The following is a 263,372-nucleotide window of genomic DNA, read 5'->3' as shown; positions in this document are numbered from 1 at the left end:
CCCCCCCCCAGATGTTTTTGGACTACAACTCCCATAATTCCCAGCCACAGTGGCCAATAGCCATGGATTATGTTAGCTGTAGGCCAACATCTGCAGGAGGGCTAAAGCTGAGCAGCCCTGGTCAAACCTGAAATGGGTGGGGGACAGGGCTGGAAAGGGTGTTTTTTGTTTGCATCATAGAGCCACTTGGGAGGTTTGGTTTACAGTCACCAGAAGACCAGGGGATTTGGGGGAGATCATCAAAACGTCAGCTCCATCTCACTCCATACAACAGATATGGGGCCCGTTCACATAACCATCAGGGTAGGAGCCTTGTACCCTGATTTGCATGATCGTGTGAATCCCCCCAATTCCCTCTAACCCCGGTTGCTCAAAGCAGGGTAGTCCAACATTTGTACCCCGCTCTTAACCAAGGTAGGAGGAGAGGGAGATTCCCCTCTTTTGATTTTTCCGTTCATCTGGAACCACTTCCCTCTTATCCTCAGCCACTGGGACCCAGCAGGCCTGGAAGCAATTGAGAGTCATGGCTACAGAGGCTGCTGTCGATGGTTATGCCACTCTGCCAAGCACTCTCTATGACCCTGTATTTGCGGGAGCTTTGGCATGCCTCCTGCCCCCTCGTGGCCAATCCGAGGGCGGCTGCTCCCGATGTCATGAGGCTTCCCAGTCTACTGGCAGTGCAGAGCATGCTGGGAAGGCCTTCAAGGCCTTTGGAGGACTCTCTAGGCTTCCAGCTCCTGGTTTCAGCAGTGAACGCCTCACCGGCTGTGCTCACGTGTTTGCTGACCCAAACGGAGGTTCTGCTTGTCTGTTGCTACTAGGATCAGAGCTCTCTGTCCATGAGGTTGTGTGAAAAGTCCTGTGGCGAGTCTCCGTGAAATGCATGATCTCCTGCACAGCCTCTGTTCACTTCAAGGGGGCTTGTGCAAGAGAACGTCCCAATGGATTGTGCCTGGTGGGCCAGATCCATCTCCACGCCGCTGCTGCCTGCAATGGCCACAGTCTGCAGCCTCTTTAAGCCTTCTAGGGCTTAAACGGAGCTAGGACTCCACTAGGCTTGGATCAGAGCAGGGTTTCTTAACCTTGGGGCCCCCAGATGTTGTTGGACTGCAACTCCCATCATCCTCAGCCACAAAGGCCATGTCTGGGGATGATGGGAGCTGTAATCCAACAACATCTGGGGGCCCAAGGTTAAGAAACCCTGGATTAGAGAGCTTGTCATTAACAGTGGGGCTGTGTGAGAGGCATAAAGGAGTGACTAGTGGAGGGGAAGGCACTCTGTACATGCTCAGGGATGCTGAGAAACCATAGTTGCCTCCTGTGCAACTAGGCCTGACACGGAACTGGCATCAGCCTCACGGCCGGGCGGGTTGCCCGTGCTGGCGTCTCTAATTGGGAAATCCGAGCAGGGATTTCTTAGAGCAGGACTCAGCAACCTGCAGCACAGATGCCCAGTGAGGCACGGGGAATTATTTTGAGTTGTCCTCAAGCTGCTAGTCCAGTTGATGGCACTTGCCTCTGGGGCTGCATGATACTCCTGAGCAGGCTTGGTGTAGAAGGCCTTACCTACACTGGTGTTTTTCTTACGGGCTTGCTCTGCAAGAACAGAACAGCCATGCTGGATCAGGCCCAAGAAGGCCCATCTAGCCCAGCATCCTCTTCCGCACCGTGGCCCACCAGATGCCTCCGAGAAGCCCACAGGCAAGAGGTATGTGCATGCCCTCTCTCCTGCTAGTGCTCCCCTGCAACTGGGATGGAGAGGCATCCTGCCTCTGAGGCTAGAGGTGGCCCACAGCCACCAGACTAGTCGCCATTCACAGACATGTCCTTTGTGAAGTTGTCTTAGCCTCTTAAAGCCTTCCAGGCTGTTGGCTGTCACCACATCCTGTGGCAGAGCGTTCCGTGGGATTATTGTGTGCTGTGTGAAAAAGTGCTCCCTTTTCTCAGTCCTGAACTTCCTGGCAATCCGTTTCACGGGAAGACCTCTGGTTTTACGGCGAGAGGAGGAGGACAATGTCTGTCTCTTTCTCTCTCTCCCCCACCATGCATGATTTTGTCGATCTCTATCAGGTCTCCCTGCAGTCCTCTTTCTTTCTAAGCTGAAAAGCCCCAGGTGTTGTAGCCGTGCCTCGTCAGGAAGGTGCTCTGGGCCCCTGGCAATCGGATAAGGGACACGCATCGCTTGCATCGGTGCTGCTTAAAACTCTCTTTTCAGGCTGATGATCCACCGGAAGAGGCAAGGCAGAGCTGCAGAAATGCTTGCAGTGTGGGCTCCTACACGAAGGAACTGGGAGGGAAAGAGAGATCTTGGGGTCCCTGGTTCCAAACTGCCAGCCTCCCCTTGAGGCAGGCCTGCTCAACTTTGGCCCCCCGGCTGCTTTTTGACTACAACGCCCCTAATCCCCAGCTACAAGGGCCAATAGCCAGGGATGATGGGAGTTGTAGGCCAACAGCTGCAGGAGTGCCGAAGTAGAGCACCCCTGCCTTTGGGGCAAAGCGCAGGCAGTGGGATGGCTCGCCAGCGCCCCCTGCCTTGCCATTATGGAACCGCAGCAAGCAGAAGCCCAAGCAGAGAGCTGGGAAAAAGAGTGCCCTTGAGTTGTGCCAGGCCAAGGGGGGCAACCAGAGACCAAGACTCTGTGGCCAAACTGTAAGAAGCCAAAGGGCAAGCATCGGGGAGGGCATTTAGGCATGGCGATATGTGTTCTGCGCATCTGTGGAGGGCACCAAAAATGTAAGGTTCTAGCCCCTATGGAGGAGGCTAGCGTTGAAGACATGTGAGTGACCTCCCCCCAAAATGAGAGGGGAAATATCTACAGCGGGGTGTTGCGGCAGTGGGGTGTGGGTGCTGTAGGCCACCTTGGCTCTTGAATACGAATGACGATGCATATTTATTCCCACTTTCCGCCTAATGGCGCAGCAGGGAAATGACTTGAACAGCAAGCCAGAGGTTGCCGATTTGAATCCCCCCCTAGTATGTTTCCCACAAACACCCATATTGGGCAGCAGCGATCCAGGAAGATGCTGAAAGGCATCATCTCATACTGCACGGGAGATGGCAACGGCAAACCCCTCCTGCGTCCTACCAAACATAAACAAAGGGCTCTCTGTGGTTGCCAGGAGTTGACACCGACTCAACGGCACACTTTACTTTTTCAACGAACGTTCCCAACGAGGCTGGCTATAATGGATGGATATAAATAATCTATATTTATTATCTATAATTATCTATATTATATGGATATAAATAAATAAAAGGGCTCCCTGTCCCCAAAGGGCTCACCCTCTAAAAAAAGAAACATAAGAGCGACCCCAGCAACAGCCACTGGGGGGATGCTGTGCTGGGGACGGAGAGGGCCAGTTGCTCTCCCCCTGCTCAATAAAGAGAACCGCCACTTTAGAAAGGGGCCTCTTTGCACCGGAAGGAGCAGGGCCCACGGAGGAACAACAGCTCCCATCACCCCGGTCGCAATAAATGCCACCATGTGGCAGGGGGTGATGGGGGGTGTAGTCCAACAACATCTGGAGACCCAAGGTGGGAAACCCCTCGCCTGGGTTTTTCTGCTGCTTGTGCCGTGGCGGCTTTTAGGACGGACGCTGGAGCTCCGTGCACATCCTCCCCAAAGCTTCGCGGTTGTCTCCTTCTTCGCAGAGCGAAAGGGGAAAGGTTGTGGGCGAGGCGGGGAGGAGGGGGGAGCAGACACGCATTCAAGGCTGTCTCTGCCATGGCAGTGATGGGGCGGGGGAGTGCTGTGGTCACTGGAACAGGCTCCAGATGAGGTCCGGCTGGAACGGCTTGGCCGCTTGGCGACGTGGCCGATCAGACGGAGCCGGCTGCCCAGAACGGGCCCCCTCGCCTGCACGCTGCCAGGAGGGAGGCAGACTCCAAGGCTCACCCCCAAGCCGGTCTTCCCTGCGACCTCTTGGAACAACAGACAGTCCGGGTTCCTGGTGCCGAGCCGACTCGGCTACGTGTTGGGTCTCCTATGGTGCACTCCTAGCCATGTTAACTTAGAACATCGGGAGAAGCGGCCTCCTACCGAGTCAGACCCTTGGTCTGTCTAGCTCAGTATTGTCTACCCAGGCTGGCAGCGGCTTCTCCGAGGTTGCAGGCAGGAGTCTCTCTCAGCCCTATCTTGGAGATGCTGCCAGGGAGGGAACTTGGAATCTTCTGCATGCAGGCAGGCAGATGCTCTTCCCAGAGCGGCCCCATCCCCGAATGGGAATTTCTTACAGTGCTCACACGTGTAGTCTCCCATTCAAATGCAAACCAGGGCAGAACCTGCTTAGCTAAGGGGACTAAGAAGTATGGCACTCTGCTTTAGACTGCGTCAGATCATTGGTCTGGCCTTCTCACTAGGTGTTTTTTTTTTCCCCCTCACCGGTAGACCTACTGTAGGTAAATATGTTGTGATTAGTGCAGTTATGTGGACAACTATGTGGCTGTGTCCAGCTCAGTGTTGTCTACACTGACTGGCAGCAGCTCTCCAAGGTTTCAGGCAGGCGTCTCTCCTGGAGACGCTGCCAGGGATTGAACCGGGGACCTTCTGCATGAAAGGCAGAAGGGACCATTCATGCTTATGGACTCAGCGGGGAAGGGACCATTGCCTAGGGATGGGGGGTGAGGAGGTAGCTCAGGGCTAGAAAGCATCTCCTTTGCATGCACGGTGATCCAAGGTTGACTCCTTGGCAGCATCTCCACGCAGAGATATTATTGAAAACAGCTGCATCTTTAACCCCCCCGGATATCGGACTTTGACTCCCATGAGCCTCAGTCTTCGTTACAAACGGCTTGCTCACACGGTGGTCCGCCAATGCGTTGGATGACGTTGTCAACGTGAAGAAAAAGGCCGGGGGCAGTGTTGACTACAGCTCCCAGCATCCTCTGCTGCAATGGTCTTTGGCAGGGGATTATGGGGGTTGTAGTCAACAGCATCTGGGAATCCACTGGTTGAGTGGAATGACCTTCGGGGATGAGGCCATAGCTCAGAGGCAGAGCCTCTGCTTTTGTGTGGAAGAAGTCCCAGGTTCGATCCCTGGCAGCATCTCCAGGTAGGGCTGGGAAAGGCTCCGGCCCGAAACTTTGGAGAAGCCGCTGCCAGTCTGTGTAGACGATACTGAGCTAGATGGACTAAGGGTCTGACTCAGTATGCAGCAGCTGGATACAATGATCTGGAGGCCCCCATTTCAGAGTTCAGTGGTAGAGCATCCGCTTTGCATGGAAAAGGTCCCAGGTTTGATCCCTGGTGTCACCTTAAGTGGCGCAGCGGGGAAATGCTTGACTAACAAGCAGAAGGTTGCCAGTGCGAATCCCCGCTGGTACTGTATCGGGCAGCAGCGATAGAGGAAGATGCTGAAAGGCATCATCTCATACTGTGCAGGAGGAGGCAATGGCAAACCCCTCCTGTATTCTACCAAAGACAACCACAGGGCTCTGTGGGCGCCAGGAGTCAAAATCAACTTGATGGCACACTTTACCTTTGATCCCTGGCAGCATCTCCAGGTAGGCCTGGGAGAGACTCTTGCCTGAAACCTCGGAGAGCTGCTGCCAGTCAGTGTAGAGCAGTGCTTCCCAACCAGGGTCCCTCCAGCCATTACTGAACTACAACCCCCATCACCCCCAGCCACAATAAATTGTAGCTGGGGATGATGGGAGTTGTAGTTCAGCAACAGGTGGAGGGAGCCTGGTTGGGAAACATTGGTGTAGGACAGGGTTTCTTAACCTTGGGCCCCTAGTAGCTGATGGGCTACAACTCCCATCATCCCCAGCCATGTCACTGGGGATGATGGGCATTGTAGTCCATCAACATCTGGGGGCCCAAGGTTAAGGAACCCTGGTGTCAAGAATACAGAGGCAGACAGACCGACAGTCTGACTCAGTAGAAGGCCGCTCCTGTGTTCCTTCTGCCGAGAAAGAAAGCCCCCAAACTCCGGGACAGCTTGATAGCTACACCTTTTCTTTCGCCCTGATGAAAACCAGAGCTTTCATCAGAAAAACAGCCCACCCGCCTCCTGGCTCTCGAACCGCTGTCTCTGCTGGAGCGCTTTCAAATCTGGAGAGAGCTCTGGCAGCCAGTCTGTTGAGCGAGGCGGACTCCTCCGCTCAAGCCCTTGCGAGGTGCTTTCTGCCGCTCGCAGGATCAGGTCCGTGGGCGCTGCCGACCAGCAAGACCCTCGCTGGCTTGCCGGGGTGTGTCCATCAAGGACAATGTCCCAGAAAGCGACAGAGATCCGTGTGTGAGATAGAATTCCTTGGGAACGAACCCTTGACAATGTCAACCTGATCCAATTTTTTCTTTCTTTCTTTCTTTCCCCTTTCATTTCTGTTAACCGCTAAAAAGTTCCAGGCTCAATTAGCTCTGGGCTTTGTTTTGACAGGATGGTGACCCCGGAGCGCCGTCTTCTTTGCCGCTGCGTTAAACAGGGTCGGAGAAACAGCCCGGCGAGCTTATGAGAGGTTCCCATCAGCTCATGAGCGCTTACAAACATGGAGATCTTTCAGGGCAGGGGTTTGGACTACAACACCCATGATCCCTGACTACACGGGCAAAGGCCTCCCTGGGTGGGCATGGTGGGAGTTGGAATCCAGCAACATCTGGGGACCCACATTTCAGAACCCTCCTTTCAAGGGATTCGTGGGCTTCAAAACACACACACACAACGCTGGAGGTGTTCGACAACACAGACTGTCCTAATGGTGGTGAAATTAGACGTCTCCATAGGAAAGACGTGATGCCTGCTGGGTTGTGATGAAGCCAACTGTTCAGTGGCCTGGATCCAAAGCACGACGATGATGCACCTCAGCTCAATGGTGGAGCATCTGCTTTGCATGCCGATCACTCCCTGGCAGCATCTCCAAAAAAAGCCGCTGCCAGTCAGTGTAGACAATACTGAGATCGATAGGCCCAGGATCTGACTCGGTATAAGGCAGCTCCCTGTGTTGTAAGAGGAGGGCATGAATTGTCCCCTTTGCTAAGCAGGGTCCACTGTGGCTTGCATTTGAATGGGGGACTGCATGTGAGCACTGGAAGAGATTCCCCGCAAGGGATGGGATGAGGCCACTCTGAGAAGAGCAGCTGCCTGCTTGCATGCGGAAGGTTCCCAGTTCCCTCCCTGGCAGCATCTCCAAGATAGGGCTGAGAGAGACTCCTGCCTGCAGCCTTGGAGAAGCCGCTGCCAGCCTGGGTAGATAATACTGAGCGAGATAGACCAATGGTCTGACTCGGTAGAAGGCAGCTTCCGAGGTTCACTGCCCCACTTAAAAAGCAAATTAATTCCAGGGCTGTGGAGAAAATCAAGGCCTGTCTCCTCCTTCCCTGGAGCTAGTCGAGCTGTTCACACAACCATCAAAATGAGGGGAGGGGAAACTAGCACTCTGGAGAGGGAGAGACACTGCTGCGAATTTGGAAATCCAGCCTGAGACCATGCCTTTTTGGAAATGAATACCGAGGCAGGCAATCCATCATCAGGAGAGGGAGCGCAGCTTATGGGTCTAGCTCTTTATTAGGGGTTGAGGTGCAAGAAGCAGAAGGATTATTATTTGGGGGTGCCAACTATGCAGGCGGCTTTGTAAAGGGGGTACCGCCCCACACACTTGGCTATGGGATGCACCAGGGAGGCGAGCGGCGGTGCCAGCAGCCATGTCAGCTGGGTAAGACACTTTACCTCTTTCGCTGCCCCCTCCCAGCCGCCCCTTACAGCCTCCCAGGACCCCCACCCTTTTACTTGTAAAGGGGACTCCTCGCCGGATCCCCGTTTACAAGTATAACCGTGCTCCAAGCGCCAAACCAGTTCGGTCAAACGGACCGGCTGGCTGGTTTTGACCAAACCGGTTCGGCAACATGTAGTTCGGTTCGAATCCGATTCGAATCGAACCACAGGTTTCGGTTCATGCACACCCCTAGCAGGAAGACATCTTGCATCCTTCCACTGCTGTACTTCAAGGTGCATCACATGAAGGGGGGGCAGAGAGATTTGGCACTGTTTATGCCCTCCCCCCCCAAAAAAAAACCCCAATGCTCAAGACGACCTGGGTTGTCTGCGTTTGACACCCATGTAAGCAGCTTCGTACTGCTGTCAGGCTGCGATTTGGTCCACGTTCCCTTTCAGAGGTAGCTTATACAATCAGGAGGCCACTGTGTTCTACCCTGAGAGGGGGAAGCAACACTTAACTGCTGCCACCACGTACTTTTGGGTCAGATTCCCTCTGAATCAGCTTTTGGCTGTCACAGCATTCTGCTCTGCCCTGGCAGCTTAAGGGACGGGCAGGCCAACGCTGACCACTTCCTTCATGGGCCCCCCTGGGGCACCAGAGGTTGGCTTGGATGTCTAGCTCGGGGCAAGAATGTGGACGCCGCTCTTCCAAGCCACATGATTCTTTGGCTCTTGTTTTCGAACCCTGCTCCGATGTTTTGATACTGTCCAACCGGCTGCCGTGTTTCCATCGTGTAGTCTAGTCTGACTCACAGCTTTAGTGGCGTTTCCGATTTTCTTTCCTTTTTCTTTTCTTTTTTAAAAAGGAGAGAGTTTTCTCTAATTCTGGCAATTATGTGTTCCGTTCATTTAAGCTCTTATCCCTCGCTAAACGCAGGGCAGGTCTCCTTCGGTGCCAAGAAAGAAGAGGAGAGAGGAAGAAACTCCAGCATTAGTAATCCTCAGTAAGAGCTGCCATCCTTTTTTTTTTTTTTACTAACACGCCAGATATTGTGGCCGTGCAACTAAGAGAGAAGGGGAGCTGTTTTGCAGGAGCCAGCATGGAGTGGCCCCTTTGCTAAGCAGGCTCTGCCCTGGTTGGTGTTTGGATGGGGAGCTACATATGAGTGCTGACTGCTGTAAGATATTCCCCTTTGGAGATGGGGGCGGCACTCAGCGGAAGAGAATCTACTTTGCATGTGGAAAGTTCAATCCCTGGCGACATCTTGGGAAAGACTCCTGCCTGTAACCTTGGAGAAGCTGCTGCCAGTCCATGTAGGCAAGACTGAGCGAGATAGGAACATCGGAAGCTGCCATATCCTGAGTCAGACCATTGGTCCCTCTAGCTCTGGATGGTCTACACAGACTGGCAGCAGCTTCTCCAAGGCTGCAGGCAGGAATCTCTCTCTGCTCAATCTTGGAGATGCTGCCAGGGAGGGAACTTGGAGCCTAGATGCTCTTCCCAGAGAGGCTCCATCCCCTGAGGGGAAGATCTTACAGAGCTCACACAACAAGTCTCCCCTTCATATGCAACCAGGGTGGACCCTGTTTAGCTAAGGGGACAAGTCACGCTTGCTACCACAAGACCAGCTCTTCTCTCCTAAGCTCAGGGAGATGAGCTTCTATTAGAGCAGGGGGAAAGGCAAAGCATGCTGTCGAGTTGGTGTCGACTCCTGGCGCCCACAGAGCCCCGTGGTTGTCTTTGGTAGAATACAGGAGGGGTTGACCATTGCCTCTTCCAGCACACTATACCCCAGTGGGCCAGAACCAACCATGACTGAGTGTGCAGCGGGTGGGGGGCGCCAAGGCAAATGTTCAGCACATTCATGGTTACATTAAAATTAATTATTAAATATAAATGAAATCAGTTATTTGTGCATTACTCATTAAAAATGCGGATAAAGGCAATTTGGTTACCCGCCGCATGAGAAGAAACTAGGAGACTGCTAGCAAGCTTCCCTCCTCTCCGCCCCTCATGCACTTTTACAGCTTACACAGGAACATTGGAAGCTGCCCTATACCAAGTCCAACCCTTGGTCCATCTGGCTCAGTACTGTCTGCACAGACTGGCAGCAGCTTCTCCAAGGTTGCAGGCAGGAGTCTCCCATAGGCCCATCTTGGAGATGCTCCCAGGGAAGGAACTTGGAACCTTTCTCTGTGTGTAATATCTCTCCCTTCCTCCCTCCCTCCCTCCTTCTCTCTATTTCCTGTTTTAGTGAATACACCAGGACATTCAGATGAACTTTATATACACCATCTTACATAGGAACACAGGAAGCTGCCATATACTGAGTCAGACCATCGGTCCATCTAGCTCAGTATTGTCTACACAGACTGGCAGCGGCTTCTCCAAGGCTGCAGGCAGGAATCTCTCTCAGCCCAATCTTGGAGAGGCCAGGAGCTTTCCCAGACAGCAGGCTTTCCTGCAGGTTTACTGCGAGGCTTTAATGCAAGTTGAAAGCTGCCCAAAAAAACCAACGCAAAAAATGGATTATTTTTTTTAACTCCAGATATAAATCGGGCTACACCCTAACGTGCAATGAAAAATCTGAATTGTGTGTGAAGTGTTCCCCAAGAGCTTCCAGGGACTTCGGAGTAAATTTTGCCAATATGTGAACATGCACTGTCCATTCTGGAGGAGAGCCGAACTAAAAGCCAAGTGTGGGGGGAAATCCAGGGAGGGAACCCTGGGACCTTCTGCATGTAAGCCTGAGCAGATTCCCAGAGTGGCCCCATCCCCTCAAGGGAATCTCTTCCAGTGCTCACACATGTAGTTTCCCATTCAAATGCAAACCAGGATGGACTCTGCTTTTGCAAAAGGGAGACTTTTGCCAAGGTTGATTTTGAAAGAAGTCTGACCCCCTCAACCAGGGATGTGGGACAAGCCATTTGCACCTCACCTCAAGCACCACAAAACTTTGGGCCACCCCTAAGGCCAGCAAAAGAAGGCCCCGTGGGTCAGATCTGAGCCCCGGACCTTATGTTGCATAGGCTTGTATTCGAGAGAGAGCCAGGTTTCCCGTGCATGTAGGCGGGAGAAACCTGGTAGGAACAGCAAGGAGGACATTTGAAAGTGCTGGTCAGCACTGCATGAGAAAAACAGACAGGCAGGCATCATGCAGCCTCTGCTCAGCCTGGGAACCGGCGGATGTAAAAGCCAGCAGGGGCAAAGCCACACAGGTCCGGTGCAAGCTGAAAGGTTCCGTCGGGCCATAACCCAAAGAAAGCAGCTCCAACAACAAGAAGAACACAGAGGCGGTTGGAGGGGAGGCAGAAGATTCCTTTCTGGAATGGATGGAAGGACAGGACGACCGAAGGCACTTCACTGGCCTCCACCACTGGCAACTCTCCGTGCCCCCAAGGTGGTCCGGCTCCAGGCTTCGGAGCCTCTGCTCTGAAAGGGCTTGCCGGTTCCAGAGGCCTGTGGTTCTCCCCCTCGGGGAACGCTGCACCTTTGGCCCGGTCCGGTGAGGCAAGGACGGTCCTTTAACCGCCATGCTGGGTCTGGGCCCAATGGAAGAACGCACCGCTGCCCCCTGGTGGCTTGGCACGGAGCGCGTCCCACACGCCTCGGTTGACATCTCAATCGTGTTCACAGCTCCCCGGGTGATCTTCCAGCCGGCAGCTGCCAGGCCAGGCCGGGGGCCAGCTTCACGTAGGCTCCGTTCAGGACAAAATGGAGCGGGGCGAGGCTGCCTCGGCTCGGCCGCCGAGTGAGTCGTCTGTTATTCCGACAACATGGGGCAGGGACGCAGCAGACATCTGGTGGGAGGAAGGCAGCGAGCAGGAGCTGAAAACTGCAGGGAGAGCTGGTCTTGGGCTAAACAGTAAAGTAAAGGTAAAGTGTGCCATCCAGTCGATTTCGACTCCTGGCGCCCACAGAGCCCTGCAGTTGTCTTGGGTAGAATACAGGAGGGGTTGACCATTGCCATCTCCCGCGCAGTATGAGATTATGCCTTTCAGCATCTTCCTAGATCGCTGCTACCCGATATAGGTGTTTCCCATAGTCTGGGAAACACAACAGTGGGGATTCGAACCCGAAACCTTCTGCTTGTTAGTCAAGCATTTCCCTACTGCGACACTTAAGGTCTTGTGGTAGCAAGCAAAAATTGTTCCCTTAGCTAAGCAGGGTCCGCCCTACTTGCATATGAATGGGGGACTTGATGTGTGAGCACTGCAAGATATTCCCCTCAGGGGATGAAGCCGCTCTGGGAAGAGCAGAAGGTTTCAAGTTCCCTCCCTGGCAGCATCTCCAAGATCGGGCTGAGAGAGATTCCTGCCTGCAACCTTAGAGAAGCCGCTGCCAGTCTGGGTAGACAATACTGAGCAAGTCTGGACCAATAGTCTGACTCAGTATATGGCAGCATCCTATGTTCCTATGATCCGTCTATCTATAATGCAGCACTTATGACATTGGAAGCAGCAGAGGATTAGGTGAGGCTGGGAACTCTCTCTCAGGCTCTGTGCAGGTGCCTCAACTCCTGCAATTCCTGTCTAAGAGAGCAGGGAGGGGGCTGATGAGATCCATCCGGGGCTCTGGGCAATTCATTAGGGCCCCATGCCCCATGGGCCACCTCTAAGGGCCTAAGGACCCACAAACACACCCACAAATGGCAGAGCCATCCAAAGCTACCTGCTCCTTTCCTTTCCCATCGACACCCCACTCTCCCTCCACCCCAATATTACCTTCCAAATTCCTTCTCTGATCCTGGGATAATTCCAACATATTGCATTGCTCCGAGAATGGTGTTATTTCATCCCTTCCACCTGCCTCTCTGCTTTCAGATAAACACGGCTTGCTCTCTCCATGGCATCTTAACTCTTTGCCTTGCACCCTGCCGGACTTCTCTCTCTCTCTCTCTCTCTCTCTCTCTCTCTCTCTCTCTCTCTCTCTCTCTCTCGCTTCGGATCGTTTTACCCGAGGGCTCCGTTAATAATTTCTCCACCTCGGGAGTATCATAATCAGCTGGCTCTGGCTACTTGCTGTGCGGAAAGCTATCTTAATCAGCAGCGCCCTGACAAGTGCGTATTGTTTCTCTAAGACGTCCTGATTTCCTGCTGCAACTTTCGCTCGCCCTCTTTCTCCCCTCCGCCTCGGCAATGGTCCCCTTGTTCCTGCTAGGCCCTGCAGCCAAGCTGTGGTTCTGGCCGCATCAATGCACCTCCTTTGACACACGCGGCACTGATCGGCCTTGGCATCTGCTCAAAAGCCGGTCCATTTCAGCCAGGGGGTCATCCCGCGAACCTGACTGCAAGGAATTCAGGACCAGCAAAAGGCAATACTTTTTCGCACAACGCATCATCGGCCTGTGGAATTCTCTGCCACAAGATGTGGTGACAGCCAACAGCCTGGATGGCTCTAAGAGGGGTTTAGATACATTCGTGGAGGACGGGTCTATCAATGGCTATTAGTTGGAGCGCTATAGGCCACCTCCAACCTCAGAGACAAGATGCCTCTGAATCCCAGTTGCAGGGGAGCAACAGCAGGAGAGAAGGCATGCACATACCTCTTGCCTGTGGGCTCCCCAGAGGCATCTGGTGGACCACTGTGGGAAACAGGATGCTGGCCTAGATAGGCTTCCTTGGGCCTGATCCAGCAGCAGGGCTGTTCTTATGTTATTACGTTCTTAAGGCTAACCCTTGGTGCCAGAGGGAAGAGGAGCACCGGAAGGGAAACTCCACAGGAGATGTTCAAGAAGCAGCACAGGAAGCTGCCATATACTGAGTCCAACCATTGGTCCATCTAGCTCAGTACTGTCCACCCTGACTGGCAGCGACTTCTCCAAGATTTCAAGCAGGAGTCTTTCCTAGCCGTACCTGGAAATGTTGCCAGGGATTGAACCTGAGAACGTCTGCATGCAAAACAGATACTCTGTCCCTGAGTTAACACTCCTCCATCAAAGCTGTCATACTGAGTCAGACCACTGGTCCATTTAGCTCAGTATTGTCAACACAGACTGGCGGTGGCATCTGCAAGGTTACAGGCAGGGATCTATCCCAGCCCTACCTGGAGATGTTGCCAGGGATTGAACTGGGGACCTTCTGCCTGCAAAGCAAATGCTCACCCCTATCTTGGAGATGCTGCCAGGGAGACAATTTGAAACCTTCTGCTCTTCCCAGAGCAGCCCCACCTCCTAAGGGGAAGATCTTACAGGGCTCACACATGCAGTCTCCCATCCAAATGCAAACCAGGGTGGACCCTGCTTAGCAAAGGGGGCAATTCCTGCTTGCTCCCACAAGACCAGCTCTCTTCCCAGCTTGCACTCATTTCTAGCTCCCTCCCGACAGATTCCAGATTCATGCGAGCTTCGACACGGCTGCTGGTATGTTCCCTTATAAATAAGTAATATGTTTATTCTAAACCCCTGGCCGTAACATAATGTAACACAAGAGAGAAATGTCAAAACAGAACACAGTGTTCCTTGAAATTACTTTCCAGGTAGGCCTGGGAAAGACTCCGGCCTGAAAACCTCAGAGAGCCGCTGCCAGTCAGAGTAGACAGAGAGCCGCTGCCAGTCAGAGTAGACAATCCTGAGCTAAATGGACCAATGGTCTGACTCGGTCGAAAGCAGCTTCTAATGCTGGTCCAACAAGCTGAACAGCGCTGCTGCTCTATACAGATTGACAAGAAGCAGGGACAGGTGCAGGGAAATATCAAAAACAGGGTGTCACGACTTTGGCCCTCCCGCTGTTTGCGGGCTGCCACTCCCGACGCCCCCCCAAGCCACAGCGGCCAATCGTCAGGGACGCCGACTCTCCGAAACGTCGCCTCGGGCACCAAGACCCCGAGGGCTGGCCCCACAACCCCTTGCTCCGGAAGCGCGTTTATCTTGCAAGCGCCACCGAGGCCCGGACTTCGGGAGCAATTAGCAGTCAGGTCGAACTAATTCCCCCCGCGGCAGCTCCAAGACAAACAGCCCCAGCCGGCTCTCCCGCCCGGCACCTCCGCACACACTCACCTCTCTGTGTCCGAGAAGGGCCAGGCGGCCGCTGCCAAGAACAACACCGACGACCCTGGGCTTCTTCGGGTGGAGAGGCGGCCGCGGGCCCCGGCCAGTGGCCTCGACTGGCGGCGACTCGGCGGCCGCTGTTCCAGGCCGGGGGGTCAAGGGAGAAGCGGGCAAGAAGGCCCAGCGCAGGCAGGAGACCTCCCCCCATCCCACCTCATTCCCTCACGACGACGGTGGAAAAGTCCCCGGCTGGGCTGAGGCAGCCGCTCCGGCTCGCGGAGAGCTCCGCCGAGATGATATAAATACTCTGCAAACAGCACCTGTGTGGCAAGAGGCCCGGGCCGGCCGGCCGGCCAACGGTGCTTCAGCTCCGACAGCTGAAATAACAACGGGGGTTGGGGGGAGCGAAGGAGCGGGCTCCGGAGGCCTTTGCAACCTCCAGGCCTGGACAGAGCGTGGGGCTGGGGCGGGGGAGCCGAGGCCAGGAAGTGCTTCGGGGCGAGAAACCGACACGGCCCGAGCGAGGCGAGGCGAACCGCAGCCAGAGCAGGGTGTCGGGGTGTGCACAGAACCGGCTGGTCCCGTTCGGTTCCAGTCCAAACTGGACCTGGACCGGCCAGTTTGGTCCGGCACCACCTCAAACCCCCCCCCCCCTCAGTTTGGTTCCATCTCAAGAGGGTTCGTGATTATATTGTTAATTTAGGGGTTGTTTTTTACACTCTCCTCCTCCAGGGGAGTTGTCCGAGGCAGCGGCGGCAGGTCCTGCGGAGGTTCCCCTTCCCCACACCGGCCTCCCTTATTCCAGAAATTGGGTTCTTCAGCTGGTTTTCGGCCTCCCCCCACCCCCCCAATCAGCGCGGCAGCCATTTTGGAGGCCGCCGCACCTGCGTAATAGGCCTCTGCATGACCTGGCATGACCCAGCAAACCTGAGGGAGGTTCGGTCTAGGGTCGGGCCAAACCAGGGGTGATTAGGTTCAACTCCAAACAGCCCAACTGAACTGGTTCGACGCTGAACCTATTTGCACATCCCTAGTAGGGTGCTGTGGACGAACCAGGCGGGAAAACAACGGAACGGCAGCCGTAACTCACTGCCGGGCCTGGGTCAACTTTGCTGTGTCCGGGGGGGGGGGTGCTGCCGCAGCCATGGGAAGGTTTCTCAAGCTTCCCCCATCCCCTTGCTGGCCTTCCACGGGGCCAGTTTGGCCCATTTTTAGGGCCTTTCTGGCCCTTTCCCGGCGGCCATCGGAACATCGGAAGCTGCCATACACTGAGTCAGGCCATAGGTCCATCTCACTCAGGATTGTCTACACAGACTGAACGGCAGCCTGGGTCTGGTCCCGCCTGGGGGCCCCTCTCGCAACGTCACACGCATGGAGGCGCCATGCTCACAGTACCTCCTATGACCGTTGTTGGTGGCTATCTTGTGTTTCTTTTTAGATTGTGAGCCCCTTTGGGGACAGGGATCCTGTTTATTTATCTATTCACCTATCTGTGTAAACCACCCTGAGCCATTTTGGGAAAGGCAGTATAGAAATCAGATAGATGGATGATAAAGGAAGGAAGAGAGAGAGAGAGAGAGACGGATGGATGATGAAGGAAGGAAGGAAAAGATAGACAGATAGATAGATACAGTGGTCCCTCGACTTACGAAGTTAATCCGTTCCGAACGCACGTTTGTAGGTCGAAATTTTCGTAAGTCGAAAAGCGCACCCACGGAGGTCTGGAAACATTCGTAAGTCGAGGAAACTGCATCTAAAAATTCGTAAGTCGAGGAAGCCGCATCTAAACCGGCAACGACTTCCGGTCATTTTTGTCGTTCGTAAGTCGGAAACTACAGATGTCGAGTAGTTCGTAAGTCGAGGGACCACTGTAGATAGATAGACAGATAGATGATTTGTGTGCCCAGGTCACACACCCCTAATGAGCTGGGAGCTTGCTTTCCCACTCCCGCACCCCCTTCCTTGTCAAAACCGAGGCACCAAATCGAGTTTAGTCAGCCCCACAAGTAGGTCTGCAGACTCCCAGCCCACGGAAGGTTTTCCTCGCCCACCTGCCCCATGTGATCCAGAAGCCAAATGGCTGTTTACACATCTGGCTTCTGCAAAACCCAATTCGCTGGGACTCGGAGGTTGACTTTCCCCTCCTTGCAAAATGTGGATTAGAGGGCGAGTGGGAAGGGAGCCGCCGTCTGTTATGCTAACTCCAGTAACAGGAAGGGATGAGGTGAAACTTGGAAAGCTGAATTAGGCGACTGGCAGCTGGCCACGGGACCACTCCAGATCCTCTCACACGGCCCATGGGGGGCGGGGAAGCTCGCATCCTTCGGCACAGCAGTCTCTCTGGCGCACCGGGGCCCTTGCCAGCAGCCGAGAGCACAATTCTGCTTCGATTCCGTAAGAACAGCCGGGCACTGCCAGGAGCAGGCTTCCTGGAACAGAGGGTGCCTAAACACCTGGGCCCAGCTGCTGGTTTCCTCCGGCAAATCTCTGTTGATCTCTCGGTAGCGTATTTGTAAACAGCACGCTCTGCCCAGTGCAGGGGTTACACAAAGATGCTGGAAATGTAAATGACTGCAGCCCAACGCCAGCCGGAGACAGCTGGGCAAGCCACACCTCCCCTTGACATTGTACAACAGACGCCTTGTCTGTGCAGAGGAGCGCACAAGGCTGGTGCAGCCTCGCCATCTAGTGGCTCCTCTCAGGAGTGCAGGGTCCAGCTCCTAGCTCCACGAAGCGACCGCCACTTTCCAGCTGCAGGGGGCAGGAATGACTGAGGAGGGGGAGACGGCAGGGAAGCTGGATGGATGCTTTTGCATCTGTCTTCACAGCAGAGGATGCTGAGCAAATACACATGCCTGGGCTACTAGCTATGGGAGGAGAGCCGGTCTTGTGGTAGCAAACATGAATGGTCCCCTTTGCTAAGCAGGGTCTGCCCTGGTTTGCATTTGAATGAAAGACTACATGTGAGCACCTGCCCCTTACGGCAGGTCTGCTCAACTTTGGCCCCGCCAGCTGTTTTTGAGCTTTGCAGCAGCCAGGTTGGTCTCTGGGTCATCTAGGAGAGACCATATTACTCCTGTGTTGGAGTGACACTGGCTGCTGATAAGTTTCTGGGCAAAATACAAGATGCCGGTTATTGCCTTTAAAGCCCTGAACAGCTTAGGCTCTGGGTATGTAAGAGAACGTCTTCTTTGCCATGAGCCCCACTGCCTGCTAAGATCATCTGGAGAGATTCATCTACAGTTGCCACCAGCTATTCTGGGGGCTACTCGGGGACGGGGCCTTCTCTGTTGCTGCCCCTGGATTTTAGAATGTTGAAACAAATTTCCCTGTTGAAACAAAAGCCTCCCCATCTCCAGCAACTTTTAAAAAGGCACTGAAGACACATTCACCCAGGCTTTTAATTAGATTTACAGTTTTAAAATTTTTAATACTGGGTTTTAAATGTTTTTAATTGTTAACTGATTTAATGCCGACAATGAGGGATGCTCAGCGGTCGTGCACGCAGGACGGGGCCTTCTCAGTTGTTGCCCCCCGATTCTGGAATGCTCTCCCAGTGGTCATTCGCTCCTCAGTCTCCATCACAGTTTTTAGAAAGTGTGCAAAATCTTGGCCTTTTGCCCAGGCTTTTACTGTATATGCTTGTTCCTATGGCTACTGCTTCTTGTATGGTTATATTGCACTTGTTTTTTTAAAATCTTTTAATCAGATCTGTTTTTTTATATTCTAGCAGATATTTTAATGGTGTAATTTTGGTAGTCTTGTTTTCACTTTTGTGTGAACCACCTTGAGGCTGTTTTAATGAAAGGCAGCATAGAAATTTAACAGTCAATCAATCAAAGATTGGGCTGAGAGAGACTCCTGCCTGCACTATTGTCCAGGCTGTGCGGACAATACTGAGCTAGATGGACCAGTGGTCTGACGCAGTAGAAGGCAGCTTCCTGTATTCCTGGCCAACAGCTTGGATGACTTTATGAATTTGGCTTAGGCAAATTCATGGCAGACAGATCTATGCATAGCTACCAGTCTGATGGCTATAGGTCTCCTCCAACCTCAGAGGCAAGATGCCTCTCAATCCCAGTTGCAGGGGAGCAACAGCAGGAGAGGGGGCATGTTTTCACTCTCTTGCCTGTGGGCTTCTTAGAGGCATCTGGTGGGCCACTGTGGGAAACAGGACACTGGATTAGCTAGGCCATGGGCCTGATCCAGCAGGGCTGTCCTTATGCACCAACTTAGGATGACATTAGCATCACTCAGACTTTCATTCATTCATTCATGCACCTCACTGAAAAGAGAAGAAGGGAGGAGAGCTGGTCTTGTGGTAGCATGCATGAATTGTATACTCCTCTTTGCTAAGCAGGGTCTGCTTACATTTACATTTGAACGGGAGACCACAAGTTTGAGCACTGTAAGAGATTCCCTTTAGGGGATGAGGCCCGCTCTGAGAAGAGCACCTGCCTGCATTGGGAGCTGGTAAGTGATAGTGGGAGCCTTCTCCTGCTGATCAGGAAGGATTAGGAACATAGGAAGATAGGAAGCTGCCATATACTGAGTCAGACCATTGGTCTATCTAGCTCAGGATTGTCTGCACAGACTGGCAGCGGCTTCTCCAAGGCTGCAGGCAGGAATCTCTCTCAGCCCTATCTTGGAGATGCTGCCAGGTTGGGAACCTGGAACCTAGATGTTCTTCCCCGAGCGGCTCCATCCCCTGAGGGGAATCTCTTCCAGTGCTCACACCTCAAGTCTCCCATTCAGATGCAACCAGGGCAGACCCTGCTTAGCTATGGGGACAAGTCATGCTTGCTACCACAAGACCAGCTCTCCTCTCCTAGAAACATAGATTCATAGAAACATAGGAAGCTACCTTATACCAAGTCAGAGTATTGGCTCAGTATTGTCAACACAGACTGGCAGCAGCTTCTCCAAAGTTGCAGGCAGGAGCCTTTCTCAGCCCGATCTTGGAGACGATGCCAGGGAGGGGACTTGGAACCATCTGCATGCAAGCAGGCAGATGCTCTTCCCATAGCATCTCCATCCCTTAAGGGGAACATCTTACTGTGCTCACATGTAGTCTCCCATTCAAATGCAAACCAGGGCGGACCCTGCTTTGTTAAGGGGACGATTCATGCTTGCTTCCATAAGACCAACTTGCCATCTTGGGAGATTTCTGGGAAATGTAGTCCCAGTGTTTCCTGCCCGAACTCTCAAGAAGGCACTTCATCTCTCTTAAAGGGCTCTCCCAGCTCTGAGAAAAGCAGAGTACTGTGTGGAGGCCAACGCACGTTGAAGGGTGTTTTTTTTTAATTCTTCTTGTTGCCCACGGGGCAGAGAAAGTGGCAGCTAAGAAAGTGACGGCCAGCCAGAGAGAAAAAACATTGGAGAAGGGAAGAGGAAGGGAGTAAGGCTAACAACAAGGGAGAACTAGAGGCACAGATGACCTGCACCCAGTATGGTTTTATTGCTTCATAATCTGTCCTATCCTAATGTAGGTACTCCCCATAATTACTGCATCATGCTATCTTATGCTGGCCTTGGTCCGCAATAAAGATGATTGATTGATTGTATACCAACAGTCAGAACAATATATTTAGATGGTGAAAGGCAAAGATTTGCTTGGCAGGTATTAATATGAGCAATCACAATTCTACTAGTAAGGTTTTAGTGCCAACACGTCTGGTGGCAATTCAAAGGGAGGGCCTTCTCTGTAGCTGCTCCTGGCCTGTGGAATGCGCTCCTGGCAGAAATCCGTAATCTGAGTTCATTATTGGCCTTCCAGAGAGCCCTTAAGACCTATCTGTTTGGCCTGGCCTTCCAGGGTTTTCCAGTCGTAGATGTCTGGCCTGGTTTTCCAGGGTTTTCAAAAAACTGTTTTGTTTTAATAATGGTTTTATGTTTTTGCAGGGGTTTTTTTATTTTAAGAGTTCATTGATTTTAGTGTTTTTAATGTAAACCACCCTGAGCCATTTTTGGAAGGGCAGTATAGAAATCAAATAAACTAGCACTAGAGGGTATTTCCAGGTTGAGAACAGTAAGACCACAGTCACAAGAATACACACTCAAAGTTCATATTCCGGGGGGGCGGGGGATGAACTGGAGAGGACACAGACTTCCCTATTCCTCACTGCCTCCCTTGTTTAATTAGCTGGAGGGACCAGCAAATAATGTGGGAGGTGGGGATGCAGAGGCAGGATGGAGAGATCATAGTATTTGCTTCTGAAAGAACCAAAAACCACTGAGGATTTTTTAAAAAATTTGCATTGGTATTTTAATTTATATTCTTCCTTGAGTGCATTAGCTGACCAGCAGCATAGAAATACAATAGGTAAGTTAGTGTCTAGGGGAGCACTTCCCAACCTGGGTGTCTCCAGATGGTGCTGAACGACAACTCTCAGCATCCCTAACCACACATTGCAGCTGGGGATGATGGGAAATGTAGTTCAACAATGTCAAGAGTAAGCCAGGTTGGGAACCACAGCTCTAGCTTAGGGAAGGAGGTACTGTGCTTTCAGCCTTTAAATGGTAAAAGAATTCTTTCCCACTCCTTACTCAGATCCCTTTTGGTGCACGTGGGAACACAGAACATAGGAAGCTGCCTTCTACCGAGTCAGACCATTTGTCCATCTAGCTCAGGACTGTCTATCTATACTGACTGGCAGCAGCAATCAGAGATTTCCAGCAGGAGTCTCTCTCAGCTCTACCTGGAGATGCTGCCAAGGAGTCAAAGTGGGACCTTCGGTATGAAAAGCAGATGCTCTTCCACTGAACTATGGCCCCACCTCCTAAACAGCTGTGTTATACAGAAGCAGACCGTTGGCCCGTCTAGCTCAGAACTGTCTACACTTCCTGGCAGCAGGCGTCTTTCCCAGCCCTACCTGGAGATGCTGCCAGGGATTGTACCTGGAACCTTCTGTATGAGAGAAAGATGCTTCTGGCGAGCTACGGCCCCATCCCCTGGGGGCAAGACTGGGATCCAAGGCCCAGCCAGTGTTCCCTCTAAAAGGGATTCCCAGATGTGGTTGACTACAACTCCCAGAATCCCCAAGCAAAAGCCATTGCAGCTAGGGCTTCTGGGAGTTGTAGTCAACATCGGGGAACCTGTTCGAGAGAACACTGGGCCATGCCCCTCCCTTACTGCTGCCTTACAGCCGCAGTAGGCCATCTTGCTTACTAGAGGTTCTCCTATGCACCTACTTCATAATAAGTGGTATTGTACAGGCAGGTGATCCACCCAAAACCACATTCTAGTTTTGGTTCTCAGTAGCGATGCAGGTACCATTCCAATACTTTCGAAAGTGAAACCTCTAGCTGTGAGCGGAGGCTTGGGAAGAGACCTCAGTACTGCAGGGCGGAAGATTGCCTTTCAGGAACTCTTGCCTTCCTAGAGCTTCTACTGAAGTGCGGAAGGAAAAATGCGAAGCCCAGCCAGCGCTTCTAGAGCGGATACCAACCAGCACGCTTTGGGCATCCCGCCGCAGAGCACAGAGGAGTAGAGGCAAGTTCATTTGTGCACTCAAGAGGATCTTCCTCCCTTCTTCAGCCTTTGCGAGAGTGTTGTCTGACAGGAGAAGTGTATAAGACTCACCCCGACACGCTCTCAAAGAGCAAATATCACAGCCCCCAGGTTGATTTGGAGATCTTCAACTTTGGGCAGGGGTTTTCCTGTAACATGAACTTCCTCTGGCCCCAAGCAGAGCCAAACAGAGGCCTGAAGCAGAATCATGGCTGACATTTCACAGGCTGCTCTTTGCTCAGATCTACTTCTCATTTACCTTGCGTTTGGGTCACAACAGACACCACAACCATCCTGCCTCTGGACACACAACCACTGACCAATACCACACTTGAAACTCTGGGGAGGAGCTTCTTTTCACCACCTCAAAGCATAGTAGTGGGAGCGAAGAGAGAAGCAAGCCAGGCAAGACACTTTTCACACTGGAAGATTCCATGCAGGTCCCGGCTATTTTAACATGCAAGCACAATATGAGACTACCATCCTCAGAAACTCCGTTCTGCTTCTCCCCACCAGCATCTCTCTCCTTCCCCCTACTTTCCCCATCTAACACATTTCTATTTGAAATCCTGTTTGCCAAATCCCTGCCCCAACTTCTAGAAAAGTTGGCCTGTGTGGCAGAACTACTTTCAAGTTCTTCAATATGATGTTTGCTTAGTACAGAATATGGTAAGTCACCATATCTTAAGGAAGACCTTGTAGAACTGGAAAAGGTGCACAGGAGGACAACCAAGATGGTCAGGGGCCTGGAGCACCTTCCTTGTGAGGTAAAACTACAGCACCTGGGACTCTCTGGTTTGGAAAAGAGGCGACTATGGGGAGACATGATTGAGGTGTAGACAATTATGCATGGAGTAGAGAGAGTGGACAGAGACATTTTTCTCCCTCTCTCACACTAGAACCAGGGGGCATCCCAAGAAACTGAAGGTCAGGAAACTTAGAACCGACAAAAGGAAGTACCTTTGCCACAGAGTGCATAATTAATCTGCGGAATTCTCTGCCACAGGATGCTGTGATGGTCACTAGCTTGGATGGCTTTACAAAGAGGCTTTGATAAATTTATGGAGAAAGAAAAGGTCTATCATTGGCTACTAGTCTGGTGGCTATACGTCACCTCCAGCCTCAGATGCACAATGCCTCTAAATACCAGCTGCAGGGGAGCAACAACAGGAGAGAGGGCATGCCCTCAGCTCTTGCCTGCAGGCTTTCCCAGAGGCATTTGGTGGGCCACTGTGTGAGACAGGATGCTGGATTAGATGGGCCTCAGGCCTGATCCATGTTCTTATGGATTTCTTGGTGCTGACCATCTTACTACAGGCCAGAGAATCAGAGGCTCCCATTAGATCATACTTCGCTTGAATACACAAACATTGGTCTACACACTGGATCAGCTTGCAAGCTGAAGAGTATGCACCACTCTCTAACCAAACTCCTCAAAATTGAGATCTCACAAATGATAAATGTGCTTGCTTTAAACACACAAAACCACACACACACCCCACAAGTCCATGGGGGAAAAAAATTATTCACAGCCAGGGTTGTGAAGATATTTTTTATGTTTAATACATCTGAAAAAAATGCATATACAAAGAACTTAGACACGGAAAAGCATCAGTTCAACACTAACAAGTCTACAAGAATTAGAGTCTGGGAAGATTGAGAAGTATTAAGCCGGAGTATAGTTGTGGTAAGATCCTTATTAACACTGGAGTCAAAGACCCTCGCGTGATCTCTGTTATACCGAGCAGCGAGCTGGGAGTCCAGAGCTGCTCTCGCGCACAATGCACAGTTAGGGTCCTTCCTTTAATGGTCCCCAAGTGCCATAGGAAACCTCTTTCCCCTTCAATTTTGTTTTTCCTGATGAGGCATTTCTCATTCCCCCTCTTCCGAGCCAACGTTGAACCGTTTTGTGGCATGGCCAGCTGGTTTAGCTTCTAGCCGCCATCCTGGCATGACCAGGCCATGTGGGTGGGTCTCAATATAGCATTCCTGTTGCCAATAAGAAGCAGCTTGTGAGGGGCTGGTTGTAATTCAACTCAGTCCATTGGATTTGCATTAAAAGATGCAGTTCTCTTTCAATTAATGCCTAGTGTCAAGGCTGGGAAACTCATAACAAAAAGTAGCAATTGGCAAAATTGGGTGGGGTGGTGGTTTTTGTTGTTGTTAACAAAAGAGCTTTTGGCTGCAGCCATAAACGAAGGGCTCATTTACATGTTGTGTCTTAAAACGGCAAGACAGGAACTTTTGACCTGCTCAGAGGAAAGGAAGGGAAACGGATGCAAGGCAACTTCAGAGGAGGTGCAGCGTGGGAAGGAGGCACTGCTCTCCTCTTCAAAGCAGCACCGGTTTGGGACACTTTCATTTCCAGAATCGGTTCCGAGGACTGAAGCCTGAACACCCCCAGATTGCAAGCGGGCCGTACAAGATGAAATAATCCAAGTTGTGCCAGTTAGAATGACGGGACAGAACCGGATGGCCAGAGCCTACCATTAGTCTGTTACAGAGAAAAATCACAAGCATGCCTGAATTGTTTTGTTTTTTTAAAAAAAAATTAACAGTAAACAAAAAAACTAGTACTGATCAGTGTTTGTTGAAATACATTATTTTTTAAAAAAATTAGTCTAACTGAAGGGCACTGGAGAAGAGCACTAACATTTGCATCTCACACGGGGGAGCGGATGGGAAGAGGGGGGCACGGCATCTGTCATTATTGCAAAAAACAAACTGGGAAAAATCTGAATCTTTTAGTTTGATTTCGACATTGCTTTTAGTAGGACATCAACACCAGCTTTGCAGAAGGGGCCGCGAAGGGACGTTCATAGCAGTGCGCACCGGCGGCTCTTCTTCGGCTCCGGGGGCTCCAGGGCGGCCAGTATCGCCTCGTCAAATACATTCTTTAGGCCTTTCTGAAAAGGGGCAAAGAGAAAGGGGCGGTCTCATTTTCTGGGTTATTCAAAGCAAACGCTGTTCTTAAAAATCCCACCAAGGCAAGGTTAGAACAGAGGAGTGACGGAACGGATTCGGCAGTGAAGCAAGCTCTCTCTCAAGTGGTGTGTGTGTGTGTGTGTGTGTGTGTGTGTGTGTGTGTGTGTGTGTGTGTGTTTAATGGCCTGAACCGTGTCGTGGCAGCTATTAGCTTTTTCAAAGACTGCAAAGCACCCAATAAAGACATAAAGTAGTACTGGAGAAGACTTCTGGCAGGCCTGTATGTATTTCAAGAGACCACAGATAGTGAAGAAGATCTGTCACCCACGGAACGTGTGTGCATGTGTTAGTCCGAAGTCACATTTCACATCCTAACCGCAATGCAGATTGCCCCGTGTTCAAAAAGAGAAAACTCATTCCAGGACAAGGGAGACCCAGGTTAGATCAGCAAGCAAGAATGCAGAACCCCTCAAGACAACCCAGCCAAGCTCCTGTTCAGGTAACCAGCGGAAGAAGTGGGACTGCTCAGCAGTGGACAGTACTCGAGTTCAATAATGGCAGAAAGCACAAGGTAGGGACTACACCGTGTATAAATGTTAAACTGAAGCAAATGAATGCAAACAGGAATAATGCTTCATGAGGCATTTATACAAACAACTAGTTTTAATTCTGAAATGTAAAGTACTACAATTGTATGTCTTTTCCTTCCTTCAGACAACAGAAGCCAAAAGATAAGGACTTTTTCTTCTTTTAAAAGAAAACTTTACATTTTACAGTTGCAAGCTCCGAGAATGAATAAAAGTGAGTGCTACTATGTCACTGGAAACAGAAGTTCGACATCTGTCAAGCAGTAGCAGATACAATTAGACGTCTTTCCCCCCAAGAGGACCGATACATACTCCACTACGGCACAGACAACCAAAGCGACAGCAAGCCCCACTGCACAGAGGAAAACCAGATCATCCTTCACCATTTCAGCATCAGTTGCAGGTCACCACCTCAGTTACAATCATGCAAATACAGTTAAATAGAGCCATGAGAGAGAGAGAGAAAAGAGTTAGAATTGCACATTAATTTTCATTTGGGTCTCAAAAATCTTCACTTAATCCTCTCGAGTTTAAGTCCCGCCCTCAACCCCTTCGCCAAATCCACTAAATCGTAAAGCTATCCAAGATCCAGCAACCCCAAGAGCAAAAGGTTTAGGTGAGTCCAGTCCGTCTTCCACAGCCAGAATGAGTTGTATGGCAGTTCCCAATCCGTAAGCTAATACAAGGTTTGCTCTAAGACATCAAGTAAAGACACAGCTTCTTTCAAAGAGGGTGGTTTTGTTTTTTCAACCAACTTTCTACAGCGGCAGGACAGAGGAAGCAGCAACAAGAAAGGAAAAAGAGGAAACGGTTTTTAGAATATACAGCATTTCCGTTTGGGCTGAGTTTCCGGAGGCTCGAGGGCTGCTAGGATAGCCTCATCAAACACATTCTTCAGACCTCTCTACAAGACAGAGGAGAGAAGAAAAAAATAGTAGCCAGGTTAGAGGGTTAGAGAAAGACACAGGCAGATACAAAGAGCATTCAGGATAAAAGGTGGTCAGCAGAGCAGATTGACATTAGGAGATTTTAGGGGGAGGCTGGGTGGAGGGGAGAGGAATGACAGACAGCAGAGGGTCAGCAAGATGCCACTTGAATCGAGCTCTTCAGGCCTATGAGCGAAACATTACCCTGCACGCATTTCCAAAAGGAACCTCGAAGCACTGAGCTGCAGCAACAGAAGGGCTTCTAAGAAAAGAAACAGCAACTCGGTAACAGATGGCCACTGCCACAAACTGACAGACAGATATTTGCAACTGAAACTGAAGACACTGACTGGACTCGCCTAAATCTACTGCATATACGCAAACTCGAAGTCATGGATTCTACAAGAATTTGGATCTTATTTTCTTGCAAGTTTATATCATCCTTCTTAAGACCCCAGGGTGATGTCTAAAAAATAAATAAATCACAAAATAAAAGTGTAACAGCAATCAGTGACGCAAACCAGAGGCAGTTAATGGCCACATAGCCAAAAGACTGAGAGTCTGGGTGAAGAGGGCCATCTTCACATGCTTCTGGAAGAGTCTGAGTGACACTGATCTCTGGTGGGGTGGGGAGTCCCACAAATCTGGGGGCTACTACTGAGAAGGCTCTATCCCACATACACAACAGATGTGCTCCCTGGGTGTCTTCCTGCAGAGCAAAAGCCCTCCCAGCAGACCTTGCCCAGACAGGAAGATCCAGCTAGGACGAGGTGGTCCTTGAACAAACTGCTTCGGCCTTTAAAGGCAGCAGCCAGTGCCTTCAAGTATACCCAGAAACAAACCAATGTCTAGTGCTGCTCCTTCAGTGTAAGTGGGGGGGACTGTGTGCTCCCAAGAGTAATCGGTAGCTTCCAAACACAGATACTGCAATCAAACCATGACGTGACCAAGGCATGGTGACCGTGGAGAGGTCCGCCATCCCAAGGAAGAGCTGCACCTGGCACACCAGCCAAAGATACTCCTGCAGCCAACAGAGATGCTCCTGGCCACAGTGGCAACCTGACAGAGAAGCCACACAGAACAGAACTCCCAAGCTGCACACCTCTGCTCTTTCAGAGGGAGTGCAAACCCATCAGACCGGACTGAACCTCAACACCCTGATCAGCTCTCCTACTGAGCACCAACACCTGTCTTGCCTAGCTTAAGTCTCTGCTAGTTTGTTCACATCCAGCCCATTACTGCCTCCAGCTCCCAGTTCAGAACACCAGTCGGTTCTCTGAAATCAGATGGCATGGGTCATCTGCACGGGCCGTGTGCATGGCAGCACAACCCAAGCCTCTGGAAGACCTCTCCCAGCAGTTTCATGTAGTTTTTGAGCACCACAGAGGCAAGACTAGACTTAGGAGGCCAAAGACTTTTGAGTGGAGCAGCAGCCCACTAGGATTGCTTCTGTAACGGCCTCTCCACTCCAGGGCCAACCCTGCCTAGGCCCAATCCAGACAGGCAGCTGAGGAGGTTACCATGGTCAAGGGTGCCAAATGCTGCCAAGAGGTCTGGCACAATCTAGAGCAGGGATTCTCAACGTTGGGTCCCCAGATATTAACTGACTTCAACTCCCGTAATCCCCAGCCGCAGAGGCCTTTGGCTGGGGATTATGGGAGTTGAAGTCCAATGACATCTGGGGACCCAACGTTGAGAATCCCTGATCTAGAGGGATGCACTCTTGCTGTCTACTTCCTGGCACAGGTCATCCTTCAGGGTGACCAAGCAAGCTTTGGTTCCAAAGCCAGGACAAAAGCCCAGCTGGAATGTGTCTACATAGACAGCGCCACCTGCAGCTGTGTTGCCACCACCACATGCTCTGGCACCCTGCCCAAGTGGCAGGATATTAGAAACCAGCCCATAACGGAGGTTGGAAGCAGGGAGGGGGGCACCATTGCCCCCTCCGAAACAAAATGAAATCTGGCCGCCTTCCACAAGTCATTAATGATGGCCCCCACTCATGTGTCCATTCCCCCTTGGGCAGCTTTTGTGCTGCAACATGGGCATTGATGAGTGCATGCTAATACCCTCACACTGCCAAGGATCATGGTCTCCTCAAGCAGGACCCAAGCTGAAAAGCAGCCAAAGCAGGACTGGGCCATGCCAGAAGTGAGCCACTGGATGCAGCACAGAATCTGAAGTCCAATTCAGAATGAATACTTTGCTCAGTTATCCCCTGCTAACTGAGCAAAGGGGCACCTTTTCAAAGTGGTGACCCTCTTTACTGAGCAGGGGAAGAGCAACTGGCCCTATCCAGTCCCAGCATAGCATCCTTCCAGTGGCTGTTGCCAGTGTGTCTTACGTTGCTTTTTTAGATTGTGAGCCTTTTTGGATCCATCTTTATTTTTATTTCTCTATGTAAACTGTTTTGGGAACTTTTGTTGGAAAGCGGTATATAAATATTCATCTTAGTCTTTTTTATTTATTTTTAATGAAGGCCCGGAGAGACCCGAGTTCAAATCCCCATTCAGCCTTAATACTAGCTGGGTGACTCTGGGCCAGTCACTTCTCTCTCAGCCTAGCCTATTTCACAGGGTTGTTGTGAAAGAGAAACTTAAGTATGTAGTACACTGCTCTGGGGTCCTTGGAGGAAGAGCGGGTTATAAAATGTAATAATAATAATAATAATACTCTCTCCTCAAAGTGCCATGCAAACTAATCCCAGCAGGCTGTCGAGAGCTTCTCCTTAAGTCTCCTGGGGGTGGGTGCAACTACATTACCACTCTAAACAGCCCTGCTGACGTCCATGGAGTGGATGCCATGACAATAGGAAAAGTGTACTTTCTTCGCCGCATCAAGGCCATGGAGTAGCTTATGCACATGCACTAGCCTGCGTTCAGAAGGATCCATCGCAAGCCTTCCTCCAATGGTGCTCTAGCTCACCATCCAAGTGGTTTCCTCGTCCTAAGCATAACACAGGTGGCTACAGGGGGAAGGGGAGCTCTGATTGCGGTAAACCATAACTAGGCCAATGAATATAGTCAATTTCTTAGGGAAGTCGGCCTTTTCAATCAAAGTGAATCCACTTAAAAGTGGTCTCTTTTGATGCTTTAGGTTAAACGTTCCCATTTTTATTCCAAATAAAACTGGGTCTCTTTTAGAAACTAACTGTGTGCCATATCCAATTTTGATTGCAACAAACCTTTATACAATTGATGTTGATTACAACAAGCCATTATGCATTATAATTCCAATTCCCTAAATTTTTAACGTCTGTCATTTTAGATGTAAAAGTCATTACTTTAATAGATTACCACAGCCTGAGATGCAAGATTGGAAAGAAGCATATTGCTCTTTGGTATGCAATGTCAAATAGCCATAACTTCAGAACTGAGCAAACTGCGGAGCTTTTGGAAGTAGGCTCTGGAGGTTTTATCATGGTGAGACACTGAACAGACTGGATCCCAGTGCCTGCTGCACTTGGATCCCACTCTAGGGACATGTGTATCACGCCCATGGAAATAAATAAATTTTACTGATGCATATCTCATTCTTCACTATCATTTTTTCCTTTATGTAAATATAGAACATTATCTGTAACACTAGAAGGCGGGTCCCTATCCCATTTTTAATGGTTTCTAGGGGTTTCTTTAGGTATAGAAAAGCAGTGCATCTGACCCTGGAGAGTTAGAAAATGTGTGCACAAGAAGGGGTCAGTTCTATGCATGAATTTGGCTTTTAAATGCTGCCAATAAATTCAGAGTGTGAGAGTGAGTCTATCTTTCTATATAGCATCCTTTCAAGAATCAACATTTAAAGACCAATACTGGTTTTTAAATATCACAACTAACTCCAGATTAACTATGTGGTATGTCAGTGGTTCCCAATCTGGGTTCCTCCAGATGCTGTTAGACTACAACTCCCATCATCCCCAGCAACAATACTGCAAACTGGGGGATGCTGGGGGTTGTGCAACATCTGGAGGAACCCAGGTTGGCCAGAAGCCAAAAAAAACCATGGGTTATGAAAGCAGGACAAGATAAAGTCAGTATTCACTGGCACCTTGTGGTTCGCTATCTCAAGGCTTGCCCTCCCAATTCCATTTTAAATAAGAATATCATGGTATACATCAAATCCTGGTCTTAGGACACTGACTGCTGCCTTTGAAGTTTTACATTTCAAAGTACCACCACCCCGCTCAATCACATCCTGTTTGCTTGACTTTTCTGGTTTTGCTGGCTCAGTTATGTTTGACAGTAACTGTCCTTTTGTGTTTCAATTTTATTAATATCCATTAGCTGCCGACAACCTCTGTTGAAGAGTGGCAAACAGGAACATAGCTCCTAGGTGACTTGTCTGTTTTTTTAAATTAAAAAAAAACAACCACCCTATTTCCAACTTGAATTATGCACCAAGCTCTTTAAGGTGGCTCAGCCGAGGCTTCCAGCAAAGATATCTCACTATCAAATGCAGTGGCAGATGGAAAGTTTGGTGGTCACAGCTCAAACCACAAGGGACTCATTTGGGTGATACCATCTGCCAGCTCTACCAAATCATGCACTGAGGGAAACAAGCAGACACATCCCGTGCCTCGACACAAGCTACTCTGCTCTGCATAGTGCAGCGGGTGGAGTATCATTGTATTTAGGTCACACAATGAGGAGCAGTTCGGATGTCCCATTCCCCACACCCCTATATGGAGTGGAATGGTCCACCGCATGGATGGGATGTGCAACTCGCACCCCTCATCACACGGTGGGCACAGCCAGGTAGTAAGGCCCGAACCAGCCCAACATGCATCACCACAAACAATGATGAAAACGAGTCAAATCCTGATCCTGATCACAGAGCTCCAACCAGAAATGCTTAACCCTGTTCTTGGCTGCATCAGAGTTCAAGACCTATCAAGTTACGTTTTACTGAAGGGAGGTGCATTACTCAGTCTTTCAGCCATGCTTCAGTCGTACAAAGTTTTCACTTCTCAAGGGTTAGAAAAAGCAGGCCATGTGTGACTGGCAGTGTTCCCTCTAAGGCGTGCGCATGTGCATGTGCTCACAAGTGTGTTGGTGTCCGCTCAGTCACTTTTAGATCCTGCTCAGGTTGAATCATGAAGGCTCCACTCTGCCTTGATACTGCTGCCCAGAACAAAACTTGTTCTGCACACAGATGTAAAATATTAGAGAGAACACTGGTGACTAGTCACAAATCCGTTACAGAAGTGGCTGAAAAGGCTAGTGGTAGTTCACTATCATGCCTCACACATCCCATTTATCAGTTCATGTGACTACCTCCCCAGCTCCATATCATCAATAATATCACAAATAATTACAAGCTTACTTGCACTTTGGTTTCTCTCAGTCACTGGGGAGTGGGGGTCTCTGGCGCACGCAAGGGAAATTTTGCTAGGATACTTAGTTAAAGTCAGAGTAAACCACCACAAATTCTACCTTCTTCAATGTGGGTTACGTAGGACAGATCCTACATCTATGCTGGCATGGCCTCTGGCCAGAATTTAAAGTTGTCAGTGGATCTAGGTACTTGTTTTAAAATGATCAAGGTCTCTTGCATTAGAATTATTCATACCACCATGTATGAATAATGAATAGGCTTGTTTGCTATTTGATTTCTGATTAGTATTGTAATATAGGCTTTACACCAGGCCTGCTCAATTTCCCCCCCTCCCACTGTTTTTGGACTACAACTCCCATAATCCCCAGCCACCGAGGCCAACAGCAAGAGATTCTGGGAGTTGTAGGCCAGCATCTGCAGGAGGGCTGAAGCTGAGCAGCCCCGCTTTACACAATACAATTTCCAGCTTATAAGATCCTTCTTTATAGGGGTGTGCAATTCGGGATTTCGGGTGATTCGGCTCGGACCCGAACCGAATCACCCCTGTTCTGTTTTGTGCCCGAATCTGGGTCACCCGAATCACCCTTGATTCGGTTCGGATTCGGATTTAATCCGAATCCGAATCCGAATCGATTCAGGGGGGTAAAAAGGGGCCCAGGGGCAAAATTTTGGGGTGGGGTGGTAGTGCCCAATGGGTAGAGTCTACCACCCCAATTTCAGGGGGATTGGGCAAAATCCTGATTTTTGGTGAATTTTTAAAGTTTTAGTGACTTTGGGGCAGTTCGGGGGCATAGCATGGGATCTGGGCAAAAGGAGTGGGGTGGGGTGGTAGTGCCTAATGGGTGCAGGCTACCACCCCAATTTCAGGGGGATTGGGCCAAGGGCTGATTTTTGGTAAATTTCTGAAAATTTCATGTCTTTGGGGCAGATTGGGGCATATTGGGGCAGAAAGTGTGGCCTGGGGCAGAAAAGTGGGGTGGGGTGGTAGTGCCTAATGGGTGGAGGCTACCACCCCAATTTCAGGGGGTTTGGACAAAGGGCTGATTTTTTGAGAATTTTTGAAGTTTTAGTGACTTTGGGGCAGTTTGGGGGCAGAAAGTGGATCTGCCCCAAAATAGTGGGGTGGGGTGGTAGTGCCTAATGGGTGGAGGCTACCACCCCCATTTCAGGGGGATTGGGCAGAGGGCTGATTTTTTGAGAATTTTTGAAGTTTGGGTGTCTTTGGGGCAGATTGGGGGCAGAAAGTGGATCTGCCCCAAAGGAGTGGGGTGGGCTGGTAGATAGTGCCTAATGGCTGGAGGCAACCACCCATCCCCAATTTAAGAGTGATTGGGCAGAGGGGGGAATTTTGGTGAATTTATTTGTATGAGGTTTGTCTTCATAAGGTGAAGTGTGCTAAATTGATTACTTCCTCATATTATTCATAGTAAAGGAAAGTGTGAAAAAGTGAAAGTGGGGTCAAGAGAGTTGTTTAATTGAAAAAAATCTCATTTGCTATGATAGAATGAGAATTCACACCTCAGAGGTGTGAATTCTCATTCTATCATAGCAAATGAGATTTTTTTTCAATTAAACAACTCTCATGACCCCACTTTCACTTTTTCACACTTTCCTTTACTATGAATAATATGAGGAAGTAATCAGTTTAGCACACTTCACCTTATGAAGACAAACCTCATACAAATAAATTCACCAAAATTCCCCCCTCTGCCCAATCACTCTTAAATTGGGGATGGGTGGTTGCCTCCAGCCATTAGGCACTATCTACCAGCCCACCCCACTCCTTTGGGGCAGATCCACTTTCTGCCCCCAATCTGCCCCAAAGACACCCAAACTTCAAAAATTCTCAAAAAATCAGCCCTCTGCCCAATCCCCCTGAAATGGGGGTGGTAGCCTCCACCCATTAGGCACTACCACCCCACCCCACTATTTTGGGGCAGATCCACTTTCTGCCCCCAAACTGCCCCAAAGTCACTAAAACTTCAAAAATTCTCAAAAAATCAGCCCTTTGTCCAAACCCCCTGAAATTGGGGTGGTAGCCTCCACCCATTAGGCACTACCACCCCACCCCAATTTTCTGCCCCAGGCCCCACTTTCTGCCCCAATATGCCCCAAAGACATGAAATTTTCAGAAATTTACCAAAAATCAGCCCTTGGCCCAATCCCCCTGAAATTGGGGTGGTAGCCTGCACCCATTAGGCACTACCACCCCACCCCACTCTTTTTGCCCAGATCCCATGCTATGCCCCCGAACTGCCCCAAAGTCACTAAAACTTTAAAAATTCACCAAAAATCAACCGTAAACCGAATCACCCGAATTTTTCGTGCCCGAAATTCGGGTGATTCGGCTCGTGCCCGAAAAATATCGGGGGACATCGGGGGTGATTCGGTTCGGCCCCGAATCACCCGAAATTGTTCGTTTCGGGCACAGATCGTTCTGTGCCCGAAATTTTTTGCACATCCCTACTTCTTTATCTTACTTGCTCAATGGAAAGCCCATGTTAGGAACAAAATGTTTGGATTAAGACAGAGGTTCTCAAACCTGGGTCCGCAGATATTGGACTTCAACTCCCATTATCCCCAACCATAATGGAGTGATTCTGGGAGTTGAAGCCCAGTAACAGTTGGGGACCCAGGTCTGAAAACCCCAGACTCAGATATGAGTGACTGCAGAACACAGCTTCAAAAATCCTGTTGAGTCACAACTTTCAGATTATTAGCAGTCTACTTCTCCTCGGGCAAGCAACAAGAATGAATTCCAACAGAAGTAACTCACCTCCCAGTGAAACATGTTTAGCTATTTTCCATGACCGGGGGGCGGGGGGGAGGAGTGAACAAATAGATGAGCCTTACCTGTGTGAGTGCAGAACATTCCACGTATTTGACAGCCTTCAAGTCCCGTGCCAGTTTTTCAGCCGTCTCGGGAGTGATGGGCTTCTGCTTATTCTTGGCAAGTTTCTCAATTGTTGAGGGGTCATCTCTGAGATCAATCTGGGTCCCAACGAGCAAAAATGGAGTCTTTGGACAATGGTGAGTGATTTCAGGTACCCACTAAAGAAAAGACAGAAGGTACTGGTCGTAACGCAAGTCCAGAAGATCAACAAGCGCAGGATACATTTAACAGAAGTGAGACTGGGGACCACAGCGCACCCACCTTTTCTTTCACATTTTCAAATGAAGATGGCGAGACCACCGAGAAACAGACCAGAAATACATCTGTCTGTGGGTAGCTGAGAGGCCGTAATCTGTCATAGTCTTCCTGTCCTGTAAGGAGCACACACACACACACAAATAGCATCAGCAACCTGTTGACAGGGGAACTTCTAGATCTGGAAATGGGACCTGTTGTATACGGTCCTACAGTTAAGAACTAAACTTACAGCACACCTGCTGCATTAGCAGAGCTTTGCACAAGAAAGCACTACTGGAGATGCCATCTCAAAGTCACAATGCTCCCTGCTCACACACAGAGAAGAGCCCCTTCCATCCAGGACACGAAGTCCAGACCAGGGAGAAACCACATCCAGCCTCAGTGACAGATTCTCACTGCAAGGTAGGAACACCATTGCGCCAATTCCACAGGTAGCTCATGCTCGGTTTGCTCTAATGCAGCGGTTTCCTCCAGATGTTGCTGACCTAAAACCCCCAGCATCCCCAGCTGAGAGATGATGGGGGTTGTAGTTCAGCAACCTCTGGAGGAACCCAGGTTGGCGAGCCGCACGAGGAGCAACTGTTCAATTTTCTCATTAAAAATGACTTTATTCCTGCTGACCGCCCACCAGTTGGTGCAGAGCAGCTAGCCCACACAGACCACCACATCCATCACTAGGGCCCATCCTGGCAGCTTAAAGCAGGAACGGGCAGCGTAAGGGGCCCTGTGCTTCATTTTCCAGCCTATATTGTGGCTGGTTGTGGACCGTAATAAATTTGATTTGAAACGTATTGTGGAGCCTCATGGAATCTCCCCTCTCCTGCTAAAAGCTAGGCAGAAAAGAGTGTACACGCCAGGATGGTGCTGCCATGATATGAGTTGGGAAAGAGGAGCACAGGAACTTGACACTTCCTAGTAACCTTCCATAAGCATAATTTGGACAAACCTTTATAGTAATTGGAAGCAGCAGCAGCAGCAGCAAAATACTGTCTAGACTATTCCCTCCAGGTGAATGCTCTGGCACGTTTGTACTCCTTAGTATCCCTATGCGCCAGTGGTTCCCAAACTGGCTTCCTCCAGAGGTTGCTGAACTACAACTCCCAGCACCCCCAGCTACAATTTATTATGGCTGGGGATGCTGAGAGTTGTAGTTCAGAAACTGGAGGAACCCAGTTGGGAATCACTGATATATGCTAACAGACTAGCCTTCACACATATCTAAAGACGCAGTGCTACATCCTTCCTTCGCCCATTCCTGTTAACATTGGTTACTCCAGTTCCTGCCTTCTGCTTCCCTTCCTATATCAGCCTGTCCCTACTTCTGCCTTGTATTTTCAGCATTCCTGCAGTGTAAGCACTTCTGGTTCCTTGGACTCAAAGCAGCAGTCACTTCCCCAACGGAGACTGTAGGCCTCATTCATGTACAGTCAGCCTGTCTCACTCCAACAAAATGGTCTATGGATAAAGAGTACCTAGGAACAGTCAACTGATGCAGGGTAACTAGAGAGCAGGCATCCAACAAATCTACTTGCCAGCTTGCCTGTGGCAAGTTCCCCTAGCCTTTTGGCAAGCAGATACTCGGCACCACATAGATCTCCTTCCCAGAGGTCTCATTTCCAATGCCTTTTGGGAGAAGGTAATTAGCAGCAGGGATCCTTTCTAGGCAGGAGGAGAGGGCTCCTCCTGTTTCTTGCCTTCTTCATATCCCAGCGCATATGACAGAAGACACACCTCTTCTAAGTGTGTCTTCTCTCATTTAGATTGTTATCCCTTTGGGGACAGGGATCCATCTTATTTATTTATTATTTCTCTTTGTAAACCGCCCTGAGCCATTTTTGGAAGGGCAGTATAGAAATTGAATTAATAATAATAGTAGTAGTAGTAGTAGGAATAATAGTAGGAAGAAGAAGAAGAAGAAGAAGAAGAAGAAGAAGAAGAAGAAGAAGAAGAAGAAGAAGAAGAAGAAGATCATCCCCTGCCTGTGCACAAATGATGTCTGGCTATTGAGTCAATTCTAAATCTGTGGGTCTCTGCTAGAGAGGCTCACCACCTGGTGGCCATCACTGGGAAATATTGCTTAAGACAAATGCTGCGGTCATGGTCCGAGCTTGCTGAAATCTTGATTGCTAATGCCAGCTTGAACTGTCAGAAGCAGGGGCGTAGCTATAATTGAGCAAAAGGGTTCAAAGAACACGGGCCCCCAGCTCCTGAGGGCCCTCCAGATCCACCCCTCCCTATTTTCTTCAATATCTCCCTCATTCTGGGGGGCCGCCAGAAAGAGGGATGAACACAGGCCCCCTCTCCCCTAGCTACGCCCCTGGTCAGAAGTCAAGCACAATGGTCAAGGGGCGATAATCTGAAGGATGGTTTAGATCAGGGTTGTACAACTTTGGCCCTCCTGCCACAATCCTTGACTAGGGATGTGCACGAACCAGTTCAGCGGTCCTTTTATGGACCAGCAAACTGGTTCAGAAGGTCCGGCATTCAGCCAAACCAGCAGCAGGGGCATTAACTTTAAGCAGGAGGAAGGGTGCTCTTCCCCTCCACCCCCCGGCATTTCCCCCACTGGTGCTGTGATCAAAATCACTGGTGCAGGGTGGCAGCGTACCCTCTTGCCACCTCGGTCAGCGTCAGACTGGAAGTGGCTGGTGCGCGGGAACAGCTGCCCCACACCAGCAATTTTGGTCACAGCACTGGCAGGGAAAATGCAGCCGGGGGGTGGGGGGAGAGCACCCTCCCGCCTACCTAAAGGTAAACCCCACCCCCACCAAACCAGTGTTCAGCCAGACCATACACATCCCTATCCTTGACTACTGACCACTGTGGCTTGTGACGATGGGAGGTGTAGTTCAAAGACAGCTGGAAAGCCAGATTTGTTCAGCCCTGCTTTAGATTATGAACAAGCTACAGCAAACCTTAAGAGGACACACTCCTCTTCTCTGCAGGCAAGAGTAGAGCAGAAGCTTCTGTTTTCACTTTAGGAACAAACCACAGTTTGCTATTATGTACCAATAGAGGGAACAGCTGTCTGTTAACTAAATAGGGTTAGAAAAGACCAGGATCAAACTATGACTTGATATTCTGGTTTATTCTAACAGTAAACTGCAGCTCTAAGTTTGTACACGGGGGGGCGGGCAGGATCATTCTTATTTAAAATAAAAGCTTTAGCTTTCTTCTATGAGAGGAGAACACAAGTCAGGCTTGCTGCAACATGATCAGCTGAACCAGGCAGTGGTTTCATTGGGCCTTGGAGTTTGAGGCAGACATCTGGGCAACCAAGTCACTTTCTTCAAGGCTGGAGGAACAAAAGAAAACCCCAGCACTTACCTGCAGTATCAAAGAGGCCTAAGGTATACGGCTCTCCACCAATCATCACTGTTACAGCATAATTATCGAACACCTGGAGGACACAAGGCAAGAAACTACTTTCAGAATCAGAAAGTCACTCTTCAAACCTAAGCCATACCTGACTAGGCAAGCCAACAGCCCAAGTGCAAGTGCAAACCCGTGTTCAGAATCAAACCTTCAAATAGATGAGTCTATCCATTAGTGCTGGATGCAGCGACATTAAAGTCTGCATTCCAGCAGGTGAGAAGAGAGTGGGATAAGAAGAGAGTGGCTCTTGCAGAAACAAGCATGAAAGCAGGGTCTACCCTCATTTGCATTTGAATGGGGACAACATGTGAGCACTGTGTGCAGTGAGATATTTCCTTTTGGGGATGGGACCACAGCTTGCTGGAAGAGCATCTGCATGCAGAAGGTCCTAGGTTCACTCCCTGGCAGCATCTCCAGGTGAGGCTGGGAAAGACTCCTGCCTGAGACCTTGGAGAGCCGCTGCCAGTCAGTGTAGACAATACTGAGCTAGGTGAACCAATGGTCTGACTCTAGATAAGGCAGTATGTTTCAGTGAAGGGAAAGAAGTAACAATATCTTCTTAGAGTTAACAGTAGCCACTGCCATCATGCACAAGTCATTAGTCAACAGATTAAAGGTAAAGTGTGCCGTCAAGTCGATTTTGACTCCTGGTTCCCCCAGAGCCCTGTGGTTTTCTTTGGTAGAACTCAGGAGGGGTTGACCATTGCCTCCTCCCGCACAGTGTAAGATGATGCCTTTCAGCATCTTCCTATATCGCTGCTGCCCAATATAGGTGTTTCCCATAGTCTAGAAAACACACCAGCGGGGATTTGAACCGGCAACCTTCTGTTTGTTAGTCAAAGCATTTTCCCGCTTAGCCACTTAAGGTGGCAGTCAACAGATTATACACCAGTAAAATATGGCACAATCTATCTACTGGAGATCAAACCCTGAGCATAACTAATGGGTTGCATTTACTTGTCTCACTAAGACAAATAAGCACAGAGGTATTTTTCAATACCAGGCAGGTATCTTAAAAGGTTCAAGTATATGCTGATTTATGTATCTTAATTTGGGAAGCATGTCTGCCAAGGAGTGAAGATACAGACAAGAGAAACTTTATTCTGTGGTGCCATTTATCCTGGGTGGGTTGGGGGACAGAACAGTGCTTGTGGGTGCTTGCAGTTGATGCTTGCTGTTGGTTGAGCCCTAAGCAGACTTGAGTATGTTAAGGATATTCTGTTAATAAAGATGAGATTGGTAGGGGCCAACTTGTTTTGGTCATTGCACTCATTCTCACATGTCGGTTACTATAAGCGTAAGTCTTTAGGGATGTCTTATCCTTCCATACCAATTTTATGGACTGAGATAAGGAGCTATGAATGCCATCTGAAATCCATATGGTTTATCTGATCATGGTCTGTTTGAGGGCTTTTTATTGGTTTCCCCTTTGTTTAGTAGATTGATTTGTTGATTTGTTTAGTAGAGATGTCAAAGATTTAATTCATGTTCTGAACAGAGATACAAGTTATTTAATAGCATCTCAATACACACTACTTTGTTTTCTCTGTCAAGGATAGAGAAGACTACCTAGTCCAGGGCTTGACAATCTCAAGCGTCAAGGAGCCATGGTGCCTAGACTAGGATATTCAGTTATTTAATGAAATCTCTATTTGTAACAGACAGCTCCATTTCTGTTTCAAGTATGTTACTTGTAAAGGGGATAAAAAGTCCATTGACCCTCCCCAAATAACACCCGCCATAAAGTCTGGTAATGTTCTCAAGTGACATAAGAACATAAGAACAGCCCTGCTGGATCAGGCTCAAGGCCCATCTAGTCCAGCATCCTGTTTCGCACAGTGGCCCACCAGATGCCGCTGGAAGCCACAGACAGGAGTTGAGGGCATGCCCTCTCTCCTGCCATTACTCCCCTGCAACTGGTACTCAAGAGGCACACCCTTGAGGCTGGAGGTGGCCCACAGCCCTCTGACTAGTAGCCATTGATAGACCTCTCCTCCATGAAGTCATCCAAACCCCTCTTAAAGCCATCCAGGTTGTTGGCCGTCACCACATCCTGTGGCAGAGAGTTCCACACGTGGATCACGCGTTGTGTGAAAAAGTACTTCCGTTTGTTGGTCCTAAACCTCCTGGCAATCAATTTCATGGAGTGACCCCTGGTTCTAGTGTTGTGTGAGAGGGAAAAGAATCTCTCTCTCTCCACTTTCTCCACGCCATGCATGATTTTATAGACCTCTATCATGTCTCCCCGCAGTCGTCTTTTTTCTAAACTAAAAAGCCCCAGGTGTTGTAGTCTTGCCTCATAAGAAAGGTGCTCTAGGCCCCTGATCATCTTGGTTGCCTTCTTCTGTACCTTCTCCAGTTCAACAATGTCCTTTTTAAGATGTGGTGACCAGAATTGTACGCAGTACTCCAAGTGTGGTCGCACCATAGTTTTGTATAAGGGCATTATAATGTTAGCCGTTTTATTTTCAATCCCCTTCCTAATGATCCCTAGCATGGAATTTGCCTTTTTCACAGCTGCCGCACATTGAATAGACACTTTCAACGAGCTGTCAACCACAACCCCAAGATCCCTTTCCTGGTTCGTCACCGACAGCTCAGATCCCATCAGCATATACTTGAAGTTGGGGTTTTTCGTCCCAATGTGCATCACTTTACACTTTCTAACATTGAACCGCATTTGCCATTTTGTCGCCCACTCCCCCAGTTTGGAGAGATCATTTTGGAGCTGCTCACAATCCGTTTTGGATTTCACTACCCGGAAGAGTTTGGTATCATCTGCAAATCTGGCCACATCGCTGCTTACCCCTGCTTCTAGATCATTTATGAATAAATTAAAAAGCACCGGTCCCAGTACAGATCCCTGGGGGACCCCACTTCTTACTTCCCTCCATTGTGAAAACTCTCCATTTATACCTACCCTCTGTTTTCTGTCTTTCAACCAGTTAGCAATCCACACATGTACTTGTCCCTTTATTCCAGGACAGCTAAGTTTCCTCAGGAGTCTTTGATGAGGAACTTTGTCAAAAGCTTTTTGGAAGTCCAGGTAGACTATGTCAACTGGATCACCTTTATCCACATACTTGTTGACACTCTCAAAGAAGTCCAAAAAGTTGGTGAGGCAAGATTTACCTTTGCGGAAGCCATGCTGGCTCACTCCCAGCAAGGCCTGTTCTTCTAGGTGCTTTACCATTCTAGGTGCTTTACCATGTTCTTCTAGGTGCTTTGACCATTGTCTGGCTCCAAGAACTAATGAAAAATTGGCAAGGCCTGCCCTAGTCAACCTTTGCCTCTTCCTTACCCACCATTAGCTAGCCTTCGTTACTCAAAATTCCATTAGTATATCTCAGTGTGAAGATAGTTAACACATCTGAAGATGGTCCACACCAAACTACACTTAAAATAGATTATACTCGTATACCATTCTTCCAAGGAGCTCAGGGTATTTGTAGATCCCTACCCTGTTTTATCCTCAGACACCATGTAAGGGAGATTAAGATACTGACTTGCCCAAGGCCACCCAGCATTAATGGTCAAGCAGAGATTTGGACCCAGCTCTGAATGGTTCCAAGTGCAGCACTACATCACATGTGAACACACGTACCCCAAGGACTTTGCAGGCTTACAAACAGAGGGTTCCTATTTTCAATGAACAGCTCAACCAATTAATGACAAGCATAAAAGGCTTAGCAGCCTAACAGAACATTTCAACTTAAACCCATTCCCTCGGAATGACTTCTTGGACTCATTCCTGAAGTTGCTCAGAAACAGCCACCATCTTCCAGATAGCAACCCCAATAAAGATTGGCAATCTGAATCATTTTCAGGATACAAGAGCTTTTCTAGAAGTCTGTTCTGCTGACTGCAGCTTGCAATCAAAATCTCCTCTCGCTCAAACTGGCTGAACGAGGACCAGAAGAGGATGGGGCTGTGACCTGAGAAAGTGGCTACAGAATTTGCTAAAGAGAAACCAAGGCAGAGGATTATCCAAGAAGGGATATTACAGCTATCTAAAGATAAGCCTCAAAAGGCTGCAATTCAGAGAAGAGTGGCTTTTAAGTTGAGTAATCTTGCAGCAGAAGACCCTGGCTGATTCATCCTTTGCTAACATGAGAATCTGGATGAGACAGCCCCCTGATCCTGGAGTATATCCCAAGGTAGAGAGTTCAAAGAACAGCTGCTCACATCCTAAGCTTGAAGTGAAGGCAAACCTAATAAAATACAATAGTACTTGCTGATGGGTTTAACAGTCCCTTTAAATGGGGATGTCTCCTAAATCTCATATAGCATTTTTAGTACTATTAATCCATTAAACAGATCACCAATAGATAGCGTTGCAATTTTTTGTCCTATGTGAAGTAGTTTGTTTTAAAAATCTGTTTAAAGATTCACATTTCCCTGGCAGAGCAAACATACTCTCCCATTGGTTGAGGCAATTATGACATCAGCACTGCTCAACCTCCCTGCAGCCTTCTGAAATATGTAGGAGTTGACTTATTTTCCGCCGATCACTGAAAGTGACTAAAAACAGATTTGTAAAAGGAAATCAAGGAAATCTCCCATGTGTAGATTCCTGCATGATCACAAGTTTATTTGCTGGCCATCAATATTAATGTTTGAGTGCCAATTAGGGGAGTGAAAACCATGTTAGCATTAAAACTAGGTCTATAAATAAAGAACTCCATTGCAAAAATATTGGTCTTCTTCACACAGTTGCCCCCCCCCCCTTTTTAAGAGTGAGAAAAAATATATATTTCCCCTTTACATACCATGTAAAATGGTGTGTCAGTATAGGGGGAATATATATTTTTATTTTTCTCATCCTTAAAAAAAAACAACTTTGGGAAGAAAGGCAAGGGTGAATGGTGCCTATTTCCCACTCTTTGTGTCTTTCATCCTACAAACAGCCGAGAATAATTGGTGAAATCTGCCCCTCTCCCCCAGGGAAGATGAAATCTCTTGAAAATAAAGGGTAATCATTATTACACTTTAATTATCTCCGAGTAGATGAGGCCTAAACGATATTGGGGAACAGGCCCAAAATACTTAAAATTGCTAGTCTTGCTATTTGTATTTCTATAACACCTGATAGACACATCTCTAGGTGGTGTACAAAGTTTGATAGTGGCCCCTTCCTTCATTTTACCTCTGAACGGCTAGGCCTTATTGCTCCTATTTGGCTTTGACAATCCTCCAGTCTTGACACTCATAAGTAGAAGGGACTGATGAGTTCCTTCTAAGGGCCCCAAAACAAACTTTTATCAAACCAGCTCGAATACAAATCTTGTTACCTTCTACTCCCCTCACCTCACTATGAAACTGTTTAGCCCTACCCTTCTCCACACAGTTACTCCCTTTTTAAAAAGAAAATCAGGAAAACCAAATAAAAATATGGATAAAAATACAATATTGGAGAATAACAAACATATTATAATGTTTTCTACCAACAATGAAAGGGTCCTGCCACACTAATGGAGATTTAATATCCATATTTGCCACGTTCTTAATATTTTGATGCGCTAAGCTTGCTTGGAGGTTGGTTGGCTGGTTGGTTGTTTTTTGGAAGCAGTTTGAAAAGAGGGGCATTTTGTGGTACGCACATTCATTCCACACCCATTCATGGCAACCAAGTGTTGCACCACTTTATACTGTTTTGGAAAATTCTGACTGCATACAGGGAGGCCCCTTTTTAAGCCAGCTAACAAAAAGAAATCATCTCATTTACTATTCTTATTTTTTCTCTCTTATTTTGCTAAATCGCAAAGCCCAGCACCTTAAGGGCACAGAAGCTTGCTGTTCCATCTCTAACACTGGGTTCGTTTATGGTTAGTCTCAATAGAACTGAGGCATCTTTACTTCTAGGTTGCATTAATACACCAAAGACTACAAAGTTTATGTTCCTATTTTTTCACTATGGGTTCTAGGTTTCCAGAAAATTCTATATCTGTAGCAACGACTGGAAGAGAACTGGGGCAGAGAAGCTGTGGAGACCCAATCATCAATACTGACTGATAACCAAGAGGCTCAAACTGCCCTTCCTACAAGCCAGGACAAGCACTGTTCCCCTACAATGCCAACAAAATGTACTATAGACCAGTGTACTGTATAATGAAATAAGGTCACAATTCCCCTACTCGCCCAATTTAAACAGGAAAAAATGGGATTCACCCTTTACTTACCGTTGGTACATATTCAGATGGGAATTTGTTTGTTGTGTAGGAAATTAGAAGACATGTTTTACCAACAGCACCATCTCCCACAACTACACACTTAATGGTCTGCATAGCTCCTGAAGTCTGCTACTGTAGGAGGTCCAAGATTAATCTATAAAAGGAATTTAAAAAGAAAAATTTTATTTAAACAACAGAATATACTTTTCAGCCGTACAGTTATATAGCTGCTTCTTACGGACCTCAACGTTTTTGGCCAAATAGCTACATCAGCTGCCACAAACAAAGATGTCAAAGAAACCAGATAATTTCAGAAGAAACTCTTTCTTTCTTGGCTGAGTTGCGAGGATTATGTTCTAATTTTATTGCCTCATCGCTTAAGAGATCCAGGAAGGTTTCTTGCGAACACACAGAGGCCTGCTCAATGGAGAATGCATTATTAAAGAGGCATTAAAACATGATTAACAAGCATTCATACCTTTAGTGCTGCCTAATTTTTAAACAATATTTGGGAACAGAAATTACAGAACTAATATCTGTTCATCACATTCCCATTTTATAAATTTTTGCCCAAGCAGCAAAGATGTGCTAAAGCTTGTGATCACAGACTTGTATATCTAATCGAGAATTCAGAAGTTCATAAGCTGTCTTACTCTTGTTTGGAACCTTCTACCTACATATCCTGTACCACAGTTGGAGTTTAGCTTCTAACGACAAGCCCTTTCCTTCCGGTTTTGCAAGTAGGCATTCAGAAGTTTAAAAAAAAAAATCTCATCTCAGTTTGAGCAAGACACCTCCAATTAGTTGTGCAGACTAAAGGTTTTCAGCCCTAGAACTATTTGTACTACAAACAAAAAATATTTATATACTGCTTTTTGGAAACAACAAATGTTTCCAAAGCAGTTTACATAGAGAAACAACAAACAAGATGGCTCCCTTGTCCCCAAAGGGCTCAAAATCTAAAAAGAGACATAAGGTAGACACTAGCAACAGCCACTAGAGGTACTGTGCTGGGGTTGGATAGAGCCGGTTACTCTCCCCCTGCTAAATAGAGAGAATCACCACATTAAAAAGGTGCCTCTTTGCCCAGTTAGCAGGGGTCCCAATCCCACATCAGGGAGCCGAAATCTAGAGTTATTAATGATACAGCGTTTGCCATCACCCCTAAAATACAGTTTGAGTCTTTACAACATATTTCACTTTGAGTTGTCCTAAATCGGTTTCCAGTTGCAAAGCAAGAGACAAGATACAAGACAGATGCAGCTCTTCTTGCTATTTCGAGGGTGAAAGGTCAATATCCCTTCCTGAAGTTGAAAAAGGCTCTGGCAAGTTATGTATATATGCAGCTTTCCCCTTCATCTGCTTAAAAAAACCTTTGGCCATTTCCCTTCTTTATCTGCATTGTTCTCTCTTTTGCTAGCATCGACATTCACCATTTGATGAGGCAAAAGCCTCCTCCCACTCTTAGGGTGTGTTCTCCTGTGAATCACTGCACTTTGCTTCTCCACCTTCTGTGCTTTCCACTATCTTCTGCAGACACACACCTCAACAAGGAAGCAGAGCTGGCAAAGTTCTGTGACGTGCTGGAGCAGAAGGTGACATGACATGGTCTCTAGTCAGCCTCTTAGCAGCCAGCCATTCTCATTTTCTCTCTCGCGCACACACACAAACTTGTTGCCACCACCCTCTCATGAAGGCACACTGAACTAGAGGAAGCAAATCTTTCTGCAGAAGCGCCACTGTGGCAGCACAAACTACAGACCCACTAAGAGGCCTTCTCATGTGACCTCAACTATTTTGAGCACAGGTCACGCATCCACTGCGAGATCTCATCTCAGCAGAGCTCTCCTGACATTCCTTCCCTCATGACTGCCACACTTTACCTAATTTGTAAGATGGTGTTTCTGCAAGGATAGTCAGACCTCACACACACACACTCCATGCCAAGCACCAAGGAAAGATTTTAGCACTCCCAGTCTTATTTTTACCTCCCTGTGTTCCATCACAGAAAGCTAAAAGGAGCATCCATTCATGTCTACCAGAATGAATGTTTTCAAATAATGACTGAAATCAGCCTTGGTAGGTTTACATCCCATTTTGAAAGGCAGGTACATTCTAAACATACCAGTAGGCTGCTATAACCATGCAAATAGTTACAACTTTGTAGAGCTTTCATACACCTAGGTGATCAACTGAAAATCTCGACTAATGCAGCCCCCGCATTCCTTTTGCATGAGAGCACCTTATTCAGAGACAACCATTAGTGTGTTTACCCCTTCTGCATACTTATAAAAGCAGTAAAGCAAGACCATTTACTTGAAAGTTCCTAAAACTTTCAAGAAACAAGGGCTAGCAGAATCACTAACAATCTGAGAGACAGCATGCTTGCAGAACCAATGGCATTAAAAAGGAGTACAAGGGTATATGTACAAGAGAAAGGGTGTTCTCGGTGAGATCGAGGATGGCACATCCTGGAACCAGAGACTAGATCTAAATGCCAGTGACTTGCCAGTCATCTAGACCCCAGTAAAGTTGTGCCCTCGAGTTGGTGTTGAATCCTGGCACCCACAGAGCACTGTGGTTTTCTTTGGTAGAATACAGGAGGAGTTTACCATTGCCTCCTCCCGCACAGTGTGAGACGATGCCTTTCAGCACCTTCCTATATTGCTGCTACCCGATATTGGTGTTCCCCATAGTATGGGAAACATACCGGGGGGATTCGAACCAGCAAACTCTTGCTCGCTAGTCAAGTCATTTCCCCGCTGTGCCATTAGGTGGCTTCCTAGTAGCAAGCCCATAATACCCATATGACCCCTTGTACCATATTTTGATGCTTAATCTCAAAAGGCAGACTTTTCCCGTGCCTCACATTCTTTATATGTCCCACACACAGAAAAACAGCTTTAACGTGCTTGGCCGAGACTCACAATGTGTATTTAATAAATTCAAATGTTTTAAATCTTAGAGGCAAGTCTTGTAATTTAAATACATATGGTGGGGCTTTTTATTTAAAGAAAATAAATGGTTATCCATTCTGATGCTTGCTTCCCTAATTTAAAAGTGGGAGAGAAACCCATTTCCCACACATTGTTTTTTTCAGTCTACATATTTTAAGCAGTAGAAGACAGCAAGCAGTAAACAAAGAGACAGACATAATTTGTTCTCTGAGCAGATGCTTTGCTTCACAGAAGCTCCTAGTAGCCTGGCAATAGATTTAACACATCTCTGGGTTAATGACCAAAATAAGAGGTTACTGAAGCCTTCAAAACCACTTTCACTAATGCTCAAGAAACTACCTGGAATTCAAGGGAGGGGTGGAAAGTGCTCCACTCTAATGTGCAACTCGTGTAGTCAGAAAGAGAGTTATTTAACATTTTAATTCTTTTTAAAATACTGTTTTATTACAATACCTTTTTTTAAGTGGCAATCATTGTAGAGTCAAAGGAATCAATTAGGCCAAGGAAGGGGAGATCTGACAGTAAATGTAGGATTACTTTCAGAGCAAGTTTCCTTGTCTTTAGCCAAAGACTGCAATCTTGGCACAATATTAGTCTAATCTGGGACCCACTGAAAACAATGAGATTTACCTTATTTCTGCAAGGATGCAAAGTCCAATTCAATATATAGCTTGAAGACATGTTATGGTTTTATTTAGATTTCTATACCTTACTTTTAAAGTGATAAGATCATAAAAAGTTCACTTTGTACAATTGTATGGGAAAAGCCACAGGAAATAGAATTCTCGCAAATACCATTACAAAAGTTATATGACAGTTGACCCTCCTCCTGCAAAAGGGAACCTACAGTTTATGCAATAAACAAGCAGAAACAAGAAGAACACATTTAGATTAAAGAAAATAACTGGTTGATGATCACTGAAATAAGCAACATGATCAACAGACATGGTTCCCCACCCCACCTGAGATGCAGTTTATTTAGGAAGCACTACTGGCATATGTTGTGTGTGACTCATCTTTTAGCAAGTTCTATTCTGTGAATGGCTAAAGTGCTCACCTTCTAAGTTGAGGGGTACCCTACACTATTTCTAGGCCACTTGTAAACTACAAAATTCCTCTAATCATCATCTGTCCAACGGCAATAAATAATTCCACTAGCCAACATAGATGATATTAGAAAAATACTTACACACACAAAGGATATTCAGGTAACTTCCCCAGACAAAATAGAAGTCTTGGTGTCCGTGGAGGAGGAACTCAGTAACTCCTCTCCACGCTGTGTTGAAGAAAGCCCTAAGTGGCTTCCATCAGTCTTCCAAGACGATCTCATAGGGTCAAGATGATGCTTGTGAACAGGAGGCATGTTTCTATCAACACATCTAAGCAGCATGATATACCAGAATGCTGGTCAACTAACACAAAGCAGTGGCCATTGGGAAAGAATTACCAGCCCAGTTCATCAGAACGCTGCATTTTACAAGGCCTCAAAATAGCACTAGTGCAAAAGGCCATGTATTACAGGTGGCTTAAGCTTTGCTGGTAACAATACCCTAGCTAGGATGGAGACCCAACAGTGTGAGAGAATGGGGGTGGGCTCATATGAGCATGCCTGGACGCTGTTCCACACATCTTTTGGAATGGGTGGGGGGAAGGAGTAGCAGTTTCTGAGCATGCTCAGAGTGCCCTCTTCACAGTCTATCACAGTCATTTTCTACTCTGGGAATGCTCAGAAACCGCTATTCTTTCCCCCCAACCACTCCCAAATGTGTGTGGAAGAGAGTGCAGGCATGCTCATATGCCTCCACCCCCATTCTCACACACTGTTGGGTCTCCATCCTGGCTAGTCAGCAATACATACACAGCATTTATTGTGTGTGTGTGTGGGGGGGGGGGTTTCCAAGAATATTTTGAGTGTTTTCCTATGATTTATATACAACCCTTGTATATAAAGCAGGTGAACGTTATTATCCCCATATTGTAGGGGGAGGCTGCGGAGAGATTCCTCGGTGAGTTCACAACAGAACTAAAATCTGCAGATCATCTGACTAGAGCACCTCAATATGCAAATTCATTGTAATATCTGAGGGAAGTTCTGCACTATGCGATACAGTTTTAAGATACCTATTTTTTATTTTAAGTACGAACCCATCAGACATTGGTATAAAGTCCTTGATGAGAGAAAGATGCCATGTACCTTGGTTCCCCATCCTTGCCCACTACTGTGTTAGGCTTGCAGTTAAGTCATTATACAGCACTATTAAAAGCATTATATCAGCTCTCTGCACAGAGCACTACTTAGCATTTATATAGTCAGCTTTACAGTGCTTTGCATCCATCATCTCAGCCATCCTTATAAAAGTAGGTCAGTGTTACTATCTCCCATGATGCAGAAGGAAGGCAGAGGTTACAACAGAGTGGTTTGCTGAAGACCACTTAGTTCATGGCAAAGGTAAGATTCAGATCAGGGAGTTTGATTCACAACTGACTCTTTTCATCACTGAACTACCAGAGAACTGCAAAGAAAACCAGCATTAGAAACCCCACCCCAACAAAAGTGTCAATAGAAGAGTTAGCATTTACAGTCCTTCACAAACTTGTGTGATCAATTCCCTACATGCTGCCAAAAAGGGAGTGTATGAGGCAGAGAATGACTTAAGGTCACTTAGTGATTTCCTGACAAATGAGAATTGCACCAACTCCTGATGTAGAGTGAAACATCTTAGCTACCACACCTTACAAGACAGGCCACTATTGTCAATGCAGACCAAAGACTTACTCAGCATCCTCATTTTTCAAATTTTTAAACCACTACAAATTCCAGTCTCTGGGCAGTTTATCACCTTCAAAGTTCTTGACACACAAACTTGCTGCACTCCTCACAACAGTTCTGGAAAGCAAGCCAGTATCATCACCACCACCCCATACTCACTCTTACCATATTTCTCACAACAGCAGACCAGTGTTATTACCACATACACTAACTCCCTCTTTAAACGTCATGCACTCTTCACAGCAGCAAAATATAACCACTCACACCTGCTCTGGCACTCCACACACACTCCACTCTCCTCCTGACTTGCTGCCCTTCTTGCAACAGCCTTTAATGGTAGGCCACAGTGTAACAAGGATTCCCAGATGTCGCCAACTTCTAGCATCCCCAGCTGCAATGGCTTTTGACTGGGGATCAGTGCTCCCTCTAACAGGGATTCCCAGATGTTGTTGACTACAACTCCCATAATCCCCAAGCAAAGGCTACTGCAGCTGGGAATGCTGGGAGTTGTAGTCAGCAACATTCCCATATGTTCCCTCCCTGTTAGAAGGAACACTGGTAGGCCAGTATCACACACACATTTACATGCATGTATATGTAGGTATGGAAGAATAAAGCTGAGAAGGCACTTAACAACAGGCTTGCTAGGAGGCTCTGTCTCCTGGAAGGATCCAGCCACTAAGTATGGGGTAGCGGTTAAAGTGTTGGACTGTGAGATGCAAGTTCAAATCCCCATTCAGCCATGAAACTCACGGGGTGACTCTGGGTCAGTCACTCCTCTTTCAGCCTAGCCTACCTCACAGGGTTGTTGTGAGGATAAATAGAACCATGTACAGAAGCCTCGGGGCTCCTCCGCAGAAGAGCGGGCAATAAATGTAATAAATAAATTCATTAATAATTAATTTATTATTTAAGTTAACTTAAATTGCTCAACTTAGGCCCCCCCAGCTGTTTTTGGACTACAACTCCCATAGTCCCCAGCCACAGTGTCCAATGGCCAGAGATGATGGAGAGTTGCAGGCCAACCTCTGAAATAAGTACATATGCAGTACAGAAAGAAAGCTGACAGGGGAGTGAGAGTTGCTCAGGGCCATTTTGGCTCACTCAGTGTGGTCAGTCGTCTTTTTGTTATGTGTGTTTATGGGGCGGATGGAGAGGGGGGAATGGGTGGGGGAAGGCTTAAGTCAGAACACCCAACCTTTTAGTTATCTTCTTGCACATCATCATTCAGGCAAATTAACACACACCCTCCAAAGCTTGGAAGCGCCTCCTCTAAGGCCTCTCTCCTGGCCGCAGAGAAGGGGAAGCAGCGCTAGAGGACCGAGAGGGTGGGGGTAGGGGTGGGGGTCCTTCCCTCCCCGCCAGCCACTCAGGGGGTGTCGAGCTTCGCTCTTCCCCCCACCCTCCCCATGTCCCCTCCGAGCTTCCCCATTCTCCCCACCCACCCACCCCCACCGCCCAGCCACCCGCACCGAGGGAGGCGAAGGGAGGCGCCAGTCGGGGGTGGAGAGGAAGGGAGGGAGAACAGCCGGGGGGAGGTGGCGGTTGCTGGGCAACGGGGAAGGGGAACCCTGGGCCGGCTCCCCGGAGCCTTTTCTTGACAGGGCGGGGGGGGAGGCGAAGACACTACAATCCACCACCCCACCCCGCCGCGCGCCCTCTGCCTTCCTCCTCCTCTTCCTCGGCGTTTCCGGTCGCCCTTCCCCCCTGCCCCGCGGAGGCCGTGCCGCCATTCCGCGCCGCCCCCCCACACCACCCCCCACCGCGGCCGGCCTCTCCCCTTCCCCTTCCCCTCACTCTCCCCAGCCGACGGGGGTGCGTGCGGGATGCCCCACGGTCGGGCCTTCTGCCCCCCAGCCCCGGCCCAGCCTCCGCTTCGGCCGCCTCACCTCACAGGGCTCCGCCGGGCGTTGGCAGCTCTCTGCGGGGTCTCCTCAGCTCGGCAGCAAGGGCGTGCGCGGCTACGTCATCACGCTCCCTGCAGAGGCGGGGCTTGAGGGAGCTGGAGGCGGGGAAAGGAGGAGAGGGAGGAGCCCGCCACAGCCCCGCGCTCCTCGACGCATGCGCCCTCGGGGCTCCTCCTCCTGACTGGGGTTCCACCCCCTCTGCTAGGAAGCAGGCTGCATAGTGGTAAGTGCCTAGTCCGTCCTGCGAGGAGTTAATCCGGATTCACGGAGCTCCGCCGGCGTGGTGGAAAAATCCCGTTTTCGGGGTGTTTGTTTCTCTTCCCTGGTTCTTTTTCCAAGTGTAGTTGTAATGTTTTGTGATTTTTTTCTTAAAAAGTGCTTTGGGGTGAGGGGGGGGAGTTGATCCGGATCAACGGAACTCCACTCGCACGGCAAAAAAACCCAAAACGATAACTATTTATTTAAAAAAAACAAAAACACCCACCTACTATTACTATTTTTAAAAAACTACCATTACTATTTCTAAAAAAACTACTATTACTATTATTAAGAAAACCCTCCTATTACTAAAACTACTACTACTCCCGATTTCGTGTGCATGGTCACTTTCTTTTCTTGGCGGTAGCCTGCCTCTCCCGCGTCCGTTACTGGTGATATTCCGGAAATAAAATGTAAAGTTTAAAAAAAATGATCCGGATTAACTATTCTTGATTTACAAGCAGAAGGTTGCGGGTTCGAATCCCTGCTGGGACTAAATCGGGCAACAGCGATATAGGAAGCTGCTGAAAGGCATCACCGGCGCCAGGAGTCGAAATCTTGACTGCACACTTGACCTTTATGGTGAAAAATTTGTGGTGAGGGAACATGCAAGAAAAACTTCAGCCTAAGTTAGCAGCCCTATCCCCCCAAATGTACAGCCAAGAAACTTGTTTCACCCACAGATCCTGCTTTCTGGAGAGTTTTTGCTACATTAAGCTGTGCTTTGTTGGCAGTAAAAATCACACAATGTGTTCAACACATATACAGTCTGTGTACAGTGTATGCAGAGTTATCCATATGTTATATTCAACACACATACAGTAATACACTTCCTATTTATCCTTCCCAGCTTCACTTTTAAAACGAACTCGTCCAAGGAGCTGGAGACTAGGGGAGTTTATTTCATCTATTTATTTTTACATGTATATCCACATACAGGCTGAAAGGGAAGTGACTGGCCCAGGGTCACCCAGTGAGTTTCGTAGCTGAACAGGGATTTGAACTCGGGTCTCCTGATCCTAGTCCAGCACTCTCACCATGACACCGCACTGAAGTCCAGCAACGCTCCTCAGTCTCCATCAGAGTTTTTAAAAAGCGTGTTAAATCTTGGCTTTTTACCCAGGCTTTTATGATTGCTGCTGCTGCTTATTTGTATATTGTATTTTGCATGGTTATTTTATGCTTGTATTTTAAACTTTTCAATCAGATTCATGTTCTTATATTTTAGCTTAATATTTTTTGTATTTTTATAGCCTTGTTTTAATTTTTCTTTAATCCCAACCACCTTGGGATTGTTTTAATGAAAGGCAGTATATAAATTTAACAATAAAATAAAATAAATAAAAACATATGTCCCCTTTGCTAAGCAGGGTCCACCCTGGCTGCATATGAATGGCAGACTACACATGTGTGAGCACTGTAAGATATTCCCCTTAAGGGATGGAGCCACTCTGGGAAGAGCATCTAGGTTCCAAGTTCCCTCCCTGGCATCTCCAAAATAGGGCTGAGAGAGATTCCTGCTTGAAATCTTGGAGAAGTCGCTGCCAGTCTGTGTAGACAATACTGAGTTAGATGGACCAACGGTCTGACTCAGTATATGGCAGCTTCCTATGAGAAACCCTGGCATATACATATGAAGCATCAATCTGAACACTCACACCCTCTCTTTTTAAACCAAAAAGGAGAGAGCTACGGATCTTGTTGCTGAAAGAGTAACAGAGATTCCCTTCTCTTGCTTTTATTCTAAGGAGCACATCAAATTTGTCTTCGTTTAAGCATTCCCCATCCATTAAATAGAGCACTAAGAATACTTTGCATTTATTTAGCCCATTGAAACTTCTCAATAATAATCAATAATTATTTACTCAATAATCCTTGCACAGCCCCTGCAAACCAAATCAGAGCTATCTCCACATTGGTGATGTGGCCAAGAGAACATGTTTTTGCAAATACAAGTGTGCAGCCATGGCAAAAGACGGCTGCATTTTCTCACTTTCTTAACCATTCCGTTTGCTCTTATTAATACAGAGAGGTCCCAGAAACCCTCCGAGATTGTCTCACTTAGGCCACACAAAACACCAGTATGTAACCATATACTGGCTTCACTCTTGCCCTCATTATAAAATGCAAAATCTTTCAGTGAAGATTCTGGTGGAAATTCTTCTACTTTTGATGCTGGGCTATTTGGAGGAAGCTGATATTGTCTTACAAGTGCCTCCTTCCAGTTTGATCCTGCCCAATTTTACTTTTTTTAATTTATTCATTTATTTAACATTTATATCCTGCTCTTCCGCCAAGGAGCCCAGAGCGGTGTACATGGTAATGTTTATCCTCACAACAACCCTGTGAGGTAGGTTAGGGTGAGAAATACATGACTGGCCCAGAATCACCCAGTGAGCTTCATGGCCAAATGGGGATTTGAACTCGGGTCTTCACAATCCTAGACCAACACTCCACTACGTGATGCTGGCTCTGTGAAATAACTAAACTAATGCTACAGGTGAGGCCTGTCATTGACCAGGCAAAGCCATTTTGTCTAGATTACACTTACAGGAAAGTTCAAGAAATTAAATATACAGTATTTAGTAGATTTTTAAAAAAAATAATGTGCTTCCAGAAGGGAAGTAAAAGAACAGTTTAAAATTCAAACTAATTCGAACTATTTCAACTTCAAGCATTCACTTTCTTGACTAATCCTATATGATAAATTTGAACCACAGTCCATTTGAATCCATCTTTTGCTTCATTTGGAAATGATGCTTGTGAATTATTAATCTGAATGAATGTTTAAAACTCTATGCTTATTAATGAAAATAATCATTAATATCTGATTGTATTCAGAATTTCTTCTAATAAATACAAAAAAAATCCCAGTATATCCCAGCATAAAAAGTAGTGCATTAAACTAATTTAAGAGGCAAGCTTTTGCATGCAAAATTGGGTATCTGTTAGGGATGTGCACAAAATTTGCCTGAATCAATTCAAATTCGAATCAATTCAATTTGGAACCACTGGACAGAGTGAAGATTCGCTCACATCAATTCGAATTCACCCAAAGGCGAATCGAAATCGAATATATCCAATGTCGAATCGAAATAATCAAATCCATTTGTGGGAATTTCATGCACATTCCTAGTATCTGTAATTAATCGGGAAGTATGACTTTTTTTCACACAAACAAGAAACTCTTCTAACTATATAATAGATGCTAAAACCAAGTTAATTAAGACAAGAGGTACGTCCACGTTCGGACATCAAGGAAAACCACTCAGGAGCTCCCAGGCAGGAGACAGCCAAGCGCGGAAAGGGCCCTCGCTGCAGTTCTTCCATTTTATTTCTCTACTGGACCCGGGAGTTTTGGTTGCTTCTGTGCAAGTCAGAGAAGAAGACGCTCCCCACTGGCTGCCTCTGTGTCGATCCACCCCTTGGAGGCTTCACATGGTGAGGCCTTGGAAGTTTGGTTCACTGCATGGTGGCAACGCAGCTTGCTGGTTCAGCAGCTTGCCCAGGATGTCCAGTTCGGCATCGCGTTTCTCAATGGCATCTGAAGGCGTCCAGGACATGTCCTGCTGCAGCTTGTAGGCCCCGAGGAACTCACTGGGGCAGCTGGAGCCCCAGTCCTGTGCGGGGAGGACAAAGAGAGACACTGCGATCAGGAGTCTGAAATGCCTGGAGAAACGGTCACTCTCAACTCGACAGAGAGTCTATACCAGGGATTCTCAGCGTTGGGTCCCCAGATGTTATTGGACTTCAACTCCCATAATCCTAAAGCCCAGTGGTATTTAGCTGGGGATTATGGGAGTTGAAGTCCAATAACATCTGGGGACCCAACACTGAGAATCCCTGGTCTATACTACCCTTTACTAGGGAGGGAAGCAGTGTCCCCTCTAACAGGGATTCCCAGATGTTGTTGACTACAACTCCCAGAATCCCCAAGCAAAAGCCATTATAGCTGAGGATTCTGGGAGCTGTAGTCCACAGCATAGGGGAATCCCTGTTAGAGGGAGCAGTGGAGGAGAGCCAGTCTTGCTGTGATAGCAAAACACAAAACCCAGAAATGCACCAAGAACTGTCCCCTTTGCTAAGCAGGGACTGCCCTGGTTTGCATTTGCAAGGGGGACTACATATAAGGTGGGGGAGGAGAGCTGGTCATGTGGTAGTGAGAACTAGTTGTCCTCTTTGCTAAGCATGGTGCACCTTGGTTTGCATTTGGATGGGAGACTACATGTGTGAGCACTGGAAAGGATTCCCTTTAAGGGATGGGGCCACTCTGGGAAGAGCATCTGCTTGATCGCATGCAGAAGGTTCCAAGTCCCCTTCCCGGCCGCATCTCCAAGATAGGGCTGAGAGAGACTCCTGCCTACAACCTTGGAGAAGCTGCTGCCAGTCTGTGTAGACAATGCTGAGCTAGATGGACCAAGGGTCTGACTCTGTAGAAGACAGCTTCCTAGGTGGCTATGTAAGCATTGTCTGCTGCAAAATATCCCCCTTAGGGGATGAAGTCGTAGCTTAGTGGTAGAGCATCTGCTTTGCATGCAGAAGGTCCCCAGTTCAATCCCTGGAAGCATCTCCACTCCTGCCTGACACGTCGGAGAGCTGCTGCCAGTCAGTGTAGACCAGGGATTCTCAATGTTGGGTCCCCAGATATTATTGGACTTCAACTCCCATAACCCCCAGCCAAAGCCACTGGGCCTGGGGATTATGGGAGTTGAAGTCCAATAACATCTGGGGACCAAACGTTGAGAATCCGTGGTGTAGGCAATACTGAGCTTTTGGCCATCTGATGATAATTTCTTCTGAATACTGCAGCTGTGAGTCATGCTAGAAAAAGAGCTCCTAAAAGTGATATAGCCATGTCAAATTATTTGTACATTATAAATGTTCTTATAGACAAATTCATGGAGTCCACCCTGGTTTGCATTTGAATGGAGACTAGAAGTGTGAGCACTGGAAGAGATTCCCCTCAGGGGGTAAAGCCGCTCTGGGAAGAGCAGAAGGTTCCCAGTTCCCTCCCTGGCAGCATCTCCAAGAGAGGGCTGAGAGAGATTCCTGCCTGCAACCTTGGAGAAGCCGCTGCCAGTCTGTGTAGACAATCCTGAGCTAGGTGGATCTATGGTCTGACGCTGTAGAAGGCAGCTTCATATGTACAGAAAGGAAGACCCACTGAAATTAACGGGACAAGTATTGATTCCATTTGTTAATATTGGGAGTGCTGCTCTTTAAGGCTTTAAAGTAAGCATTTGTGTTTCTTTTCTTTTCTTTATTACACTGAACAGTGTAGTTCCTCTGCTTGGATCTCTTCCACAAGATAATGGCTCGGTACCTTAGGGGAAAGCATAGAGAAATACCGCTGGCCGCTTTCTCGTCTGTACAAGTAATAGATGTTCCCTGGCTTCTTCACAAAGTTGCAGGCCACGTGGTGAAGATCAGCATCTCTGTTCGCATCCTCCAAAACCTAAACACATGAGAGAGAGAAACACCCCTGTGAATGCCTTCCGGCTACTCTGGAGGGAAACACACACAAACACAGGTACACACCGCACATGGGGATGGGCCCATAGCTTGTGGTAAAGCCCATGTTTTGCATGACGAAGGCCTCAGGTTCAGTATCTGCCATCTCCAGGTAGAGCTGAGAGAGACTCCTGCCTGGAACTTTGGAGAGCTGCTGCCAGTCAGTGCAGACAATACTGAGTTAGATGGACCAAGGGCCTGACTCAGTATATGGCAGCTTCCTATGACATAGTCTACACAAACAAAACAAGATCTGAGGCTGTGTTCGTGTGACCAAAGGCAAAACTATGCATGTCCACTAGATGCTACAAGACGGGGCAAGATACGTAAAAACATATGAACAGCCCTGCTGGATCAGGCCCAAGGCTTATCTTGACCTGTTTCCCACAGTGGCCCACCAAATGTCTCTGGGAAACCCAGAGGCCAGATGCAAGGGCATGCCCTCTCTCCTGCTGTTGCTCCCCTGTAACTGGTATTGAGAGGCATCTTGCCTCTGAGGTTGGAGATGCCCTGTAGCCATAGGGACATAGGAAGCTGCCATATACTGAGTCAGGCCATTGGTCCATGTAGCTCAGTATTGTCTGCACAGACTGGCAGCCCCTTCTCCAAGGTCACAGGCAGGAATCTCCCTCAGTCCTATCTTGGAGACGCTGCCAGGGAGGGAACTTGGAACCTTCTGCAAACAAGCATGCAGATGCTCTTCCCAGAGCAGCCCCATCCCCGAAGGGGAACATCTTACAGTGCTGTAGTCTCACATTCAAATGCAAACCAGGGCAGACCCTGCTTAGCAAAAGGGACAATTCATGCTTGCTAGAACAAGACCAGCTATCCTCCCTCCTTTAGTCCCATTGATAGACTAAAAATAATGATAGACTAAGGACTGAGTTTGCTGGGGAAAGTTGAACGAAGAAGAGGACGACCAGCAGCCAGGTGGATGGACTCGATGACGACAGCAGTGAAGGCACCACTGAGAGACCTCAAAGGCCAAGTTGAAGACGGATCATCCTGGAGAGAATCTATCTAGGTGGTCGCTAAGAGTCAACACCGACTTGATGGCACTTAGTCAAGGATCTAGATTTCTTTGTCGTCAAAGACAAAGACAACAATCTTTATATACAAATAGGACAAATATTTACATATCGCCTTTCAGCAGAAGCTCCCAATGTGGTTTACATTGATGTAAATAAATAAAATGGCCCCCTGTCCCCAAAGGGCTCACAAAAAGGAAACCTAAGAGAGACACCAGCAACAGCCATTGGAGGGATGCTGTGCTGGGGATGGATAGGACCAATTGCTCTCCCCCTGCTCAATAAAGATAACCACCACTTTTTAAAAGGTGCCTCTCTGGTCAGTTAGCAGGGGAGACCAAGTCAGACTAGCTCTCCTCCCTCAGACTAGTGTCTGTTTTTAGACAAAGGATCTAGATTTCTTCATGGACCACAAGTTAACCACCTTCGGGGTAAATACAGGTATAATCTATATTCAAGTATAACCAGCAAATACAGTATTCTTCCCATTCACCCTGCCTCTATTTCCATTTCCTCCTTGTCTCCCTTGCGTCGAGATCTAGATTGCAAGCCCCTCGGGGCAAGAAACCAATTCCCATGTATATGGGTAAAGTCCCATATACATGAGTGGCGAAAAAACATGTGTTCACATGCTGCTCTGTTGTCCAGATCAAGGATTCTCAACGTTGGGTCCCCTGATGTTATTGGACTTCAACACCCATAATCCTCAGCCAAAGGCCACCGGGGTTGGGGATTATGGGAATTGAAGTCTATTAACATCTGGGGACCCAACGTTGAGAATCCCTAGCCTAGATCACACGCAATCTCTCTCGAGGAAGCAGAGATGTAAGCCAAGTCAGGTCTTGGGAGGCTCTGTAAGGTGTGCACTGTGTCTTAGGAGGACACAGCTCTGGGTTGTGATGGATTTTTTCATTACCTTCCTGGCTTGTTCCTGCAAGTACCGGATTTGTTCTGCTATGACCGTCAACCTGTTGCAAGCGTTCGCCCGGACAAAATCGTCCGCCTGTAGCAAAGAAAGGGATCCAGGCATTAAAAAGCTAAATCAGTGTTACAACAACTGGCAAAGATGTCATTCGCAGTCTGCATTTGGGCTGCTGTAAAAGGAAGAGAGCTGGTCCTGTGGTATTATTATTATTATTATTATTTATTTTTACATTTATATCCCGCTCTTCCTCCAAGGAGCCCAGAGCAGTGTACTACATACTTGAGTTTCTCTTTCACAACAACCCGGCGAAGTAGGTTAGGCTGAGAGATGCATGACTGGCCCAGAGTCTCCCAGCTAGTTTCATGGCTGAATGGGGATTTGAACTCGGGTCTCCCCGGTCCTAGTCCAGCACTCTAACCACTACACCACGCTGGCACCTGGCTAGAAAGAGTACCTTTCGAGCTGCACTCTGCTGCCCCCTGTGGTGAACCTGGGAGGGGGAACCCCTAGGGTGGAATCCATGACTCAGCATCCCTGAAATCCACCAGATGAATTAGTCCTGACTAGCTTAAGTCCTAATTATTGGAGAGTGAAGCATAGTCAGATAGATAGTTTCTTTCCAACACAAGATCAGTACAACCTACTGTACAGATAAGAATTGGCACGATAAAAATACATAGGAAGCTGCTTTATGCAGAGTCAGACCATTGGTCCATCTAGCTCAGCATTGCCTACCCAGACAGGCAGCGGCTTCTCCAAAGTTTCGGGCAGGAGTCTCTCTCAGGCCTATCTTAGAGATGCTGCCAGGGAGGGCGCTTGGAACCTTCTGCATGAAAGCAGCAGGTGCTCTTCCCAGAGCAGCCCCATCCCTTAAGGGGAATAAATAATAATAAAAGGTGGACACAGGTTAAGATGACAGAGCTGGAACCAGACAAGCCTGTCTTAAGAAAGGCACAAGTCACAGGGATTCTCAGGAAGCTAGACCTGGCTGCATATTTTTGTTGAGCGAGCCCAGGCAAGCCTGCTCATGGAATGCATAAAAGTCCATGGATACATGTAGAGACAGATGCCAAAGGCCCGAGGCCACTGCTCCCTCCAAGAGGCATTTCAGGACGTTGTTCACTACAACTCCCAGCATCCCTAGCTGTAACGGCCTTTGGATTATGGGAGCTGTAGTCAACAACATCTGGGAATCCCTATTAGAGGGAACACCACCCAGGGCTACCAGAAGGACTCACTGCGACCGACTTGCCATGTAACAGAGATTCCCAGATGCTGTTGACTACAACTCCCATCATCCCCTGCCCCATGCCATTGCAGCTGGGGATGATGGGAGTTAGGGATGCCCAGGTGTTGACTATAACTCCCAGCATTCCCAGTTGCGATGGCATGTGGCAGGGGATGATGGGAGCTGTAGTCCGATCATTTGGGAATCCCTGTCACAGGAAACGCTGCTGAATGCCTCTTCGCTCCACCCCAGCTCACCTCTGTGCCTACAGCAACCACACAGCAGAGAGCCCATGAGGTGTAGAGGTTGCCAGGGCTGCTCGACTTCAGCCCTCCTGCTGATGTTGGCCTACAACTCCCATAATCCCTAGCAGCTATTGGCCACTGTGGCTGGGGATTATGGGAGCTGTAGTCTAAACACAGTGTGGGGGGCAAAGTTGAGCAGGCCTAGGTTAGACCGTGGTTCCCAACCAGGGTTCCTCCAGATGTTGATGAACTACAACTCCCAGCATCCCCAACCACAATACATTATAGCTGGGGGTGATGGAAGTTGTGGTTCAGCAACATCTGGAGGAACCCTGGTTGGGAACCACTGGGTTAGAGTGTTCCCAGATGTTGCTGACTACAACTCCCATAATCCCCAGCCAAAGGCCATTGCAGCTGGGAATGCTGGGAGTCGTAGTCAGCAACATCTGGGAATCCTTCTTACAGGGAACACTGGTTAGAGTGTTGGACTAGGACCGGAAAGACCCAAGTTCAAATCTCCATTCAGCCATGATGTTCACCGAAGAGTGACTCTGGGCCAGTCGTTTCTTTCTCAGGCTCACCTACCTCATAGGGTTGTTGTAAGGAGAAACATAACCACGTACACCACTCTGGGCTCCTTAGAGAACGAGCAGGAGAGAAATTTAACCAAAACAGAACTCGGGACTCTTGGTTGGATGAGACTCACGGAGGGGAGTCTGTCAAGGAGTTGCCTGAAAGCTGAAGCTGGCCCCAATTCATAAGACTTAAGAACGTATATAGCTGCAAGCTTCATAAAACCGTAAATGCATCCTAACTAGGGAGGAAGCAAAAGTCACAGAGAACATGCAAGGCTTAAGCTTGTGAGTGAACCATGCTTGCTCAGAATTATATCACAGTCAGATGCAGTATATGCACATGCATATACATGAGAGAAACCTGGCTGTTGTGCAAGATAAGTTGTAAGCACTTGTCTCCAAAATTAAGCCTTACTGGCACTGCGTGGGGTTTACGCGGCTTTATCGTTGAGCATGCAATTCATTCCGACCACGTTTTCATTTAAAAGAGCGAAATATTGGGTCCATGTTAAGGAAATCAATCAATCCAGAAATGGTTGATCATCGGGCAGAGAAAGGGTACGCTAAACACTCTGCCCATGCTCAGAGCTGCAGCACCAAGGCATAGGTGGTATCAGAGAAACCGAGGTCTTGCACCCCCTGATAAGAAGGCTGCCCCACAGCAGGGCTGGACCTCTCTGCTTATGCATAGGGGGAAAGGCACTTTTCCATGTACTCAGTGCCACTTTCCTTTGTGATAATTAATGCCATTATAATTCAGCAGCCAGAACACACACCCTTTTGGCCAGCACCCGGAAATCATAAGCGACACTGAAACGGCGCCATGTCAAACTAAGGCGCTAGTCCTCATCACCGCCTGCTTGAACGTTCACTCCACCTAGGCCAAAGAGAGTTTGCGTCCTATCATGGAACACGCCCCTCCTCCCGTGCCTCGCCTCCCCTCCATCTTCTCCAGTTCTCCTTCGGAACGCCGCTTCCCCCCCCCCGCCTTGAGCGCTCTGCACATGCTCGGGGGCGCCCTCGCTCACCTTCTCCACTTGCTCGGCCAGCGCCACCAGGTCCGAAGGGCTCGCCTTCCGGGCGACGGGAGTCAGCTGGAACGCAACGGAGCTGCCTCCACCAGCCACCGACAGCTCCCGGGAAGAAGCCGAACCGGAGGGAACCTCCAACCTGCACTCGGCGGCCGCCATTCCACGCCAGCCTCGGCTCTCCCCCGCTTGGCAGCTGATTGGACAGGGAGCTCCGCGCGTCACATCAAGGGGGCGTGGTCGGCGCGTGTGCATACAGGGAGTGGGCGTGGCCTCGCCGCGGCTGAGGAAGGACGGTGGGCGAGCTCCCGGGTATCTCGAGGAGGGCGGAGCCTATTCCCGGGGGCGTGGCCAGACTGAGAGGTCTTGGTAGGTGGGCCAATAGGGCTGTCCATATTTCGTGGAACTACAATTCCCATCTTCCCCTGGAGTTCTGATTCAACCACAGCTGGAGGACCAAGTTGGCCCACACCTGTTGAGGGGCGGAGGGGGGGGGTGTCTCGCGCGTCTGGCAGATGTGGGGAAGTTTAGAGTCTGAAAAGGGACTTTTTGAAGAGTTTCTTCAAAAGCCCCTTAAAAGGGACTTTTGGGGGAGTTTCTTGTTTCAAATGTGTTGTGTGTGTTTATTGCATGTTATTGTATCTGGCTCGCCCACAGGACAATTGTTATGCGGCGGCTATACCAATAAAGTACTAATTATCATTGCTGTTATTTTATGTATTGCTCTTTGACGCTTTGAAAATCCCGGCCTACCCGCCCCCGGGACACGGTCTGCGGTGTCTCCCCAAAATGATTTGCAAATATTAACTGTGTAATAATATATATTTTTAAAAACAAAATCACAGCAGCTAGTCATTTTGCTTGTAAATAAGATGCAAGGTTTTGCATATATTATACATACAGTATTGTAAATGTAAAGTGTGCCATCCAATTGATTTTGACTCCTGGCACCCACAGAGCCCTGTGACTTTCTTTGGTAGAATACAGCAGGGGTTTGTCATTGCCTCCTCCTGTGCAGTATGAGATGATGCCTTTCAGCATCTTTCTATATCGTTGCTGCCCGATACAGTACCAGCAGGGATTTGAAGGGCAACCTTCTGCTTGTTAGTCAAGCATTTCCCCGCATTGTGCCATATACCAAAAAGTACTGACACATTTGAACGCTGGTGCTGGAGAAGATTTTTGAGGATCCCATGGGCAGCCAGGAAACCAAACAAATGGATCATAGAAGAAATCAATCCAGAATTCTCACTCGAGGCACAAATGACCAGGCTCAAACTATCATACTTCGGACACATTGTGCGAAGACCCGGCTCCCTTGAGAAGTCCATAATACTGGGAAAAGTGGAAGGCAAGAGAAGAAGAGGACGACCAGCAGCCAGGTGGATGGACTCGATGACGACAGCCATGAATGCACTACTGAGAGACCTTCAAGGCCAAGTGGAAGACAAACCATCCTGGAGAGAATCTACCTATGTGGTCGCTAAGAGTTGACACCAACGTGATGGCACTTAATCAATCAATCAATTACTGTGCCATATACTATCTAATCCGCTACAATGGATATTTATATGCTACTTCCCAACAAGAGTTCCTAAAGCAATTTATGAAGAAAAGTCCCAGATAAGGCTCACAGTCTAAAAAGAAACACCAGGGAGACCCCAGCAACAGCCTCTGCAGAGATGCCAGCTGTAAAAAATAAAGAGAATCGCCCCTTTTAAAAGGCACCCCTTTGCTCAGTTAGCAGGGGATAGGTCTGTCTATCATTTCCCTCCTTCACCATCTATCTGCATAGGCAGCTAGATAGAGACAGATCTCCCTATCTGCACACAGAGAAGGAAGCAAGGGAGGAGATAGATATACATCGATGGATTATCTATCATTTCTTCCCTTCCCTTCTCCATCTTTCTGTATAGATGGGTTCTTTTTTCTTTCTTTTTCTTTCTCTCTCACCCACCCTTCCTTCCTGGAGATAAATAGATAGATAGATAGATTCCTCCCTTTTCTATCTATCTCTAAAACCCACCATGTCTTCCTTCCTTCCTTCCCTTATCCAAGTCGCTCTGAAGAAAGAACCCCTGCCCGGTTTTCCAGCAGCAGGCTGGCAGGCAGGAGGCGCTGACTGAGGACGCCTGTGCGTTGCCTTCCAAAACGTGCACCCTCTCCGTTCCGTTCATCCGAGCAGGCGGAGTCCCGACCGTCGGGGGGCGGGGGGGAGTGACGTCGAGCCGAGCGGCCTGGGGCCGAGGGGCGGGCCCTCCGCGCACGGGGGCTCGGCCAGCGAGCTGCCCGCCCCTTCGCGGCCGGCCAGCATCCACGATGGCGCCCCGACGGCTCTGTCCGCTGCTGCTGCTGCTGCTTCTGGCCGGGCAGCCCAGCCGCGCCGTGGGGAGCGAGACGGAGCCGGCCTCGGGGGCGCCCGCCGACGCGCTGCTGGCGGCGGGCGCGGAGGCGTACGCGCGGGGCGACTGGCGCGCCGTCATCCTGCAGATGGAGCGGGCGCTGCGGGCGCGGGAGGCGCACCGGGCGCGCCTCGTCCAGTGCCGCCTGCGCTGTGCCGCCGCTGCCAACCGCAGCACCCTCGAGGGCGGCGGCGGCGGGGAAGAGGAGGAGGCCTGGCCGGCCCCGACGGAGCGCTCCCGGCAGCCGCCCTCTCCCCCGGCCCGCGAGCTCCACCGCCCTGTCGACGACCTCCGCTTCTTCGGGAAGGTCCTCCGCCGCGCCGCCTGCCTCCGCCGCTGCCTCCCCGACGGCCTGACCCGGGACCAGCTGGGCGAGGAGACCGAGCTCGAGTTCCGCAAGCGCAGCCCCTACAACTATCTCCAAGTGGCCTATTTCAAGGTGGGTGGGCTGGGGGAGGAAGCAGGGGGGCGATCTCTTCCTCTTCCTCTTCTTCCTCCTCCTCTCCATCTTCCTCTTCTTCCTCCTCCATCTTCCTCCTCCTCTCCGTCTTCCTCCTCTTCCTCCTCTCCTTCCTCGCCCCTCCTCTTCTGATGCTCGTGGGGGAGGGGAAGGCTCTGGTGGATCGGGCCCATCGCTGGCACGAAATGCTGCTCCAAGCGGCAGTGAATGCCCCCTTTGCTAAGCAGGATCTGCCTTGGTTTGCATTTGTATGGGAGGCACTGTGTGTAGTCCAGATGTTTGACTGCCATCATTCCCAGACATGGCCATTGTGGCTGGGGATGATGGGAGTTGTAGTTGTAGGGAGGTGAAGAAACCCGGACTTAGGAGAAGAGATCATGGTTCCATCGGAACAGAGCATCTGCTTGCATGCAGAAGGTTCCAGGTTCACTCCCTATTTGACCTGGGGGCGGAGGAGAAAGAGGGGGAGAGCTATTCTTCTCTCCTCCTCCCCCCCTCTTTTGATGCTTTGGGATCATCATGGGTGGGTGGGCTCTGGTGCATTGGGGGTTTTCTGGAAAGAAAAGCTGATCTTGCAGTCGCAAGCATAAATGGTCCCCTATGCTAAGTAGGGGTTGCCTTGGTTTGCATTTGGATGGGAGACGACGTGTGAGTACTGTAAGATATCCCCTTAGGGGATGGGGCCATAGCTCTGTGGAAGAGTTATCTGCTTGCATGCAGAAGGCCCCAAGTTTACACCCTGGCAACATCTCCAGGTTGAGGCTGGGAGAGACCCCTGCCTGAAACCTTGGAGAACCTGCTGCCAGTCGTAGCAGACAATACTGAAGTAGATAGACCAAGGGTCTGACTCCGTTTAGCAGAAGCATCTGTTTGTCAGGAGCCTTCTCAGCTCACCGGCACAGCACCTGATTTGCATGCAGAAGGCCCCAGGTTTGCTCCCTGGCAGAATCACTCCTGCCTGAAACCCTGGAGGACTGCTGCCAGCCTGAGTAGACCATGCTGAGTGAGGTGGGCCAAGGGTCTGACTCGGAAAGCAGCTTCATATGCTCACGCTAAGACTTAACTTTAGCCTTACTATTGAATCGAGGCCCACAGGATTCTGCTGTCAGTCTGCAATGCCAATCCACAATCCATAGGGAGTGAACCCCATTTAACACAAAAGGCGTTACATCCACATAGGAATGGATAGGGTTTCATTGCCTAGAAAACCACTCAGTTTCAGGGCCCCTAAACACCTCAGATTCCTCAGAAGACCTTTATTGTAAAACCCGGTGAACTCTTTATAACACTTTTTGTCTTCAGAGAGAAACGTGCAAGGTAGAAGAACCTTGCAGTCCCTGAGTGACTGTATATATGGTGGATTTCTTGAGGACTACTGGATTGAGTCGTTTATTGTGCAGTAGGCATTGATCATAATGGTTCTGTGTCGCTTCCCCCTCCCCCCCCCAAAAAAAAAGAAGAAAAGAAGAAAGGTAGCTTACTGTCCCCACAGGATTAGAGAACTTCCATACTTCGCTGCAGCCTGTAAATGAGCGTGGATAAGCTACTAGTCCACAACAAGGCTCACCCACACACATGTCAGTAGTAACAGGGATAGCTGTTCATAGGAACATAGCTGCCATATACTGAATCAGAGCATAGGTCCATCTAGCTCAGCATTGTCTACCCAGACTGGCAGCGGCTCCTCCAAGGTTGCAGGCAGGAATCTCTCCCAGCCCTATCCTGGAGATGCTGCCAGGGAGGGAACTGGGAACCTCGATGCTCTTCCCAGCGCAGCCTCATCCTCTGAGGGGAATCTCTTCCAGTGCTGCTCACACTTCTAGTCTCCCATTCAAATGCAACCAGGGCGGACCCTCCTTAGCTAAGGGGACAAGTCATGCTTGCTACCACAAGACCAGCTCTCCTCCCTAGGAGAGCTGTTCATCTTCTGTGTCAAAAACTGTTGTGTGGCCTTAAAGATTTAACACCATTTTCGTGACAGGAGAAGCCTTTATGGATGAGTCTGGCAGACAGGAAATTCACAACAAACCAAACATTAGTTCAGATTCATTCGCTATGATAACCAAAATAGAACTTCTAGGTTCAGAACAGTCTACCTATGCTTTTGTGCTGGGGTTGGGGGTGGGAGGAGGCTGTCTTCACTGTGCATATTGCTGTCCTCTGTCGGAGGCAGCATGCTCAATTGGGTGTCTGGTCTCTGATAAGAGAGGGCATTGACAGAATGTAGTCAGGGTGGTGGGGAATCAAGCCATATAATTGTAGAAACAAATTTAGAAGCAAGAAAGAAGGGGGAATGAATACAGAACAGAAAGGATTTGTGCTGAGTGCAAATCAGGTGCCTGAATGCAGCTATCGGTGAAGCTCAGGGCTGCACAGCTTTCGCCCTCCTGCTGGTTCTGGACCACAACTCCCATCATCCCCAGCCACCGCGGCAAGGATGATGAGAGTTGTAGCCCAACATCTGCAGGAGGGGTGATGTTGTGTAGTCTCTTGTTGAATCACCTGGATGCTGCATGTGAATTCCAGGTAATATTCCTGTCCAAGACTGGATCCATATTCCCATCCAAGACTGTTCTTAAACCCAAACACATTTCAAAAACGATTTGAATGTGTGGAGTTGGTTTTTTGTTTTGTTTTTAAGACCCCAGATCCGTTTGCCAGACAAATAAACATTCAAAAACAAATATACAAATATTTATCGAAAACAGGAAAACACTAGTTGTGGGTTAGCGGATAGCCAGTTGGAGAGAGAGACAAATAACCCATCTTCGAGAAGATTTAGCAGCCCCACATAGGAAGAATCTTTTTTTTTTTTTAACATTTATATCCCACTCTTCCTCCAAGAAGCCCAGAGCATGGTGTACATGGCTATGTTTACCCTCACAACAACCCTGTGAGGTAGGTTAGACTGAGAGATACATGACTGGCCCAGAGTCACCCAGTGAGTTTCATGGATGAATGGGGATTTGAACTCAGATCTCCCCGATCCTACTCCTATGCTCTAACCACTATACCACGCCACACCGGAAAGTAGGTTCTCTCTCCCCTGTGGGGCAACAATACCCTAGGCCTAGGTATTAATAGACCCACATGGCAGTTTTTCAGGTTTTGCCAGCGTCCAGAGCTTTTCCTTTCCCTCCACTATGATCCTTGATGCCTTCTGGATTCCCAGATGCAGGATCTTTGCTCTGGGTCCATCCTTCTCCAGATCACGCAATCCGCCGCTGGGAATCGATGATCAATCCCGAATTCATGCAGCGTTAACCGGAAAAAACGGAGGCTGTTTTGCAGTTATTAACGGCCTGGTAGAAGGCCTGAAGAGGGAACAAAAGCAGTTCCCGATGGAGAAGTTTGTGGTTCTTTGTATGGACTCGGCCATTTCTGTCTCCTAGTTTTTGCACTTTTTTTTTTGCCACATGTTCAAACTAGCCACTCAGAAATGAATCCCTGCTCCCCCCACAAGCCCAGCCTCCCTCCATCCCTTCCTCCCACCCTCAGGAGGGGCAATGCCACGTAGCGAAAAGGGGGCTGCTCCATTTCTCATTCCAAAGGCTGAGGGCGGAGGGGCTGGCGAGAGCCGAAACTCCTCTCTGAGGTTGTAGTGCCGATTTTCAAAACCGCAGTCTAGGAAGCAAGAGGAGGAATCCGGCCTCTCCCGCCCGGTTACTAAGCTCTGTTCCTTCTTAAAGACAGCCACGTTTTCTGCCTGGCGTGCCTTTTTGGACCATCGGAAGCTGCCGCCTACTGAGTCAGACCCTTGGTCCCTCTAGCTCAGTATTGCCTGCTCGGACCGGCAGTAGCCTTCCAGGGTTTTATACTGGGGTTCAGTGTTCCCTCTAGGAGGGATTCCCAGGTGTTGTTGACTACAACTCCCAGAACCCCCAACTGCAATAGCCTTTGCTTGAGGATTATGGGAGTTGTAGTCAACAACAGCTGGGAATCCCTCCTAGAGGGAACACTGAACCCCAGTATAAAACCCTGGAAGGCTACTGCTGGTCCGAGAACCCCTCTGCCTGGGTTCTCCCCAGCCCTACCAGGAGATGCTGTCAAGGATTGGTCCTGAGCGACAGGCCCATCCCTATTTTGCTGCCAATGTTATTTTGGCATTTCCAGAGGTGCAAAATGGCAGATAGATTATTTCATGTAGAAGCCTCGATTGATTCTTGATTGACTGACTGACTGACTGATTGATTGAATGAATGAATGAATTTATATACCGCCTAGTATAAAAATCTCAAGGCGGTCTATTTGTTTTTGAATGTTTATTTGCCTGGCAAACAGATCTGGAGTCGTCGTCTTCTTCTTCTTCTTCTTCTTCTTCTTCTTCTTCTTCTTCTTCTTCTTCTTCTTCTTCTTCTTCTTCTTCTTCTTCTAACTCCACACATTCAAACCATTTTTGAAATGTGTTTGGGTTTTATAACAGTGTACAGAATTAAAACATAATTAAACAGAAGGTCTTTAGGTGTTTTACGATTGTGGGATGGCAGATCTTAAGGCCTCTTGACAAGGTGAAAGTATTGGTCAGTGGGGTGCTGGTAGTGTTCCCTAACGGTCAGAGCCATAGGGACAAAGGACCCTGCCTTATAGCGAGGCAGACCCTTGGTTCATCTAGCTCAGTATTGTCTACACAAGAGCTGCTCGGCTTCAGCCCTCCTGCAGATGTTGGCCTGCAACTCCCATTAATCTCTGGCTATTGGCCACTGTGGCTGAGGATGATGGGAGTTGCAGTCCAAAAACAGATGGTGGGGGCCAAAGTTGAGCAGGCCTGGTCTACACTGACTGGCAGCGGCTTCTCTAAGGTTGCAGGCAAGAGTCTCTCTCAGCCTTATTGGAGATGCCAGGGAGGGAACTTGGGAACTTCTACATGCCGGCATGCAGGCACTCTTCCCAGAGCGGCTCCATCCCTTGAGGGGAATCTCTTCCAGGGCTCACTCATGTAGTCTCCCATTCAAATGCAAACCAGGGCAGATCTTGCTTAGCAAAGGGGACGATTCATGCTTGCTAGCACAAGACCAGCTCTCACAGTGGGATAGCCCCTTTTTCTCTCCTACCAGATGAGTGTTTTATATATTGAAAAGAAAGGGCAAGGGTGGGATTCTCCTCCTATCCCCACCACTTTGGTTTAAAAAAAAAACAAAAAAACCATTAGTGCCTTTGTCACACAGAAATGCGGTATTTCTAAAACATGGACTCTAGGCCAGGCCTGCTCAACTTAGCCCCCCCACCCCCCACTCCGCTCCAGGCTGACTAACCCAATTTGGTAAAATCAGTATGGCAGGGGATGATGGGAGTGGTAGTCCAGCAACATCTGGGGACCCAAGTCTGGGGACCACTACCACGACCAATATTAAATACTGCTTTGCAACAAAAGTTTGCAAAGTGGTATACAGAGGAAGATAAATAGATAGTACATGAGATGATTCTCTGTCCCCAAAGGGCTCTCAATATAAAAAGAAACGTAAAATAGACACCAACAGCAGCCACTGGAGGGATGCTGTGTTGGGGATGGAGAGGGCCAGTTGCTCTCCCCCTGCTAAATATGAGAGAATCACTACTTCAAAGGGGGCCTCTTTGCTCGGTTAGCAGAGGCTGAGAGGCCATGCTGTGAGGCATTAAAAGGAGAATGAAGAAACGGATGAAGGAGCCATCTCTCTCTGACACTGAGTCATGATAGCTAAGTGGAGCACCCATGCCCAGGAGCAGTCTACCTCTGCATACCAGTTGCTGGGAGATAAACAGGGGAGGGCTATTATCTTTGTGACCTGTTTGTGAATTCCTTGGGGGCAAAGAAGAGGAAAGCAGCTCTGGGAGAGGAGAGCTGGCCTTAGGTTACCGAGCATGAATTGTCACCTCTACTAAGCAGGTGTCTCCCCCCCCCGCCCCCCCGCCCCGATTTTCATTTGGATGGGTGGCAATACATGAGAGCTTTCAGATATTCCCCTTAGTGGGTGGGGTTGTATTTCAGTAGTAGAGCATCTGCTTTGCACGCAGAAGGTCCCTCCCAGGTTCAGTCCCCGGCAGCATCTCCAGGTAGGGCTGGGAGAGACTCCTGTCTGAAACCTGAGAGAGCCACTGCCAGTCTGGGCAGACAGTACTGAACTAAATGGACCGAGGGTCTGACTCAGTATGCAGCAGCGTCCTATGGCTCTTTGGCTGCTGTTGGAAACATGATGAAGGACTAGGTGGAGATTCAGTCTGATCCAGCAGAACTCTACCTGTGTCCATACAGTGTCTTTTCTGACTCATTCTTTTTTCTTACCCTTCCATCTTTTGTGCTTCTCTCCCTGCACAGATCAACAAGCTCGACAAGGCCGTGGCTGCTGCCCACACCTTCTTTGTGGCCAATCCCAACCATATGGAGATGAGGCAGAACCTGGAGTATTACCAGATGATGGCTGGGGTCAAGGACTCCGACTTTGTGGACTTGGAGGCCAAGCCACATATGGTAAGGAAATGGTTTGCTGCCCTGATTCCCCCAGGGTTTTGTTCCTCCGGGCGGCCGTGGGTGAGAGAAGCGGGGGATAAAATGCGCCGGTGGTCAAGATAAAGTGGTGGGCGGGGGCAGAGAAAGTTGCAGCTGGCGGGAGGAGAAACCAGCAGCTAGTGGGGGAGAGAAAGCTATGGGCCCCGAGAAAAAGCCCGGATGGAAGCCGCAGGGGCTGCACGAAAATGCTGGCCTGCCCCAAATAGCGCACAGATGCTCTGTGCCGGGTCGGCTAGTAGCAATTCATCACAATTGCTTCCAAAAAAAACCAACAACCCCAAACCCCACAAAAAATTAAATCATTTCCCCCCAGCATATTCTGGTGTAAATCATCTTTCATTCACCTAATTTCAGTGACAGGATATGCAAAATTTGGTTTCTGTAGGTCAACGGGAAGTATAACCTTCTGTCACACAAACGCACCCTCAAACAAACCCTTCCAGATATGTCACCTTTGCTTCTCAATGTGTGCGTTAAGTGGTATTTTATTTTTATTTTTTCCTATTTATTTATTTATTTATTTATTTATATCTCTGTAAATCGCTTTGGGAACTTTTGTGGACAAAGCGGTATATAAATATTTTTATTCATCTCGTTTCCTTCCCTTTTTCGCTTTTGTAGCAAGAATTCCGTCTGGGCGTGAACTACTACACGGAGGAGAACCCCCAGGCGGCCATTTTGCACCTGGAAAAGGCGCTGGAGGCATACTGGGTAGCTGATACGGAGTGCCGGACCCTCTGCGAGGGAGCGTACGATCACGAAGGCTACAACTACCTGGAATACAATGCGGACCTTTTCCAAGCTATCATCGGTGAGTGTGTTGTCAGTGGGGCTTGATGTGTGGGGCACTGTGAAGGGAAGAAGGACATTTTTTAGAAAGGGTCTGGAAGCTGAAAGGACTGTACCGCTCCAGCAGTCTGACAGGACTGTACCACTTCCGACAGGACCTTGGGGAAGAAGGAGGTGGAAGAGCATCTGCTTTGCATTCAGGAGGTCCTAGGTTCAGTCCCCAGGAGCCTCTGAAAGGACCTTCGTGTCAGGAAAGCCGCCGCCGGTCAGAGCAGAAGATGAGGATCTAGTTAGACCGAGAGTCTGACTCAGCAGATGGCAGCTTCTTGTGTTGCTGTGCAAGAGGTTGCACAACCTTGAGCATTAGCCCAGTGACGTGCCCTTCTTTCATGGGCGCCTCTTTGTTCGTTGCTCTTGTGCAAGGTTAGTGTGGATGTCAGCTGCTGACTGGAAGCGGCTTTTCAGGGTTTAGGGACCTAGGAAGTTGCCTTCTACCGAGTCAGACCATTGGTCAATCAGACTGAGGGGCGGAGTCCACTGAGCTTCAGCCCGTTGCCAGCCAGTCATAGGAACATAGGAAGCTGCCATATACTGAGTCAGACCATTGGTCTATCAAGCTCAGTATTGTCTTCACAGATTGGCAGCGGCTTCTCCAAGGTTGCAGGCAGGAATCTCTCTCAGCCCTATCTTGGAGAAGCCAGGGAGGGAACTTGAAACCTTCTGCTCTTCCCAGAGCGGCTCCATCTCCTGAGGGGAATATCTTGCAGTACTCATACATCAAGTCTCCCATTCATATGGAGGGCAGGGCAGACCCTGCTTAGCTATGGGGACAAGTCATGCTTGCTACCACAAGACCAGCTCTCCTCTCCAGTCAGGAACACCCTCCTCCCTCCCCTTCTGCAGTGGACACATTGCTGATCTTCAAGCCGGTGATCCTCAGAGGGCTAGTAAACAGCATAGCTGGGGAGTCCGGAGGGCTCTCAGGACCCCCGGGGAGCCCTTCAAGTACCCCTAGGGGTACTAGTACAGGAGACATAGGAAGCTGCCATATACTGAGTCAGACCATTGGTCCACCTAACTCAGTACTGTCTACACAGAGTGGCAGCAGCTTCTCCAAGGCTGCAGTCAGGAATCTTTCTCAGACCTACCTTGGAGAAGACAGGGAGGAAACTTGGAACCTTCTGCTCTTCCCAGATCGGCTCCATCCCCTAAGGGGAATATCTTGCAGTGCTCACACATCAAGTCTCCCATTCATATGCAACCAGGGTGGACCCTGCTTAGCTAAGGGTACAAGTCGTGCTTGCTGCCACAAGACCAGCTCTCCTCCCTCGTTATTCATGGATCGCAGTTTCACGTATCCACCGATGGGTCTTAGAGACCCAGTTTCTTTATCTAATATAGGCCATTTTTACCTCTCTATGTTTCCTGAATGGCCAGAAATGACTTCGATGTCATTTCTGGGTGCCATTTTGACGTTCAGAGCCATTTTGTGGTTAATTTTTGGTTTTTAAAATTAAAATGAGAAATAAGAGGATGGAGAGGGGGCATTCCTGGAGACCTGGAGAGCAATGTACTGTGTTTTCCTGCCCTAATTTCTGTCCCCCTCCCTGCTTTCTTTGCGTTTTTTGTTTTTTTCAGAGCAAGGAAACCACCTCGACCCCCATGCCCATTGACTCAAGGTTTCATTTTCATGGTTTCCGTATTCACGCCAATTGGCAGGAACGGAACCCCCGCAAATAATGAGAACATCTTTTTCGCCCTGAGCCCCATCGCACATTACGATCATCCAGAGAGGTTCATCTACGGTTGCCACCAGCTCGTTTGGTGGCTACTCAGGGACAGGCCTTCTCCATTGCTACCCCTGGGCATTGGAATGCCCTTCCTGTTGAGATAAGAGCCTCCCCATCTCTGGCAGCTTTTAAAAAGGCGCTGAAGACACATTTGTTCACCCAGGCTTTTAATTATTTATTATTTTTATTTATTCAAAATATTTCTATACTGCCCCAAACCTGCGTCTCTGGGTGGTTTACAATTACAATTCTTATTAAAATCCTTTAAAAGATTAAAAACATTTAAAACCCAGAATTGAAATTATTTAAAACTATACATCTAATTAAAAGCCTGGGTGAATAAATGTGCCTTTGGTGCCTTTTTAAAAGTTGCTAGAGATGGGGCAATAATTAGAGATTTCTAGTTTTAGTAGTTTTTAATCTTTAATCAGGTTTTTAAATGATTTTAATGTTTTAATCATTTTTGGGTTTGTTTAATTTGTGTTGTTTTTCCTGTTGTTTTCCCGTGCCCAGAGACACAGGTTTTGAGAAGTTTATAAATATCTTGAATGAATGAATGAATGAATGAATAATTAGGGCCACCTGTACTCTTGGGAACTCTTGCTCTAATAAAACCCTACTTTCTCCCCCTCACCAGATCATTACATGCAGGTGCTAAGTTGTAAGCAGAGCTGTGCGAGCGAACTTGCATCTCAGCCTGGGCGGGACAAACCCATCGAAGATTTCCTCCCGTCGCATTTCAACTACCTGCAGTTTGCTTACTACAACAGTAAGTCAGGGAGGAGGCAAGTGGTACATTTTTTTTAACCCTGTGCGCAGAGGAATATCTTGCAGTGCTCTCACACGTCGTCTCCCATTCAGATGCAAACCAGGGTGGACCCTGCTTAGCAAGGGGGACAATTCCTGCTTGCTTCCACAAGACCAGCTCTCCTCACTGTGTGAGTTCATGCCCAGAGATTGTATCGATGGCCAAAATCTGTAGGACCGTTTCATGGACTGAATGTTTCATGCGTGATCGTGGTTGGGTCCTTCAGCCTCCAGACAAAATGCCTGTAGAGCGAGTGACAGTGTTCCCTCTAACAGGGATTCCCAGACGTTGTGGACTACAACTCCCAGAATCCCCAGCTGCAATGGCTTTTGCTTGGGAATTCTGGGAGTTGTAGTCCACAACATCTGGGAATCCCTGTTGGAGGGAACACTGGCGAATGAGTCCCTGTCCATGGCGCACTGAGTGAGATTCTGCTCCCCATGCTGGTGTGAACGAATTCTCCAAGGAAGGGTGTGAAGGATCCAGTTCTGGGACAGAGATCTGGAAATGCTCAGCTACCATATCTAGGTCTGCGCCTCCGCTAAAGCCTTGCATGGGGACCAGATGGGCCGCTCTTTGCTTTGCAGGCGGCAATTACGAGAAGGCCATTGAATGTGCCAAGACATATTTGCTCTTCTTCCCGAATGATGAGGTGATGAAACAGAACCTGGCTTACTACATCGCTGTGCTGGGGGAAAACCTAGCCGGACCTGTAGAACCCAGAGAGGTGAGTGTCCACCTTCCCGGTTTCCCAATGTCAGAAGCTGCTATCTACCAAGTCAGACCCTCCATCACTTCTGCATGCTAAGGAGGTGTTCTGCCACGAAGCCACGGCCTCGTCCCCATGCTTTATGAGCCATGGTTTCCACATACTGTGGTTCTGTTTTGGCGGATGGGTCCATAGCTAAGTGGTAGAGCACCTGTTTTGCATGCAGAAGGTCCCAGATATTAAAAACCAGAGTATCTATGTCTCGAGATTTAAAACAAGCAAACAGTAAAGCAGTAGAAAATGTAGCCGCTCTGGGAAGAGCATCTTCCTGCTTGCCTGCAGAAGGTTCCCAGTTCCCTCCCTGGCAGCATCTCCAAGATCGGGCCGAGAGAGACTCCTGTCTGCAGCCTTGGAGATGCGACTGCCAGTCTGTGTAGACAATACTGAGCTAAATGGACCAATAGTCTGACTCGGTATATGGCAGCTTCCTATGTAGCATACATTATCCCTTCTAACTGAGCAAAGAGGCCCCTTTTGATTCTCTTCCATTTAGCAGGAGGAGAGCAGCTGTCCAAGTTCGGCCCCGTCCAGCATCCCTCACTGGTGTCTAACTCGTGAATTGTTTTAGATCGCAAGCCCTCTCGATCAGTGAACTATCCATTGTTTTTATATGGCCCAGTTCAGACATAACACAGAACCACAGGTCTCCCTCTCTCCCATCTGTATTCAGATGTTGGAGATAGGGATGAGCGTGAACCAGCTGGGCTGAGCTGGGTCAGCGTCAAACCGGAAGTGCCCAACGGGTGTAGAGGGGTGGGCCTAAGAGCACCCGCCTAGTCCTTTAAAGGTAGCCTCCCCACCGCCACCACCAAACCGGCTCAACCACTGGTCCGGTTCGGAGGTCTGGAAAAGGACCTCCAAACTGGCTCATGCACATCTGTAGTTGGTGAAAGGTGGGGGAGCTGGCTGTTCGGGCTTCCTTTCCTGAAAGACAGCCTGCACAGCCAATAGCAGCCAGAGCGAGGGAGGAGCTTCCTCTCTCATCTCCAGTTGTGGAGAAGGCTAATAGTGGCGTCAGCGTTCGGATGTAACGCTGGCTGCACCAAACCGTAGGTTGGGACGAGGAAACTTGGAGACAAGCGATGCTGACAAATGGAGTTTGGGGAGGGGAACGGCCAGTCCATTTATTTCTTTAGTTCACTGCATTCAGACATTCAGTATATTTGTTTATTTTGGCCCAAGGCCAGCATAGACATTCGGTTAGCGAAATCGGAGGTGAAGGGACCTCCGGTTTCATATTACATCTGAACCCGGCCTATGTAACCCTGCTTAGAGCAGGGATTCTCAGCGTTGGGTCCCCAGATGTTATTGGACTTCAGCTCCCGTAATCCCCAGCCCCAGTGGTCTTTGGTTATGGAAGTTCAATAACATCTGAGGACCCAACGTTGAGAATCCCTGACTTAGAGAACTTTGGTTGAAGAGCAGTACAGGAGGACCTCGTTACCCATGGGAGTTCCGTTCCTTGCCTACTAGCACAAGTAACAAGGCATTAGGGCAGGCCTGCTCAACCTAGGCCCCCCAGCTGTTTTTGGACGACAACTCCCATAATTCCCAGCTGCAGTGGCCAATAGCCAGGGATTATGGGAGTTGTAGGCCAACATCTGCAGGAGGGCCAAAGCTGAGCAGCCCTGCATTAGGGGCAGTGTTCCCTCTGACAGGTATTCCCAGATGTTCTTGACTTCAACTCCCAGAATCCCCAGCTGCAGTGGCTTTTGCTTCGGGATTCTGGGAGCTGTAGTCAAGAACATCTGGGAATTGCTGTTAGAGGGAACACAGATTAGGGGTATGGAGAAAGTAGGATTAGGTTCCAGGGTGAAACGGGTCCCCCATGTGCCTAGGATTGTCCCCCCAAAGGACAAAATGCCCCCGCAAACTGTAAAAAATTGTGAGGGAAAGTCTGGGGTTTTCCCCAAGAAATGAGCCACAAAATGGCTCTTCCTGTTTCCTCCTGGGCATCTCTAGACAAAATGGCGGCCAGAAGTAACCTCCGCAGTCACTTACGGCCCTCTAGGAACCGCGGATACATGGGTTTTAACCCAGTAGTATCCGCGGATACTGGAAACGGGTGTCTATTAGACACCCTTTGGATACACAGAACCGCAAATAGTGGTTCTGAAAATAACAAGGTTCTTCTGTATATAAATATTCGCAGTAGCAGCAGCACACAGTAAAAACAATCAAACATGCAGTAACCAAGAAGGAACCCAAGTAAAAGAGCCAAGCCTTGTTGGAGATCAGAGGGCTGTGGCTGATTCATATGGTCTAAATTTGGAGGGTTCAGACCAAGATATGGCTTGATGTGGTTTGCGTGCTCTAACCTCTGGCATCTTTTCACACCCACGCAGAATGTCCAGACTAATCGGCGGCGCAGCCTCCTGGAGAAAGAGTTGCTTTTCTTCGCCTACGATGTCTTTGGGATCCCCTTCGTGGACCCGGTAAGCAAAGATTCATAGGAACATCAGAAGCTGCCTTATACTGAGTCAGACCCTTGGTCCATCTAGCTCAGTATTGTCAACCCAGGCTGGCAGCGGCTTCTCCAAGGTTGCAGGCAGGAGTCTCTCTCAGCCCTCTCTTGGAGATCCCAGGGAGGGAACTTGGAACCATCTGCATGCGAGCATATAGATGCTCTTCCCAGAGCAGCCCCATCCCCTAAGGGGAGTATCTTACAGTGCTCACATATAGTCTACCATTCAAATGCAAACCAAGGCAGACCTGCTTAGCAAAGGAGACAATTCATGCTTGCTTCCACAAGACCAGCTCTTCCTGAAGCCTATGCAGGAAATGCCGCTTGGCCGTTCCGGGAATGGTGTGTGTGTGTGTGTGTGTGTGTGTGTGTGTGTGTGTGTGGTCTTCTCCAGGGAAGTCGCAAAGGGCAGATTCTCATGGAAGAGAGAGCTGTTGCAGGTTCAAAACCAGCATTATTATTTTTATTTATTATCATTATTTTTGTTTACACAGTCAGACAGGTGTTATTGACTGGTTTGTTTTATCCAGACATCGAGTCCTTTCCAAGGACCTGGGATGGCTGAATTTTATTGTCCATGTTGTTGCTGTTATAGATATCATCGCAGAATATAGGCTGTTCCCAGTAAAGCTGCTTTTTGTAATTGGCTGATGGTGATTTCTGTGGCCCCTATGGTGTTGAGGTGCTCTTCAAGGTCTTTTGGAACTGCACCCAGGGCGCCAATTACAACTGGGATTATTTTGGTCTTTTTCTGCCACAGCCTTTCAATTTCAATTTGCAGATCTTTGTATTTTTTCCCCTATTTCTTTTTCTTCTGTCACCTGGTATTACTATGTCGATTATTTTAACTTGTTTTTCTTTCTTCTCGACTACAGTGATATCTGGTGTATTGTGTGGCAGATGTTTGTCTGTCTGTAGTCGGAAGTCCCATAATATTTTTACATCTTCATTTTCTCCAACTTTTTCAATTTTATGGTCCCACCAATTCTTGGCTACAGGTAGCTTGTATTTTTTGCAGATGTTCCAGTGTATCATCCCTGCTACCTTGTCATGCATTTGTTTGTAGTCAGTCTGTGCGATCTTTTTACAACAGCTGATTAGGTGGCCATAGGGGCCACCGAAATCACCATCAGCCAGTTTTATTGATTGATTGATTGATTCAATTTCTATACCGTCCTTCCAAAAATGGCTCAGGGCGGTTTACACAGAGAAAGAACAAATAAATAAGATGGATCCGTGTCCCCAAAGGGCTCACAATCTAAAAAGAAACACAAGATAGACACCAGCATCAGTCACTGGAGGGATGCTGTGCTGGGGGTGGAGAGGGCCAGTTACTCTCCCCCTGCTAAATAAAGAGAATCACCATTTTTAAAGGTGCCTCTTTACTAAAGTTAGCAGGGAGTCACCTGCAGAGGAGCAGTGGCCAGGAGAGGGAGCATGCCTTCTTCTCTTGCTTCTGGACTTCCCAGAGGCATCTGGGTAGGCCAGTGTGGGGAAATGGGATGCTGGACTTGATGGACTTTTGGCCAGCCGGGCTCATCCTAGCTATGTGCTAGCCAGGAATGGAACCCCCATGTTTAGAGGCAGTCTCTCTGTGAACAGCCAACCATTGTGGAATGACAGCGGTGGAAGGCTGTTGCCTTCCTCTCCTGCTTGTGGGCTTCTCGGAGGCCTCTATTGGGAAGCAGGAAGATGGACTAGATGGCCCTGATCCATCAGAGCTCTTTTTATATTCTTATGAGCATCCGGTGTAAATTTTGACAGAGACAGAAAGCAGGCATACAGTGCGAGCATCAAACGCAGTATGTTAAATTCAGCTCCAATCACTTGCACTTTGTTCTGGATTATTGCTGAGCATGTTATCCTCTTGTAAAGTGAATTTGTTTCCACTGCAGGCTGGCAGATTGGTCCTCTGAATTCTCTAGAAGTAAATACATTTTGGATGGGGGCTGAGGACCAAGGGATTCAGCTAACAGCTTTGTGAAAGGTTTAGGAGGGGATGGGGCAGAGGGAGGGAGCCAATTGAAGGTGCTATAGGAGCCCATGACCTTAATTCAGGGGTTCTCCAACTTAGGTCGTCCCCAGTCATCGTTGGACTACAACTCCCATCACCCCCTGCCGCAGTGCCCAAAGGCCATTGTGGCAAGGGATGATGGGAGTTGTACTCCAGCCACTTACAGGCCCTTGCTAACTTTACCCCCCGTTCCCACTTTGTTTTTAAGGACACATGGACCCCGGAGGAAGTAATCCCAAAGCGTTTGAGGGAGAAGCAGCAGTAAGAGCTCTTCTGAATCTTCTGAATCTGATCCTGAATCTTTGTTGATGTTGCGTCCCCACATTCCTAGCTATCTATTATTAATTATTATTATTTTATTCTACCCATTGGTTTTAAAAACGATCACAAAAATACCTAAAAAATAAATAAAGAAAAAATACCTTAAAATCTCCAAGAGTCAGCAAGAGGAGTGAGCAGATTGAACCTCTGGGAATTTTACACACACACACACACACACACACACACACCCCAAATCAGTCAAAGGCACTTTAAATCACAAGGAGTCAGCAGGGTCAGCAAGAGGAATGAGTGGATTGAACCTCTAGACCCCCCAAAATCATGGGGGGAAACCCTCCCCAAATCACAAAAAGATCTCACCAACCAAACGTGGATACTCGGGTCACAGTTGGTGAGACTGGTTACAATTTCCCAGTCGCGGGTACTCAAAACCATGATTGGGAAAACAGCGATTGGTACGAGATGACTGTACATCGTTCTCAACGGGAAGCTGGCATGCTCCTGCAACAGTCCCGGGACGTTCCTGCACTTCGCAATTGTCTAAAAGCAGGGCTGATGGTGGGGAGCGATCCTCGCCCTAGTCTAGAACATGTGACTGCTTCTACATTTTGGATTCTGCTCCAGGAATGCACCATCTCAAAATGCAGAAGAAGATCTTGTGAAGGCGACATTCATTTGCTGCTTGCTTTTCCTGGCGAGTAATGGGACACACACGCATCCTGCCGTCTGTGCCCCAGAGTTACTTGCTTAAAATTCCCCTGAGCTGAGATTCGAATCCACATCTGTAGCTCCAAAGGCTCTCCTCTGCCACAAGCCAGTAGAGATGTGCACAAAATGCATGTTTATTTGTTTCTCATTTGAATCAAATTCCGAAAATTCGTTTCAAGTTCGAATCAAATTCGAATCTGGTCTGAAAATACAATTCGATCTGGGCTTGGCCGCTTTTTAAACCAATCAGAGTGCTTGAATGGTTTAAAAATGGTGCCAGACAGCTCTCAGATCAAATCTGAATGGAATTTCAAAAATTATGTTGCCCTTTTAAGGGGTGATTCGATTCAAATTTGAATCACTCGAATCACTCAGATTCGAATCAAATTCGAATCAGTTTGCACATCCCTACAAGCCAGTCCCTGGGTTGTCCCTGGGTTTGTTCCCTGCCTCCCTGTGTCTGGACTGACCCAGCTGCCTCTGTTTTTCCCCTAGGGTGGAGCGCGAGACCGCGGCCCGCATATCAGAGGAGATCAGCAATCTCATGAAGGAGATCGAGACCCTGGTGGAGGAGAAGACCAAAGACTCCACGGACATGAGCAGACTCGTGCGGGAGGGTGAGAGAGCGGCATGGGATGCTTGCTATGGGGAGGGGTTTCTTTCTTTTTGTCGGGGCCCCTGCCTACAACTTGGTGGCTCAGACTCTTCCATCCCACCCAGGCAAAAGATTCTCCAACTCCTTGCTCTTCCCCGCCAACAGGAGGCCCCTTGCTCTACGATGGACTCGCTGTGACCATGAACTCCAAGCTGCTGAATGGCTCCCAGCGGGTGGTGGTTGATGGACTCATCTCCGATGAGGAGTGCAGGGCTCTGCAGAGGCTGACCAACGTGAGTAGCTCTCCGCCAGCTCTCATAGCGCAGAACCATCTACTCTGACTGGCAGCAGCAGCCTCCCCAGTGTGCACCACCTACTCTGACTGGCAGCAGCGTCTCCCCAAGGTGTGCCATCTACTCTGACTGGCAGCATAAAGAGGGGGAAACATACTCTGACTGGCAGCAGCGTGTTGATGTGTCGAGCCTGCAGTCTTTCTCGGACCCTGCTTCTCATGTTTTGCTTCAGAGATGGTTAGGTACTGAACCTGAGACTTTTTCTGCCAGCTCTGCTGCTGCGTTTCATTAGTCCTTCTGCCAGCAGCAAGCTTCTGATCTCGCTGCGTGGCACAGTTGTGGGACCCAAAAATAATATTGATAGATTTGCTTCCTCGGTTGAGATATGGAGGCTGCTGGGGGAAGAGGAGTTACCTGTCCCCAAAGGGCTCACAATCTAAAAAAGAAACCTCAGTGTTCCCTCTAACAGGGATTCCCAGATGTTGTTGACTACAACTCCCAGAATCCCCAGCCAAAGGCCACTGCAGCTGGGGATGCTGGGAGTTGTAGTGAACAACATCTGGGAATCGCTGTTAGAGGGAACAGTGCCTCAGACAGACACCAACGAAAGCCACTTGAGAGATGCTGTGCTGGGGACGGATAGGGCCAGTTGCTCTCCCCCTGCTAAATATAAGAGAATCACCACTTTTAAAAGGCAGCTCAGTTAGCAGGCGTTATCTAGTGGCACCCTGCATCTCTCTCAACGGCTTGGGACCAGGTTCAGACTTTAAAACTTTCCACGGGAGCCCTGCTTCTTAGGAGGCAGCTTTCTATGATCTTAGCGATCCATCTGTGGTTTTCCCTCCCCTAGGCAGCTGCCTCAGGTGGGGATGGCTACCGCGGGAAAACCTCCCCTCACACCCCCAGCGAGACCTTTTACGGGGTGACGGTCTACAAAGCCCTCAAGGTAGGTCTTGGCAGAGCCAGGAAGTGGGTCAGACTCCTAGAAGGATGAGGGAGCCCAGAGCGAGGGACATCGGGGTGGAAAGAAGGAAGGCTCCACCTTTCTCCCCACAGCTCCTCCCCTTGAGGAGCTGGCCACAGCGGGGCAGTGGTGGAGGGGATGGGAGCACCTGCCTGACCATCCAAATGTCGTCTCGCCCCGTCTTCGCAGCTGGGCCAGGAAGGCAAGGTGCCCATGCAGGGCGCGTACCTCTACTACAACGTGACGGAGAAGCTCCGCCGGGTGATGGAGTCCTACTTCCGCCTGGACACGCCGCTCTATTTCTCCTACTCACACCTGGTGTGCCGGACTGCGATAGACGGTGAGTGGGACTCTCTCCTGGCACCTCAGCCCGTCCCATGGGCTGTGTGGAGTTTCTTTGGGGCCGTTGAAATCTGGTGGGTTTCTTAGTGTTTAGCTTAGGAGCATAGGAAGCTGCCATCTACCGCTGGTCCATCAAACTCAGTATCGTCAACACAGACTGGCAGCAGCTTCTCCAAGGTTGCAGGCAGGAATCTCTCTCAGCTCTATCTGGAGATGCTGCCAGGGAGGGAACTTGGAACCTTCTGCTCTTCCCAGAGCAGCTCCATCCCTCCAAAGCGAATCTCTTACGGTGCTCATGCATGTAGTCTCCCATTCAGAGGCAACCAGGGCGGACCCTGCTTAGCAAAGGGGACAAGTCATGCTTGCGTCCACAAGACCAGCTCTCATAATAACTTTTAATTTCAATTTTTTTAATTTTCATTTCATTTTTAATTTTTTTTAAAGTCAGGCCCTTGGTCCTTAGGTTTGTGCACAGAATGGGATTTTCTTTGCATCCTGAGCTCAGAACGGAACACTCCATCGGAATGACCGGTCAAGCCAGTTGTTTCGACAGCTCGGAACAGTTTGAGTGTTCCAAGAGCCATTTTGGAGGCATGTTTTTCCCTTGCTGACTGGTTTTGACCCTGGCCTCTGGTTGCAATCTCCTTGCTTCTTGGTTGTTTTGTTATCATACAAATCAAGTTTTAACCCCCAAATAATCTGATTTAATGGCCTTATATCTGGTTTTGCAACCAATTTAGCTAATAAAAATGCTGCTGGAGGAAAAACAGACATCAAGGGGTTCTCAAACTGGAGTGCCCAGATGTCGCAAGACCACAGCTCCCATCACTCCCAGCCATGGTGGCAGTGGATGATGTGAGTTGTAGTCCAACCTCTAGAGAAGCAAGTTTCCAGTTTTTAGAGGGAAAAGAAACAGCCACGAGCAAATTACTGGTGCATGCAGTGCCTTTTTGTTCCAGGGGATGGCGCAAGGGGCAAAGCAAAGACATAACACCCCCCCCCCCCGCGCACACGCACACACACACACACACACACACACACACACACACACACACACCAATCAGTGGCTCCAAAGAATTCACCGAGTATTATCCATAGGTTTTCAAGCTTAGCATGAGGACTAGAAGCTTGTGACTTTTAACAATGTAAATGAACAGAGATTCACGAATGAACAGAGATTCATGAATTGACACAATGTAGTGGAACCCCCAAAGGCAGAAAACAAGCAGGCTGCAGGTTGTAAAGTCTGATGCTTCTCTACTCTCCCATCTGTCCCCAATGCAGATAAGCAAGAAGACCGGGTGGATCCCAGCCACCCCGTGCATGTGGACAACTGCATCCTCAATGCCGAGGCCCTGGTGTGTGTCAAGGAGCCGCCAGCATACACTTTCCGGGACTACAGGTAATGCCTAAAGTGTGCTGTCGAGTTTAGGAACCTAGGAAGCTGCCATATATTGAGTCAGACCATTGGTCTAGCTAGCTCAGTATTGTCTGCACAGACTGGCAGCAGCTTCTCCAAGGTTGCAGGCAGGGATCTCTCTCAGCCCTCTCTTGGAGATGCTGCCAGGGAAGGAACTTGAAACCTTCTGCTCTTCCCAGAGTGGCTCCATCCCCTGAGGGGAGTATCTTGCAGTGCTCACAGATCAAGTCTCCCATTCATATGCAACCAGGGCAGACCCTGCTTAGCAAAGGGGACAAGTCATTGCTGGCTACCACAAGACCAGCTCACCCTTTGACAAAATGGCGACCAGAAATAACCTCATTTCCAGCCACCACACTCCCGACCAATAATATCTGGATTTAAACCCCTTTTTACCCTTTATTTCTCATGTATGCTGAGATCGGGTGTTAGTTCCCCGACCGCGGATACATTAAACCGCAGATGTTGGTTCCACAGGCAATGAGGCTGCCCGGTATAAGAAACAAATGAAATAGGAGAAAAATGCATCCAGTCTATTACTCAGAGCCATAACTCAGAGTCCTTACCAAGAATTTTATTTGCTAAGCAGGGTTCACCTGGGTTTGCAATTGAATGGGAGACTACATGTGTGAGCACTGGAAAAGATTCCCTTTAAGGGATGGAGCCGCTCTGGGAAGAGCAGAAGGTTCCAAGTTCCCTCCCTGGCAGCATCTCCAGAAAGGGCTGAGAGAGACTCCTGCCTGCAACCTTGGAGAAGCCGCTGCCAGATCTGTGTAGACACAACTGAGCTAGATGGACCAATGGTCTGACTCAATATATGGCAGCTTCCTATGTTCCTGGCTTGTCCCTTGCTCAGCCTCTGATCCTGCAAATCTGTCCCAGTTCTGGGGGTTCAATCCAAGACTGTTCCTTCAGCTGCTTTGAGACTGATTCAGTTCTTCAAAGAATCTCAGCTCCCCCAGTGATTTCTCAGCTCTAATCCCAGCAGCTCTTCTTGGCTCCAGCTCTGATTCTCTCTGACTCTGCTGCGGACAACAACCTGCACTAAAACTCTGCTGAAGGCAGCCTCCTTATATTCTCTTTTTCCCTTCCAATTTTTCCCCCCAACCAACCAATCAAAACAACTCACGTTCCCTCCATTATTTTAAAATGCATCCTATCCAATCAAACCCTCTCTTCGCTCCAGAATTTAACCTGTCCAACTCTTCTCCTTCCCAAACCAGACTATAGATCAGGAACTGTGCACGTTTGACCCCTCAACAGCTTCTAAAACACATAACAGAGGGAGAAAGCAGACACATACGCAATACAGAACCCTTTAACACAAAAAGAGCAGGTACAGGCCTCATTCCTTCATGGTCTTCAACAATGAGGACTAGAATCCTGGCTGGGATGATTGGTTGGCTCTTGGGGTTTTTTTAAAATGGAAAGGGGAAGTGGTTTTAGAGTTACCATCATTCCCCTCTCTCTTCTACCTTTAGTGCCATCCTCTATTTAAACGGGGATTTTGAAGGAGGATCATTTTACTTCACGGAGCTGGATGCCACAACTGTGACCGTGAGTAAACAGCCATGTAGCACAACCACTGTGCATTTCTGGGAATGTGTGGTTCTGCCTTTGTAGAGTGGGGAGGGAGGCTATGCTAGAATATAGGGCATCTCTGCAGCTGCGTTCTGATCTGCTCCTCCTCTTCTCCTCCGCAGGCTGAAGTGCAGCCCCAGTGTGGGAGGGCGGTGGGCTTCTCCTCGGGCTCCGAAAACCCCCACGGAGTGAAAGCTGTCACCAAGGGGCAGCGCTGTGCCATCGCCTTGTGGTTCACCCTGGACCCTCGCCACAGCGAACGGGTAAGGACTGCCCTGCTTCCCGCTGCTCTTTTTCCTTCCCCCTGGTTTCTCTTCCTCCTTCCCTCTTGTCAAGGGGGACGAAGTTCTGCAAGTGCATACAATTCTGCAACCAGAAAAAAAGGGGATTCCGCGGCCCGCTCTGAAACTTGCAATTCAAGCAGAGTTGCCTGATTCCTCCTGGAACCAGCGTGGAGCCAGCGTGGTGTAGTGGTTAGAGTGCTGGACTAGGACCGGGGAGTCCCGAGTTCAAATCCCCATTCAGCCATGAGGCTTGCTGGGTGACTCGGGGCCAGTCACTTCTCCCTCAGCCTAACCTACTTCACAGGGTTGTTGTGAGGAGAAACTGAAGTCTGTAGTACACCGCTCTGGGCTCCTTGGAGGAAGAGCGGGATATAAAATGTAAATAACAACAACAACAACAACTGAAGTGTGTATTATAGGAAGCCCATGCTTTGACATCTGCCAATTTTATCTTATTTATAATTAATTCTCTTAGCCATCCAGAGTGGGGATGTGGCAAGGCAAGGCATGCCGGCGAGGGACACCTGATTGGCTGGGCGCCGGTTGGCCCAGCCGTTGTGAGGAGGGGCCGTCTCGGTTGCAGCCTGGGCTGGGAGGCAGCGGGATAGCCCCGGCCTGAGTGAGTGGGCTTCCATATATGTAATTCTCTTGGGACATGAGTGCCCAGGATTTGGCAGCGGAATTCTCAGGACACCTGCGAGAGTTCCGAAGTGAGGAGGGCAGAGGAGGAGAGGGGGAAGAAAGTGCCGGTGGTGGCCGGCCGGCGGGTGGAGGAGGGAGGAGAGAAAAGCGGCGGTGAGCAGCAGGCAGGGGAGAGAAAGGCAGCAGCAGGTGGGGGAGAGAAAGGCGGCGGCGGCAGGCAGCGGGTGGGGGAGAGAAAGGCGGTGGGCGGGCGGAGGGGGGAGAGAAAAGCCACAGCGGCAGGCGGACGGAAAACGGCGGCAGCGAGGCTTTTCTTGGCCGCCCGCTGTGGCTCTGTGTGGAGGGAGGAATGGGAGGGGAGAAGGGCTGGCGAGCGCGGGGGCCGGAGGGAAGGGGAAGAGAGGAGAGACCAGGGCAGGAGGAAGAGGGGGGGGGAAATAGCCGGCCCAAAGCGCCGCACAGATGCTCTGTGCAGGGTCGGCTAGTTTGACTTAATCCCAATCTACAGGGGTGTGGCAGTGCAGAATCTGACTATTTACTGTAAAAAAATAAATAACGTATACACAGAAGTGATAAGCGTGTGCTTCCTCTGACCCAGGACTGTACAACTTTGGCCTTCCTGCAGATGTTGGACAATGCCCATCGTCCTTGACTGTTGGCCTCTGAGGCTGGGGGTGATGGGAGTTGTAGTCCAAAAACAACTGGAGGGCCGAAATTGTGAGGCCTCTTCTAACCTGTCCTTTGTTACCTGTTCTGCATTTCCTCTCATTTTTCCTGCTTTGCATCATTAATTTCACTTCTGTTACGTGGAAGGACAAGGTGCTTGGATGGGTGATCATCACCCTGACCTTTCAAAACCTCACTTGGCTTCTCCTCTGGCTTTATTTGTTTATGATTGATTGATTGATTGATTTTATTGTTACATTTATATACCACCTTTCATTAAAACAATTCCCAAGGCGGTTTACAGCAAAATTTAAAAACAAAATTGTAAAAAAGACACAATTAAAATATTAAGCTAAAAATACAAAACAAATCTGATTAAAAAATTTAAAACAAAAGCATAAAAGCAATACAGAGTACAAAGAGCAGCAGCAGAGACAATCACATAAAAGCCCTGGTAAAAAGCCACGATTTAACATGCTTTCTAAAAGCTGTGATGGAGATTGAGGAGTGAATAGCCACCGGGAGAGCATTCCAGAGTCTGGGGGCAGCCACAGAGAAGGCCCTGTCCCGCATGCACGACAACCGAGTCTCCCTCATTGTTGGCACCCAGAGCAGAGCCCCCTCAGATGACCTCGTCAAGCGGGCAGCAACCCTTGGGAGCAGGCGGTCCCTCAGGTATCCCGGGCCCAAACCATTAATCCGAGATCTTTGCAGGCATAAGAACAGCCCTGCTGGATCAGGCCTGAGGCTCATCTAGTCCAGCATGCTGCTTCCCACAGGGGCCCACCAGATGCCTCCGGGAAGCCCACAGGCAAGAGGTGAAGGCATGCCCTCTTTCTTGTTGTTGCTCCCCTGCAGCTGGCATTGAGACATTACTCACACACACTGAAACACACTTCCTAAAGGACTAGGAACTTGCTTCTAACAATCAGTCAATGAAAGCTCAGATTCTTAGGCAGCCAACAAATTCCAAAAGCAATATTTAGCATCTGTATGGTCTTTCTGGAAAGCCACCTTAAGTGGTGCAGCCGGGAAAATGCTTGACTAACAAGCAGAAGGTTGCCGGTTCGAATCCCCACTGGTACTATATTGGGCAGCAGCGATACAGAAAGATGCTAAAAGGCATCATCGCATACTGGGCGAGAGAAGGCAATGGTCAACCCCTCCTGCATTCTACCAAAAGAAAACCACAGGGCTCTGTGGGAGCCAAGAGTCGAAATCGACTTGACAGCACACTTTGCCATTACCTTTATGGTCTTTCTGAGGGTGTTCTCAGATTATTTTCATAGATTATTGTCGTTGCCGCCCTGGGATGACTTTTATGAAAGGTGGTATATAAACAGAACAATAAAGATAGAAAATTAAACATATTATAAAAAGCATGCATGGTGTTTTTTTTTTTGTGGTTTTTTTTGGGGTTTTTTTAAATAGAGCAGTACATTATCTAAATTATATAAATTCAGACAGCAGGGTGGATAAATATTATCAGTAAATGTTGCCTTCCGCTGATCAATAAACAAAATCCAGTTTCGGACACATTTGTCTGTATCCTCCTTCTCTTGCCTGTGCTCATTTCTAATATGTCAATTTCACAAGCTGGTATTCCAAATATGCTTCTAGCAGCTGTAGATGGTTGGGATACAAGATCTCCCAAGGGAAGCAGCGCAATGTTTAGCCCCTGTAAATAAAGACAGAACCAGTCTCGATTCATGAGTTCTAACGTCATCCTTCACACACCCATGTAATGCCACTTTTAGGGAAGAAGAAAGGACAGGGGTTTTAAGACCTCTGCCCACAATTTCTGAGTCCTCTTTAGGGTTCACAGTGTTGGGTATACGTTATATGTATATCTACAATATAGGGACATAGGAAGCTGCCATATACTGAGTCAGACCATTGGTCCATCTAGCTCAGTATTGTCTTCACAGACTGGCAGCGGCACTTGGAACCTAGATGTTCTTCCCAGAGCAGCTCCATTCCAATCTGGGAATATCTTCACACGTGTAGTCTCCCATTCATATGCAACCAGGGCAGACCCTGCTTAGCTAAGGGGACAAGTCATGCTTGCTACCACAAGACTAGCTCTCCTCCATGCCTGCAAGAGTCCTGTAGGGTAGGTCTCTAGTATTTCCCCTGTACTGCAGGAGGTCGTCTAGGGTTAGGGTTACAGAGGTGCAATTTGACTGGCATCGTGGTTAGAGCACCTGGGTAAGACTAGGGATTTTCGGGTACAAAGCCCCACTCATCTGAGATGCTCATGAAGCAACTCTGGGCTGGTCACACATCGCTCCACCTAACCTACCTTGCAGGGGTGTTGTGACAGGAAAAAGAACCATCTATGCTACCCTGAGCTCAGGAGATCAAGGCAGTAGCTGACCACCAGCCTAATGTGCTCAGTTGTGTTCTCTGTGGAGTTACACTAAATGACTACTTAATTTAGGAACATAGGAAGCTGCCCAATACCGAGTCAAACCATCGCTCCGTCTAGCGCAGTCTTGTCTGCTCTGACTGGCAGCAGTTTCCTCAAGGATTCTGCATGAGATTCCTGCGTGGAATATCTCCCAGCCTACTTGGAGATGCTGCCAACCATGTCCCCAAGGAACCCTTCCGTCTGCAAAGCAGATGCTCTGCCCATGAGCTGTGGCCCCATATGATCCCCCACCACCTCCTCCTCTGATCCTCAGGCACTGGACTACTCAGGAGTCATTCCGTCCGGATGCCAGCTGCTAATTATAGCAGGGGTTTCCAACCAGATGCTGCTGAACTACAAGACCCATCATCCTGGGGATGATAGGAGTTGTAGTTCAGCCACATCCGGAATACCACAAGTTGGGTGCAATAAATTGTGGCTGGGGATGATGGGAGTTGTAGTCCAACCGCACCTGGAGTACCACAAGTTGGGTGCAATAAATTGTGGCTGGGGATGATGGGAGTTGTAGTTCCAACCACATCTGGAGTACCACAAGTTGGGTGTAATAAATTGTGGCTGGGAGTGATGGGAGTTGTAGTCCAACCGCATCTGGAGCACCACAAGTTGAGTGCAATAAATTGTGGCTGGGGATGATGGGAATTGTAGTGCCAACCACATCTGGAGTACCACAAGTTGGGTGCAATACATTGTGGCTGGGGATGATGGGAATTATAGTTCCACCCACATCTGGAGTACCACAAGTTGGGTACAATTTAGTGGTTGGGGGTGATGGAGTTTGAAACCCATCTGGAGTACCACAAGTTGAGTGCAATAAATTGTGGCTGGGGATGATGGGAATTGTAGTGCCAACCACATCTGGAGTACCACAAGTTGGGTGCAATACATTGTGGCTGGGGATGATGGGAATTATAGTTCCACCCACATCTGGAGTACCACAAGTTGGGTACAATTTAGTGGTTGGGGGTGATGGAGTTTGAAACCCATCTGGAGTACCACCAGTTAGGTGCACTAAATTGTGCCTGGGGATGATGGGGGTTGTAGTCCAACAGCTAAATAATAGGCCTGCAGTGTAGCTTGGCTCACTGGATATGCTGGCGGCTGCCCAGCGCGTTTCCGCAACCCGGCACCTAACCTGTGCTCTCTCCACTCCCTCTGCAGGAGCGGGTCCAGGCCGACGACCTGGTGCGGATGCTATTCAGCACGGAGGAAGTGGTGCTGCCCCCGGAGCAGATGCCTGCCACGCAGCAGCCCGTGCCAGGCCCGACGAGAGCTCCCGACCAGGCTGTCACCACCACCGAGAAGGATGAGCTGTAGCATTTGGGATCCTGGACATCTGAGCAGGCAGCCCGAAGCGTGGCGAGCAGAAGAGAAGGACCACAACCGCATCCCGGTAGCCCTGGGCCAGCAGGACTAGTGGATGGAGGCGGGGGGCAAGCTTTCTGTTTCTCTTTGCCCCCAATCCATTTCCCCCCAGGGGACGGAGGCCATAACTTCATCAAGAAGCTACGCCACGGATGACTGTCTTCTAGCAAGCGCTGTCATTGCTGGGGCTCTCTGGCTTCCGGACTAAAGCGCCTCCAGTTCAGCTTTTGCCAAGCCAGTCCCCAATGGCTCCCAGAAGAGAGAGACCGCTGGGTAGCAGGCGTTTGGACCAGGGCGTCTTGAATTCAAATCCCGTGTCAACCCTCGTGCTCCCTTGGAGGACAGGCTGGTCACCGCCTCCAGATGATGCGCACCTCACAGGGTTGTTGTGAGGATATGACGGGGAAAGCTTGGCGTAAGCGCCTCTCAGCACCAGGGAGGGGAGGAGGGGATTCAAAATTGAATGCCACTGTCCTGCTCTTTCCCCTCCATGTTCCCTGTCAGGCAATTGTGGAATAAAACCTTCCCTCTTTTTTTTTTTTTAAACAAAGTGTATTGTTTTCCCCCATGCTTTTAAAAGAAGGAACAAAAAATGATGCCATACTTTTACCAGGCAAGAACGTCATGATAACTTTCTTTTTCATCCACAGCAAGGGAACATAGGAAGCGGCCATATCTTGAGTCAGACCCTTGGTCTATCTCGCTCAGTATTGTCTTCACAGACTGGCAGCGGCTTCTGCAAGGTTGCAGGCGGGAGTCTCTCTCAGCCTTGTCTTTGAGATGCTGCCAGGGAGGGAACTTGGGACCCCAGATGCTCTTCCCAGAGCGGTCCCATCCCCTTGTGGGGATATCCGACAGTGCTCACACATCTAGTCTCCCATTCAAGTGCAACCAGGGTGGACCCTGCTTAGCTAAGGGGACAAGTCATGCTTGCTTACCACAAGACCAGCTCACATTACAGGCAGACGCAGGGCTTCACCTCAGTGGGCGAGTGGCCGGCTGAGGTGGGGTGCACTGAGTCCTTGTGTCTAAGCTCCGATCCGAACCCCATGCAAGGGAACCAGATGGAACAGCGGACAGGGCGCCTGTACCTTTAAAAATATGCCCAAAGAGGGCGTTTCAGCAGAAGCAGCTCCCCAAGAACAGGACAAGACTGGTCGTTGCGATGAGCTTGAAAACAGAAAGATAATGCTTGATGAGATCCCCAGTGACTGGCGGGGGATACACCTGGGTTACTTCCTCCATCACCTGGCAGGCAAAGGCCCTGCATGATTACATAGTTGGATAGTTAGTCAGGTCTCCCCGTTCTTCCTTTGGCATGGGGCAAGGGCGTGAGTTCAATCATCTTTATTACAGTCCAAGACCATCATTAGATAGAACAGGAGAGCATTATTCAAAAAACCAAAAACAAATTATGAAACCATAAAACTACATTACTTTAAAATTACTACTCTAATAGTATAAAGGTAAAGTGTGCCGTTGAGTCAGTGTCGACTCCTGGTGACCACAGAGCCCGGTGGTTTTCTTTGGTAGAATGCAGGAGGGGTTTGCCATTGCCTCCTCCCGCGCAGCGTGAGATGATGATGCCTTTCAACATCTTCCTAGATTGCTGCTGCCCGATAGAGGTGTTTCCCATGGTCTGGGAAACATCCCAGCGGGGATTTGAACCGGCAGCCTCTGGCTTGCTAGTCAAGTCATTTCCCCGCTGTGCCATTGGGTGACTTTTAGCTTAAGTGTAAAGTTGTGCATGAAAACAACATTTGTGTAAAGGGTAAAGGAAAGACCTCAGCCTGGAGATGTGATTATTTACACTGAGGAGTCACCCTTTAGACACATTTTGTTTTCATGCAGACCTTTATACTTAAGCTAAAAGCCACCTAATGGCGCAGCAGGGAAATGACTTGACTAGCACATCAGAGGTTGCCGGTTCAAATCTCTATGAGAAACCCCTCTATCGGGCAGCAGCGATATAGGAAGGTGCTGAAAGGCAGAATCGTCTCACACTGTGTGGGAAGAGGCAATGGTCAACCCCTCCTGTATTCTACCAAAGACAACCACAGGGCTTTGTGGTCACCGGGATTCGACACCAACTTGACGGCACAACTTTACCTAATAGTATAAAGCTGCTTTTAGAGAAGAGAGTAGCTGTGAGATTATAAAACAGCTGTATTTTAAAAGATTATATAAAATGTGAAATATATAAAATGCAAAAAACGGTGGCTAAAATGGGGTATATAACAAGGCGTCTAAATAGGAATAGGAACACTAAAAAAGATAAAATCATCAGCGGTTTAAAGCTATGCAGAGCTGATGGAAGGGAATGGCCTAGTGGTCACGACCCGGCAGATCCTACACGTTGCCACACAGAGCTTGGCAGTGTGATTCATGAAGGCTGGGACTTCCTCCAGAAGCAACAACTGGGTAGAGACATGGCTTTGGGCAGCCAGGGTACTTGCAAAGTAGCGGAAATATAAGCTTGGCCCAAATGTCTCCGTAAAAGGGGGGAAAGAGGAGTACATGTTCTGTGGTTTCTACCTTTCCAGTGTCACGGGGACAAAGTCTCTGCAATTGGGATCTTTCTGTATTTGCCTTCCAATTTCCCAGACTATGGGAAATTCCTCTATCGGGCAGCAGCGATATAGGAAGATGCTGAAAGGCATCATCTCACACTGCGTGGGAGGAGGCAATGGTCAACCCCTCCTGGATTCTACCAAAGAAAGCCACATGGCTCTGTGGTTGCCAGAACTTGACACTGACTCAACGGCACAACTTTACCTTTACCTTACAGCGGAGGGGAGAGCCCTTCTGTGGCTTGGGATTTCTAGCAGCAACAGGTATGCAGTGGGGAGGCAGAGTAGCTGAACCTTTCCGAGGATAGGAAGGATGGAACCTTGCCTAGGTCAGCCTGGCACTCAGTGTCTGTTTGATGACTGTTTTCGCCTGGCCATGATCCATAGCAAGTGGGGGGGTGCCGTGTCCTCCAGAATTTAGGGCAGCCCCCGGATTTTGGCTCTTCCACCCGGCTGCTAAATTCCACCTGGATTTACATGGATGTCAAATGCCTTGCCTGGATTTTACTCTGGATCCGATCACATGGGAGGGCAGAGAAGGAGGGGAAAGTATACAAAATCTGTTAAATAAATATAGAAATAGAATGTAAATTAGTTGCCGCATAATTTGCATAATGTGCAAATTAAGCCACCCAGATGTGGGAAGCTTGAATATGGCAACCCTAGTTGGGGGCGGGGGTGGGTGGGTGGGGAGCCGAGGGGCATAAAATGGAAAATTGTCCTGTAGGGTCAGAGGGGCCAAGGCTTGGGGGGGTCTCAGCCGTGGGTCCCCTGGATGGTCGTGGACTACACCTCCCATCATCCCCTGCCACAACGTTCAGGGATGGTGGGAGCTTTAATCCAGCCAGTCTAGCTCTCGGAGACATGGTGGGACTAGAAATGGGAAGAGCTGGGTTCAAATCCCTGCACAGCGCGGGAACTCACTGAGAGCTAGCTGGGGTGGTGAGTTCTGCTTGGAGGGCACAGATGGTCGTGGGGAACAGGAAACGAGGACCTTCCCTTTCCCTCCTCCCCTCACACAGGCAACAGCTTCTTCTTCCTCCCAGCCAGGCTCACCTCTGCGCTTTAACCTGGGAATGCTGGGCCCTCCAGCCCAGGGGGAGAAGCCTCCGGCTGCATCTGCCCCCCACCCCAGGCAGGGCATCAGCAGTGACCCTAGCAGCACCTCTGAGCCAGGCCTTCCTTCCGCCAGCGAGGGCTTTCAGAGCGAGATGTTGCAGGCAGCTCTCCAACAGGTGCAGCTCCTGCTTCGGGGGGCTCTTTGGCTGAGCCCCCCAAATGAAACTCCTCCTCCCCCCTCCTCATTGTGCCCACCCCAGCTCCCTCCCACTATTGCAACAAAGGCAGCAAACCTCAGCTAGAGAGAGGGGGGAGCCTAGCAGTTAGCGCACTGGTACCCATCCATCCATCATCCATCCATCCATCCAAGCATTTGCTGCATGGGGGGACTTGTGGCAAGCCATCTGCCTTGTCTGCCTTCTCGTTTTGTCTTCAGCTCCCTTTGCCCTTTAAGGCGGCCATTCATGAGCCAAAGAGCCCAGGGAGACCTTGGAGTCGTCCCTCCCCCCGGGACCCCTGGGTTAGAGGCACTTCACTTTGGGTGCTCTCCTTGAGGCTGCCTTGGAGCACCAGCAAACACTTCTGGGAGATCACCATCTCTCTCTGCCAAAATGTAGGAACATAGGAAGCTGCCATAGACTGAGTCAGACCCTTGGTCTATCTAGCTCAGTATTGTCTTCACAGACTGGCAGCGGCTTCTCCAAGGTTGCAGGCAGGAATCTCTCTCAGTGCTATCTTGGAGATGCTGCCAGGGAGGGAACTTGAAACCTTCTGCTCTTCCCAGAGCGGCTTCATCCCCTGAGGGGAAGATCTTGCAGTGCTCACACTTCTAGATGCAACCAGGGCAGACCCTGCTTAGCTATGGGGACAAGTCATGCTTGCTACCACAAGACCAGCTCTCCTCTCCTATTGGTAGCCAAAGCAATTGCTTTATTTCAGTCAGCCCTCCTGCGACTGGGATTTCTCTCTCCTTGCTTTCTAATTTTGGGGTCTACACTCTGCCTAGGCTCTGGAGCTAGTTTCCTCCGGTTTGGAAAGAGATAACTCAGAGCCAAGTGGCCTCTTCTCTCTGCCAGGAGCACAGATGGAGAAATGACCCTGATGCAAATGTCTTGGCTCTTTCTAAGGGGCTCCCTCCCTGCCTGGCGGGGGCACGTGAGAGGAATGGAGAAATGCCTGGAGGGAATGGATTTCCCAGGAGATTTCAGGCTGAGTCCGCACAAAGGTCTCTAGGCGGGGATCAGTTCTCCTCTCTTCCCTCCTCTCCTCCCTCCCACCCACCTCCTGGTGGGGACTTTGAAGGGAACCAGCAGGAACGGAGGTTTCTGGCCAGACAATTACAGATCTTCTTGCCAGAGGCGTCTGAAGGAAACCCTGCTGCTGGAAGGTTAGTGACTCCTTCTTCCAACAGCTGGGAACAGGGCTGGATTAACATAGTAGCAAATGTAGCATTTGCTACGGGCCCCGCATTTTCTAGGGCCCCGCACGCCTGGCTTGAACATCTGCCCCTTCTTTTGCTCTCTATTTGGTGCTCTCTGCTGACTCTCCTCATTGCCTGCTGCTGCCCGGTCTCTCGCCTAGCTCGAGGGCATTTAAGCAAGGTCTTCCTGGCACCATGGTGTTGATTGGGTTTATCTATTATGTTAAGCAGCACGGGAGGGAGCAGTAAGAACAACAATAGGAACAGATAGCTTGCAAAGGGGTCTCAAAGATAACTTAAGGGAGTTGGTCTTTATTTGTTTAAACTGTAAAAGTTTTAAAAAACATACACACAGAGAGTAAAAGAAATAAAAGCAGTTCAGATTAAAAAACAACTAACTATTAATGGAAGAAAGGAAGCTAAAGAAGATGATAGTTGAATGTTGCCAGCGTTTTCCGACTGACTGGGAGAGGGTAAAGATAAACAATGAGAACATGGACCTTTAAGAGGAAAAGAAAGCCAGAAGTAACTCAGATGCAGGGCAAAAGGAGTCTCAAAGTTTAGTGGATCAATTGAGAGGAGCTTATATCACGGTCTTGTTGAGTAAGGTCACTTATATCCTCCTTTAGTATCTAGTGCTGTTGAGAGGGAATTTGTGATCATTGCTTTTCAAGGAACTGCCAAATTTAAGGTGAGCTCCTTTCCTTTCCTCTCCTCTACAACTGAAATAACTACTGCTGCGTTGCCAACTTCATTAGCTTTACATTGGGATGCCCGTTGAAATTGTCCAAAGATAAACGGAGGCTGCAAACCTAAACACACTTACTAGAGAGTAAGGCTCATTGAGTTCAGTGGGACTTTCTTCTGAGTAAACATGCTTAGGGTTGCACTGAATGATTTGTGCATTTCCTCCTTTTAATATTAAGCATGTTAGTGTAATTTAGATTGAAAGAGGCTGTGCCTCCTGCCAAAAGATTGTCTTTGGGATACTTCTGTTTTCATGGAAGTTGCTAATGCACCTCATCATAATCACATTCATTTGCAATGCATCAACTATTTTAAATATACATCTGCTTTCCTGTCAGGCTTGCACAAGAGGTTAAACATATATTCTTAATATTGTCAAATGGCCCTTTTAATGTGATGACTGCTGGGATCCAATATGTTCTGCACACATTGGAATCAAACATCCACTGTTGTGTGCCAAAATTGCTGATAGGTTCAGATTTCTCAAAGTACAGAATTCCTGAAAACCTTTTAATTTAAACATTCAGAGTTTTGTTCCCCACCCCCTTTCTCTTTGTGAAAATAACTCCAAAGGAGAACCCATGGTCAGGAGTCACAAAAGTGTGTGGGGTGTGTGTGTATGTGTGTTTTGCAAAGTCTGTTGACTGGCTGGCTCAGCTGAGTGGAGGCATGGGGTGGTTGGGGGGGGGCACTAGGCAAATGAAAAAATTGAAATACTTTACTATGCAAGTAAATAATTTATGTTTTAATATTTATGTGCATTTTTAAAAAATTTGGGGCCCCTTCATAACATATGCTACAGGCCCCACACTAGCTTAATCCGGCCCTGGCTGGGAAGCATTTATGTTATAGCTTAGCTGAAGTTGGAGTCCTACAAGTGGTGCTGGGACACTACCCCCGGCCCGCAATTTTGGTTCTTCTCTTACTCCCCCCCCTGCCCCTGCATCTGGGATCAGCAGCAGCTAGTGGGCTTGGGGTGGGAGTTAAAATATATATTTTAAAGGAAGTTAAATGGGCATTGCCACCTAATGGCGCAGTGGGGAAATGCTTGACTAAAAAGCAGAAGGTTGCTGGTTCGAATCCCCGCTGGGACTATAGCGGGCAGCAGCAATCTAGGAAGGTGCTGAAAGGCATCATCTCACACTGAACGGGAGGAGGCAATGGTCAACCCCTCCTGCCAAAGACAACCACAGGGCTCTGTGTGGTGTAGTCCTGAACCAGACCGAAGCCATGTTACCCTTCATATAACCTGGCCATGTAAAGTGGGGCTAGGAAACAGGCTCAGACCGGCCTGCTGGGCAGGGAGGCAAATTCCCGGTGCGTCCCAGTGTGACTGTCCCCGCCCTCAGCCTGTCACCCAGGGGCGTAACTATAATAGGGCAAGGGAAGACAATTGTCCAGAGGCCCATTGCCTTGTGGGGGGGGTAGAGGCAAGTCACATGACTGACTCCCCCAGCCGCACACCCGCCCGGGCTTCCTTCAGTTGTATTCATCCTCCGAAATTGACGTGAGTGTTGAGACCTGGAGCTACCAGAACAGCAGGTCTTTCTCTAGTACCATTAAATGACTTGCATCCTCCACAATTTACAAAATCTTAAAAAAAAATAATTTAGGATGATGTTCTATTGCGTGCTTTTTGTGACCACTATTCAGCCTCATTTAAGATTTCTTTATTGCATGAGCCGAGCTTCACTGGGGGGGGGGGGGCATTTTAAAATCTTGTCTCTGGGCCCCCTCCAACCTTGCTATGCTCCTGCTGTCACCTCCCCCTCCCACCTCTGTTGCTGCCGGCACTGGCCTGTCTCTTGCAGGGCAGCCAGGAATCTTGCCTGTGCTGTGCGCCCTGCTCCAAGAGTGTACCCCGCCCTCAGCCTGAGCCCTGACCCTCTCCTGCATCCCCGCAGTGCCTGCCTGTCTCTTTCAGGGCAGGGAATCTGCAGCCAGGCAGGCAGGCTGCCGATTCTGAAGTGGATTGAGAAGATAGACAGACTTCTTATTTATTTATTTATTTATTTGGTTGGTTGGTTGGTTGGTTGATTGATATACTGCCCTTCCAGAATGGAACATAGGAAACTGCCATATACTGAGTCAGACCATTGCTCCATCTAGCTCAGTACTGTCTTCACAGACTGGCAGCGGCTTCTCCAAGGTTGCAGGCGGGAATCTCTCTCAGCCCTATCTTGGAGAAGCCAGGGAGGAACCTTCTGCTCTTCCAAGAGCGGCTTCATCCCCTGAGGGGAATATCTTGCAGTGCTCACACATCAAGTCTCCCATTCATTTGCAACCAGGGCAGACCCAGCTTAGCTATGGGGAGAAGTCATGCTTGCTACCACAAGACCAGCTCTCCTCCCTTGGCTCAGGGTGGTTTACAATTAAAACAAACCACTAAAACAGTAATGAGTTGAAACAAATTAAAAACACTATAACGACAATTAACAATGTAAAAACATTTTAAAACAACAACAACTTGTGGGGCGGGGTGGGGTGTGTGTATGGGACTAGGGCTTCCCTTTGTTCTCCCTGATGCCCAAGTGCCCTCTGCTCAGTCAATCAACAAGTCAACCAGTCAAAACAAAGGGACTCTTGTCACTTGTTAACTATTGCTAGCTCGCTGGGCTATGTTAACCCCGAGCAGAGCCACGTAGAAAGAGGCTCTCCTCCTCCCACTAGCTGGACTCCTTGCTTGCTCTCTGGGCTAGACTCTGTAGAAAGGAGACACGGGGAGCAAGGACACAGGCACAGGCACATTTCAAAGAGGAAGCATCCTTTATCATTCATATTTCAAAATCAGTAAGCAAAAAATGGAGGGGGTGCATATGGGGGATGTTTTGTGAAATGGGGAGATATCTGGCATCAAATCACTCTGTGTCTGCGATTCTGGGGATGGCAGTGTATTGAATGCAAAACATGCAGTGCCTGTAGAATCCAGGGCAAAAATGCAGTATGTTTTAATTGCTTAATGCAGTATAATGTTCAATTTCATTTTCAGTATGATTGTTTTGAGTTAATTGAGTAGAATTTACAAGCATAGGTAGGGACTATTTTTTAAAGGCGGGAAATAAGGAGCAAGGACTACTTGAGTGTTTTGCCTGCTTAATCATGAATGGATGCACAAAATTGAGATTAATTGGCACAAATTAAAAAGCCATCTTGTGTAAGTTAAGTTTCAATGATGAGATGGAGGGGAGTAAGAAAAATTTTGTGAAGGTGGTTGTTCATGCTGGCCAGTGAATTGCTATGAAATGAATACCTTATTTATATGTTACACCTTAGTTTAAAGAATATACCTCTCTCTCTCTCTCTCTCTCTCTCTCACACACACACACACACACACACACTCCTCATTCAGTTCTGGACATGTAAAGGTAAAGTGTGCTATCAAGTTGGTGTCTACTTCTGGTGACCACAGAGCCATGAGGTTGTCTTAGGTAGAATACAGGAGGGATTGACCATTGCCATCTCCCAAGCAGTATGAGATCATGCCTTTCAGCATCTTCCATGTAGCATGTGTATAAATGTATCTGTAAGGGACTGAGAGGAGCCATGAGATTTCATAACCCCATGAGAAATGAGTCTGTTCTTCTATATGCCATAAATAATATAGCTTGAGAGGCAGATACTTAGCTCTTCTCAGCTATCCTGGAGACCTTACTTCTTGTAAAGTCAGAGCCAGAGGTGGGGGGCTGGAGGTGAGAGAAAATGTTTTTGTGCACCACACTGTGTGTGGCGCATTATTTACACGTGTGTGTGTGAGAGAGAGAGAGAGAGAGAGAGAGAGAGAGAGAGAGAGAGCAAGCACGCGAGTGATGTGCACACACTGCCTTGATAGTGCTGCCCAGAACAAAGTCCTTTCTGCTCACTGATGGTAAGAATTAGAGAGAACATTGGTGGGAGGGCAGACATCTCATGGAAACTGGTGGGGAGAGAGAGCTTAAAACAGTGCTATTGTAGGACTGAAGGGGAGAGTATCGAGTTACTCATAGAGTGAATTAAGATGCCATCCACTTCCGTTTCTAACTATCTTGCAGGAACTGGGCTACATAGGAACACATATATCCAAACTACTTTATTGGCATAGAATTGTGCTTTCTTAGGAGTTACAAATGATACTTCATTTGAAGCATTTATACTAACCTATAAGCAACAGAAAACAGAGGTCAGATATCAACAGTGAACAAAAATATATATATTATTAAATGAAACAAAAACAGTATGGTGAAACCCACCCATTCTGCTGAAAACCTGGCGCCCTCCCCACATACATTCCCCTGCCCTCTCAGTGCCCCCAGTCCGACCCTGCTAGGAAACACCAAATTAGGAGTTGTTTGGCCGTGTAAACGAGGGCCAGGAGAAACTAGATAAGATAAGAAGATGTTTATGCACTGACCCAGATACATGCGCAGAAGTTAGCTGGAAATTTACAGAAAGTACAGACAAAGAAGATGGGCAGTACCTATGTATGTGACTCCTAAACTATAAATATATCATGTTTGTGTATGTTTGGGGTCCTGGATTTGAGCAAGAGCTGGCCAAGACCTTTTGCTACTATAGAGCAAAATAAAGCCTTTGAAACCTTCACGGCTGGTGATATGTTTGGCTCGCTGACCCAGAAAAAGAACCTCTCTTTGTTGGGGTACAACATGTGAGTGCCAGGAGTCCAAATCGACTTGACGGCACACTTTACCTTGAATGGGTATCAGATCAGCCCTGCCCTCCCCTCTGTCTTGGGACAGGCAGCAGCTGGCTACAGAGCTAGCAGCTGGAGTTAGTGGAACAGGCTGCTTGTGGGGGACCCTCCTTGGCTGGGGAGCAGAGGGAAGGCTGGGTGGCCCCTGTCAGAAATGCTGCAGCCCTTTCTTCCACTGAGCAGGGGGGTGGACTAGATGCTCTCTAAGGTTTCCCCAATCCAAAAATTCTATGAAGTTTTCATTTGGGCAGCAGAGCCAATTAGTGAGGTGGCCCAACATTGCATTCGAAATTAAAGCTATATATGTAATTTGAATCAAAAGATTTCTAAAAATGGAAAGTTGCCAAGAACCATCCCCAAGAAGCCCAGCAAAGCCCTCTCAAGAACTCTGGTCTAAGCGGCTTCCCACGGCTGACATGTGGCCACCAGTCTGGGACGGCAAAATGCTGCTGTGTCTTTCTCCACCACCTCCAGCCAACCGCCCCCCACAGATTGTGAGAAAACAGGGGACTTTTCCAGGGCTGCTTGTAGACATGCTTATGCTTGTGCGTGTATCCAACAATGATGAGTCCCAAGGGCAGCACATCTGTAGGCGTGCCGTGCCTCTGGGTGGCTGAAGTAGTCTAGTGAGTTCCGGTTGCTGAAACTGCTCAGCCTGTTTTTTTCCTGCTTTGCAATCTTCCGCCTTAGCACAAGGAAGCAGACGGAGGCCTGAGTGTCGGTCCAGCAGCTATAGATCCATAAAACACCGCACTGCCTCGACCCCAAGGTACGTGCATCTTTTGCATTCCATGCCTTGCAACACAGCCACAATAAGCGCTTTGAAAATGGCTTTCCTTTTATTCACACTGCTCTCTTTAAAAGATCCCGTTTATGAGACCTTATGAGAGGCGAGCTGGGAATCTGTCTGTTTTTCTGTCTTTTTGGACAGCTGGTCATTTCAGGAGCAGGCATCTTCCAGCACTCCAGAGATGGCTGGCCTGCAGCTCCCAGGATCTCCAATCATAGTAAATTGTGCCTGGGGATGCTGGGAGTTGTAGTTCAGCATCGTCTGGATGCCAAAGGACGCCTACCCTTGCTCTCTGGGTACTTACTGAACCTTATGCTAGCATGCTGGCAGCACAGTGTGGAGTAGTGGTTAGAGACAAAGACCCGACTTCAAATCCCACCAAGTCAGGATGCTGGCTTGCTGCCTTTGGGCTCACCGATCTCTCTGAGCCAAGCCTGCCGTACAAGGCTGCTCGACATAAAACGGGCCGGGAAAACCAATTATTTTGACTCCACGCTGTATTCCAGACCTATTGAGTCAGCTTAAGAAAAAGGAAGCCTGTTAATTCAACCTTGCTAAGTTGCTGGGAGGTTTTCTTTCCTCTCCCACTTTCCCCACAAGTTACACTAACTGACATCATTCAGTTATCATATTGGTAGAAAATATAAGTTGTTATCACAAGTGCTTCCTAAGACTGGGATATTGGTCTCATCCGTGCCAAAGGGTCTGAGGGGTGGCAGCGGGGTGACCTGCCCAAAGTCAACCACCAGAACACCCACACCTGACTTTGTTTATTTATTTTTATTATTTATTCACTCCGTTTTTATACCGCCCTTCCAAAATGGCTCGGGCCAGTTTACAGATAAAACGAAACAGTTAAAATCAATGAACAATTAAAACAAAGATTTTAAAAATACCATAAAACAACAGTTAAACAATAAAACCAGTTTAAAACCCCTGAAAAACCAGGTACATTAAAAACCCTTTACAACCATTAAAAAAGCCCCTGGAAGGCCAGGGCAAACAGATAGGTTTTAAGGGCTCTCCTGAAGGACAGCAATGATCTCAAATTACGCATTTCTGCCGGGAGTGCATTCCACAGCCCAGGAGCAGCTACAGAGAAGGCCCGACTCTGAGTCGCCACCAGACGTACCGGTGGTAACTGGAGACAGACCTCCTCAAATGACCTTAACATGTGGTGGGGATCATGCAGAAGAAGGCGCTCTCTAAGGTAACCTGGACCTAAGCTGTTCAGGGCTTTAAAGGGAATAACCAGCACTTTGTATTTTGCCTGGAAACATATTGGCAGCCCCTGCAGCATTTTCAAAACAGGCATAATATGGTTTCTCCAAGTTGCCCTGGAGACCAGTCTGGCTGCCACATTTTGAACTAACTGAAGTTAGTACAAAGGCAGCCCCACGTAGAGTGCATTGCAGTAGTCAAGCCTGGAGGTTACCAGCTGGTGCACCACTGTTTTGAGGCCGTGCTCTTCAAGGAATGGACGCAGCAGTCGAATCAGTCGAAGCTGATAGAAAGCACTCCTGGCCGTGGCCTCCACCTGAGATACCAGGGTGAGGACTGGGTCCAGTAGTACTCCCAGGCTGTGTACCTGCTCCTTCCAGGGCAGTGTAACCCCATCCAGCACAGGGAGATCTAACTCATCCCTCAGATTCTGAGCCCCTACAATGAGCACCTCCGTCTTATTTGGATTCAGCGTCAATTTGTTATCCCTCATCCAGCCCATTACTGTCTGTAGACAGACATTTAGGGAATGAACACCATTTCCTGATGATACAGATGAAAAGGAGAAGTAGATTTGGGTGTCAGCATACTGATAACACCCAGCACCAAATCTCCTGATGACCTCACCCAGCAGTTTCATGTAGATATTAAAATGCATTGGTGACAGAATGGAGCCCTGGGGGACTCCATATGACAGCACCAGTTTTGAGGAGCAACTGTCGCCAAGCTCCACCATCTGGGATCTACCCGAGTGATAGGAGCGGAACCACTCCTATCCCCAGTTCCCACAGGCAACCCAGAAAGATACCATGGTCGATGGTATCGAATGCTGCTGAGAGATCCAAGAGAACCAACAGAGTCACACTCCCTCTGTCGATTCCCTGGTAAAGGTCATCCATCAGGCCGACCAAGGCTGTCTCAACCCCATAGCCTGTTCTAAAGCCAGTTTGAAATGGGTATAGATAATCAGTTCCTCCAAGGCCACCAGGAGCTGGTCAGCCACCACCTTTGAGGGCTTAATCAAGATGGGGAGGATGGAGTGCTTGGAACCTGCAAAGATGCTGCCTGGTGTGGGAAAGCGAAGGGCAGGGGAGTGACCAGGGACAGACCAAAGGGAAGAATGCTGCATTGAGGGCTTGGTTCTATGGCCCTCAAGAGAAGACCCCCATGCCCCCACCCCTGCCTGTCCCACACACTATCTTTCTAGTTTCTCTTAGACTCTTATCATTTGTATACTTCCTTACAGGGAGGAGATCTTTGAGGGGCTACGAGGCCAGCCAGGTTGGGAGCAACAGAGAATTCTGGGAAAGACGTGAGCATAAGATGCTGGGAGTCAAAGAGGACGCCACCAGCCCAGATGTGCAGCATCAAAGGTTCAGGCAGTTCTGCTACTGGGAAGCCGAGGGGCCCCGAGAGGTTTGCAGCCAACTCCACACACTTTGCTGCCGGTGGCTGAAGCCGGAAAGGCACACCAAGAAGCAGATCATAGACCTGGTGGTCCTGGAGTGGTTCCTGACCATCCTGCCTGCGGAGATGGAGAGCTGGGTCAGAGAATGCAGAGCGGAGACCACTTCCCAGGCGGTGGCTCTGGCAGAAGGTTTCCTCCTGAGCCGGGCAGAGGAGCAGAAGCCGGAAGAGCAGCAGGTGAGAGAGTGGCTTCTCTTAGCCCTTGTGAGTTGCAAAAAGCCGAAAAGATGAGCCAAGAGACCCTAAAACAAGTTTCCCAAAATCTTGGAAATCTCTCATGGTGATGATCCACTCACCTCAATGCCTTTGTGAGTCAGTGGACATCTTGGGGATGAGGCCAAAGCTCAGTGGTAGAGCATCTGATCTGCATGCAGAAGGTCCCAAGTTCCACCCCTGGCAGCAGAATCTCTCCCAGCCCTACCTAGAGATCCTGCCAGGGATGGAACTTGGGACCTTCTGCAAGCAGATCAGAGGCCTGAACCCTTGTTGGGGCGCTGCTGCCAGTCAGAGTAGACAACCTTAAACAAGATGGACCTGAGGTCTGACTCTGTATAAGGCAGCTTCCTGTGGGTCTTTCCTGCACCGTCCCCTCTCGAATCCCTCTCTGACCCTTCGCTGCTGCTTGAAACCTCCTCTCCTCTCTACTTCAGATGCAAGGCCTGCTGTCAGAAGCGGCCCCTGGTTTCTCCAAGGCCAAGAAGCCGCCATCAGACATGAGGCAGAGGCTGCCGTCCAGCAGGATCTCACAGGAGGGTGATGGAGGTGCTGGCTTGCTAGGTATGGTGAGAAGGAGCAGACACCCCCTGGCTCTCCCTTCCTCCCTCCCTCTCTCCCTCTCCAATATCCCTGATGCCTGTGATCTGCTTTGAGATTCCCTTTAGCCCATTTGGGGAAGATCATCCTTTCCAGGCTCTCGTGAGGGTTTGGAAATATTGAGGCGGTTCACACGATTGGTGTGAAGCGCCGGAGGGGGGTTCTGCATGGAAAGCGGGCTTAACTCGCTCTCCCCGTAGACGATCATGGGTGGCCGGAGCCAGCGTCCGGAGCCGCCACAGAGCCGGTGGGAGCTGTGGGGATCGGGGGCCATATGGCCCCCTCGGAAGTTCCAGGATGCCTTGCGTGAGTGTGTGGGGCATCCTGGTAAGACCCCTGAGCCCGGGAGGCTGTTTGCAGCCTTCCGGTCGGTGGTCTACTCATGTGTCGCTGCACACCGCGGCAACACGCAAGCAAAAAAATGAGGTTAACGGAGCGCTTGCTCTGTTAACCTCGTCTAAGGGGAGGGGTAATTAGGTGGGCTAGCTGCCCGCAATTAGGCGGGGGTTGCGAGCCTGGTCATTCCCATGATCCCTGGAAAGCAAGCTAAGCTCCCTTCGCCCGCTTTCCGGTGATTGTGAGAATAGCTTCATTATGTTTCAGCAGTCTCGGGAGTTTTCTACTCAAGCCTGTACAATCAAAGACTTATTTTCTTTCACGGAGCTCTAAGTACAAAATAGTGCATAAATACAAAATTTGTGTAAAGGATAAATCATCGGTGGAAGCCATCAAACGCCCTTCCTGTTAAATGTTCCTTCTGCATCGCTGACCCCCGAGGGTGGGCATGTGTGCCCACCTGCCCTCCCACTGCGGGGCCCCTGGAAATGGGAAGGGGCCGTGCACATCCTCCCCGCAAGAAGCACTTGTGGGCCCATCAATATTTTCTCTGATGTCTGTCCCCGTTTTCTGCGGTGCTGCGCACAAAGGATCCCAAGGGAAGGCAGAGAGCGGGAAATGTTCGCGGAGGGGAGGATTTAACTGGGCCGGCGGGGGGGCAAGGCTGCTCCGTTGTGTGACATCCCCCCCCCCGCTCAGACGGAAGGGTTGAAGTCTGTGGCTCTCAGGGAAAGGAACCTGCCACCCTGTCACAGCGCAGTTGTGAGTTGCAGAAAGCTGAGAAGGTGAGCCTGGAGGCCCCCAAACACGGAAGAATCTGCCCCTTGGACCTTCTGCGTGCAAAGCAGGGGCTCCACCACTGAGCTACGGCCCGATTCCCTATGGGGAGGATCTTAAAGCACTTGCTCACCTATAATCACCCATCTAAAAGCAAACCAGGGCAGACGCTATTTGGCAGCAGGGACCATTCATGCTCAGTCATAGGAACACAGGAAGCTGCCATATACTGAGTCAGACCATTGGTCTATCCAGCTCAGTATTGTCTTCACAGACTGGCAGCGGCTTCTCCAAGGTTGCAGGCAGGAATTTCTCTCAGCCCTCTCTTGGAGATGCTGCCAGGGAGGGAACTTGGAACCTTCTGCTCTTCCCAGAGCGGCTCCATCCCCTGAGGGGAAGATCTTGCAGTGCTCACACTTCTCGTCTCCCATTCAGATGCAAGCAGAGCAGACCCTGCTTAGCTAAGGGGACAAGTCATGCTTGCTACCACAAGACCAGCTCTCCTCTCCTTGAGTCTTGCAAGGCTCTGCTTCCCTCCCATCTTTACTTTTGAAAAGCCATCCAGGCAGGGAGGATTAGAAACTCCTCCCCCGGAAGGCCTTTGCCTGCCCCATTCCTCTCTTAATCTCTTGCCCCCTTTGCTTTTCTGACAGGCTTGATGGAGGGGGAGCCTCTGAAATCCTTGCCCAGCTTTTATGCACCCCTGAGTCGTTTGGGGCAGATGGGGAGACCCTCTTCTCCAGCCTCTCCTGCCGTTCAAAAGTATAATGCATTAAGACAATTGTCTGCATTATGAATTCTGCAGAAAGCCAATGTGAAGAGATGTTTTTAGGACAGGAGGATTTGTTTCTCTCTCTCTTTCATTCTGCTCCATCTTCCCATCACTGTTGGGTCCTTTGCAGGTGCTGGAACGGAGATGCCCATGCTTGATTGGCCATCTTTTCTTTCTGGTGGAGCAGAAGAAGTTTCAAGAGGACGGGATCAGGTAGGGGAGGAGTCGTTGGGGGAGGAGGATGCAGGACAGACAGAGGACCTCTATTCCTCAGTCATCTCTCTGGGCCCGGAAGAAGCTCTCTTTCTTTGGGCTCCTGCCAAAGCTGTGGCTAGTAGGCCTTGAAGTAGCCACTGGCTAGGAAGCCTGGAGTCTGGCTAGCTAGGCAAGGGGGCACCTTTGAAACAGTTAGCTCTCAAGTCTTCAGCAGGGGGAGAGCAACTGTGCCTCTTCATCTCAAGAGACCCTCTTTCCCCGTGGTTTTGGCTGGGGTCTCCCCTGTGTGTTTTTGGTAAGAATCGGAGCCCCTTGGAGACAGGGCACCATTTCCCTCCCATTACTTTTTTGGCTACGTAAAACAATTTTGAACCTCCTTGTTGAAAAGCAGCACAGGGAGCCCTGAACAGACAAATGGGTTGTGTTCCCAAAGTTGGATGTTCATCATTCGCAACGCATTTAATTCCCAAGAGGGACGGCTGGTTTGGAGGCGCCGGTTTCTGTTTGTATGTTGGGGGCTTCATTAATTTAATATGTTATGGAGCTTTGATTGTAACTATGGGTCATATGCAAGTCGTGTGTTTGTAAGTTGTGGAGTTTCCGTATATAAATATAACTGATGAGCCTGCAGGGGAACCTCCTCGCCCTTCTCACACCACCTTCCCTGAAGGACCCTTTTGGACTGTGCTTCGAAGGGAAAGAAGCACTCTGCAATCTGTGCGGTATCCAAGGTTTCCTTCCTCTTTCCTGGCTAGGTGACCTTTGAGGAAGTGGCCGTGCATTTCACGGAGGAGGAATGGGCGCTGCTGGATCCGGCCCAAAGAGCCCTGCACAGAGAAGTCATGGAGGAGAACGCTGGGAATCTGGCCTCTCTGGGTAAGAATCCACCCCCACCCTCCAGCTCCTTTCCTGGAAGGGGAGAGTCAAAGTGAGAGAGAGAGATTGGCCTGGTTTGCTCAGTTGGCAAGAATGTTGTAGAAATATTGCCCAGTCTTGAGTTTGATCTGCTTACGGGCCACAGACCAGTGCGATAGAGGAGGCTTTTTCACACAGCCAGGCTTGGAGTGGGAGAAGCCTCCTTCCTTAAATCAAAAGGTGAGTGCTCTTCTCTTTACCGGTCATCTGCAGCTTGACCAAGGCCCAAGGGAGAAGAAATTATTCTGTCAGTGGCGGCAGCTGGGCAGGAGAAACTTCAGCCTGACTTCAGTCAGCAGCTGGGTACAGCTGCGAGGAAGGACGGACCTGCCCTAATTCTGGTTGTGCAAACAAGCCTAGTTGTTAGCATCCAACGTGGAAGATCTGGGTTCACAGGCCTCCCCAGTCAGCAGTAAAGCTCATTGGGTGGCTTTGGGCCAAGCATCTCAGAACTCCTTCTTCAGATGGCTTTGGGGGTATAAGGGGGAGAAGGGTGGGATATTAAGGCATTAAACCAAACTCAGCCCTGAGGAGTCTCTCTCTGACTGACCCTGAAGATATGACGCGGCCTCAGATGGGATCCGACTCTAGGTCCATCTAATTCAGGATTGTCTAGACCAGGGCAGCAGAACTTCAGCCCTCTGGCTGTCTTTGGCTGTAACCTGCATCATTCATTCATTCATTCATTCATTCGATTTCTATACCGCCCTTCCAAAAATCACTCCCAACCACAGTGGCCAGTAGCCAAGCATGGGGGAAGTGATCTTTTCACCACAACCCCAAGATCCGTGCAAAGCTTTGCAGTGTGTTATATGAAGACTTTCTTCTGAGGAAGAGGATTTTCATCTTGAAACACGCCGGGACTCGGTGTTTTTGCATTAAAAGAACCTTGGTAGACATTGTAAGTAGAACTGCCCCAGAGTGTTGGTTGGATGGATGCTCTAACTATGCTTTTGGCTTAACCTTGGGGGGGGGGGTAGCTTGGCTAGATGGAGAAATTCTGTTGCAGTATCAATTTGAGCAAAGTTTTGGTCTGGAAAAGATGAGGAGGCATAAATGCAGTTTAAAAGCTTATTAAGGAGAAATGGGGGGACAGGGTCAGGCAAGGCAATAAAATCTTAACAAAAAAGCTTAACAAGAATCTCACTATGAACAATTTAGCTTAAGGTCCAAATCAGCTGAAAGCTTGCCCTAGAATGGGCTTGAAGGCAGGACGAGAAAAGAGGACAAGGAGATTCAGAGGGGCTGAAGGTTAGTGTTACCTGTCCTTTCCTCCGGTGGTGCATTCGGTGCACTTGCAGGTTTCCCCTCAGGAAGAAGGTGGAAAAGCAGGAAAAAGAGAGGGCGAGGAGCAAAGGGCTGCCCCTCGCATGCTTGTGAAGGGCCGGGAAAGACTCCCATGCAGATTCTCAGGCCATGTGGCTTGGCCAGAGGGGCATGTGGTCGAAACTGTGCCCTGAGGCAATTCCCAAACCTTGCCTGCTCTCTGGAGGGGCAGAAACTTGTGCTGAACAATAAAGTTCATAGTTGCATGAACTGATCAATCCTGGGTGTGATCTTAACGAGCAAAAGGCTAGAATGGCTTGGAGGGGTATACCTGTAGGTCTGAATAGTAGGACTTAAGGCTTATCTTGAAACGGGGGTGTTACTCCAGGTGTAGAGATTTTTCCCTAGGTTTTAACAAGCTTTCTCTGTCTGACCATTAGTGGTGGTGGCGGCGATGGTGGTGGGAAATGCCGTTCTTATATGGGTCACTGCCGAGAGGATTGGCCATGCTATCTCTCTTGCAAAAGGGAATATTTTGCTTCCCTTGAAGCGTGCCTTTCAATTAAGGTCTGCCTTGCAAAAAGCCTTCTCTCTGGCAGAGACAAAGCAAGGTTTGGGGATGACTCTTTGCGGCCTCCGTTATTGTGACCTCAGGGTGCATGGCCCCATTCTAAGCAGCCAGTGGTGAGTCTTGCCCAAAGATAGGCACAAGAAAGGTTCATGATCCCATGAACTGAAGTATTCAAAATGGAAGCTGGGTGCCCACAGTTCCAATTACATGGAGGAGTGCTTTTTGCTACCCCCAAATAGATCTGTTTGGCAACAACATCTCAATGCAGCCCCAGGGCAGCCTTAAGCCATATGGGGAGTAAACTATCTTCTCTCAGGAATGGGTAGTTAAGGAAACATCATCCCTTAACATCACTGTCACACACTCACTAGAAGAGGAGTATCCTATATTTAGAATGCTGACATCAGTACCCCCCACCAAGAATAATAATGTGTATCGAGAAGTGATTCCCCACCTGCGGGCCTCCAGATGTTGCCGAACTACAACTCCCATCAGCCCCAGCTACAATTTAGAATGATGGGAGTTGTAGTTCAACAACATCTGGAGGCCCCCAGGTGGGGAAGCACAGGTATAGCACTTTCAAGTGTGCAAAGCCCTCATGTACAATGAGTTCATTGTAATTCGCACAACATTCTTGTAAGGTCAGGCGGCATGCGTCTCCCCATCTTTCAGGTGTGCGTGTGGGGACAGAGTCTGAAAAGAAGCAGCTTCCCTGAGGCCTCTATTCCTCCTTTTTCTTTCTCTTGTGCTTGGTGTGGTGTCTCCCTTCTGGTTTGGTTTCAGTTGTCCTAATGCATCTAGCCTACCTAGAAATCCGGCCTCTTTGTCAGGAATTTGCCCAGTCCAAGTGAGAGTGATTAAAGCCACACATTATGACAATTCTCTCTCTCGTTGATGCCTCCCCAATTCCTTCTTCAGCTGCTGTTCACTGTCTACGAAGGTCTAAAGCCAGTTCAGTGTGCAAGATACTTTCAATTCTTTCCTTAATTTCAGTCCAGTAGCTTTTAGTGTAATCACGTAGCCATCAAATATGGCAAAGGATGCCAGCCTCTTGTTTGCGTTTCCACCATTTCTTCTCATATGACCTCCTTAAAGCTCTCTTTCTATCCGGGTTGATTGATTTAAATCACGATTCAAATCACTTCACAGGACTCAGTTTTAATGATTTAAATGAAGATTCTATTTAATCATGATTTTCTAGGGAAAGTACGTCCTTGTTGTCTAATATAACCATAATAGATATTCAGAGATAAAGATTTCATTTGTCTACTATAATGAGTACACTCTTCTCACGGTACACTTTCATTTGGGCAACCAGACCTTTCATTTCTTTGTGGCACTGTTTGCATTTTGCATGCATGCCCGCCTTACCCACAGGTACAGGAACTTCATTAAAATATTCCCAAGTGGGGTCTCTTTTATGGCCTGCTGCCATGATAGGTGTTTTCCACTTAAAATGGAGGATACACTTGGAAAATATTTTTGCAAGATTGCATGAATACATTCTGTTCACTTTTGGTTTCACTTTCTGTTCTCCTCTCTGTTCATTCCTTGGCTTTCTTTAGGCTGATTCAGACATTATGCTGTACAAATGTGCACATTTGTGTGAATTACTAAGTTCATTTTAAAACAGAACTGGATACAGCAGGTCCTTCAAATGCATGGTACAGATAGGAAGTGTACTGCTGTACCTGTGTTCAGCATAACATGTGAATGACTGTACCTATGCACAGATTTGTACCTTTGTAGAGTGTACACTCATTGTACGAGTGTTGAACATAATGTGTGAATGGGCCTAATGTCTGCATTTTTAGAGGAGGAGGGAAGGGCTTGACTGTGTATGGGTGTGTGTGCTGCATGTGCACCACCTGCAGAATAGATTAGGTCTGTTATCTATCAGCCCCATATACTGCTGTTATCAAGTTCACAGAATATAATTAGGAGTTATGATTAACATTCATGATGCTATCTTTGATGTAGGTTCTTTTTAAAAATAAATTTTGTTGTTTTTTAAATTAAAACACCAATTTAAATTTTAAAAATCCAATTTAAATTTTAAAAAACTGGTGCTTTTTTATTTTTTTTAAAAAACCTTAATTTTTATCAGCCCTACATTCTAACCAAGGCTCTGACCAGGTTTCTCACTTGGATCCAGCAGGTGAGAGTTGGAAGGATGAGGGAAAACCCAGCAGAGGAATTTGGGGAGGTACAAGATGGGAAAAGAGGGAACAACAGAAACAAAAAACAAGAGCAAAACAGAAAAACAGGAATGGACCATCCCCTTCTCATCAAGCAATCCAACAAAGAATGCAGAAAAAGAGAGAGAGGAGACTGTGCCCTCCTCAAAGGAAAAGCTCCAGTTCAGAACGAGGCTCTCAACCTCAGTGGGAAATGAATTCAGGGGATAAACCATATAAATGCTTGGAGTGTGGAAAGAGCTTCAGCCAGAGTGGACATCTTAATCTACACCAGAGAAACCACGCTGGGGAAAAACCACATAAATGCCTGGAGTGTGGAAAGAGCTTCAGCACAAATAGAATGCTTACTGTACACCGTAGAACCCACACTGGGGAGAAACCACATACATGCTTGGAGTGTGGAAAGAGCTTCAACCAGAGAGGACATCTTATTATACACCATAGAACCCACACTGGGGAGAAACCACATAAATGCTTCGAGTGTGGAAGGAGCTTCAGCCGGAGTGAAGAACTTACAATACATCATAGAAAACACACTGGGGAGAAACCATATGAATGTTTGGAGTGTGGAAGGAGCTTCAGCAGGAGTGGAGCTCTTACTAGGCATAATAGAATCCACACTGGGGAGAAACCACATAAATGCTTCGAGTGTGGAAAGAGCTTCAGCCGGAGAGAAGAACTTGCAAAACATCATAGAAAGCACACCGGGGAGAAACCTTAAAAATGCTTGGAGAGCTTCAGTGTAGAAATCATACACATGAAACTGTAGAGCAGCCTGAGAATCTTCCTCATTTTGTGAACCCTTGTGTGATTTCTGCTTTTTATTTGACTTGGTTCCCATTGAGGGGATTGGTGTTCATACAGGTGCTTTTGTATCTGTGTTATTGGTTAGAGTGCTGGACTAGGACCGGGGAGACCCGAGTTCAAATCCTAACCTCACATTAACAAATATAAGTGTCTGAAGCAAACTTCCATTATGTTTCTACATACTAAAAGTTCATCGTATTGATTTTATAAGCCTTTTTAGCTTTGTGTAAAGAATATATATATACACACAAGTGTATGATGTACAGGTGAAACTCGAAAAATTAGAATATCGTGCAAAAGTTCATTAATTTCAGTAATGCAAATTAAAAGGTGAAACTGATATATGAGATAGACGCATTACATGCAAAGCGAGATAAGTCAAGCCTTAATTTGTTATAATTGTGATGATCATGGCGTACAGCTCATGAGAACCACAAATCCACAATCCCAGAAAATTAGAATATTGTGAAAAGGTTCAACAGTAGGCTCCAGGTGTCCCACTCCAATCAGCTAATCAGTCCATAACACCTGCAAAGGGTTCCTGAGCCTTTAAATGGTCTCTCAGTCTGGTTCATTCGGAATCACAATCATGGGAAAGACTGCTGACTTGGCAGTTGTGCAGAAAACCATCATTGACACCCTCCATAAGGAGGGAAAGCCTCAAAAGGTAATTGCAAAAGAAGTTGGATGTTCCCAAAGTGCTGTATCAAAGCACATTAATAGAAAGTTATGTGGAAGGGGAAAGTGTGGAAGAAAAAGGTGCACAAGCAGCAGGGATGACCACAGCCTGGAGAGGATTGTCAGGAAAAGGCCATTCAAAAGTGTTGGGGACTTTCACAAGGAGTGGACTGAGGCTGGAGTTAGTGCATCAAGAGCCACCACACACAGACGGATCCTGGACATGGGCTTCAAATGTCGTATTCCTCTTGTCAAGCCGCTCCTGAACAACAAACAACGTCAGAAGCGTCTTACCTGGGCTCAAGAAAAAAAGAACTGGTCTGTTGCTCAGTGGTCCAAAGTCCTCTTTTCTGATGAGAGCAACTTTTGCATCTCATTTGGAAACCAAGGACCCAGAGTCTGGAGGAAGAATGGAGAGGCACACAATGCAAGATGCTTGAAGTCCAGTGTGAAGTTTCCACAGTCTGTGTTGATTTGGGGAGCCATGTCATCTGCTGGTGTTGGTCCACTGTGCTTCATTAAGTCCAGGGTCAACACAGCTGTCTATCAGGAGATTTTGGAGCACTTCATGCTTCCTTCCGCAGACGAGCTGTATGGGGATGCTGACTTCATTTTCCAGCAGGACTTGGCACCTGCCCACACTGCCAAAAGTACCAAAACCTGGTTCAATGATCATGGGATTACTGTGCTTGATTGGCCAGCAAACTCGCCTGACCTGAACCCCATAGAAAATCTATGGGGCATTGCCAAGAGAAGGATGAGAGACATGAGACCAAACAATGCAGAAGAGCTGAAGGCCGCTATTGAAGCATCCTGGTCTTCCATAACACCTCAGCAGTGCCACAGGTTGATAGCATCCATGCCACGCCGCATTGAGGCAGTAATTGCTGCAAAAGGGGCCCAAACCAAGTACTGAATACATATACATGCTTATACTTTTCAGAGGTCCAATATTGTTCTATTTACAACAACATCCTTGTTTTATTGGTTTCATGTAATATTCTAATTTTCTGGGATTGTGGATTTGGGGTTTTCATGAGCTGTACGCCATGATCATCACAATTATAACAAATTAAGGCTTGACTTATCTCGCTTTGCATGTAATGCATCTATCTCATATATCAGTTTCACCTTTTAATTTGCATTACTGAAATTAATGGACTTTTCCACGATATTCTAATTTTTCGAGTTTCACCTGTACATTTTAGTTCTTACCTTCTTTTTTATTGTTTCTAATAAGAAGCTCCTGCTTTCAAAATGTACCATGTAAATATAAATCTATCATCACAATGAGTCGGTTTTACATGCTTTGGAGTTCTTGAATTGCAAGATTTGTATAACTAAAATATTAGATCTGAGTTAAAAGGTCTATGAGGAAGCCATACTGCAAGAACCAGGCAAGAACCCACTTGTTAAAAATACTGTGTGTGTGATGATGATGATGCTTCTCTTATAGTGGCCGGGGGTGGGACAACAAGGCCTTTAGGTCCCGGCTCCAGAATTACCTAGGTGCACCTCTGCATAAGAGACACCAGCAACAGCCACTGCAGAGATGCTGTGCTGGGGCTGGATGATAAAGAGAATGACCACTTTTAAAAGGTGCCTCTTTGCTCAGTTAGCAGGGAATGGGATTACGTATCCAACTCCCAGAGTCCAAAAGTTGAGGGTTCTCCAGGGAATCCATGAACAGGCCTGCTGTCCATCTTAGGTGTGGGTCTGACTCTCCCTGATACAGGTTTGAGCAGAGCCTAATATGCACACAACACTTCTCCCCATCTGTGGCGCTGAGACTCGAATTGGGGATTCAGAGAATTGAAGCCAGGGCATGGATCTCGATCTTAGTTTATTGGCTTAAGATCAACTTTTCCCCTCAAGGCTGTATCTCTCTGGTCCTGGCTGATGGATTTCAGTCATGTTGGATGCAAGCTGTCCAGAATAAAATCTCAGCCTTGGGCCTTTCTCAAGATTACCTTTTCTGTTAAGTTATAACCAGGCTGTACAGGGGTTGAAACAAAGCATTTTGGACATAGAATATCAGAATGGCCTTAGTCTTATTTCTGACTATATCAGGAGGAGACTTGATTCCCTGTTTGGAGCTTCGTCTTCTTATTTACAAACTTTAATTTACCCTCAACATCAAAGGGCTTTTTTCAGGGCAAGACACAATGTACTGCCCTCTGCAGTGCTTTCTGGGAGATTTTTGAAGGTCCCAAAGAGTGACCGATTTTGTCCTTGTGGTCTAGGGGGATCAGTTCTCCCCTCCTCCCCCTCCCACCCACTCACCTCCTGGGGACTTTGAAGGGAACCAGCAGGAATGGAGGTTTCTGGCCAATTACAGAATATATATTTTAAAGGAAGTTAAATGGGCATTGCCATCTAATGGTGCAGTGGGGAAATGCTTGACTAACAAGCAGAAGGTTGCTTGTTTAAATCCCCGATGGTATTATTATCAGGTAGCACTGATATAGGAAGATGCTGAAATGCATCATCTCAGACTGTGCGGGAGGAGGCAATGGCAAACCCTTCCTGCATTCTACCAAAGACAAGCCCAGGGCTCTGTGGGTGCCAGGAGTCCAAATTGCCTTGACGGCACACTTTACCTTGAATGGATATCGGATCAGCCCTGCCCTCTGCTTGGTCTCAGGATAGGCAGCAGCTGGCTACAGAGCTAGCAGCTTGAGTTAGTGGAACAGGCTGCTTGTGGGGGACCCTCCTTGGCTGGGGACCGGAGGGGAGGCTGGGTGGCCCCTGTCAGAAATGCTGCAGCCGTTTCTTCCACTGAGCAGGGGGTTGGACTAGATGCTCTCTAAGGTTTCCCGAATCCAAAAATTCTATGAAGTTTCCATTTTGGCAGCAAAGCAAATTAGTGAGGTGGCCGAACATTGCATTAGAAATTAAAACTATATTTATTTATTTATTTATTACATTTATAAACCACCCCATCCAGAGACTCTGGGTGGTGCACAACAACTTTTAAAAGGGGGGGGGCACAATTCAAAACACAGTGCTAAAAACAATATAAAAGGAATTCAAAAACAATTAAAACCATTTAAAACCAATTAAAATATTCTTAAAAAACAACAGCACTTTACAAGCCTTGGAAGGCCAGGCCAAACAAATAGGATTTTAGGGCTCTCTAAAAGGCCGACAGCGAGCCTGTATTTGAATCAAGAGATTTCTCAAAATGGAAAGTTAAAACATTCAATGCAGCTTCAAAAACCATTGTAGTTGTGGCATATAGGGAAACATAGCCGGGGAGGATATATAACCATGCTAAGATGAAATCAGTTGCTTGACATAAGCTATGCCATATTGCTGGAACATGCTATAGGACCTTTTACCCTCTGGGTAGTTGTTTTTCACTTATTTAGCAAAAATCATATTTAGCATGGGAACCCACAAGTGCTGAGGGAGCAAGGTAAGACTGGCCCAGACCGGCCAACTGCTTGCACGCATATTTTGTAACCTCTTCCCAAAAAACAGGAACTTTGGCTGACCACGAGTTATGGCATATAGCTGCTTTTCTTGTGTAACTGTTTTCTTAAGAATAACTCAAGAATGTAGAAATGTGTTGCCTTGTTGTTGAGTCCCTGTCCTGCTTTGAGCACAAGCCAAATAGCACCTTTGCTACTGAAGGGCAAATAAAAACTTGATCTTAAGTCCTCTCGTCCGGGCTGATTATGGGGCTCCATCCGCCCAGGAACGAACCTTCCCTCTTGGAATCAGGGGTACCCCGATACTTCAGTGGGGGGGGGGGACCTGGAGAAGAGGAGCCAGCAGTGAAGCCGGTGAGCACTCAGAGGCGTAACTAGGGAAAACGGTGCCCGGGGCAAGCACTGAAATTGCCCCCCCCGCCGCCCCCCCACCCACATACATCTGACTGACACACGTGTTTTTTCCTCACAACTCTGTGAAGTTGGCCTGTATCTCAAACATCAGAATTATGATGCAATGATGATACATACTACATTATACTTAGGTTTTTCCTCACAACAACCCTGTGAAGTTGGCCTGTATTTCAAACATCAGAATTATGATGCAATGATGATGATTATGATTATGATGCCCCTCCCTCACGCCCTGGTTCTGTTCCTGACTTTCCCTTGTGAGTGACTGTATTTTAACAAACCAAAAACCAAGGACTCCAGAGTAATTCGAGGGACTGGGGTGATAGTGCTAAAGACTCCTTATTCATGCCATCCTTTTTAATCCACTTTTTGAGCCACTTTTGGGCGACCCCCCACGTGACCCACCGGGGTGGCGCCCGGGGCACGTGCCCCCCCATAGTTACGCCCCTGTGAGCACTGCAAAAGGTCCAAACAGGAAAGCAGTCTCAAAAGAGAGAAAAATTAAAAAATAAATAAAAAGGAAGGGATCAAGGAAAGCAGAGTCTTGAAAGAGCCTCACTAAAAACAAAAACACACACAAAAAAAGGAAGAGATGTTGGAGACTTCTCTCGTCCCCGCGGAGATTCGGGGCGGGCATGAATCTCAGCGCAAAACATGCCACACGAGGCGACTCCTTCTCAAAGGAGTTGCAGAGATCCCTCTCCCACAAGCCCAGCAAAGACGAGAGGCAGTTCAACATCTTAGGGCTAAGCCACTTTCCAAGGCTGAAGTGTGTCACCCACACCCCGCCGCCCGCCGCCCTGGAGATTGTGAGAAATCAGCAGGACACATTTCCCGGGGTTAAAGTACTAGACATGTCAGGTGCATGCAGTAGACTCCCAAGTGCAGCATCCCTGCAGACGTTTTGCCTCTAGGTTGCTGAAGTAGTCTAGTGACTTCTAGTTGCTGGGCATGCGCAGCTGGCGAGGAAAGGGGCAGGGCAGTCTTGCGTCTCGGTCCGTCCGACTATTAATCAGTAAATCGACCCTGTTTAAACCCAAAGGTGCGTGCATTTTTGACATCCTACTCTTTGCAACCAAGTCAACATCTTAAAAAAAAGGGGGGGGGTTCATTTATTAACTTTTCCCTGCTTGAAAGGTCCGATTTGTAAAGTTCTACGAGAGGTCTTGGGTTAGCAAGCCAGAATCCTCCCCGTGGCTAAGCGGGGTCTGCTCTGGTTTGCATCGCAATCAGGGGTGGTTAAGCCTTTTCCACCCCCACCCACCGCAGCGAGGAGGGTCGGGGTGGAGAGGTTGAAGCCCTCCCTCCCTCCCTCCTTCCCTCCATTCATCATTCAGAGAGGAGAGCTGGTCTTGTGGTAGCAGGCATGGCTTGTCCCCATAGCTAAGCAGGGTCTGCCCTGGTTGCATCTGAATGGGAGACTAGAAGCATGAGCACTGCAAGTTCTTCCCCTCGGGGGATGGAGCCACTCTGGGAAGAGCAGAAGGTTCCAAGTTCCCTCCCTGGCAGCATCTCCAAGATAGGGCGGAGAGAGATTCCTGCCTGCAACCTTAGAGAAGCCGCTGCCAGTCTGGGTAGACAATACTGAGCTAGACAGACCAAGGGTCTGACTCAGCTTCCTATGTTCCTATTCATTCATTCATTCGGTTTCTATACCGCCCTTCCAACAATGGCTCAGGGCGGCTTACACAGAGAAATAATAAGCTTTAAATAATACACTTTTAAACTTCTAAATGCCACTGGGCGAGGGAGAGCTCCTTCCAGCTCGCCCCCCCCCTCCTCAAATGATTTCAAGCCCCATCCCCGAATCTGCCCATCCAAAATTGGGCTGCTTCCAAAGTGCTGGACTAGGATTGGGGAGACCCGAGTTCAAATCCCCATCCAGCCATGAGACTAGCTGGGTGACTCTGGGCCAGTCACTTCTCTCTCAGCCTAACCTACTTCACAGGGTTGTTGTGAGGAGAAACCTAAGTATGTAGTGATATAAAAGGTTGTTTTATATATATTCTCTTTCTTGAGCAGGGGGAGAGCAGCTGGCCCTCTCCATCCCCAGCACAGCATCCCTCCAGTGGCTGTTGCAGGCATCTGCCTTATGTTTCTTTTTTAGAATGTGGCCCTTTGGGGGCAGGGAGCCATCTTTATTTTTGTATTTAGATCTATGTAAACTGCTTTGGAAACTTATTGTTGAAAGCGGTTTATAAATATTCGTCGTATCTGTAGTCATATTTGTATATTTAGCATTTATCTCCTGGTCCTACAGGGAAGAGATCTGTGAGGTGGAATTTGGGTGCCGACAATCTCCGTCCCTCAAAATGGAGAACTTTTTTGGAGCTGCCTTTCAGCAGGGATTATTTATTTATTTTATTTATTAAAGATAGAAAAGGAAGACTCGGCTGGCTGAGAAGCAGGAGGAAAAGACCCCGAGGCTAGCCAGGGTGGGAGCAGCAGGGAATTCTGGGAAAGAGCTGAGCAGAAGATGCTGGGAGTCGAAGAAGACGCCACCAGCCCAGGTGTGCAGCATCAAAGGTTCAGGCAGCTCTGCAACCGGGAGGCCGAGGGGCCCCGAGAGGTTTGCAGCCAACTCCACAGGCTTTGCTGCCGGTGGCTGAAGCCGGAAAGGCACACCAAGAAGCAGATCATAGACCTGGTGGTGCTGGAGCAGTTCCTGACCATCCTGCCCGCAGAGATGGAGAGCTGGGTCAGAGAATGCGGAGCGGAGACCACTTCCCAGGCGGTGGCTCTGGCCGAAGGTTTCCTCCTGAGCTGGGCAGAGGACCAGAAGCCGGAAGAGCAGCAGGTGAGAGAGTGGCTTCTCTTAGCCCTTGTGAGTTGCAGAAAGCCGAGAAGGTGAGCCAGGAGGAGACCCTAAAACTGGGCAGAAGTTGCCCAAGAACCTGGAAATGGCTCATGGAGATGATCCACCCACCTCAGCACCCTCATGGGTCAGGGACCTTCTTGGGGATCTAGTTGTAGCCCAGCTTAGTGGGAGAGCATCTGCTCTGCCTGCAGAAATTCCCAAGTCCTACCCCTGGCCTGGCAGCATCTCCAGGTATGGCCGGGCACGACTCCTGCCTGCACCCTTGGCCAGCTGCTGCCCGTCAGTGTAAACAACCCTGAGCGAGATGGACCTAGTGTCTAATTTGGTATAAGGACCTTTCCTCTGGGTCTTTCCTGCACCATTCCCTCTCTCATCCCTCTCCCGCTGTTCCCTGCTCCTGAGAATCTCTTCTTCGGTCTCTTTCAGATGCAAAACCTGCTGTCAGAAGCGGCCCCTGATTCCCCTGAGGCAGAGGAGGCTCCATCGGACACCAGGCAGGGGCTGCCGTCCAGCAGGATCTCACAGGAGGGTGATGGAGGTACGGCCTTGCCAGGTCAAGAGAGATAGGGCGGAAACCCCCCCCTTCTCCCTCTCTCTCATCCCCTTTTGGTGAGTCAGTCAAGGATCAGCCCGCCCGTCACCCCTACCCCTTTCATTCTTCTTATCTCTGCCTTCCTTTTTCATTTGATCAGCACTGTGGCTTACTTTGGTTTGTTTTCTTATCTTTTGCTTGCCTGCCTGCCTGTCTTCCTCTGTTCCTCCTCTGCAGTAGTAGTAAGTTCAGAACAGAGTTTATGCATGCAGCACCCCAGCCAAGCCAAGCACTCCGTGTGTGTGTGTGTCTGTCTGTGTGTGTCTGTGTGTGTGTGTGTGTGTGTGTGTGTGTGTGTGTGTGTGTGTGTGTTTTGCCGGCTGCATACCAATGACCTCACTTGCTCTCTCAGTATCTCCTCTCATCAAGTGAGAGACTGGAGAGCTTACCTGGTACTGGGAGTGAGAAAAGGCTGCTTGGGATTCCGGAGGAAGGCCGAGCCCTGCAGCGAAAGCTCCCTGGTTAAAGATTAGCTCCAGAGAGCTCCCGGCAGCCGCCCCCACCACCGGCTGGAAAGGGTGTGTGTTCAAGGAGTGGCTCGCAACCCCCTGTGGACCGGCAGCGGTCTGGGGACCAGCGGTTGAGAAACTGTTTTGGAGCTCCTCACAGTCCATTTTGAATTTCGCTACCCGAAAGAGTTTGGTATCATCTGCAAATTTGGCCACCTCGCTGCTTACCCCTGCTTCTAGATCATTTATGAATAAATTTAAAAGCACCGGTCCCAGTCCAGATCCCTGGGGACCCCACTTCTTACTTTCCTCCATTGTGAAAACTCTCCATTTATCCCTACCCTCTGTTTCCTGTCCTTGAACCAGTTACCAATCCACACATATAATTGTCTCCTTATCCCATGACTGCTAAGTTTTCTCAGGAGTCTTTGATGAGAAACTCTGTCGAAAGCTTTTTGGATGTCTGGGTATACAATGTCAACTGGAACACACTCATTGACCCTCTCAAAGGACTCCAAAAGGTTGGTGAGGCAAGATTTCCCTTTGCAGAAGCCATGCTTCTTACCCCCTTTGGGGAAGATACTCCTGTCCAGCTTCTTGCAAGGTTTTAGAAATCTCCTGTTTCAGCTACTTCAGTCACTCTATCCAGAAACACATTTTCTTTCATGGAGCTTAAGTATAAAAGTATGCATAAATCCTCCACCTTCCCATCCCTTTTGTGTCTTTGGCAGATGTTAGCATGAAACTGCCCAGGCGTCCTCATTCATCTCTTCTTTCTGATGGAGCAGAAGAAGCTTCAGGACGACGGGATCAGGTAGGGAATGGGTTGTTGGGGAAGAAGGATGCAGGACGGACAGAGGAGCTCCATCCCTTGGTCATCCCTCTGGGCCTGGAAGAAGTTCTCTTTCCTTGGGCATCTGTCAAAGCTGTTGGCTAGTAGGCCTTGAAGTAGCCACTGAATGAATGAATGACTACTTGATTATGGCCTTTGACCCAATAACACAAACACAACTATAACAAATATGGTATGAGTAGCAGACTCCCAAATGTCAACCTGTTTCGTGGCTCTCTGTTACCTTTAGAATTTACGAAGTCATTTGAATGGGTATGTGGTACCGGGTGTTGATCCACTCCTTTCAGGTCCTCCCTTAATAAATCAATTGCTCTACAGAGGATTTCCGCCTTCTCCTCTCTCGTACCATGTTTTTTCAAAAACGTTTAGTGAAATGTCTGCCATAGCATGTTGGGTAAAAGGTAAGGTGTACTGTCAAGTCGATCCCCACTGGTATGTTTCCCAGACTATGGGAAAGACCTATATTGGGCAGCAGCGATAGAGGAAGATGCTGAAAGGCATCATCTCATACTGCGTGGGAGGAGGCAGTGGTCAACCCCTCCTGGATTCTACCAAAGACAACCACAGGGCTCTGTGGGCACCAGGAGTCGACACCAACTCGATGGCACACTTCACCTTTAGTAAAAAAATAAGGCAATAAGTCCCGCTGCTACCTGAACAAAGAGGCACGTTTTAAAGTGGTGATTCGCTTCTGTTTAGCAGAGGGAGAGCAACTGGCCCTATCCGTCTCCAGCACAGCATCCCTCCAGTGGCTGCTGCTGGTATCTACCTAGGTTTCTTTTTAGACTGTGAGCCCTTTGGGGATAGGGAGCCATCATCATTATTTTTTCTTTTTAAATAATATTTTTATTTCATAAGAAAATAAAAAGAAATAACATGATTACATTATCATCTCTTGAACTTCCAGCAGTTATATGACAATCCAAAATTCCTCTCCCACCCTTTGCCAGCCTTTCCCCTCACATCAGATATTACAGAAAGATATAAATAATGCGTTAATCAGCCCTCAATATTAAATTTTAAAAAAACCCAAAATCTTGGGTGTGGATGTTGCTAAATTGTAAATTATGCAAGGTTCCCAGGTTAATGCAAATCTTTCCTCTGAGGTATTCCGCAAATAAACAGTGATCTTAGCCATCGAGGCATATTCCCATCGCTTAAGTAGCCATTCATCCAAGGTCGGGGTTGCCTGTGTCCTCCAGTTGGCAGCTTAGCGAATCCTGGCGGCAGTGATCATATATAAGGACAACTCCGTGTATTTAGAAGGTATACAAGGTTTAGTCATATTTAACAGCAACAACAAAAAAGCTCCGGTGAATAGGGAAAGCTTATGTTTAAAATTTGTTGCATCTTCGAGTGAATTCTTTTCCCAAATTGTTGTGCTTCATCATTCATTTCTGAATGTTTTCGGTATCTTGCGTGCCGCTGGCTAAGAAGGCTGGAGTCTGGCTAACTAGGCAAAGGGGAACCTTTGAAAGGGTTAGCTCTCAAGGCTTCAGCAGGGGAGAGCATCTGTGCCTCTTCGACTTCAGAGAGGGCCGTTCCCAGGGGCTTTGGCTGGGGTCTCCCCACTCTGTGTTTCTGGTAAGAAGCAGAGCCCCTGAGACTGGGCACCATTCCCAGCATTCCCTTTTTTGCCATATAAACCAATTGAAAATACAACTGAGGAGCCTGCAGGAGAAGACCTCTGCCCTCCACACACACCCTTTCCGGAACAACCCTTTTGGATTGTGCTTCGAAGGGAAAGAATCACTCTGCGCTCTGTTTCCTTCCTCTTTCCTGGCTAGGTGACCTTTGAGGAAGTGGCTGTGCGTTTCACGGAGGAGGAGTGGGCGCTGCTGGATCCGGCCCAAAGAGCCCTGCACAGAGAAATCATGGAGGAGAACGCTGGGAATCTGGCCTCTCTGGGTAAGAATCCACCCCCACCCTCCAGCTCCTTTCCTGGAAGGGGAGAGTCAAAGTGAGAGAGAGAGATTGGCCTGGTTTGCTCAGTTGGCAAGAATGTTGTAGAAATATTGCCCAGTCTTGAGTTCGATCTGCTTACGGGCCACAGACCAGTGCGATAGAGGAGGCTTTTTCACACAGCCAGGCTTGGAGTGGGAGAAGCCTCCTTCCTTAAATCAAAAGGTGAGTGCTCTTCTCTTTACCGGTCATCTGCAGCTTGACCAAGGCCCAAGGGAGAAGAAATTATTCTGTCAGTGGCGGCAGCTGGGCAGGAGAAACTTCAGCCTGACTTCAGTCAGCAGCTGGGTACAGCTGCGAGGAAGGACGGACCTGCCCTAATTCTGGTTGTGCAAACAAGCCTAGTTGTTAGCATCCAACGTGGAAGATCTGGGTTCACAGGCCTCCCCAGTCAGCAGTAAAGCTCATTGGGTGGCTTTGGGCTAAGCATCTCAGAACTCCTTCTTCAGATGGCTTTGGGGGGGTATAAGGGGGAGAAGGGTGGGATATTAAGGCATTAAACCAAACTCAGCCCTGAGGAGTCTCTCTCTGACTGACCCTGAAGATATGACGCGGCCTCAGATGGGATCAGACTCTAGGTCCATCTAATTCAGGATTGTCTAGACCAGGGCAGCAGAACTTCAGCCCTCTGGCTGTCTTTGGCTGTAACCTGCATCATTCATCCATTCATTCATTCATTCGATTTCTATACCGCCCTTCCAAAAATCACTCCCAACCACAGTGGCCAGTAGCCAAGCATGGGGGAAGTGATCTTTTCACCAAAACCCCAAGATCCGTGCAAAGCTTTGCAGTGTGTTATATGAAGACTTTCTTCTGAGGAAGAGGATTTTCATCTTGAAACACGCCGGGACTCGGTGTTTTTGCATTAAAAGAACCTTGGTAGACATTGTAAGTAGAACTGCCCCAGAGTGTTGGTTGGATGGATGCTCTAACTATGCTTTTGGCTTAGCCTGGGTCGGGTTAGCTTGGCTAGATGGAGAAATTCTGTTGCAGTATCAATTTGAGCAAAGTTTTGGTCTGGAAAAGATGAGGAGGCATAAATGCAGTTTAAAAGCTTATTAAGGAGAAATGGGGGGACAGGGTCGGGCAAGGCAATAAAATCTTAACAAAAAAGCTTAACAAGAATCTCACTATGAACAATTTAGCTTAAGGTCCAAATCAGCTGAAAGCTTGCCCTAGAAAGGGCTTGAAGGCGGGACGAGAAAAGAGGACAAGGAAACTCAGAGGGGCTGAAGGTTAGTGTTACCTGTCCTTTCCTCCGGTGGTGCATTCGGTGCACTTGCAGGTTTCCCCTCAGGAAGAAGGTGGAAAAGCAGGAAAAAGAGAGGGCGAGGAGCAAAGGGCTGCCCCTCGCATGCTTGTGAAGGGCCGGGAAAGACTCCCATGCAGATTCTCAGGCCATGTGGCTTGGCCAGAGGGGCATGTGGTCGAAACTGTGCCCTGAGGCAATTCCCAAACCATGCCTGCTCCCTGGAGGGGCAGGAACTTGTGCTGAACAATAAAGTTCATAGTTGCATGAACTGATCAATCCTGGGTGTGATCTTAACGAGCAAAAGGCTAGAATGGCTTGGAGGGGTATACCTGTAGGTCTGAATAGTAGGACTTAAGGCTTATCTTGAAACGGGGGTGTTACTCCAGGTGTAGAGATTTTTCCCTAGGTTTTAACAAGCTTCCTCTGTCTGACCATTAGTGGTGGTGGCGGCGATGGTGGTGGGAAATGCCGTTCTTATCTGGGTCACTGCCGAGAGGATTGGCCATGCTATCTCTCTTGCAAAAGGGAATATTTTGCTTCCCTTGAAGCGTGCCTTTCAATTAAGGTCTGCCTTGCAAAAAGCCTTCTCTCTGGCAGAGACAAAGCAAGGTTTGGGGATGACTCTTTGCGGTCTCCGTTATTGTGACCTTAGGGTGCATGGCCCCATTCTAAGCAGCCAGTGGTGAGTCTTGCCCAAAGATAGGCACAAGAAAGGTTCATGATCCCATGAACTGAAGTATTCAAAATGGAAGCTAGGTGCCCACAGTTCCAATTACATGGAGGAGTGCTTTTTGCTACCCCCAAATAGATCTGTTTGGCAACAACATCTCAATGCAGCCCCAGGGCAGCCTTAAGCCATATGGGGAGTTAACTATCTTCTCTCAGGAATGGGTAGTTAAGGAAACATCATCCCTTAACATCACTGTCACACACTCACTAGAAGAGGAGTATCCTATATTTAGAATGCTGACATCAGTACCCCCCACCAAGAATAATAATTTGTATTGAGCAGTGATTCCCCACCTGCGGGCCTCCAGATGTTGCCGAACTACAACTCCCATCAGCCCCAGCTACAATTTAGAATGATGGGAGTTGTAGTTCAACAACATCTGGAGGCCCCCAGGTGGGGAAGCACAGGTATAGCGCTTTCAAGTGTGCAAAGCCCTCATGTACAATGAGTTCATTGTAATTCGCACAACATTCCTGTAAGGTCAGGCGGCATGCGTCTCCCCATCTTTCAGGTGTGGGTGTGGGGACAGAGTCTGAAAAGAAGCAGCTTCCCTGAGGCCTCTATTCCTCCTTTTTCTTTCTCTTGTGCTTGGTGTGGTGTCTCCCTTCTGGTTTGGTTTCTGTTGTCCTAATGCATCTAGCCTACCTAGAAATCCGGCCTCTTTGTCAGGACCTGAATGGGAATTTGCCCAGTCCAAGTGAGAGTGATTAAAGCCACACATTATGACAATTCTATCTCTCTTTGATGCCTCCCTGATTTCCTTCTTCCGCTGCTGCTCACTGTCTACGAAGGTCTAATGCCAGTTCAGTGTGCAAGATACTTTCAATTCTTTCCTTAATTTCAGTCCAGTAGCTTTTAGTGTAATCACGTAGCCATCAAATATGGCAAAGGATGCCAGCCTCTTGTTTGCGTTTCCACCATTTCTTCTCATATGACCTCCTTAAAGCTCTCTTTCTATCCGGGTTTGATGTGCCTAAATACACTTTTCTGGGTTCTTGTCTGGGTCCTTATATTAAGAATAACCAGACAGGAGAAACTTTCCCAAGGCTTTTAATATTTGCACTACTGCAGACTGTTCTCTCACCAAAATTGAGGACCCTGAATTACAATTTCAATAGGTCTTTATACCTTAGCATAGTGCTTACACAGCTCGAATAAACATCTGTCACACAACAATGAGAAAACAGGATATGTCTTGTCAACATGAGCCACAGACTTCTGTTTCCTAACTAAGACATCACTTTATCTTTACAAAGCTCTAACCTTCCGCTACCGTAAACACATTAGCTAAGCACTTACACAATTTTCACCTTTTGTGGATTCAAATACATCAGGTTGATTGATTTAAATCACGATTCAAATCACTTCACAGGACTCAGTTTTAATGATTTAAATGAAGATTCTATTTAATCATGATTTTCTAGGAAAAGTACGTCCTTGTTGTCTAATATAACCATAATAGATATTCAGAGATAAAGATTTCATTTGTCTACTATAATTAGTACACTCTTCTCACGGTACTCTTTCATTTGGGCAACCAGGCCTTTCATTTCTTTGTGGCACTGTTTGCATTTTGCATGCATGCCCGCCTTACCCACAGGTACAGGAACTTCATTAAAATATTCCCAAGTGGGGTCTCTTTTATGGCCTGCTACCATGATAGGTGTTTTCCACTTAAAATGGAGGATACACTTGGAAAATATTTCCGCAGGATTGCATGAATACATTCTGTTCACTTTTGGTTTCACTTTCTGTTCTCCTCTCTGTTCATTCCTTGGCTTTCTTTAGGCTGATTCAGACATTATGCTGTACAAATGTGCACATTTGTGTGAATTACTAAGTTCATTTTAAAACAGAACTGGATACAGCAGGTCCTTCAAATGCATGGTACAGATAGGAAGTGTACTGCTGTACCTGTGTTCAGCATAACATGTGAATGACTGTACCTATGCACAGATTTGTACCTTTGTAGAGTGTACACTCATTGTACGAGTGTTGAACATAATGTGTGAATGGGCCTAATGTCTGCATTTTTAGAGGAGGAGGGAAGGGCTTGACTGTGTATGGGTGTGTGTGCTGCATGTGCACCACCTGCAGAATAGATTAGGTCTGTTATCTCTCAGCCCCATATACTGCTGTTATCAAGTTCACAGAATATAATTAGGAGTTATGATTAACATTCATGATGCTATCTTTGATGTAGGTTCTTTTTTAAAATAAATTTTGTTGTTTTTTAAATTAAAACACCAATTTAAATTTAAAAAATCCAATTTAAATTTTAAAAAACTGGTGTTTTTTATTTTTTAAAAAACATTAATTTTTATCAGCCCTACATTCTATCCAAGGCTCTGACCAGGTTTCTCACTTGGTTCCAGCAGGTGAGAGTTGGAAGGATGAGGGGAAACCCAGCAGAGGAATTTGGGGAGGTACAAGATGGGAAAAGAGGGAACAACAGAAACAAAAAACAAGAGCAAAACAGAAAAACAGGAAAGGATCAACCCCTTCTCATCATGCAATCCAACAAAGAATGCAGAAAAAGAGAGAGAGGAGACTGTGCCCTCCTCAAAGGAAAAGCTCCAGTTCAGAACGAGGCTCTCAACCTCAGTGGGAAATGAATTCAGGGGATAAACCATATAAATGCTTGGAGTGTGGAAAGAGCTTCAGCCAGAGTGGACATCTTAATCTACACCAGAGAAACCACGCTGGGGAAAAACCACATAAATGCCTGGAGTGTGGAAAGAGCTTCAGCACAAATAGAATGCTTACTGTACACCATAGAACCCACACTGGGGAGAAACCACATACATGCTTGGAGTGTGGAAAGAGCTTCAACCAGAGAGGACATCTTATTATACACCACAGAATCCACACTGGGGAGAAACCACATAAATGCTTCGAGTGTGGAAAGAGCTTCACCCGGAGAGAACAACTTGCAAAACATCATAGAAAACACACCGGGGAGAAACCATATAAATGCTTGGAGTGTGGGAAGAGCTTCGGCCAGAGTGGACATTTTAATCTACACCAGAGAAACCACACTGGGGAAAAACCACATAAATGCCTGGAGTGTGGAAAAAGCTTCAGCACAAATAGAATGCTTACTGTACACCATAGAACCCACACTGGGGAGAAACCACATAAATGCTTGGAGTGTGGAAAGAGCTTCAAGCAGAGAGGAAATCTTATTATTCACCATAGAACCCACACTGGGGAGAAACCACATAGATGCTTTGAGTGTGGAAGGAGCTTCAGCCGGAGTGGAGAACTTACAATACATCATAGAAAGCACACTGGGGAGAAACCACATGAATGTTTGGAGTGTGGAAAGAGCTTCAGCCGGAGTGGAGAACTTACAATACATCATAGAAAGCACACTGGGGAGAAACCATATGAATGTTTGGAGTGTGGAAGGAGCTTCAGCCGGAGTGGAGCTCTTACTAGGCATAATAGAATCCACACTGGGGAGAAACCACATAAATGCTTTGAGTGTGGAAAGAGCTTCAGCCGGAGAGAAGAACTTGCAAAACATCATAGAAAGCACACCGGGGAGAAACCTTAAAAATGCTTGGAGAGCTTCAGTGTAGAAATCATACACATGAAACTGTAGAGCAGCCTGAGAATCTTCCTCATTTTGTGAACCCTTGTGTGATTTCTGCTTTTTATTTGACTTGCTTCCCACTGAGGCGATTGGTGTTCATACAGGCGCTTTTGTATCTGTGTTATTGGTTAGAGTGCTGGACTAGGACCGGGGAGACCCGAGTTCAAATCCCCATTCAGCCACGATACTTGCTGGGTGACTCTGGGCCAGTCACACCTACTTCACAGGGTTGTTGTGAGGAGGTTAGTAGCCTAACCTCACATTAACAAACATAAGTGCCTGAAGCAAACTTCCATTACGTTTCTACATACTAAAAGTTCATCGTATTGATTTTATAAGCCTTTTTAGCTTTGTGTAAAGAATATATATATACACACAAGTGTATGATGTACAGTACATTTTAGTTCTTATCTTCCTTTTTATTGTTTCTAATATGAAACTCCTGCTTTCAAAATGTACCATGTAAATATAAATCTATCATCACAATGAGGCAGTTTTACATGCTTTGGAGTTCTTGAATTGCAAGATTTGTATAACTAAAATATTAGATCTGAGTAAAAGTCTATGAGGAAGAAGCCGTATTGCAAGAACCAGGCAAGAACCCACTTGTTAAAAATACTGTGTGTGATGATGATGATGATGATGATGATGATGATGATGATGCTTCTCTTGTGGTGGCCGGGGGTGGGACAACAAGGCCTTTAGGTCCCGGCTCCAGAATTACCTAGGTGCACCTCTGCATAAGAGACACCAGCAACAGCCACTGCAGAGATGCTGTGCTGGGGCTGGGTGATAAAGAGAATGACCACTTTTAAAAGGTGCCTCTTTGCTCAGTTAGCAGGGGATGGGATTACGTATCCAACACCCAGAGTCCAAAAGTTGAGGGTTCTCCAGGGAATCCATGAACAGGCCTGCTGTCCATCTTAGGTGTGGGTCTGACTCTCCCTGATACAGGTTTGAGCAGAGCCTAATACGCACACAACACTTCTCCCCATCTGTGGTGCTGAGACTCGAATTGGGGATTCAGAGAATTGAAGCCAGGGCATGGATCTCGATCTTAGTTTATTGGCTTAAGATCAACTTTCCCCCTCAAGGCTGTATCTCTCTGGTCCTGGCTGATGGATTTCAGTCATCTTGGATGCAAGCTGTCCAGAATAAAATCTCAGCCTTGGGCCTTTCTCAAGATTACCTTTTTTGTTAAGTTATAACCAGGCTGTACAGGGGTTGAAACAAAGAATTTTGGACATAGAATATCAGAATGGCCTTAATCTTATTTCTGACTATATCAGGAAGAGACTTGATTCCCTGTTTGGAGGTTCGTGAACAACAACTTTTAAAAAGGGGGGGGAAACACAATTCATAACACAGTGCTAAAAACAATATAAAAGCAATTCAAAAACAATTAAAACCAATTAAAATATTTTTAAAAAACAACAGCACTTTACAAGCCTTCTAAGGCCAGGCCAAACAAATAGGTTTTTAGGGCTCTCTTAAAGACCGACAGCGAGCCTGTATTTGTATCAAGAGATTTCTCAAAATGGAAAGTTAAAACATTCAATGCAGCTTCAAAAACCATTGTAGTTGTGGCATATAGGGAAACATAGCCGGGGAGGATATATAACCATGCTAAGATGAAATCAGTTGCTTGACATAAGCTATGCCATATTGCTGGAACATGCTATAGGACCTTTTACCCTCTGGGTAGTTGTTTTTCACTTATTTAGCAAAAATCATATTTAGCATGGGAACCCACAAGTGCTGAGGGAGCAAGGTAAGACTGGCCCAGACCGGCCAACTGCTTGCACGCATATTTTGTAGCCTCTTCCCAAAAAAACAGGAACTTTGGCTGACCACGAGTTATGGCATATAGCTGCTTTTCTTGTGTAACTGTTTTCTTAAGAATAACTCAAGAATGTAGAAATGTGTTGCCTTGTTGTTGAGTCCCTGTCCTGCTTTGAGCACAAGCCAAATAGCACCTTTGCTACTGAAGGGCAAATAAAAACTTGATCTTAAGTCCTCTCGTCCGGGCTGATTATGGGGCTCCATCCGCCCAGGAACGAACCTTCCCTCTTGGAATCAGGGGTACCCCGATACTTCAGTGGGGGGGGGGGACCTGGAGAAGAGGAGCCAGCAGTGAAGCCGGTGAGCACTCAGAGGCGTAACGAGGGAAAACGGTGCCCGGGGCAAGCACTGAAATTGCCCCCCCCGCCGCCCCCCCACCCACATACATCTGACTGACACACGTGTTTTTTCCTCACAACTCTGTGAAGTTGGCCTGTATCTCAAACATCAGAATTATGATGCAATGATGATACATACTACATTATACTTAGGTTTTTCCTCACAACAACTCTGTGAAGTTGGCCTGTATCTCAAACATCAGAATTATGATGCAATGATGATACATACTACATTATACTTAGGTTTTTCCTCACAACAACCCTGTGATGTTGGCCTGTATTTCAAACATCAGAATTATGATGCAATGATGATGATTATGATTATGATGCCCCTCCCTCACGCCCTGGTTCTGTTCCTGACTTTCCCTTGTGAGTGACTGTATTTTAACAAACCAAAAACCAAGGACTCCAGAGTAATTCGAGGGACTGGGGTGATAGTGCTAAAGACTCCTTATTCATGCCATCCTTTTTAATCCACTTTTTGAGCCACTTTTGGGCGACCCCCCACGTGACCCACCGGAGTGGCGCCCGGGGGACGTGCCCCCCCATAGTTACGCCCCTGTGAGCACTGCAAAAGGTCCAAACAGGAAAGCAGTCTCAAAAGAGAGAAAAATTAAAAAATAAATAAAAAGGAAGGGATCAAGGAAAGCAGAGTCTTGAAAGAGCCTCACTAAAAACAAAAATACACACAAAAAGGAAGAGATGTTGGAGACTTCTCTCGTCCCTGCGGAGATTCGGGGCGGGCATGAATCTCAGCGCAAAACATGCCACACGAGGCGACTCCTTCTCAAAGGAGTTGCAAAGATCCCTCTCCCACAAGCCCAGCAAAGACGAGAGGCAGTTCAACATCTTAGGGCTAAGCCACTTTCCAAGGCTGAAGTGTGTCACCCACACCCCGCCGCCCGCCGCCCTGGAGATTGTGAGAAATCAGCAGGACACATTTCCCGGGGTTAAAGTAGACATGTCAGGTGCATGCAGTAGACTCCCAAGTGCAGCATCCCTGCAGACGTTTTGCCTCTAGGTTGCTGAAGTAGTCTAGTGACTTCTAGTTGCTGGGCATGCGCAGCTGGCGAGGAAAGGGGCAGGGCAGTCTTGCGTCTCGGTCCGTCCGACTGTTCATCAGTAAATCGACCCTGTTTAAACCCAAAGGTGCGTGCATTTTTGACATCCTACTCTTTGCTACCAAGTCAACATCTTAAAAAAAAAAAAGGGGGGGGGGTCCATTTATTAACTTTTCCCTGCTTGAAAGGTCCGATTTGTAAAGTTCTACGAGAGGTCTTGGGTTAGCAAGCCAGAATCCTCCCCGTGGCTAAGCGGGGTCTGCTCTGGTTTGCATCGCAATCAGGGGTGGTTAAGCCTTTCCCGCCCCCACCCACCGCAGCGAGGAAGGTTGGGGTGGAGAGGTTGAAGCCCTCCCTCCCTCCCTCCCTCCTTCCCTCCATTCATCATTCAGAGAGGAGAGCTGGTCTTGTGGTAGCAGGCATGGCTTGTCCCCATAGCTAAGCAGGGTCTGCCCTGGTTGCATCTGAATCGGAGACTAGAAGTGTGAACACTGCAAGAGATTCCCCTGAGGGGCTGGAGCCGCTCTGGGAAGAGCATCTAGGCTCCAAGTTCCCTCCCTGGCAGCATCTCCAAGATAGGGCGGAGAGAGACTCCTGCCTGCAACCTTGCAGAAGCCGCTGCCAGTCTATGTAGACAATACTGAGCTAGACAGACCAAGGGTCTGATTCAGCTTCCTATGTTCCTATTCATTCATTCATTCGGTTTCTATACCGCCCTTCCAACAATGGCTCAGGGCGGCTTACACAGAGAAATAATAAGCTTTAAATAATACACTTTTAAACTTCTAAATGCCACTGGGTGAGGGAGAGCTCCTTCCAGCTCGCCCCCCCCCTCCTCAAATGATTTCAAGCCCCATCCCCGAATCTGCCCATCCAAAATTGGGCTGCTTCCAAATTGCTGGACTAGGATTGGGGAGACCCGAGTTGAATCCCCATCCAGCCATGAGACTTGCTGGGTGACTCTGGGCCAGTCACTTCTCTCTCAGCCTCATCTACTTCACAGGGTTGTTGTGAGGAGAAGCCTAAGTATGTAGTGCACCGCTCTGGGCTCCTTGGAGGAAGAGCGGGATATAAAATGTTGTTTTATATATATTCTCTTTCTTGAGCAGGGGGAGAGCAGCTGGCCCTCTCCATCCCCAGCACAGCATCCCTCCAGTGGCTGTTGCAGGCATCTGCCTTATGTTTCTTTTTTAGAATGTGGCCCTTTGGGGGCAGGGAGCCATCTTTATTTTTGTATTTAGATCTATGTAAACCACTTTGGAAACTTATTGTTGAAAGCAGTTTATAAATATTTGTCGTATCTGTAGTCATATTTGTATATTTAGCATTTATCTCCTGGTCCTACAGGGAAGAGATCTGTGAGGTGGAATTTGGGTGCCGACAATCTCCGTCCCTCAAAATGGAGAACTTTTTTGGAGCTGCCTTTCAGCAGGGATTATTTATTTATTTTATTTATTAAAGATAGAAAAGGAAGACTCGGCTGGCCGAGAAGCAGGAGGAAAAGACCCCGAGGCCAGCCAGGGTGGGAGCAGCAGGGAATTCTGGGAAAGAGCTGAGCAGAAGATGCTGGGAGTGGAAGAGGACGCCACCAGCCCAGGTGTGCAGCATCAAAGGTTCAGGCAGCTCTGCAACCGGGAGGCCGAGGGGCCCCGAGAGGTTTGCAGCCAACTCCACAGGCTTTGCTGCCGGTGGCTGAAGCCAGAAAGGCACACCAAGAAGCAGATCATAGACCTGGTGGTGCTGGAGCAGTTCCTGACCATCCTGCCCGCAGAGATGGAGAGCTGGGTCAGAGAATGCGGAGCGGAGACCACTTCCCAGGCGGTGGCTCTGGCCGAAGGTTTCCTCCTGAGCTGGGCAGAGGACCAGAAGCCGGAAGAGCAGCAGGTGAGAGAGCGGCTTCTCTTAGCCCTTGTGAGTTGCAGAAAGCCGAGAAGGTGAGCCAGGAGGAGACCCTAAAACTGGGCAGAAGTTGCCCAAGAACCTGGAAATGGCTCATGGAGATGATCCACCCACCTCAGCACCCTCATGGGTCAGGGACCTTCTTGGGGATCTAGTTGTAGCCCAGCTTAGTGGGAGAGCATCTGCTCTGCCTGCAGAAATTCCCAAGTCCTACCCCTGGCCTGGCAGCATCTCCAGGTATGGCCGGGCACGACTCCTGCCTGCACCCTTGGCCAGCTGCTGCCCGTCAGTGTAAACAACCCTGAGCGAGATGGACCTAGTGTCTAATTTGGTATAAGGACCTTTCCTCTGGGTCTTTCCTGCACCATTCCCTCTCTCATCCCTCTCCCGCTGTTCCCTGCTCCTGAGAATCTCTTCTTCGGTCTCTTTCAGATGCAAAACCTGCTGTCAGAAGCGGCCCCTGATTCCCCTGAGGCAGAGGAGGCTCCATCGGACACCAGGCAGGGGCTGCCGTCCAGCAGGATCTCACAGGAGGGTGATGGAGGTACGGCCTTGCCAGGTCAAGAGAGATGGGGCGGAAACCCCCCCCTTCTCCCTCTCTCTCATCCCCTTTTGGTGAGTCAGTCAAGGATCAGCCCGCCCCTCACCCCTACCCCTTTCATTCTTCTTATCTCTGCCTTCCTTTTTCATTTGATCAGCACTGTGGCTTACTTTGGTTTGTTTTCTTATCTTTTGCTTGCCTGCCTGCCTGTCTTCCTCTGTTCCTCCTCTGCAGTAGTAGTAAGTTCAGAACAGAGTTTATGCATGCAGCACCCCAGCCAAGCCAAGCACTCCGTATGTGTGTGTGTCTGTGTGTCTGTGTGTGTGTGTGTGTGTGTGTGTGTGTGTGTGTGTGTGTTTTGCCGGCTGCATACCAATGACCTCACTTGCTCTCTCAGTATCTCCTCTCATCAAGTGAGAGACTGGAGAGCTTACCTGGTACTGGGAGTGAGAAAAGGCTGCTTGGGATTCCGGAGGAAGGCCGAGCCCTGCAGCGAAAGCTCCCTGGTTAAAGATTAGCTCCAGAGAGCTCCCGGCAGCCGCCCCCACCACCGGCTGGAAAGGGTGTGTGTTCAAGGAGTGGCTCGCAACCCCCTGTGGACCGGCAGCGGTCTGGGGACCAGCGGTTGAGAAACTGTTTTGGAGCTCCTCACAATCCATTTTGAATTTCGCTACCCGAAAGAGTTTGGTATCATCTGCAAATTTGGCCACCTCGCTGCTTACCCCTGCTTCTAGATCATTTATGAATAAATTTAAAAGCACCGGTCCCAGTCCAGATCCCTGGGGACCCCACTTCTTACTTTCCTCCATTGTGAAAACTCTCCATTTATCCCTACCCTCTGTTTCCTGTCCTTGAACCAGTTACCAATCCACACATATAATTGTCTCCTTATCCCATGACTGCTAAGTTTTCTCAGGAGTCTTTGATGAGAAACTCTGTCGAAAGCTTTTTGGATGTCTGGGTATACAATGTCAACTGGAACACACTCATTGACCCTCTCAAAGGACTCCAAAAGGTTGGTGAGGCAAGATTTCCCTTTGCAGAAGCCATGCTTCTTACCCCCTTTGGGGAAGATACTCCTGTCCAGCTTCTTGCAAGGTTTTAGAAATCTCCTGTTTCAGCTACTTCAGTCACTCTATCCAGAAACACATTTTCTTTCATGGAGCTTAAGTATAAAAGTATGCATAAATCCTCCACCTTCCCATCCCTTTTGTGTCTTTGGCAGATGTTAGCATGAAACTGCCCAGGCGTCCTCATTCATCTCTTCTTTCTGATGGAGCAGAAGAAGCTTCAGGACGACGGGATCAGGTAGGGAATGGGTTGTTGGGGAAGAAGGATGCAGGACGGACAGAGGAGCTCCATCCCTTGGTCATCCCTCTGGGCCTGGAAGAAGTTCTCTTTCCTTGGGCATCTGTCAAAGCTGTTGGCTAGTAGGCCTTGAAGTAGCCACTGAATGAATGAATGACTACTTGATTATGGCCTTTGACCCAATAACACAAACACAACTATAACAAATATGGTATGAGTAGCAGACTCCCAAATGTCAACCTGTTTCGTGGCTCTCTGTTACCTTTAGAATTTACGAAGTCATTTGAATGGGTATGTGGTACCGGGTGTTGATCCACTCCTTTCAGGTCCTCCCTTAATAAATCAATTGCTCTACAGAGGATTTCCGCCTTCTCCTCTCTCGTACCATGTTTTTTCAAAAACGTTTAGTGAAATGTCTGCCATAGCATGTTGGGTAAAAGGTAAGGTGTACTGTCAAGTCGATCCCCACTGGTATGTTTCCCAGACTATGGGAAAGACCTATATTGGGCAGCAGCGATAGAGGAAGATGCTGAAAGGCATCATCTCATACTGCGTGGGAGGAGGCAGTGGTCAACCCCTCCTGGATTCTACCAAAGACAACCACAGGGCTCTGTGGGCACCAGGAGTCGACACCAACTCGATGGCACACTTCACCTTTAGTAAAAAAATAAGGCAATAAGTCCCGCTGCTACCTGAACAAAGAGGCACGTTTTAAAGTGGTGATTCGCTTCTGTTTAGCAGAGGGAGAGCAACTGGCCCTATCCGTCTCCAGCACAGCATCCCTCCAGTGGCTGCTGCTGGTATCTACCTAGGTTTCTTTTTAGACTGTGAGCCCTTTGGGGATAGGGAGCCATCATCATTATTTTTTCTTTTTAAATAATATTTTTATTTCATAAGAAAATAAAAAGAAATAACATGATTACATTATCATCTCTTGAACTTCCAGCAGTTATATGACAATCCAAAATTCCTCTCCCACCCTTTGCCAGCCTTTCCCCTCACATCAGATATTACAGAAAGATATAAATAATGCGTTAATCAGCCCTCAATATTAAATTTTAAAAAAACCCAAAATCTTGGGTGTGGATGTTGCTAAATTGTAAATTATGCAAGGTTCCCAGGTTAATGCAAATCTTTCCTCTGAGGTATTCCGCAAATAAACAGTGATCTTAGCCATCGAGGCATATTCCCATCGCTTAAGTAGCCATTCATCCAAGGTCGGGGTTGCCTGTGTCCTCCAGTTGGCAGCTTAGCGAATCCTGGCGGCAGTGATCATATATAAGGACAACTCCGTGTATTTAGAAGGTATACAAGGTTTAGTCATATTTAACAGCAACAACAAAAAAGCTCCGGTGAATAGGGAAAGCTTATGTTTAAAATTTGTTGCATCTTCGAGTGAATTCTTTTCCCAAATTGTTGTGCTTCATCATTCATTTCTGAATGTTTTCGGTATCTTGCGTGCCGCTGGCTAAGAAGGCTGGAGTCTGGCTAACTAGGCAAAGGGGAACCTTTGAAAGGGTTAGCTCTCAAGGCTTCAGCAGGGGAGAGCATCTGTGCCTCTTCGACTTCAGAGAGGGCCGTTCCCAGGGGCTTTGGCTGGGGTCTCCCCACTCTGTGTTTCTGGTAAGAAGCAGAGCCCCTGAGACTGGGCACCATTCCCAGCATTCCCTTTTTTGCCATATAAACCAATTGAAAATACAACTGAGGAGCCTGCAGGAGAAGACCTCTGCCCTCCACACACACCCTTTCCGGAACAACCCTTTTGGATTGTGCTTCGAAGGGAAAGAATCACTCTGCGCTCTGTTTCCTTCCTCTTTCCTGGCTAGGTGACCTTTGAGGAAGTGGCTGTGCGTTTCACGGAGGAGGAGTGGGCGCTGCTGGATCCGGCCCAAAGAGCCCTGCACAGAGAAATCATGGAGGAGAACGCTGGGAATCTGGCCTCTCTGGGTAAGAATCCACCCCCACCCTCCAGCTCCTTTCCTGGAAGGGGAGAGTCAAAGTGAGAGAGAGAGATTGGCCTGGTTTGCTCAGTTGGCAAGAATGTTGTAGAAATATTGCCCAGTCTTGAGTTCGATCTGCTTACGGGCCACAGACCAGTGCGATAGAGGAGGCTTTTTCACACAGCCAGGCTTGGAGTGGGAGAAGCCTCCTTCCTTAAATCAAAAGGTGAGTGCTCTTCTCTTTACCGGTCATCTGCAGCTTGACCAAGGCCCAAGGGAGAAGAAATTATTCTGTCAGTGGCGGCAGCTGGGCAGGAGAAACTTCAGCCTGACTTCAGTCAGCAGCTGGGTACAGCTGCGAGGAAGGACGGACCTGCCCTAATTCTGGTTGTGCAAACAAGCCTAGTTGTTAGCATCCAACGTGGAAGATCTGGGTTCACAGGCCTCCCCAGTCAGCAGTAAAGCTCATTGGGTGGCTTTGGGCCAAGCATCTCAGAACTCCTTCTTCAGATGGCTTTGGGGGGGTATAAGGGGGAGAAGGGTGGGATATTAAGGCATTAAACCAAACTCAGCCCTGAGGAGTCTCTCTCTGACTGACCCTGAAGATATGACGCGGCCTCAGATGGGATCAGACTCTAGGTCCATCTAATTCAGGATTGTCTAGACCAGGGCAGCAGAACTTCAGCCCTCTGGCTGTCTTTGGCTGTAACCTGCATCATTCATCCATTCATTCATTCATTCAATTTCTATACCGCCCTTCCAAAAATCACTCCCAACCACAGTGGCCAGTAGCCAAGCATGGGGGAAGTGATCTTTTCACCAAAACCCCAAGATCCGTGCAAAGCTTTGCAGTGTGTTATATGAAGACTTTCTTCTGAGGAAGAGGATTTTCATCTTGAAACACGCCGGGACTCGGTGTTTTTGCATTAAAAGAACCTTGGTAGACATTGTAAGTAGAACTGCCCCAGAGTGTTGGTTGGATGGATGCTCTAACTATGCTTTTGGCTTAGCCTGGGTCGGGTTAGCTTGGCTAGATGGAGAAATTCTGTTGCAGTATCAATTTGAGCAAAGTTTTGGTCTGGAAAAGATGAGGAGGCATAAATGCAGTTTAAAAGCTTATTAAGGAGAAATGGGGGGACAGGGTCGGGCAAGGCAATAAAATCTTAACAAAAAAGCTTAACAAGAATCTCACTATGAACAATTTAGCTTAAGGTCCAAATCAGCTGAAAGCTTGCCCTAGAAAGGGCTTGAAGGCGGGACGAGAAAAGAGGACAAGGAAACTCAGAGGGGCTGAAGGTTTGTGTTACCTGTCCTTTCCTCCGGTGGTGCATTCGGTGCACTTGCAGGTTTCCCCTCAGGAAGAAGGTGGAAAAGCAGGAAAAAGAGAGGGCGAGGAGCAAAGGGCTGCCCCTCGCATGCTTGTGAAGGGCCGGGAAAGACTCCCATGCAGATTCTCAGGCCATGTGGCTTGGCCAGAGGGGCATGTGGTCGAAACTGTGCCCTGAGGCAATTCCCAAACCATGCCTGCTCCCTGGAGGGGCAGGAACTTGTGCTGAACAATAAAGTTCATAGTTGCATGAACTGATCAATCCTGGGTGTGATCTTAACGAGCAAAAGGCTAGAATGGCTTGGAGGGGTATACCTGTAGGTCTGAATAGTAGGACTTAAGGCTTATCTTGAAACGGGGGTGTTACTCCAGGTGTAGAGATTTTTCCCTAGGTTTTAACAAGCTTCCTCTGTCTGACCATTAGTGGTGGTGGCGGCGATGGTGGTGGGAAATGCCGTTCTTATCTGGGTCACTGCCGAGAGGATTGGCCATGCTATCTCTCTTGCAAAAGGGAATATTTTGCTTCCCTTGAAGCGTGCCTTTCAATTAAGGTCTGCCTTGCAAAAAGCCTTCTCTCTGGCAGAGACAAAGCAAGGTTTGGGGATGACTCTTTGCGGCCTCCGTTATTGTGACCTCAGGGTGCATGGCCCCATTCTAAGCAGCCAGTGGTGAGTCTTGCCCAAAGATAGGCACAAGAAAGGTTCATGATCCCATGAACTGAAGTATTCAAAATGGAAGCTGGGTGCCCACAGTTCCAATTACATGGAGGAGTGCTTTTTGCTACCCCCAAATAGATATGTTTTGGCAACAACATCTCAATGCAGCCCCAGGGCAGCCTTAAGCCATATGGGGAGTAAACTATCTTCTCTCAGGAATGGGTAGTTAAGGAAACATCATCCCTTAACATCACTGTCACACACTCACTAGAAGAGGAGTATCCTATATTTAGAATGCTGACATCAGTACCCCCCACCAAGAATAATAATTTGTATCAAGCAGTGATTCCCCACCTGCGGGCCTCCAGATGTTGCCGAACTACAACTCCCATCAGCCCCAGCTACAATTTAGAATGATGGGAGTTGTAGTTCAACAACATCTGGAGGCCCCCAGGTGGGGAAGCACAGGTATAGCACTTTCAAGTGTGCAAAGCCCTCATGTACAATGAGTTCATTGTAATTCGCACAACATTCCTGTAAGGTCAGGCGGCATGCGTCTCCCCATCTTTCAGGTGTGGGTGTGGGGACAGAGTCTGAAAAGAAGCAGTTTCCCTGAGGCCTCTATTACTCCTTTTTCTTTCTCTTGTGCTTGGTGTGGTGTCTCCCTTCTGGTTTGGTTTCTGTTGTCCTAATGCATCTAGCCTACCTAGAAATCCGGCCTCTTTGTCAGGACCTGAATGGGAATTTGCCCAGTCCAAGTGAGAGTGATTAAAGCCACACATTATGACAATTCTATCTCTCTTTGATGCCTCCCTGATTTCCTTCTTCCGCTGCTGCTCACTGTCTACGAAGGTCTAATGCCAGTTCAGTGTGCAAGATACTTTCAATTCTTTCCTTAATTTCAGTCCAGTAGCTTTTAGTGTAATCACGTAGCCATCAAATATGGCAAAGGATGCCAGCCTCTTGTTTGTGTTTCCACCATTTCTTCTCATATGACCTCCTTAAAGCTCTCTTTCTATCCAGGTTTGATGTGCCTAAATACACTTTTCTGGGTTCTTGTCTGGGTCCTTATATTAAGAATAACCAGACAGGAGAAACTTTCCCAAGGCTTTTAATATTTGCACTACTGCAGACTGTTCTCTCACCAAAATTGAGGACCCTGAATTACAATTTCAATAGGTCTTTATACCTTAGCATAGTGCTTACACAGCTCGAATAAACATCTGTCACACAACAATGAGAAATCAGGATATGTCTTGTCAACATGAGCCACAGACTTCTGTTTCCTAACTAAGACATCACTTTATCTTTACAAAGCTCTAACCTTCCGCTACCGTAAACACATTAGCTAAGCACTTACACAATTTTCACCTTTTGTGGATTCAAATACATCAGGTTGATTGATTTAAATCACGATTCAAATCACTTCACAGGACTCAGTTTTAATGATTTAAATGAAGATTCTATTTAATCATGATTTTCTAGGAAAAGTACGTCCTTGTTGTCTAATATAACCATAATAGATATTCAGAGATAAAGATTTCATTTGTCTACTATAATTAGTACACTCTTCTCACGGTACTCTTTCATTTGGGCAACCAGGCCTTTCATTTCTTTGTGGCACTGTTTGCATTTTGCATGCATGCCCGCCTTACCCACAGGTACAGGAACTTCATTAAAATATTCCCAAGTGGGGTCTCTTTTATGGCCTGCTACCATGATAGGTGTTTTCCACTTAAAATGGAGAATACACTTGGAAAATATTTCCGCACGATTGCATGAATACATTCTGTTCACTTTTGGTTTCACTTTCTGTTCTCCTCTCTGTTCATTCCTTGGCTTTCTTTAGGCTGATTCAGACATTATGCTGTACAAATGTGCACATTTGTGTGAATTACTAAGTTCATTTTAAAACAAAACTGGATACAGCAGGTCCTTCAAATGCATGGTACAGATAGGAAGTGTACTGCTGTACCTGTGTTCAGCATAACATGTGAATGACTGTACCTATGCACAGATTTGTACCTTTGTAGAGTGTACACTCATTGTACGAGTGTTGAACATAATGTGTGAATGGGCCTAATGTCTGCATTTTTAGAGGAGGAGGGAAGGGCTTGACTGTGTATGGGTGTGTGTGCTGCATGTGCACCACCTGCAGAATAGATTAGGTCTGTTATCTCTCAGCCCCATATACTGCTGTTATCAAGTTCACAGAATATAATTAGGAGTTATGATTAACATTCATGATGCTATCTTTGATGTAGGTTCTTTTTTTAAATAAATTTTGTTGTTTTTTAAATTAAAACACCAATTTAAATTTAAAAAATCCAATTTAAATTTTAAAAAACTGGTGTTTTTTATTTTTTAAAAAACATTAATTTTTATCATCCCTACATTCTATCCAAGGCTCTGACCAGGTTTCTCACTTGGTTCCAGCAGGTGAGAGTTGGAAGGATGAGGGGAAACCCAGCAGAGGAATTTGGGGAGGTACAAGATGGGAAAAGAGGGAACAACAGAAACAAAAAACAAGAGCAAAACAGAAAAACAGGAAAGGATCAACCCCTTCTCATCATGCAATCCAACAAAGAATGCAGAAAAAGAGAGAGAGGAGACTGTGCCCTCCTCAAAGGAAAAGCTCCAGTTCAGAACCAGGCTCTCAACCTCAGTGGGAAATGAATTCAGGGGATAAACCATATAAATGCATGGAGTGTGGGAAGAGCTTCAGCCAGAGTGGACATTTTAATCTACACCAGAGAAACCACACTGGGGAAAAACCACATAAATGCCTGGAGTGTGGAAAGAGCTTCAGCACAAATAGAATGCTTACTGTACACCATAGAACCCACACTGGGGAGAAACCACATACATGCTTGGAGTGTGGAAAGAGCTTCAACCAGAGAGGACATCTTATTATACACCACAGAATCCACACTGGGGAGAAACCACATAAATGCTTCGAGTGTGGAAGGAGCTTCAGCCGGAGAGAAGAACTTGTAAAACATCATAGAAAGCACACCGGGGAGAAACCATATAAATGCTTGGAGTGTGGGAAGAGCTTCGGCCAGAGTGGACATTTTAATCTACACCAGAGAAACCACACTGGGGAAAAACCACATAAATGCCTGGAGTGTGGAAAAAGCTTCAGCACAAATAGAATGCTTACTGTACACCATAGAACCCACACTGGGGAGAAACCACATAAATGCTTGGAGTGTGGAAAGAGCTTCAAGCAGAGAGGAAATCTTATTATACACCATAGAACCCACACTGGGGAGAAACCACATAAATGCTTTGAGTGTGGAAGGAGCTTCAGCCGGAGTGGAGAACTTACAATACATCATAGAAAGCACACTGGGGAGAAACCACATGAATGTTTGGACTGTGGAAAGAGCTTCAGCCGGAGTGGAGAACTTACAATACATCATAGAAAGCACACTGGGGAGAAACCATATGAATGTTTGGAGTGTGGAAGGAGCTTCAGCAGGAGTGGAGCTCTTACTAGGCATAATAGAATCCACACTGGGGAGAAACCACATAAATGCTTCGAGTGTGGAAAGAGCTTCAGCCGGAGAGAAGAACTTGTAAAACATCATAGAAAGCACACCGGGGAGAAACCTTAAAAATGCTTGGAGAGCTTCAGTGTAGAAATCATACACATGAAACTGTAGAGCAGCCTGAGAATCTTCCTCATTTTGTGAACCCTTGTGTGATTTCTGCTTTTTATTTGACTTGCTTCCCACTGAGGCGATTGGTGTTCATACAGGCGCTTTTGTATCTGTGTTATTGGTTAGAGTGCTGGACTAGGACCGGGGAGACCCGAGTTCAAATCCCCATTCAGCCACGATACTTGCTGGGTGACTCTGGGCCAGTCACACCTACTTCACAGGGTTGTTGTGAGGAGGTTAGTAGCCTAACCTCACATTAACAAACATAAGTGCCTGAAGCAAACTTCCATTACGTTTCTACATACTAAAAGTTCATCGTATTGATTTTATAAGCCTTATTAGCTTTGTGTAAAGAATATATATATACACACACAAGTGTATGATGTACAGTACATTTTAGTTCTTATCTTCCTTTTTATTGTTTCTAATATGAAACTCCTGCTTTCAAAATGTACCATGTAAATATAAATCTGTCATCACAATGAGGCAGTTTTACATGCTTTGGAGTTCTTGAATTGCAAGATTTGTATAACTAAAATATTAGATCTAAGTAAAAGTCTATGAGGAAGAAGCCGTACTGCAAGAACCAGGCAAGAACCCACTTGTTAAAAATACTGTGTGTGATGATGATGATGATGATGATGATGATGATGATGATGATGCTTCTCTTGTGGTGGCCGGGGGTGGGACAACAAGGCCTTTAGGTCCCGGCTCCAGAATTACCTAGGTGCACCTCTGCATAAGAGACACCAGCAACAGCCACTGCAGAGATGCTGTGCTGGGGCTGGGTGATAAAGAGAATGACCACTTTTAAAAGGTGCCTCTTTGCTCAGTTAGCAGGGGATGGGATTACGTATCCAACACCCAGAGTCCAAAAGTTGAGGGTTCTCCAGGGAATCCATGAACAGGCCTGCTGTCCATCTTAGGTGTGGGTCTGACTCTCCCTGATACAGGTTTGAGCAGAGCCTAATACGCACACAACACTTCTCCCCATCTGTGGTGCTGAGACTCGAATTGGGGATTCAGAGAATTGAAGCCAGGGCATGGATCTCGATCTTAGTTTATTGGCTTAAGATCAACTTTCCCCCTCAAGGCTGTATCTCTCTGGTCCTGGCTGATGGATTTCAGTCATCTTGGATGCAAGCTGTCGAGAATAAAATCTCAGCCTTGGGCCTTTCTCAAGATTACCTTTTTTGTTAAGTTATAACCAGGCTGTACAGGGGTTGAAACAAAGCATTTTGGACATAGAATATCAGAATGGCCTTAATCTTATTTCTGACTATATCAGGAGGAGACTTGATTCCCTGTTTGGAGGTTCGTGAACAACAACTTTTAAAAAGGGGGGGGAAACACCATTCATAACACAGTGCTAAAAACAATATAAAAGCAATTCAAAAACAATTAAAACCATTTAAAACCAATTAAAATATTTTTTAAAAACAACAGCACTTTACAAGCCTTCTAAGGCCAGGCCAAACAAATAGGTTTTTAGGGCTCTCTTAAAGACCGACAGCGAGCCTGTATTTGTATCAAGAGATTTCTCAAAATGGAAAGTTAAAACATTCAATGCAGCTTCAAAAACCATTGTAGTTGTGGCATATAGGGAAACATAGCCGGTGAGGATATATAACCATGCTAAGATGAAATCAGTTGCTTGACATAAGCTATGCCATATTGCTGGAACATGCTATAGGACCTTTTACCCTCTGGGTAGTTGTTTTTCACTTATTTAGCAAAAATCATATTTAGCATGGGAACCCACAAGTGCTGAGGAAGCAAGGTAAGACTGGCCCAGACCGGCCAACTGCTTGCACGCATATTTTGTAGCCTCTTCCCAAAAAAACAGGAACTTTGGCTGACCACGAGTTATGGCATATAGCTGCTTTTCTTGTGTAACTGTTTTCTTAAGAATAACTCAAGAATGTAGAAATGTGTTGCCTTGTTGTTGAGTCCCTGTCCTGCTTTGAGCACAAGCCAAATAGCACCTTTGCTACTGAAGGGCAAATAAAAACTTGATCTTAAGTCCTCTCGTCCGGGCTGATTATGGGGCTCCATCCGCCCAGGAACGAACCTTCCCTATTGGAATCAGGGGTACCCCGATACTTCAGTGGGGGGGGGGGACCTGGAGAAGAGGAGCCAGCAGTGAAGCCGGTGAGCACTCAGAGGCGTAACGAGGGAAAACGGTGCCCGGGGCAAGCACTGAAATTGCCCCCCCCCGCCGCCCCCCCACCCACATACATCTGACTGACACACGTGTTTTTTCCTCACAACTCTGTGAAGTTGGCCTGTATCTCAAACATCAGAATTATGATGCAATGATGATACATACTACATTATACTTAGGTTTTTCCTCACAACAACTCTGTGAAGTTGGCCTGTATCTCAAACATCAGAATTATGATGCAATGATGATACATACTACATTATACTTAGGTTTTTCCTCACAACAACCCTGTGAAGTTGGCCTGTATTTCAAACATCAGAATTATGATGCAATGATGATGATTATGATTATGATGCCCCTCCCTCACGCCCTGGTTCTGTTCCTGACTTTCCCTTGTGAGTGACTGTATTTTAACAAACCAAAAACCAAGGACTCCAGAGTAATTCGAGGGACTGGGGTGATAGTGCTAAAGACTCCTTATTCATGCCATCCTTTTTAATCCACTTTTTGAGCCACTTTTGGGCGACCCCCCACGTGACCCACCGGGGTGGCGCCCGGGGCACGTGCCCCCCCCCCATAGTTACGCCCCTGTGAGCACTGCAAAAGGTCCAAACAGGAAAGCAGTCTCGAAAGAGAGAAAAATTAAAAAATAAATAAAAAGGAAGGGATCAAGGAAAGCAGAGTCTTGAAAGAGCCTCACTAAAAACAAAAATACACACAAAAAGGAAGAGATGTTGGAGACTTCTCTCGTCCCCGCGGAGATTCGGGGCGGGCATGAATCTCAGCGCAAAACATGCCACACGAGGCGACTCCTTCTCAAAGGAGTTGCAAAGATCCCTCTCCCACAAGCCCAGCAAAGACGAGAGGCAGTTCAACATCTTAGGGCTAAGCCACTTTCCAAGGCTGAAGTGTGTCACCCACACCCCGCCGCCCGCCGCCCTGGAGATTGTGAGAAATCAGCAGGACACATTTCCCGGGGTTAAAGTAGACATGTCAGGTGCATGCAGTAGACTCCCAAGTGCAGCATCCCTGCAGACGTTTTGCCTCTAGGTTGCTGAAGTAGTCTAGTGACTTCTAGTTGCTGGGCATGCGCAGCTGGCGAGGAAAGGGGCAGGGCAGTCTTGCGTCTCGGTCCGTCCGACTGTTCATCAGTAAATCGACCCTGTTTAAACCCAAAGGTGCGTGCATTTTTGACATCCTACTCTTTGCTACCAAGTCAACATCTTAAAAAAAAAAAAAGGGGGGGGGGTCCATTTATTAACTTTTCCCTGCTTGAAAGGTCCGATTTGTAAAGTTCTACGAGAGGTCTTGGGTTAGCAAGCCAGAATCCTCCCCGTGGCTAAGCGGGGTCTGCTCTGGTTTGCATCGCAATCAGGGGTGGTTAAGCCTTTCCCGCCCCCACCCACCGCAGCGAGGAAGGTTGGGGTGGAGAGGTTGAAGCCCTCCCTCCCTCCCTCCCTCCTTCCCTCCATTCATCATTCAGAGAGGAGAGCTGGTCTTGTGGTAGCAGGCATGGCTTGTCCCCATAGCTAAGCAGGGTCTGCCCTGGTTGCATCTGAATCGGAGACTAGAAGTGTGAACACTGCAAGAGATTCCCCTGAGGGGCTGGAGCCGCTCTGGGAAGAGCATCTAGGCTCCAAGTTCCCTCCCTGGCAGCATCTCCAAGATAGGGCGGAGAGAGACTCCTGCCTGCAACCTTGCAGAAGCCGCTGCCAGTCTATGTAGACAATACTGAGCTAGACAGACCAAGGGTCTGATTCAGCTTCCTATGTTCCTATTCATTCATTCATTCGGTTTCTATACCGCCCTTCCAACAATGGCTCAGGGCGGCTTACACAGAGAAATAATAAGCTTTAAATAATACACTTTTAAACTTCTAAATGCCACTGGGTGAGGGAGAGCTCCTTCCAGCTCGCCCCCCCCCCTCCTCAAATGATTTCAAGCCCCATCCCCGAATCTGCCCATCCAAAATTGGGCTGCTTCCAAATTGCTGGACTAGGATTGGGGAGACCCGAGTTGAATCCCCATCCAGCCATGAGACTTGCTGGGTGACTCTGGGCCAGTCACTTCTCTCTCAGCCTCATCTACTTCACAGGGTTGTTGTGAGGAGAAGCCTAAGTATGTAGTGCACCGCTCTGGGCTCCTTGGAGGAAGAGCGGGATATAAAATGTTGTTTTATATATATTCTCTTTCTTGAGCAGGGGGAGAGCAGCTGGCCCTCTCCATCCCCAGCACAGCATCCCTCCAGTGGCTGTTGCAGGCATCTGCCTTATGTTTCTTTTTTAGAATGTGGCCCTTTGGGGGCAGGGAGCCATCTTTATTTTTGTATTTAGATCTATGTAAACCACTTTGGAAACTTATTGTTGAAAGCAGTTTATAAATATTTGTCGTATCTGTAGTCATATTTGTATATTTAGCATTTATCTCCTGGTCCTACAGGGAAGAGATCTGTGAGGTGGAATTTGGGTGCCGACAATCTCCGTCCCTCAAAATGGAGAACTTTTTTGGAGCTGCCTTTCAGCAGGGATTATTTATTTATTTTATTTATTAAAGATAGAAAAGGAAGACTCGGCTGGCCGAGAAGCAGGAGGAAAAGACCCCGAGGCCAGCCAGGGTGGGAGCAGCAGGGAATTCTGGGAAAGAGCTGAGCAGAAGATGCTGGGAGTGGAAGAGGACGCCACCAGCCCAGGTGTGCAGCATCAAAGGTTCAGGCAGCTCTGCAACCGGGAGGCCGAGGGGCCCCGAGAGGTTTGCAGCCAACTCCACAGGCTTTGCTGCCGGTGGCTGAAGCCAGAAAGGCACACCAAGAAGCAGATCGTAGACCTGGTGGTGCTGGAGCAGTTCCTGACCATCCTGCCCGCAGAGATGGAGAGCTGGGTCAGAGAATGCGGAGCGGAGACCACTTCCCAGGCGGTGGCTCTGGCCGAAGGTTTCCTCCTGAGCTGGGCAGAGGACCAGAAGCCGGAAGAGCAGCAGGTGAGAGAGCGGCTTCTCTTAGCCCTTGTGAGTTGCAGAAAGCCGAGAAGGTGAGCCAGGAGGAGACCCTAAAACTGGGCAGAAGTTGCCCAAGAACCTGGAAATGGCTCATGGAGATGATCCACCCACCTCAGCACCCTCATGGGTCAGGGACCTTCTTGGGGATCTAGTTGTAGCCCAGCTTAGTGGGAGAGCATCTGCTCTGCCTGCAGAAATTCCCAAGTCCTACCCCTGGCCTGGCAGCATCTCCAGGTATGGCCGGGCACGACTCCTGCCTGCACCCTTGGCCAGCTGCTGCCCGTCAGTGTAAACAACCCTGAGCGAGATGGACCTAGTGTCTAATTTGGTATAAGGACCTTTCCTCTGGGTCTTTCCTGCACCATTCCCTCTCTCATCCCTCTCCCGCTGTTCCCTGCTCCTGAGAATCTCTTCTTCGGTCTCTTTCAGATGCAAAACCTGCTGTCAGAAGCGGCCCCTGATTCCCCTGAGGCAGAGGAGGCTCCATCGGACACCAGGCAGGGGCTGCCGTCCAGCAGGATCTCACAGGAGGGTGATGGAGGTACGGCCTTGCTAGGTCAAGAGAGATGGGGCGGACCCCCCCCCCCTTCTCCCTCTCTCTCATCCCCTTTTGGTGAGTCAGTCAAGGATCAGCCCGCCCCTCACCCCTACCCCTTTCATTCTTCTTATCTCTGCCTTCCTTTTTCATTTGATCAGCACTGTGGCTTACTTTGGTTTGTTTTCTTATCTTTTGCTTGCCTGCCTGCCTGTCTTCCTCCTCTGTAGTAGTAGTAAGTTCAGAACAGAGTTTATGCATGCAGCACCCCAGCCAAGCCAAGCACTCCGTGTGTGTGTGTGTCTGTCTGTGTGTGTCTGTGTGTGTGTGTGTGTGTGTGTGTGTATGTGTGTGTGTGTGTGTTTTGCCGGCTGCATACCAATGACCTCACTTGCTCTCTCAGTATCTCCTCTCATCAAGTGAGAGACTGGAGAGCTTAGCTGGTACTGGGAGTGAGAAAAGGCTGCTTGGGATTCCGGAGGAAGGCAGAGCCCTGCAGCGAAAGCTCCCTGGTTAAAGATTAGCTCCAGAGAACTCCCCGGCTGGAAAGGGTGAGTGTTCAAGGACTGGCACTGACTGGCTCAAAACCCCCTGCGGACCGACAGCGGTCCGGGGACCAGCGGTTGAGAAACTGTTTTGGAGCTCCTCACAATCCGTTTTGAATTTCGCTACCCGAAAGAGTTTGGTATCATCTGCAAATTTGGCCACCTCGCTGCTTACCCCTGCTTCTAGATCATTTATGAATAAATTAATAAGCACCAGTCCCAGTACAGATCCCTGGGGGACCCCATTTCTTACTTCCCTCCATTGTGAAAACTCTCCATTTATCCCTACCCTCTGTTTCCTGTCCTTGAACCAGTTACCAATCCACACATATAATTGTCTTCTTATCCCATGACTGCTAAGTTTTCTCAGGAGTCGTTGATGAGGAACTCTGTCGAAAGCTTTTTGGATGTCCAGGTATACTATGTCAACTGGATCACCTTGATCCACACACTCATTGACCCTCTCAAAGGACTCCAAAAGGTTGGTGAGGCAAGATTTCCCTTTGCAGAAGCCATGCTTCTCACCCCCTTTGGGGAAGATACTCCTGTCCAGCTTCTTGCAAGGTTTTAGAAATCTCCTGTTTCAGCTACTTCAGTCACTCTATCCAGAAACACATTTTCTTTCATGGAGCTTAAGTATAAAAGTATGCATAAATCCTCCACCTTCCCATCACTTTTGTGTCTTTGGCAGATGCTGGAATGAAACTGCCCAGGCGTCCTCATCCATCTCTTCTTTCTGGGGGAGGAGGAGATAAGAAGGACAGGGGAGCTCTATTCCTGGGTCATCTCTCTAGCCCTGGAAGAATCTCTTTTTCCTTGGGCATCTGTCAAAGCTGTTGGCTAGTAGGCCTTGAAGTAGCCACTGAATGAATGAATGACTACTTGATTATGGCCTTTGACCCAATAACACAAACACAACTATAACAAATATGGTATGAGTAGCAGACTCCCAAAATGTCAACCCGTTTCGGGGCTCTCTGTTACCTTTAGAATTTACGAAGTCATTTGAACGGGTATGTGGTACCGGGTGTTGATCCACTCCTTTCAGGTCCTCCCTTAATAAATCAATTGCTCTACAGAGGATTTCCGTCTTCTCCTCTCTCTTACCATGTTTTTTCAAAGACGTTTAGTGAAATGTCTGCCATAGCATGTTGGGTAAAAGGTGAGGTGTACCGTCAAGTCGATCCCCACTGGTATGTTTCCCAGACTATGGGAAAGACCTATATTGGGCAGCAGCGATAGAGGAAGATGCTGAAAGGCATCATCTCATACTGCGTGGGAGGAGGCAGTGGTCAACCCCTCCTGGATTCTACCAAAGACAACCACAGGGCTCTGTGGGCACCAGGAGTTGACACCAACTCGATGGCACACTTCACCTTTAGTAAAAAAATAAGGCAATAAGTCCCGCTGCTACCTGAACAAAGAGGCACGTTTTAAAGTGGCGATTTGCTTCTATTTAGCAGAGGGAGAGCAACTGGCCCTATCCAGCCCCAGTACAGCATCCCTCTAGTGGCTGCTGCTGGTGTCTACCTAGGTTTCTTATTTTTAGACTGTGAGCCCTTTGGGGATAGGGAGCCATCATCATTATTTTTTCTTTTTAAATAATATTTTTATTTCATAAGAAAATAAAAAGAAATAACATGATTATATTATCATCTCTTGAACTTCCAGCAGTTACAGATGACAATCCAAAATTCCTCTTCCACCCTTTGCCAACCTTTCCCCTCACACCAGATATTACAGAAAGATATAAATAATGCATTAATCAGACCTCAATATTTTTAAAAAAAACCCAAAATCTTGGGTGTGGATGTTGCCCCTGTGCTAAATTGTAAATTATGCAAGGTTCCCAGGTTAATGCAAATCTTTCCTCTGAGGTATTCCGCAAATAAACAGTGATCTTAGCCATCGAGGCATATTCCCATCGCTTAAGTAGCCATTCATCCAAGGTCGGGGTTGCCTGTGTCCTCCAGTTGGCAGCTTAGCAAATCCTGGCGGCAGTGATCATATATAAGGACAACTCTGTGTATTTAGAAGGTATACAAGGTTTAGTCATATTTAACAACAACAACAAAAAGTTCCGGTGAATAGGGAAAGCTTGTATTTAAAAATTGTTGCATCTTCGAGTGAATTCTTTCCCCAAATTGTTGTGCTTCATCATTCATTTCTGAATGTTTTCGGTATCTTGCGTGCCGCTGGCGAAGAAGGCTGGAGTCTGGCTAACTAGGCAAAGGGGCACCTTTAGGAACATAGGAAACTGCCATATACTGAATCAGACCATTGGTCTATCTAGCTCAGTATTGCCTTCACAGACTTGCAGCGGCTTCTCCAAGGTGGCAGGCGGGAGTCTTTCTCAGCCCTATCTTGGAGATACTGCCAGGGAGGGAACTTGGAACCTTCTGCTCTTCCCAGAGCGGCTCCATCCCCTGAGGGGAATATCTTGCAGTGCTCACACATCAAGTCTCCCATTCATATGCAACCCGGGCAGACCCTGCTTAGCTATGGGGACAAGTCATGCTTGCTACCACAAGACCAGCTCTCCTCTTCTTTGAAAGGGTTAGCTCTCAAGGCTTCAGCAGGGGAGAGCATCTGTGCCTCTTCGACTTCAGAGAGGGCCGTTCCCAGGGGCTTTGGCTGGGGTCTCCCCACTCTGTGTTTCTGGTAAGAAGCAGAGCCCCTGAGACTGGGCACCATTCCCAGCATTCCCTTTTTTGCCATATAAACCAATTGAAAATACAACTGAGGAGCCTGCAGGAGAAGACCTCTGCCCTCCACACACACCCTTTCCGGAACAACCCTTTTGGATTGTGCTTCGAAGGGAAAGAATCACTCTGCTCTCTGTTTCCTTCCTCTTTCCTGGCTAGGTGACCTTTGAGGAAGTGGCCGTGCTCTTCACGGAGGAGGAGTGGGTGCTGCTGGATCCGGCCCAAAGCGCCCTGCACAGAGAAGTCATGGAGGAGAATGCTGGGAATCTGGCCTCTCTGGGTAAGACTCCTTTTCTCCCCCTTCCCTGGAAGGGGAGAGTAAAATTGAGAAAGAGATCGGCTCTGGTTTGCTCAGTTGGTGAGAACGTGTTGGAAATATTGCCCCGCTCATGAGTTGGATCCAGTTTGGGGCCAGAGAACCAGTGCAATAGAGAAAGCTTGTTGTCACAGCTGGGTTCGGCTTTGAAGGAGCTGTCTTCCCTCGATCAAAAGGTGAGTGCTCTTATCTGCAGCTGAAGACCGAGGAGGAAGGAAGTGGGAAGAGGAGCAAGTGATCCCTTGGGCAGCATCAGCTGGACAGGAGAGGTTTTTGCCCGACCTCAGTCAGCAGCTGGGTGCAGCCTTGAGACAGGATGAACCTGCCCTGAGACTGGTTGTGCAAACAAGCCTATTAGTTAGCGTCAAACTAGAACCTGGAAGATCTGGGTTCAGGTACCCCGTCAGATAGCCATGAAGCTCATTGGTGGCTTTGAGCCAAGCCTCTCTGACTACCATCAGATTGTTGTAAGGGTCGAAGGGGAAGATGGGTGGGATCTTCATGCACTCAACAAAGCAAAACCCTAAGGAGGCTCTCTCTGACTGACCCTGAAGATACAAGGAAGCCTCAGATAGGAGGCTCTAGGTCCATCTACTCCAGGGCTGCAGAATTTCGGCCCCCGGCTGAATTTGGCTATACCCCACATCACCCCTAACCACAGTGGCCACTGGCCAGCAATCGTGAAAATGAACTGTCCACCACAACCCCAAGATCTGTGTGAAGCTTTGCCATGTATTATATGAAGGCTTTCCCCAGAGGAAGAGGATTTTCACATTCTTAATGCATCGGGACAGCTTTAAGCCAAACGGGCAGTATGTTATCTTCTCCCAGGAACATGTAATTAAGGAAGCATCCTTTAACTGTTACACTCTCTTTTAATGACACATTACTAGGAGAAGAGGAGGTATAACTTCTATTTAAGATCAGTATTCCCACCAAGAGGCATCAGTATTCCCACCAAGAGGCATCAGTATTCCCACCAAGAGTAATATTTGGCACTTGTATTGCGCAATGGCTCCCATCCTGGGCGCCTCCCGAAGTTGCCAAACTGCAACTCCCATCAGCCCCAGCTACAATGTATTGTGTCGGAGGGTGATGGGAATTGTAGTTCAGCAACATCTGGGGGCCCCCAGGATGGGAAACCCGGATATAGAGCTTCCAAGTGTGCAAAGCCCTCATGTGGTGTGGTTAGAGTGCTGGACTAGGACTGGGGAGACTCGAGTTCAAATCCGCATTCAGCCATAATACTAGCTGGGTGACTCTGGGCCAGTCACTTCTCTCTCAGCCTAGCCTACTTCACAGGGTTGTTGTGAGGAGAAACTTAAGTATGTAGTACACCGCTCTGGGCTCCTTGGAGGAAGAGCGGGATATAAATGTAATTAATAAAATAAATAATAATAATAATAATAATAATAATAAATAATCCCAGTGGTAATTGGTGCCCTGGGTGCAGTTCCAAAAGCCCTTGAAGAGCACCTCAACACCAGAGGGGCCACAGAAATCACCATCAGCCAATTACAAAAAGCAGCTTTACTGGGAACAGCCTATATTCTGCGACGATATCTATAACAACAGCAACAACACTGACAATAAAATTCTGGCATCCCAGGTCCTTGGGAAGGACTCGATGTCTGGATAAAACAAACCAGTCAATAACACCTGTCTGACTGTGTAAACAAGAAATAATAATGTGCATAGGTTTATGTAATTCAAACAGTCCTGTAAGGTCTAGGAGAGGAGAGCTGGCCTTGTGGTAGCAAGCATGACTTGTTCCCTTTGCTAAGCAGGGTCTACCCTGGTTGCATGTGAATGGGAGACTAGAAGTGTGAGCACTGCAAGAGATTTCCCTCAGGGAATATCTTGAATGGATATTCAGGGTATGGAGCCAATCTGGGAAGAGAAGAAGGTTCCAAGTTCCCTCCCTGGCAGCATCTCCAAGATAGGGCTGAGAGAGATTCCTGCCTGCAACCTTGGAGAAGCCGCTGCCAGTCTGTGAAGACAATTCTGAGCTAGATGGACCAATGGTCTGACTCAGTATATGGCAGCTTCCTATGTAAGGGGACATAATTCTCCCCATCTTTCAGATGTGGCGGCTGAGGCTATAAAGAAGCAGCTTCCCTGAGGCCTCCATTTCTTCTTTTCCTCTCCATTGTGTTTGGTGTGCTGCCTTGAGTTCTTGTTTGGTTTCAGTGGTCCCAAGGCACAATCATCTCTAGCCTATTTGGAAATCTGGCCTCTTTGTCATGACCTGAATGTGAAATTGTTACAACTCTGTCTCACTTGGATGACTCCCCGATCTCCTTCTCTGGCTTCAGGTCACTCCCTAAGAGGGTCTGAAGCCAGTTCAGTTTGCAAGATCTTTCCCATTCTGTCCTTAATTCCAGTCCAGTAGCTCTGAGCATAACCACATAGCCATCAACTATGGGAAAAGATGCCAGCGTCATCTTTGTGTTCCTGTCATTTCCTCTCATAAGTTCTCCTTAAGGTTCTTTTTCTATCCCCAGCTCAGACCAGTTTTCTCTCTTGGTTCCCGCAGGTGAGAGTCGGAAGATTGATGGAAAACCCAGCAGAGGAATTTGGGGGAGTACAAGAGGGGGAAAGAGGGGAAAACAGAAACGGAAAAGGGGAGCAAAATGGAAGGACAGGAATGGATCATCCACTTCTCATCAAGAAAGAATGCAGAAAGAGAGAGGAAGAAGCCTGTGCCCTCCACATAGGAAAAGCTCCAGTTCAGAAGCAAGTTCTCAACCTCAGTCGGAAATGCATGTTGGGGAGAAACCAGGTGAATGCTTGGAGTGTGGAAAGAGCTTCAACCAGAGTGGAGATCTTACTATACACCATAGAACCCACACTGGGGTGAAACCCCATAAATGCTTGGAGTGTGGAAAGAGCTTCAGCCAGAGAGGAAATCTTATTATGCACCGTAGGACCCACACTGGGGAAAAACCACATGAATGCTTGGAGTGTGGAAAGAGCTTCAGCACACGTGGATACCTTAATATACACCATAGAATCCACACTGGGGAGAAACCCCATAAATGCTTGGAGTGCGGAAAGAGCTTCAACCAGAGTGGAGATCTTACTTTACACCATAGAACCCACACTGGAGAGAAACCCCATAAATGCTTGGAATGTGGAAAGAGCTTCAGCCGGAGAGGAAACTTATTAAGCACCATAGGACCCACACTGGGGAAAAACCACATGAATGCTTGGAGTGTGGAAAGAGCTTCAGCCGGAGAGGAAATCTTATTAAGCACCATAGGACCCACACTGGGGGAAAACCATATAAATGCTTGGAGTGCGGAAAGAGCTTCAAACAGAGTGGAACGCTTACTTTACACCATAGCACCCACACTGGGAAGAAACCACATGAATGCTTGGAGTGCAGAAAGAGCTTCAGCCAGAGAGGAAATCTTATTAAACACCATAGAACACATACGTGAGAAACCACATAAATGCTTGGAGTGTGAAAAGAGCTTCAGCATGAGTGGACATCTGAAAAAACACCATAGAACCCAAACCCGGGAGAAATCACATAATACTGGGAGTGTGGAATAAGCTTCCATTTGAGGGGAGATCTATGTGTTGCCCTCTCTCCTGCGGTTGCTCCCCTGCATCTGGCATTGAGAGGCATCGTGCCTCTGAGGCTGGAGGTGGCCCAGAGCCACCAGACTAGTAGTCACTGATAGACCTGTACTCCATGAATTCCCAAACTTCAGTTTCATGGGGTGACCTCTGGGTCTAGTGTTGTGAGAGAGGGAGAAAAAATTCTCTCTGTCCACCCTCTCCACTCCATGCATAATTTTATACACCTCGATCATGCCTCCCCTTAGTTGCCTCTTTTCCAAGGTAAAGAGCCCCAGATGCTGTAGCCTAGCCTCATAAGGAAGGTGTTCCAGGTCCCCGATCATCTTGGTTGCCCTCTTCTGCACCTTTTTCAGTTCTACAATGTCCTTCTTAAGATACAGTGACCAAAGCTGTACACAGTACTCCAGATGTGGCCGCACCATAGATTCGTATAAGAGCTTTATAATATATTAGCATTTTTAATATTCATTCCCCTTCCTAATGATCCCTAGCATGGAATTGGCCTTTTTCACAGCTACCACGCACTGAGACAACACTTTCAACGAGCAGTCCACCATAACCCCAAGATCCCTCTTCTGGTCAGTCACACCTCAGATCCCATTGGTATATATGTGAAGTTTGGGGTTTTTGTCCCAATATGCATCACTTTACACTTGCTTACACTGAACCACATTTGCCATTTTGTCACCCACTACCCTAGTTTGAAGAGATCTTTGGGCAGCTCCTCACTACCTCTTGTGGATTTCACTACCCTAAATAGTTGAGTGTCATCTGCAAATCTGGCCACTTCGCTACTTACCTGAACATCTAGATCATTTATGAACAAGTTAAAGAGCATTGGGTCTCAGTACAGTTCCCTGGGGGACCCCAGTCCCTACTTCCCTCCATTTGAAAACTGTCCATTTATTCCTACCCTCTGTTTCCTGTCCTTCAACTAGTTATCAATCCAGACATGAACCTGTCCCCTTATCCCATGACTACTAAGTTTATTCAAGAGTTTTTGATGAGGAACTTTGTCGAAAGCTTTTTGAAAGTCCAGGTATACTATGTCAACCAGGTCACCTTTATCCACATGCCTATTGACACTCTCAAAGAACTCCAAAAGTTTAGTGAGGCAAGACTCCCTTGCAGAACCCATGCTGGTTCTCCAGCAAGGCCTGTTCTTCTATATGCTTAACAGTTTTGTCCTGTTTAAGTATGCTCTCCATCAATTTACCCGGCACCAAAGTTCAGCTGACCGGCCTGAAGTCTCCCAGATCCCCCCTGGATCCCTTTTTGAAAATTGGAGTCACATTGGCTACTTCCCAGTCCTCTTGTACAGAGCCTGATTGTAGGGACAAGTTACATATTTTTGCTAGGAGATTGGCAATTTCACATTTGAGTTCCTTCAGAACTTCTTAGGTGGATGCCATCTGGCCCTGGCAATTTTTTTTTATTTTATTTTTTAGTTTTTCAAGACAGTTTAGACCATCTTCCCTTGTCACCTCAAATTGGCCCAGTTCTTGAGCTGCTAAACCTGAAATGCTCCATTCCAGGGAGGGTATAAGGTCAGTATCCTCCAGCGTGAAGACAGATGCAAGGAACTCATTCAGCTTCTCTGCAATCTCCCTATCCTTAATAATCCCTTTCACACCCTCATCATCTAAGGGGCCAACTGCCTCCCTGGCAGGTTTTCTACTTCTGATCTATTTACAGAAGTTTTTATAGCTTCCCTGACTCTACTTGTTAGCCATGCTGGCATCCTCCTGAACTTGGTGGTACCTTTCCTCCTTCTTGCTATACATTCCAACTGAGCTTCTAGTATTGTGGTTTTAAATATGTTCCATGTTTTCTGGAGTGACTTGACCCTCCTGACTTTCCCTTTCAACTTCCTTCTTACCAGTCCACTCATTTTTGAGAAGTTCCATTTCTGAAGTCCAACGCATCTGTGTTGGACTTCCTTGACAATTCTCCACTCGCATATATGCTGAATTGGATCACACAGTGGAGGATCACCCTCAGCGCCATAGTTCTGCAGGAAGCATATATTGGCTTATCCCACTGTATCTTCACAACAACCCTGTAAGATCGGTGAGGTGGGGACTGGTCATGTGGTCATCCAAGGGAGCTTGAGGGCTGGATTTGAATCCAAGACTCCCTGGTCCAAATGCCTTTAACCCTGGTCCTAACGTCCCTTCAAGCGGGATCGGCTCTACAAAAGGTGAATTGGAAACCCTTTAATACAGAAGTGAGGCAGTCCCAGCAGGAAACAATACCGTTGTGAGTGATGTACTTGCTAAGAAAGTAAAGGCCTCCATCCCCAGAAAAAGAGGATTTGGGGCTGAAGGGGGCAAAGAGAGAGGGTGAGGAACAGGAAGCTTGCCCCACACTTCATTCCACAAGTCCTGCTAGCCCTGGGCTATGATGCCACTGGGAAGGCGGAAGAGGAAAAACACAGCCCAGGAAAGGTAGGAGCTCTGTTTTACAAACCCTGGCACAGCAGAGACGCCTGAGAAAGAGGTTTTCCTCAGAGCCCCACCTCCCCTTGAATTATATTGAGGAGCTGCAGAATCGGTCGCGGTGGATGGAATTTGCTTCGCCCTGCATGCAGTCAGAATTCACTGAGTCAAATATCTCTGCTCACCGATGTTCATTTTTTAAAATCCCACAAGCTTCTAGTCCTTGTGGTGAGCTTGAAACCGTGAGGATGCTATTTGATGAGATCTTCTGAGCCAGGCAAGCAGCAGGGAGTTCCAGGGATTGGTGGGGGTGACACATCTCTTCTTGGTTCCTTCTGCCATCAGCTGGCCAAAAAGGCACTGCACACTTTGATAAGTGGATGGAGCCTGTCCGTTTCCCCTCTAACTCAGCGGTTCCTTTTAGACATTTACCTATAAAAACCACCCCGGAAGGCAGCAGGGGAAGGCATCAGAGGCAGCCGCGGTGGGGGTTTCTTCTATCCCACCCCCACCCCACCCTGAGCTCCCAAATGAGTGAGAGAGAACAAGACAAACCTGACTTAAGTTCAGGGTGTAGGTTAATTAGCTAGCTGGACCAAAGTTTTAGGCTTTGGGCCTGTTATTCCTGAGATGGACTCGGCCTTAAACGTCCAACAGATGAGAGAGAGAGCGCTACCTTGTAGAGTGTTAGTTTGCCCCCCTTTCCTTGCTAGCTGCCTCTCTCTCCCCCTCCACCCCCTTCTAAAATGTTTGGAAAAGTAAACTGTGGCATTCGACACTTGGACTATTCAATTGTTTTCTTATTTTGGAATTGGTATATCTCATGCAGCCTTGTAGACATAAACGTGTGTGTGTGTGTGTGTGTGTGTGTGTGTGTGTGTGTGTAAATCAGTGTTTAAACGTAACACTGGCCTCCCTAAATGAGAAAGCAGGCTCTCTTTCTCTGTGTGTGTTTTTACCGAAATGACCAAGTGCCAGGAAGGTGTCTACTGCAGCACAGGTGTGGTCCCCAGGTACCCATAGAACCCAGCAAACATGCTTGCTCGCCACAAAGCCTCCGTGTTCTTGAGACCAAAGGAAGAAGACAGGCAAATGTTCTGAAAACAAGGGGCAGATTAAAACCCGCAGTTTGTACTGATAAAACCGCAATTTACCCCGCTTTGACTCGGGGACTTGTTGGTGCCAGACATCTAGTTGATCCTGTGTGGTTACGAACTGTCACGGTTTATCCGCTCCTGTCAAGTCAGATGAGAATAAAACTTCTTTTGTACTCTCATTCCTCGTGGACTGCCTCCTTTGCTTCCTGGGGTCAGTGGGCAACTGAATGAACACTCTAGCCTTCTGATTTCCCTTGACACCCAGTGAGTTTTCCCAGCCAGCAGACTTTACTGCCGGTTTAATGCAAGGCTTTACTGCAAACTTGAAGTTTAAAAAACAAACAAACAAACAAAAAACCCAATACAAGAAATGGATTTTTAAAAATCCCGGCTATAAATCAGGCTACACTCCTAACATGCAATGAAAAACCCGAATTGTGTGTGAAACCCACCCCCCGCAATAGTTTGCAGGGACTTTGGGGTAAATCTGCCTGATATGTGAATGTGTACTCCCTCCGTTCTGGAAGACAAGTGAGCTAAAGGGATTTAAAAGCCCTTTGTGAAAAAACGCCAGGATTCCCTTAAAATCCTCCTATGCAGCTGGGAAATGATTTGACTAGGAAGCCAGAGGTTACCTGTTCGTATCACCGCTGGTATGTTTCCATATAGGAAACGCCTATATGGGGCAACAGCGATATAGGAAGATGCTGAAAGGCATCATCTCACACTGTACGGGAGGAGGCAATGGTCAACCCCTCCTGTATTCCACCAAAGAAAATCACAGTGCTCTGTGGACACCAGGAGTCGACACCGACACGATGGCACACTCAGGGACGGCACACCAGGGAAAGGAGACAGCATAGGTTGGTTAAAAGAATCAGCAAGAGAACAAGGGAAAGAGCAAAAGGTACCCAGGAGAGTTTGGGTGATGCGAGAGGGAAGGACCAGTCCAGGGGATGAGGCAAGAAGTGGGAGAGGTGAGAATGGAGGTCTCAGGCAAGGAGGACATTGGTCTGAGTAAGAGGGAAATGCTCCTTCAGAAGGGACCCCTTCCGTGGATGATGAGCCCATATCCTCTCGCACGGGGGATACTCCTCCGGGGGGGGTGGCCTCCTTGTAGTGGGTGATTCGATCATTAGAGGTATACAGAGATGGGTTTTGTAAGAGATTTTTCTCTTACATATTTGGGACACGAGGTCCCCTATTTCGCCCTCCTTTTTGACTTTCCCCATCCTTGCTTTCTTTGCTTTCTTCCTCCCCCCCACCACCCTCCTTCAGCTCTCACCTGCCTCAAATCCCTTTCTGTCTGTTTGCCTCCTGGTTCCTTCTCTCCTTCTATCAGGAGAAATCTCTCCCCTCTCCTTTCCTCCCCTCCCGTGCTTAAGGCAAAGGTCCGTCTTTTCAACTCTTCCACCCACCGCATCCCTCTCTTGCATCTGTTCTGAACTCTTCCTTAGCTGACCTCATTCTACCCACCACATCCTTCTGGGCTCGCCCACCTCTCTTCTCCTCTCTTTCCTTCCTTTAACCCCTTCCCCAGAAGATATCCTTTCTCTCCTTTCTTCCCCCCTGGGCACTCCTGTGTGCGTTCTGTTCCTCCTTCCATCCAATCTTTCCCTCCCTCCTTTTCACCACTTTCCCTCTTTATTTTCTTACCAAAATTTGGATGAATCACAGCATACAGTATACATACTTCTCTCACATAAAGCAATCATCAAACCCACAGCCTTGAGACACTGACAGGATAGCCGGACCCTTGTGGTCACAATATACTATACCCCAAGGAAGCCTCGACTTGTTCCTCTTTCTGCTAGATGCTGGGTGTTGTCGAATTGATTGATCGGATCAACTTCCTCCTTTCCTCCTCCTGTGTGCTGTGTCTGAGCCACCCTCCCTGAGAAAAAGCCTCTCTTTGGATCCCAAGAGGGGATTTTTGTACCATTCTACGATTCACCCACGCATTGATTTTCCATAATTCCTTGATGGTAATTGGTCAAAAGGGTTTTTGACCAGTTGGCCTATAAATCAATTTGCTGATACTCTTGGCATTTAATATCATTGGCCAAAGGTGGCCTGTGCGTAAAGGAACCAAAAGGTACAGAGTCTGGGCAGCACCAATTTTTCTCAAGCGTGACTTTGTGGTTAGCATACTCTTACTTTTAGACTATGCTTTTCAGTGAAAAAAGAGGAAGTTTGCCTGAGTTGACAGGCTGGGTCTCTAAGATTAGACGAGAGAGAAGGTGGGGGCTGTCCTTGAACAGTGAGCGGAAAATTACTCACTTTGCACTCTGTACAAGCTCTGGAGGTGTGTGCTCAACCATACAGGATATCTAATTTGAACGTAATGTGGGAGAACAGGACTCCACCAAGGTGGGAGTATGTGTATGGAACCGGGAGCCTGTGCCAGCTGGTCAAAGAGTCAAAAGAAAGAAAGCATACATCAGGTTAGAGATTCAACATATAGGTGCTTATATGCCAATGCCAGAAGCCTCCGAGCCAAGATGGGTGAGCTGGAGTGCTTGGTTGCTAATGCAGAAATAGATATAGTGGGCATAACAGAAATATGGTGGAACAGCGAGAACCAGTAGGACACTGTTATCCCTGGATATATACTCTATAGAAAGGACAGGGAGGGGCGCCTTGGAGGTGGAGTAGCACTGTATGTTAAAGAAGGTGTAGAATCTAACAAGCTAGAAAACCTAGGTGGACTGGAGTCCTCCACAGAAACCCTGTGGCTGACAATACAAGGCCTGAAAGGGAACGTGCTACTGGGGACGTGCTATCGCCCTCCGGATCACCAGTGACTGGGAGTGACTGGGAGTTGACTCCAGTGACTGGGAGTCGCAGGAGGAAATGAGGGAGGCATCAAAGAGAGGCAGGGCTGTTAATAATGGGTGACTTCAATTACCCATACATAGACTGGGGAAATTCACAGTCAGGTTGTGACAAAGACGTCAGATTTCTAGATACACTGAATGACTGTGCCCTAGAACAGTAGGTCTTGGAACCAACCAGAGAGAAGGCGACCTTGGACTTAATCCTGAGTGGCACCCAGGACCTGGTGCGTGATGTCAGTGTCATCGACCCTTTAGGGAACCATGACCATAGTGCGATCAAATTCAGCATACATGCGGGGAGAGAATCACCAAGGAAGTCTAACACAGACCTTTTGAATTTCAGAAGAGAAACTTCTCCAAAATGAGGAGTATGGTGAAAAGAAAACTGAAAGGGGAAATCAGGAGAGTCACTTCGCTCCAGAGTGCATGGAGTTTACTCAAAACCACAATACTAGAAGCCCAGTTAGACTGTGTACCCAAGAGGAGGAAAGGTGCCAGTAAGTCCAGGAGGATGCCAGCATGGCTTACAGGTACCGTCAAGGAAGCCATAAAAGGGAAGAAAACTTCCTTCCAAAACTGGAAGGCCCGTCCAAATGAATAGAACAGAAAGGAACACAAAACTAACAAATCACCAGGGCCAGATAGCATCCATCCAAGAGTCCTCAAATAACTCAAATGTAAAATTGCCGACCTCCTTGCTAAAATATATAACTTACCCCTGCAATCGGGCTCTGTACCAGAGGACTGGAAAGTAGCAAATGTAACACCAATTTTCAAAAAGGGATCCAGGGGAGATCTGGGAAATTACAGGCTAGTCAGCTTAACGTCCATTCCAGGCAAATTGATGGAAAGCATCCTCAAGGATAAAATTGTAAAGCACCTAGAAGCACAGGCCCTGCTGGGAGTGAACCAGCTTGGGTTTCACAAAGGTTAATCTTGCCTCACAAATCTTTTGGAGTTCTTTGACAGTGTCAACAAGTGTGTGGATTAAGGTGATCCAGTTGACATCGTATACCAGGACTTCCAAAAAGCTTTTGACAAAGTTCCTCATCAAAGACTCCTGAGGAAAGTTAGCGGTCATGGGATAAAGGGACAAGTCCATGTGTGGATTGCTAACTGGTTGAAAGACAGGAAATAGAGAGTAGGGATAAATGGAGCATTTTCACAATGGAGGGAAGTAAGAAGTGGGGTCCCCCAGGGATCTGTACTGGGACCAGTGCTTTTTAATCTATATATTTAATTCTCCTAGACGTGCCTCAGCCTCTGTAGGGATGCGTCCCGGCAACCCAGCTGATTGGCTGCGCAGCGGAGCGGAGGGACGCACCTGATTGGCTGAGGCGGTGGTGGAGGACAGAAGCGGCGGGCCTTGCAGGGCCATGGAGGCCGGTGGCGGCGGCGGGACTGGCCCGGCCGAGGAGGCAGCAGAAGCGGCGGCCCCGGAGGAAGTAGTGGGCCAGGCGGCGGATCCGGCCCGGCCAGAGATTGCAAAATGCACAGATGCTCTGAGCGGGGGTCGGTTTGTTTATTCATAAATGATCTAGAAGCAGGAGTAAGCAGCGAGGGAGCCAAATTTGCAGATGATACCAAACACTTTTGGGTAGTGCAATCCAAAACGATCTCTCCAAAGTGGATGAGTGGGCGACAAAGTGGCAAATGCAGTTCAGTGTTGGCAAGTGTAAAGTGATGCACATATAATTTCAAGTATATGCTGATGGGATCCGAGCTGTAGGTGACGGACCAGGAGAGGGATCTTGGGGTTGTGGGGGACAGCTTGTTGAAAGTGTCAGCTCAATGTGCGGCAGCTGTGAAAAAGGCCAGTCCCATGCTAGGGATCATTAGGAAGGGGATTGAAAATAAAACGGCTAAAGTTATAATGCCCTTATACAAAACTATGGGGCAGCCACAGCTGGAGTACTGTGTACATTTCTGGTCACCACATCTGAAAAAGGATATTGTGGAACTGGAAAAGGTGCAGAAGAGGGCAACCCAGATGATCAGGGGCCTAGAGCACCTTCCGTATGAGGCAATTCCCCCACCCCTGCTCCCCAGGAGGAAAAGATCGCTCACCAGTGAGGAGGAAGTGGGTGGTTTCATGGAAGGAGCCAGGCTGTTGAGTATCTGTCCTATCCAAGACAGTCCCTGAAAACCACCCCAGGTGGCTCAAAGCTTTTTCAGTAAGTGACCAGGCTGAGCTGGGATTTTGAACCTGGGTCTTCCAACTCCTAATCTAAAAACGTGTTGGAGCAGGAGTTGTTGGACTACCACTGCCATCATCCACTGTGGCAGGGGAAGATAGGAGTTGCAGTCCAAGATTACCTAGGAACCGAAGTTTGAGAACCCCTTTGTTAGAGGGAAAATGGACGGCCTTGACCGAATTATCTAAGAATGCAGGGCCTTTGCTTGCCAGGTGATGGTGGAAGGAATGGAAGAGGAGAGCTGGTCTTGTGGTAGCAAGCATGACTTGTCCCCTTAGCTAAGCAGGGTCCATCCTGGTTGCATATGAATGGGAGACTTGATGTGTGAGCACTGCAAGAGATTCCCCTCAGGGGATGGAGCCGCTCTGGGAAGAGCAGAAGGTTTCAAGTTCCCTCTCTGGCTTCTCCAAGATAGGGCTGAGAGAGATTCCTGCCTGCAACCTTGGAGAAGCCACTGCGTCTCCATTCATAGGAATATAAGAAGCTGCCATATACTGAGTCAGGCCATTGGTCTATCTAGCGCAGTATTGTCTTCACAGACTGGCAGCGGCTTCTCCAAGGTGGCAGGCAGGAATCTCTCTCAGCCCTCTCTTGGAGATGCTGCCAGGGAGGGAACTTGGAAACTCAGATGCTCCTCCCAGAGTGGCTCTACCTCCTAAGAAGGGAATCTCTTCCAGTGCTCACACTTCTAGTCTCCCATTCAAATGAAACCATGGCAGTCCCTGCATAGCGAAGGGGACAAGTCATGCTTGCTACCATGAGACCAGCTCTCCTCCCTGATTTAGTTTTCATTTGGAAATGGAACTGAGATTATTAGAACTATCCATTTCTATCCTAATGAACTCCTAAGCACCGTGTGTGTGTGTGTGTGTGTGTGTGCGCGCGCGCGCGTGTGCGCATGCTACATGGAACTCTGGAAGAAACTGTATAGACTAAGCCACCCTCCATCTAGTTCAGTACTATCTGACCTTGGGCAGCACAGCTTGAACCCTTTTGCTTAGACCTCCCTGTATGCACAGCAACAGTCATCAGTATTCAGGGGTGGTGCGAGATGTAGCCAACAACGGCAGGAGGGACAAAGCTGTTCAGCTCTGGTCTACACTGACTGGCAGTGATCCTCCAAGGTTTCAGACAACCTCTGTCCCAGCCCTATCTGTGGATGCTGCCAGGGATTGAACCTGCGACCTCTGGCATGGACAGCAAGGGCTCTACCCCGGAGTTAGGGCTGCTCCAGATGAACATGTGAAGCTCCTGAACTCAGTCACACCATGGGTCCATCCAGCTCAGTACTGCCTACACGAACCAACACAGAAAGGTATTCCTAGGCAAGCAAAAGAAAGTGAATGCTGTGAAACACCAATAGTCATGAATCAGTTGGACTGAATTATGCAGACTGTTTCTTAACACAGAACCAAACACACCAGTATGAACACGGGGTCCCAAATGCCTCAGAAGGTAACAAGGGTAAAAGCAAGTCAGAAGAGAAAGGAAATGTGACAAGGTTTTATATTTCACACAGTGAGGCACAGTTTTACACATTTTCTCTGCAGTTTCATGGGTATGGTTTTTATGCCCTGTGAGTTTGCTCATGTGCAGTAAGGCTTGCCTTCCTCCTGAACTTCTTTTTAACACTCCAGGCATTTATGTGGATTTCTCTATATGAGTACTATGGTGTCTATAAAGGTCTCAACTGGTGCTGAAGATCTTTCCACACTCCAGACATTAATGCGGTTTCTCCCCAGTGTGGTTCTCTGTATTCTAAGTGCAACTCTCTAGGTGAAGCTCTTCCCACACTCCAAGCATTTGTGTGGTTTCACCCCAGCGTGCATTCTATAGTGTGCAGTAAAATGTGGACTCTGACGGAAGCTCTTTCCACACTCCAGGCAATCATGTGGTTTCTCACCAGTATGGGTTCTATGTTGTACAGCAAGAAGTGCACTGCAGCTGAAGATCTTTCCACATTTGAGGCATTTATAAGATTTCTCCCCAGTTGGGGTCTATGGTGTCTATTAAGATTTCAACTTGTGCTGAAGCTCTGCCAACACTCCCAGCATTTATGTGGTTTCTCCCCAGTGTGGGTTCTATGTTGTCTATAAAAATTTCCACTCATGCTGAAGCACTTTCCACACTCCAGACATTAATGCGGTTTCTCCCCAGTGTGGTTCTGTGGTGTATTATAAGTGCAACTCTCTAGGTGAAGCTCTTCCCACACTCCAAGCATTTGTGTGGTTTCACCCCAGAATGGGTTCTATGGTGTACAGCAAGAAGTGGACTCATGCTGAAGCTCTTTCCACATTCGAATGAGTGAAACCGTGCAAAAATAATGATAATAGTAGCAATTGGAATTGATAACACTTCCAGAACTTACATTACTTTCAAAGCTCTTGTTCATAAGAAGAACCCAACATATACATTGTTGTGACAAAATCAAAACACTTCCAATGTTGTGAAAATATCCATTATTATTTTTTTGAATATATGCGGAAAAAAAGACCACGAAGGGTTTTTGATATACAGATCACTTGAACTTTAACTGCATAAATGCAATAAGTGTAAATAGTACATGGTAAACGTAGGTCCTGAACATCCAAATGATCAATTGGTACAGGAAAGTCTTGTTATTCATGAAAAAAAACTGCAAAAGTTCCAATTGCAGAAGTACAAGTGCAATAACTAGTCAGCAAGTCTGTATACAATTGTCTGTCTGAAGCAGAGCTGTCTTGTTATTCATGAAAATAAACTGCAAAAGTTCCAGTTGCAGAAATAACAATTACAATAGCTAGTCAGCAAATCTGTACACAATTGTCTGTCTGAGGCAGAGCTAGCAGAGCTGATGGGCGAACCCAGGAAATTCTCCAGCCCATTTCAAACATTCTTCATCAGAGCTGCAAAGCTTCTGGAAGTGTGAGCACAAGAACAGTTCTGCAGCTGATTACATCATCCAACAAACATCATAATGTCATCCAAAACCTCCTCTCTATACGCCCATTAGCACATACCCATTTCCTCCAAAAGTATTTTTTTTGAGAGCTCTATCCTCCTACATCTCACTTTGGGAAGACAAATCATTCAATGGCTAATCAGCTCATGGGGCTCTGTATTATATAGCCCACTAATTAAAGGCATGGTGATTAGCATTATATAGCCCGCTACTTGAAGGTGTGGTGATTAGCAGGGAGTATCACTTTAATCACACTGAGTGGTTAATTCCATAAACAAAACAGCTGTGGTCTGTTATTCATAGAGTAAATCATTCACATTGTCGGCACACTTATGCTGATACTATAGTCAACACAATACATCAATCTGTTGTTAACTCTTACTTTAGGAGAACAAATGCCTATAACAATCATTATTGACCTGCTAGTAACTCTTATTTTAAAAGACCAAGTACATGTAACAGTAGTTGTTAACATTCTCAATGGAATGTAATATCGAAACATCATTGCTGTTGGTTCTTACTTTAAAAAAAGCAGCTATAATTACTGCTTGTTGACATTCCTGACATGATACATTCACCAATAACATACTGTAGTCAATCTGCAATAATCTACTGTTAGTTCTCACTTTAAAAACAACCATCTGTGAACGCATTTGTTAACATTCCCAGAAAAATTCAATAATCAACAGCTTATACTGGCATAAGGACTATAGTTCCCAAATTCATATATCAGAATAAAGTGTGCCCACTTTTATAAAACAAAATGGTGTGTAACACTCTCATTTTACGTATGTTACAGTATGTCTACTTTATCAGTCATCAACAATGACCTTGAACATAATGCTTGGCTCACAAAAACCATGAAACTTGCCAGTTAATAGAAACATAATTCTAAAATGTTACAGACTGTAATAATCAGTCTGATATATGTCACAAAAAATATTGTCACAAAATTATTGCCACAAAGGCTCTAGAAAATGTATGATATTGTCATCCTGTAAATTGTTAGTAACTCTGCTCAAAATACCAATTTCATTGGGGAAGTGTTATCATATCCTTTGCAGGAATTATTTTCAAAAACATAACTTAAGTATCAAAAACAGGGAAAATGCCACAGTATATCCTACATGTATACTCATCAACCAGACATATCTTAAAGAAATACTGCCAAATTGCATGATGAGTTCAAACCATGGGGAACAACTGTATTGAGTTTGTATATAAAAAAGGATTCCATTTTAAGAAGAAAAGAATCAATGTCCTCATACTCAAATCTTCGAGGCGGATGTCTAAAGATGACACTGAACCTAATATCTTCAGGAGAATGTGAACAAGATCGAAAATGTTCCATCAGGGGAGCCTCCAAAACATTGTATTTGATTCTAGACCGATGTTCTAGAATCCTGGTCCTAACCGCATATATAGTGCTTTTGCCTATATATTTAAGACCACAGGGGCATGTAATCATGTAGATAATGTTCTTGCTGCTGCAATTGGCGAAGAAAGACAATTTAACATTACGTTTCTCCCGAGTGATATACAATTCCTTTATCTCCACAGCTAGTTTGCAAGCAGCGCAATGACCACACCGATAGAACCCCATTACGGGTTCATTTGTAGTTGGATTCACATACATGTCTGCTTTTGTCAGATATTTCTAATACTTTTGGTTTTTTTGAAGGCAAAAATCGGTGGTAATGTGCACCCTGGAATGTCTTTTACAATACACCATTCCTGTCGGATGATGTTCTTGATTGTAAAGCTCAAGGGCGTAAAATGTGAGGACCATATGAGTCGGTTAGACATTTTATTTTTGTGCGGTCTCTCCTCCAAAAGCCAGCTTCTACTTATTCGATCTGCCTTTATCTTGGCTGCATTGATGATCTGTTTCGGGTAACCCCTGTCTTGCAATTGATTCGTGAGAGTGTGTACCTCTTTTTCAAAATCCAAATGATGAGTAGCATTCCTTTTTAGTTGTAAAAATTGGCTATAAGGAAGTCCTTTCCGTAAATGATCTGGATGCCATGAATCAAAATGGAGAAGCATGTTCTTGTCTGTAGGTTTTCGATGAAGTTGAAAGAAGATAGACCTGTCTTGTCCTATGTTAATGTATGTGTCCAAAAATGCTATTTTATGTAAATTAGAGACCATAGTGAATTTAATAGAAGAGTGGATAGAATTGATCCAAAGATCAAATTCAAAAAGTTTTTTGTGTTATTCATGAATAACAAGACACCTCTGCTTCAGACAGACAATTGTGTACAGACTTGCTGACTAGTTATTGCACTTGTACTTCTGCAATTGGAACTTTTATGTGGATTCTCCCCAGTCTGGGTTCTAAAAATTGTTTATAAAAATTGTTTATAAAAATTTCCACTCATAGTGAAGCACTTTCCACACTGCAGGCATTTATGTGGTTTCTCCCCAGTGTGGGTTCTATGGTGTCTATATAGGTCTCCACTTTTATTTAATTTATTTATTTTTACATTTATATCCCGCTCTTCCTCCAATGAGCCCAGAGCGATGTACTACATACTTGAGTTTCTCCTCACAACAACCCTGTGAAGTAGGTTAGACTGAGAGATAAGTGACTGGCCCAGAGTCACCCAGCTAGTTTCATGGCTGAATGGAGATTTGAACTCGGGTCTCCCCGGTCCTAGTCCAGCATGCTAACCACTACACCACGCTGTTCTTTCAACACACCAGGCATTTATGTGGTTTCTCCCCAGTGTGGTTCTATGGTGTGTATTAAGGTCTCCACTCGTGCTGAACCTCTTTCCGCACTCCAGGCATTTATGTGGTTTCTCAGCAGTGTAGTTTCTATGGTGTCTATAAAGATTTCCTTCATGCTGAAGCTCTTTCCGCACTCCAGGCATTTATGTGGTTTCTCTTGTGTGGGTTCTATGGTGTGTATTAAGGTCTCCACTCATGGTGAAGCACTTTCCACACTGCAGGCATTTATGTGGTTTCTCCCCCGTGTGGGTTCTATGGTGTCTATATAGGTCTCCACTTGTTCTGAAGTTCTTTCAACACTGCAGGCATTTATGTGCTTTCTCCCCAGTGTGCATTCTATTGTGTGTATTAAGGTCTCCCCTCGTGCTGAAGTTCTTTCCACACTCCAGGCATTTATGTGGTTTCTCCCCAGTGTGCGTTCTATGGTGTGTATTAACGTCTCCACTCGTGGTGAAGCTCTTTCCACACTCCTGGCATTTATGTGGTTTCTTCCCAGTGTGCGTTCTATAGTGTGTATTAAGATCTTCACTTGTGCTGAAACTCTTTCCGCACTCCAGGCATTTATGTGGTTTCTCCCCAGTGTGGGTTCTATGGTGCACAGTAAGAGCTCCACGAGAGGTGAAGCTCTTTCCACACTCCAGGCATTTATGTGGTTTGTCCCCAGTGTGGGTTCTATGATTTGTATTAAGATGTCCACTCGTACTGAAGCTCTTTCCACACTCCAGGCATTTATGTGGTTTCTCCCCAGTGTAGGTTCTATGGTGTGTATTAAGATGTCCACTCGTGCCGAAGCTCTTTCCACACTCCAGGAATTCATGTGGTTTCTCCCCAGTGTGCGTTCTATGGTGTGTATTAAGATGTCCACTCCTGCTGAAGCTCTTTCCACAATCCAGGCGTATATGTGGTTACTCTACAGTGTGGATTCTATGGTGTCTATTAAGATGTCCTCTCCTGCAGAAGCTTTTTCCACACTCCAGGAATTTCTGTGGTTTCTCCCCAGTGTGCGTTCTATGGTGTCTATTAAGATGTCCACTCGTGATGAAGCTCTTTCCACACTCCAGGCATTGATGGGGTTTCTCCCCAGTGTGGATTCTATGGTGTACAGTAAGATGTGCTCTCTGGTTGAAGCTCTTTCCACAGTCCAGGCATTTATGTGGTTTCTTCCTTGCATTCATTTCCCTCTAAAGTTGAAAGCTGGTTTCAGAAGAGAAGTTTTTCCTACACACAGGCTTATTTCTCCTGCTTGATGTAATATTTGCTGCATTACATGCTGAAAAACAGGTTATTCATTCCTGTTCTTCAATTTTTCTCCAGTTTTTAGACTCTCTTGTTTCCTTTTTCCCCATCTAGCAGCACCCTCTGCTGGGCTTCTATCCTTCTTCCTCTCCCAACATTTACCTGCAGTACCACGAGAGAGAAAATTAGTTAGAGCCTGGGATAGAAAAGGCACCTGAGGGAGACCCTCTTGTCACGAGCCTATGGCCCAGATCCAGTCTGCATGTGTCTCTTCTCCTTCAGAGATTATATGGATCTGAACTGCTTACTGAAACTGGAGCTAAACCTGTGAATCTATTCATTTCTTTAGCAATGTCTGATAAAATATTGCTATTAACCAGTTTATGCTTGTATTTTGAATTCTCTTATACAGAAGCCTAATGTTTAAGCCAAAAGTTTCCCACACCCCAGACTATGGGCGACAAGCAAGAATCTTGCTGTTTGAACAAGCTAATATTTTGGAGGCTGAGAGAAGTGCCTCAGTGACCTTGCAGACTGCAGAATCAGGACCTCCCATGGCTGTCTTGTGCTCATGTTTTACATTCAAGCAAAGTGCCAGCTTCTTACCGGCTAGATGTTTCTGGACAGAGATTAGCAGGAAGTAATTCAAACTAGTGATGGTTCTAATGGTTGCATCTTCTGGGCCTTTGGGCAGCTCATGTTTGTATTAGAAGGAAGAGTGCTCCTCCATCCCTCCTCCCTTCCATTCTCCCATCAAGTTCAAGGAGGCCAGCCCTAAAGGCCAGGAAAGATATATGGGCTCTTTGTTGCTGATCTAACAGGGCCAGAGAACACTTCACATGACACTAGCCGCTATCCGGGCCTGTCCCAAGACTGTGGGGTGCAAGAGATAAGCCTGCTGAACCCCAGACTTTGTGGAACCAGAGGACAACTTGATTGACACCTGACAACTCCAGATGGGCCGGGACCCCAAAGATGGGCAAGAGGTTATAGAGATGACACCCCAGTGAGAGGTGGGAAGACCCTGCCCCTCGAGAACCATCCAAGTGATCCGCGGATATATCCATTGGTGTCTCATCAGCCCAGCAGCTGCTGCCCAGTCTTTGGGTAGTCTTCACCCATTCTGTTGCAGTGGCCATTTTGGAGGCTGCCGCACATGCCCAGTGCGCCTCTGCATGGCCGGATCACCAGAGGCCCATTGGGCATGCGTGGTGGCCTCCCAAATGGCCACTGCAACAGAGGTCAGGACCTGAATGGGCCAGCTCAGAATCACAGGCCTCCCCAGAATTGTGAGCTGCTCCCCTGGGAGGCTTCATCAGCCCAGAAGCTGCTGCCATGTGGGGAGAGGGGGGCTCTCAGGAGGCTTCTTACGGAACACTTCCCGAAGGTCCCCTGTGGAGAAAAGGGGCTCCGGGACTAGAACTGCTCGCTGACCAGCTGACTTGGGTCACTTGAGGGGATCCAGCCCCCACCCTGGGGGAAGCAGAGCCTGAAGGCCCCCAGTGGCCTGTGCACAAGGACGTTGGCTCTGGCCAGATGCTCTACACATTGCCCAGTACAGTGGTGTGGCCACCATGGAAGACGGCACCTCGCTGAGGGAACCCTGGGAATGCGCCCTGTAGGTCTGTCTGGCTGCTACCTAGAAAGACTGTGGGGTTCTGGCCAATAGCCTGTGGGGATAGACTGTGCCTTGCCCAAGGAGTTGTGAAAATGGGTGCCTTTCATCAGCCTCCCTTGGAGTGGGCAAATTCCCATTCAGCTCATGACAAAGAGGCCCGATTCCTAGATACACTAAATGACTGTGCTTTAGAACAGCTGGTCATGCAACCAAATAGGGAGAAGGTGACCCTGTGATTCACCCTGAGTGGCGCTCAGCACCTCTTATGAGATGTCAGGGTCATGGAGCAGATGGGGACCAGGCACCAGAGAGCTATCCAGGTCTTCCTATATGCAAGCGGAGACCCGCCTAGGAAGTCTAATATGGCCAGTTTAGGCTACAGAAGAGGAAAGGGCTAAAAAATGTGGGGATGTTTGAAAAGATTGCTGAAGGGGCGAGGCAGGCAGGAGGGTGAAATTGATCTTATTCAAAGCCACCATGATCCAAGCCAGTTAGAACTTGCATTTCCAAGTGGCCTGGCCTGCAGCGGTTAGCAGGGGGGGCTTTTTCAATTGTCCCCTTGGAACTGAATCTAGCAAGCTTCTGCTCTACCTTTTCTGTGTGAACTGCTTGAGGAGATTTTTTTTTTTGAAAGGCACTACAGAGCCTGCTTCTGTCTGTCCTCGCCCCAAGAAAAATGGGACAGACAGTTATCAAAGGTCCATGAGCCAGTTATCAGCTTGATCTGCAGCTGTCCAAGGGATTTCTCCTGGACCGACTTCCAAGCTCCTCTTGGTGATGGAGAATGATTTCCATTTTACTTGGGAAGCCGCAGCGTCCATTAGTATGACCAGACACCATGGCTCCTTCTCTCCATGCCTCCCTCTCCCACGCCAGAAAACACTGAGGGATGGTGCTTGTTATTAATTGTTATTATTATCATTAGCTCCTTTGCACACTAATGCTGGAAGAAGCCCCCTTTATTTCCTAAGTTTTGGTGGGGGTTTAATTCAACACCCTTCCAAGCTTAGTCTTTTTTCTAGATGACAGCTGAAAAGCAACCAGGACAAGGGTGTGCGTTTCCTCGAGGGCAAGGGTTTGCGTGTTCCACAATGAACTGATCGGGGGGATTCCAAGCAAAAAGCCAGATGAGCCTGTCGGTGCTTCTCTGGGTGCATCGAGGGAATTCCACACTCCAGCTCTAATGACTGGGGAGGTGGGCTGAAGGTGCTTTCAAGTAATGCAGGCGGCTTCAAATTGTGTTGGCTATTTATACCTAGAGTTAGAGAACACTAAAAGTTCTTAAAGCCATTTGTATAGAAACATAAGATCAATTAATAGATAAATAAGGAGAGTGAGAAGTGGGTTGACTGGGATGGGAGAAACCCGAGTTCAAATCCTTTCCCACTCAGACACAAAGCTCAGTGGATGCCCTTGGGCCCATCACTTTGTCTCCTACTAACCTACCGCACAGGACTGTTGTAAGAAGTAAATGGGGGCGGGGGGAGAAAAAGCCTTATGCCACCCTATGCACCTTAGGCAAATAGGAAGCCGCCTTATACTGAGTCAGGCCATTAGTCCATCTAGCTCAGGATTGTCTTCACAGACTGGCAGTGGCTTCTCCAAGGTTGCAGGTAGGAGTCTCTCTCAGCCCCATCTTGGAGATGCCAGACAGGGATCTCGGAGCCTTCTGTATGCAAGCATGAAGGTGCTCCTCTACTGGCTAGGGCCCCAATCCCTAAGGGGAATATTTGGCAGGGCTCACAAATGCGGTCTTCCAATCAAATGCAATGATGGGGTGGGGGAAGCCAGACCACCAGGCAGGTCCCTTCAGGCATAGGGGTCACCCCTGGCCTCCTCTTCCCCACCATCCAGCACCTATCCTTTTATTCTCCAGCAGAAATCTGGGTTTGTGGGCTTGGAAACTGTGAGGCTCCATCCTTGCCTATCAAAGGGCATTTCCACAGTCTGGAGCTCGCTATTATCTCTCAAGCTGCTTGGGCCTCACTCACTCTCTGACCTAAACTCCCAGACCAACGCTCAACAGACTGAAACACTGATTTTGTTTTTTCAGGTGGGTTCCAGAACTCATGCAGACTACCAAAACAATTTTTTTTTTAATTGGGTTGGGGCAAAGAGTTCTTCTTGCAAACCCTCCTGGCCTCTGTCTCTCCCCCCACCCAACTCCATGGGCGGATGCTGCTGGCTGCACTCCTCACAGCCCTGCCGGGACATTTCCGACAGCAGAAAAGACTGCTGGGTGCCTGGGAGAGAGAGACCCCCCCTCCACCCCTTGCCCAGGCGGCTGCTCCTGCTGCTCCTCCTCCCTTACCTGGCTCTTTCTCCCAAGCACTCAGCAGCCAGGAAGGAGTCCTTCAGGCTGGCACGTGATCCGTGTGTGTCTGTGTGTAAGAACACGTGCAGCCCTTCATGCAGCGCCGGCCTCTTGCACCCTGCTTCGGACTCAAAGATGCCCCTGAAAATCAAGGAAAGTCCTTCTCGTTACTCCCAGCAGGCTTCTGCAGCCCACTGCAAGCTCTTTCTCCTTCCCAAACCCTTCACTCCCCGCCTTCGCTGCCTCTCCCTCCTCTCAGCTGCTCCTCATGCAACACTTTCAGGCGATTCCCAGGATCCAAATCCCTGGAGGATGGGGGGGGGCAGTATCCCACAATGCATTGCACAGGAAGCCGAGAGGCTGGGCATGGCAATGCCCAGCTCTTTGAGCAGCACTCTGAGGACTTCATGAATTTGGGCTGCCGGTGGGAGGCTGTGATGATAAGGGGGTGGGTGGGCACAAGTTGAGGGTGGTGCAGCCTGGGGACCTCCGAGCCTGGCCAGTAGAACTAGGGAGGAGCAGGAGGAGGAGGGAGAAATCCACGGGAAGGGGGGGGTGATGGATGCATGCAGCAGATTGCAGAACTCCTGGCCCCAAGCTAGCAGCTGCTCTCTGACTCCTCCAGTCTGCTCTGAGGAGAGAAGCTGAAGGGAAGGGAAGGAAACTGCTTCCTTCGGCTGCCAATTCAATTCCCTGAGGATGGGAGGAAGGGCTGCCCCCCACCTCCTGCACAACCCGGCCTCAGGGGGATCTGGAGGTCAGTGGGTGGGGCCAAGCTATGGGCACCTGAGCCGAGGGGGGACCTCCTGACTCACACAGGCAGCACTCCACTCATGGTGGCACTTGGGCATCTTGGCCGGGGATGATGGTATCTTTAGTCTAACAACGTCCGGGGAAGCATGTCTGAGAACCTCGGCCGTGAGAACACAAGGACTGCTTTTTGCCAGAGAACCTGCTTCTAGTCAGGGTCCGTTCCAAGGCTGTGAGAGTGGGTAAGCACCCCCCACCCCCCACATTCTTGCTCTCTGGCTTGCACACTGACAAGTCTGCCTTTTGCTCCCCCTTAGTGGACTTTTAGCTTTGGAAACAGAGACGGATCTTTCGCCTTTCCTCATCAGGAAGGTGCTCCCTCCAGCCCCTCGATCTCTGGACCTGCTTTTCCCCTGTACATTTTCCTTGCTCTCTGATGCCTTTTCCTCCCTCCTGCAGTGGGCCCTGAAGTCGGTGGCTGCCTGCTGGGCGGAAGGAGCTGCCCACAGGCCCTGCCAGCCGCCTCCTGGGCACTGCCCTCCATCTCCCAGCCCTGCTGGAGAGCTGCGGCCATGGAAGGGAGCCACGCTTCCCCCAGCCCCACACATCCCCCCCCCTCCGGTGCTGCCCCAGGGCTCATCCCAGCACAGGGGACTTCGGGACACAGGAGGCGGGCTGCCTTCCCCGGAGTCAGACCCTTGGTCCGTCCAGCTCACGCTTGTCTACCCAGACGGGCAGCGGCTCCCTCGAGGTTTCAGGCAGGAGCGGCTGCCAGAGAGGGGACTCGGAGCCTTCTGCCTGCAAGCCTGCAGCTGAGCTGAGCTCTCCCCATCCCGGCACGAAGGGACTTTCCACAGTGGCTGAAGTGTGACTCCCAAGTCTGGAGCTGCAAAGTGCCCCCGCCCCACATATGGTGATAAAAAAAGGGAAACTTTCCTAGGGTGGTAGACAGGAGGAGGAGTCCCCTAAAGTGCAGCCTCCCTGTCTCCGTTTTGCCTCTAGGCGGCTGAAGCAGTCTAGTGGATTCTGGCCCCCGCTGAGCATGCTCCGCTCCGCTCTCCTCGGGCTTTGGCTTTGCTTGCAAGCTGCCCGCCCGGGCCCGACCGAGGGAGGCCGGAGTGCCGGTCCTGCTCTTCATCCCTGAAAGACGCAGCTGTGCCCCCCCTCGCCCAGGTACGTGCCTGGCTTGCCCCCCACTCCGGGCAGCAGCAAGAATCGCCGTTTGCTTTCCTTCTACTCGCGGTCTCTGATGAGAAGGTGCAGTGATGACTCTTAAACTGGATCGCGGGGAGGGATCTCCTCCTGGTGGGGAGGAAGGCTGCTCAAATAGACTCTATGGGGCCCCCCTCCTCCTCCCCCCCCCGCCGGGCCAGCCTCTGCTCCTGCTCCCTGCACCCTCCTCGGCTGGACTGCCCTGCTTTCTCCTCCTCCCCTTTTCAAGCGTGAATGGTCCCGAAGGCTAAGCAGGGTTCCGATCTGGTTTGCATGTGGATGGGAGACGATCCGTGAGCAGCGCAAGAGGCTCCCCTGAGGGTCTGCACAGAGCAGACTGGAGGAGTCAGAGAGCAGCTGCTAGCTTGGGGCCAGGAGTTCTGCAATCTGCTGCATGCATCCATCACCCCCCCCTTCCCCCTGGATTTATGCTTCTTCCTCCTCCTCCTCCGCCTCCCTAGTTCTACTGGCCAGGCTTGGAGGTCTGCAGGCTGCACCACCCTCAAGTTGTGCCCACCCCCACCCCCCTTATCATCACAGCCTCCCACGGGCAGCCCGGTTTCCTGAAGTCCTCAGAGTGCTGCTTAAAGAGCTGGGTATTGCCATGCCCAGCCTCTCGGCTTCCTGTGCAATGCATTGTGAGATACTGCCCCCCCCCCCCAGCCACCAGGGATTTGGATCGTGGGAATCGCCTGAAAGTGTTGCATGAGGAGCAGCTGAGAGGAGGGAGAGGCAGCGAAGGCGGGGAGTGAAGGGTTTGGGAAGGAGAAGGAGCTTGCAGTGGGCTGCAGAAGCCTGCTGGGAGTAACGAGAAGGACTTTCCTTGATTTTCAGGGGCATCTTTGAGTCCGAAGCAGGGTGCAAGAGGCCGGCGCTGCATGAAGGGCTGCACGTGTTCTTACACACAGACACACACGGATCACGTGCCAGCCTGAAGGACTCCTTCCTGGCTGCTGAGTGCTTGGGAGAAAGAGCCAGGTAAGGGAGGAGGAGCAGCAGGAGCAGCCGCCTGGGGAAGGGGTGGAGGGGGGGGTCTGAAACCTCGAGGGAGCCGCTGCCCGTCTGGGTAGACAAGCGTGAGCTGGACGGACCAAGGGTCTGACTCCGGGGAAGGCAGCCCGCCTCCTGTGTCCCGAAGTCCCCTGTGCTGGGATGAGCCCTGGGGCAGCACCGGAGGGGGGGGGATGTGTGGGGCTGGGGGAAGCGTGGCTCCCTTCCATGGCCGCTGCTCTCCAGCAGGGCTGGGAGATGGAGGGCAGTGCCCAGGAGGCGGCTGGCAGGGCCTGTGGGCAGCTCCTTCCGCCCAGCAGGCAGCCACCGACTTCAGGGCCCTCTGCAGGAGGGAGGAAAAGGCATCAGGAAGGGGAAGGGGTGGAGGGGGGGGGGTCTGAAACCTCGAGGGAGCCGCTGCCCGTCTGGGTAGACAAGACAAGGGGTGGAGGGGGGGGGTCTCTCTCTCCCAGGCACCCAGCAGTCTTTTCTGCTGTCGGAAATGTCCCGGCAGGGCTGTGAGGAGTGCAGCCAGCAGCATCCGCCCGTGGAGGTGGGTGGGGAGAGAGAGAGGCCAGGAGGGTTTGCAAGAAGAGCTCTTTGCCCCAACCCAATTTTTAAAAAAATTGTTTTGGTAGTCTGCATGAGTTCTGGAACCCACCTGAAAAAACAAAATCAGTGTTTCAGTCTGTTGAGCGTTGGTCTGGGAGTTTAGGTCAGAGAGTGAGTGAGGCCCAAACAGCTTGAGAGATAATAGCGAGCTCCAGACTGGGGAAATGCCCTTTGATAGGCAAGGATGGAGCCTCACAGTTTCCAAGCCCACAAACCCAGATTTCTGCTGGAGAATAAAAGGATAGGTGCTGGAAAGTGGGGAAGAGGAGGCCAGGGGTGACCCCTATGCCTGAAGGGACCTGCCTGGTGGTCTGGCTTCCCCCACCCCATCATTGCATTTGATTGGAAGACCGCATTTGTGAGCCCTGCCAAATATTCCCCTTAGGGATTGGGGCCCTAGCCAGTAGAGGAGCACCTTCATGCTTGCATACAGAAGGCTCCGAGATCCCTGTCTGGCATCTCCAAGATGGGGCTGAGAGAGACTCCTACCTGCAACCTTGGAGAAGCCACTGCCAGTCTGTGAAGACAATCCTGAGCTAGATGGACTAATGGCCTGACTCAGTATAAGGCGGCTTCCTATTTGCCTAAGGTGCATAGGGTGGCATAAGGCTTTTTCTCCCCCCGCCCCCATTTACTTCTTACAACAGTCCTGTGCGGTAGGTTAGTAGGAGACAAAGTGATGGGCCCAAGGGCATCCACTGAGCTTTGTGTTTGAGTGGGAAAGGATTTGAACTCGGGTTTCTCCCATTCCAGTCATCCCACTTCTCACTCTCCTTATTTATCTATTAATTGATCTTATGTTTCTATACAAATGACTTTAAGAACTTTTAGTGTTCTCTAACTCTAGGTATAAATAGCCAACACAATTTGAAGCCACCTGCATTACTTGAAAGCACCTTCAGCCCACCTCCCCAGTCATTAGAGCTGGAGTGTGGAATTCCCTCGATGCACCCAGAGAAGCACCGACAGGCTCATCTGGCTTTTTGCTTGGAATCCCCCCGATCAGTTCATTGTGGAACACGCAAACCCTTGCCCTCGAGGAAACGCACACCCTTGTCCTGGTTGCTTTTCAGCTGTCATCTAGAAAAAAGACTAAGCTTGGAAGGGTGTTGAATTAAACCCCCACCAAAACTTAGGAAATAAAGGGGGCTTCTTCCAGCATTAGTGTGCAAAGGAGCTAATGATAATAATAACAATTAATAACAAGCACCATCCCTCAGTGTTTTCTGGCGTGGGAGAGGGAGGCATGGAGAGAAGGAGCCATGGTGTCTGGTCATACTAATGGACCCTGCGGCTTCCCAAGTAAAATGGAAATCATTCTCCATAACCAAGAGGAGCTTGGAAGTCGGTCCAGGAGAAATCCCTTGGACAGCTGCAGATCAAGCTGATAACTGGCTCATGGACCTTTAAGAACTATTTCTGTCCCATTTTTCTTGGGGCGAGGACAGACAGAAGCAGGCTCTGTAGTGCCTTTCAAAAAAAAAATCTCCTCAAGCAGTTCACACAGAAAAGGTAGAGCAGAAGCTTGCTAGATTCAGTTCCAAGGGGACAATTGAAAAAGCCCCCCCCCCCTGCTAACCGCTGCAGGCCAGGCCACTTGGAAATGCAAGTTCTAACTGGCTTGGATCATGGTGGCTTTGAATAAGATCAATTTCACCCTCCTGCCTGCCTCGCCCTTTCAGCTCTCTTTTCAAACATCCCCACATTTTTTAGCCCTTTCCTCTTCTGTAGCCTAAACTGGCCATATTAGACTTCCTAGGCGGGTCTCCGCTTGCATATAGGAAGACCTGGATAGCTCTCTGGTGCCTGGTCCCCATCTGCTCCATGACCCTGACATCTCATAAGAGGTGCTGAGCGCCACTCAGGGTGAAGTCCAGGGTCACCTTCTCCCTATTTGGTTGCATGACCAGCTGTTCTAAAGCACAGTCATTTAGTGTATCTAGGAATCGGGCCTCTTTGTCATGAGCCGAATGGGAATTTGCCCACTCCAAGGGAGGCTGATGAAAGGCACCCATTTTCACAACTCTTTGGGCAAGGCACAGTCTATCCCCACAGGCTATTGGCCAGAACCCCACAGTCTTTCTAGGTAGCAGCCAGACAGACCTACAGGGCGCATTCCCAGGGTTCCCTCAGCGAGGTGCTGTCTTCCATGGTGGCCACACCACTGTACTGGGCAATGTGGTGAGCATCTGGCCAGAGCCAACGTCCTTGTGCACAGGCCACTGGGGGCCTTCAGGCTCTGCTTCCCCCAGGGTGGGGGCTGGATCCCCTCAAGTGACCCAAGTCAGCTGGTCAGCGAGCAGTTCTAGTCCCGGAGCCCCTTTTCTCCACAGGGGACCTTCGGGAAGTGCTCCGTAAGGAGCCTCCTGAGAGCCCCCCTCTCCCCACATGGCAGCAGCTGCTGGGCTGATGAAGCCTCCCAGGGGAGCAGCTCACAATTCTGGGGAGGCCTGTGATTCTGAGCTGGCCCATTCAGGTCCTGACCTCTGTTGCAGTGGCCATTTGGGAGGCCACCACGCATGCCCAATGGGCCTCTGGTGATCCGGCCATGCAGAGGCGCATTGGGCATGTGCGGCAGCCTCCAAAATGGCCACTGCAACAGAATGGGTGAAGACTACCCAAAGACTGGGCAGCAGCTGCTGGGCTGATGAGACACCAATGGATATATCCGCGGATCACTTGGATGGTTCTCGAGGGGCAGGGTCTTCCCACCTCTCACTGGGGTGTCATCTCTATAACCTCTTGCCCATCTTTGGGGTCCCGGCCCATCTGGAGTTGTCAGGTGTCAATCAAGTTGTCCTCTGGTTCCACAAAGTCTGGGGTTCAGCAGGCTTATCTCTTGCACCCCACAGTCTTGGGACAGGCCCGGATAGCGGCTAGTGTCATGTGAAGTGTTCTCTGGCCCTGACAGATCAGCAACAAAGAGCCCATATATCTGTCCTGGCCTTTAGGGCTGGCCTTGAACTTGATGGGAGTATGGAAGGGAGGAGGGAGGGACGAGCACGCTTCCTTCTAATACAAACATGAGCTGCCCAAAGGCCCAGAAGATGTAACCATTAGAACCATCACTAGTTTGAATTACTTCCTGCTAATCTCTGTCCAGAAACATCTAGCCGGTAAGAAGATGGCACTTTGCTTAAATGTAAAACATGAGCACAAGACAGCCATGGGAGGTCCTGATTCTGCAGTCTGCAAGGTCACTGAGGCACTTCTCTCAGCCTCCAAAATATTACCTTGTTCAAACAGCAAGATTCTTGCTTGTCACGCATAGTCTGGGGTGTGGGAAACTTTTGGCTTAAACATTAGGCTTCTGTATAAGATAATTCAAAATACAAGCATAAACTGGTTAATAGCAATATTTTATCAGACATTGCTAAAGAAATGAATAGATTCACAGGTTTAGCTCCAGTTTCAGTAAGCAGTTCAGATCCATATAATCTCTGAAGGAGAAGAGACACATATAGACTGGATCTGGGAAATAGGCTTGTGACAAGAGGGTCTCCCTCAGGTTCCTTTTCCATCCCAGGCTCTAACTAGTTTTCTCTTCCGGGGTACTGCAGGTAAATGTTGGGAGAGGAAGAAGGATAGAAAACCAGCGGAGGGAGCTGCAAGACGGGAAAAAAGGAAACAAGAGAGTCTAAAAAATGGAGAAAAATGGAAGAACAGGACTGAATCACCTGTTTTTCAGCATGTAATCCAGAAATATTACAGCAAGCAGGAGAAAGAAACCTGTGTGAAGGAAAAACTTCTCTTCTGAAACCAGCTTTCAGCTTTAGAGGAAAATGAATGCAAGGAAGAAACCACATAAATGCCTGGACTGTGGAAAGAGCTTCAGCATGAGTGGACATCTTAATACACACCATAGAACACACACTGGAGAGAAACCCCATCAATCCCTGGAATGTGGAAAGAGCTTCACCACAAGTGGAGCTCTTAATAGACACCATAGAACCCACACTGGGGAGAAACCACATAAATGCCTGGAGTGTGGAAAGAGTTTCACCAGCAGTCGAAAACTTACTGAACACAATAGAACGCACACTGGGGAGAAACCACATAAATGCCAGGAGTGTGGAAAGAGCTTCAGCATGAGTGGAAATCTTTATAGACACCATAGAACCCACACTGGGGATAAACCACATAAATGCCTGGATTGTGGAAAGAGCTTCACCACAAGTGGAGCTCTTAATAGACACCATAGAACCCACACTGGGGAGAAACCACATAAATGCCTGGAGTGTGGAAAGAGTTTCACCAGCAGTCGAAAACTTACTGAACACAATAGAACGCACAATGGGGAGAAACCACATAAATGCCAGGAGTGTGGAAAGAGCTTCAGCATGAGTGGAAATCTTTATAGACACCATAGAACCCACACTGGGGAGAAACCACATAAATGCCTGGAGTGCGGAAAGAGCTTCAGCACGAGTGGAGACCTTAATACACACCATAGAACGCACACTGGGGAGAAACCACATAAATGCCTGGACTGTGGAAGGAGCTTCAGCACGAGTGGACATCTTAATACACACCATAGAACGCACACTGGGGAGAAACCACATCAGTGCCTGGAATGTGGAAAGAGCTTCAGCAGAAGTGGAGACCTTAATATACACCATAGAATGCACACTGGGGAGAAACCCCATCAATGCCTGGAATGTGGAAAGAGCTTCACCACAAGTGGAGCTCTTGATAGACACCATAGAACGCACACTGGGGAGAAACCACATAAATGCCTGGAGTGTGGAAAGAGTTTCACCAGCAGTCAAAAACTTACTGAACACAACAGAAAGCACACTGGGGAGAAACCACATAAATGCCAGGAGTGTGGAAAGAGCTTCAGCATGAGTGGAAATCTTTATAGACACCATATAACCCACACTGGGGATAAACCACATAAATGCCTGGAGTGCGGAAAGAGCTTCAGCATAAGTGGAAATCTTTATAGACACCATAGAACCCACACTGGGGAGAAACCACATAAATGCCTGGAGTGCGGAAAGAGCTTCAGCACGAGTGGAGACCTTAATATACACCATAGAACGCACACTGGGGAGAAACCACATAAATGCCTGGAGTGCGGAAAGAGCTTCAGCATGAGTGCAGACCTTAATATACACCATAGAACCCACACTGGGGAGAAACCACATAAATGCCTGGAGTGTGGAAAGAGCTTCAGCAGGAGTGGAAATCTTTATAGACACCATAGAACCCACACTGGGGAGAAACCATATAAATGCCTGGAGTGCGGAAAGAGCTTCAGCACACGTGGACAACTTAATACACACCATAGAACGCACACTGGGGAGAAAACACATAAATGCCTGGAGTGTGGAAAGAGCTTCAGCATGAGTGGACATCTTAATAGACACCACAGAACCCACACTGGGGAGAAACCACATAAATGCCTGGAGTGTGGAAAAAGCTTCAGCACGAGTGGACAACTTAATACACACCATAGAACGCACACTGGGGAGAAAACACATAAATGCCTGGAGTGTGGAAAGAGCTTCACCACAAGTGGAGCTCTTAATAGACACCATAGAACCCACACTGGGGAGAAACCACATACATGTTTTGAGTGTGGAAAGAGCTTCAGCACGAGTGGAGACCTTAATAGACACCATAGAACCCACACTGGGGAGAAACCACATAAAAGCCTGGAGTGTGGAATGAGCTTCAGCACAAGTGGAGCTCTTACTGTACACCATAGAACGCACACTGGGGATAAACCACATAAATAAATGCCTGGAGTGCGGAAAGAGCTTCAGCACGAATAGAGACCTTAATACACACAACAGAACGCACACTGGGGAGAAACCACATAAATTCCTGCAGTGTGGAAAGAGCTTCAGCACGAGTGGACATCTTAATAGACACCATAGAACCCACACTGGGGAGAAACCACATACATGTGTTGAGTGTGGAAAGAGCTTCACCACGAGTGGAGACCTTAATATACACTATAGAACCCACACAGGGGAGAAACCACATAAATTCCTGGAGTGTGGAAAGAGCTTCAGCATGAGTGGACATCTTAATACACACCATAAAATGCACACTGGGGAGAAACCACATAAATGCCTGGAGTGTGGGAAGAGTTTCAGCACGAGTGGGCATCTTAATACACACCATAGAACCCACACTGGGGAAAAACCACATAAATCCCTAGAGTGTGGAAAGAGCTTCAGCATGAGTAGAAATCTTTATAGACACCATAGAACCCACACTGGGGATAAATCACATAAATGCCTGGATTGCGGAAAGAGCTTCAGCATGAGTGGAAATCTTTATAGACACCATAGAACCCACACTGGGGAGAAACCACATAAATGCCTGGAGTGCGGAAAGAGCTTCAGCACGAGTGGAGACCTTAATATACACCATAGAACCCACACAGGGGAGAAACCACATAAATGTCTGGAGTGTGGAAAGAGCTTCAGCAGGAGTGGAGCTCTTACTGTACACCGTAGAACGCACACTGGGGAGAAACCACATAAATAAATGCCTGGAGTGCGGAAAGAGCTTCAGCATGAATAGAGACCTTAATATACACCATAGAACCCACACAGGGGAGAAACCACATAAATTCCTGGAGTGTGGAAAGACCTTCAGCCAGAGTGGGCATCTTAATACACACCATAGAACCCATACTGGGAAGAAACCACATAAATGCCTGGAGTGTGGAAAGAGCTGCAACATGAGTGGACAACCTAATACACACCACAGAACCAACACTGGGGAGAAACCGCATAAATGCCTGGAATGTTTAATTAGCTTCACGACGAGTGGAGCTCTTACTGTACACCATAGAATGCACACGTGGGAGAAACCACATAAATAAATGCCTGGAGTGCGGAAAGAGCTTCAGCGCGAATAGAGACCTTAATATACACCATAGAACCCACACAGGGGAGAAACCACATAAATGCCTGGAGTGCGGAAAGAGCTTCTGAACGAGTGAAGACCTTAATACACACCATAGAACGCACACTGGGAAGAAACCATATAAATGCCTTGAGTGTGGAAAGAGCTTCAGCACGAGTGGAGACCTTAATACACACCACAGAACCCACTCTGGGTACAAACCACATAAATGCCTAGGGTGTGGAAAGAGCTTCACCTCTAGTGGAGCTCTCACTGAACACCATAGAACCCACACTGGGGAGAAACCACATACATGTTTTGAGTGTGGAAAGAGCTTCAGCACGAGTGGAGACCTTAATAGACACCATAGAACCCACACTGGGGAGAAACCACATAAATGACTGGAGTGCAGAAAGAGCTTCAGCACGAGTGGACATCATAATAGACACCATAGAACCCACACTGGGGAGAAACCACATACATGTTTTTAGTGTGGATAGAGCTTCAGCACGAGTGGAGACCTTAATATAAACCATAGAACCCACCCAGGGGAGAAACCACATAAAAGCCTGGAGTGTGGAAAATGCTCCAGCAAGAGTGGACATCTCAATTGACACCATAGAACCCACACTGGGGAGAAACCACATAAATGCCTGGAGTGTGGAAATAGCTTCAGCACGAGTGCACATCTTAATACACACCATAGAACGCACACAGGGGAGAAACCACATAAATGCTTGGAGTGCGTAAAGAGCTTCAGCATGAGTGGAAATCTTTATAGACACCATAGAACCCACACTGGGGATAAACCACATAAATGCCTGGAGTGCGGATAGATCTTGAGCACAAGTGGAGACCTTAATACACACCATAATACGCACACCGGGGAGAAACCAAATAAATGCCTGGAGTGCGGAAAGAGCTTCAGCACGAATAGTGACATTAATACACACCACAGAACGCACACTGGGGAGAAACCACATAAATGCCTGGAGTATGGAAGGAGCTTAAGCCCGAGTGGACATCTTAATACACACCATAGAACGCACACTGGGGAGAAAACACATAAATGCCTGGAGTGTGGAAAGAGCTTCAGCCAGAGTAGGCATCTTAATACACACCATAGAACCCACACTGGGGAAAAACCACATAAATGCCTTTAGTTTGGAAAGAGCTTCAGCATGAGTGGAAATCTTTATAGACACCATAGAATGCACACTGGGGAGAAACCACATAAATGCCTGGAGTGTGGAAAGAGTTTCACCAGCCGTCGAACTCTTACTGAACACAATAGAACGCACACTGGGGACAAACCACATAAATGCCTGGTGTGTGGCAAGAGTTTCACCAGCAGTCAAACTCTTACTGAACACAATAGAACACACACTGGGGAGAAAGCACATAAATGCCAGGTGTAGGAAAGAGCTTCAGCATGAGTGGAAATCTTTATAGACACCATAGAACCCACACGGGAGAAACCACATAAATGCTTGGAGTGTGTAAAGAGCTTCAGCATGAGTGGAAATCTTTATAGACACCATAGAACCCACACTGGGGATAAACCACATAAATGCCTGGAGTGCGGATAGAGCTTGAGCACAAGTGGAGACCTTAATACACACCATAAAACGCACACTGGGGAGAAACCAAATAAATGCCTGGAGTGCGGAAAGAGCTTCAGCATGAGTGGAGACCTTATTATACCCCATAGAACGCACACTGGGGAGAAACCGCATAAATGCCTGGAGTATGGAAAGAGCTTCAGCAGGAGTGGAAATCTTTATAGAAACCATAGACCCAACACAGGGGAAAAACTACATAAATGCCTGGAGTGCGGAAAGAGCTTCAGCATGAGTGGGAATCTTTATAGGCACCATAGAACGCACACTGGGGAGAAACCAAATAAATGCCTGGAATGTGGAAAGAGCTTCAGCATGAGTGGAGAACTTAATATACACCATAGAACGCACACTGGGGAGAAACCACATACATGTTTTGAGTGTGGAAAGAGCTTCAGCACGAGTGGAGACTTTAATATACACCATAGAACCTACACAGGGGAGAAACTACATAAATGCCTGGAGTGTGGAAAGAGCTTCGGCACGAGTGGACATCTTAATACACACCATAGAATGCACACTGGGAAGAAACCACATAAATGCCTGGAGTGTGGAAAGATCTTCAGCCAGAGTGGACATCTTAATATACACCATAGAATGCACACTGGGGAGAAACCACATAAATGCCTGGATTGTGGAAAGAGTTTCACCAGCAGTCGAACTCTTACTGAACACAATAGAACGCACAGTGCGGAGAAACCACATAAATGCCTGGAGTGTGGAAAGAGTTGCACCAGCAGTCGAACTCTTACTGAACACAATAGAACGCACAGTGGGGAGAAAACAGATAAATGCCAGGTGTGTGGAAAGAGCTTCAGGATGAATGGAAACCTTTATAGATACCATAGAACCCACACAGGGGAGAAAACACATAAATGCCTGCAGTGTGGAAAGTGCTTCACCATGAGTGGAGACCTTAATGCACACCATAGAACCCACACGAGAGAAACCACATAAATGCCTGGAGTGTGGAAAGAGCTTCAGCACGAGTGGAGACCTTAATACACATCATAGAACGCACAATGGGGAGAAACTACATAAATGCCTGCTGTGTTGAAAGAACAGCGTGGTGTAGTGGTTAGAGTGCTGGACTAGGACCGGGGAGACCCGAGTTCAATTCCCCATTCAGCCATGAAACTAGCTGGGTGACTTGGGGCCAGTCACTTCTCTTTCAGCCTAACCTACTTAACAGGGTTGTTGTGAGGATAAACTCAAGTATGTAGTATACCACTCTGCGCTCATTGGAGGGAGAGCGGAATATAAATGTAAAAATAAAATAAATAAATAAAATAAAATAAAAGACGAGACTTTATAAACAACATGATAAACATCTTTATAAACAACATAGAACCCACACTGGGGAGAATCCACATAAATGTCTGGAGTGTGGAAAGAGCTTCAGCATGAGTGGAAATTTTTATAAACAACATAGAACCCACACTGCGGAGAAACCACATAAATGCTGAGAGTGTTGGCAGCGCTTCAGCACAAGCTGAAATCTTAATAGACACCATAGAACCCACACTGGGGAGAAATCATATAAATGCATCGAATGTGGAAAGATCTTCAGCTGCAGTGCACTTCTTGCTGTACACCATAGAACCCATACTGGTGAGAAACCACATAATTGCCTGGAGTGTGGAAAGAGCTTCCGCCAGAGTCCACATTTTACTGCACACTATAGAATGCACGCTGGGGTGAAACCACACAAATGCTTGGAGTGTGGGAAGAGCTTCACCTAGAGAGTTGCACTTAGAATACACAGAACTACACTGGAGAGAAACCGCATTAATGTCTGGAGTGTGGAAAGAGCTTCAGCACCAGTTGAGACCTTCATAGACACCATAGTACGCACACAGAGATATCCACATGAATGACTGAAGTGTTAAAAAGAACTTCAGGAGGAAGGCAAGCCTTACTGCACATGAGCAAACTCATAGAGCATCAAAACCATACCATGCCAAGATTATTGTAAATGGAGAACTATCAGATAATTGTGTAATACAAAAAGGGACTAGACAAGGTTGTCCACTTTCTCCATTGCTTTTTATATTGGTTTTAGAAGTGCTTTGTAGATCTATTAGAGAAGATGATGAATTACATGGTCCCAAAATCAGGAGACAAGAATATAAATTGAGAGACTTTGCAGACGATGTTGTGTTATTTTTAGAGAATCCAATGGATAAGATTGAAAGACTTTTGGACAAGATACAGCAATTTGGCCAGTTGGCTGGATTTTATATAAATAAGACTAAAACTAAGGTTCTGACTAAAAATATAGATCAGAAAATTAAAGATAGATTTGGTGAAATAAGTGGGTTAAAAGTGGAGAAGAAAGTGAAATATTTGAGGGTTTGGTTAACAAATAATAACTTTGTGTTGTTTTCAAATAATTATGTTAAAACATGGAACTCAATGAAAAATGATTTGCAAAGATGGTCTAAAATGAATTTATCTTTGATGGGAAGAATCTCAGTGGTCAAGATGAATGTTTTGCCTAAAATGTTATTTCTTTTTTAGACTATTCCTATAATTAATAACTTGACTTGTTTTAGGCAATGGCCAAAGGATATAACTAAATTTGTTTGGCAGGGGGAAAGACCAAGAATAAACTTTAAGAATTTAACAGATGCAATGAAAGGGGTGGTCTTACCTTGCCAGATTTAAGGTTGTATTTTGATGCTGTATGTTTGACATGGCTAAAGGAATGGATAACATTGAGAAACCCTAGAGTCCTTGATCTGGAGGGATTTGATAGAAGGTTTGGATGGCATACCTATCTATGGTACGAAAAAACTAAAGTACATAAAGATTTTCTGAATCACTATGTAAGAAGGAGTTTAATGAGGGTATGGTTAAAATATAAAAATTGGTTGGAACCAAAAACTCCATTATGGATATCCCCAATGGAAGCTTTATCACGTAAAGAAGTAAATATGCAAATGTCTGGGGGTACGTATAGAGATCTGTTGTATTTTTATGGAAAGGATTGTAAGTTAAAATCTTTAACTGAATTACAAAATGTGGTCAGAGATTGGTTTCAGTACTATCAGTTAAATGAGATATATAAGAAAGACCTTAAAGTTGGATTTGAAGATCAGATTTTGAATTTTGAGAAGGAATTATGTCAAGACGATCAAAAATTAATTTCCAAAATGTATAAATTATTACTTTTGGAGGAGACAAGAGAGGAATTGGTTAAAACAACTATGATAAAATGGGCTCAGGATGTTGGACATAATATAGAAATGGCAGCGTGGGAGAAGTTATGGAAAAGTGATTTAAAATTTACTGCTTGTTATGCTTTGAAGGAAAATTATTACAAAATGATGTATAGATGGTATTTAACGCCCAAAAAACTGGCATTAATGTATAAAAATGTTTCAAACAAATGTTGGAAGTGTGGGCATATTGAAGGTATTTTTTTTCATATGTGGTGGAACTGTGGGAGGGCTAAGGCTTATTGGGACATGATATATAATGAATTGAAGAAAATACTTAAAGTGACATTTCCTAAGAAGCCAGAATCCTTCCTGCTAGGAATAACAAAAGGAGCAATTTCTACAAATAATTTAACTTTTTAAATGTATGCTTCTACGGCGGCTAGAATATTATATGCACAGAAATGGAAGACTAATGAACTGCCTTCAAAAGAAGATCGGCTGATAAAAACTTTAGAATATGCAAAAAAGGCAAAACTTACAACACTGATCAGAGACCAAAGTTTAGAACGCTTTAAGGAAGACTGGAAACCTTTTTTGGTTTATTTAAAGAATTATTTTCCTACTATGGATCTTACAACAGGATTTGAAATGCAGGTTAGGCAGATTAATGGTGGTACAAGGGTTAAATTTCTGTTTTTCTTTTTAAATTAATATTACAATAAGGGTAAAACTTATAGTTGGTATCACGAAAAGAGGTGCGTGGGAAGTCAACTTGTAAATGTGTTTATTATTATTGTTATGGTTGTTATTATTGTCAAAAGTTAATAAAAATTTGAAATGAAAAAAAGTGGAGACCTATATAGACACCATAGAACCCACACTGGGGAGAATCCACATAAATGTCTGGAGTGTGGAAAGTGCTTCAGCATGAGTGGAAATTTTTATAAACAACATAGAACCCACACTGGGGAGAATCCACATAAATGTCTGGGAGTGTTGGCAGAGCTTCAGCACAAGTTGAAATCTTAATAGACACCATAGAACCCACACTGGGGAGAAATCATATAAATGCATCGAATGTGGAAAGATCTTCAGCTGCAGTGCACTTCTTGCTGTACACCATAGAACCCATACTGGTGAGAAACCACATAATTGCCTGGAGTATGGAAAGAGCTTCCGCCAGAGTCCACATTTTACTGCACACTATAGAATGCACGCTGGGGTGAAACCACACAAATGCTTGGAGTGTGGGAAGAGCTTCACCTAGAGAGTTGCACTTAGAATACACAGAACTACACTGGAGAGAAACCGCATTAATGTCTGGAGTGTAGAAAGATCTTCAGCACCAGTTGAGACCTTTATAGACACCATAGTACTCATATAGAGAAATCCACATAAATGCCTGGAGTGTTAAAAAGAACTTCAGGAGGAAGGCAAGCCTTACTGCACATGAGCAAACTCACAGGGCATAAAAACCATACCCATGAAACTGCAGAGAAAATGTGTAAAACTGTGCCTCACTGTGTGAAATATAAAACCTTGTCACATTTCCTTTCTCTTCTGACTTGCTTTTACCCTTGTTACCTTCTGAGGCATTTGGGACCCCGTGTTCATACTGGTGTGTTTGGTTCTGTGTTAAGAAACAGTCTGCATAATTCAGTCCAACTGATTCATGACTATTGGTGTTTCACAGCATTCACTTTCTTTTGCTTGCCTAGGAATACCTTTCTGTGTTGGTTCGTGTAGGCAGTACTGAGCTGGATGGACCCATGGTGTGACTGAGTTCAGGAGCTTCACATGTTCATCTGGAGCAGCCCTAACTCCGGGGTAGAGCCCTTGCTGTCCATGCCAGAGGTCGCAGGTTCAATCCCTGGCAGCATCCACAGATAGGGCTGGGACAGAGGTTGTCTGAAACCTTGGAGGATCACTGCCAGTCAGTGTAGACCAGAGCTGAACAGCTTTGTCCCTCCTGCCGTTGTTGGCTACATCTCGCATCACCCCTGAATACTGATGACTGTTGCTGTGCATGCAGGGAGGTCTAAGCAAAAGGGTTCAAGCTGTGCTGCCCAAGGTCAGATAGTACTGAACTAGATGGAGGGTGGTTTAGTCTATACAGTTTCTTCCAGAGTTCCATGTAGCACGCGCACACACACACACACACACACACACACACACACACACACGGTGCTTAGGAGTTCATTAGGATAGAAATGGATAGTTCTAATAATCTCTGTTCCATTTCCAAATGAAAACTAAAACAGGGAGGAGAGCTGGTCTCATGGTAGCAAGCATGACTTGTCCCCTTCGCTATGCAGGATCTGCCCTGGTTTCATTTGAATGGGAGACTAGAAGTGTGAGCACTGGAAGAGATTCCCTTCTTAGGAGCCGCTCTGGGAGGAGCATCTGAGGTTCCAAGTTCCCTCCCTGGCAGCATCTCCAAGAGAGGGCTGAGAGAGATTCCTGCCTGCAACCTTTGAGAAGCTGCTGCCAGTCTGTGAAGACAATACTGCGCTAGATAGACCAATGGTCTGACTCAGTATATGGCAGCTTCCTATGTTCCTATGTAAATCACCCTTTTTTTTTTTTTGAAATGCCAACAATGTGACGAAAAATTTGGAGGTTGAGAATTTCAGCATTATCCCAAAACACTCATTTTGGAAGGGCGGTATATAAATCGAATAGATAAATAAAACCAGGTCATTAAGAAGGGGGCTGCACCTATTTACTGTGCTTTTACTTTTACTGAGCCCATCTGATGTGATGCAGGATCATGCTTGCTGCATTCAGAATTAAACAACTTTTGGAGCCCTTCTTGATACACTTTTGGAGCCCTTCTTGAGTTCTGACGGGGACCAGGAAGCCCAAGATCCACTCTTGGTGGATTGAAGGGCATAAGATTGAGCAAGTTGCACACTTCAAATACTTGGGAATAGTTTTTCATTCTGGCGGCTCTAGGAAAGCTTTTGTAGAACATTTGGCTTTAAATTCCCAGAGAGGTTCTTCTGCCATTCTCAATTTCCTGCAGACTAGAGGAGGCCATTATGTACCCACAGCTCTTGAACTGTTCACAGCCCAGTCACTAGCAAAGATCCTCTGTGGTGCTCAATTGGGCCCCTTCCCCAACATTGTGACTCTGAAACTTGTACAATCTAAATTCCTGTGGGCAGTGCGCCAAGTATCTCCATTGCTACTCTGTGCCTGGAGACAGGCCTGGTCCAGCTGGAGGTTAGGGTGTGGATGGCCATCCTCTCTTATTGGCTCAGACTAGTCTTTTGCCCAATTGGCCTTGCCCCCCTAACCCTACACGATGATCACCAATCTAGCTGGATTCAGGCAATTGAGACAAAAATAGCTACTCTGGGCTTTCCCCCTTGACCTTGCTCAGCATGGGCTACGATCAGGCAAAATCACCCATCAAATAGTGCATTCTAGACACAGAGCGCCAAACCGATCTCAGCAGTGTCCCAACATTTCATATCGGTCTGCACTGGGGACTCTACCACCCTGGGAAAGTTTCCTTTTTTATCTGGGGGGGGGGGCACTTTGCAGCTCCAGACTTGGGAGTCACACTTCAGCCACTGTGGAAAGTCCCTTCGCGCCGAGTCCCCGAATTGCTTCTCGCCTTTGCTGCTTCTGAAAAGGGGAGCTTCTGGGAATCCAGCAGGGTTGCCAAGATCCATCTCCAAGAAGCCAAGCAGCAAAGGCGAGAAGCAATTCAGGGACTTGGCGCGAAGGCACTTACCACATTGGCTGAAGTGTGACTCCCAAGTCTGGAGCTGCAAAGTGCCCCCTCCCTCCGCCCCACAGATAAAAAAGGAAACTTTCCCAGGGTGGTAGAGTCCCCAGTGCAGCCTCTCTGTCTCCGTTTTGCCTCTAGGCGGCTGAAGCAGTCTAGTGGATGCCAGCCCCGGCTGAGCATGCTCTGCTCTCCTCCTGCTTTGTTTGCAAGCTGCCCGCTCGGAGCCCGAACCGAGGGAGGCCGGAGTGCCGGTCCTGCTCTTCATCCCTGCCGGGCTGTGCCCCCCCTCGCCCAGGTACGTGCCTGGCTTGCCCCCCACTCCTGGCAGCAGCAAGAATCGCCGTTTGCTTTCCTTCTACTCGCGGTCTCTGCTGAGAAGGTGCGGTGATGACTCTTCACCCGGATCGCGGGGAGGGATCTCCTCCTGGTGGGGAGGAAGGCTGCTCAAATAGACTCTGTGGGCCCCCCCGCCGGGCCAGCCTCTGCTCCTGCTCCCTGCACCCTCCTCGGCTGGACTGCCCTGCTTTCTCCTCCTCCCCTTTTCAAGCGTGAATGGTCCCGAAGGCTAAGCAGGGTTCCGATCTGGTTTGCATGTGGATGGGAGACGATCCGTGAGCAGCGCAAGAGGCTCCCCTGAGGGGATGGAGAGGAAAGCTCAGCTCAGCTGCAGGCTTGCAGGCAGAAGGCTCCGAGTCCCCTCTCTGGCAGCCTCTCCTGCCTGAAACCTCGAGGGAGCCGCTGCCCGTCTGGGTAGACAAGCGTGAGCTGGACGGACCAAGGGTCTGACTCCGGGGAAGGCAGCCCGCCTCCTGTGTCCCGAAGTCCCCTGTGCTGGGATGAGCCCTGGGGCAGCACCGGAGGGGGGGGGATGTGTGGGGCTGGGGGAAGCGTGGCTCCCTTCCATGGCCGCTGCTCTCCAGCAGGGCTGGGAGATGGAGGGCAGTGCCCAGGAGGCGGCTGGCAGGGCCTGTGGGCAGCTCCTTCCGCCCAGCAGGCAGCCACCGACTTCAGGGCCCACTGCAGGAGGGAGGAAAAGGCATCAGAGAGCAAGGAAAATGTACAGGGGAAAAGCAAGTCCAGAGATCGAGGAGCTGGAGGGAGCACCTTCCTGATGAGGAAAGGCGAAGATCCGTCTCCGAATCTAAAAGACCACTAAGGGGGAGCAAAAGAGAGACTGGTCAGTGTGCAAGCCATAGAGCAAGAATGTGGGGGGTGCTTACCCACTCTCACAGCCTTGGAACGGACCCTGACTAGAAGCAGGTTCTCTGGCAAAAAGCAGTCCTTGTGTTCTCACGGCCGGGGTTCTCAGACATGGTTCCCCGGACATTGTTAGACTAAAGATACCATCATCCCCGGCCAAGATGCCCAAGTGCCACCATGAGTGGAGTGCTGCCTGTGTGAGTCAGGAGGTCCCCCCTCGGATCAAGTGCCCATAGCTTGGCCCCACCCACTGATCTCCAGATCCCCCTGAGGCCGGGTTTTGCAGGAGGTGGGGGGCAGCCCTTCCTCCCATCCTCAGGGAATTGAATTGGCAGCCGAAGGAAGCAGTTCCCTTCCCTTCCCCTCAGCTTCTCTCCTCAGAGCAGACTGGAGGAGTCAGAGAGCAGCTGCTAGCTTGGGGCCAGGAGTTCTGCAATCTGCTGCATGCATCCATCACCCCCCCTTTCCCGTGGATTTCTCCCTCCTCCTCCTGCTCCTCCCTAGTTCTACTGGCCAGGCTCGGAGGTCCCCAGGCTGCACCACCCTCAACTTGTGCCCACCCCCACCCCCCTTATCATCACAGCCTCCCACCGGCAGCCCGGCTTCCTGATGTCCACAGAGTGCTGCTTAAAGAGCTGGGTATTGCCATGCCCAGCCTCTCGGCTTCCTGTGCAATGCATTGTGGGATACTGCCCCCCCCCCAGCCACCAGGGATTTGGATCGTGGGAATCGCCTGAAAGTGTGGCATGAGGAGCAGCTGAGAGGAGGGAGAGGCAGCGAAGGCCGGGAGTGAAGGGTTTGGGAAGGAGAAAGAGCTTGCAGTGGGCTGCAGAAGCCTGCTGGGAGTAACAAGAAGGACTTTCCTTGATTTTCAGGGGCTTCTTTGAGTCCTAAGCAGGGTGCAAGAGGCCGGCGCTGCATGAAGGGCTGCACGTGTTCTTACACACAGACACACACGGATCACGTGCCAGCCTGAAGGACTCCTTCCTGGCTGCTGAGTGCTTGGGAGAAAGAGCCAGGTAAGGGAGGAGAAGCAGCAGGAGCAGCCGCCTGGGCAAGGGGTGGAGGGGGGGGTCTCTCTCTCCCAGGCACCCAGCAGTCTTTTCTGCTGTCGGAAATGTCCCGGCAGGGCTGTGAGGAGTGCAGCCAGCAGCATCCGCCCGTGGAGGTGGGTGGGGAGAGAGAGAGGCCAGGAGGGTTTGCAAGAAGAGCTCTTTGCCCCAACCCAATTTTAAAAAAAATTGTTTTGGTAGTCTGCATGAGTTCTGGAACCCACCTGAAAAAACAAAATCAGTGTTTCAGTCTGTTGAGCGTTGGTCTGGGAGTTTAGGTCAGAGAGTGAGTGAGGCCCAAGCAGCTTGAGACAGAGAGATAATAGCGAGCTCCAGACTGTGGAAATGCCCTTTGATATGCAAGGATGGAGCCTCACAGTTTCCAAGCCCACAAACCCAGATTTCTGCTGGAGAATGAAAAGATAGGTGCTGGATGGTGGGGAAGAGGAGGCCAGGGGTGACCCCTATGCCTGAAGGGACCTGCCTGGTGGTCTGGCTTCCCCCACCCCATCATTGCATTTGATTGGAAGACCGCATTTGTGAGCCCTGCCAAATATCCCCCTTAGGGATTGGGGCCCTAGCCAGTAGAGGAGACCTGCATGCTTGCATACAGAAGGCTCCGAGATCCCTGTCTGGCATCTCCAAGATGGGGCTGAGAGAGACTCCTGCCTGCAACCTTGGAGAAGCCACTGCCAGTCTGTGAAGACAATCCTGAGCTAGATGGACTAATGGCCTGACTCAGTATAAGGCGGCTTCCTATGTGCCTAAGGAGCATAGGGTGGCATAAGGCTTTTTCTCCCCCCGCCCCCATTTACTTCTTACAACAGTCCTGTGCGGTAGGTTAGTAGGAGACAAAGTGATGGGCCCAAGGGCATCCACTGAGCTTTGTGTCTGAGTGGGAAAGGATTTGAACTCGGGTCTCTCCCATCCCAGTCAACCCGCTTCTCACTCTCCTTATTTATCTATTAATTGATCTTATGTTTCTATACAAACGGCTTTAAGAACTTTTAGTGTTCTCTAACTCTAGGTATAAATAGCCAACACAATTTGAAGCCACCTGCATTACTTGAAAGCACCTTCAGCCCACCTCCCCAGTCATTAGAGCTGGAGTGTGGAATTCCCTCGATGCACCCAGAGAAGCACCGACAGGCTCATCTGGCTTTTTGATCAGAATCCCCCCGATAGGGATGTGCATGGTCGGAGCAGTCCAGACCGGCACTGAAGGGGGGCCTTTCTTTTAGGGCGGGGAGGGCTTGCTTACCCCTCCCGCCTCTTTGTTCCCTCCAGCGCCCGTATATTAACGATTAATTGGGGCGCTGGAAACCAGCCGCCCCCGCCGCGAGCGGATTAGGGCTAAGGCTACTACTGCCCCCGTCGCCCGCCCGCCCGCCCTCCCAGCTGCCCGGCCTGAGTCCTCACCAGATGCTGATTTAAAAATAGAGAGGAGCTCTCGAACAGAGCTCCTCTCTCGGCAAAATCCCAGACGCTACTGAGGCATTGCGCGGCGCACGCATGCGTGTTAACTTTACAGCTGGTTCCGGGCAACGACGGGGACCGGGGCGGCAAGGAAGGACGCTGCCACCCCGAAAACTGGGGTTTTAAAAGCAGTGCCAGAGGGAGAAGCGCGGCGGGAGGGGTAAGTTCTACCCCCCTGCCCTTAAAGGTAGCCACCCCTGCAGTGCCGGACCGCCGGACCGGTCCATTTCCGAACTGGTTCGGAGGCCTCTAACATGGCCTCTGGACCGGTTCGTGCACGCCACTAGGAGCCATGGTGTCTGGTCATACTAATGGACCTTGCGGCTTCCCAAGTTAAACGGAAATCATTCTCCATCACCAAGAGGAGCTTGGAAGTCGGTCCAGTAGCAATCCCTTGGACAGCTGCAAATCAAGCTGATAACTGGCTCATGGACCTTTAAGAACTATTTCTGTCCCATTTTTCTTGGGGCGAGGACAGACAGAAGCAGGCTATGTAGTGCCTTTCAAAGAAAAATCTCCTCAAGCAGATCGCACAGAAAAGGTAGAGCAGAAACTTGCTAGATTCAGTTCCAAGGGGACAATTGAAAAAGCCCCCCCTGCTAACCGCTGCAGGCCAGGCCACTTGGAAATGCAAGTTCTAACTGGCTTGGATCATGGTGGCTTTGAATAAGATCCATTTCACCCTCCTGCCTGCCTCGCCCTTTCAGCTCTCTTTTCAAACATCCCCTCATTTTTTAGCCCTTTTCTCTTCTGTAGCCTAAACCAGCCATATTAGACTTCCTAGGCGGGTCTCCGCTTGCATATAGGAAGACCTGGATAGCTCTCTGGTCACTGGTCCCCATCTGCTCCATGACCCTGACATCTCATAAGAGGTGCTGAGCGCCACTCAGGGTGAATCACAGGGTCACCTTCTCCCTATTTGGTTCCATGACCAGCTGTTCTAAGGCACAGTCATTTATTGTATCTAGGAATCGGGCCTCTTTGTCATGACCCGAATGGGAATTTGCCCACTCAAAGGAGGCTGATGAAAGGCACCCATTTTCACAACTCTTTGGGCAAGGCACAGTCTATCCCCACAGGCTATTGGCCAGAACCCCACAGTCTTTCTAGGTAGCAGCCAGACAGACCTACAGGGCTGTCTGGGTTCCCTCAGCGAGGTGCAACGTCCTTGTGCACAGGCCACTGGGAGCCTTCAGGCTCTTCTTCCCCCAGGGTGGGGGCTGGATCTCCTCAAGTGACCCAAGTCAGCTGGTCAGCGAGCAGTTCTAGTCCCGGAGCCTTTTTTCTCCACAGGGGACCTTCAGGAAGTGCTCCGTAAGCAGCCGCCTGAGAGCCCCCCTCTCCCCACATGGCAGTAGCTGCTGGGCTGATGAAGCCTCCCAGGGGAGCAGCTCACGATTCTGAGGAGGCCTGTGATTCTGAGTTGGCCCATTCAGGTCCTGACCTCTGTTGCAATGGCCATTTGGGAGGCCACCACGCTTGCCCAATGGGCCTCTGGTGATCCGGCCATGCAGAGGCCCATTGGGCATGTGCAGCAGCCTCCAAAATGGCCACCGCAACAGAAGGAAGGTCTAGAAGACTACCCAAAGACTGGGCAGCAGCTGCTGGGCTGATGAGACACCAATGGATATATCCACAGATCACTTGGATGGTTCTCGAGGGACAGGGTCTTCCCACCTCTCACTAGGGTGTCATCTGTATAACCTCTTGCCCATCTTTGGGGTCCCGGCCCATGTGGAGTTGTCAGGTGTCAATCAAGTTGTCCTCTGGTTCCACAAAGTCTGGGGTTCAGCAGGCTTATCTCTTGCACCCCACAGTCTTGGGACAGGCCCGGATAGCGGCTAGTGTCATGTGAAGTGTTCTATGGCCCTGATAGATCAGCAACAAAGAGCCCATATATCTGTCCTGGCCTTTAGGGCTGGCCTCCTTGAACTTGATGGGAGTATGGAAGGGGGGAGGGATGGAGGAGCACTCTTCCTTCAAATACAAACAAGAGCTGCCCAAAGGCCCAGAAGATGCAACAAATAGAACCATAACTAGTTTGAATTACTTCCTGCTAATCTCTGTCCAGAAACATCTAGCCGGTAAGAAGCTGGGACTTTGCTTGAATGTAAAACATGAGCACAAGACAGCCATGGGAGGTCCTGATTCTGCAGTCTGCAAGGTCACTGAGGCACTTCTCTCAGCCTCCAAAATATTACCTTGTTCAAACAGCAAGATTCTTGCTTGTCGCGCATAGTCTGGGGTGTGGGAAACTTTTTGCTTAAACATTAGGCTTCTGTATAAGAGAATTCAAAATACAAGCATAAACTGGTTAATAGCGATATTTTATCAGACACTGCTAAAGAAATGAATAGATTCACAGGTTTAGCTCCAGTTTCAGTAAGCAGTTCAGATCCATATAATTTCTGAAGGAGAAGAGACACATACAGACTGGATCTGGGCCATAGGCTTGTGACAAGAGGGTCTCCCTCAGGTGCCTTTTCTATCCCAGGCTCTAACTAATTTTCTCTCTCGGGGTACTGCAGGTAAATGTTGGGAGAGGAAGAAGGATAGAAACCCAGCGGAGGGAGCTGCAAGACGGAAAAAAAGGAAACAAGAGAGTCTAAAAACTGGAGAAAAATGGAATAACAGGAATGAATCACCTGTTTTTCAGCATGTAATCCAGCAAATATTACAGCAAGCAGGAGAAAGAAACCTGTGTGTAGGAAAAACTTCTCTTCTGAAACCAGCTTTCAGATTTAGAGGGAAATGAATGCAAGGAAGAAACCACATAAATGCCTGGACTGTGGAAAGAGCTTCAGCCAGAGAGCACATCTTACTGTACACCATAGAATCCACACTGGGGAGAAACCCCATCAATGCCTGGAGTGTGGAAAGAGCTTCAGCCAGAGTGGACAACTTAATAGACACCATAGAACGCACACTGGGGAAAAACCACATAAATGCCTGGAGTGTGGAAAGAGCTTCAGCACAAGTGGAGACCTTAATATACACCATAGAACCCACACTGGGGAGAAACCACATAAATGCCTGGAGTGTGGAAAGAGCTTCAGCATGAGTGGAAATCTTCATAGACACCATAGAACCCACACTGGGGAGAAACCACATAAATGCCAGGAGTGCGGAAGGAGCTTCAGCACGAGTGGAGACCTTAATACACACCATAGAACGCACACTGGGGAGAAACCCCATCAATGCCTGGAATGTGGAAAGAGCTTCACCACAAGTGGAGCTCTTAATATACACCATAGAACGCACACTGGGGAGAAACCACATAAATGCCTGGAGTGTGGAAAGAGTTTCACCAGCAGTCGAACTCTTACTGAACACAATAGAACGCACACTGGGGAGCAACCACATAAATGCCTGGAGTGTGGAAAGAGCTTCAGCATGAGTGGAAATCTTTATAGACACCATCGAACCCACACTGGGGAGAAACCACATAAATGCCTGGAGTGCGGAAAGAGCTTCAGCATGAGTGGAAATCTTTATAGACACCATAGAACCCACACTGGGGAGAAACCACATAAATGCCTGGAGTGTGGAAAGAGCTTCAGCACGAGTGGAGACCTTAATACACACCATAGAACGCACTCTGGGGAGAAACCACATAAATGCCTGGAGTGCGGAAAGAGCTTCAGCATGAGTGGAGACCTTAATATACACCATAGAACCCACACTGGGGAGAAACCACATAAATGCCTGGAGTGTGGAAAGAGCTTCAGCAGGAGTGGAAATCTTTATAGACACCATAGAACCCACACTGGGGAGAAACCACATAAATGCCTGGAGTGCGGAAAGAGCTTCAGCACGAGTGGACATCTTAATACACACCATAGAACGCACACTGGGGAGAAACCACATAAATGCCTGGAGTGTGGAAAGAGCTTCACCTCTCGTGGAGCTCTTACTGTACACCATAGAACCCACACTGGGGAGAAACCGCATAAATGACTGTAGTGTGGAAAGAGCTTCACCTCTAGTGGAGCTCTTTTTTTTTTCCCTTTCAAATTTTTATTAACTTTTAACAATAACAGTCATAATAAACACAATTGCAAATTGACTTCCCGCACACCTTTTTTCGTGATAACAACTATAAATTTTACCCTTATTATAGTATTAATTAAAAAAAACACAAATTTAAACCTTCCACCACCATTAATCTACCCAACCTGCATTTCAGATTTCAAATCCAGTTGTAAGATCCATAGTAGGAATTCTTTAAGTACAACAAAAATAATTTCCAACCTTTTTTAAAACATTCTCAGTTTTAGTCTCTTATCAGTATTATAAATTTTGCCATCTCCACTTATTCCAAAATTTTTATCAACCAATCTTCTTTTAAAGGCAGTTCACTGCTTTTCCATTTCTATATATATATATATATATATACACATCAATGCCATTTTTTTTGTTATCAAATATCATCTATACATTATTTTATAATAATTTCCTTTTAGAGCATAAGATACAGTGAATTTTAAATCAGTTTTCCATAATTTTTCCCAGGTTACCGTTTCTATATTGCATCCCACATCTTGAGCCCACTTTTTCATAAACGTTTTAACCACTTCCTCTCTTGTCTCCTCCAAAAGTAACACTTTATACATTTAGAAACTAATTGTCAGAACTTAAAATCTAATCATCAAATCCAACTTAAAAATCTAAATAATTATAAAATTCAGCTTTGTTTTCATTAGGGGCATAAGTTCCTATTATCACCATTTTAATTCCAAATATTTGAATTTCCAGTGCTAATAACCTATCTTCCTCATCTTTGAAAATCAATTTAGATTCAAATTATTATTCGACATAAAATACTACCCCCCCTTTTTTTTCTTGTCTAGGTAAACAAATCCTTGTCCAAAAGCCTTATTAACTAAAAAAAATTTCTCTTGCTTTCAAATATATGTCTTCTACAAACACACAATGTCCAAATTTTGTTTCTTAAAAGAATGAAAGAGTCTGTTTTGTTTTGTTTTTTGTATTTAACCCATTAATGTTCCAAGAGAGAGTCCTCTAATCTCTATTTAGCCATTTGGTCTAATTTGAATTATGTGTTGAAGGAGCTGGATGTTCAAAAGATGAGTTTGGTTTTTTTAAAAATATATTTCCACCAGAATTCTTGCACTTTAAGGAGCTCCGTAAATCTGTTCTTCTTAGCCTTATAAAAAAAAGAAACTCCCTCCAATAATTCCCCCCTGAAGTATATTCCATTGGGATTCAAAACATTTGTCAAAAATTTGTAATCCTTAGTTTTTCTTGGAATTCTGGCTGGTATTTCTTTCATTAAGCAAAGAACTGCCTCAATCTGTAACTTCACCTCTTCAGCTGAGATTCCCAAAAGTAATACAAGCTCCTCCACCTGCAATTTTTTGATGTTTTGGCCAACTCTTTCTGAAATACCTCTGAACCTTGAAGATCTCTCTTTTTGTCTAAATTCCAACAATGCCATTTGATCCAATAAATTGTCCTTGTCGTCCTTCGTGACCCCACTTCATTCTCCAAGGTGTCCTCCCTTGTTTTAAATTCTTTATTATCTTGTGTTGATATCTTAACTGTTTCTTCAATACTTGATGTTTTATCATATAATGTCCGTGTGTCTTGTTTAATTTGTTGCAAATTTTGTTTCACTTGAAGCATATCAGAAGTAACTTGTTGGAGAGCATTAGCATTTGACTGAAGTATTTTTTTCATCTCCATCAGTATTTGATTCAAATATGCAGACATTATGGCTTCCCCCACACTTACACTTAGAAGGGAAGATTTCCTAGACTATAAGTATATCTAGCTTTAGTGTTGGTTTTTCCCCATTATGTTCCTTTCTTTCTTGTTCTTCCCCCCCCCCCTTTCTTAGAGGAGAAAGAAACTCCCCTTTCTTAGAGGAGAGAGAAAGGAGTAGAGCACTTTCACAGCAGGGTTTACTGTCCTTGATCTCCAAAGAGAAAGTAGAAGCCTGTAGTTATTTTCCAAATATAAACAGTTCTACACCACAACTCACATATCTTATCACTGGCAGATCAATTTTCTCACGGTAATGTGAAACGCCTTTTTGCCGTAATTAGCTGTTATTGGCTGGATTAATGATAGACAGCTTCAGTGGCAAACAGCAAATCTCCTCTTCCATAAACTCTTCAAACAACAATTACCAACAGCTTAAGTCTCCAGTCTTAATAGTTAATAAACAGAAGAAGAAGAAAAAGGAAAGTCCTTTTTTAAATGGTAATCCAAAAGAGAACTTACAGGCTTATCTGTAATGACTTTCCCAGAAACGCAGGAGGATTTACAACCGTCTGTCATGGCCTGGCCAGTAGAACCAGGGAGGAGCAGGAGGAGGAGGGAGAAATCCAGGGGGAAGGGGGGGTGATGGATGCATGCAGCTTCTCTCCTCAGAGCAGACTGCTGCATGCATCCATCAGCCCCCTAACCCCCTTGAATTTCCTCTCCTCCTCCAGGTTTGGAGGTCCCCAGGCTGCACCACCCTCAACTTGTGCCCACCCCACCCCACCCCACCCCTTCCCTTATCATCACAGCCTCCCACCGGCAGCCCGGCTTCCTGAAGTCCTCAGAGTGCTGCTTAAAGAGCTGGGTATTACCATGCCCAGCCTCTCGGCTTCCTGTGCAATGCATTGTGGGATACTGCCCCCCCCCCCCAGCCACCAGGGATTTGGATCGTGGGAATCACCTGAAAGTGTGGCATGAGGAGCAGCTGAGAGGAGGGAGAGGCAGCGAAGGCCGGGAGTGAAGGGTTTGGGAAGGAGAAGGAGCTTGCAGTGGGCTGCAGAAGCCTGCTGGGAGTAACGAGAAGGACTTTCCTTGATTTTCAGGGGCATCTTTGAGTCCGAAGCAGGGTGCAAGAGGCCGGCGCTGCATGAAGGGCTGCACGTGTTCTTACACACAGACACACACGGATCACGTGCCAGCCTGAAGGACTCCTTCCTGGCTGCTGAGTGCTTGGGAGAAAGAGCCAGGTAAGGGAGGAGGAGCAGCAGGAGCAGCCGCCTGGGCAAGGGGTGGAGGGGGGGGTCTCTCTCTCCCAGGCACCCAGCAGTCTTTTCTGCTGTCGGAAATGTCCCGGCAGGGCTGTGAGGAGTGCAGCCAGCAGCATCCGCCCGTGGAGGTGGGTGGGGAGAGAGAGAGGCCAGGAGGGTTCACAAGAAGAGCTCTTTGCCCCAACCCCAGATTGGCTGCCAAGCTCTCAGCAACCCGTGAGTGTTGAGCTGGGGAAGGGGAAGGTTTCTCTTTGCCATTCATGTTGAACTAAGAAATCTTTCCTTCCTTTCTACTCCTGTTTGCAAGGAGACAAAGGGGCCAGTTCAGATGATACTCCCCCCAAAAAAATTCAATTTTTATTGATTTTAACAATAATAATATTAACATTCATAACAAATAAACAAAAGTGGACTTCCCACTCACATCCCTTCGTGAATCATCAGCTATAAAATTTACCCTTGCTATAATAATAATTCAGAACATAAATTTAAACCCTTACAAACCCAATTAATCTACCCAACCTGCAATTATTATTAAATTTCAAACCCTGCTGTAAAATCCATAGTAGGAAAATAGTTCTTTAAATACAACAAAAATGGTTTCCAATCTTTTTAAAAACATGTAAGTTTTGATCTCTTATCAATGTTGTAAGTTTTGCCATCTCCACATATTCCAAAATTTTTATAAGCCAATCTTCTTTTGAAGGCAGTTCATTACTCTTCCATTTCTTTCCATATATTGTTCTGTCCGCCGTAGAAGCGTACATAAAAAATGTTAAATTAGTTTAGAAATTACACCTTGTGTTATTCCCAGCAGGAAGGATTCTGGCTTCTTAGGAAATGTCATTTTAAATATTTTCTTTAACTCATTATATATCATATCCCAATAGGCCTTAGCCTTCCCACAGGTCTACCACATATGAAAAAAAGTACCTTCAGAATGTCCACACTTCCAACATTTGCTTGAAACATTTTTATACATTACTGCCAATTTTTTTGTGTGTCAAATACCATCTATACATCATTTTATAGTAATTTTCTTTTAAAGCATAACATGCAGTAAATTTTAAATCAGTTTTCCATAATTTTCCCCAGGCTGCCATTTCTATATTACACCCCACATCTTGAGCCCACTTTACCATGGCCATTTTAACCACTTCATCTCTTGTCTCCTCCAAAAACAAAAGCTTATACATTTTAGAAACTAATTTTTCATCATTTTCACATAGTTCCTTCTCAAAGCTCGACATCTGATCTTCAAATCCAACTTTAAGATCCTTCTTATATATTTCATTTAACTGGTGATACTGAAACCAATCTCTGACCAAATTTTGTACTTCAGTTAAACTCTTTAACTGTGTTAACGTGTTAGAGCTTCGATCGGAGATACCCATAACAGAGTTTTAGGTTCCAACCATTTTTTATATTTTAGCCACACCCTCATTAGACTCCTTCTCACATAGTGGTTCAAAAAATCTTTATGTATTTTACTTTTTTCATACCACAATATGGTATTTCATACCATAATATGAATGCCATCCAAACCTTCTATCAAATCCTTCCAAATCAAGTATTTTAGGGTTTCTTAATGTTATCCATTCTTTTAACCACATCAAACAAACAGCATCAAAATACAACCTTAAGTCCGGTAAAGTAAGACCACCTCTTTCCTTTACATCTGTTAAATCCTTATAATTAATTCTTGGTCTTTTCCCTTGCCAAACAAACTTAGTTATATCCTTCTGCCATTGCTTAAAACAAGTTAAAGTGTTGATTATAGGGATAGTCTGAAAGAGAAATAACATTTAGGCAAGACATTCATTTTCACCACTGAGATTCTTCCCATTAAAGACAAATTTATATTAGACCATCTTTGTAAATCAATTTTCACTGTATTCCATATTTTAACATAATTATTTGTAAACAACAAAGAATAGTTGTTTGTTAGCCAGACCCCAAGTATTTGATTTTCTTCTCCACTTTCAGTTCACTTATTTCAGAGAATTTTTAGTCAGAACCTTGGTTTTGGCCTTGTTTATATAAAATCCAGCCAACTGGCCAAATTGTTGTATTTTTTCCAAGAGTCGTCCAATCTTGTCCATTTGATTTTCTAAAAAAAAACAACACAACATCATCCGCAAAGGCTCTCAATTTGTAGTCTTGTTTCCCAATTTTGGGGCCTTGTAGTTTATCATCTTCTCTAATACTTCTACAAAGCACTTCTAGGACCAATATAAAAAGCAATGGGGAAAGTGGACATCTTTGTCTGGTCCCTTTTTGTATTTTACAATTGTCTGATAATTTCCAATTTACAATAATCTTAGCATATTGCTCCGAATAGATGGTCTTAATTGCCCTAATAAAATTGTTGCCAACACCCATTACATCTAATAATCTCCACATAAATTGCCACGAAAAATTATCAAAAGCTTTCTCTGCATCCAAAAAAATCATCGCCATCTGTAGTTCAGATGATACTTTTAAAGGTGTGTTTATAGCCGTAAGTGTTTTGGTTTCTATTAAATACCCACTTCAGATGAACAGATGCAGATGAACAGACCAATGTGGGTTGAGTGTCTTCTTCCAATCACTTCTTTCCAGTCCTGCTGGACCTTCCTTTCCCAGATGCAGGCCCATCTCTCCTCTCTCTCTCTATGGTCCCCAGGCTTGCTTTGTTGTATCTCCTGCTTCAAACACAGCATCTTCCCATAGATAGAAGTCCATTAAACAATAGAGTCATGCACAGTGATCAGCTGTGGAGATGCGATTCTTTTCCAAGGCAGAACTGAGAACTTTGGCCCCTTTGTCTTCTATGGAGACTTTACCTGCCTGCTAGCTTGAAGTACACACATTAAATGGGCATATTTGGAGATCTCAGGGGGTACCCCTGGGGTGTGTGTGTGTGTGTGTGTGTGATATAGTCTTGCATTTTAAAAGCATTCCTCCACAATCCAACCTCTTTTCTCTCTCTGTGACTCTAGCATTTCTTTCCTCTGAGCTTCCATGCTCCATGCTTTTCCAAAGAAGAGTTTCCCTGCATTTTGGGGCGAGAGAATGCTATTTTGTGCGGTGTTAGGTTTTAAAAAAAATTGTTTTGGTAGTCTGCATGAGTTCTGGAACCCACCTGAAAAAAACAAAATCGATGTTTCAGTCTGTTGAGCGTTGGTCTGGGAGTTTATGTCAGAGATAATAGCGAGCTCCAGACTGGGGAAATACCCTTTGATAGGCAAGGATGGAGCCTCACAGTTTCCAAGCCCACAAACCCAGATTTCTGCTGGAGAATGAAAAGATAGATGCTGGAAAGTGGGGAAGAGGAGGCCAGGGGTGACCCCTATGCCTGAAGGGACCTGCCTGGTGGTCTGGCTTCCCCCACCCCATCATTGCATTTGAATGGAAGACCACATGTGTGAGCCCTGCCAAATATTCCCCTTCGGGATTGGGGCCCTAGCCAGTAGAGGAGACCTGCATGCTTGCATACAGAAGGCTCCGAGATCCCTGTCTGGCATCTCCAAGATCGGGCTGAGAGAGACTCCTGCCTGCAACCTTGGAGAAGCCGCTGCCAGTCTGTGAAGACAATCCTGAGCTAGATGGACTAATGGCCTGACTCAGTATAAGGCGGCTTCCTATGTGCCTAAGGAGCATAGGGTGGCATAAGGCTTTTTCTCCCCCCGCCCCCATTTACTTCTTACAACAGTCCTGTGCTGTAGGTTAGTAGGAGACAAAGTGATGGGCCCAAGGGCATCCACTGAGCTTTGTGTCTGAGTGGGAAAGGATTTGAACTCGGGTCTCTCTCATCCCTGTCAACCCGCTTCTCACTCTCCTTATTTGTCTATTAATTGATCTTATGTTTCTATACAAACGGCTTTAAGTACTTTTAGAGTTCTCTAACTCTAGGTATAAATAGCCAACACAATTTGAAGCCACCTGCATTACCTGAAAGCACCTTCAGCCCACCTCCCCAGTCATTAGAGCTGGAGTGTGGAATTCCCTCGATGCACCCAGAGAAGCACCGACAGGCTCATCTGGCTTTTTGCTCAGAATCACCCCCCCCCCCGATCAGTTCATTGGGGAAAACGCACACCCTTGCCCTGGAGGAAACATACACCCTTGTCCTGCTTGCTTTTCAGCTGTCATCTAGAAAAAAGACTAAGCTTGGAAGAATGTTGAATTAAACTCCCACCAAAACTTAGGAAATAAAGGGGGCTGCTTCCAGCATTAGTGTGCAAAGGGGGCTAATGATAATAATAACAATTAATAACAACCACCATCCCTCAGTGTTTTCTGGTGTGGGAGAGGGAGGCATGGAGAGAAGGAGCCATGATGCCTGGTCATACTAATGGACCCTGCGGCTTCCCAAGTTAAACGGAACTCATTCTCCATCACCAAGAGGAGCTTGGAAGTCGGTCCAGTAGCAATCCCTTGGACAGCTACAGATCAAGCTGATAACTGGTTCATGGACCTTTAAGAACTGTCTGTCCCATTTTTCTTGGGGCGAGGACAGACAGAAGCAGGCTATGTAGTGCTTTTCAAAGAAAAATCTCCTCAAGCAGTTCACACAGAAAAGGTAGAGCAGAAGCTTGCTAGATTCAGGTCCAAGGGGACATTTGAAAAAGCCCCCCCTGCTAACCGCTGCAGGCCAGGCCACTTGGAAATACAAGTTCTGACTGGCTTGGATCATGGTGGCTTTGAATAAGATCCATTTCACCCTCCTGCCTGCCTCGCCCCTTCAGCTCTCTTTTCAACAACCCCCTTTCCTCTTCTGAAGCCCAAACTGGCCATATTGGACTTCCTAGGCGGGTCTCCGCTTGCATATAGGAAGACCTGGATAGCTCTCTGGTGCCTGGTCCCCATCTGCTCCATGACCCTGACATCTCATAAGAGGTGCTGAGCGCCACTCAGGGTGAAGTCCAGGGTCACCTTCTCCCTATTTGGTTCCATGACCAGCTGTTCTAAGACACAGTCATTTAGTGTATCTAGGAATCGGGCCTCTTTGTCATGAGCCGAATGGGAATTTGCCCACCCAAAGGGAGGCTGATGAAAGGCACCCATTTTTACAACTCTTTGGGCAAGGCACAGTCTATCCCCACAGGCTATTGGCCAGAACCCCACAGTCCCATAGTCTGGGGTGCGGGGAACTTTTGGCTTAAACATTAGACTTCTGTATAAGAGAATTCAAAATACAAGCATAAACTGGTTAATAGCAATATTTTATCAGACATTGCTAAAGAAAAATGAATAGATTTACAGGTTTTGCTCAAGTTTCAGTAAGCTGTTAAGATCAGTATAATCTCTGAAGGAGAAGAGACACATACAGACTGGATCTGGGCCATAGGCTCGTGACAAGAGGGTCTCCTTCATGTTTCTTTTCTATCCCAGGCTCTAACTAGTTTTCTCTCTCGGGGTACTGCAGGTAAATGTTGGGAGAGGAAGGATAGAAATCCAGCAGAGGGAGCTGCTAAACGTTAAAATAGGAAACAAGAGAGTCTAAAACTGGAGAAAAATGGAATAACAGGAATGAATCACCTGTTTTTCAGCATGTAATCCAGCAAATATGGCAGCAAGCAGGAGAAAGAAGCCTGTGTGTAGGAAAAACTTCTCTTCTGAAACAAGCTTTCAACTTTAGAGGGAAAAGAATGCAAGTAAGAAACCACATAAATTCCTGGACTGTGGAAAGAGCTTCAACCGGAGAGCACATCTTACAGTACACCATAGAATCCACACTGGGGAGAAACCCCATCAATGCCTGGAGTGTGGAAAGATCTTCAGCACGAGTGCACATCTTAATAGACACCATAGAACCCACACTGGGGAGAAACCACATAAATGCCTGGAATGTGGAAAGAGCTTCAGCAGAAGTGGAGAACTTAATATACACCATAGAACCCACACTGGGGAGAAACCACATAAATGCCTGGAATGTGGAAAGAGCTTCAGCACAAGTAGAGACCTTAATATACACCATAGAACCCACACTGGGGAGAAAACACATAAATGCCTAGAGTGTGGAAAAAGCTTCAGCAGGAGTGAAAACCTTCATAGACACCATAGAACCCACACTGGGGAGAAACCGTATAAATGCCTGGAGTGTGGAAGGAGCTTCAGCACGAGTAGTCATCTTAATGCACACCATAGAACCCACACTGGGGAGAAACCACATAAATGCCTGGAGTGTGGAAAAAGCTTCAGCTCGAGTAGTCATCTTAATGCACACCATAGAACCCACACTGGGGAGAAACCACATAAATGCCTGGAGTGCGGAAAGAGCTTCAGCACGAGTGGACATCTTAATATACACCATAGAACCCACACTGGGGAGAAACCACATAAATGCCTGGAGTGTGGAATGAGCTTCAGCAGGAGTGGAAACCTTAATATACACCATAGAACCCACACTGGGGAGAAACTACATAAATGCCTGGAGTGTGGAAAGAGCTTCAGCATGAGTGGAAGCCTTCATCGACACCACAGAACCCACACTGGGGAGAAACCACATAAATGTCTGGAGTGTGGGAAGAACTTCAGCACGAGGGGACATCTTAATAGACACCATAGAACCCACACTGGGGAGAAACCACATAAATGCCTGGAGTGTGGAAGGAGCTTCAGCATGAGTAAAAATCTGTATAGACACCATAGAACCCACACTGGGGAGAAACCACATAAATGCCTGGAGTGTGGAAAGAACTTCAGCACGAGGGGACATCTTAATAGACACCATAGAACCCACACTGGGGAGAAACCACATAAATGCCTGGAGTGTGGAAAGAGCTTCAGCATGAGTAAAAATCTTTATAGACACCATAGAACCCACACTGGGGAGAAACCACATAAATGCCTGGAGTGTGGAAAGAGCTTCAGCATGAGTGGAAATCTTTATAGACACCATAGAACCCACACTGGAGAGAAACCACATAAATGCCTGGAGTGTTAAAAAGAACTTCAGGAGGAAGGCAAGCCTTACTGCACATGAGCAAACTCACAGGGCATAAAAACCATACCCATGAAACTGCAGAGAAAATGTGTAAAAATGTGCCTCACTGTGTGAAATATAAAACCTTGTCACATTTCCTTTCTCTTCTGACTTGCTTTTACCCTTGTTACCTTCTGAGGCATTTGGGACCCCTTGTTCATACTGGTGTGTTTGGTTCTGTGTTAAGAAACAGTCTGCATAATTCAGTCCAACTGATTCATGACTATTGGTGTTTCACAGCATTCACTTTCTTTTGCTTGCCTAGGAATACCTTTCTGTGTTGGTTCGTGTAGGCAGTACTGAGCTGGATGGACCCATAGTGTGACTGAGTTCAGGAGCTTCACATGTTCATCTGGCGCAGCCCTAACTCCGGGGTAGAGCCCTTGCTGTCCATGCCAGAGGTCGCAGGTTCAATCCCTGGCAGCATCCACAGATAGGGCTGGGACAGAGATTGTCTGAAACCTTGGAGGATCACTGCCAGTCAGTGTAGACCAGAGCTGAACAGCTTTGTCCCTCCTGCCGTTGTTGGCTACATCTCGCACCACCCCTGAATACTGATGACTGTTGCTGTGCATGCAGGGAGGTCTAAGCAAAAGGGTTCAAGCTGTGCTGCCCAAGGTCAGATAGTACTGAACTAGATGGAGGGTGGCTTAGTCTATACAGCTTCTTCCAGAGTTCCATGTAGCACGCGCGCACGCACACACACACACGGTGCTTAGGAGTTCATTAGGATAGAAATGGATAGTTCTAATAATCTCAGTTCCATTTCCAAATGAAAACTAAATCAGGGAGGAGAGCTGGTCTCATGGTAGCAAGCATGACTTGTCCCCTTCGCTATGCAGGGTCTGCCCTGGTTGCATTTGAATGGGAGACTAGAAGTGTGAGCACTGGAAGATATTCCCCTCCGGAGATGGAGCCGCTCTGGGAGGAGCATCTGAGGTTCCAAGTTCCCTCCCTGGCAGCATCTCCAAGATAGGACAAGATATTTTTTTTATAGGACAAGATTTTTTTACTGAACCAACAAACTACCAAAGCATACAGTACGTTGCCAAAGCACAATTATATACAAAGTGGTTGTTTGTACATGATATATCTACAAAGATTTACACACAAGAATTTGGAAACACACAAGTTATGAAGTATATGCAGGTAGTACTGTAACTCGGGGGTGGGGGATTACAAGGCACATCAGGTCATGGGGGGGGGTTACTTCCCATGTCCATTTCCACAATTTGTCCCATTGCTGTTTAGAAGAGATATTCTTGACTTTTTGCACATAACCATACAAACTTTTCCAGAAGATATTTACTGTCTCATCTGCGTGAACCTCTTGGTCGCGTCTTCCCTCCCTATTCCTACGCACAAGCATTGCATAAATGACATACAAGTTTACTAACCTGATTACGAGAAGGGGAACGTTCCAGTTCCCTAGTATGGGAGCACCCGTTCCGTCCCGTTTCCTTGAAGGTTTCTTTCTGGGACCTCGAAAGGAGGTTCTATCGCTCAAACCCGAGGTTAGTTCTTCCCAAGTCTGTTTTTCCAAATCAGGCCACTCTAACAGCTTGCTTACTCCCTGCCACACTCTTTTGGCTACCACACACTCTTTTAAGAAATGTGAGTGGGCTGAGAGGGATTCCTGCCTGCAACCTTGGAGAAGCCTCTGCCAGTCTGTGAAGATAATACTGAGCTAGATAGAGTATATGGCAGTTTCCTATGTTCCTATGGCCTTTCCCTGTCCCATTCCTCTTCTACTCTCTTGCCCCTTGCCTTTCTGATAGACACGATAGAGAGGAGCCTCTTAAATCCTTGCCATGCTACCTAGAATCTCTTTTGTGGTAGACCCTCTTTTCTGGCCTCTCTGCATAATGACATTGTATCTGCATTTTAAATCCTGCAAAAAGCCATCATGAAAAGGGCTTTAAAAAAACACACACTACTTGTTTCTGTCTCTTGTTCATTCTCCTCCACCTTCCCATCACTCTGTGTCTTTGGCAGATCCTGGCATGAAACTGCCCATGTGTCCTCATCCCTCTCTTCTTTCTGGGGGAGCAGAAGAAGCTTCAGGAGGACGGGATCAGGTAGGGGAGGCGTGGTTGGGGAAGAGGATTCAAGATGGACAGAGCAGCTCTATTCCTGGGTCATCTCTCTGGGCCTGGAAGAAGCTCACTTTCCTTGGGCATGTGCCCAAGCTGTGGCTAGTAGGCCTTGAAGCAGTCAGTCTAGGAAGCGCTGAGTCTGCCTGCTAGGCAAGACGGCCCCTTTGAAAGGGTTAGCTCTCCAATCCTCAGCAGGGGGGGAGTATCTGTGCCTCTGAATCTCGAGAGAGTGTCTTTCCCAGAGGCTTTGGCTGGGGTTTCCCCCACAGTGTGCTTCTGGTGAGAATCAGAGACCCTTTGAGACAGGGCACCATTTCCCTCCATCACCCTTTTTGCTGCGTAAACCATTTTTTAACTTTTTTTTTTTTAAGCAGTACTGTCTATAAAATATAACGAGCCTGCAGGGGAACATCCCCCACCCCCTTTCCTAAATGGCCCATTTAGATTGTGCTTCCAATGGAAAGACACATGCTGTAACCTGCAAGGTATCCAATCCTTCCTTCCTTTTTCGTGGCTAGGTGATCTTTGAGGAAGTGGCTGTGCATTTCACGGAGGAGGAGTGGGCGCTGCTGGATCCAGCCCAAAGAACCCTGCACAGAGAGGTCATGGATGAGAATGCTCCGAATCTGGCCTCTCTGGGTAAGAATCCCATCCTCCCCCACACACACTCCTTCTTTCCAGCAAGATGAGAGTCAAAGTTAGAGAGAGAGATTGGCCTGGTTTGCTCAGTTGGCAAGAATGTTGTAGAAATATTGCCCAGGTCTTGAGCTTGATGTGCTTATGGGCTACAGACCTAGAACCTGGAAGATCTGGGCTCAGTTACCGCCTCAGATAGTGATGAAGCTGATTGGTGGCATTGAGCCGAGCATCTCTGACCTCCTTCATTAGATTGTTGTAGGGGTAAAAGGTGAAGATGGGTGGGGTATTAATGCATGGAGCCCAACTCACCCCTGAGGAGGCTCTCTCTGACTGACCCTGAAGAGATGAGGTAGCCTCAAATGGGAACAGGGTCTAGGTCCATCTCACTGGGCACAGTCTACACACCAGGGCTGCAGAATTTCGGTCCTCCCGGCTGAATGAGGCTGCTGCTCGTATCCTGCCCCAACCACATTGGCCACTAGCCAGGGCTTATGGAAGTGAGCTTTCCTCCACAACCCCAAGATCTCGCCAGCCCCAAGTGTGAAACTTTGCAATGAGTTCTGTGAACACTTTTTCTTGAGGACGAGGATCTGGACAGGCATTGGTATTGAGGGGTGCTTTTTAAGTGGCTGAATTGCAACTCCCATTTTTTTTTTTAGAATGTGAGCCCTTTGGGGACAGGAAGCCATCTTATTTGTTTGTTATTTCTCTTTGTAAACCACCCTGAGCCATTATTGGAAGGGCGGTATAGAAATTGAATTATTATTATTATTATTATCAGCCCCAGTTCCAGTGTATTGTGGCTGGGGGTGATGGGAGCAGTGTTCCCTTTAAATTTTATCATCAGTGAGTGGAAACATTTTGGTTCTGAGTGGCAGTTTCAATCTCACACACAGAAATGTATGTTAACACTGCATCAAACATTGTCTGGCACGCAAAAATATTTTACACCCCCCTGCTCCCTTTTTCTTCTTCAACTTATTAATCAACACGGAAAGTAGTTATTCATACTAAGTACCATAAATATGCTCCATAAATATGGAAGGGGAAAGAAGTTTATTTTACAATTATACTTTTTTTTAAACAAAGTATAATAAAAACAAGGTAATACTTCAACAAATAGTTACTGGAAGTGATAGTACTTCAATATTCAAATTAGTATGGTAGACATAGTATTATCACACTGCTGCAGATGGTAGAATAGTATTATCATACTATTTTGTTTTATTTGATGGCCATTAGTCACTTTGAGACTATTTTAAGCAAGACAGAAAATAAATCTTGATACTAAATGAATAAATCAGTCTGAGGATCTCTGCACATTCTCAGTCTTCAGTATATCAATACATTCAACTCTTGTCATGCTTACTACAGCAAGTTTGCTTTTCTCCTGTGTTTTCCCCCTAGTAGAGAACACCAAAAGAAAGTGTTTAGTAAAGGTTACTGTTTTAGTGCTGTGTTTTAATTGTAAACCGCCCTGAGCCATTTTGGAAGGGCGATATACAAATCAAATAAATAAATAAAAATAAAATGATAAAGAGATGGCAGAATGGTCTGTTCCATTTGGGGGACGGGGATAAAACTTATGCTTTGCAGGCAGAAAGTCCCCGATTCAATCCCTGGTAGCATCTCCAGGTAGGACTGAGAAAGAACTGTCTGAAACAGTGGAGAGCTGCTGCCAGTCAGTGTAGACAATACTGACCTAGATAGAACAATAGCCTGTCTCAGGACAAGGCAACTTCATTTGAACGGCATGCAAGAGATTCTACTTTTAAAGGCCACTAGTAAAAACAAACCCCAAACTCTTTGCAAGTAGAAATCTTGCACATCAGCAAGAAGAGGTGCCACCTTTTGTTTGCTGTGCTGCAAGGAGTTTTTACCCTTAAACGTTAAAAATGGGAACGTTAAAAATATTACCTTCCCCCTGCATTCTGAAGCCGTGAAGTCCATGCCATCACAGGCAGATGTGCCAGGTGCCATTTCCCTCTGAGTCGTGAAACAGTAGTGGGGAAAGCTTTACCTGTTGAGTCTCTGCATGCTACGCAGCTGTTGAGGAGAGCAATGAAAGCCCTGCCAGGAAAAGGAATGGCATCTCTAGGGAAGGATCAACCCTCTGCTCTAACTCTGGATGGAAAAAGAGCGAGGAAAGAGGGGAGCAGGCGCCAGGCAAGAGGCTGCTGCTTTGGGGCATAGGAGGGGCACCCACAATCCTGACAGAAATCCAAGAAGCAGAAATCTGCAGCAGGTGCATTTCAGCTGCTGCTGCTCCTCCTGCTCTGCCCTTTCCCAAGAAGCACAAACACACACACCCCACTCAACCCCCATGAATGCCACCCCACTGCATCAGCAGAGGAGACTGGAGACAATGCCTCACACGACGGGGAAGGACTACTCCAAGCCCAAGTGCACCTCTTCCTCTGCCTGCCACTCAAGCTCTTGAGTCAGAGGGAATGGAGGGAGACGAGTCGGAGGTCAGAGGGGGAGGCATCACTCCAGCTTGGACTGGAGAAAGCAAGCGGAGGGAGTCAACTCCCTCCTTAAGAAGAGCCCAAGTTGCACTGGCAGCAGAGAGAGAGAGGATGGTGGAGCCTGTTAAAGAATATCAAGAGAAACAGAAATGTTGGAAAAAGTGGGCCCACAAGGGGAAGATCGGAAATTCAAGCAGGACTCATCTTTGCAGGAGTTTGTAATCAAATTAAAGCTGTTAAAGCATATCAAGAGAAACAGAAAGTTTGGAAAAAGTGGGGCCCCCAACAGGAAGATTGGGAATTTAAGGGGGACTCATGTTTGCAGGAGTTTGTAATAAAACTTACATCAGACAGTAGCTTTAAGGGTTCTGCATTTATAGCCCATAATTGGGGAAGCTATGACAGAACTCTCATCAGTTTTATAGCCCATAATTCAAGAAGCTATGATGGATTTCTCATCTTGTGAGAGCTCATCAAAGAAGGTCTGGATGTAGATCTGCTCACTCATTTACAGTACCCCAAGCTATCTGTAAAATATGTGTTTTATGACAAAGAATGGAGGCAGGAGGATAGGATCCATGTGACATTCTATATTTATGCCATGGCTTTTCAAGGATGGAGCTCGTTAATGCATATCAAGAGAAACAGAAATGTTGGACAAACTGGGCCCTAGGGATGTGCGGTTCGGTTCGGATCCAAAGGATCGGGCCCGATTCGGATCCGAACCAGCTCGAAAAATCCGAACCGGTTCGGATGTGCCAGAGTCTTCAATTGAGTGTTTTCAGTGTCTCTTGAAAGTTAGAAGTGTGTCCTCCATTTTGTGGCTCATTCCTGAAACTTTTGCTCCTGGCATCCATTTTGTGAGGCTATTTTCAGGCATTGCATTGGCTGTGCTATTGATCCTTGATTGGCCAGAATGAGTCCTTTGCTCTGGTAGGCTGCTTGGCTGTTGTACTGTTGAGAGCTGGCACCCTGTTGGCTGTGGGGGGAGTGCAAAGGTGGGGGCTCCCAAAGGAGGGAATTTCAAACCTATATAAACCCAAGCCTCTTGTCTAGAAACTTCTCTTGGCTGCAGTTGTGGGATCATCTCTGAGACCTTGCTTGCTCTTTTGCTGCTGGTGTCTGCTGTGAGTCCCTGACTGTGTCTTGTCTCTCTCTCTCTGTGTTGTTGTGTGCTACCTTCTAATCTTTTGTCCACCTGCCCTCTCTGTGACTCTCTGTGTGTCTCTGTCTGTCTCTTCTCTTTACATACTTTACTTTTTTCTTAAGTTTCCCCAAATTTCCCTGTTTCTTTGTCTGTCCTGCTTTCCTCCCCCCCCTCCCCCTTTCTCTTCTCATCCCTTGGGCCTACCCTCCCCCACTCCCACCCACTGCATTCATTGCTTTAAAAGTTCTATTTATTATTGCTCTTTGTGCCTTGCCTTGTTTTTGTTCAACTTTTTGATTTTCATTGCATTCCATTGGTTTCATTTATATATTGCTTGCTGCAGTGCTTTGGTTGATTGCTTTTTGTTAACTGGTACTTGCATTTTGTTTGTTTCTGCTGCCCTGCCTGAGTTTGTCCCCCCACCAAGAGGATTCTGTTGTTATTATAGCCAATATTTGTTGTTGTCCCATATAATCAATTTTGGTTCTCTTTTGGTGGTTGGTTGTGTGCTCCTCCTCCCCCCCGAGAATTGCCCAGTGATTGCTTTTGCTTGATATTGGTTTTCATTCTGTGTGTTCAACCTTTGCATTTGTTGTTGATTGTTCAGATTATTGCTCCTTGTTCTGTGTGCCCCCCCTGCTCCTAACTTGCCCCTCCCATCCAGAAGCCCAAACTAAATCCACCCCACCCCACCCAGCCTTCTCACCTCGCTGCTGCCCGCCCGAGTTCAGCTTTTTTTGTGCAGACTTGCTTTGCAGCCCTTATTAATATTATTGCAGCAATTGTTTAATTGTCTCTGTTTGCTTTAGTGGGCCTCTGTGTTTGGTTGGTACCCCCTCCCCCCACCTGAGTTTTTCTCTTCTGCTGGTGGTTTTATCATATTATTCATTGGTTTCTTTAGAAAGAATATTGGGTTTAAAACTTTTTGGCTTGTGTTCTTGATATATTGCTTTATTTGCTCCCCTCCTCCTTCCTGCCTGCTCCCCCCCTCCTCCCTCCTCCCAGACTCCACACACACCCAGCCCAGCTCCTCCCCCCCTTCCAGCCTTCTCACCTCGCTGCTGCCCGCCCGAGTTCAGCTTTTTTTGTGCAGACTTGCTTGCAGCCCTTATTAATATTATTGCAGCAATTTTTTAATTGTCTCTGTTTGCTTTAGTGGGCCTCTGTGTTTGGTTGCTTCCCCCTCCCCACCCACCCCCGCCCGAGTTGTTCTCTTCTGCTGGTGGTTTTATCATATTATTCATTGGTTTCTTTAGAAAGAATATTGGGTTTTAAACTTTTTGGCTTGTGTTCTTGATATATTGCTTTATTTGCTCCCCTCCTCCCAGACCCCACACACACCCAGCCCAGCTCCTCCCCCCTTCCAACCTTCTCACCTTGCTGCTGCAAGGTGAGAAGTTGTTCTACTCACCCGAGTTGTTCTACTTTCTCCTTTGTTGTTTGTTGCCCCCTCCCCAACACCCCCTTGCCACACACTAGCCCCCCAAACAACACACCCTCTGCTCCCACCGCCTCTTCTTCTTCTTGCCCCTGACTCCTGCTACATACCCCCAGACCCCTTGCCACACACTAGCCCCCCAAACAACACACCCTCTGGTCCCACCTCTTGGGACCACTGCTGCTGCTGTCCTCCCCCCACACCTGAATCCCCCCTCCCTGCTGTGCTCCTGCTCTCTTTTCTCTCTCTCTCTCTTTTCTCACTCTCTTCTCTCTCTCTGCTCCCCTTCACTTCTTCCACTTCTTCCCACGGCTGCAGCCAGCCACACAGTAGTAGCCTACCTCTGACCTCACCTGGAGGCTGCCATTGGTTTTTTTTCCTTTTGAAAGTTTTTTTTAATTTGTCTCTGCTTGGGGGTGAGTTGAGTGACACAAATAGTGTTGTCTCTCCTCACTTCTGCCCCTTGACCACCTACCTACCCCAGTTGCCTGTGCCTCGTGCGGCCGCCATGTCTGTGTCCCAGCCCGGGGTGGCTGGCTGGCGGCGGCGCATCCGTGACCAGAAGTGAGCGGCAGGAGAAGGACTGGAAGAAGAGGGGTTAGTGTGTGTGTGCAATTGTGCACCTTTTGTTGCCCCCTTTCTCTCCCTAGTTGGTTTTAAATAGGGACACCCCTATTTTGAAATGCATTTGGGTTGTGTGTGGGGAGGGACCATTGGAGATGTACTGTTGTGACTTGTGTCTTGCTTGATGAAGAAATTGCTGCTGTGTGTTGTCGCATTGCATGCAGGTGAGGTGGTTTTTTAACAGGTTACCCAACACACCACCACACCGTCCCCAGCCAGGTCATTATGTTTGGAAGATAGATGATGATGTTCCTTCCATGCTGCCAAGTGTTTGATGCCCTGCTTGCTCTTGCCTTGGGCAGCAGACAGAGTGCGTGGGTGGGTTGGGTTCTCTCTCTGTGTGAAAGTGCAATTGGGTTTTGGGAAGTGCAATTTGGGTTCTGTGTCAGTGAAAGTTCCTCCCAGATAGGCTGGCTCTGTTCATCAATCATCATCAGTTCACCAAAGAAGGGTTTCCTTCCTGGGGTCATTCTAGTAATCTTTGAAAGATATACGATGATGATGTTCCATGCTGCCAAGTGTTTGATGCCCTGCTTGCTTGTTGCCATGGCATTGGGCAGGCAGAATCATACTGGTGGGTGGGTTCTGTGAAAGTGCGACTGGGTTCTGGTTTTGGTCGTGTGAAATTTAAAGTCACTAAATAGGCTGCATTGAGGTTGATGATGCTCCCCCCACAGCCACACTTGAAAACCAACCCACCAAACCATACCACACTGTGTTTCAATTCACTAAATAAGGGTTTCCTCCTTTGATCTGCAGGTTCCCAAGCTTTGACTGCGTCCCTCCCCCCCCCGGTAGGTGCTGTGCCCTCCCCCCATCCATTCTCCCCAAAAATAATAAAAAGACCTGCCACCCACACCACAACTACTCCACCCAACTGCCCATGCCACCCACACCAGGGGTCCACCCTTTAATCCCCAATTTTTAAAAAAACCTCCCAGGCCCATCTCCCCCCAATTGGCTTGACACCCAAATTTTAAAAGGTCACCCTCCCCCTCACATCAATTGGCTTCCCTCCCATATCAAAAAGTCTTCCTTTCCCCCCTAATTGGTTTACTTTTTCAAAACAGACTTCCCCCCCGCCGGCTCCCAATCGATTGGTTTTTTTTTTTTTGCCCCTTCCAATCCCCTCCAAATTATTTTTTTGCCCCTTTCTGGCCTTACTCTTAAAGTCTCCCTCCCTCCTCCTAGATAACAACTAGGATGCCTGGCAAAGGCGATCACCGTGTTCCGGCTAGGCCTTCCGCTAGCTTGCCAGGCCGAGGACGTGGGAGAGGCCAGGTGCGGGGTGCGCCTGCGGCACGAAGAGGGAGAGGACGCGGAGAGCTGAGGACACCCCGCTCCTCCCCATTGGGCAAATCTTCGCCCCGGCTCCGAGTTTGGTCCGCAGAATTAATGTCCCCACGCCGCCTGCTGCCGGCAATCGTAGCAGAGGCATTAGGGCTGTGGCGGGTCCCTCCTCGGCGGCACCAGGTGCTGCCCGGGTACCGCCATTTGTTGTGGTGGAGGAGACTGAGGATGTGGAAGAGCAGGTAGAGGGCGGTGAGGACCGTGCAGCCAGGTTCTCCCTCCCTCTGGGGTCCCTTCCCCCAGCCCTTTCGCCACTCAGTGGGCCCCCCCCCTTGTGAAGCCCAACACTCTGGTGAGGAGCGGTCTGGTGAGGTGGTGGAGGAGAGGCCTGCCTCTCCTCTGCCAGTGCAGCCGGGCCCTTCCTCTGGGGTGGAGGGCGGAAGGGGCGGGTTGGGTGGCAGCAGTGGGCAGGCAGCGGCGGCAGCCGCCCCTAGGACTGCAGCCACCCTGCGAGAAACGGCCTAGGATGGCGCCCAGGGCGCAGGAGGCCAAGGGCAGTGGTGTGTGGGTGCATTTTGAGGTCCCTCAAGATGCCCCATTCCAGGCCCGCTGTGTCCACTGCAGGATGCAGGTCAGCCGTGGAACGAACCCTGCGCACCTGGGTACGACGCCCATGTGGAGACACATAGAGCGTCACCACCCAGGTCTCAGGGGACAGGCTGGCAGCGCTAGTGTGCCTTGTGCATCGGCCACTAGGGTGGACAGCGGCAGTGTGCCAGCCAAAAGGCAGGCTACACTGCCAGTCCAGCGGTGGACGCAGTTGTTGGGCAGCCAGCGTACTGTTCGTGTGGACCATCATCACCTCACCCGCCTCATAGGGGAGATGATTTCCACCAATGACCAGCCGTTTCAGGTGGTCGAGAACTCCGGCTTCCGCCGGATACTCCAGTACCTGGTGCCCGAATATGTCATCCCCTCAAGGACCACGTTCAGCAGGAACGTGGTCCCCTCCCTGTTCCACAAGTGCAGGGAGCTCGTGTCGGCCGGGCTGCATGTGGCTCTGGCGGGCACCAGCGTGCATTTCACGACTGACCTCTGGACCAGTGTCAGTGGGATGCACGCTGCTTTCCTGGCCCTCACTGCCCACTGGTGGGGACCGGAGAGTGAGGGGACCTCCTCGGGCGATGCTTCCGGGTCTGGCGCAGCTCCCGCTGCACTACGGCACAGGTGGGCCATTCTGCACATGGAGACGATGGACACGAGGCACCCCGGGGAGGAGGTGGCGGCCGTACTCGACCGCCAGATAGAGGAGTGGATTGGCGGGTGTCCACACCTCTCCCGCGGCTTCATTGTCACAGACAATGGAGCCAACGTTACCGCCACTGTCGAGATGGTCATGGGCTGTGTGAACATACAGTGTATGGCACACACGCTCCATCTGACCATCAGGGACACCCTCGGCCTTAAGGAGCTGAGGGTGGCCCAGGAGAGGGGCCGCCCCGTCATAGGTGCTGCTGCCGCCACAGCCACGCTTGTTGAGAAGTCTCACAAGCTGGCCGCCCACTTCCACCGCAGCGAGAAGTCCAGGAGACTGCTTCGCCAGAAGCAAGATGACCTTGGGCTTCCTCGCCATCTCATCCCTACGGATGTAGAGAAGCAGTGGAACTCCACCTTCCTCCTGTTCCAGCGCCTGTTGGAGCAGGAGAGAGCCCTTGTCGCCCTGGCGAGGGACGAGTCCTTGGACGTCTGCGACCTCTCGAATGCAGAGTGGAAGCAGATGTCCGAGGCGGTGTCGGCACTCGAGCCCTTCCAATTTGCCATGAAGGGCTTGTGTGCGGACACCACTCCCTTGAGCCAGGCGCTGCCCACAGCTATGGGTCTGGAGAAGCTGATGGGCGAATTCCAGATTTCTCTGACCACGCCAGAGGGTCGTGCTCTGGCTGGGAGGCTGAAGTCTGGAGTTGACAGGCAGCTTGTTGGTGCGCTGGGAGACAGGGAGGAGTATGTCCTCGCTTGTCTCTGTAACCCAGCCATCAAGGGCAATGCCGTGAGTGCCGACGAATTGCCCAGGTGGAGGGACATCCTGGTACAGAAGGTCAGGGAGGAGCAGACCGCTAGGGCCCGCAGAGACCAGGATGTTGGTAGTGGTGCAGGGGCAGCCCCCACCACCCAACCCGCACCCAGCAGCAGCGTGGGCGGCCAGCCGGCGTCAGCTTCCCCTTCCCCTCCCTCTTCCCTGTCCAGCAGCGTGGCATCCCAGGCAGCGCCATCGCAGCAGCCATTTGCTCCCGCCCCGAAATCTGCCAAGTGGTTTCAGCGGTTCTGCTATGGCGCCTTGCCTGGTATGCGGGAGGCTCGACCTGCCAGGCCCCCTTCCAGTGCTGAGCAATGCGTTGCACAGTACTTGGAGGAGCCTGTGGAGGAAGACGGCGCGGACTGCGCACAGTTCTAGGCGACGCACCGCCAAGTCTGGCCGGACCTGGTGGTGGTTGCTGTGCACCTCCTCTCCTGCCCCCCGACCAGTGTCCAGAGCAAGCGGGTGTTTTCACGTGCCGGGGACATGGTGACACCCTCTCGCTCCTGCTTGGACGCTGGGCTGGTGGAGCAGCTGGTCTTCCTTAAGGTAAACCTCCCCCTGCTGGGCTACCCCAAGCTGGAGTTTGAGACGGGTGAGTGATTACTGTGGGTTGCCCAATGCCCCATGGTTGGTCACCTGCCTGGCTCGACCTCTGTGCTTATCCCTACCCTCCCCCCTTCCACCTCTAGCTGAGCTGACGTGCCAGATGCTGAGCCGTGCCAGCCTGTCGCAGCGTGTAGTGTGCCCACACACAGATGCAGTGGTTGGTAGTAGTAGTTGTAGTGCTGCGACTGGCTGAACTTTTACAACGCCCACGCCCACCTAAAAAGAAACCCAATGCTGACCAGCAGCACAGGGCCTTATCTCTCCACCTGTCAGCATTTGGGGACCCGGCATGGGCACGGCACACACACCCAAAGTAGCACAGCCCAAATACTACTAGACTTAGCGGCAGTGGCGGGTATACGTTCTAAAATGCAGTGTAAATATGTAAATACTTGTATGTAAATAAACATGTAAATAATTTTTTCTTTAAAACCCCATGTTAAAATCAACCCTCAAAATTATGCAAAAGAAAAAAAAGGTAACAAAGGGAGAACAAAATGTTGAATGCTAAATGAATTGATTTTATTGAAAATGTTACCAGAAATCATGAGTACCCAGAATGTTGGGGGGCAATATGCCAAAATCATTGTAAACTGCTTAGAGAGCTCCGGCTATAAAGCGGTATATAAATGTAAGTGCTAAGTAATGTAAGTGCTATGTGTGGGGGGCTTGGTTTACATGGAGAAAATAATTTGATGATTTGTTTATATTGAAATGAATGAATTGTTATCATCTTATGTTCATCTTGATTGTGGTCACTGTTGATGTTAGCTGATGGCAAAAAACCAAAAACCATCATAATAGCAATGAACTGGCTGCCAACACAACATATTGATTGATAACTATGCGGGGGGGGGGGGAATTGGATCTGTGTGTGTGTGGTGCAGGCTCAGTCTGTCTCTTCTTGTTGCGTGTCTGTCTGTCTGTGTGAATGGATGCCTAGCACTGTCTCTGTGTGTGTGGATGCTTTCTGTGTAGTGTGCTGTCTTCTGTGTCTGTGCTGTGTGTCTGTCTACATGTTTTTTCCCTCCCCCCCTCCGACTCCCTCCCCCCCATGCCTCCCTCCATCCCTCCCCTCATCCTCCCCCCTTCCTCTTCACCACCCTCCATCCTCCCTTCCAGCCCACCACCACCTCACCTGCCCCCAAACCCCGGTCTGGCAGATGATGAGAATCTGGTCTCTCCCACCGAAGCACACACGTGATCACGTGTGTGCACAATATGTGGCTGACCAACTCTGAGCCGGACCCTCCTCCCCCTTCAATCCCCTCTGCTACATCCCTCCCTCCTCCCCCCTTCCCTCCCTCCCCCCTCCTAGCTAGCAGTGCACACATACACACACAAAACACCTGTGGTGGCAAACACCACCAGCACACATGCACTCACACTGGTGCCACCACCTGCCTTGGGCCTCTCTGTGTCCTTGAGCAAATATGTGGTGGTGGACCAGAGAAGCATTTCTTTCAAGTAAGGCAAAAGGCATGCACTCACTGCGCACACACACACACACACACACACACACACGAAGAAGAGGTGAAAAGACGAGAAGAGGCAACTTCTAACCAGCAGCAGCAGGTGAGTGTTGTGTTGTGTTGCTTCCCAATGCCATTGCCCATGCTCAATGCTCAGTCTGCTGAAACTAAACTAAATACTATCATCCTCACACGCAGCTCAGCTCAGCTCAGCTGCACGGCACTCACTAACTAGACACTACAGCTGGTGGTAGAAAGAAGAAGCTGTCCTGGTGGATTTTAAACTTTCAAATCTCTGTGCTAGGATTGCCTCGCCTCCTCCTCCTGCCTGTAATTGTGCCCTCTCCCCTTGCAGTTGCATTGTGATGGGTTGGTGTGCGTACGCCGTCTACTTAGCTCTCTCCTCATGTTGGCTTGGCTTGCTAGGCACGCAGCTGTTGGCTGTGTGCTAGGCTCAGGCTGTGGCGCGTGTGACTGGACTGGGAATGTTAGTGTAGCAGCAACACTGGTTGTGGTGGTAGCAGTAGTAGTAGTTGTTGTTGCTGGGCTGGTGGCTGCTGCCCTGTACTGACTCTGCGCACTTGGTCTGGTTTGGATGCAGATGTAGGGTGTGTGTGCATCATCCATGGGGAGCAGCAGAGCAGAGCAGGTTGGCTGGTTTCTGTCTGTCGGGCCTAGTCAGTGGCAGGCACTGAGTGAGGCGGTGGTTTCTTTGGGCATCACATCACCCATCATGCAGAGCAGCAGATCTGCTGCTCTGCTGCTCCACCTCCTGCTTCTTCTCTGTGTGTGTGTGCTGTTGTGCTTAGTGTGCTGCTCCACTGCTGCTGCTGGCAGGCAGCAGCAGCAGTGGCCTTTTTGTTAGATCAGAGAGTTGGTGTTGTCTCTCTGAGTGTCATCTTAGTTGCTTGGATAGGTGGTAGTAGGTAGGCATTAAGGTGGACTGACTGGGTGTTACGTGTTAGGGCGCCCAGAGAGAGGAGCAAAAAAGCTGGCAATTGTTGGGTTGCCCCTAGCATTGCTGGTAGATTTCTTGAAAAGAAGAGAAAAAATCCCATTGGCTAGATTGGGGTTTTGGGGGGGCAGCCCCGGACCCGCCTCTGTGGGGTGGCAGCACCCCCAAAGCGGGTCTGGGGCCATAGCAAAAATGGCCTCAGTCCCTCCCGGCAATCCCCGGAGAGATAGGAGTGGTGGGTTTTTTATTAGGATTTCCTAAGGCATTAAATAACTGTCTCTCTATGTGGCACTGGCTTTTATTACCTTTCACCCACTGACACACATTCTATTCTTTCCAATTAGATATTATTTAATGCCTTAGAAAATCCTAATAAAAAAACCATCACTCCTATCTCTCCGGGGATTGCTGGGAGGGACTGAGGCCATTTTTGCCATGGCCCTGGTGCCACTTTGGGGGTGCTGCCGCCCCACAGAGCCGGGTCTGGGGCAGCCCCAAACCCCCATTCTAGCCAATGGGAATTTTTTTTTTCAAAAATTCACCAATAATACTAGGAGCAACCAATTGCCTTGGTATTGTTGGGGTGGAGGACACCCATGGGTGGCTAGCACTTACCCCAGCTTTTTGCCCCTAAGTACTCCACATAGGGAGTTATGGGCAAAAATTGAAAATATTTTTTTAAAATTGTAAAAAATCAGAGGAAGGTCCAATTGACTTGAAATCTGGGTGGCAGGTAGAACACAAGGTCCCCTTTAAAACCAGCTATTTTTTGAGATCCGAACTAGTTTGGTTCAGATCCGAACCGGACCGGGGGTTGGTTCGGACAAAAACAAAAGCGAACCACCCCGGTCCGGTTCGGACCCGGTTCGGATCCAAACTGAACTGGGCAAACCGATTTTGTGCACATCCCTACTGGGCCCCCAAGGAGAAGATTGGGAATTTAAGGGGGACTCATGTTTGCAGGAGTTTGTAATCAAATTAAAGCTGTTAAAGCATATCAAGAGAAACAGAAAGTTTGGAAAAAGGGGGCCCCCAACGGGAAGATTGGGAATTTAAGGGGGACTCATGTTTGCAGGAGTTTGTAATAAAGTTTACATCAGACAATAGCTTTAAGGGTTCTACGTTTATAACCCATAATTGGAGAAGCTATGACGGAACCCTCATCAGTTTTATTGCCCATAATTCAAGAAGCTATCATGGAATTCCCATCTTGGGAGAGCTCATCAAAGAAGGTCGTGGTAGATCTGCTCACTCATTTACAGTACCCCAAGCTATCTGTAAAATATGTGTTTTATGACAAAGAATGGAGGCAGGAGGATAGGGTCCATGTGACATTCTATATTTATGCCATGGCTTTTAAAGGAGAGATGATGGAGCTCGTTAATGCATATCAAGAGAAACAGAAATGTTGGACAAACTGGGCCCTAGGGATGTGCGGTTCGGTTCGGATCCAGAGGATCGTGCCCGATTCGGATCCGAACCAGCTCGAAAAATCCGGGAGGATGGGGGTCCATGTGCCAAAGTATATGCCATGGCTTTTCAATGGGAGACGGTGGAGCCTGTTAAAGAATATCAAGAGAAACAGAAAGGTTGGGGAAAGTGTGGCCCCCAACGGGAAGATAGGGAATTTAAGGGGGATTCATGTTTGCAAGAGTTTGTAATAAAATTTACATCAGACAGTAGCTTTAAGGGTTCTACTTTTATAGCCCGTAACTCGAACAGTTATGACGGAACGCTCATCAGTTTTATACCCCATAATTCAAGAAGCTATGATGGAACTTTCATCTTGGGAGAGCTCATCAAAGAAGGTCTCAATGTAGATATGGTCGCTCGTTTACCGTACCCCAAGCTTTCTGTAAAATATGTGTTTTATGACAATGAATGGAGGCAGGAGGATTGGGTCCATGTGACAATCTATATTCATGCCAGGGCTTTTCAAGGAGAGATGGTGGAGCTTGTTAACATATATCAAGAGAAACAGAAATGTTGGACAAACTGGGCCCCCAAGGAGAAGATTGGGAATATAAGGGGGACTCATTTTTGCAGGAGTTTGTAATCAAATTAAACTGTTAAAGCATATCAAGAGAAACAGAAAGGTTGTGAAAATTGGGGCAGGAGGATGGGGTCCATGTACCAAACTATATTTATGCCAGGGCTTTTCAAGGAGAGATGATGGAGCTTGCAAGAGTTTGTGCCAGGGGCTAGGCCCCGCACAATCAGGGGTTTTATGGCCAGGGGCTTCTGCGTTACACATGGCAGAGTGTCAGACTCACCTGCCACCTTAGGAAAGAGCAGGCGCAGCGGCTGGTTGGATGCTGGGGACGGCACATTCTCCATCTGGCTCAGACATCACCACCGATTGCAACTGAAGCAGTAGCAGTGCATAGCCTGTGGCAGTGGGCTACTCAGTGGAGGAAACAGACTCCCCCAAAAGAGACCCCCCTCCTCATTGTGCCCACCCCTCTGACAAAGACACCAAACCAGAGCGGGGGGGAGAGCAAGAGAGAGAAGCAGGGAGGGCCCTGGTGCATCCTTGCAAGGGAGGACCTGTGACAGGACACCTGCCTTGTCTTCTCCTCCTCTTCCCACCAGCAACTTTTGCCCTTTAAAAGGGCCATTCATTTGCCAAAGAGCCCAGGAAGAAGGTGAGTCCTGCACCCCATCTAGGGACCCTTGGGTTGCCCCCTTCACCTTGGGTGCTCTGCCTGAGGTTGCCTTGGAGCGCCAGCAAACACTTCCCTCTGGCCAAGTGTATTTCAATCAGCCCTCCAGCGACTGGGATATTTTTCTTCTTGCTTCCGAACATCTGGGTTTATACTCTGCCTATGCTCTGGAGCTGGTATTCCCCAACACTAGACTTCACATTTAGAATGAGATGTCTCCGATCCAGGTGACCCCCTCTTATCTCTGCCAAGAGCATGGATTTGGAAATGGCCCACACTCCAAGGTCTTGGCCACTGCCTTCTTAAAGTGACTGGGGACATGTAAGCAGTGGTGAAATCCCTGCAGAGAATGGCTTTCCCAGGAGATGATGTTGCAGAGAAAGGACTTGTCCTCTAGATTGAAGCAAATGGAACAGGAAGCAACTTTAATTGAGAAGCCAGAGTTGGATACTTTTGACTAACTAAGCATAGGTGAAGAAAACAGCCCACACTCTCTCTCTCTGCATCAGAGATTGTTACTAACAGTCTCTGATGCAGAGAGCAGGGGAGGAGAGCCTCTCAGTTTGCATTCCAAGCAGCAATGGAGGAGCAGACAAAGCATCTTCGACTCCACCCTATGAGGCAGTGCAAATGCCGCCTTCAAAGAGAGGAGCATGCTCTGTGCCAAGAACAGAGGCATTGCTAGAGCAACATCCCCAGACTGGAGATGGTGTCAGAGGAAAGGAATCCAAGGGGGAGGAGATGCCATTCTCTGGCTGCTCCTGGTCCTCCTCCCCTCCCTCCCACTCACTCACCTCCTGGAGACCTTGAAGAGGACCAGCAAGAATGGAGGGCACCTCCGATACAACTCCAGACTCCCTGCCAGAGGTCCCTGAAGGAAACTCCAGCAAGGGGAAGGTAGGAGGCTCCTTCTTCCAGCAGCTGGGAAGTATTTGTGTTTTCGATTTGGGAACGTTGGAGTCCTTCAAGTGGTGTTGGACACAATTCAAACACAATAGCTGGGCTTAGCAGAAGCAGCCAGTGGCCAAGTAAGTGGGGTGGAGTTAAGATAAAATGAAATAAAAACACCTGAAGTTCAATGGGTATTGGATCAGCCCTGCCCACCCCTTGGACTCTCAGGACAGGCAATGGCTGGCTGCAGACCTAGCAGCTTGAGTTGATGGTTTGGCTGGAGAGGGGAGGCTGGGTGGTCCCTGTCAGAAATGCTGTGCACTGAGAAGGGGGCTTGACTAGATGGCCTCTAAGGTCCCTCCTAGCTCTCAAATATGATGAGAGCCCCATTTTGTCAGTAAAGCAAACTGCGGGGGAGGCAGGACATTGCATTAGTAATTATTTGTGTGCATATGTGTGTGTTTGAATATAAATAAATATGAAAATTTCTAAAAATGGCAAGTTAAAAATTTAATGCGGTTTCAAAAACCATCGTACATGATTTTCATTTAGAGAAGAGCGAAGGGAACCAGCAGTGAGGCCAGTGAGCACTGCGAAATGTCCCAAACAGGAGAGCAGTCTCCAAAGCTCCTATAAGCTTAATGAAAAGAAAAAAAGCAGAAGGAAGGGAGGGGTGTTGAAGACTTCTCTCGCCCCAATGGAGGAGAAGGCCATGGCCTGAATCTAAACACACCAGCCGCAACCTCTTCCCCAAGGGATGCTTGTGGGCAGGGGCCCCACAGCCCCAGGAGGAGGGGGCGTTCCCTGGGGTTGAATCCTGGACTGCAAGGGATTCAAGGAGGCTGCCACCACCGCCATCCTCTTGATCTTGATGTAGGGAAGCCCACTCTCCATATAAGGTTCCTGGGGGAGGTTAAAGTGGCCAAACCCTCCGCAAAAGGGCTGAGCAGGCGTGTGGGGCCAAGGCAGACCCACAAGAAAGGGTAGTAGCACACTGCAGCAGCAAGGTTTTCTGATCAGGTTAAAAGGAAAAGGTATTCATTAAATGAGACAACACAGATTCCAGCAATACAGGAAAGAATAATACAATTCCCTTTATGCATCTACCTGAACTGGTCCTAACTGGTTGCACTGGCTGCAGCCTTCCCATCTCCCCAGCAGCCCTTAGCTGGCTGCTTCCTCAGGGCACAGACCAACCAACAAGCCAAATCTTCTGCTGGAGACTGAGCCAGGAATCCCTGCTCAGTCCTCCAGATTGCTCCCTTGGATTTGAACTTCCTGGGCTCTCCCCCCACCTTCTAAAGGAAGCCCCCCCCACCCAGCAGTTGCTCTGAGCCCTGAAGTCTTCTGATCACTAGTCTGGGAGGAAGGAGAGGGCAACTGGGGTACTCCAGGAGGTCACAATCTATAACAAGGGTTTGCCAGCAAGAAAGCAATTTCAGTCATATATTTATGGCAAAAAGGCACTCAGACCTTACACTGTAAAGTATTGACATGCATACATCAAATAGGAATACAAGCAATATTGGCCTATATCGACAGGATGCGTCTCCTCTGCTCAAAGTATTTCAAAATCACATTAGAGTCTCTTAGATAGATCTGGTTGGTCGACTCACACTGGATTTAAATGCCAAATTGGCAAATAAAGTCGGGCATTCAAAATCTGGCGAGAGGCAGTTACAAGGGTATGGTCTGATTAAAAATTTGGCTGGATGTCTGCTGCGATTACTGATGGTGTTGTTGTTGTTGTTATTATTATTATTATTATTATTATTATTATTATTATTATTATTATTATTAATTCGATTTCTATACCGCCCCTCCAAAAATGGCTCAGGGCGGTTTACAAAGAGAAATAACAAACAAATAATATGGCTCCCTGTCCCCCAAAGGGCTCACATTCTAAAAAAAACCATAAGACACACACCAGCCACAGTCACTGGAAGTACTGTGCTGGGGGTGGATAGGGCCAGTTACTCTCTCCCTGCTAAATAAAGAGAATCACCACGGTAAAAGGTGCCTCTTTGCCCAGTTAGCAGGGTTTTAAAAAATCAGAAATTAAAATATAGTCAATCTTTGAATAGGATTTAAACCTGGGAGAATAAGAAGTGTAATTTCTGGCTAATGGATTAGCCTCTCTCCATACATCTTTAAGGGCAAACTGTCTAAATAGTTTCCCTATTGAACTAAACTTCTGTTTGCCTAAAAGTTCCCCTCTCAAAATTTTATCTTGCCTGTAATCAGCAACACAATTAAAGTCTCCACCTACATTTACATTACCTTGACTAAATTTCTGCAGTCTAGAACGTGTGCTAAATAAAAAGTGATATTGATTTTGATTAGGGCAATAAAGCGATGCTTTATTGCACCATAGCATCATGTTTACCCTTAATAAAAATATATCGTCCCTTTAGATCTTTCTTAACTTGGACCTGCTGAAAACCAAAGGATTGATCCTGCATGATTGCTAGTCCCCTGGCCCTGGATCAGAGCTGTTCAACTTTGACCGTCCAGCTATTTTGGGACTACAGCTCCCATAACCCCCAATAAAGTAAAGTGTGCCATCAAGTCGGTGTCGACTCCTGGCAATCACAGAGCCCTGTGGTTTTCTTTTGGTAGAATACAGGAGGGGTTTACCATTGCCTCCTGCTGCACAGTACAAAATGATGCCTTTCAGCATCTTCCTTTATCGCTGCAGCCCAATACGGGTGTTTCTCATAGTCTGGGAAATGTATCCGTAGGGATTCGAACCAGTAACTTCATGCTTGCTAGGCAAGTCATTTCCCTGCTGCTCCATTAGGTGGCTATAGTCAGGGAGTATGGGAATTGTAGGCCAACAGGAGGGCCAAAGTTGAGCAGCCCTGCCCTAGATGACCCTGGGGACGTATACTGCTGTCCCACTTGGGGATGGCTGAACACATCCTTCTCGTCAGTGCCCCAAACATGATCTTCCTGTAAAGCTGTAATCACAGGGTTTTCCTCCAAGAATTGCATTAAGTACTCTCCTTCATGGTATTGGTGCTCACAATATTATTGGGGACTATCTTAAGCTTCGCCTCCCTATGAATGTCAGTTGTGGTGCTTAATGTCCATTGTAGTACTTTCTTGCTGCTTAATACTTGAAATAGGGGCACTACGCTGTACGCTGTATGATGTGATGTTGTCTGAGGGAGGCAAGCAATTATTGTCTGGATCCGAAATGGAGGGCCTAATGGAGGCAACTGAATCGTCATCAAGCTTCAAGAAAGAGTCCACATCTTGAGCACAGTTTTTCATGGAGCCAGAAGGTTGTTATAATGTGATTGGACTCTCCCCTATTGCCTTGGGATTAAGTTCCATTTCCCTCAGATAATCACTCCTACGTGAAGTCACTATCAACATACTCACCTCCTCTAAGGGAAAATCAAACTTCATTAAAGGTTTCTAATAAGTCTGGTCCTTTAGAAATTTATTTCCTTACATTCTCCATCCAGTGGAGTTTTGTCAGTATTAACCTTAACTCCATCAGTCAGTTTGTCTTCCACTAAAGAGCTTTCCAGACTCACATCTTGGATGTCATTATGCAAGGAAATGTTGGATACTAAAGAGTCATGCCTCTGAAATTCCTGCCTTTTATGTAAATGGAGTGAAGTTTTTTTACAGGAGGAAGAATATTAAGGGGTTCAGCTGTCACATCAATTTAACATTTCAGCCTTAAGTCCCTCTAAATTTGATATTTCTTTTTATTCTTTTATTAAGAATGCTTTGATAAAGTTAAAAGGTTTTTCATTTCAAAATATCTTCTTGAATCTTTAAAGCATACAAAGTACATTCTGTTTATTCTGCATGGTCATGGTTACTGACAACGCAAATGACATGTGTGGTGGCCATGTACATGCCAGCGTCACGCAAGGGCAACTGGGAGAGAGCGTCGTTGGTGCATGAAGAAAGCTGGGAGGAGAGCTGTGATTTAGGAAGTGGTGTCAAGAGGTGGAGGAGCAGATATGAACATATTGGGTTGGGGTTATGAATCACCCTTCAAATCACAATTCGTGCACATACCTAGTGGGTTCTGTGATGTATAGTAAGATCTCCACTCTCTACTATTTCAACACTCTGAGCATTTATGTGGTTTCTCCCCAATATGGATTCTATTGTGTATAATAAGTTGTCCCCTCTGGCTGAAGGTCTTTCCACACCCCAAGCATTTATGTGGTTTCTCCCCAGTGTGGGTTCTGTGATGTATAGTAAGATTTCCACTCTGGCTGAAACTCTTTCCACACTCAAAGCAGTTATGGGGTTTCTCCCCCGTGTGGGTTCTACGGTGTATAATAAAATGTCCCCTCTGGCTGAAGCTCTTTCCACACTCCTGGCATTTATGTGGTTTCTCCTCAGTGTGGGTTCTGTGGTGTCTAATAAGATGTCCTCTTTGGCTGAAGCTCTTCCCACATTCCAGGCATTTATGTGGTTTCTCCCCAGTGTGGGTTTTGTGATGTACAGTAAGATTTCCACTCGTGCTGAAGCTTTTTCCACATTCCAAGCATTTATGTGGTTTCTCCCCAGTGTGGGTTCTATGGTGTATAGTAAGATCTCCACTCTGGCTGAAGCTTTTTCCACACTCCAAGCATTTATGTGGTTTCTCCCCAGTGTGGGTTCTGTGATGTATAGTAAGATCTCCACTCTGGCTGAAGCTCCTTCCACACTCAAAGCATTTATGTGCTTTCTACCCAGTGTGGGTTCTGTGGTGTATTAGAAGCTTTCCCCTCTCATTGAAACTCTTTCCACACTCCAGGCATTTATGTGGTTTCTCCCCAGTGTGGGTTCTGTGATGTATAGTAAGATTTCCCCTCTCACTAAAGCACTTTCCACACTCCAGGCATTTATGTGGTTTCTCCCCAGTGTGGGTTCTGTGGTGTATACTAAGATTTCCCCTCTCACTGAAGCTCTTCCCACACTCCAGGCATTTATGTGGTTTCTCCGCAGTGTGGGTTCTGTGATGCTTAGTAAGTTCTCCACTCATGCTGAAGCTTTTTCCACACTCCAAGCATCTATGTGGTTTCTCCCCAGTGTGGGTTCTGTGGTGTCTAATAAGATGTCCTCTCTTGCTGAAGCTCTTCCCACACTCCAAGCATCTATGTGGTTTCTCCCCAGTGTGGGTTTTTTGGTGTATAATAAGATTTCCTCTCTGGCTGAAGCTCTTCCCACACTCTGAGCATTTATGTGGTTTCTCCCCAGTATGCGTTCTATGGTGTTGAGAAAGATGTTCACTCTGGCTGAAGCTCTTTCCACACTCCAAGCATTTATGTGGTTTCTCCCCAGTGTGGGTTCTGTAGTGTGTAATAAGTTGTCCACTCGTGCTGAAGCTCTTCCCACACTCTAAGCATTTATGTGGTTTCTCTCCAGTGTGGGTTTTGTAATGTATAGTAACATCTCCACTCGTGCTGAAGCTCTTCCCACATTCCAAGCATTTATGTGGTTTCTCCCTAGTTTGGGTTCTGTGGTGCTTATTAAGCTTTCCATTTGTGCTAAAGTTTTCCCCACAATCCAAACATTCATATAATTTCTCACTTGAGTGCATTTCCCAGTGATGTTCAAAGCTTCATTCAGAAGTGAAGCTTTTGCTACTCAGAGGGCACAGGTTTCTTTCTCTTTCTTTTTGCATTATTTTTGGACTCTATTTTGACAAGCCGGACCTCCAATTTTGTTCCTCTATTTGACTCCAATTTTTTGTCTGTGTTCTTCCCTCTTTTTCCATACAGCACCACCCATCAATTCTCTGCTGGCTTTCCCACCATTTTTCCTTTCCCAACTCTCATTTGCTGGAAGGAAGAGAGAAAACTGGTAAGAGCCTGGGACAGAAAAGGAGGGTTGATGAGGTCACGTGAAGAGAAATAGTGGAAATGCAGACAAGAGGTTAGCAGTCATTTCCATATCCCATGGCTATGTGATTACGCTAAAAGCTCAAATTAATGAAAGAATGAAAAATATATAGCAAAGAGAACTGGCTTCAGACAATGACGTGGAGCTGGAGAAGGAAATTGCGGAGGCATCAAAGAGAGGCAGAGTTGTCATAATGGGTATCTTTAATCACCCTCTCTCAGAATGGGGAACAAGGAGGCCAAATTTCTAGATAAATGTGGGGGGAGGGGCAGGGGGTGGCAAGAGAGTGTGGGGTGGGAGGGAGGGGGGGAAAGCCGGCCCCAAAGAGTGCACAGATGCTCTGTGCGGGTTGGCTAGTGCCCATTTAATGTGTGTACTTCAAGTGAGCAGGCAGGGAAGCAGCTCTCCACAGAAGACAAAGGGGCCAAAGCCCCCAGTTCTGCCTTGGGAAAGAATTGCCTCTCAACAGCTGATCACTCCCCATGACTCTATCATTTTATTTACTTATGTTTATGGGAAGGTGCCCTCTTTGAAGCAGGAAAGGAAGCCTAGGAACCATAGAGAAGGAGGGGAGGGATAGGCCTGCATCTGGGAAAGGAAGGTCCAGAAGGGTTCGAGAGATCTGATTGGAGGGATACCCTCTACCCAACTTGGTCTCTACACCTGATTCTATTTTCCCCACGGGTATAAGAAACCACAGATATACTAACTGCACATTTAAAGGTATAGGAACTGGCCCCATTATCTCCTGGCAAAGAGAAGGAGAAAGGAAAGAAATTGTTAGTTAAATATTGATTTGCAAGGATCAACTTTCCCCTTTCTGTAGCTTTGGGGACAATCTGGGTTTCCAGCCCGGTGGGAGGGACGGACCAGAGCACCACAGTGAGCAACCCATTCAAAGGACTTGAGTTGCTGTGCCCAGGGGCCATACCTGGCACGCCAGCGCATGCCCTGCCTCTGACATCAGACGCCCAGGGGACATGGTCATGGGAGACGCGTTCCCAGCCAGGCTGCCCGCCCAGTGCTGGCTGAAGCTGCTCAGAAATCGAGCCCAACGGCTGACGTCAGACAGGCCCGTAGCCAGCCTAAATGTTGGGGTGGGGGGGAGGGGGCGGCGGCAGCTGATCTGGCTCCTGCCAGTCCAAAGTGCATGCAACATACATGATGTTTTTAATGTTGGTTTTTAAAAATGGGATTAAAAAAAAAATAGCGGTGGCAGCCCCAGTCATCCTCCCAGCTATGGGCCTGCAGGGGACAAGGGCTGGGCCAGGAGCTGCTGGCATCACCCCCACGCCACTGATCCAAGCGAAGAGCTTTTGGAAGCTCTGCTGGCTTCTGACTCCATCCCCTGCACAGCTTGCTGCTGCTGGCTGCCCTCCTCCTCACAACCATGCTGGGACATATAATTCTCTGAAGAAAAAGCTTCAGGGAGATGTTGATGGAGACTGATCCCCCCTCCCCCCACATGCTTTTACTTCCCCTTAAAGGTAAAGTGTGCCATCAAGTCGATTTCGACTCCTGGCGCCCACAGAGCCCTGTGGTTTTTTTTAGAATACAGGAGGGGTTGACCATTGCCTCCTCCCGCGCAGTATGAGATGATGCCTTTCAGCATCTTCCTATATCGCTGCTGCCCAATATAGTACCAGCGGGGATTCGAACCGGCAGCCTTCTGCTTGCTAGTCAAGCATTTCCCCACTTTCCCCCTTACCTTGCTCTGTATCCAAAGCATCCAGCAACCAGTGGTGGGTCTTTCCAGGTTGGGAGCAGGATCACTGTGGGTTTAATAACACAGGCAATAATCTTTCATGTATCACTGACCTCTTGCACCCGAGCTCCGACTCAAATGAGCAACAGGACATTAAGGAAACGCTGGATCTTTATTCCTAGCAGGCTTCTGCAGCTCATGCAGCTCCCTTCTGCTAGGGATGTGCAATCTGGTTTGACCCCGAAACAGTTTAGGTTCGAAACCAACCCACCCACTCACCACCCCCCGGTTTGGTCCAACCCCAGACTGAACACCCCCCAAAGTTCAAGGGGTTCTTGAGTTCAAAATTCTTTTAAAAATTTTTTTAAAAAAACCTTCTACTCCCCTCGGGGGAGTTCCTGGAAGTGGCGGGGTGTCCACGGAGGTTCCCCCTCCCCCCTGCCGGCCTTCGAAATGACCCCCTTGGCCAGTTCGGCCACTCCTCGGCCGGTTTCCGGCCTTCACCTGGTTGCCCGGTGGCCATTATGGAGGCTGTGCACCTGCGCATATGGCCTCTGCATGGCCCGGGCCATAATGGCCACCGAGTGAAGGCCGAAAACCGGCCAGTCCCTTGCCCGGGGCTGCTGCTCCTCGATGGGGTTGCGAACAGGGCGGGAGGGGAGTGAACTGCTTCCCTCCCTATCCCAGCAACGGAGCTGCCTCCTCTCCCAGGCAGAGAAGGAAGGAAAGGAGGAAGGGAGGCACCCAGGCCTTGTAGTTGCAGCTTCCAAGGGACGTCTCTCTCCAGCCATCTATCTCACCTCTCTCCGTTTAACCCTTACACTGACCTTCCCCTGCCAGCAAAAGAGACTCCTTCAAAGAAGCCTGCTGGAGAAGAGGAGAAGAGGATTCCATCTCCCCCAGGGTGTGAGACTGGGGTGTCTGCCTCTTCTCTTCTGCCCTCCCTGGTTGCCATCTGCTTCCCCCAGGACTGCTTGTGGAGAGGCTTTGCAGGACTGGGGTTGTAAGGGTGAGTGGGCAGTTTTTTCCTGGTTCCACCTGCTGAGCTTACTGCTCAGCCTATATAGGAAGACTGCCAGTGGCGGCGGGCCCGCCACCGGCAGGGTCGCCACTGAAGGGGTGACACCAAAGGGGGTTGCCCCTCTGGGGGAGCCACTTCGGGGGAGAAACGAGGGTGAGGGCTGGACACTTTGTCCAACCATTTGTATAGGGGGAGGCTTCTGTTTAATCAGTTTTAGGTTGTGCTGAGGTTAGGTTGAAGTTGTAATGTGTGTGGCTTTGTCTGGAGATGGGGAGCCAGGGAGTGCCTTCGTTGAAGGTGGGGCAGCTATTCCTGTGGTGGTGGGGAATAGAAAAAGAAACGCTGGCAGGTCAGCAGGCTGTTCCGGGGAAAGGGTGGTCAGAAATCTAATAGCTGTCCCCCTTTCCGGCTCTCCTGCCAGCTCTTTGATCTCGGGGAGCACTGCCAACATCCCACATAACCTTACCTTGCTTCTCTGCAATGCCAGGTCGGTCCAAAATAAATCAGAACTCATCCATGATTTGATCATGGATGAAGGGGCCGACCTGATGTGTATTACTGAGACTTGGTTGGGGGAGGCTAGTGGTCCAGTTTAGTCCCAGCTTCTCCCGCCAGGATATTCTGTAGAGGAGCAGGTGAGGGGACGTGGGCGGGGAGGTGGAGTGGCTGTGGTCTATAAGGATAACATCTCCCTTACCAGGGTCCCTATTAGGGTATCGGACCATATCGAATGTGTGTACTTGAGTTTGGGGACCAGGGATAGATTGGGACTTCTGTTGGTGTACCGATCGCCCCGCTGCCCAACGGAATCCCTTACTGAGCTCACGGACTTGGTCGCGGAACTTGCGTTGGAGTCTCCCAGACTTTTGGTGCTGGGGGACTTCAATGTTCATTTTGGGACCAATTTGTCCGGGGCAGCTCAGGAGTTCATAGCGGCCATGATGACTATGGGCCTATCCCAAGCGGTCTCTGGATTGACGCATATTGCAGGTCACACGCTTGATTTGGTCTTTTATTCTGATCAGGGTGGTGCTCCGTGGGTGGGGACTCCTTCGATCTCCCCGTTGTCATGGACAGACCACCATCTGGTTAAGGTTGGACTTACAACCACTTCCCACCTCCGCAGGGGCGAGGGGCCTATTAGAATGGTCCGCCCGAAGAGGTTACTGGATCCGGTAGGATTCCAAGAAGCCTTGGAGGGATTTAATGTTGGCTCTGCAGGTGATCCTGTTGATGCCCTGGTTGAAAACTGGAACAACTTGCTCACCAGGGCAGTAGACACGATTGCTCCTAAGCGTCCCCTCCGACCTGCTTCAAAATTGGCCCCTTGGTATACGGAAGATCTACGGGGGCTGAAGCGGCAAGGTAGGTGACTGGAGCGCAAGTGGAGAAAAACTCGACTCGAATCCAACAGATTACGACATGGAGCACATTTAAAGATCTATGCTCAGGTGATACGTGCGGCAAAGAAGCGGTTCTTTTCTGCCCGTATTGCCTCTGCGAGTTCATGTCCAGCAGAGTTGTTCAGGGTTGTCAGGGGACTAGTATCTGCTCCCTCTCCCTTGAACCAGAATTTGGAAGTATCAGTTACCCGCTGTGGTGTGTTTAATGAATTTTTCGCAGACAAAATCTCTCGGATTCGGGCCGACCTAGATGGAGACTCCACAATTAATCTGATGTCTGAACTGGAGGTGTCCGACAACCCCTCTTATACGATTCGGCTGGATCAATTTCAGTTTGTGACTCCTGAGGATGTGGACAAGCTGCTTGGAGCAGTGAGGCCTACCACTTGTCCTCTTGACCCTTGTCCAACATGGCTTGTTCTGTCTAGCAGGGAGACTGTTGTAGGCGGCCTGGTAGAAATCATAAATGCTTCTCTGAGGGAGGGCAGGATGCCTCCTTGTCTTAAGGAGGCAATTATTAGACCTCTTCTAAAGAAGCCTGCGTTAGATCCCTCAGAGTTGAGCAATTATAGGCCAGTTTCCAATCTCCCATGGCTGGGCAAAGTAATTGAGAGGGTGGTGGCCTCTCAGCACTAGGCGGTCTTGGAGGAAACTGATTATCTAGACCCATTTCAAACTGGTTTTCGGGCGGGCTATGGGGTGGAGACTGCCTTGGTCGGCCTGATGGATGATCTCCAATTGGCAATGGACAGAGGAAGTGTGACTCTGTTGGTCCTCTTGGATCTCTCAGCGGCTTTCGATACTATCGACCATAGTATCCTTCTGGAACGTCTGAGGGGGTTGGGGGTGGGAGGCACTGTTTTTCAGTGGTTCCACTCCTACCTCTCGGACAGATTCCAGATGGTGTCGATTGGAGATTGTTGCTCTTCAAAATCTGAGCTTAGGTATGGTGTTCCTCAAGGCTCCATACTCTCTCCAATGCTTTTTAACATCTACATGAAACCGCTGGGAGAGATCATCAGGGGATTTGGAGCTGGGTGTTACCAGTATGCTGATGATACCCAGATCTACTTCTCCATGTCAACTTCTTCAGGAGTTGGCATATACTCCCTAAATGCCTGCCTGGAAGCAGTAATGGGCTGGATGAGGGAGAATAAACTGAAGCTGAATCCAGATAAGACGGAGGTACTTATTGTGCGGGGTCAGAACTCCAGAGACAATTTTGATCTGCCTGTTCTAGACGGGGTCACACTTCCTCAACAGGAACAGGTTCGCAGTCTGGGAGTACTGGATCAACATCTCTCCTTGGTTTCTCAGGCTGAGGCGGTGGCCAGGAGTGCCTTCTATCAGCTTCGGCTGATATGCCAGCTGCGCCCATTTCTCGAGATCAGTGACCTCAAAACAGTGGTACATTTGTTGGTAACCTCCAGACTGGACTTCTGTAATACGCTCTACGTGGGGCTTCCTTTGTACGTAGTCCGGAAACTTCCGTTGGTCCAGAATGCGGCAGCCAGGTTGGTCTCTGGGTCATCTCGGAGAGACCACATTACTCCTTTGTTGATGGAGTTACACTGGCTGCCAGTAGGTTTCCGGGCAAAATACAAGTGCTAGTTATTACTTATAAAGCCCTAAACGGCTTAGGCCCCGGGTATCTAAGAGAGCGTCTTCTTCGCTATGAGCCCCACCGGCCGCTGAGGTCACTTGAGGAGGTCCGTCTCCAGTTGCCACCAACTCGTTTGGTGGCTACACAGAGATGGGCCTTTTTGGCTGCTGCCCCGAGATTGTGGAATGCGCTCCCTGCTGAGATACGATCCTCCCCATCTCTGGCAATTTTCAGAAAACACCTGAAAACACATCTCTTCAGCCAGGCTTTCTCAGCTTTTTAAAAATTTGTTTTTAAATTGTTTTGATTGTTTAATTGTAGTTTTATGATGTTTTTAATTGTTAATCATTGTTATGTTTTATAATTTTTATTTTAATTATTAACTGTTTTTAAGGTGTTTTAATGAGCCTTTTGGAAGGGCGGTATAAAAGTTTTAATAATAAATAAATAAATAAATAAATAAAGAGAGGGCAAGCAGGTAGGGATGTGCACGGAACCGGTTCGAAGAACCGGCAGTTCTGCCGGCTCGAAGACGGCGGGGGTCTCCCTTTAAGAGCGGCGGGAGGGTGTAATTACTCCTCCTGCCACCATTGGTTTTTTAACAGCCCATCAGGGCAGCAGCGTACCTCCCTCCTCCCCATTGCCCTTGTGTTCCGGATGTGACCGGACGCTGACATGCTTGCGTCCCGCTCCGGTTCCGTGCACACCCCTACAAGCAGGAGGAGGAGGAGGAGAAGCCATTGAACTCCCTGCTCTTGATTGCACTGTGGTCTCTGCTATTGGTATCTTCTTGAAATCATAAACTGTTTTAAATCACTACTTGGTCACAGCACTATCAGAGAGATGATGCCTCCCAGTACCAAGCATTCTTGGAGAGAAGAAATCCCGCTTTCTTTTTAGAGGAATTCCAGTCCTGGCTCATCACAGCCAGCTTTAGCTGCTGCTTATTAGGGATTAAGAGCTGGAGTGACACTCAGCTGCAGCTTGCAAAGAATTCAGAGACTACTTCAGCCACCTAGAGGCAAGACCTCTACAGATATGCTGCACTTGGGACTCATCATGGTTATAAGCACTTAGAAGCATGAGCATGTCTCTGATGTGATGTGGAAGAATTCCTGTTTTCTTACAAACTGCTGGGGGTGGGGCACACACCACACAGGTGGCCCTTTGTAGTTCCAGACTTGGTTGGGGGTGGGGAGGGGGGGCGTGTCACACTTCAGCTGTGGAAAACTGGAGAGAAAAGTATGGCCTTTCTGGGGGCCACACCCTGGACACCTGCCTAACTAGCCCTGCAGAAGGACTGGAGCCCAGATCAACCCGAATGCGAGAGATTTTATCTGCAAAGAACTCACTGAATAAGTTACAGTGAGACACTGTTTCTGGAAACTGATTTGAAATGGGAGGGGCTTGAGCTAATCCCCTAACAATCCTGAACAGCTCTGCTGGACGAGAACTTGCAGACGCAATACGCGCAGAATGAAACCGCTTCCTTTCCTAATGGAAGACGTGGAATAGCCTTTTTCACAGCTGACACACGCACTGTGCAGTCCACCACAACCCCAAGATGCTGCTGCTGGAGCTTTTCCAGACAGCAGGCTTAACCGCAAGGCTTTCCCCCGTGGTCAGCACATAATGGATACTCGGACACAAAGAGAGGGCTTATTAAATCCCAGACATATATGGGGCTAGCTGCCAATACGGAGGGAAGTACCCGAATCACGTGGGGAGTGCTCCCTGATATATCGCACGGACTTCGGGGGAAATCTGGCCTATATGTGAATGCACACCCAGCCTCGTAAAGTAAACTCAAGGTAAAGTCCCCGTCTGGGAAGCTCCATGTTAGTCAGCTCAGTCAGACCCCATCTGCAAAGATGTGAAGTTGGGGGTTTTTGCCCCAGTGCACCTCACTTTACACCTACTTACATTGAATCATACTGGCCATTTGGTGCACCCTCTCCTGGTTTGGAGAAATCCTTTTGGAGTTTAATAAGGTCCATTAATACTGAGACTTTGGTTTAATGGATTTTTAAATCAATCAATCAATCAATCAATGATGAATATAAGGAGAGCGAAGAGGGGATTGACTAGGACTGGGGAGATCCAAGTTCGCATCCCTCCCCATTCAGCAACAAAGCTCAGGGCTTGACTTATTACCAACTAGTAATTTTAAGCCCGTTAAAATAATGGGCGCTAGTACCTCCCCCCCCTTTCTTCCTTCTCCCTCTCTCTCACCTTCCTTTTCTTCCTCCCCCACTTTCTCTCTCTCTCTCTCTTTCATTTCTTCCTTTTCTCTCCGTCTTTCCTTTCCTTCCTTTCTTTCCCCTCTTCTCCTTCCTTCTTTTTTCTTTCTCTTTCCCTCTTTCCTTCCTTTCTTCTCTCTCTCTCTCCATTTCTTCCTTCTCCCTCCCTCTCACCCTCCTTTCCATCGTGTCTTCCACCTCTTCTCACTCCCTTCTTTCTGTTTCTTTCTCTTTTCCTCTTTTCTTCCTTTAATGGGCTCGCTCTTTGGGGCTGGCGGGTCCTCCCTCCCTTTTGTCTTTTATCCTTCTCCCTCACTCCTTTCTCCTGTTTCTTTCTGCTTCCTTCCTTAGATCTCTCTTTCCTTCTTTCCCTCCCTCCCTCCTTCTTTCTTTTGTCCTTTCCCCTCCCTTCTCTCTCTTTTCTTCCCGTTTTGGCTGGTCAATAGCAGCAATATTTGGGACCAACGGAAGTTTCTAAGAACTCTTCAAAGGCAGCCCTTTAGCATTTGTTTTTAAGCTGTTTGTGGCAATCTGTGTAGGGTTTAAATAAAGGGGGGAGGAGTCTGAATCAGGCCCATGGCAAGAGCAAAGAGTAAAGCCTCCTTCCCTATTCTGTGATCCCGATAGCGGGATAGTGGCCAACTGGGGAACTGGGGAAGCCCGCAGTGGGGGAAAGAAAGAAACCACACATTCCCCTTGGTGTTCCCCACTGGGTGTTGGGGGGCATGCTGGGTGTTGGGGGGCATGCCCCCTCTGGTCCTGAAGGGAATCAACAGCCATCCCGGTGAGTGGGCAATGACACCCGCTATCCTCCATGGACGTGTCTCCTTCTGTGGGGCTGTTAGGGAAAGGCCCCAGAGACTGGAGACTTTGCTTTCATCAATCCACCCCCCCCCCCGCCCTTGAGCAGCAGGGAGTGCAGAAGACGCCAGCAACGCTCTCCTCCGTTCTTGCCTGCCTTAAAGATCCACTCCAAGTAGCCGTTGAGTTCCGGGGGGGGGGGGAGGGAGGGGCGGGGGAAGGAGGGGAGTCGCTGGGGAGCCTTCGCGGCTGTTCTCTCAGGCCCGCCTCCGTGGCGACTAATGCCGCCCCCAACTCCGCGCACAGCCTGCAGCAGCAGCAGCACCGCCGCCGCTTCCTTTTGTGAAGAGGCTTGCTCTTAACGAAACAGCACTTAGCTATGTTCTCCGCGGCTGGCCTGGAGCCGCTGCTGCTGCCTCTGCCTCCCTGCGGCCGCTGGAGCCGCCGCCGCCCTCTGCCTCCCCGTCCTGGTATCCTTCTCCTCCGGCCAAGGCGGCGGCTCTGCCGCCGCCTCGGCCAATCTCCCCCGCCGCCTTTTCCACGGACGGACACCAAGCCTTTTATTAGAGAGGATGGCCTCAAAACAGTGGTGCACCAGCTGGTTACCTGCAGGTTGGACTACTGCAATGCGGTCAATGTTGGACTGCCTTTGTCCGTAGTTCGGAAACTTCAGCTGTCGAAATGCGGCTGCCAGAGTGGTTTCTGGAGTATCCCTATTCTCCAACAGTTGCACTGGCTGCCAATACGTTCCTGGACAGAGTACCAAGTGCTGGTTATGAGCTTTTAAGACCTCACTGGCTTAGGTCGGGGTTACCTGAGAGAGCGCCTTTCTCTACAAGATGCCCGTCACTCATTGAGATCAGCAGGAGGGGCCAGTCTTTGGGTGCCTCTGGTGGCAAGCTGGGACCGGGCCTTCTCTCTTGTCACCCCTGGGTTGTGGGAAACGCTCCCCATGGATAGGAGAGGATTCTCTTCCATGGAGGCCTTCAGGAGAACCTTAAAGACTCTCTTTGTTGCTTGGCTCTTAATACTATTTCATCTTAATTGCCATTTTTATCCACTTTTAATTGGCTTCTGATTTTTTATTATTAGGTATTTTTGATTTTTGTTAAACTGCCCAGAGCCACCTTGGGAGGGGCGGTATACAAATCAAATCAATAAATACATTGCAATGTGGAGTTTCCCCCTTTTAACCACAGTGTTTGAACTGAAAACAGGATAGAGCCCACGACTGGATCACCCAGTTATGCCGGTGGGACTTACTTTGGACACAGCCCCCTCGCCCCGCCTGAGGTGGAGAGTGGTGAGCGAGTTCTTTTAATCTCTGCCACGCTATCCGACACAGATGGGGTAAGTGCTGCTTAGAAGAGCAGCGTGCAGTTTACATGTTCCAACCACTTCCTGGTATAACAAATTGAATCCAAGCAAGACAGAGGTGCACATTGTAGGGCTCTGAATTTGAGGGATGAGTTAGACTTTCCTGCACTGGATGGGGTTACACTCCCCCAGAAGGAGCAAGTACACAGCTTGGGAGTACTGCTGCACCAAGCGGCACCCTGGTAACTCAGGTGGAGGCCATGGCCAGGAGTGCTTTCTACTGTACCAGCTTCAGCTGATTCAACAGCTGCATCAATTCCTTGAAGAGCATGACCTCAAAACAGTGGTGCATCACCGGGTAACCTCCAGGCTTGACTACTGCAATGTGCTCTACATGGGGCTGCCTTTGTACGTAGTTTGGAAGCGTCAGTTAGTTCAACATGCGGCAGCCAGATTGGTCTCTGGGGCAACCCGGAGAGACCAATCAATCAGTCATTATGGTCAATGACCAGCACAGGATATAAAACAATAATATAATAAAATAGATTATGAAAAAGAATGTTACATGTATTAATGAGATTGAGATTGGTATTACAATGAAAATTAAGGAAAGGAGGAACAAAAAAAATACAAAATATTTAATTTGGTGCGGGCTTTGCCTGTTCTGCTATCCAGTACATCTTAGAGGAAATCAACAGAAATAGACATGGGCTAGTCTCACAATTCGCAAAAATTGGGCTGGAGAGCCTAGCTCAATTTTTGCTAATCGTGAGAACCACCAGGCCTGGCTGCGAGCCCAGTGGTTCTTGAGCGGCTAACCCGCTCAAGTAGCCTGCCCTTTAGCCTGGGTTTGCGGAGCGAGCACTCCACAAACCCGGGCTATTGGAACGTGAGTAGCCACGCTGCGGCTCCATGGCTACTCATGAGGAGACCCCCAGAGGGGAGGCAAAAAGCCACCTCCCAGCTCTGGGGGTCTCGCCAGCATGTCCTGCACGCTCGCACAGGGCATGCTGGAGCTTGCAGGGGCCAATCGGCCGGAGCCCCTCCGGCTCTGTCATGGAGCCAGCAATCATGTGTGGTGGCCGATCCGGCCGCCCAGGGCTCCCTCCCCATTCGTGAGCAGGGAGAGCGGGCTTAGCCTGCTCTTCCCGCTCACCGCCACAAACCAGGTCTCACTGATTGTGAGACTTGGCCTACAGAATGCTATAAATCACAACCACAAAGACAAAATTCTGTAATACACAACCCCACCCCCCCAGGAAAATATTCATTCCTTCACAGAACAAATTATAAACATGTATTCATGAATTAGCTACAAACATAATCAGAGTTCCCTCAAGAAGCAAAAAGGGTAAAAGCAAGTCATAAAACTCACAAGAGTGTATATTTCACAAGGGAGATCAACAGGCTTGTATGCAGTTTCAAGTGTATTATTTCTACCCTGCGTGACTGTGCATGTGCAGTGAGGTAATCCTTCCTACTGAACCTCTTTCCACACACCAAGCATTAATGTGGTTTCTTCCCAGTGTGTGTTCTCTGGTGTTTAGTAAGACCTCCACTCGTGCTGAAGCTCTTTCCACACTCCAAGCAGTTATATGGTTTCTCCCCAGTGTGGGTTCTATGGTGTTTAGTAAGATCTCCACTATGGCTGAAGGTCTTTCCACACTCCAAGCATTTATGTGGTTTCTCCCCAGTGTGTATTCTATGGTGCAGAATCAGATGTCCTCTCTGGCTGAAATTCTTTCCACATTCCAAGCATTTATGCAGCTTCTCCCCAGTGTGGGTTCTAAAGTGTAAAGTAAGATTTCCACTCTGGCTGAAGCTCTTTCCACACTCCAAGCATGTATGTGGTTTCTCCCCAGTGTGGGTTCTGTGATGTATAGTAAGTTGGTTGCTTGTTCTAAAACACTTTCCACACTCTAAGCATTTATGCTGTTTCTCCCCAGTGTGCGTTCTCTGGTGTATAGCAATAGCGCCACTCGTGCTGAAGCTCTTTCCACACTCCAAGCATTTATGTGGTTTCTCCCCTGTGTGGGTTCTACAGTGTAAAATAAGAGCTCCACTCTGGCTGAAGTACTTTCCACACTCCAAACACTGATGTGGTTTCTCCCCAGTGTGGCTTCTATGATGTATAGTAAGATGGTTATTTGTTCTAAAGCACTTTCCACACTCCAAGCATGTATGTGGTTTCACCCCAGTGTGGGTTCTGTTATGAACAGTAAGTTCTCCACGCTGGCTAAAGCACTTTTGACACTCCAAACATTCATAGGGTTTCTCCCCAGTATGAGTTCTATGGTGTACAGTAAGAGCTACACTTGTTCTGAATCTCTTCCCACACTCCGCACATTGATGTGGTTTCTCCCCAGTGTGGGTTCTATAGTGTAAAGTAAGGACTCCCCTCAGGGAGAAGGTCTTTCCACACTCCAAGCATTTATGTGGTTTTTCCCCAGTGTGGGTTCTATGATGTACAGTAAGATGGTTACTTGTTCTAAAGCACTTTCCACATTCCAAGCATTTATGTGGTTTCTCCCCACTGTGGATCCTGTGGTGTACAGTAAGAGCTCCACTCATGCTGAAGCTCTTTCCACACTCCAAGCATTTATGTGGTTTCTCCCCAGTGTGTGTTCTAAGATGTAAAGTAAGATATCCTCTCTGGCTGAAGTTTTTTCCACACTCTAAGCATTTATGTGGTTTCACTCCAGTGTGGGTTCTCTGGTGTATAGTAAGATGTCCATTCAACCTGAAACTCTTTCCACACTCCAAACATTTATGTGGTTTCTCCCCACTGTGGGTTCTAAGGTGTAAATTAAGAGTTCCACTCTGGCTGAAGCTCTTTCCACACTCCATGCATTTATGTGGTTTCTCCCCAGTGTGTGTTCTAAGGTGTAAATTAAGAGTTCCACTCTGGCTGAAGCTCTTTCCACACTCCATGCATTTATGCACTTTCTCCCCAGTGTGGGTTCGATGATGTACAGTAAGGCCTCCACTCGTGCTGAAGCTCTTTCCACACTCCGTACAGACATATATTTTTTCCCCAGTGTGGGTTCTATGATGTATAGTAAGTTTTCCACTCTGATTGAAGGTCTTCCCACACTCCAAGCATTTATGTGGTTTCTCCCCAGTGTGGGTTCTATGGTGTACAGTAAGGTCTCCGCTCGTGCTGAAGCTTTTCCTGCACTCCCAGCATTTATGTATTTTCTCCCCAGTGTGGATTCTAATATAATGTATAGTAAGGTGCCCACTCCTGCTGAAGCGTTTTCCACAGTCTAAGCATTTATATGGTTTCTCCCCAGTGTGGATTCTATGGTGTGATGTAAGTTGTCCACGCGTGCTGAAACTCTTTCCACAGTCTAAGGCTAAGCATTTACATAGTTTCCTCTCTGCGTGCATTTCACATTGAGGTTGAACACTTGGCTCAGGACTCAAACCTTTTCTATGGGGAGGGCACCGGATTTTCTCTTTCTTATTGCATTATATTTTGGATTTCATGCAGAGAAACAAGAGATCCATTCTTGTTCTTCTCTTTTGCTCCAGTTTGTAGTCTCTGGGCTTCCTTTTCCATCTGGCTCCTCCCAACAAACCTCCACTGTGGTTTCCCTCATTCCTCCTCTCCCATCTGTCACCTGCTGCAGTGAAGAGAGAAAAATGGTCAGAATTTGTTCTAGTAAGAATGCCATCTGCTTACTTTCACTTTCTCTACAACTGGAGTAAATTAGGTTCAAATCGAGGTTCACATGTTAGATCTCTTGCGCCTCAAATGTCCATTTCAAATGACAGCATTGAGGTGGCCCTGTGTGTCGCTCACTACAACTACAACTCAGATTGGTTAGACAGTCTTCAACAAAGTGTGCTTGCACCTCAAAAGTTCACATGTCCACCATCTTGGATCGGAGTGGATGATATCATCACAAATGGCACCACTGGGGCATCCCTATGTGTCCCTACAGCTGTAGGAAATTTGGATCAAATCAGTAAGGCAGTTCAAAAGTTAGCCCACTTGCACCTCAAAAGTTTATGCATCGGCCATCTTGAATTGGGGTGGGTGACATCATCACACACTAAATTGAATCAAACAAACAAACAAACAAATAAAACTATGCAACTGAGCTGTCCCTTTGTGTCACTCACTACAACTGTACATAATTTGGATCAAATCAGTTAGACAGTCCACAAGTTAGCGCACTTGCGCCTCAAATGTTTACGTGTCCCTCATCTTCAATTGGAGTGGATAACGTAATCACAAATACACCGTTGAGGCGTCTATATGTGTCCCTACAACTGTATCAGATTTGATTCAGTGTGATGTAGTGGTTAGAGTGCTGGACTAGGACTGGGGAGACCCGAGTTCAAATCCCTATTCAGCCATGAAAACTAGCTGGGTGACTCTGGGCCAGTCACTTCTCTCTCAGCCTAACCTACTTCACAGGGTTGTTGTGAAAAGAGAAAGTCAAGTATGTAGTACACCGCTCTGGGCTCCTTGGAGGAAGTGCGGGATATAAATGTAAATAAATAAATAATATTGGTCCAGGCATTGTGCAGTTGATGGGGGGCGGGGGAGGACCATAGACATGGACACACAGAACGCCAGGTGTTCACATAAGCCTCCTGGAAAGTAGGCTAAAAAAGGAGCCTCCAGGATATCTCATAAGAAGAAATGATGGAAATGCAAACAAGAGAATGGCAGGTTTTTCCATATGTAATACATAATATGTGACTATGGTAAAAGCTATTGGACTGAAATTAAGGAAAGAATGGAAAAGAGCTTGCAAATTGTACTTTGCCTAGAGACGCATGTTTTGGGTGGCATAGAAATATTTTAATTAAATAAATGAATGAATGAATGAATTAAATTGAACTTGCTCAAGACCCTCTTTCATTTTGTAAAATGTGGAAAATTTATCCAAGAGGCATATTTAATTAGTGTTCTAGATGCTTCCTCCTGCAAGGAGGTGCTATGCAAAATGCTGGAAGTTAAGCAGCAGCACAGAAGACTCGTAGGGAATGTGGCCAGCAAGAAGGGATGCCAAGTGGCAGCCTAAAAATGGAGCCTCAGATCCATGATCAGCCTCCAGTTCCATGTTCTCCCGGCAGAAGAATGAGAAAGCCCAGCTGCTCTGTGTGTGTGTGTGTGTGTGTGTGTGTGTGTGTGTGTGTGTGTGTGACAGGCAGGGTGGCAGCTTGGTCCAGGACCAGATTAGCCTCGGACAGGTAGACGAGGACATCCTTTTGCCTTTCTTTCTGCACACCCCTCCTCAAATGTTTGTTTTATTTTATTTTATTTTATTTGTTTTTACATTTATATCCCGCTCTTCCTCCAAGGAGCCCAGAGCGGTGTACTACATACTTAAGTTTCTCTTTCACAACAACCCTGCGAAGTAGGTTAGGCTGAGAGAGAAGTGACTGGCCCAGAGTCACCCAGCTAGTTTCATGGCTGAACGGGGATTTGAACTTGGGTCTCCCCGGTCCTAGTCGAGCACTCTAACCACTATACCACATTGGCTCTCTTATCCCATATTGACAAATATGGGATTGAAGCTGAAAAGTAAGTCAAAACACACACTTTGTAAACACCCATCTCCTTTCCTCCAGCGAAAGGGGGAGGTTTCTCAGTGGACTTAACAAGGGGGCGAGGAGGGAAAGTACTGGGGTAGGGGTGCTTGATAGTACTGTGCATGATTTCCAATTATGCCTAATTAGACAGAGAATTAGCTATACAATGTCGTTTTTGAGATATGGCAACCAGAACTCTACACAGAGCTCCAAATGTGACCACACCATGTATTTGTATGAGGATGTTACTCGTTCATTTATTCAATTTGTATACCGCCACTCCCAAAGTAGCGCTGCTCCCAAAGTATTTTTTTTTAAAAAAATCATAACAATTAAAATTTAAATGCATTTAAAATCAGAATCAGAATTTTAAAATGGAAACATTTGAACCAGATCAAAACTGTGGGTGGGGAAGGATAGGGCGGGCGAGCGGGCTACTACCTTGCTGCTCTTAGCGCGGTGTAGTGGTTAGAGTGCTCGACTAGGACCGGGGAGACCCGAGTTCAAATCCCCTTTCAGCCATGATACTTGCTGGGTGACTCTGGGCCAACCACCTCTCTCTCAGCCTAGCCTACTTCACAGGGTTGTTGTGAAAGAGAAACTCAAGTATGCAGTACTCTGGGCTCCTTGGAGGAAGAGCGGGATATAAATGTAAAAATAAAATAATAATAATAATAATACACACACCCCAGCCCACACAGACATCCCTGAGTCTCAGCGGCTGCCTGCTCCAGCGACAATGGTCGGGGCTCTGGGGACAGTCTCCACTTTCAGCCGCTTCATTTTGCAGGCAGCAGGATTTTAATGAAAAGGGGGGACTTGCCTTTTGTCTCCCACCACTCCCCGCAGGCAGCAGCCGCTGTGCAGCCGCCTTCACTGACTGCCCCCCCCGCCACAGTGGCATTTAGAAGTAAGGGGGTAGAGGTGAGCTTCATCCTCACCTCTACCCTCCTCCCTGTTGTGGTGGGGAGGATCTCTCTCTGCCACCGCCAACAACAGTGTTAAGCATTTTTTAAAAAACAAGAAACAACTTTTCCCCTCCCCAAAATCTGCCACTCTCCCAGAATTCGCTGGCGTAAGCAATTGCCTCTGCGGCACTCCACCTATGCTTATATGACAGCTTCACATGTCCATAGGCAATCCAGGCCTTCCTGTCTCTCCAAATAGAATAAATACTGTCCTAGTTATGCTAGCAGTTCATAAGGCTAAACCATAGTTCATAGGGCCAAAATACAGCCAGGACTATCCATAGTTCTAGCATTTCATAGAGCAAGATGCTCATGCCTGTTTTTGGATCGGGGCCTTTATATTCTGCTTTCCCCACCATGCATACCTTTATTCCAAGTGTTTGAACTGGCATTGCTATTATAAATGTGAATCGTGTTGATGTGTTTAGAAAACCAAAGACACTCCATGTTTGCCCAGAATACTGCATTCTAACTTAAAGTAACCTGGCCCAGCTCAGGGACATCACTGTCTCTCATGACCGGCGTCATTGTCTCTCTTCCGCTAAAATGTATATGAAATTTGCTAAGACAGCTAAGCTTCCCAGGCCAGAAAACAGGATATAACCAAATGAGTAATCACCAGATGGACAATGAATCATTCGCATGCATACTAGATACTTAGACCACCACTTTATTGCCACGTATACTGTGTCTAGGGTGTCAGCATCATTAGATGGTCTGTATAAATGTAAGATGTACCTGTAACCAAACTGCAACCGGTTGGAGAGCGTGAGCCTATTGATTACCTATTGTTGACTGCAGTAGCAATAAACCTCAGTTAATAATTCCCAATCCTTGTGTCTGACTGATTGGCTAAGCAGACCCAGGAATGAGCCCCATTCACATCAACGTCTGCATCAGACACCCTGGCCTGTTATTACCACCTTACAACACCACAGTCTCATGAGAAGAGTAAGACAGAGTAAAAGCTAGGTCTCAGTTGCTTCAGTTTGTATCTCCGTCATCTCTCCCAACTGGGGCTGCTGCAGAGGCTGTCTTGGTTGGAAGAGGGGAGACGAGATCATGCAAACCGAGGGCTGAAAAAAGATGCGTGTCTGATGTTTGGGCAGGGCAGGGGCGCAATTCCAGTGCTTGCCCTAGGCGCCGTTTCCCCTAGTTATGCCTCTGCCCGGAACTCGCGGAGATAAACGCCCAGCACAAGGCACACAAGACAGAAACGCCCCCCCCCCCCCCCCGTATTTGCAGGGAGGCTGCCCTTTCTCGACCTCTGCACCGGCTGGTGGAGGAGGGCAATCGGGGGTAGGATGCTCTGTTGCCAGATTTGGCTTTTTTTTAAAAAAGCCAAATTTTGGGTTACGGCCCATTTGACTCACGAGTATACCCCTTAGGTTCTGGCCACACTGGGAAGAGCTCCTGCAGACCCTCCTCCGGGCATCTCCCTCTCCCCCCTGCACAGGTTGAGGCGGCTGGCCAAGCTCCTCCTGGCAGACAGGCCGGGACCCCTTTCCCTGCAGAAGAGGCTGCAGGGGGACCATCACCATCACCCGCTCCCACTGCCGCCGCCACCTTTCCCTTACCGCCCTCTGGATCCAAAGCCTCTTCTGGGCTGGGCGCATCTCTAGTGTGTGTGGGGGGGCGGGGGACACACGCCGTCTTCCAGGCAGCACCAGCACCCTCCTCTTGCACCGTCCCTCCTCCGACACCAAGAGGCTAAGCAGACTCGGGCTCCTTATTCCCAGCAGGCAGATGCAGCTCGAGCAGGGAACCACTGCAAGCTCTCTCTCTCTCTCTCTCTCTCTCTCTCTGACCCCCTGCATGGGGACCCCCCTATGCCAATCCCTGGGGACTCCAGCATCGGGGACGTCCTGCAGGAGGGGGAGTCCTCCAGTCTCCCACAATGCATTGCACCGGAAGCAGAGGGGCTGGGCTCAGCCCTGCAGCAGCTCCCCGCTTGCTGGCCGCTCTGTCAGCGGCACTCTCTGGTCTTCGGGGAGCCGGGCTGCTGCAGCCCACGCCAAGAGGGTTGGCGCCTCCTTGCAGCCTGGTCTCCTTTCTGCGGGCTCCTGGATCGTGCAGGGGGAGGTTTTTTTTGGGGGGGGGGGGAGCGACGCAAGCTGGCAACCTCGGAGCCTGGCCAGCTGCAGAACCAGGGGGCAGAGGGAGGGGGGTGTCAATGGTGCCTGCTACAAAATGCAAATGTATGGAGCAGACACGCGGGCAGCCCCTCTTCTGCCCCCCCCAGGAAGTCTCTGGGTCCTCCTCCGCTCTGCTTCTCGGCAGGGGGAGCAGCGGAGGGAAAGGGGCCGGCTGGCGTCCTCTGCTCACCCCAGGGTGGCCAGAACCTAAGGGGTATACTCATGGGTCAAATGGACCATAAGCCAGAATTCGGCTTTTAAAAAGCCAAATCTGGCCACCTAGCGGGAGACTCAGCGGCTGCTAGGAAGAAGAAGAAGTCGCCACTCGGAGGGGACGCCCAGGTTGAGCCTTGCTGCTGCCTCCCCCCCCCATGGGGGAGAGGAGGGAGCTCAGAGGGCCCAACTCTTGCGCAGAACTCACACAGATGCTCCACTCATGGGGGCAGCAGCAGGGGATGATGGCACTTGTAGTCCTGCAACATCTGGGGTCCCACTTCTGAGAAGCCCTGCTGGAAGTTAGTGACTCAAGAACTGCTGTTTCCCCCAAAGAGCTGCTTCCAATCTGCTTTGCTGGGGGAGCTTCCAAAAGGGGTCCATTCTTGCCCTGTTGCCCATCCACATGTCAGCCTCTGTTCTGCTCCCCCTGAGTTGTCTTTTCCTTTCAGAAAGAGAAAAGAGCCTTCTGCCTTTCCTCATCTGGAAGGTCCCCCAATTTCTCCGTCGCTTGAATTGCTTTTTAATTCCCGTCTTTCTTGCTCTATCATTATTATTTTATTTTTATTATTATTATTCCCTACGGTCTCCAGTTGTTGGTGGGTTTTTTTGGTGATGGGACCATCAGAAGAGGGAAGAGGTGTACAGAGATGGAGTCAGTCATAGGATTCTGCTCCTACAGACCAAAGGGAAGACCACACAAGTTGACAGCCAGGAAGAGAGGGGAGCTGTGCCCTTGTGTTTCCCAATTTTTTTTCAAAATGTTGTTTAATTGTTGTCTGTTAACTTGTTGTTAAAGGTTATCTTAGAGAGTGCCTTCATTTGTATGATCTCCATCACACACATCCATAAAGTAACACAAAGCAATACAAATTAAAACCAGACAATAAAACAATGCAGCACCACAGGACATGATCGCCATTCAAGATCTCAACCAGCAGTTTTTAAGGTTTCCTGAAAATTTTAAGCTTTTTCCAAAAGATAACAGGGAGGGGCCTATATAGATCTCATTTTTAAAAAGAATTCCAAAACCAGGAGCTGCTACCAAAAAGAGCCTAATAGAATATAATTTAGCCTCCATGTGAGATGAAATTCAGAACAGATCCTGATAGAAGAACCCAAATGTCTGGGAGTTCTTCTTCCTCTCTCTTTCTCTCTTTTTAAATCAAAAGTTTTTATTCTAAGAATGATTCAAGGAAGTTGTCCCAGATTTCTGAGTATTTGTCAAGTTTGTTTACCTTTAATGTGGCCCCATTTTTCACGTGCCGCTAACTCGAGCAGGTCATGCACCCATTCCTCAGTCCTAGGCGGGAGTAGGAGATTTCCACTGTCACAGTATTAATCTCTTGGCTACTAGTCAGCCTCTCCATAGCCATTGTTTAGAACTTGGTTTTAGCCCCCAGTTGGCTGAGATATACACCAGTACTGTGTTCAAATCCTTCAGTGCAAGAGATGAATCCATCACTGGATTAATATGCATAGAAACCTCCTTCCAAAAGCCTTGAACTGTGGGACAGTCCCAGTCTTCTCTCTCAGCCTAACCTACCTCACAGGGTTATTGTGAGGAGAAGTATAACTATGTACTCTGGGCTCCTTGGAGGAATAGCGGAATATAAATGTAAAAATAAATAAATACATAAATAAAACATATGCGTTAAATCAGAGTGAGGGTTATTACATCTCCAGCAGTTACTATTTGAAGCCAGCTTTAATCACTTAAGATTTAGAAGGATCCAATTTTTAAAAATATTTTGTTTACATTTTATATCCCGCTTTTCCTCCAACAGGTCCAGAGTGGTGTGCTACATACTTAAGTTTCTCCTCACTGCATGGTCAATATTTGCACAATATAAGTGGAAAATCAGACATCATCAAGACCTGGCAATGGCTTAAGAATGCCAACTTGAAAAAAGAAACAGAGGGTTTAATACTGGCTGCACAAGAGCAGGCACTAAGAACAAATGCAATAAGAGCAAAAGTCAAAAAGTCAACAACAAACAGCAAGTGCCGCCTTTGTAAAGAAGCAGATGAAACCGTGGACCACCTAATCAGCTGTTGTAAAAAGATCGCACAGACTGACTACAAACAAAGGCATGACAAGGTAGCAGGGATGATACACTGGAACATCTGCAAAAAATACAAGCTACCTGTAGCCAAAGATTGGTGGGACCATAAAATTGAAAAAGTTGTAGAAAATGAAGATGTAAAAATATGGGACTTCCGACTACAGACAGACAAACATCTGCCACACAATACACCAGATATAACTGTAGTTGAGAAGAAAAACAAGTCAAAATAATCGACATAGCAATACCAGGGGATAGCAGAATAGAAGACAAAGAAATAGAAAAAATCACCAAATACAAAGATCTACAAATTGAAACTGAAAGGCTGTGGCAGAAAAATACCAAAATAATCCCAGTAGTTATTGGCGCCTTGGGTGCAGTTCCAAAAGACCTTGAAGAGCACCTCAACACCAGAGGGGCCACAGAAATCACCACCAGCCAATTACAAAAAGCAGCTTTACTGGGAACAGCCTATATTCTGTGACGCTATCTATAACAACAGCAACAACATGGACAATACAATTCAGCCATCCCAGGTCCTTGGGAAGGACTCGATATCTGGATAAAACAAACCAGTCAATAACACCTGTCTGACTGTGTAAATAAATAATAACAAATAATGGAGCAGATTGGGACCAGGGACCAGAGAGCTATCCAGTTCATCCTATATGCGAGCGGAGATTCACCTAGGAAATCCAATAGGGACACTTTGGGCTTCAGCATAGGAAACCCCTAACTTCCAAGCTTCTGTAGGTGATGAAGAATGACTTCCATTTCACTTTGGAAACAGCAGGGTCCATTAGTAAAGACACACACAATGGCTCCTCCTTCCTTCTCCCCACGCCACCCAATCCCACTCCAGAAAACACGGGGGTGTTTTTAAAACACACCTTTGAAAATAAAAGAAAAGTAACTTCAGTCTCCTTTACACTAAAGCTGGAAGGAGAAGAAATAAAGTTTTGGTGGGCAGTTAAATCAACATCCTTCCAAGCTTTTCTAGTCCTTTTTCTAGATGACAGCTGAAAAGCAACCAACACTGGTCTCTTTTCCTATAGGGAATTTTGTGTGTGTGTGTGGTCCCAATGAATTGATCAAGGGGATTCAGAGGGGGGGAAACAGAAGAACTTGTCCTTGTTTCTCAGGGTTATAGCTAGAGAATTTCACACTCTAATACTGGGAACACAGGGTGTAGGTGCTTTGGTTGGTTGTGCTGTCGAGTCGGTGTTGACTCCTGGTGACCACAGAACCATGTGAGTTTCCTTGGTAGAATACAGGAGGAGTTTACCATTGCCATCTCCCATGCAGTATGAGATGATGCCTTTCAGCACCTTCTTATATCGCTTACTCCCCAATATAGGAGTTCCCCACATTCTGTGAAACACACCAGCAAGGATTCGAACTAACAGCCTCTTGCTCTCTAGGCAGGTCACTGCCCTGCTGTGCTATTAGGTGGCTTGACCACCTTGCTTTAAAGTAATGCAGATTCCCCCACCAGAGCCAGAGGGGGGAGTTCACTGGGGTGAATCCTTGACTCTCAGGGGGATTCACAGTAGGCTGCCACCATATCCTTTAGTTTAGTGTAGGACAAACCCCTCTCTTCGTATTGATATTGGTAAATCCGAGTATCACCTGCTGCGCGGAATGCCCAATTAACCCACACCAAGAGGAGAATGGTTCAAAGCTTTATTTCCCTCTGCAGAGTAAAAGAAAGCGCTGCTCTGGGAAGTAAGTTTCCAGCAAAGAAACACAGCAGCCCCACCATGGAGTCTGCTCAAAGTATATATACAAAAGTAGGTACAAACTTCAAACCTCTGGCAACTCAAAGGCCAGGAAAGGTTCCGGTGATACCAAGCATCCACGGTAAACCATAGTTGACATTGTTACTGCTCTACATTCCTAAAACTACACATAATAAACTACCCATGGTTATTCTAATTGGCGAAATAACCCTGTCTCCGATCAAAGGAGTAGGACAGGATGGCGCATGATAGTCACTGATCACAGGAAACAAAGTCACCGTGAAAATGTGAAAGGATGAGAATATCTGCATGGAAATGCTGACACTATAAGGCCAGATGCCTTGTATGTGATACTAAGGAAATTTGCTGCTAGTAACAGTTAGCAGTATCAGATTCCTGGGGGAGGTTCAAGTGGCCAAACCCTCCCCAAAATGGCTGAGCAGTCCTAGGCCTCCGAAGGTGTGTGGGGCACAGGCAGACCCCAAATGAAGAGTAGCACACTTCACCAACAAGGGTTTATTATTAGATTAAAAGAGGAATGAGAAATAAGATCAAATTTCTTTCCATAAAACAGATTGTAAAAGACAGAGTTTTCATTAAATTAGGCAACTCAGATTCCCAAAATACAGAATATAAGACTCCTGGCTGGGAGGCTGAACCACTCCCAACAGTTCCTCTAAGTGAGGCTTAGTCCTCCCTCAAAGCCTTACAATCACTACAGGCACCCCAGAAACAAGCCCAAGGATGGGGCCACAGCTCAGTGGCAGAGCATGTGCTTTGCATGCAGATGCTCACAGAAGCTGCCTTCTACTGAGTCAGACCCTTGGTCCATCTATCCCAGTATTGCCTACTCAGACTGGCAGCTGCTTCTCCAAGGTTGCAGGCAGGAGTCTCTCTCA

General features: G+C 48.0%; 9 protein-coding genes, 1 long non-coding RNA gene and 2 pseudogenes across 12 annotated transcripts in view; 6 read left to right on the top strand and 6 right to left on the bottom strand.

Moving 5' to 3' along the window:
* Positions 1–23,690: 23,690 nt before the first annotated feature.
* On the bottom strand, positions 23,691–52,390 carry CDC42 (cell division cycle 42). 2 transcript variants are annotated; one of them, XM_053280788.1, is made up of 6 exons: positions 52,234–52,390; positions 44,627–44,771; positions 38,400–38,472; positions 35,076–35,185; positions 34,775–34,972; positions 23,691–25,058 (listed from the first exon to the last, which is right to left on the bottom strand). In XM_053280788.1, exons 2-6 carry the CDS (start codon positions 44,729–44,731, stop codon positions 24,969–24,971), a joined length of 576 nt encoding a protein of 191 aa, XP_053136763.1. In that variant the 5' UTR covers positions 44,732–44,771; positions 52,234–52,390; the 3' UTR covers positions 23,691–24,968. The 2 variants fall into 2 exon arrangements, with proteins under 2 accessions (XP_053136763.1, XP_053136764.1); XM_053280789.1 differs by lacking the exon at positions 23,691–25,058 and adding an exon at positions 25,722–26,568.
* A 1,913-nt stretch (positions 52,391–54,303) lies between these two features.
* On the bottom strand, positions 54,304–63,264 carry C16H1orf50 (chromosome 16 C1orf50 homolog). Its single transcript, XM_053280790.1, has 4 exons — positions 63,050–63,264; positions 59,965–60,051; positions 57,833–57,964; positions 54,304–56,129 (listed from the first exon to the last, which is right to left on the bottom strand). Exons 1-4 carry the CDS (start codon positions 63,209–63,211, stop codon positions 55,944–55,946), a joined length of 567 nt encoding a protein of 188 aa, XP_053136765.1. The 5' UTR covers positions 63,212–63,264; the 3' UTR covers positions 54,304–55,943.
* A 2,013-nt stretch (positions 63,265–65,277) lies between these two features.
* P3H1 (prolyl 3-hydroxylase 1) lies at positions 65,278–93,164 on the top strand. The gene is made up of 15 exons (XM_053281508.1): positions 65,278–65,890; positions 72,204–72,356; positions 73,017–73,206; positions 75,612–75,743; positions 76,370–76,509; positions 78,897–78,986; positions 81,238–81,290; positions 82,512–82,633; positions 82,777–82,904; positions 83,755–83,850; positions 84,058–84,208; positions 85,495–85,612; positions 87,112–87,187; positions 87,334–87,474; positions 92,393–93,164. Exons 1-15 carry the CDS (start codon positions 65,369–65,371, stop codon positions 92,546–92,548), a joined length of 2,268 nt encoding a protein of 755 aa, XP_053137483.1. The 5' UTR covers positions 65,278–65,368; the 3' UTR covers positions 92,549–93,164.
* Positions 93,165–101,060: 7,896 nt separating this feature from the next.
* ZNF436 (zinc finger protein 436) lies at positions 101,061–148,607 on the top strand. Its single transcript, XM_053281350.1, has 12 exons — positions 101,061–101,182; positions 103,770–103,848; positions 106,337–106,734; positions 107,208–107,334; positions 109,386–109,468; positions 110,227–110,347; positions 130,786–131,967; positions 136,613–137,133; positions 137,581–137,692; positions 138,915–138,997; positions 140,824–140,944; positions 145,357–148,607. The coding sequence occupies exons 3-12, from the start codon at positions 106,414–106,416 to the stop codon at positions 146,538–146,540; spliced, it is 3,855 nt and encodes a 1,284-aa protein (XP_053137325.1). The 5' UTR covers positions 101,061–101,182; positions 103,770–103,848; positions 106,337–106,413; the 3' UTR covers positions 146,541–148,607.
* LOC128338479 (zinc finger protein 213-like) lies at positions 120,722–126,303 on the top strand. The gene is made up of 4 exons (XM_053280983.1): positions 120,722–120,796; positions 122,015–122,551; positions 122,999–123,110; positions 124,345–126,303. The coding sequence occupies exons 2-4, from the start codon at positions 122,231–122,233 to the stop codon at positions 124,548–124,550; spliced, it is 639 nt and encodes a 212-aa protein (XP_053136958.1). The 5' UTR covers positions 120,722–120,796; positions 122,015–122,230; the 3' UTR covers positions 124,551–126,303.
* A 1,250-nt stretch (positions 148,608–149,857) lies between the features above and the next one.
* LOC128338629 (zinc finger protein 11-like) lies at positions 149,858–188,289 on the top strand (annotated as a pseudogene).
* On the bottom strand, positions 170,442–179,058 carry LOC128338482 (uncharacterized). Its single transcript, XR_008312638.1, has 2 exons — positions 178,839–179,058; positions 170,442–175,071 (listed from the first exon to the last, which is right to left on the bottom strand). It is a non-coding gene; the product is annotated as an uncharacterized LOC128338482 (long non-coding RNA).
* A 9,714-nt stretch (positions 188,290–198,003) lies between the features above and the next one.
* On the top strand, positions 198,004–207,818 carry LOC128338474 (zinc finger and SCAN domain-containing protein 2-like). The gene is made up of 3 exons (XM_053280974.1): positions 198,004–198,089; positions 199,870–200,013; positions 204,051–207,818. The coding sequence occupies exon 3, from the start codon at positions 204,274–204,276 to the stop codon at positions 205,477–205,479; it is 1,206 nt and encodes a 401-aa protein (XP_053136949.1). The 5' UTR covers positions 198,004–198,089; positions 199,870–200,013; positions 204,051–204,273; the 3' UTR covers positions 205,480–207,818.
* A 776-nt stretch (positions 207,819–208,594) lies between these two features.
* LOC128338628 (zinc finger protein 546-like) lies at positions 208,595–215,703 on the top strand. Its single transcript, XM_053281349.1, has 2 exons — positions 208,595–208,645; positions 214,141–215,703. Exons 1-2 carry the CDS (start codon positions 208,595–208,597, stop codon positions 215,446–215,448), a joined length of 1,359 nt encoding a protein of 452 aa, XP_053137324.1. The 3' UTR covers positions 215,449–215,703.
* An 18,688-nt stretch (positions 215,704–234,391) lies between these two features.
* On the bottom strand, positions 234,392–248,553 carry LOC128338472 (zinc finger protein 271-like; annotated as a pseudogene).
* A 2,523-nt stretch (positions 248,554–251,076) lies between these two features.
* Positions 251,077–258,217, bottom strand: LOC128338469 (zinc finger protein 845-like). 2 transcript variants are annotated; one of them, XM_053280968.1, is made up of 2 exons: positions 257,898–258,217; positions 251,077–253,428 (listed from the first exon to the last, which is right to left on the bottom strand). In XM_053280968.1, the coding sequence occupies exon 2, from the start codon at positions 253,190–253,192 to the stop codon at positions 251,309–251,311; it is 1,884 nt and encodes a 627-aa protein (XP_053136943.1). In that variant the 5' UTR covers positions 253,193–253,428; positions 257,898–258,217; the 3' UTR covers positions 251,077–251,308. The 2 variants fall into 2 exon arrangements, with proteins under 2 accessions (XP_053136943.1, XP_053136944.1); XM_053280969.1 differs by having other exon boundaries at positions 251,077–253,425.
* A 4,186-nt stretch (positions 258,218–262,403) lies between these two features.
* The window catches only part of LOC128338471 (zinc finger protein with KRAB and SCAN domains 7-like), a 15,731-nt gene continuing 14,762 nt past the window's right edge, over positions 262,404–263,372 (bottom strand). Inside the window, exon 6 of the mRNA XM_053280971.1 lies at positions 262,404–263,372. This exon is cut by the window's right edge and continues 3,676 nt beyond it. The gene's annotated coding sequence lies outside the window, so the exon portion shown is untranslated.

This window comes from Hemicordylus capensis, chromosome 16 (assembly GCF_027244095.1).
Source record: "Hemicordylus capensis ecotype Gifberg chromosome 16, rHemCap1.1.pri, whole genome shotgun sequence".
Classification (NCBI taxonomy): Eukaryota; Metazoa; Chordata; class Lepidosauria; order Squamata; family Cordylidae; genus Hemicordylus; species Hemicordylus capensis.
This window is presented reverse-complemented; position numbering and strand designations above follow the sequence as displayed.

Bases quoted from the DNA above. Each gene is read 5' to 3' on its own strand.
- LOC128338479 (XM_053280983.1), top strand. From the start codon at position 122,231: ATGCTGGGAGTCGAAGAAGACGCCACCAGCCCAGGTGTGCAGCATCAA. The intron at 122,552-122,998 runs GTGAGAGAGTGG...GGTCTCTTTCAG, and splicing joins AGAAGCCGGAAGAGCAGCAG to ATGCAAAACCTGCTGTCAGA. The intron at 123,111-124,344 runs GTACGGCCTTGC...TGTCTTTGGCAG, and splicing joins CTCACAGGAGGGTGATGGAG to ATGTTAGCATGAAACTGCCC.
- LOC128338628 (XM_053281349.1), top strand. From the start codon at position 208,595: ATGTCCCGGCAGGGCTGTGAGGAGTGCAGCCAGCAGCATCCGCCCGTG. The intron at 208,646-214,140 runs GTGGGTGGGGAG...TTTCAACTTTAG, and splicing joins AGCAGCATCCGCCCGTGGAG to AGGGAAAAGAATGCAAGTAA.
- CDC42 (XM_053280788.1), bottom strand. From the start codon at position 44,731: ATGCAGACCATTAAGTGTGTAGTTGTGGGAGATGGTGCTGTTGGTAAA. The intron at 38,473-44,626 runs GTAAGTAAAGGG...TGTGTCCTCCAG, and splicing joins CATCTGAATATGTACCAACG to GTGTTCGATAATTATGCTGT. The intron at 35,186-38,399 runs GTAAGTGCTGGG...TGCTCCTTACAG, and splicing joins AGGCCTCTTTGATACTGCAG to GACAGGAAGACTATGACAGA.
- ZNF436 (XM_053281350.1), top strand. From the start codon at position 106,414: ATGCTGGGAGTCAAAGAGGACGCCACCAGCCCAGATGTGCAGCATCAA. The intron at 107,335-109,385 runs GTATGGTGAGAA...GGTCCTTTGCAG, and splicing joins TGGAGGTGCTGGCTTGCTAG to GTGCTGGAACGGAGATGCCC. The intron at 109,469-110,226 runs GTAGGGGAGGAG...TTTCCTGGCTAG, and splicing joins TTTCAAGAGGACGGGATCAG to GTGACCTTTGAGGAAGTGGC.
- LOC128338474 (XM_053280974.1), top strand. From the start codon at position 204,274: ATGAATGCAAGGAAGAAACCACATAAATGCCTGGACTGTGGAAAGAGC.
- LOC128338469 (XM_053280968.1), bottom strand. From the start codon at position 253,192: ATGCACGCAGAGAGGAAACTATGTAAATGCTTAGCCTTAGACTGTGGA.
- P3H1 (XM_053281508.1), top strand. From the start codon at position 65,369: ATGGCGCCCCGACGGCTCTGTCCGCTGCTGCTGCTGCTGCTTCTGGCC. The intron at 73,207-75,611 runs GTGAGTGTGTTG...CCCCCTCACCAG, and splicing joins CCTTTTCCAAGCTATCATCG to ATCATTACATGCAGGTGCTA. The intron at 78,987-81,237 runs GTAAGCAAAGAT...TTTGTTTTTAAG, and splicing joins GGATCCCCTTCGTGGACCCG to GACACATGGACCCCGGAGGA.
- C16H1orf50 (XM_053280790.1), bottom strand. From the start codon at position 63,211: ATGGCGGCCGCCGAGTGCAGGTTGGAGGTTCCCTCCGGTTCGGCTTCT. The intron at 57,965-59,964 runs GTAATGAAAAAA...TCATGTGTTTAG, and splicing joins TGCAGGAACAAGCCAGGAAG to GTTTTGGAGGATGCGAACAG. The intron at 56,130-57,832 runs GTACCGAGCCAT...CTCCCCGCACAG, and splicing joins TCTCTATGCTTTCCCCTAAG to GACTGGGGCTCCAGCTGCCC.